The sequence below is a fragment of the Mirounga angustirostris genome, unplaced genomic scaffold, assembly GCF_029215605.1.
Source record: "Mirounga angustirostris isolate CCGP_5_RB_7025 unplaced genomic scaffold, mMirAng1.0.hap1 SCAF_2, whole genome shotgun sequence".
Taxonomy (NCBI): Eukaryota; Metazoa; Chordata; class Mammalia; order Carnivora; family Phocidae; genus Mirounga; species Mirounga angustirostris.
Genome location: NW_026991710.1, coordinates 168,793,534 through 169,081,891, shown reverse-complemented (window position 1 = coordinate 169,081,891; position 288,358 = coordinate 168,793,534). Strand labels below are relative to the sequence as shown.

Below are 288,358 nucleotides of genomic sequence, written 5' to 3'. Positions count from 1 at the left end.
GATTTTAAACAAAAGACTGTAATAAGAGATGAGGGGGGACACAAATCCTACTTAAAGGATCTATCCAACAAGAAGATCTAACAATTGTAAATATCTATGCCCCTAACATGGGAGCAGCCAATTATATAAGGCAATTAATAACAAAAGCAAAGAAACACATCGACAACAATACAATAATAGTGGGGGACTTTAACATCCCCCTCACTGAAATGGACAGATCGTCTAAGCAAAAGATCAACAAGGAAATAAAGACTTTAAATGACACACTGGACCAAATGGACTGCACAGACATATTCAGAACATTCCATCCCAAAGCAACGGAATACACATTCTTCTCTAGTGCCCATGGAACATTCTCCAGAATAGATCACATCCTAGGTCATAAATCAGGTCTCAACCGGTACCAAAAGATTGGGATCATTCCCTGCCTATTTTCAGACCACAATGCTTTGAAACTAGAACTCAATCACAAGAGGAAAGTCGGAAAGAACTCAAATACATGGAGGCTAAAGAGGATCCTACTAAAGAATGAATGGGTCAACCAGGAAATTAAAGAAGAATTAGAAAAATACATGGAAACCAATAAAAATGAAAACACAACTGTTCAAAATCTTTGGGATGCAGCAAAGGCAGTCCTGAGAGGAAAGTATATAGCAATACAAGCCTTTCTCAAGAAACAAGAAAGGTCTCAAGTACACAACCTAACCCTACACCTAAAGGAGCTGGAGAAAGAACAGCAAATAAAGCTTAAACCCAGCAGGAGAAGAGAAATCATAAAGATCAGAGCAGAAATCAATGAAATAGAAACTAAAAGAACAGTAGAACAGATCAACGAAACTAGGAGCTGGTTCTTTGAAAGAATTAACAAGATTGATAAACCCCTGGCCAGACTTATCAAAAAGAGAAGAGAAATGACCCAAATCAACAAAATCATGAATGAAAGAGGAGAGATCACAACCAACACCAAAGAAATACAAACAATTATAAGAACATATTATGAGCAACTCTATGCCAGCAAATTAGATAACCTGGAAGAGATGGATGCATTCCTAGAGATGTATCAACTACCAAAACTGAACTAGGAAGAAATAGAAAACCTGAACAGACCTATAACCACTAAGGAAATTGAAGCAGTCATCAAAAATCTCCCAAAAAAAAAAAAAGCCCAGGGCCAGATGGCTTCCCAGGGGAATTCTACCAAACATTTCAAGAAGGATTAATACCTATTCTTCTGAAACTGTTCCAAAAAATAGAAACGGAAGGAAAACTTCCAAACTCATTTTATGAGGCCAGCATTACCTTGATCCCAAAACCGGACAAAGACCCCATCAAAAAGGAGAATTACAGACCAATATCCCTGATGAACATGGATGCAAAAATTCTCACCAAAATACTAGCCAATAGGTTCCAACAGTACATTAAAAGGATTATTCACCATGACCAAGTGGGATTTATCCCTGGGCTGCAAGGTTGGTTCAACAACTGCAAATCAATCAATGTGATACAATACATTAACAAAAGAAAGAACAAGAATCATATGATCCTCTCAATAGATGCAGAAAAAGCATTTGACAAAGTACAGCATCCTTTCTTGATCAAAACTCTTCAGAGTATAGGGACAGAGGGTACATACCTCAATATCATAAAAGCCATCTATGAAAAACCTACAGCAAATATTATTCTCAATGGGGAAAAACTGAGAGCCTTCCCCCTAAGGTCAGGAACGCGGCAGGGATGTCCACTATCACCACTGCTATTCAACATAGTATTGGAAGTCCTAGCCACAGCAATCAGACAACAAAAAGAAATCAAAGGCATCCAAATTGGCAAAGAAGAAGTCAAACTCTCACTCTTTGCAGATGATATGATACTTTATGTGGAAAACCGAAAAGACTCCACCCCAAAACTGCTAGAACTCATACAGGAATTCAGTCAAGTGGCAGGATATAAAATCAATGCACAGAAGTCAGTGGCATTCCTATACACCAACAACAAGACAGAAGAAAGAGAAATTAAGGAGTCGATCCCATTTACAATTGCATCCAAAACCATAAGATACCTAGGAATAAATCTACCAAAGAGACAAAGGATCTGTACTCAGAAAACTATAAAATACTCATGAAAGAAATTGAGGAAGACACAAAGAAATGGAAAAACAGTCCATGCTCATGGATTGGAAGAACAAATATTGTGAAGATGTCAATGCTACCTAGAGCAATCTACACATTCAATGCAATCCCCATCAAAATACCATCCACTTCTTTCAAAGAAATGGAACAAATCATCCTAAAATTTGTATGGAACCAGAAAAGACCCCGCATAGCCAGAGGAATGTTGAAAAAGAAAAGCAAAGCCGGCAGCATCACGATTCCGGACTTCAAGCTCTATTATAAAGCTGTCATCGTCAAGACAGCATGGTACTGGCACAAAAACAGACACATAGATCAATGGAACAGAATAGAGAGCCCAGAAATGGACCCTCAACTCTATGGTCAACTCATCTTCAACAAAGCAGGAAAGAATGTCCAATGGAACAAAGACAGTCTCTTCAACAAATGGTGTTGGGAAAATTGGACAGCCATATGCAGAAGAATGAAACTGGACCATTTCCTTACACCACACACAAAAATAGACTCCAAATGGTTGAAAGACCTCAATGTGAGACAGGAGTCCATCAAAATCCTAAAGGAGAACACAGGCAGCAACCTCTTTAACCTCAGCCAAAGCAACTTCTTCCTAGAAACATCGCCAAAGGCAAGGGAAGCAAGGGCAAAAATGAACTCTTGGGACTTCATCAAGATAAAAAGCTTTTGCAAAGCAAAGGAAACAGTCAACAAAACCAAAAAACAACCGACAGAATGGGAGAAGATATTTGCAAATGACATATCAGATAAAGGGCTAGTATCCAAAATCTATAAAGAACTCATCAAACTCAACACCCAAAGAACAAAGAATCCAATCAAGAAATGGGCAGAAGACATGAACAGACATTTTTCCAAAGAAGACATCCAAATGGCCAACAGACACATGAAAAAGTGCTCAATATCGCTCGGCATCAGGGAAATCCAAATCAAAACCTCAATGAGATACCACCTCACATCAGTCAGAATGGCTAAAATTAACAAGTCAGGAAACGACAGATGTTGGCGGGGATGCGGAGAAAGGGGAACCCTCCTACACTGTTGGTGGGAATGCAAGTTGGTGCAGCCACTCTGGAAAACTGTAGGAGGTTCCTCAAAAAGTTGAAAATAGAGCTACCATATGATCCAGCAATTGCACTACTGGGTATTTACCCCAAAGATACAAAAGTAGGGATCCAAAGGGGTCCGTGCACCCTGATGTTTATAGGAGCAATGTCCACAATAGCCAAACTGTGGAAAGAGCCAAGATGTCCATCGCCAGATGACTGGATAAAGAAGAGGTGGTATATATATACAATGGAATATTATGCAGCCATCAAAAGGAATGAGATCTTGCCATTTGCAACGACGTGGATGGAACTGGAGGGTATTATGTTGAGTGAAATAAGTCAAAAAGAGAAGTGCATGTATCATATGATCTCACTGATATGAGGAATTCTTAATCGCAGGAAACAAACTTGAGTGTTGTTGGAGTGGGCGGTGGGGTGGGAAGGATGGGGTGACTGGGTGATAGACACTGGGGAGCGTATGTGCTCTGGTAAGCGCTGTGAATTGTGCAAGACTGTTGAATCTCAGATCTGTACCTCTGAAACAAATAATGCAATATATGTTAAGAAAAAAAAAGAAGAAGAAGGTAGCGGGAGGGGAAGAATGAAGCGGGGGAAACCAGAGGGGTAGATGAACCATGAGAGACGATGGACTCTGAAAATCAAACAGGGTGCTAGAGGGGAGGGGGGTGGGACGACGGGTTAGCCTGGTGGTGGGTATTGAGGAGGGCACATTCTGCATGGAGCACTGGGTGTTGTGCACAAACAATGAATCATGGAACACTTCATCTAAAACTAATGATGTAATGTATGGGGATTAACATAAGAATAAAAAAAAATCAGAAAAAAAAATATAAAAGAGCTTGGTACCTTTAGAGAAAGGTAAAGCATGTAGTACAGATTTAGTGTGTGTAGTAGGAAGGTGGGGTAACAGGAGATGACTTTCCTGGGAAATGGTCCTCAACTATGGCTGTGCATTAGAATCCCCAGGCAACTTTCAAAAATTACTCATATCCAGGCTCCACTTCCAGACCAAATTATATCTGGAAATCTGAGGGCAGTTGCAGGCATGGGCATTTGAAGAGTTCTCCAGGTGATTTTTGTGTACAAGGTTGAATACCAGTGTATTTGGATCACACTTATCTGATCCAGGATCAGATCCTGAATATTTAATGACTTTTTTTTTAAGATTTTATTTATTCATAAGAGACACAGAGAGAGAGAGGCAGAGGGAGAAGCAGGCTCCCCACTGAGCAGGGAGCCCGATGTGGGACTTGATCCCAGGACGCTGGGATCATGACCTGAGCCGAAGGCAGACGCTTAACCATCTGAGCCACCCAGGCGCCCTGACTTTTTATTTCTAAGCAAGTAGTCTTAGTCTAAAGACAATAACTTTAATGACTCAAGAACCTAACTTTTGCTGAAGCTATTATAGTTATTAAAACACTTCTTAATTCTCTGTAATAAAATGAATATCAGAATCAGGGTATGAGATTACTTAAAATTATTTTTTTAAGTTTTATTTATTTATTTGAGAGAGATAGCATGGGGGGAGGGGCAGAGGGAGAGGGAAAGAAAGAATCTCAAGCAGACTCCCCTCTGAGCACAGAGCCCAACATGGGGCTCAAGCTCAAGACCTGAGATCATAACCTGAGCTGAAATCAAGAGTCGGACGCTCAAGCAAATGAGCCACCCAGGAGCCCCAGGAAACTACTTAAAATTAAAGAAAAAACCTATTTCCCCAAATCTAGCTCCCACTCAAATATCTAATGACACTGGTAATAAAGAAAGCCTAATTTAGGACATTCTCAACTTCCCTGGATTTACCAAATCCTCATAATCAATCCTAATTTAGAAGTTCTCCAGCACTGTTTTAATTTGATCAGTTCAGCTTTTGTCCATTAAAAAAAAAAAAATTATTGCATATCAGTTGTGTGCCAGGCACTGAGGTAAATTCTGAGGACACAGCTGTGAATAAGACAACCCCAGTGTCTGCACTCCGCTCGATGTCTGCTCACACTTGATCAGAGAACTTCATTCTTCTTTTTTTTTTTTTTAAGATTTTTTATTTATTTATTTGACAGAGAGAGACACAGCAAGAGAGGGAACACAAGCAGAGGGAGTGGGAGAGGGAGAAGCAGGCTTCCCGCGGAGCAGGGAACCCGATATGGGGCTCAATCCCAGGACCCTGGGATCATGACCTGAGCCGAAGGCAGACGCTTAATGACTGAGCCACCCCACCCCAGGACTTCATTCTTCTAATTGACTTCAGCACCTCTAATTTTATCCTCTAATTCCCAAGCAATACAAATAACTTACAGAATTGGGGGTTTGATTAAAATATGTAATTTACATCCCCCTTCCTATTGCCCCTCTTCCACTCATCTTCTTGATGAATCTCTTAAAAACACCACTGTCACCAGGTGTCACTTCCTGTACACAAATCTCCAATAGAGCCCCATGGTTTATTATGGTGAGTTTGTGGTCATTTTTATTATTATTTTTTTTAAAGATTTTATTTATTTACTTGACAGTGAGAGCACAGGCAGAGGGAGCAGCAGAGGGAGAGGGAGAAGCAGGGAGCCCAATGCGGGGCTCGATCCCAGGACCCCAGGATCACAACTTGAGCCAAAGGCAGACACTCAACCAACTGAGCTACCCAGGCACCCCCATGGTCATTTTTAAGTCTCCTCTTCCAACTCACCCTTTTTTGAGGATTGTTGTGTCAGTGCCTGTTATTGAGATGAGTAGGGTCTATTTCCCAGGAGTATTAGCATAGAGAATAAAATACAGTTTCCCTATGCACACTGCAGCCATACCTGACCACACACCCGTTCAGCTTTATCAACCCCTGATACAGGAACATTAGTGCACTCAGCATTGTTTACATACTTTCTACATCGCTGCCTGAAGTCTCTTTCTTCACCCTGCTCTCTCACCTAAAAGCCCCCAGTGCTTTTGGCCTCTTCCATTCTTCAGCAATTAATTCTTTTTTCTTGAAATATTGCTCACATTATTATTTTCATCTCTATTTACCTCAACAGATCCATTAGCCTCTTGAGGGATCAGAACTGTATTTCATAAGTGTGTGCATTATTCATAGCACCCGGAAGTCGTGGGCACACAGGCAGTACAGGATGAATGCAGGAGCTTCGGGTTTGGAATTTAACAGACCTTGATTCAAATCTGGTTTAGAACCTGACAGACTTACAACTCTACGTCTATTAACTTGCCACCAAGGGAACATACAGCAGTGAAGAAATTATCTTAGCTGTTTACTGGATAGAAAGAGAAATAAAGGGCTTTTAAATGCTAGAAAGGAGCTAATGATAGAGGCTATGCTACTTAATCATCAAAGACTAGCACTATGTTAGAACAGAATGAGTCCACATGTCCAGTACAATTAGTTGAAATAAGTCCCCTGGTGCATTGGTAAAAAGTGTCTTCAGATAGGTTCAATAAGTGTCTAGAGTACTAGAATCATTCAATTTCATGTCTTCTATCTACGTGAGCTGTTTAAGTTGGTTATGAAATATGATAGTGAATTCTGATATCTACTAGGAAAGTGCTACTTTAGGTGGAAAATTCCCTTTATAAAGAGTTGTTTAAAAACTTTTTAAATACTGGGCGCCTGGGTTGCTCAGTCGGTTAAGCGTCTGCCTTTGGCTCAGGTCATGATCCCGGAGTCCCAGGATCGAGTCCCGCATGGGGCTCCCTGCTCAGCGGGGAGTCTGCTTCTCCCTCTGACCCTCCCCCCTCTCATGCTGTCTCTCTCTCAAATAAATAAAAAATCTTTAAAAAAAAAAAACTTTTTAAATACTTAATATGTATACATTGTCTATCATATAGTAAACACGTAATAAAATTTAAAATGGCACCTTTATTGAGTAATATTTGCTCATTGATTAATTTTTTGATTGGTCCCAAAAGGCACACCCTTGAATTTTTATTATCTTCAGAGATAATTGGGAGAATGAAGAAAACTAAATATATTGATTTACATAAGGGGCCTTGTGGCTGAACTGTGGTTCCCCCAAGTTCATATATATGTTTAAGTCCTACCTGCAGAATATGACTATATTTGGAGATAGCACCTTAAGGGAAATTAAGGTAAAATGAGGTCACATGGTGGACGGTAATTCAATATGGCTGGTGTCCTCATAAGAGGAGATGAGTAGGACACAGACTCACATAGAGGAAGGACCATATGAAGACATACATCTACAAGCCAGGGAGAGAGGCCACAGAAGAAATCAAATTTATTGACACCTTGAACTTGGAATTCTAGCCTCCAGAATTATGAGAAAATAAATTTCTGTCTTTTAAGCTACCCAGTTTGTCGTGGCTTTGTTATGGCAGCCCCAACAAACTAATATAAAATTTGGTACTGAGAAGTAGGGTACTGCTGCTGTAACAAATTGTGGAAGTGGCTTGGAACTAAGTAATGGGTAGAGGCTGGATGGGTTGGAAGTACATTTTAGAAAAAGAGAGGGAGACAAACCATGAGAGACTCTGGACTCCAGGAACCAAACTGAGGGTTACAGAGGGGAGGGGGGTGGGGGGAATGCAGTAACTGGGTGATGGGTATTAAAGAGGGCATGCGTGGTGATAAGCACTGGGTGTTATATGAAACTAATGAATAGTTGAACACTACATCAAAAACTAATGCTGTACCATATGCTGGCTAATTGAACATAATAATAATAATAAAGGAAAAGCTTAGATTACTTTGAAAAGACTTTAATGGTGCTTCTGGTAAGGTCTCAGGGAGGAGGAACATGTCACTGGAAACTGGAGGAAAGGTGATCCTTGTTACAAAGTGGCAAAGAATTTGGATGATTTGTGTCTTAATGTTTTGTGGAAAGTAAAACTTGTAAGTGATGAATTTGGATATTTAGCTGAGGAGATTTCTAAGCTAAATGTTGAAGGCATGGCCTGGTTTCTCCCTGCGGCTTGCAGTGAAAGACAAGAGAAAGGAGATAAATTTCTAAGCTAAAAGGAACCAGAACTTGAGATTTGGAAAATTATCAGCCTAATCACTGTAGTTTTAATTTGCATTTCCCTAATGGATAATGATATTGAATGTCTTTTCATGTGCTTATTTGTCATCATCAATTTATCCTCTTTAGTGAAATGTCTGTTCGTGTCTTTTGCCATGTTCTAATTGGATTTTTGTTTGTTGTTTTGTTGTATTTTTTGTTTTACCGTTGCATTTTAGGAGTTATTATCTTAAATATTTGTTCTTTGTTAGGCATAAGGCTTACAAATATTTTCATCTACTTGAAGGATCTTTCAAGAAGAAAATAAGCTTGGGACGCCTGGGTGGCTCAGTTGGTTAAGTGGCTGCCTTCGGCCTGGGTCGTGATCCCAGGGTCCTGGGATCTAGTCCCACATCAGGCTCCTTGCTCAGCAGGGAGCCTGCTTCTCCCTCTCTCTCCCTCTGCTTGTGCTTTCTCTGTCAAATAAATAAAATCTTAAAAAAAAAAAAAGAAGAAAATAAGCTTAATTTTGACGAAGTCCAATTTAATTTCTCTTTTTATGGATCATTGAGTTTATGGATCTTCAAGTCACTTTGTGTCAAGTTTATGAATTTTTGCCTACCCTTAAATCCCAAAGATTTTTCTCCTACACTTTCTTTCATAAAAGTTTTTATATTTTTCTGTTTTACATTTTAGTCCATGATCCATTCTGAGTTAATCTTTGCATAAGTGTGAGACTTTTATTGAATTTCATTTCTTTAACTATGGATGTCCACTTGCTGGAACATTATTTGTATTAAAAGGCTATCATTCCTAGCAGAGTAGCACAGTGGAAGCGTGCTGGGCCCATAAAAGGCTATCATTCCTCCCTTATATCACTTTTGAACCTTTGTGAAAAATCAGTTGGTCATATTTGTCTGAGGCTATTTCTTGGTTCTCTGTTGTGTTTTATTGATCCATATGTTAGTCCCTGTGCCAATCACATACTGACTTGATTAGTGTAACTACCTAATAAGTCTTAAAATCAGGTAGACTAAATCCTTTGATTTTATTCTTCATTTGCAAACTCACTTTAGCTGTATTCTAGGGGTTTTTTTGTTTTGTTTTGTTTTTGCATTTCCATACACATTTTAGAACAGTCTCACCTATACCTACATAAAATTTTGCTGGAATTTTGATAATAGTTGTATTAAACCTATATATCAACTTAAAGAAACTTGACATCTTTACTATGCTGAGTCTTCCAACACATAACACAGTATGTCTCTCCATTTATTTAGATATTCTTTCTTTTATTAGCATACAAGTCCTAAATGTGTTTTGTTAGATTTACACCAAAGTATTTAGTTTTTTAGGTGATTGTAAATGATATTTTATTTTTAATTCCACTAACCATGTGTTTGCTACTAGTATATAGAAATACAGTTTATTTTTTTATGTTTATCTTATATCCTGTGACCTTCCTCAACTCACTGGATGTAGATATCTTGTTATCCACACATAAAAGGCAGTTGATTTCTTCCTTTCTAATTTATTTGTTTTTCCTTCCTCTTCTTGATTTATTGCATTGGCTAGAACTTCCAACACCATATTTAATAAAAATGGACATCGTTGGGCACCTGGGTGGCTCAGATGGTTAAGCGTCTGCCTTCGGCTCAGGTCAGGATCCCAGGGTCCTGGGATCAAGTCCCACATCGGGCTCCCTGCTCCTTGGGAGCCTGCTTCTCCCTCTGCCTCTCTCTCTCTGTCTCTCATGAATAAATAAATAAAATCTTAAAAAAAAATGTGGACATCCTTACCTTGTTCCTGATCTTAGGGGGAAAGCATTCAGTCTTTCATCACTAACAATAGTGTTACCTGTAGGTTTAGGGTAGAATTTTTTTTTTTTTCTGAGGTTGATGAAGCTACCTTCTATTCCTATTTTACATAGAGTTTTTACCATGAATACCAGGCCAATTTGGTCAAATTATTTTTCTGCATTGATTGATATGATCGTGTGGTTTTTGCTTTTAGCCTCCATTATAGTAGATTACATTGATTTATTTATTTTTTTAAAGATTTTATTTACTTATTTGAGAGAGAGAGAATGAGAGAGAGCAAGCACATGAGAGGGGGGAGGGTCAGAGGGAGAAGCAGACTCCCTGCCGAGCAGGGAGCCCGATGCGGGACTCGATCCAGGGACTCCAGGATCATGACCTGAGCCAAAGGCAGTCGCTTAACCAACTGAGCCACCCAGGCGCCCACACTGATTCATTTTTGAACATTGAACTAACCTTGTATCCGTGGAATAAATCCCACTTGGTCATGAGTATAATTCCTATTATAAACTGCTAATATATATTTGTTAATATTCAGTTACAGATTTTACTTTGTGAGATAGGTTGCTCTGTAGTTTTCTTTCTTTCTTTCTTTCTTTTTTTTTTTTTTTTTGTACTTGTGATCTGGTTTCTTTTGGTCAGATTAATCCCAGTTTCATAAAATAAAATAGGAAGTGTTTCTTTCTTTTCTATTTTCTGGAAATGGTTGTTTAGAATTTCTCTTAAAGAACTAAAGTTCTTTAACAGTTTGGCAGAACTCTCCAGTGAAACCATATAGGCCTAGAAATTATTTTGGGAGGAAATTATTAAATAATGAGTTCAATGTGTTAATAGTTACAGAGCTATTAAAATTACTTATTTCATATTTACTGAATTGTGGTAGTTTGTGTTTTCTGAGGAATCAGTCCTTTTCATCTAACTTGTTAAATGCATGCATGTAGAATTATTTCTAATAGTTCCTTATTATCATTTTGGTGTCTGCAAGGTCTCTAATGACATCCTATTTCACTCTTGACATTGGAAATTTGTTTTGCTAGAGGTTTGTCATTTTTATTGGTATTTTCAAAGAGCTGGCTTTTTGTTTCATTGGTTTTATCTATTGCTCTTTTGTTTCAGTTTCATTTATTCCTGTTCTTATCACTATTATTTCTTTCCTTCTGCTTGTTTTTGCTTATTTTGATCTTCATTTTCTACATTCTTCAAGTGAATGCATAGATTATTGATTTGAGACTTTTCTTCTTTTTGAAAGTATTCATTTAGTGCTATTACTCTCCCTCTCTGCACTGCTTTTGCTGTTTCACACATTTTTTATATGTATCTTCATTTTCATGCAATTCAACACATGTTTTCATTAACCTTAAAACTTGTATTTGGCCCATAGATTGTTTGGAAGTATGTTGTTTAGTTTCCAAATGTTTACAAATTTTTCTGTTATCTTCCTGTTATTGATTTCTACTCTAATTCAATTGTGGTTACAAAATACTCAATCTGAGTTTGTTTGTCATTAAATTTGTTGAGGTTGGATTTATGGCCCAAATATGGTTTATTTTCTATGAAACTGGATTACATCCCATTCATTGATGGTATTGAGTTTTTCTATTCTTGCTGATTTTCTGTGTAATTGTTCTATTAATTATTGAGAGAAGGGTGTTGACTTCTTCAAATACAATTGTGGTTTTGTCTATTTATCCTTTCAGTTCTATCAGTTTTGTTAAAAATGGACTTTATTTTTTACAGCAGTTTTAGGTTCACAGCAAAATTGAATAAATGTACAGAGATTTCCCATCTATCCCCTGCCCTTACACCATGTACAGCTTCCCCCATTATCATCATCCTCTACCAGAGCAGTACATTTTTTATAGTCACTGAAACTGCATTGACATATTATAGCTCAAAGTCCATAGTTTACATATAATTGCATATATCAAACACTTTCAGCTGTACTTAAAATAATAGGGGAAAATATGTCTAGTTTATCTTATCAGAAGTGAGAATCCCAATGTAATATTTTTAAAACATCAAAATGTATGCAAAAACTCTATGTAAACAAAATATCAAAACTTTTAAATAAAGATGAGATTAGTATTACTATATTCCCTCTTCTCTCAGGCTCCAATATAGCCCCTTTATAGAGCTGTTATTGATCCTGTCTATATTTAAAAACTTAGGATTTATTCTCATATAACAAAGAAAACAACAACCAGTGGCTTAAACAAGAAAGAAATTAAATTATTTCTTGCATAGAGGAAGTCTTGAATGAGCAACTCTAGGCTGGGAAAGAGCTCCATGGCACTATTAGGAATTTGGGCTCCTCTCAGTTCATTCCACTAAATTCAGCCTATGGCTCCCTTTTCAAGGTTACCTTTTGGTTATGTATAACTATTGAGGAAGAAAGAGGAGGAATGACAGAAAAGCACAGAATCTTCCTGGTAACGATTCATCCCTTTGCATTTCTAGCTGGCAAAGAAGGTTGGGAATATAGTCTTTTATTCTGGGTTGTAATATGCTCAGCTAAAAATCAGGGTTCTTGATCTAATGAAGAGGACACCAGATGTTAAGGGAAGGATTACCATACATTCAATATCTTGTTAGATCCCAAAGTCTGAAGGACACTGACCCAATCCCTGTTTATTTCATAATTCCATAAATATTAAACTAGCAGTAATACTAAATAATAATAGAAATAATTTTATTTGGAAGAAAATGCACAGTTAAATGCACCAAGTATACGTGCAAGAATTTTAAGGTACTTGCATGTTGAGAACTGTTGGAAAACATCAACACTAACTAACAGTTCCTTCCTTCCCACCTTCTTCATAAGGCTGACCTAGAAGTTCTCACTTATCATCCTGGTCAATATGAATGGGTGCTATTTTAGATCTAATTCACTGATACAAAGTGCATAGGCTTTATTTTCCCTTATATCAGTCCCATTGCTCTGGATATCTGAGAGGCAAGTTCTCATCAGCATCCAGCCTACTAAAGTTGATATCAATATATTTACACTTCCTGAGCTTAAATTCCCTCAGTTCTCACAGACGACAGCTATCTAGCAGGGACTATAAAGTTTTCTGGGCTAGCCCATCAGTCTTGGAGCAGCATATCTATTTCAGGAAGAGTGTCCTATTGTAAGAATTTTGAACAAGTCAATAGTTTTATTTTGTTTTGTTTTTTGCATCACCCAACCAGTGTAATATGAATATGGGACCTCCAAACTGAGGGCTGAAAGGCAGGATTTTATTAAATCTTTAAGAGAAAACTCATAAAGCCATGAATCTGCAATGGAGAATTTTTTGTTTCAAAGCCAAAAATTTAAAAATAAATAAATAATGTGCATTAAAACTATAAAGCACACATTAAAACATCATTTTAGTTTTCCTTGCTCATACATATCTAATTTATAGATTTGATGTAACTAAGGTTTACTAAAGATAAATCAGAAAAGATTTTAGTATACTGCAATTTGGGAGAGCAAGGGCAGAAAAAAGAAAAAGAAATAACAGTTGAAGAGACCTTGTCAATTGGAAAACACTGTATCCAGCTGTTAGGAATAGGATCCTGGTGGGTCCATAATGCAAGTGCTAAGCATGTGGTACCATCTCTCAAAGAGATGAAGATATTTCCCTAAGGTTGTACATTTGAAATGTGTCAGAGCCAGGGCTCAAACAGATCTAAACCTTCTAACTGCAGAAAAACATGCTGCTGCCCAGACACGAGAGCATAGTAGGCATGAAGAGAAGTAAAGCAAAAGCTACAGCTGGGTCAGTGCTAGAGATCAGCAGAGAAGGTGTGGGGGTAGCCCAGGGGTCCCCCCATTGTTCATAAATAACTGATGTCACACTCTGCTATCCACTAAGGATTTCAAACTTTCTTTCACCTCTTACCACAGTTTTTTTGAAATGTGATGTTCTCTATTTAATTATTGTTCATAATTCTTCAATTCTGTTCTACTCTTAAGCCACATAAAGTGCCCCAAATGGTGAATTAGGAGAAAACTGTCCACAGCATTAAATAAGAAGGACCATATCTGTTTAACCCAAGGAAAAAAATTCAATGAAATTAGGGTCCCTTTCCTCTTCAAGGTTGATGATTTCTCACCCTATTTATGGGGAAGTAGGAAAAGCCATTCTACACCCATAAAATGACTGCAGCATATAAACACTTGGAGGCACCAACAATTGCCCAATTTGTCTATGGAAAGTTTCCATCTCTCCTTCTCTGACATGCTCACTTCTATTTGCCAAGTGCTCTCAGTGTGTCGGTCCCTTGTACCAGGGCACTCTCCGCTCAGATACATCACTCTAATTTTTCCTTCATCTCTGTTCTATAATTCCCAAAATAGTTTTGTAATTCATTAGCAACTTGGTTAGTATTGAGTATTCTTATGAGAGATGTTAAGTTTAACAAGAGAACCTGGGAAAGAAAGTCTCTTAATCCAAAATTAACACCGGCTGGTAAACAGAATATTGTGGAGAACACAGGTAGAGTGTAGGGACTTCCAGTCACTCCCCGGGCACTTCTGCGAGGGTGAACTTGCTCCCAGGGGCAAAATCAGGAGCTACCTAGCTGCCAACAGCTTGCCGGCTATCCTTACAACTTGAAGGAAACACATGAAGCATGGCCATACTCTTCTTCTGAAGCTCCACTGGATTCTCAAGGTACCCCAAAGACCCAAGGGCTAAGGATGAAAAGAGAGGTGCTTTTCCAGTTGGAAGAAGTGTCCATAGCTGCAATCTTAGCCTACTGGATTCCAGGAGATCTCTTTTGTGTTCCACATTGCGATTCAAGATGGCATAAGGAGTAAGAAAATTTATGTGGCATATCAGAAGCTTGAAGTAAAGTTTAAAATAGCAAAGTAATATATTCAGTTACAACACTGTACATAATCCCATTTAAGAAATGGTTCTTTTCTTTGTTTCATTTACTCTAAGATGCCATTAGGTATTTGTGGCATGGTCATAAGATTTGAAACCAAGGAGATTAGTTCACTATGTTCTAGGGAAAAAAAGGTATTTCTGTTCAGAAATGTTAATAAAGTGGGTTGAAATGTTGAATATCATTCTTTCAAATAAACTGACAGAATATAAATACACTCTCTCAGTGTATCTTATCCTCTTTAAAATAATTCACCAGGAGAAAATGATCTCTTCTCTTCTCATGCGTTGATTGGGTTTAATACTCCCCATTTGTCTCCTGACTCTTAGCTGAAAAACAAAAGATTCTAAAGGCCACGGTAGGAGCTTAGGTTCTTATATAAAATGGGATTTTTGGTTTCTTCAAGATGTTGCTTAATCTAGAAGACATCATAATCCCAGAACAGTTGTCAAATTAGGAGCCAGTTCTGGGCTATCCTATCAATTGATATTTTCTCAACTTCTCTTTTTTCCAGACTCAGAATTCATTTGCATTTTAATCAAATGTGAAAGATCATCAAGAAGGCAGGATTAATAAACCTAGTGTAGGGCGCCTGGGTGGCTCAGTTGGTTAAGCGACTGCCTTCGGCTCAGGTCATGATCCTGGAGTCCCTGGATCGAGTCCCACATCGGGCTCCTTGCTCGTCAGGGGGTCTGCTTCTCCCTCTGACCCTCCCCCCTCTCATGTGCTCTCTCTCATTCTCTCTCTCTCAAATAAATAAATAAAATCTTTAAAAAAAATAAAAAAATAAACCTAGTGTAGGTAGGCAGCCCCTACTAAGAGTTATTCTCATAATTTTTTGGCAGGAGTGGGGGGTAGAGACTGAATTGAATAATTTCTTCTTTATTAAAAAAATGGTACTCAAGACTTTAAGATTGCACTGTCTCTAGTTGAATTATAAAAGCTTTTATAATGCAATGTCACTTAATGTTGACAATATTAACAATTATTTTTATGTCTTACTTAAATTTCCTGAGTTTTTATATTTATTGAGATATAATTGACACAGAACTTCATGTAAGTTTAAGGTGTACAATGTGATGATTTGATACATGTATATATTACTAAATGTTTAGCACAATAACGTTAGTTAACACATCCATCACCTCATAACTACCATTTTCTTGTTGTTATAGTGAAAATGTTAAAGCTCTACTCTCATGCCAACATTCAAGTATACAGCACAGTATTAATTACAGCTACCATGATGTACCTTAGATCCTGGGAACTTACTTATAACTGAAAATTCGTACCCTTTGACCAACATCTCTCCATTTCCCCCAGCCCCAGCCCCTGGCAACCACCATTCTACTATTGGTTTTTATGAGCTTGCTGTTATGAAATTCCACATATAAGTGAGATCATACAGTTGATATTAAGAGTTAGGAAGCCCTATTCATAGCCAAACAAACTCTTAGCTAAACATACATATATTTGCCCAGAAAAAGTGAATATTTGCTAAAAGATATTCTTTACTTAATGTTTAAAGCATTAAATATTTTAAAAAATAAAATTCATGTACTCTACAGTATGAAATAGATTTTAAAAAGCTAAGAACCCTACTGTATTGAATCATATAAGTCACTGGAATAATCCAAAAGCAATTACTTTCTCAAGTTAGAAACACTATTTTAGTAAGATGGTCTCTGTTTGATTCAATATTTGGTGGAGACTCATGCCTATATGCATGAGTGCTGCTGAGCCAGTATAATCCAAGCAGTTTAAAAACCTCTTATATTCTCAGACCTAGGCTGTGTGGGCTCAATTGGGATCCATGAAAATTGCTCTGACAATTAAAAGTAGGATAACAGAGAAATTTTGATAACATAAAGCTTGGAAAATTTTTATGATTCAAAATGGTGAGATATTTTAAGGTAGAAATCAATCATGTAAATTTCATTTCTAGACTCCTAAGAACAGATGCAGCAGAGGATGCCAGGTGTGGACTGATGAGCACTTCTTTTCATGGGTTACACAGCAAAACATCTTATTAAAAAGCAGGGACCAACTCTGACACAGAGAAGAATGGTGTCCTACAGTCCATAGCACAGATGTGTTCAGAAATAGGCACTCTAAGCTAACAACAACAACAACAACAGCAATGGCTGAAAATTTCTGGATAAAACTCAGAATACTCTATGGCTAAACTAAGTTTGTGTGAAGGTTAATAAGAGATAATCACGAAAGAATCAAAACAAAGGAATCTAGAATTCTGAAAATATCGAACAGCCAAAGTCATTAAGATGTTATTGACTTGAGCAGTTGAAAAGGGAACTAATATTTGGGGAGCATCTCTGATGCAAAACAAGATACTAGATGCTTTAAACATTGTTTCTTTTAATTTTAATAGCCCTGTGAAGTAGGTATAATTAACCTTCAAGGCCACAAAGTTTATTAGTAAGTTATAAAGTCAGGATTCAAGTCCAGACCAGGGAGACTCCAAAGTCTAAGCATTCCCACCTTATTGCACTACTTATGTGAAAAAGCAGCAAGCATTGGATAGGTGGTAAAATTAAGTTAGGGAAATTATAGATGCATTCATGCTTTTACCTATAATTCTGCTCAGACTAATTTACTTTAAACACCTACCTATAGAAGTCCAAAATATCATTCACAAAATTATTTAGTACTGCATTATTTGTAATAGTAAATGTCTGGAAAAACACAAAATGTCTTCTGGTAAGGGAGTGCTTGAATAAGATATCATGCATTTGTACATTGAATTAATATGCAGCCACATAAAAAGAATGAAAAAGATAACTATGTACTTATATGGAAAAATCTCTAGAAAAAACCATTAATCAAAAATAAGGTACAAAACACTGTATATAGCATGCTAACATTTGTGTGAGGAAGGAGAGGAAATAATAATACAAATATATATTATTTTATTTATATATAAGCATAAATATATACACATAAAGATATTTATCAGAAGAAACAGCTAAAAATTAATAAAAATGGTTATATAGAAGTGGTAAAGGGATATGGGTTGAGAGGACAAAGAAACTAAATTTCTTTGAGTTTGTAATTTACTTTTTAACTATGTGAATATGGATGCTCAATAACACTAATCATCAGGAAATTGAAAATCAAAACCTACAATGAGGTATCACCTCATGCGTGTTAGGATGGCTATCATATATAAAATAACAACAACTGGCAAAGATGGGGAGAAATTGGAGTCCTTGTACATTGTTGATCAGAATGTAAAATGATTCAACCTCTAAAGGAAAACATGGAGGCTCCTCAAAAAATTAAAAATAGAACTACCACATGACCCCCAATACTACCTCCACATATATATCCTAAATAAATGAAATCAGGATTTCAAGGAGATGTTAGCACTCTCATGTTCATTGCAGTTTATTCATAATAGCCAAGATATAGAAACAATTTAAGTGTCCATGAACAGATGAATAAAGAAAATGGAGCATATACATACAATAGAATATTCAGCCTTCAAAAAGAAGTCAATCCTGCTATATGCAACAACATGGATAAACCTTGAAGACATTATGCTAAGTGAAATTAGCCAGACACAGAAGGAAAAACAATGCGTGACTTTACTCATATGAGTTATCTAAAATAGAAACACAAAAGAAAAATGGTGGTTGCCAGGGGCTGGGGGGAGGTAAAAATGGGAAGTTGTTTTTCAATGGATATAAAATTTCAGTATATAAGATGAATAAATTTTAGAGATCTGTTTCACAACAGTGTGCCTATAATTAACAATATGTCATTGTACACTTAAAAATTTGTTGAGGGGGTAGATCTCAAGTTAAAAGAACCCTTAATGTGTTCTTATCACAATTAAAAAGAAGTGGATAGGCCTATTTTAAAAAGAAGTACAAAAGAAATCTTAAACTTTGTTCAGCAGTTTAATTTCAGTGTTAATATTTATTTTCCAAAGTTGCTGTTCCACCTTGCATTCCCACCAACAGTGTAAGAGGGTTCCCCTTTCTCCACAACCTCTCCAACATTTGTTGTTTCTTCCCTTGTCAATTTTTGCCATTCTAACTGGTGTAAGGTGGTATCTCAATGTCGTTTTTTTTTTAATTCTTATGTTAATCCGCATACATTACATCATTAGTTTTAGATGAAGTGTTCCATGATTCATTGTTTGTGCATAACACCCAGTGCTCCAAGCAGAATGTGCCCTCCTCAATACCCATCACCAGGCCAACCCATCCTCCCACCCCACTCCCCTCTAGAACCCTGTTTGTTTTTCAGAGTCCATCGTCTCTCATGGTTCGTCTACCCCAGCAATTTCCCCCGCTTCATTCTTCCCCTCCCGCAACCTTCTTCTTCTTTTTTTTCTTAACATATATTGCATTATTTGTTTCAGAGGTAGAGATCTGAGATTCAACAATCTTGCACAATTCACAGCGCTTACCAGAGCACATACCCTCCCCAGTGTCTATCACCCAGTCACCCCATCCCTCCCACCCGACCCCCCACTCCCAACAATACTTTGTTTCCTGCGATTAAGAATTCCTCATATCAGTGAGATCATATGATACATGTCTTTTTCTGTTTGACTTATTTCACTCAACATAATACCCTCCAGTTCCATCCACGTCGTTGAAAATGGCAAGATCTCATTCCTTTTGATGGCTGCATAATATTCCATTGTATATATATACCACCTATTCTTTATCCAGTCATCTGTCGATGGACATCTTGGCTCTTTCCACAGTTTGGCTATTGTGGACATTGTTCCTATAAACATCGGGGTGCACGTACCCCTTCGGATCCCTACTTTTGTATCTTTGGGGTAAATACCCAGTAGTGCAATTGCTGGATCATATGGTAGCTCTATTTTCAACTTTTTGAGGCACCTCCATACAGTTTTCCAGAGTGGCTGCACCAGCTTGCATTCCCACCAACAGTGTAGGAGGGTCCCCTTACTCCGCATCCCCGCCAACATCTGTCATTTCTTGACTTGTTAATTTTAGCCATTCTGACTGGTGTGAGGTGGTATCTTATTGAGGTTTTGATTTGGATTTCCCTGATGCTGAGCGATATTGAGCACTTTTTCATGTGTCTGTTGGCCATTTGGATGTCTTCTTTGGAAAAATGTCTGTTCATGACTTCTGCCCATTTCTTGATTGGATTCTTTGTTCTTTGGGTGTTGAGTTTGATGAGTTCTTTATAGATTTTGGATACTAGCCCTTTATCTGATATGTCATTTGCAAATATCTTCTCCCATTCTGTCGGTTGTCTTTTGGTTTTGTTGACTGTTTCCTTTGCTTTGCAAAAGCTTTTTATCTTGATGAAGTCCCAATAGTTCATTTTTGCTCTTGCTTCCCTTGCCTTTGGCAATGTTTCTAGGAAGAAGTTGCTTCGGCTGAGGTTAAAGAGGTTGCTGCCTGTGTTCTCCTTTAGGATTTTGATGGACTCCTGTCTCACATTGAGGTCTTTCAACCATTTGGAGTCTATTTTTGTGTGTGGTGTAAGGAAATGGTCCAGTTTCATTCTTCTGCATGTGGCTATCCAATTTTCCCAACACCATTTGTTGAAGAGACTGTCTTTGTTCCATTGGACATTCTTTCCTGCTTTGTCGAAGATGAGTTGACCATAGAGTTGAGGGTACATTTCTGGGCTCTCTATTCTGTTCCATTGATCTATGTGGCTGCTTTTGTGCCAGTTCCATGCTGTCTTGATGATGACAGCTTTGTAATAGAGCTTGAAGTCCGGAATCGTGATGCCGCCGGCTTTGCTTTTCTTTTTCAACATTCCTCTGGCTATGCGGGGTCTTTTCTGATTCCATACAAATTTTAGGATTATTTGTTCCATTTCTTTGAAAAAAGTGGATAGTATCTTGATGGGGATTGCATTGAATGTGTAGATTGCTCTAGGTAGCATTGACATCTTCACAATATTTGTTCTTCCAATCCATGAGCATGGAACGTTTTTCCATTTCTTTGTGTCTTCCTCAATTTCTTTCCTGAGTATTTTATAGTTTTCTGAGTACAGATCCGTTGTCTCTTTGGTTAGATTTATTCCTAGGTATATTATGGTTTTGGGTGCAATTGTAAATGGGATCGACTCCTTAATTTCTCTTTCTTCTGTCTTGTTGTTGGTGTATAGGAATGCCACTGATTTCTGTGCATTGATTTTATATCCTGCCACTTGACTGAATTCCTGTATGAGTTCTAGCAGTTTTGGGGTGGAGTCTTTTCGGTTTTCCACATAAAGCATCATATCATCTGCAAAGAGTGAGAGTTTGACTTCTTCTTTGCCGATTTGGATGCCTTTGATTTCTTTTTGTTGTCTGATTGCTGTGGCTAGGACTTCCAATACTATGTTGAATAGCAGTGGTGATAGTGGACATCCCTGCCGTGTTCCTGACCTTAGGGGGAAAGCTCTCAGTTTTTCCCCATTGAGAATAATATTTGCTGTAGGTTTTTCATAGATGGCTTTTATGATATTGAGGTATGTACCCTCGATCCCTATACTCTGAAGAGTTTTGATCAAGAAAGGATGCTGTACTTTGTCAAAAGCTTTTTCTGCATCTATTGAGAGAATCATATGATTCTTGTTCTTTCTTTTGTTAATGTATTGTATCACATTGATTGATTTGTGGTTGTTGAACCCACCTTGCAGCCCAGGGATAAATCCCACTTGGTCATGGTGAATAATCCTTTTAATGTACTGTTGGATCCTATTGGCTAGTATTTTGGTGAGAATTTTTACATCCATGTTCATCAGGGATATTGGTCTGTAATTCTCCTTTTTGATGGGGTCTTTGTCTGGTTTTGGGATCAAGGTAATGCTGGCCTCATAAAATGAGTTTGGAAGTTTTCCTTTCGTTTCTATTTTTTGGAACAGTTTCAGAAGAATAGGTATTAATCCTTCTTGAAATGTTTGGTAGAATTCCCCTGGGAAGCCATCTGGCCCCGGGCTTTTGTCTTTTGGGAGATTTTTGATGACTGCTTCAATTTCCTTAGTGGTTACAGGTCTGTTCAGGTTTTCTATTTCATCCTGGTTCAGTTTTGGTAGTTGATACATCTCTAGGAATGCATCCATCTCTTCCAGGTTATCTAATTTGCTGGCATAGAGTTGCTCATAATATGTTCTTATAATTGTTTGTATTTCTTTGGTGTTGGTTGTGATCTCTCCTCTTTCATTCATGATTTTGTTGATTTGGGTCATTTCTCTTCTCTTTTTGATAAGTCTGGCCAGGGGTTTATCAATCTTGTTAATTCTTTCAAAGAACCAGCTCCTAGTTTCGTTGATCTGTTCTACTGTTCTTTTGGTTTCTATTTCATTGATTTATGCTCTGATCTTTATGATTTCTCTTCTCCTGCTGGGTTTAGGCTTTATTTGCTGTTCTTTCTCCAGCTCCTTTAGGTGTAGGGTTAGGTTGTGTACTTGAGACCTTTCTTGTTTCTTGAGAAAGGCTTGTATTGCTATATACTTTCCTCTCAGGACTGCCTTTGCTGCATCCCAAAGATTTTGAACAGTTGTGTTTTCATTTTCATTGGTTTCCATGTATTTTTTTAATTCTTCTTTATTTTCCTGTTGACCCATTCATTCTTTAGTAGGATCCTCTTTAGCCTCCATGTATTTGAGTTCTTTCCGACTTTCCTCTTATGATTGAGTTCTAGTTTCAAAGCATTGTGGTCTGAAAATAGGCAGGGAATGATCCCAATCTTTTGGTACCGGTTGAGACCTGATTTATGACCTAGGATGTGATCTATTCTGGAGAATGTTCCATGGGCACTAGAGAAGAATGTGTATTCCATTGCTTTGGGATGGAATGTTCTGAATATGTCTGTGAAGTCCATTTGGTCCAGTGTGTCATTTAAAGTCTTTATTTCCTTGTTGATCTTTTGCTTAGATGATCTGTCCATTTCAGTGAGGGGGATGTTAAAGTCCCCCACTATTATTGTATTGTTGTCGATGTGTTTCTTTGCTTTTGTTATTAATTGCCTTATATAATTGGCTGCTCCCATGTTAGGGGCATAGATATTTACAATTGTTAGATCTTCTTGTTGGATAGATCCTTTAAGTAGGATATAGTGTCCTTCCTCATCTCTTATTACAGTCTTTCGTTTAAAATCTAATTTGTCTGATATAAGGATTGCCACCCCAGCTTTCTTTTGGTGTCCATTACCATGGTAAATGGTTTTCCACCCCCTCACTTTCAATCTGGGGGTGTCTTTGGGTCTAAAATGAGTCTCTTGCAGACAGCATATCGATGGGTCTTGTTTTTTAATCCAGTCTGCTGGCCTGTGTCTTTTGATTGGGGCATGGAGCCCATTTACATTCAGGGTAACTATTGAAAAATAGGAATTTAGTGCCATTGTATTGCTGGTAAGGTGACTGTTACTGTATATTGTCTGTGTTCCTTTCTGGTCTATGTTGGTTTTAGGCTCTCTCTTTGCTTAGAGGACCCCTTTCAAGATTTCCTATAGGGCTGGTTTTGTGTTTGCACATTCCTTTAGTTTTTGTTTGTCCTGGAAGCTTTTTATCTCTCCTTTAATTTTCAATGACAGCCTAGCTGGATAGAGTATTCTTGGCTACATATTTTTCTCATTTAGTGCTCTGAATATATCCTGCCAGTCCTTTCTGGCCTGCCAGGTCTCTGTGGATAGGTCTGTTGCCAATCTAATGTTTCTACCCTTGTAGGTTACATATCTCTTCTCCTGAGCTGCTTTCAGGATTTTCTCTTTGTCTATGAGACTTGTAAGTTTTACTATTACATGTTGGGGTGTTGACCTATTTTTATTGATTTTGAGAGGGGTTCTCTGTGCTTCCTGGATTTTCATGCCTGTTTCCTTTCCCAAATTAGGGAAGTTCTCTGCTATAATTTGCTCCATTATACCTTCTGCCCCTCTCTCTCTTTCTTCTTCTTCTCGGATCCCAATTATTCTAATGTTGTTTCGTCTTATGGTATCGCTTATCTCTCGAATTCTGCTCTCGTGATCCAGTAGTTGTTTATCTCTCTTTTTCTCAGCTTCTTTATTTTCCATCATTTCATCTTCTGTATTACTGATTCTCTCTTCTGCCTCATTTATTCTAGCACTTAGCACCCCCATTTTTTATTGCCCCTCATTAATAGCCTTTTTGATTTCTACTTGGTTGGATTTTAGCTCTTTTACTTCTCCAGAAAGGGTTTCTCTAATAACTTCCATATTTTTTTCAAGCCCAGCTAGTATCTTTAAAGTGATGATTCTGAACTCTAGATCTGACATCGTACTAATGTCCGTATTGAGTAGGTCCCTGGCAGTCGGTACTACCTCTTGTTCTTTTTGTTGAGGTGATTTTTTCCATCTTTTCATTTTGTGCAGAGAATAGATTAATGAGAGAACAAAATCCTAGCAGAGTAACCACGTCCCCAGAAAATATACTCTAAACTAATCAGAAAAGACCTGAAGCAGTGGGATAAGAAAGGGAAAGAGAGAAAAAAGAAAAAGAAAAAAAGAAAAAGAAAGACAAAGATAAAAACAAAAACAAACAAAACAAAACAACCACAACAACAAAAAAACCAGAATGTTATCAAATATGATCTATATGGTATATAGATCAGTGCCACACACTAGATTTGGGGTGTATTTTGGTCTTTTAGAAGAAAGTGCCTCCCAAAATTTTAAAGAAAGAAAAACTTATATATGTACAAAAATAAGGGTTGATATGATGAAGGGATGGAATATGACTGTAAAGATGGAAATTATAAAAAATTTTATAAAAGGAATTGATAAGAAGTTGTTTGAAAAAAGAAAGAAGAGGATTTAAAAAAAGAAAAAAGAAAAAAGGGAGAGGATGTGATCAGGCAGGGGAATAGAAAACACCATATACTAGAGATTTAGGGTATATTTTAATCTGTTAGAAGAAACTGTCTCAAAATTTTAAAGAGAGAACAACTTATATATATAAGCCAAAACTATGGGTAACTACTATGAAGGGATAGAATATGACTCTAAAAATGAAAAATAAAAATGTTTCTTTTAAAAAAAGGGATTGATAAGATGTTGGTTGAAAAAGCGAAAAAGAAAAATTCAAAAAGAAATAAAAAGACAAAAGACAGTTAAAAAAATTAACTTTAAAAGACTAAAGAATCATGGTAAAAAAGCCATGAATTCTATGTGCAGTAGTCCCCTAGCGCTGGAGTTCTGCCGTCCTCATTGATCGGTAAACTTGGTCTTGGCTGGCTGTTCTCGCTGATCTTCTGGGGAGGGGTTTGTTGCCGTGGTTTCCAAATGTCTCTGCCGGAGGCGGAATTGCCCCACCCTTGCCCCCTCCTGGCTAAGTAATCTGCTCGGGTTTGCTCTCCGGGGCTTTTGTTCCCTGCGAGCTTTCTGTACAGCTTTGCAGGCGGAGAGTGAAAATGGCGGCTTCCCAATCTCCGCTCCGGAGGAGCCGAGAACTCGGGGCCCCGCTCCTCAGTGAGCCCCCAGAGAAAAGCCATCAGTCACTCCCGTCTCCCCGGTCTCCGGCCACACTCCATGCTCTCCCGGCCTGTGACCGTGCATTTCTATCTCTGGCACCTGACCCCGGGTGGAGTCTCCAAACCCAGCAGATCCCTGCGGTGCACTCCCGTGCGCCTCCTCCCGGGGGAGGAAGGTGAGTCTCCCCGGATCTGCCGCTTGTTGGGTCCCTGCTGGAAGAGCAGGGGCCCGACTGTGCTGCGGATCATGGTTTATGGCGACCCCGAGCTGAGAGCCCGCGCCTGGGCTCCGCCTCTGCAGCCGGCTTCCCTGCTCCGTTACCTGGGAGCTCTGCCACACTCAGGCACCCCCGGTCTTTCTGTGACCCCGAGGGTCCTGAGACCACATTGTCCCGGAGGGTTCCACCCCCTTCTTAGCCACCAGAGTGACATCCCTCAGCGGAGCAGACTTTTAAAAGTTCCGATTTTGTGCTTCGTGGTCTATCACTTGCCAGAAGTGGCTGACGGAGGCCCCTCCCCCGCCGTCTATCCTCCCGAATATCGCCTCGGATTCACTTCTCCGCACGGCCTACCTTCCAGAAAGTGGTCGCTTTTCTGATGAGAGAGTTGTTGCTCTTCTTTTCTTCGATCTCCTGTTGAGTTTGTAGGTGTTCAGAATGGTTTGATCCCTATCCAGCTGAATTCCTGAGAGGAGACGAAATCCAGGTCTCCTACTCCTCTGCCATCTTGCTCCGCACCCCCCTCAATGTGGTTTTGATTTGAATTTCCCTGATGGCTAATGACGATGAACATTTTTTCATGTGTCTGTTAGCCATTTGTATGTCTTCTTTGGAGAAGTGTCTGTTCATGTCTTCTGCCTATTTTTTGACTTATTTGTTTTTTGGGTGCTGAGTTTGAGAAGTTGTTTATAGATCTTGGATATCAGCCCTTTGTCTGTAGTGTCATTAGGAGAAGAAAGGGAAAAATTAAGGTGCGGGGGGAGTCAGAGGGGGAGACGAACCATGAGAGACCATGGACTCCGGGAAACAAACTGACGGTTTTAGAAGGGAGGGAGGTGGGGGGATGGGTTAACCCTGTGATGGGTATTAAGGAGGGCATGTATTGCATGGAGCACTGGGTGTTATATGCAAACAATGAATCATGGAACACTACATCAAAAGCTAATGATGAGTACATGGTGACTTACATGGTGACTAATATAATAAAAATTTTTTTTAATATTTATATTTATATTTTGACACTTGTGAACATTGTATTATGCTACAAAAAAACAATCACTTTAACATTATTCTATGTCATGATTGCAATGTACGGAAAAAGAAACACGAATATAAAGTTCAAAAACTAAGTAAATTTTCTGCTATGTTGAAATGAAGATTACATAAACTCATAATTTTTAGAAAAATTGTGTCTCCACAAAAGGATATGGGATGAAGCAAAAGCAACACAAAGAGGGAAATTTATAACTGTAAATGCTTATATTTAAAAAGAACAAGGGTCACAAGTGAAGAGTTTAGCCTAAAGAACTAGAAAAAGAAGAAAAAACTAAGCTCTGAGCTTGCAGAAAGTAGAGCTAAGGTTAGAGTGGAGATCCATAAAATAGAGAACAGAAAAACAATGGAGAAAAATCAGTGAAAACAAGATCCTTGTTTTTGTTTTTGTTTTTCCAAAAAGATCACAAAATTAACAATCTGTAGTTAGAGTAACTAAAAAGACTAAAGTAAATAAAATCAGAATTGAAAGTGGCTTACATTATTACTGACTTTACAGAAATAAAAAGGATTATAGTCTAAAAGAAATGTGCAAATTCCTGTAAACTTACAAGCTACCAGGACTAAATTGTCAGGAATGGAAAATCTGAACAGACCAGTAAGGAACAAGAAAATTCAGTCAGTAATCAAAAACCTCCCAACACAGAAAGGTTCAGGACAAGATGGCTTCACTGGTGAAATTCTACCAAACATATAAAGAAGAATTAACACAACCTCAAACTCTTCTAAAAAATTGAAAGGGAGGTAACACTTCCTAAATCTCTCTATGAGACCAGCATTATCCTGATTCCAAAGCCAAAGACACTACAAGAAAAGAAAACTAATGAATATTAGCCCAAATATCCTCAACAAAATTACTAACAAACAATAGAACAGGATGTTAAAAAGGTATACCAAGGACCAACAGGGATTTATACCCGGAATGCATAGTTGGTTCAACCTGCAAAATCAATATAAAATGCCACATTAACAGAAAGAAAAAAAATCCCACATGATTATCTCAATTGATGCAGAAAAAGCATTTTAAAAATTCAACAACTTTCCATGATAAAACCATTCACCAAATGAGGAATAGAGGGAAACTACCTTAACATAATAAAAACCTTATATGAAAAACCCATAGCTAACATCATACTCAATAGTGTAAGACTGAAAGTTTTTTTCTCTAAGACTGGGAATAAGATAAAAAATGCCTACTTTGGCCACTTCTATTTAACATAGAACTGGAAGTCCTAGCCAAAGAAATTAGGCAAGAAAAAGAAAGAAAAGGCATCCAAATTGGAAAGGAAGAAAAAAAATTATCTCAGTTCACAGATGTCATAATCTTATATGTAGGAAACACTGAGATTAAAACAAACAAACAACTGTTAGAACTAATAAACTAAGCAAAGTTGCAGAATACAAAATCAACATGCAAAAATCAACTGCATTTCTATACACTAACAATTAACAGTCTAAAAAGGAAATTAAGACAATAAAATAACATTTTCAAGAGTATCCAAAAGAACTGAAAGTGACTCGAAAAGGTAGTTATATATCCACGTTCATAGCAGCAATATTCACAATAGCCAAAAGCTGAAAGTAATCCAAATGTCTGTCAGTGGATGAATGGATAAACAAAATATGGTATATACATACAATGGAATATCATTCAACCCTAAGAAGGAAGAAATTCTGACACATTCTACCACATGGATGAATCTTGATGACATTATACTAAGTGAAATAAACTAGTCACAAAAGGACAAATATTGTGATTTCACATATGTGAGGTTTCTAGAGTAGTCAAGTTCTTAAAAACAAATAGAATGGTGGTTGCCAGGGGCTTGGGGAAAGGAGAAAGAGAAAGTTGATGTTTAGTGGTAGGGAGTTTCCATTTGGGAAGATGAAAACAAGTCCTAGTGATGGATAGTGGTGATGGTTGCACAACAATGTAAATATGCTTAATGCCACTGAACTGTATACTTCAAAATAGTTAATACATTTTATGTTATGTATATTTTGCCACAATTTAATAAAATAACTCATTGGTGGTGCTGGATATGTCGCTTCATATCCAGAGTCACAAAATGACTACTTGCTTCATTATTTGTGATGGTGATAATCAGATTTCTCCATTGTGAATGTTTATTTTCCCCCTTACAATTGGGAAATAAACTATGTGGCAGTATTTCTAGCAACGTTTAATATATGATATATATATATCTATAGGTGTGTGCCTATGTATACATGTATGTATATATATGATACAAGTGTAGCAAAATGTTGACAATTGTTTGACTTGGTGGTGGGTATATGGGGGGGGTTAATTGTACTATTTTTTCCCGTTTTTAAATATGTTTAAAGTTGTTGGAAATAAATTGCTGAACATGCAAGAGGTTATCTAAGTTGTGTGGAACAAGATTAAAGATGGTTTTGACAATCCCTCAGAAGAGCTTAGTCTTGTGGTAGAAATAAACAGGCAGCTGAGGTTAGCTAAACAAAGTTCATTGTGGTTCAAATACTCCTCTCTACCAATAACCTTTCATTCATGTTTTCCTAGTGTATATATATTTGACTGTTATAAACTGAAATTGCTTGTATCTGTAGATCTCAGATGAAGGTGATGTTTTTCTTCTCAGTAGATTATAAGCAACTTGAATATAGCAACAGTATTTTTTATTCTTTTTGTCACTCTATAGTCACTTTACAGAACCTACACATACATGTACTGCAATGATTGTAAGTTACCAAGAGATTCATGAAAATTGCAGGAGGGAGGTGATAGGTTACAAAATATGCCCCAATTCTCCACTCCAACCTTTATCCATCCCCCTTTGCAATGTGACTTTATAGGACTTCCCAGCAAGAGGCAAAATCTAACCCTTAGTCCTCTGCATCTGGGCTGTACTTGCTTTGACCATGGAGTGAGGTAGAAGTGAAGCTGTACCAGTCCTGACTTTGCATACCTCACGCTCTTTCAGAACCTTCCCAGCCATCATGTGAACTGACACAGGCTAGCCTGCTGTGTATTAAAAGATACTTGCTCTATTGTCCTCAATCCCTCAGCTGATAAGCAGCCAACACTTAGAAGCAGAGCCTCCTGGCTGACCAGAAGCTGACCTCAGATACATTACTGAACCAAGCTGAGAACAGAATTGCCAACTCACAGAACTGTGTGATAAATGTTTGTAGTCTTAAGCCACTCTGTTTGGGATGGTGTTTTGCAGAGAGAAAGACAACTAATGCAAGGGAAAAGGGAGGCGGGGAGATTAAGGAAAAGAGGAAGAAGGAGTCAGGAAGGGAAAAGAGAAGGCTTGAGCACGTGAATGACATTTTTCATGGAAGTCCTGAATGCTGTATTTTATTTAATCAGGCTGCTGTTTCACTGGTGGCATTCAGCAAAGCCACAGAAGTTATGTTGTGTTTCTTCTATTTTATCAAACTTGATGTTTGAAATATTCATACAGATAAAAGAACTAATTATAATTCAGGAGAAATTTTCTTCATTTGCCTTTAGTTCATATGCATAGAAGCAGCATCAGTCTTCCAGCCGTGAGTAGCTACTTAGTGTTGTCTAGCACTTTTCTCTTGGAGTAAGCCCATACGAGAACATTATTGCTTTCCTGTGCCCATAGGATACCATTACTTTTTTACGGCTGTTGACAGAGTACTGATTGAGGTAATTTTTTTCAGAGGGACAATAAACAGATTCCTAAAGCCACAGGGATTCTGGACTCCAATCTGAAGCTACTAATTTCTTCCTCGACCCCCACCATATACACTTCCTCTGAGTATAACCTTCTCTGAGTGTGTGTGTGTGTGTATGTATGTGTGTGTGTGTGTAAAATCAGGAAATAAATGATGAACATTATCCAGTGAAAAATACTGACAAAGACCAGAGAAAAATGGATCAATGTCAAAACTTAAGTAAGAGATATTTATGTGACCCACCATCGGAATGTGAGTGCTCTATCTTGATACTGTGCAAGAACCTCAAAGAATATCCGTGGACAGGGGAGATTAAGAAAAAAGTAGAAGAGAAAAAATGAGAGAAATATCAAACTCAAGAATCACTCAATTGCTTACCCCTCTGATAAGCATTTTGAAAAACTGGAAGAAGCCTGGGAACTAAGAGGATGTGCAGAGCAGAGATGCTTATGTTATCAGAGAATAGATTGGAGAAAAATAGAGGGAGCATGGGATAGAGACATCTGACCTGATTTTGCTTCTGACCTAATTTTAGCTTCAGCTACCTTTCTCTTCGATATTGATTTTTGCATTCAGTGGACTGTTCTGATCAAAATAAAATTAGTAATGCCAACAAATTTAATTCTACTTATCAGTATTCCTGGACCCATCAAGCAGTCAAGCTTCCGTAGTCAGTGATACACTTCTGTGGCCCTCCCACAACTCCCTCACTCCAACGTAAGAAAGGCTGGAGGAAACCAATGGTTCCCAACACACTTGTACAAGAGAATTTTTCTAGATATTGTCATAAACACAGCAGATATCTTTGAGGATGGGGGTCTGGTAATCTGAATTCAGAAAACTTCCCCAGTTAATTTTCCTGCAGTCATCCACATGCTAGTTCACGACCAGATTTTTGGAAACCACTGGACAAGATGAAATTAATGTTAAGAGCCTTTGATATTGTATTTGTAGAGCTTTTAGTCGAGTAAGTTAATTTCTGTAGAATTAATTTGGGCACTTTCATAAATATGCCATTTGAATGAGGCTCCAAAGCAGAGAATACGAATATAAATACCTATAGAATGAAACGGGCAAAATATCCTTACTCTTAGGAAATCTATGCTGCAGGGGCCTGTAGGTGGCTCAGTCAATTGAGCGGCTGCCTTTGGCTCAGGTCATGATCCCAGGGTGGGATTGAGCCCATCATTGGGCTCCCTGCTCAGCAGGAAGCCTGCCACTCCACTACTTGTGCGCTCTCTCTCTCTCTCTCTGACAAATAAATAAAATCTTAAAAAAAAAAAAAAAAAGGAAATCTATGCTGCAATTATTTAGAAGTTAAGACATCATGTCTGCAGCTTACTACCAATTGGTTCAGAAAAATAATCATTTTATATAGGTAGGTAGATTGAGAAAGAGACAGAGAAAGCCAGTGTGGCAAAATCCTAACACCGGGTGAAGCTGGGTGAAGTATAGACAGGAGTCCTTTGTGCAACTTTCTGTTCTATGGATTATAACTTTCCTGTATGTTTGAAATTAGTTCAAATAAAAAGGTTTTAAATGACAAAAAAAAAAAAAAGAATGAAATGGGCAGGTGGAAAATATAAAAAAAAACTGGAGAAGAGTGCCCTCTCTAAAAATCATAACCTATTACTGCCATCTGGCAATGAGGGTGCAGTATGACTTTGAAATCCAGATATTTCGAAATGAAATTTTTTTTTTAAGATTTTTATTTATCAGAGAGAGAGCACAGGATAAGAGAGCACATAAGCAGCAGGAGTGGCAGGCAGAGGGAGAAGCAGACTCCCAAGCAAGCAGGACCCTGGGATCATGACCTGAGCCAAAGGCAGACGCTTAACCGACTGAGCCACCCAGCTGCCCCCAAATTTCTTGATTTTAAAATGTTAACAACTCATTTTTTAAAACTTAAAACACCATCTTTGGGCCCAACTGTATATTTCTCTGCGCCTGAACGTGACTGTCCTATACGCTACCTTGGAGTATCTGCAGATGCTCTGTTGCTTTTGTAAAATTCCATTCTGTCATAAACATTCTGAAGTATTCTAAGTGTCAAAAAACTTTAAGCACAGCAACGAAATTGTCCCAGAATGAATAATGACTAATCTTTGCCAAATATAATTTTTTTCACCTAGGTATACATTAATATGTTATGACCTTATCCTAAAGACAAACTGATAGAGGGTCTCAACAACACCCCTCTCCCCACACATAAACCTAAACATGCACACATATTTCTCTTTTAGGTGTCTTATTTGTGTAAGTTTATATACATGGGTGTTTGCATTATCCAGGGATACTGGGTGTAATAAGGTTAATGGAACATTGGCTACCACTCTCAGGGTCTCTTGAACTGCAGTGTTTCTGTTCTTGTGGAGAATGATGTTAAAACCACAGGATAAAACAATTCCTTCCTTGAGAAAGTTTGTGAGACTCTGAACCAGAGAGTATCCAAGTGAGAAAGTCAAGAACCAGAGAGAAGGGCATTCTCTGTATTTCTCTTCAGATTACCACATGGCTCCAGCACCTGGAAAACTCAGAGAAAGTACAGCTTCATTTGGCACCTCTAAGATGTTGTAGCTCTTAGTGGGTTGGGGTCAGGCATTCAGCACCTTATGGAGGGCAGCAGTGCATTGACAAATGTCCTACATTGAGTTCCTTGGCAGCAGCCACCATCTACAAGGAGACCAGAGTTGATATAAGCCAACTCATTTTTGTATACCAATGAAAGCAGTCAGGAAACAACCAGAGAATTGATCCCTGCCCACCATATACCCACCACTGTGGCCATCTGTGATCCTACTGACTGCATTATTTATCCTAATGACATCTATTAAAGCTGAACTAAGCCAATATACCCATTCAGAATTGATAGGTCCTTTGGGGCAAATATTGGTTGCCTCCAGTGATCAGTAATGGTTGGAGATAATTATTTCCTCTGCAATGTCATTATTACATTTTTTTTTAAAAAAGCAAGCACCATACCTAATTTTGCCACAAGTACCAATATTTATTAGCAAGCAGCATCAAAGAGGCAAATAATCAATCTTGCATATTTGATGAAGTCCTCACTCCCCTCCTTTCTACTCTGCCTCTGTAGGCTCTCCACAAGCCCCATGCATGAAAGGTTCATCTTGCCACAGCAAATATTTAGATGGTAGAACCAGCTATGTGTCTGGTTTGATTAGAGCAAAGAATTATCTATAAAGTGAGGACTCAGACATAAGTAGAGTTCTAGACCTAAGGAATTGCTTAAAGAATATTAGCCTACTGGGATTGTCAGACTATTAATCATGCAGTGGTAGACTTTTCTGGACAAATCTTTCTGTTTGACATATATTGACACTACTGATTTCTCCAGTGACATAATTTAATATTATTTATGTTAATTAACAAACCCTCTGGTGCCAAATCAGACTATGATATGTGAAACAGCTTCTGGAGTGTCCTCTGAAGAGAGTATGAACTGTGTAATAAGGTTTCACATTCTAACCAGTCACCTGTGAAATATTCTGAAGTGTAAATTACTGAGTAGCACACTTCACATGTTATGTAACCACCCCTGAAGTATAGATTAATGTTAATTTAGACATGCGTATACACCTCACACTTCAAACTGAAATATTTCCAATAAAATTTTAGAAAATAGAGTAATATTCCACAGAACATTGTTTTTAGCCAAGGAACAGACTTTTCAGTGAACTCACTTTACAGTGAAAGGATCCAAGGCCATAGGATTTACTGATCTTACTATCCAATCCATCATCTAGTACCAGCTAGCTCTGTAAAACCATAGAATGGCTCAGTAAGATGTAATGTTTTCCAGTGCTATAAAAAACAGACATAATGTTATCTAGCAGAAAGCACCAGACAAGATAGGGGTGTTGTACACAGATTTGGTATTCACTCTACACCAGCAACCAACAATGGAGCTCTTTCCTCCTGAAGGTACAGGTTCAGGATTCAAGAGGTCAAAGTGAAAAAATCCTCTCTTAGTTTTGCACACATAATGACCCTCTCACAAAATTTCACTTCATGTAGCAGCAAACCTATCCCCCTTGATAATCAACATCAATTTTCTTGGCCAATGTTCCAGTATCACAAACCTCCTTTCTTTATGTTTAATCAGTTGCTAGAGAAGCCCAAAATAGCCAGGTGCATGTTATAGCCTCAGATTTTTTTTTAAAGATTTTATTTATTTATTTGAGAGAGAGAATGAGATAGAGAGAGCATGAAAGGGGGGAGGGTCAGAGGGAGAAGCAGACTCCCCGCCGAGCAGGGAGCCCAATGCGGGACTCGATCCCGGGACTCCAGGATCATGACCTGAGCCGAAGGCAGTCGCTTAACCAACTAAGCCACCCAGGTGCCCCGCCTCAGATTTAATAGACCTACCATTTAGCCTTTTAGTGGAAGTACTATTCTCCTGAAATACTAAAATCTTGAAACCGTAGGAGCTCAGGTGTATCTTGGTATTGGACAACAAAAAGAGTGATATATAGCAGTAACAACACTTTTTTTCCCGACCATTATTTGAATCTCCTTTCAATATTTGGGAATCTCCTCAAATTACGAGCTAAAAAAGAGGCAGAGCCTATCTCCCATTATAGAGGTTCAAGTATTCCCTTTCCAAGACCCCTTTGTAATTACCACATTGGGCACGTGATCAAATGGCTAATAATAAGCATTCATTCTGGAACTTGAATAAAGAATTGGGAAAGCAAAAAAGCAAGATAGGAGGAAATTTCTCTCAAAGTAGATGTGGGTGCATCCAGTTTCCAAGAGCACCAGCATCTGAAATACCAGCAATAGCATTCAGTCAAAGGCCATGATCACTATGGTGCCTAGAGTTCACATTTGTTTCCTATTCCTGTGTAACAAATCACCACCATCTCTGCACTTTAAAACAACACAAATTCATTCTTACGCAATTTTGTAGGTCAGAAGTGTGGGTGGGCTTGATTCATTTCTCCACTCTTGAGCCTCATAAGAAAAAAATCAAGGTGGTGGCTTACCTGGTCTCTTTTCTGGACGTTCTGGATAAGAATTCATGTCGGATAATGGCTCTTCCACAGCAACCTGTTGACCTTGCATGTATCAAGTAGGCCACGCTGGCAAAGGCTTAAACCATGGCTTATCTGAGCCTTGGTAGAATGCCTGTGACCCTCCCAGAGTAGGAGAGGGTGGGAAGATGATAGGGAGCTTCTATGCAGCCATTCCCCACTGGACCTATGAAAGGAGACTTTCATAACACAGTTGCTTAGCACCTCCCCAGTTATGATGAGGTATGGGACTTTCTTTCCTGCTTACAGAGCTAGCTGCTACTAGATGACGGATTGGATAGTAAGAACAGAACTAGTCGTTCCTTTTTCTCCAGGGGAATCCTCAGAGATAATCCCATGATGGCTGTTCTTCCCTTAAGGGACCCTGCTTACTTAAAGACCATTTGTACTATTGTCCCTGACTGCTACTTCCACTCTCATCCTCTTCCTGCTTGGGACACCTCATCCATTCCCCACACCTTCCTGCCCCTGCAAAGCCTCGAATCTGCACCTTCAGTCCCCTCATCTGGAAACAGTAAATCCTCTAACTCTGCATGACTTTGCCTTTACTGAAAACTGTCTCTCCGCAAAGAACTCCATTTCTCCCACATCTTTTTGTTGGAGGCCTCTTACCTCCCTCTCTCATTCCCCCACCCTTCAGGGCCATGAGGCAGCATGAGTGTTCTCCTCACTCCCTAGGGTCTGTGCCCCACCACTACTCCTTGCTCCTGCAATACCCCAGCTCCTCTCATGCTCAGGCCATCAGGATATCCCAGAGATGTCACCCTCCTCATTGCTGTCATCTACTCTTTTTCAATCCTTTACTGAAGAGGTGATTCTGGCAGCCTCTGCTCACATTCCACCTTCTTAGTAGAGTTTTCTATGACTACCCCCTCAGAAGTCACTCTACCTCCTCCCCATTTCTTCTATAACTCATCATCGTGTTCATTTCCTTCATAGAACTTGTATTGTGAGATGTTTTATTAATTTAGTCCTTCATTCATTTAGTGCATGTTTTTCCTGCTAGAATAAGGAAGAGTCCTTGTCTACTTTACAGTTATATCCTCAGTACCTAGAATGGTATCTAACACTTTAAGTAAAACTGGCTGTCTGGAATTGGGTTAAATAACTATACATGTACCTCATAGTTATATGAAGTTCTACCTTGATTATTTTACCTAAATAGCCAATTTTTCAGATACTATTCATGGAATAAGAGGCTTCCTGTTTACTAATATGCAATGTTTTCTCTATTATGTATTACATGTTTACATAAGGTCATTTCATGATTTTCCACTCTGGTCACTTGGAGTTCTTGTTTTGCCAAAGCCAATCTATTTTTAATCATTGTGACTTGATAAACTTTATGGTAACTGATAGGGCAAATTATTACTTTTCCCTTTTTAAGCTCTTCATAAGAAGTCTTTTCCAGATGAACATTAGAGTTCAGACTATAGGGGTACTTTTGATGTAGAATAAAAGTGGAACAAATCTTAAAGGAAAAAAAATCCTAAATTTGATTACATAAAAACATGAACTTCTTTACATGGAAAACATCAGAAACAAACCTGGGAGAAGTATTTGCACAATACGTAGCAGTATTTGGGTAGGAGTCAGGCAGATGCTTTGATCCTCAAGACCTCAGGTGGTACCACCCCCTGAAACTCCCTAACCCTTACCAGCTGGCAAGCTGTGCAAATGCCATGGAATGCTCAAGAGAGGGAATGGATGTTCAAATCAGCCTCTTACTTGGAAGGATCTAAGAGTCAGTTTGAAAGAGAGAACAAGAATCTTAAGCACATTCAAATGTGTTCACAGAGCTGACTGGTAAACTGGATGGAAAGGAGAACACGGAGGGGTATGTCAGAAAGAAAGTGCTGGAGCCTAATGATCAGTACGAAGACTGGTTCCACGAAAAGCATGAAGCTGGCCTTCCCACTGCCTGCCATAGAAACACCTCCACCCTTCGATCACCTATGCTGTCTGAGGAGGAGAGGCCAGGCCTGTGATGTACCTGAGAAACTCATCTATCCTAGTGTGGAAAACCCTTTCCAAAGAGCTGGTTAAAAAATGTAGAGAAACCTACCTGCTGGTCAAGCACAGAAGAGTCCCCATGTTGGTTAGGGAATGTGGGGAATAGCATTGGGTTGTTTGTCAAGGACTCTGAGATAAAAGGAGCAGCCATCCTGGGAGGGTACAAATATCCAATCTTTATGTGAATTCCTCCCCTTCCCTATCCAAGTTTCTAAAGAATAATGTGGCAAGAGAAACCCTGAAGTGCTTCATCAAGAAGGGTAAAGCTCTGAACATTAAGATTTATGAATGGCAGGAATTTCTAATTGCTGGTAGGTGAGGCCAGGACATCTATGGGTTAAAAAGGAAAGAGCCAAAGGGTTAATAGTGTCCTTAATATAAAAGATACTCTTAACACTAAAACAAAGAAAGGACTGCCTTTTCAATAGAAAAATATATATATATGTCAATGGATAGCAACAGATGATTTCCCAGTGAATGAAGGAAACTAGAATATGTCACCCCAATACATGCCTCTTTGACATAAAAATTATTTTGAGTTGAAGGTGTACCATTAAGAAACAGTAAATGCAGAAAAAGCTTCCCCTTTTCTGCTTAAAGGCAGGATATAAATTCTTCTTTTACTGGAGATAAATTCTTATCAGCCCAGAGAGGGCACCAGAGGAAACTGCAAACAAACCTTGGTTAAACCAACACTTATCTTCTAGTTACTTCTTCACCATTTACTCCCCCTAGCACAAAACCCTTTCCCTTGTCAAGTCCTCACAAATTTATTGTTTATAAAACTTCCTGTTCTGGTCACTTCTTTGGATCTTCATTTTTTGTGTGTGTGAAGGCATGTAAAAATTCAATAAAATGTGTATGCTTTTCACCTATTCATCTGTCTCTGCCAGTTTCATTTTCATACCCAGCTAGGATGTGAAGAGGTTGGAGGAAAATTTTTTCCTGCCCTACATGAAGCATTAAAACTTATAAATGCATATATAAAAAAATTAAAAATAAATAAATAAAATAAAATAAATAGGTAAAATCAAAACACATACACACACAAAAAGACTTATAAATGCACATGCACAAATATTGAACTTAAAAATGAAAGAAGAAATAAAAATTAAAATGATACAATACATTAAATTATCAACTGACCCAATATTTGAAACATGTTAAACATGACAGGGTAGAAGAGAGAAGACCCAGAAATTCTAGTAGGAATGAAGCAACACAAGCTGTCCAAGAAGAGATTTGACAATAAATATCCAGCCCTTAAAAATGCTCATATTCTTTGATATAGTAATTTCACTTTTAGGACTCAATATAAGGAAATCACTAGAGAGGGAAGAAATATTTACAAATATACTTATTGCAGCACTTTTATAATAAAAACATTGAAAACTCTAAATAGTAAGTGGCTAAATAATTCAGATAATATGTATTACACAATCATCAAAACAATGTTTTAAGGTCAATTTTAGTTACGTGGAAAATATTTAATGTCTCATGTACAATAGAAGGAGAAAAAATGATGCAAAACTGTATTGCCCAGGACCCCGCAATCATTTTATGGATGAAGAAATTAAGGTTCAAAAAAGAAATGAAGGACGGGAGAGGATAAATGACTCTCCCCCAAAGTCACAGGGGTAGTTCGGAGCAGACCTGGACTGGAATTCTAGGCCCTCCACTCCCCATTCATAGTTCGTGGAATCTGCTCACGTGAAGTTCCTGACTGCTGCACACGATTTTGGGGGGTTTCCAACCTCTCACCTGCATCACCACATCTCTCTCTCTCATTGGGATTTCACTTATCAGCCAGTTATGACTCGAAGTCATACTGCCTTGATCTCCAAATCCATATCTGCCTGGAAAAAGTGAATCCTTTTTTAACTACTTTGCATCATCTCTAAATTATTCCATTTTCCTTATCTGTGCCATATCATCAACACTTTGGGAAATATGCATTCCTGAGGGAAATGCCCCTAAGTCTTCTCAAATTCACAACTTTGAAAATACCGCTATTACATATCCTTTCCTCCATAAAATGCCATAAAGTATAACTTAAAATTTTAAGTGAACCCCTTAGACAATTAATGATTCCATAAATTTCGTACTAAAGTCTTTTATATAGCTATTAAAATAAATTCTGGTGGAAGCAATTGCTGAAGTAGTTTCACAGATTGCTTACTCTTGTTTCTCTGTAGAGTACATCATAGTTCTGAGTTTAACTCACCATTAGACTCCTTAATATTACTTTCTGTCTGAGAAACATAACCTTTGGAGCCTCTTCTTTCATCTCAAAGTTAGTTGTTGACTTTCTTTCTTTCTTTTTTTTTAATAATTTTTTTATTATGTTATGTTAATCATCATACAGTACATCATTAGTTTTTGATGTAGTGTTTCATGATTCATTGTTCATGTATAACATCCCGTGATTTCAAGGTCATTTTTCAAAATACATAAATGTGTGGTTTTAGTTTTGTTTTTTAAATTCAGAGCAGTAATGAATAGACAGTGCTAAGTAGAGAACAGGGTTGAGTCAAGATTCAGACACTGGGAAGCCAACTAAGTTCACCCATTAAGAGACTTGCCATCTTAGCCCATTCTAGAATATTAAGTTCAAATTCATGAGTCCCATTACTAGTTACTCCTACATGTTCCTAAATAATTGAAATTTAAAATGTATAACACCCATGCACAAACAATGAATCATGGAACACTAAATCAAAAGCTAATGATGTACTGTATGGTGACTAACATAACAAAATAAAATTAAAAAAAAGAAATTTAAACTGTTATCCTTGAATGCCAAGAATCTATTCTATTGTTTTATTTTCTTACTGTTTTTGATTCCCAGTAAGACACTTTATAGTCTACTTTTATTATCCTATGCTAAGCTTATCCCCCTTCCAATTAGTGTAGGTAGATATTTTGCTGTTTCTAACTCCATCCCTAGCATAAAATAGTTGCTCTGACTTACCCATGTGGCTGTGTGACATGAGCTCTGCAAATAAAGCTGGCTCAGATTGTTAATGGGACAAGAAAGAAAAGACTAAAATCCATGTTCTTGGGACACCCCTAGGTCATACACAAGCAAACCTTCGATTTCCTACATTATCCCAAAGTTAATGCTTTGTTCTATTATAAGAGATTAAAATACACCATGATCAGGTCTTCTCGCCAATGAAAACAGAATGAGAAGTATGCTATTTAACACCATGAATGAAAGGGGCAAATTGCATTGCTAATGTACAGTGGAGGCACCAAATTCCACAGTCCCTTGCGTGAAATAAAGTACAGATGAACACTCTAATTGTCATGTTCTTCCTGCCTTCCCCAGCAAATACCAGTTCACCTCAGAACTAGTAGACAGGTATGTCAAAACATCGTCTGACTTTGTCATGCTGACAACTGTAAAAAGATCTAACTTGTGGTCCAATGAATCAGAAACCCAGACTTCTAACTGGTGACATAGAGATGGGATCTATCCACTGCTACTTACATATTTGGGGTTTTGAACAAGTTAATTACTTTGATTTGGGCTTATTCTTGAATATTTTTCTGGTATAAATTTGCTTAGGTTAAAGGACTATTTTAAAGGCTTTTTTCAATGATTATCATAAAACTCAGCAATTGTTAACTCTTCCCATCTAGTAAATAAATTTCAATCAGATTTACATGATAAATTCTAGTGTGCTTCACCGCCGTTCCCATGTGCAGTTAAAACCATGTCCTCACAATTTTACCTCCTAAATACATATCCATCCACTCTTCTTTGTTTCTACCAGCATTATTCATTATCACACTGCCATATTCTCTGATGTAGACTTTGATCATCATTTTCCATTCCCAGCACCCACCAATCTCTTCATAGTTTCTCACTGTTTTTGTATGTTTGCCTTCTCTGAACAACTATCTGCTCCACTAAACTCATCTTTTAAAACATGAACAGATTTTGCCAGATGCTATGGAGGAAGAAAAAGAAGATCTACAAATTTCAGCTGATTTTTTTTTTATTTATCAAAATAAAATCAATATATAAGAGTTAATCCTTACTGCCACCCCTACCCCAACCAAGGAACTTGCATCTTAAAAAGATATGTATGTATGGAGGGGTTAATCTAATTCCAGCTACAGACACCAAGCCCTGGATGGCAAATGATGTATTATAGGTTAGATCTTCTTCCTGATGCATCTTGGAGCTATGGGGCTATTTCCCCGTTCTGCTCACATTCTCCAGATTTGAGACCTTCCAGATGACCCAGGCCCACCTCCCACACTCCACTCCTTTCCATCTCCTAGGGGACAGCGGCGTCTTCGAAACACCACAACCTCCTAATCTGACTTCTTAGGAGAGCTCTCCTCTGTGCAGGCTGTAAAACACTGCTAATTAGGTATGGTGACTGGCCTCATCCCATGTGCTCTGCCTTCCTTTCTCTTCATCTCCAGCTCTGTTCTTTCCTCCTTAGTCTGAAGATCTTCCCTTACATCACAATGTGATTTCCAAATTAGAGTGGTGGAAGCAATGGGGATAGTTATATAAGGCCCTTAAAGATGCTTCATTAGCATCAAGTGCCCCTTTGTAATGAACCTTGTGGCCCTGAAGGAGGAAGGCAGTTTAACCTCTCTGCAGGGAAGAGCCTCAGATACTTCAGATTTCACTGCCCAAGATTCAGGTGGCAGCTTGCAACAAGCCAGTCTGTAGAGCAGTGTAGCTTAACGGTGAGTAGAGGAAGAAAAAACTTTCCTCCACACACGGGGTCTCTGGCTGGGCCTGATAATTAAACTGGCAAAAACAGATGAACAAGAGAAAAGCATACACAATAAAAACTGAATTTTTACATATACAGGGGAGCCTTCACAAGAGAATGAAGACCCAAAGAAGTGACTAGAGCAGGAATCTTTTATACCTTTTGGACAACAAAAAATACATCTGTAAAGAATTGACAAGATAAAGGAGTTTGGGCTAGGGGTAATAAATAGTGAAATAAATCATGAATTCCGTTTCTGGTGATAAGAATGGCTTCTTTCCTCCAGGTATAGGAAGATACCTTTCACACGGGAGTTTTGTGATCTGTTTCTGGGGACAAGGGCAAGGGGCAAGGGAGATCAGAGTTCACCTTCTTGCTTCTGCCACTTCTAAAAGATTCCTTAAGATATTTAGTATTTTGAGGCAGCATATCCTGAACCCCATCAGTGAGAACAGTGATTCTGGTATCTACTAGACTACAGACTGGGCTTTAAATTGAAATCATCACTTGTTAGCTCAGAGAACATGGACAAATTGCTGAATTTCTCTGGACCTCAAATTTTTAATCTCTGTAGTTGTGATGATTTAGTGAGACAATCTACACAAAGTGTTTAACAGGGAACCCTATGCTCAGTAAATGACAGCTATTATTATTGAGTGTTCAAAGAGCTATCCCACTGAGGGCTTAATACTTTAATTTACAAACTGCTTTCCCCATAGAAACTTGACCCTCATGCAATCTATGAGGGAGACAGGGTAGATATTTTATCTCCCAGGAGACTGGTGGGTTTGTTTACTTGTTTGTTTGTTTGTTTTTCTCCCCAAGATCTGGTAAGTAGCAAAATCAAGACTCAAAGCCATCCCTTGAGGGTCCAGGGCACTTGCCCCTGGCTACAAAGAACCTCTTGACTCTCCAGAGGAGGAGTCACCATCTGCAGAGGCCACGATTCCCCTGTGAATAATGTTTCTAAACAATGTGTGGTGGTGTGTTTTTGATTGTTTTTATTCCATCTACTTGATTCAGCCAGGCAGTATTACAGCTAAGAAGTCCAGCTATTGTGTGCTGTCAACTTGTTTAATGATTATTCTAGGAGCAGGTGATTTCTATTAGAGCGCAAGTGACAGCCCATTAGGCAGAAATGCGTGTTATTCAAACTAGGAACTCTCAGCAAACAAGGAAGCAGAGCTGGCTCATCTACACTCCTCCCCCAATAGAAAGGTTTGTGATGTGATTATCTGGGTGTTGTTCAGCCAGGCTGAGGTATTAGGCTCAGCACACCTTCACTACCCACTGTGGCCTCACTCCAGAAGTGAGAAGCATATGGGACAGTAGGGTAAGGGAGACTCAACAACCAGTGTGTGACAGAGTTAGAAAGAAGAGTCTAGAAATCAAAAGGTCTCCCAGAAGCTTTTTTCCCAGCTGCAGAAGGGATTGGAAGAATTCAGATAGTCAAAGAAGAGAATATCCTGGACCCTCTTTTCTACGGCACCATTGCCTTTCTGGAGGAAACTAGTTAAATTTCTATCTTTCTGTGCTTTGTTTTGCATTATCACATTCAGTGGGAAACATTTTTAAGATTCTCTTGCCAATTTCTTGATCTCTGTGGTGAACCTTAACTGCCTATGATTGAGATCACTCTTGTGAGGTGGACTCTGCAACAAGAAAAGCCCATTCTAAAGAAGATATTTTGAGTGGAGGCGCAATAAAGTGGATTATTTTCATTCTTTCGTCAGCTGATTAACCCAAGGATGATGTTTCAGACAAGGATTAACTTTGGCAAATATAAGTTACAGTTTTCTGACATACATATGAAAATCCAGAGAGGAAAGGTATCCTGAAGAACCTTTCCCAAATTAATGAGATTCATGTGCATAGAACTGTACATCTCTCCTTCCAACTTCATTGAGGTGAGCTAAGGTATTTGCAACAAAGGGGAGCCAAGGGTTTTCCTTGATCTTGTGATCATCCAGAACTCGATCCTTCCTCTTACTGTGAGCAGGAACTGCAAAGTGTAATTTTTGAAGGGTTTATTTGGTTGTATCCCAGGGCAAAGAAGCCTAACTTGCCCTTAAAACAAACAAACAAACAAACAAACAAAAAGACAAACAAACAAAAACCCTTCAGGTCAAAAGTTAGTCAATGTTGCTCTCTAGTGGCAATTTTTCCAAAGAGCAACCTTTGGTGAATAACTGCAATGACACTTGAATGCAAGGACCTGGCCCCTGGCACTACTGATTATAGACCCTAAAAGATATTTTTAAATATTCAGGAGGCCCAGGATGCCTGGGTGGCTCAGTCAGTTAAGTGTCTGCCTTCAGCTCAGGTCATGACCCGTGGATCCTGGAATCAAGTCCCACATCACGCTCCTTGCTCAGCAGGGAGCCTGCTTTTCCTTCTGCCTGCTCTTCCCCCTGCTTGTGCTCTCTCTCTCTGGCAAAAATAAATAAAGAAAATCTTTAAAAAAAAAATATTCAAGAGGCCCAAAGATTTTACCAAACAAGCTTACTATTAGACCTTGGTTACTACTCAACATCGTAGGCTTATCTTTTTTTTTTTTTCTCTCCAAAATGCTATGCATTTGGATGGGTTGAGGTAGCTCTGTTTTCACAAACCAAAGAATAAATTCCTCTGCCCTGGTCTTGGTTTCCTCATTTTTAAAAAGAAATGATTAGGGGCGGAGCAAGATGGCAGAGGAGTAGGAGACCTGGATTTCATCTGGTCTCAGGAATTCAGCTGGATGGATAGGGATCAAACCATTCTGAACACCTACAAACTCAACAGGAGATCGAAGAAAAGAATAGCAACACCTCTCTGAACAGAAAAGAGACCACTTTCTGGAAGGTAGGATGTGCGGAGAAGTGAATCCAAGGCGATATACGGGAGGAGAGACGGCGGAGGAGGGGCCTCCGTAGGTCACTTCTGGCAAGTGATAGAGCCGCGGGGCACAAAGTCGGAACTTTTAGAAGTCGGCTCCGCTGAGGGACGTCGCTCCCGTGGCTAAGCAAGGGGTGGAACCCTCGTGGGACAGTGTGGTCTCAGGACGCTCGGGGTCACAGAAAGACCGGGGGTGCCTGAGTGCGGCAGAGCTTCCAGGTATCAGAGCGGTGAAGCCGGCTGCAGAGACGGAGCCGAGGAGCGGGCAAGCCGGCTGCAGAGACAGAGCCAAGGAGTGGGCTCGCAGCTCAGGGTTGCCATAAACCGTGATCCGGGGCACAGTCAGGCCACTGCTCCTCCAGCAAGGACCCAACAAGCGGCAGATCTGGGGAGACTCCCCTTCTTCCCCCAGGAGGAGCAGCACGGGAGCGCACCACAGGGATCTGCTGGGCTTGGAGACTCCACACGGGGTCAGGTGCCAGAGTTAGAAACGCTCAGTCACAGGCCGGGTGAGCACGAGTGCGGCCGGAGACCAGGGAGACAGGAGTGACTGACTGCTTTTCTCTGGGGGCACACTGAGGAGCGGGGCCCCGAGTTCTCAGCTCCTCCGGGGCGGAGATTGGGAGGCCACCATTTTCACTCTCGGCCTCCAAAGCTGTACGGAAAGCTTGCAGGGAACAAAAGCTCCCAAGAGCAGACCCGAGCAGATTTCTTAGCCCAGACAGGGCAAGGGTGGGGCAATTCCACCGCCGGCAAAGACATTTGGGAACCACAGCAACAGGCCCCTCACCCAGAAATCAGCAAGAACAGCCAGCCAAGACCAAGTTTACCAATCAATGAGAACGGCAGAACTCCAGCACTAGGGGAATAATGCACATAGAATCCATGGATTTTTTAGCTTTTTAACCATGATTCTTTAGTCTTTCAAAGTTAATTTTTTTTAAGTTTTATTTTTTTTAATTTTTCTTTTTCCCTTTTTCTTTTTTTTTTTAAAGTCTGATTGGTTTTTTTTTATTTGAGACAAAGAGAATGAGAGACAGAGAGCATGAGAGGGAGGAGGGTCAGAGGGAGAAGCAAACTCCCTGCCGAGCAGGGAGCCCGATGCGGGACTCGATCCCGGGACTCCAGGATCATGACCTGAGTCGAAGGCAGTCGCTTAACCAACTGAGCCACCCAGGTGCCCTCTTTTTCCCTTTTTCAACCAACATCTTATCAATCCCTTTAAAAAAAAAAATTTTATTTTTCATTTTTAGAGTCATATTCTATCCCTTCATAGTACTTATCCGTATTTTTGGCATATATATATAAGTTCGTCTCTCTTTAAAATTTTGAGAGAGTTTCTTCTAACAGATCAAAATATACCCTAAATCTCTAGTGTATGGTTTTTTACTACTCCCCTGCCTGATCACATTCTCTCCCTTTTGTTTTTCTTCTTTTTTAAATCCTCTTTTTTCTTTTTTCAAACAACTTCTTATCAATTCCTTTTAGAAAATTTTTTATAATTTTCATCTTTACAGTCATATTCCATCCCTTCATCATATCAACCCTTATTTTTGTACATATATAAGTTTTTCTTTCTTTAAAATTTTGGGAGGCACTTTCTTCTAACAGACCAAAATACACCCCAAATCTAGTGTGTGGCACTGATCTATGTACCAGCCTGATCATATTTGCTCATACTCTGTTTTGTTTTGTTGTTCTGTTTTTATTTGTTTTTATCTTTATCTTTTTCTTTTTTTTCTTTTTCTTTTTTCTCTCTTTCCCTTTCTTTTCCCCCTGCTTCAGGTCTTTTCTGATTTGTTTAGAGTATATTTTCTGGGGATGTTGTTACGCTGTTAGCATTTTGTTGTCTCATTAATCTATTCTCCTCTGGACAAAATGACAAGATGGGAAAAATCACCTCAACAAAAAGAACAAGAGGTAGTACTGACTGCCAGGGACCTACTCAATATGGACATTAGTACAATGTCAGATCTAGAGTTCAGAATCATCACTTTAAAGATACTAGCTGGGCTTGAAAAAAGCATGGAAGTTATTAGAGAAACCCTTTCTGGAGACGTAAAAGAACTAAAATCTAACCAAGTAGAAATCAAAAAGGCTATTAATGAGGTGCAATCAAATATGGGGGTGCTAACTGCTAGGATAAATGAGGCAGAAGAGAGAATCAATGATATAGAAGACCAAATGATGGAAAATAAAGAAGCTGAGAAAAAGAGAGATAAACAACTACTAGATTACGAGGGCAGAATTCAAGTGATAAGCGATACCATAAGACGAAACAATATTAGAATACTTGGGATCCCAGAAGAAGAAGAAAGAGAGAGAGGGGCAGAAGGTATAATGGAGCAAATTATAGCAGATAACTTCCCTAATTTGGGGAAGGAAACAGGCATGAAAATCCAGGAAACACAGAAAACCCCTCTCAAAATCAATAAAAATAGGTCAACACCCCGACATCTAATAGTAAAATTTACGAGTCTCATACACAAAGAGAAAATCCTGAAAGCAGCTCAGAAGAAGAGATATGTAACCTACAAGGGTAGAAACATTAGATTGGCAACAGACCTATCCACAGAGACCTGGCAGGCCAGAAAGGACTGGCAGGATATATTCAGAGCACTAAATGAGAAAAATATGCAGCCAAGAATACTCTATCCAGCTAGGCTGTCATTGAAAATTGAAGGAGAGATAAAAATCTTCCAGGACAAACAAAAACTAAAGGAATTTGCAAACACAAAACCAGCCCTACAAGAAATATTGAAAGGGGTCCTCTAAGCAAAGAGAGACCCTAAAAGCAACATAGACCAGAAAGGAACACAGACAATATACAGTAACAGTCACCTTATAGGCAATACAATGGCACTAAATTCCTATCTTTCAATAGTTACCCTGAATGTAAATGGGCTAAATGCCCCAATCAAAAGACACAGGCTATCAGATTGGATTAAAAAACAAGACCCATCAATATGCGGTCTGCAAGAGACTCATTTTAGACCCAAAGACATCCACAGATTGAAAGTGAGGGTGTGGAAAAGCATTTACCATGCTAATGGACACCAAAAGAAAGCTGGGGTGGCAATCCTTATATCAGACAAATTAGATTTTAAAGCAAAGACTGTAATAAGAGATGAGGATGGACATTATATCCTACTTAAAGCGTCTATCCAACAAGATCTAACAATTGTAAATATCTATGCCCCTAACATGGGAGCAGCCAATTATATAAGGCAATTAATAACAAAAGCAAAGAAACACATTGACAACAATACAATAATAGTGGGGGACTTTAACACCCCCCTCACTGAAATGGACAGTTCATCTAAGCAAAAGATCAACAAGGAAATAAAGACTTTAAACGACACACTGGACCAAATGGACTTCACAGACATATTCAGAACATTCCATCCCAAAGCAACAGAATACACACTCTTCTCTAGTGCCCATAGAACATTCCCCAAAATCGATCACATCCTAGGTCATAAATCAGGTTCAACCGGTACCAAAAGATTGGGATCATTCCCTGCCTATTTTCATACCACAATGCTCTGAAACTAGAACTCAATCACAAGAGGAAAGTCAGAAAGAACTCAAATACATGGAGGCTAAAGAGGATCCTACTAAAGAATGAATGGGTCAACCAGGAAATTAAAGAAGAATTTAAAAAATTCATGGAAACCAATGAAAATGAAAACACACCTATTCAAGATCTTTGGGAGGCAGCAAAGGCAGTCCTAAGAGGAAAGTATATAGCAATACAAGCCTTTCTCAAGAAACAAGAAAGGTCTCAAGTACACAACCTAACCCTACACCTAAAGGAGCTGGAGAAAGAACAGTAAATAAAGCCTAAACCCAGCAGGAGAAGAGAAATCATAAAGATCAGAGCAGAAATCAATGAAATAGAAACCAAAAGAACAGTAGAACAGATCAACGAAACTAGGAGCTGGTTCTTTGAAAGAATTAACAAGATTGATAAACCCCTGGCCAGACTTATCAAAAAGAAAAGAGAAAAGAACCAAATAAACAAAATCATGAATGAAAGAGGAGAGATCACAACCAACACCAAAGAAATACAAACAATTATAAGAACATATTATGAGCAACTCTATGCCAGCAAAAAGATAACCTGGAAGAAATGGATGCATTCCTAGAGATGCATCAACTACCAAAACTGATCCAGGGAGAAATAGAAAACCTGAACAGACCTATAACCACTAAGGAAATTGAAGCAGTCATCAAAAATCTCCCACGAAACAAAAGCCCAGGGCAAGATGGCTTCCCAGGGGAATTCTACCAAACATTTCAATAACAATTAATACCTATTCTTCTGAAACTGTTCCAAAAAATAGAAATGGAAGGACAACTTCCAAACTCATTTTATGAGGCCAGGATTACCTTGATCCCAAAACTAGACAAAGACCCCATCAAAAAGGAGAATTACAGACCAATATCCCTGATGAACATGGATGCAAAAATCTCACCAAAATTCTAGCCAATAGGATCCAATGTACATTAAAAGGATTATTCACCATGACCAAGTGGGATTTATCCCTGGGCTGCAAGGTGGGTTCAACATCCGCAAATCAATCAACATGATACAATACATCAACAAAAGAAAGAACAAGAATCATATGATCCTCTCAATAGATGCAGAAAAAGCATTTGACAAAGTACAGCATCCTTTCTTGATCAAAACTCTTCAGAGTATAGGCATAGAGGGTACATACCTCAATATCATAAAAGCCATCTATGAAAAACCTACAGCGAATATCATTCTCAATGGGGAAAAACTGAGAGCTTTGCCCCTAAGGTCAGGAACGCGGCAGGGATGTCCACTATCACCACTGCTATTCAACATAGTATTAGAAGTCCTAGCCACAGCAATCAGACAACAAAAAGAAATAAAAGGCATCCAAATCGGCAAAGAAGAAGTCAAACTCTCACTCTTTGCAGCTGATATGATACTTTATGTGGAAAACCAAAAGACTCCACCCCAAAACTGCTAGAACTCATACAGGAATTCAGTCAAGTGGCAGGATATAAAATCAATGCACAGAAATCAGTGGCATTCCTATACACCAACAACAAGACAGAAGAAAGAGAAATTAAGGAGTCAATACCATTTACAATTGCACCCAAAACCTTAAGATACCTAGGAATAAATCTAACCGAAGAGGCGAAGGATCTGTACTCAGAAAACAATAAAATACTCAGGAAAGGAATTGAGGAAGACACAAAGAATTGGAAAAACATTCCATGCTCATGGATTGGAAGAACAAATATTGTGAAGATGTCAATGCTACCTAGAGCAATCTACACATTCAATGCAATCCCCATCAAAATACCATCCACTTCTTTCAAAGAAATGGAACAAATAATCCTAAAATTTGTATGGAACCAGAAAAGACCCCACATAGCCAGAGGAATGCTGAAAAAGAAAAGCAAAGCTGGCGGCATCCAGACTTCCAGACTTCCAGCTCTATTACAAAGCTGTCATCATCAAGACAGTTCCGGACTTCCAGCTCTATTACAAAGCTGTCATCATCAAGACAGCATGGTACTGGCACAAAACAGACACAGAGATCAATGGAACAGAATAGAGAGCCCAGATATGGACCCTCAACTCTATGGTCAACTAATCTTTGACAAAGCAGGAAAGAATGTCCAATGGAAAAAAGACAGTCTCTTCAACAAATGGTGTTGGGAAAATTGGCCAGCCACATGCAGAAGAATGAAACTGGACCACTTCCTTACACCACACACAAAAATAGACTCCAAATGGTTGAAAGACCTCAATGTGAGACAGGAGTCCATCAAAATTCTAAAGGAGAACACAGGCAGCAACATCTTCGACCTCAGCCGCAGCAACTTCTTCCTAGAAACATCACCAAAGGCAAGGAAAGCAAGGGCAAAAATGAACTATTGGGACTTCATCAAGATAAAAAGCTTTCGCACAGCAAAAGAAACAGTCAACAAAACCAAAAGACAACCAAAAGAATGGGAGAAGATATTTGCAAATGTCATATCAGATAAAGGGCTAGTATCCAAAATCTATAAAGAACTTTTCAAACTCAACACCCAAAGAGCAAAGAATCCAATCAAGAAATGGGCAGAAGACATGAACAGACATTTTTCCAAAGAAGACATCCAAATGGCCAACAGACACATGAAAAAGTGCTCAACGTTGTTCAGCATCAGGGAAATCCAAATCAAAACCTCAATGAGATACCACCTCACACCAGTCAGAATGGCTAAAATTAACAAGTCAGGAAATGACAGATGTTGGCGCGGATGCGGAGAAAGGGGAACCCTCCTACACTTTTGGTGGGAATGCAAGCTGGTGCAGCCACTCTGGAAAACAGTATGGAGGTTCCTCAAAAAGTTGAAAATAGAGCTACCATACAATCCAGCAATTGCACTACTGGGTATTTACCCCAAAGATATAAATGTAGGGATCCGAAGGGGTACATGCACCCCAATGTTTATAGCAGCAATGTCCACAATAGCCAAACTGTGGAAAGAGCTAAGATGTCCATTGACAGATGAATGAATAAAGAAGAGGTGGTATATATATACAATGGAATATTACGCACCCATCAAAAGGAATGAAATCTTGCCATTTGCAATGACATGGATGGATCTGGAGGGTATTATGCTGAGCGAAATAAGTCAATCAGAGAAAGACATGTATCATATGATCTCACTGATATGAGGAATTCTTAATCTCATGAAACAAACTGAGGGTTGCTGGAGTGGTGGGGGGTGGGAGGGATGGGGTGGCTGGGTGATAGACACTGGGGAGGGTATCTGCTATGGTGAGACTGTGAATTGTGTAAGACGGTTGAATCACAGACCTGTACCTCTCAAACAAATAATACATTGAATGTTAAAAAAAAGAAAATAGCAGGAAGGGAAGAATGAAGGGGGGAAAATCGGAGGGGGAGATGAACCATGAGAGACTGTGTACTCTGAGAAACAAACTGAGGGTTCTAGAGGGGAGGAGGGTGGTGGGATGGGTTAGCCTGGTGATGGGTATTAAAGAGGGCATGTACTGAATGGAGCACCGGGTGTTATACGCCAACAATGAATCATGGAACACTACATCAAAAACTAATGATGTAATGTATCATGATTAACATAACATAATAATAAAAAAAAGAATTAAAAGAAATGAGTAGGACTTAGGATAAACAGATTTAATGCTCAGTAATTCTTTTGCGTCAGTGCTTATCTACATTCTGTTTGCATATTATATTCCAAAAGACCCTTACTTCAAGGACATCTTGAAAAAAGAAAATAAATATATTAATGCAACAGTTACTTTCACACTGTATCAAGGGCACTGCTTACAAAGGCAGTTTTTGGATAAATGCAATTAAAATCACAATACTGATGAAGAAAGTCAGAAATGCCAATAAAGAGGGCAAATTTATCCTTTGCTGGGAGAAATAATAGAGCTAGTGAATATGCAAAGCTGTGTCTTAGATGTTAACTAGTTTCAAAGAACTTCATTTGCCTTGTGTATGCACCTTATATCATTTGTTGGGATTTTCTTTAAAATATGTAGATTAAAATAACTTTGTGTTTTAGAAAGTTATTTTGTATCTATAGGGTTTTGGTTTCTCTCCTGAGAATAATTGGAAAACTGCTGGGCTATCCTCAAACCAAAGACAGAGCAGGAGGCCAGTCCATCATTTCATCTCCTTCCAAAGCTTGCAAGGGCACAGTGGGGGTTTGGAGAGTAGTGTCTGGGTGAACGTGCAACAGAAGCTGATACAGAAGCGATGGCATTCATCTCCTATGACATTGGTGACAGCTCCGTTTTTCAACCTAATCTTCAAGTTGAATACAACTGCCCAGAGACTCAAACGAACATGTAGTTCATTGAAATTGTGACTGTTAAAACACACTCATACAGCAACCAGCTGCTGGGACAATGTTTGGTGATTTGCCTTAATCTTTTCAATGGTAGACAAATAATTCCAAACGGTAGCAGTAGAGAAGATGGGCAAAGGGATGACATAATGATAACTGCATTGAGACCCTGGCCAGAGTCGCTGGCGAAGCTGCCAACAGTGAGCCTACACTTGCGTTGCTCTCACACCACTTCTGCTGGTGGGCATTAAGCATTCTGATGAAATCACCAGCTTGGTGTTCAGCTGGCCTGATTTCTGAAGAGACTGATTGCATTATTCCTTCTCCTGAAAAGGTTTTTTAGGACTCTCAAGGATCCATAGAGATTATACTAAAAAAAAAAAAAAAAGAAAGAAAGAAAGAAAAAGAAAAGAAATGAACGAAAGAAAAGGGAAAAAAAAAAAAAAAACACAACTCCAGAGTTATCAACAGTTTAATTCATCCTTGTATTCTATCAAAAGGGGCAGAGTCAGAGGATAAACAGAGAGAGCCTGAACAGAAAATGGGTTTTTGGTGAGACTGTTTACAAGCCCTGTATTTTATATGATTGGGTGTCCCTCTCTTCGTTCTTAACTTTCTGTTTTTGTTTTCTCCTTTTTAGTTCTCTTCCAGAAGGGTCCTCCATCTTCTAAAACAAAACAAAACAAAAAAAACCCTGCAGTTTGCTAATTCCCTGTGAAATACTCCCACCTACTGGCCAAATGGAGAAGGCTCATGTCTTAACTTTTGTTAATACTTGTACCACGATTTAAGACCACCCTCCAACGGTACAATAATTAGGAACCACAAATGAGAAAATTAAAAAGATTGAGGAAGTTCTTCATTTTGCACTTAACAATCCACCCACATATTTGATATACATATGGACTTACTATGCAGTTTGCAAATACCCAAAATGAAGCATAACTCTGCAGTACCACAGAAAGCAAATTAGTGAGAAAAGGAATGGGAGATTGGACAGAGAACCAAAGAGACGGTGTGTCTGGCAAACCAGTTAGCATGTTTCTATTCATATCACATAGGGAAAGAGGCTTGGATGCACAGATGGAATCAGAGACTGAGACCAACATAACCATATTCCCTCTATGAGGAAAATTCCATGAGATTCAAGAAGAAATCAAATTGGGTTCCAAGTTAACTTTTCAAAGGGTACACCTCTTCAGTAAAAAGCCACTCAGAAATGATGCTTCTTCCTTTTTGTTCATTTTTTAATGACTTCATCTGGTAGATGAGGTTAGACACTGGTATATGGAAAAGAGTTTACAATCTAGGAGAGTCATGATCTATGATTATAGAATCAAAGATTCATGTTTCAAAGCTGGTAAGAATCCCAAATACCGGTAGCAGCCTCCTCACTTTACTAATGAGAAAATGAAGATGGGGGAGCATAAGAAGCCTGTCCAAAGACTTATGCTTCAGAGGTAAACCAACAAACTCGATGAAAAAAGAAAAACAGAACTCAAGTTTCTGTATGGATTTTAACTACAATTACCTTGCTTGTATCAGCCTCTCCAGAGCTGATAGTTTCTAAACACAAACACATACTCTCACCAATATAGTGTAGATAGCCATTCAATTGAGTTGAAGTGCCTACCACAGTGGAACATTTTGTTGTGGTTTGTCCACTTGGAATACATAGGGAACAAGAGAGTGAGTTAAAAAGAACAGTGACTTTTTAAAGGGTGGGATCATGGCTCTAAAGAGAATATGGATTAAATCATATTCCCTCAACAGTAAGCTTTCTCCAGACGTAGTTAATTTACTATTTCTTCTATTTCATGACACTTAAGGAGTTCAACCAAAAATAGAAATGAAGCCTTCAGAAGATGAAAGGTAAAGAAAGGTAAAGGTGATTAAAATAGCTTCATCTAAAGGCCTTGAGAGACTGAGGCTACAATCTGTAAGTAACATTCCCTAAGCCACAGATACATGAAATCAACAAAAAGATGTCCACCCCAGAAAGCTGATGTACTTTCACTAGCATGTGAGTGTTCTGTGGAGGTGGAACCATCTTCATCTCTGACTTTAGACTTGGTTCTGACATTGACTAGCTGCATGAACTGAGGCCTAGTATTTCTTGACCAGTGTCTGACAGATGGTGAGGATGTTCATTGTGGTATGAAATGAACCTCTTCTTATAGAAACAGAAGAGGGTAGGGTTATACCATTCAGTGTGATGGATGCATTTAGATCCTTAAAAGATAACATCACAATATGGTTATTATTTTCAGAAGCATTATACACAAACACACACACACTCATAAGTGCTGGTGTAGACACTTAAAAAATGAAGTTTTTACTTACTTTTGTCAAATAGGGCACATTTGTTGAAAGCTAAATTTTTAAGATAAAACATTTATTCATTCTCATTATAAAGTACAATTTTTCCAGATTATTTGAATGCCCGGAGGTAAATTATAGAGATGTGTACAAAGTGAAGCTATTTTCTAATCAAATCACTGACATGTTAAAAAAATTCATCTGAGTGGGAAAAAAAAAAGTTCTTCATCACATTGTCTTTATTTCTTAGATGGAGTTTTTTTTTAAGATTTTATTTACTTATTTGACAGAGAGAGAAAGAGAGAGAGCACGGGGGGCGTGGGGGAGTGGCAGAGGGAGAAGCAGGCTGAGCAAGGAGCCCAATGCAGGGCTCAATCCCAGGACCCTGGGATCATGACCTGAGCCAAAGGCAGATGCTTAACTGACTGAGCCACCCAGGCGTCCCTCTTAGGTGGAGTTTTAAAGACACAGCAGTGAATGCTTCCAAGAAACCCCCAGAAGTACCAGCTGGAAAAGCAGGGTAGCTTTGACCAGTCCTCTCCCTCATGTCCCTCATGCAGGGGAGCAGATGTTACCTGCTGGACGTCACTCCCACCTGCCCGCGTATCTCCACCAGCCACCACATCTCACCTGCTGTGGTGTCTTCTCTGTAAGTCAGGATAATCCCTTTACAACTGGGATTCAATCACTTAACGTCCTTCTCTGAAAGCTTTCAAATGTTTCCTCTTGTTCTTGGGATGAATTTTTGTTGGTCTGTGTGTATTTTTAATCGTAACCTGAATACAAGGCCTTGCGTGATCTGGTCCCCTTCATATGCAGCCAGCCTTCTCTTGGGTCATTACTGTGCATGCAACCACTCTCTTCAGAAGTGCCATCCTTCCCAACCTTGCCCAAGATGGCACCTCTGCCTAACGGTGGGCGCAGTGCTTGTTCCTGGCCTCTCCACACCCACTGGAGGATCTGACTGAGGTAGCATGTCATGCTTCAGCCCTCAGTTTCACACATGACGGGCTTGAGGCAGCTTCTGGCCTCCTCACCTCGATTAGGTCCCTCCTTCCACCACCTGTTTTTTTCCCTCAAACACTTTTCCTAGTTTCTAATTGTAAACATCTTCCTCAGTTAACTGTATGCCCTGTGAGGGAATGAACTAGGTTTCTTTTGTTGACCATTGTGCTTCCATTGTGCCTGGCACATAGTACTTGCTTAATACACACACAAACACACACACACACAGAAGATTCTGGCTGATCGTAGGTAGCCAACAGAATAGTGAATTTTTTCTTTTCTTTAAATTATCTAGTACAAGGGGAGTCCTTTCTCAGTTATTGTAAAAGGTAATGTTGTTTCAAATTGTCTCTCTAGTTCTGAATACTGAATTGCTACCAAGTGACAAATGGCAGCTTTTCCTTCATCACACACTTCTACCATGCCACAATAACTCAGTAACTCTGAGAAAAGTTACCAAATTTGAACCTGTTAGCAAAGATAGTAACACTTTGAATGGCACTTGATCCAAGTCGTATGCCCTTTCCCCTACACACACACACACACACACACACACACACACACACCCGCACCACTCAACACATACACACTGCTCGCAAAAGCACACACACGTCACCATGCGCCCACACACACACTCCCACCATCACATGCACACACGACATGCACACACACACACCACAAACCACACACATTGTATACACACATTCTGAGCACACATACACACACCACATACCATGCCCTGTGCATAAACAACTGCAGATGGCACACTTCCTTCATGAAAATAGTTTGTAGTGAGAGGTGGGAAATATGCAGGAGAGAAGTGTGGATAACTTGGGTTAAAGTCCATGTAGAGTCAGTATTTCATTCACCTAACATATTTCTAAGGATCTAGGATTTATTCATTCAATCTCCAGATATTTATTAAGTTCTGGTGACTTGCCAAGCATGTTGCAGGTGTATTACTTGACACAGGCTACTCAGTAATGAATAAAACAGGTATCCCTAAGCTTGTGGAGCTTACATTTTGTGAGGGAAGATAGAAAATAAACCAGACAACAGGAAATAAGGTAATTACAAGAAATGCCATGAAGTGCCGTGAAGGAAAGGGCCATCACAGAATCCTGGGGCCTGTGACCAGCCCTCCTTTCTAAAGGATGGTCAGGAGAGTGTGGTGGGCCATTGAAAAAGAAACATGAAGAAAGCGGCTGCTGGGGGTGCCTGGGTGGCTCAGTTGGTTAAGCAACTGCCTTCGGCTCAAGTCATGATCCTGGAGTCCCGGGATCGAGTCCCGCATCGGGCTCCCTGCTCAGCAGGGAGCCTGCTTCTCCCTCTGACCCTAACCCCTCTCATGTGCTCTCTCTCTCTCATTCTCTCTCTCAAATAAATAAATAAAATCTTTAAAAAAAAAAAAAAAGATAGCGGCTGCTGAAGACACAAGTGTGTGTTCTAGGCAGAGGGCACCGTGTGTCAGAAAGGCCTGGAGAAAGAAAAGACTTTGCATGCCCTCGTAGCTAGGATGGGGCAGTGCGGCTGCAGCACTGTATAGATGAAGAAGTGGAGGGGGGGGAAGGAGGAACACCTACCCCAATCTGCCCAGGACCAAGGGTCTTCTCAGGGTGTTAGACTTTCAGTCCAGAAGCTGGGACAGTTCCAGGGAAACCAGATGACCCAGACACTGGAGGTTCAAGACAAATTTGGAAAGACCGACTTTGAAAGAAATCCACACATTCCTTGACTCAGCCATAGAAACTAGTATTACCATGACCATAATATATTAGAGGGACAAGCTACCTGGCTGTTTAATTAAAATTGAATCTTTTTGTTCTCATAGGACAATTGCTGGGAAAGGGGGAAAGAGATGCCTAGATGGTATCTTGGAAAGAATTGGTAGTACTTTGACAATATTAAATAGCAAAAGTTAGGAAAATAAGAAAGTTGAATTGATGATGATAGCTTAACCATTACTTAAGATTAATCAGACTAAGTAAATAAGCTTTAACTTGGAAACTGTGATCTTATTTTCCAAATAGCTAGCTATAGGGGCTTATGCTCATGCGTGCATGTGATCTAAACACATAATTTCTTCCTTCTTTCCTCCCTTCCTTCCTTCCTTCCTTCCTCCCTCCCTCCCCCCACCCTTCCTCTTTGCTTTATAATCAGTGCCATTCAGAAAAGGAACTGAAATAGCTAATGGTTATCTTTCCTTGTTTTGAGTTTTATGCTTTTCAAAATATGATCACACTACCTTATTGAATCCCCACAGTAATTCCATCAAGTATGTTATTATGTTATTTTCAACATAAAATAAATGACTGTGAAAAGTAAAGTGACTTATTAGACATCACAAAGCAACTTAAATGAAAGACTAGGGCTGGAATTCAGGGCTCCTAACTCTAGACCAGAGTCCTTCCTAATATTGCCCTATGCTAGCTTAATGACTAGATTTTGTGGAAATTATAGCTCAGCTTAGAAGGAAATATAACTGTGGCAGCAGTTCTAGGAAATGTTGTAATTCTCTTCTAGAAATAGTCTGCCACATAGAGCAGAATCATGGAAGGCTCCAAAGGACAACAACATTTCTCCTGGGTCTCATCACCTTGTGTCAGGCCATCTTCACAATAACTGGGGGGACTAGGCCCCCCATCAGGCTCTGACATTTTACCTGCCACGTGGGTGCACTGAAAGGCATGACATTTCTTATGCCTTTGAAAACATCAGAGAAAATAAAAGAAATTGCTCTCATTCTGAACTTTACCTCTGCTGGACCAAAGTGTTTGCTGACAGGGCAGGGATAAAAGCAAGAAAGGGGACAGTCCCATAAAGAAGAGATCAGAGGAACAGATTCCTGGGCTCAAATATTTAACAACTGACCAATGTTCACACCAGTAAAAGTACTTTCTATAATACCTGCCCTATCGTGCCTTTCTTATTGATGAGTTAAGCAAAAATCTTGAAGTACTCCTCTCATCTGTCCTTCCACAATTACTGAGCATGTGGTATCTGCTCAGGTAAAGAATCAATTCACTGACACACAGATGGCTGGATGCCATTCCACCAAAAATTAAAAAAATTAAAAAAAAAAAAAAAGAAAGAAAAGAAAAAAAAAATGAAGGTGTTTGCAACAAACCAAATAGCCCATTGACCATTGACCATAGCCATGAAGGCTGTAATTTCCTCTAAGTCAGAAAGAAAGTCAGTAAAAGAATTAGATCTAGAATTCTTGTCTTCTGAAGACCACGTTGTGGACCTGGTCTTTTCCTGTTCATTCATTTGCATCCTATGAGTCAGCATTGCAGTGGTTAGCTGACCCTTGTTCCTGGAATCACTTATCGCTATTACACCTGACCTCAGGACTCATTGATACACTAAACTCTAATTTCTGGAATCATTACCATGTGATCATGACATCACAGAAGCCCAGCAGTTCCATCTCCTGATCTTTCAAACAAAGCCGCAGAGTGATAGTGGGGAAGATCTGGGAAAATGGCCTGCTCAAGTGAGATCCAAGCAGCGTTTATTCTCTCTTCCTTTGTGACCTTCTTGCTTGGACTCCTCATCTTACTCATTTTCAGACTAATCTGGAGAACCATTAAAAAATGGCAAAACATCAAGGGAACAGGAATTCTCTTGGTCAGTTTCCTTATTTTGGATCCTACTATATGAAGATTGAGACAGGTTTGGCAAGTGACTGGGTTTAGAAAACAATTTAAGCTTCACTCAGTTTTCATGAGCTAATAGAACCAGCTCTAATCCAGTGCCTTATAAAGGGGCTGATCCTCCCCTGGGGTAGAAAACAGGACCCCAGGACACCATTCCAAAGGCAGCAGGTACAGAGCTGGGCCTCCTCTCCCACCACTCAGAGAAAGAATGTCTGCTGTGGCTGATGATGAATGATAGCTCTGGAAACAGAGTCACTATTCTTAAAAAAAAAAAAAATTTCCACAAACATTTACATCTATGACTCTATTTTGAATTTTAAAATGATAGTTGTGCTTGGTACTATGAGGCAGGCAAAGACCACCATCAGGTCAACCTTACTTTCATAAATCACGCATGCAGGATGCATATGTACTTAACACATGTACATTGTCTTTTATATACCATGTTAACACAACACACCTAGTTGTACATATATTCATATGGAAACCCATGCATACATTCACATGCCATCCAGCCACAAATGCAGAGACACTATTCACAACCAAACAAGCTTTGCAAGGGTGGGGGCTGTGGGGTAACAGCTAGCAAATGATGATGACGAGAATAATGGTATCTTAGATAAGACTTTGCTTAAGAGCTGAAATAAAACTCTCAAATGCTGTATAATGGCTGTTCTAATACCGGTGGTCGAAGGCAGAGCTTTATTATGCCCTGTGTGATTTGTTCCCAATTTTTGTTTCCCAAACTTTGTTTTACTGATATAGCAATTTCCATAACATAACACATTTCACTTGTGCGTTGTAGTCAATATTGAAAAGTTGCTTAAAACATTTCTCTTAATGGTAAACATTGACATAAAATAACAGAATTTGTAATAACTTGGTAACTTTTTAAGGTCATTGGCAATAATCATAAAATGGAATTCAGGTTTCTGCATTCAACATGTACCCAGTATAGTAGTTCATAGATTTTGTTGCTAAATGAGTCCCCTCTATTCTTAATTTTTGTAACGACTTTAAGCAGTGGCATAAAAACTGCAAAGAATTCTGAGGAGCACTTACTCCTTAACAAGACTGATAGAGTACACAAATGAGTACTGGGTATGGAGAATCTGCCTTCTACTTTTTTTCTTTTTTCCCAATGCACAACTGAATTGCTAGAATTGTTTAATCTCCTTAGATTTCTGCTCCAGAAAATGTATCTTTTCCCTCCATTGTATTTATTTTTGTGTGGTTACAAAAATGTGAGAACCTATTTGTCCATAAACATTTGCAGTATTTTTCCCTTCTTTGGGATGTAATTCATGTCTACCCTTCTGTCCAGAGGTATCTTAATTTCTAATAGGAAGCAACTATTATGAGATGTTAAGAAGTAGGGTCCAAGCCTCCAGAATACTCTACTTTTCTGGTTTTGAACCTTGAGAGAATTTGATATGAGCTGAGTGACTTCTCAGTAACTTGTTATATTTAATTAAATCGAGAGTGTTGTATTTTTTCTCTAAGCCTTTGGGAAAGTTGGCCTAATGCAAAAAATGTCACAACTGTCAAAGATGTTTTAAAAATTATTTGGAGTCATAGTTTTCTCCTTAAATGTGCATTTTTAAAATGTTTACTACATTCATAAGTATGATTTTATTATATCTTATCTTAGGGTCAATTTGTTTTCCCACAGAAGGCTCCTCTAATTTCATAATGAAATTCAAAGAAGTGTTCCACATTAATGTTATACTGAACATTTTTTTTTAAATCAAGTCTTAGACATCTCAGGAATGCACATGATGAGTCATAGATATTAGAGGGCAAATCACTGATCAAGATAGGAGTTCTATTATCAAATAGTTATTTAATGAGACTTTTCTTTCACCATTCAGAGATTATGAGTAGAAAAATTAAGTCTTTTCAAAACCCTAGCTCCATATATAATGAGTTTTTCTAAAAGTCAGAGGGTCTCAGTCAGCATGGTGTGGTGAATTCTAGCTCACTTGTGTCTTTCTTGGTGGTAGCTTATCAATAGATATGGGGGCTAGTTCAGACTCCAGCCTCTTATCCCCTGCTTATGGGCCAGTCATGTAATTTCTCTATACCCCAGTTTCCTTAGCAGTAGATAGTGGTTTTAAATCACATTTATTTTGTCTACTTCATAGGATTACTAAAAATTTAAATATAATAAGTAAAGGTACTTTATAAATATGAGGAGGGATTATATCAGCAGGATATGTCACCAGATAAGGAACTAAAAGCAACATAAAATTGCTGAAACTTTCCTTCTTTCCCCAAAAAAGAGCAGATACTTAAGTAATCACTAAAAACCAATTTGTAATCTTTTTCCTTTGTCCATGTATCTTGATAGAAAAGGATAAGAGATGTTCCCAGAGCAGGAAGAAGCATGCTATTCCCAATCCTGATCACTACAATAATGTCAGTTTGAAGGGTCTAGGACTGAGAGCATGTGAAGAAGGCATGGTGACCGCAGAATTCCTAATTAAAAAGCTGTGCAAAAGACGAGTAAAATGCAAACCCAGTAAAATTCATTTCATGATATGCTGAATAAGGGATTTTGGGGTTTTCTGGGTTGGACAAAGTATAGTAATTTCTGGCTGATAACTCAGCAGGAGGCTCTACCAACATACATAAAACAGATTACTTTCTCTGGGATCCAGCTCACTCTCACTTCTTTTCTCTTCCTTATAGGAACTACTCTTGACAAAGAGCATCCGTAGTAAACATTTAAAAAGTCTCCACTTCCAAGGAATATTTCGTAATCGTATAGAAATGCTGCTTTCAGCACAGACCTTTGTGGGTCAAGTGTTGGTAAGTGCATTTTCATTGTTAGCTTGCAAACGTACTTTAGCCATGAGTGTGATTATAGTCCGTATATATAATTTTATCACCTAGGTAAACATCTGGTGTTCCCTGGTGGCCTTATCTAAAATATCACTGCCTCCCCACTGCCATCTCCCTGTGTCTACCCTATCCATATTCTGCTTGTTTTTAATTTGAATATAATTACTTGGCATTATAGTTTCAATTGATCATTAGTGTATGTGCTAGAAGAAAAGCTTTATTAGGACAAAGATTGTGTTCATTTTGTTTTCTTTGTATGTAGATGGATGCCCGGCATATAGATGTGCCCCAAAAATGTGATGTTTAGGGAATCATTGGGCCTGAAATGTACAATTTTCTCCTCCTTTGATTCCAATAGCCTCTTTTCTTCCTTATATACAAACTAGTCTCTTTTGCCTCTGTATAATGATATTCATCATTTTACTACCTATTTTAATCTAGGTAACTTGCACATGTTAAAACTCAATTCAGGTATAATCTCATAGGGGAAAATCTTACCTTATCTTCATATTAGGCTAAGAGTCCATCTCTAAGCTTCTATAATATTCATTGCACACTGTTATTAAAATTATCTGTGTATATGCCTGTCTCTTCCAGTGTACTGTGAGCTCCTTAAGAGAACAGACTAGGCCATGGAAATATTTATATCACATTGTCTGGAAATAGCAGATGCCCTATAAAGGAATGAATTGATCTGAAACATTAAAAAGTAGAATCTATATTTTGAGGGTATGCTGCCATCAGATGGTGATATGGTGGAAGTAGATATATGTGAGCTAGAGATTATCCTTTGCTTTTTTTGTAATTGGTGAAAACATTGCTCTGTTCTGGTTAATGTTGTTTAATTAAGATAAAATTACTTTTTAAAATGTATTTGGAAATATATACATATATAATTGTTCTTGATAAAATCTACAGGGAATGTTGAATCATCTGGGAATGTGCCTCTCCCTTTTTCTTTCTTCTAGTTTTGGTCCTTTTTCTGAAATGCCTGTCAGTATGACCTGCTAGAGAAGAATTTAGTGATTCTTCCTGATTAGATCAGGGATTTCTTGGCTAGGATCTCTTCAAATGTTCAAATCATGTGTGACTGTATGAGGATAATATTGGGAATAACATATTAAAGGTCTCTGGGCTGAGGGAGAAGATAACTTACACCATCCACCATATGAGCATCGCATATGGGAAGTGGGTGAAGAAGGAATGACCACTGATTACATACCAATAAAAATTACTTCTTTAATAATGGAAAAACTGTTTTTTTCAATCTGTTACATCTGATGATTAAGTAGCTGGAACAACAGGAGGCACAGAGTAGAGTTTAGATTAGAATAAACACTCTAACATTGAAAGGCACTCCTCAGTTAGAGGTTCCGAGCAAGTATTTTATGAAAGGCTGAGAAGAGAACAAAATGGCTTGTAGATTTCCTTTCCATCCATCGATCCTTCCTTTCTTTGTAATTCCCTTACTTCTTTCAACAGATACTTACTCTTTGCCAACTACATGCAAAGCCGACATTCTAGACATGGTGAAAATGCAGACAAGAGTCTTAAGTCTCATGGGACTTAGATTCTAGTGGGGGTAGAGATGACAAATATGAATATAAATAAAATAAATTCATACGGTGATCAATGCTACCAGGGAATTATGAGTGATGTGTTTGAGAGTTTCGGTGGAAATGGAGTTAGATCACATCAGATACAGTGATCAGAGAAGAAATCTCTGAAAAGTTAAGATTTGAGCTAAGACATGAAGAATCAGAAGTATAAAGCCACTGAAGAGGAAACAAGGTTACTGACAGAGAGAACAGACTTGTGGAAGTAAAGAGCTCAGCTTACTGCAAGTACCACAATAAGACTCCTGTGCTAGAGGTCACGGAGGGCAGAGCAGAATGAGGTCTGAGAAGAGACAGGAGAACCATGCAATGCTTTGCACTTCATACTAAGGAAGTACGCTTTTCAAATGGAATAATTTTACTCTAATGCAAAGGGAAGTCATTGAGGGTTTTTTGAGCATGGAGCTGACATGGTCTAATTATGTTTTAAAAATTCAAGAGGCACTAAAGTTTGAAAATAAAGGAACTGTCAAAAGTATACCAGGCAAGTGACAACAGAAATTGGGAGCACATTTTAATATCAGATAAATTTGAATTCAGGGCAAAAAAACAATAAATGAAGCCAAGTAACCTGTATTAGTTTCCTAGGCTCACTGTAACAAAGTACCACACACCAACAGAAAACAACAGAAATTTTTTGTCTTGTGGTTCTGGTGGCTAGAAGTCAAGGGTTGATTCCTTCTGAGGGCTGTGAGAATGAACTGGTTCCATGTCTCTCTCCTAGCTTCTGCTGGTTGGTTAGCAATCTTTGGTGTGCCTTGGCTCATACATGCATCCAGATCTTTGCCTTCATTTTCACATGGCATTCACATAATGTCTCCTCTGCTTGTGTATATATCCAAATTTTCTTTTCCCAAGGACACCAGTCATACTGAATTAGAGCCCATCCTCATGATCTTAAACATATCTGCAAAGACCCTATTTCCAAACAAGGTCACTTTTGGCAGTACTGAGGGTTAGGACTTCAACATATCTTTTTTTTTGGGGGGGACACAATTCAACACACAATATTTGTGATGGTAAATATAACAAACCTCAACCAAAATATAACATCATGAATATCACCAAAAATACAAATACCAAATATCATCAAAAATTACCTACACCAAAAATATAACTTCAAGATAATAAATTTAAAAAATTATAAGATATAAATAGAAATACTAAAAACACATTGGTTGTAGGAGCTTTTAGTTCACCTATCATATAAGGATATAATAAATAGGAAAAAATAATGTTAAAAAACAAAATTCAACCAGGTAAACTTGAAGATGTAATTGGCTTTATTAAGCAATTCATGAATCAGGTAGCATCCCACCTAACAAGCAGGGAGATAACTGAGGAGTTGTACAAAACAAAGTTTTTATAGGAAGGAGATTGGAGCAAGGGAGCTATTAGCAAAAGAAAAGAAAAAATTTTTTCAGGGAAGGTCACCTTTCCTTAGGGGATAGAGCAGGCAGATTACCTCACTAGTGCTGGTCAGGAATTTCCAGACTGATTGGTTTAAAACTGCATTGCCAGGAAAGGCTAAAACAGCAAGTAGGTTAGATATTAAGTCTTTTGTGGGGCTTAATATAAATGACTCCATTTTGGACCTGTTTCTTTTTAACAATAATAAACACAAAGAATATCAAAGTAACTTAATTAATAAGAGAATCCTGATTGAAATGATGAAATTCCATATGAACTATTTGTAAAAATTTAGCATATATTTAGCAAAAAAACAGTCCCAATTACAAAACCTACAAAGTACAGACAGACATTAACTGAACACAGCACAATAAGAAATAAGAAAACAATAAATAAACCCAGAAAAAAAAGAAAAACAAAGACCTTACAGCTACAAATCGTAACATTTCCCTCTCTCAAAAGAATCTTAACTCAGAAAAATCAAAGTAACACTTGCAGTATCTTTAAAACATAAAGATAATGAAAACACCACATACCCCTTGCACCTAGAGTACAAGATGGAAGTGGTTCTGAGTTAAATGCCTAACAATAAAAACTTATTTTGATAAATGAAAATAATTAAAATAAATGAATTATCAATCTCAAAAAATTAGAGAAAGAAAACACATTAAATCTATGCAGAATATAAAGTTAGAAATTAATGAGTTATAAAACATCTTATTTAAAACAATAACACAGAGAAATCAATAGCTAGCCTAAACAAGGAAAAAAAGAGAAAAAGTACAAATATATAAGAAATAAGACATTAAAATGAGGATACAAATAAAAAGCAAATTGAAAGCTATATAAGCAATTAAATTTGAAAACTGAATGATTCCTTAGGACAATATAAATTACCAAAACTAATCATGAATGAAAGAAACTTAAACAGACAAATATCTGGAAGAAATACAGATGTTGTCAAAGACCTGTATCACCACCACCACAATCACCCCTCCTCCCCCTCCATCTGTGGGAGACCTAGATGATTTCAAGGTCTAGTCAACCAAATCTTCAAGAAGTGGATATCCCTAATGTTAATTAAACAGGGTGTGGAAGAGAGAAAGAAAACATTCAATTTTCTTTTTTTCAATGAAGGCACAGTATCTATATCAAACCCCCCAAATAGAGCAAGTAAAAAAAATCTACAGACTAAGATTTTTTAAGTATCCTTAATACTTTGGGGGAGGATTCATAGCCAATCACGCAGCGGGAGAACAACAAAAGGACAGAGGAGGAAAAAAGAGAGGAAGATGAAAAAAGAGGAAAAGCAAAAAAAAGAAGGAAAATTCCAATAATCAAAGGGGAAAATATATTATTTTCAAAACAGGATACCTTCTAGAGATCCCTCTCTAGATTAAAACATGGCAAAGTATTAATCAACTCTGTAGCATCTGTGTTTGTGTTGTTTTAGTCATCACAAGTTATGTTAGGACTATCTTTGGGAGATTTTCTTTTGCATTAAGTTCCAAATATAGTCCTATTCCTAAACCATCTTTCCTTTTTTTCCAGGGCAGAGGGGTTGTAATTAATTGTGTAATTGACTATGCTTCTCTGTTGCTTTGATGGCTAGAACATTCAGAACTAAAATTATGGCTTATCTTTAAAAAACGTATCTATTTTTGGCATCATTCTAGGCACCATTTTAAGTCCACATTCTGTTTTCCCATCTTCCCTTGCTTTTCTCAGGTACTCCAGCACTTTATGTGTCTTTGTATTCTGTTTTAACTTCTTTCCATAAATGTGTAATCTTTTCTGTGAATGTGTAATCCTTTCTGTAATTTGTAAACAAGCCCTTAGCTAGAGCAAGAGTTGTCAATCTTAGTATTCAGAACAACTAAATGAGCAAAGGAAGCATTACAATTTGTTTGGAAATGAGACAAAAATATTTCAAAAATAATGCTGGAAAAATTGACTAAATAAAAATTTTTTTCACTGGGTTTTGCTCATTTTCATAATTCAATGGTACTTCTTAGGGAAAAAAACATAAAAACCAGTCTCTTACTTCATACTTTACATCCATTGTTTAAAAAAAAAAAAATTTAAAAACCTTCTCTACCACCTTGAGATGAGTTGTATCTTTGTTTTATTTTCCATTTTCTTCCATTATTTCAGATTTTATATTTAATATACTATCAAGCATCAGGGACTTATTTTGTATGTGACTATGCCTTAGAAATCTTTATCATATGAATAACGAAAAAACTGGCAGGAGATACTAGACGATATTCACTGATTATTTGTGCATGGTTACATTGTCTTTTTTATGCACATGGCACAATATTCAAAAACTATCAAAGGGTACACAATAAAAAATTCATTTCTTCCTTACCCCCATCTCCATCCACTGCTATGAGCTTCTTCCTTCAAATCTCAAGATTCTCAGCAACATTCTCAGATATATTTTCTTCAGGTGTTTAGGTGACTTAAGACAACTCTTCTCCCCTAGAAGTTGTATCTATAAAATTTAAATTTTGAAATAATAAAATTTATTATTTCTTGTGGCAGTTCTTTGTGGAGACTAGTAAAGTAAGTGGCTAATGCAGCCAGTGAAGGCAAAATTAGATCCGAATTCAGGTTAGTTAACGGATCTCTTGTGTCTTCAAATTGGGATATATCCTGGGAAAGTGGGGTAGGGTTGTTCTAACAGATTTCCAAAAGGCCGGCTTTGTTCTATATCAATTCTCCAAGTTTCATGGGTGAGATTTCCTAAAATGGATTTACCTGACGACTTCTCACACCAGTTCTCCTTTCCCATCACCCTTTTAAAATCCATCTTACAAAACAGAGGTATTGTCATTACCTCTTTTTGATAAATGAAGAATCTGATGCACAGAGAAATAAAATACAAAAATTATAAAATGGGAATGAAAAATACTATCTGTAGTTTATTTCAACGAAAAAATGAGTTAATGTATTAGAATTAACATAATCATTACATGAGTTACTAGTTAATATGTAAATATATACATGTATGCCTAGCATATAATACATATACAGGTATAACTTATTAACATTTCATAAACAATACTTAGTGCTTGCCTCTATAAACAAAAAATGATTAAAATTGATGCTCAAGCCTATCTCATTCTAGCAAGAAGTAATATCCTTAATTAATTGAAAATATCTACCTCATTTGGATAAATTTCCTATAGTTTTACTTCTTGGGTTTGAAAATTATTAGAATTTGTAGTATAGTTATGTTGCTTTAATCAGATGTGTTAACAATTTAACAATTCAATCTAGAAAAAATTTAAAAAAAATTTATAGACAGGTGTCAGAAAATTTAGATGTCCTTTTAGTTTCTTGCACCTATCTTGAGATTACAAACATGTTTTCCCAGGTGTTTCTTACACGCAGTAATTACTGAATCAACATGATAATATACATTATAAGCATGATAAGGTCAGGTTTTTGCCAGTTGTCCTGGTTTAACTGTTAATAGAGTTACTTTCATTCTTAGAAGTTTATGTATTTGCACAATAAATAATATAGCCCCCTTAGTTTTAAATGAAAAGATTTGTTTTTTGAAGCCAGAGGTCACTTTCCAAGAAAAAGGAGCCTCTAGAAGGAATGCTATTTTGAAAGTCTCCTTGACCGCTCTATAGACTAAACTCTAACTTCGGTTAGAAAGAACACTTTTCTCTCTATGCCTAATTCACACGCTTCCTCTCTCATGATGGCCATGTCCCTCTCTTTTGGTTTCATTTAGCCTTGCTGGAGATTTCTATATTTCGTTAGTTTCAATGACATAAACGTATGTATATATAATTAATATCTTTCTTATCCTTAATTTCAATATCCGTTTTTTTCCCATTTATTTTGTCTGATTTCATTCTCCCCACTCCAGTCAGTTTTAGTGAATGATGATACGTAACATGCTACCCCACCAGTTCAGGGTGAGAATTTTTCAATAAACCTTCTCTGATACCAAGGCTGCTTCTTTTCCTATCAACCAAAAGTCTACCCGAAGCTTGGGAAAGAGCTGACTGAATGGACCCTGAATTTATTGGGAGAAAAACATGTCTCCCCTTTGAAAGAAGATGAGGCAGGGAGAGCAAGTTCAAGCCCCTAATGGCTTAATAAGCAATAAACCTGCTGCTCCCCCTTGTGAAGCTTGCCCTTAAAGGGACATCCTTAACCCACAGGTTATTTTTCAACGTGGCAGCGGCTCACACTGTTTCTCATGGCAGGGGGCCGTGGGCTGCTTCTGGAGCCTCCACCCTCCCTCTGCCACGGTACGGCGGCCGGCCGGGGTGCGGCGGCCTCCGCCATCTTGGGATCCTCATGCTTCCTCCATATCCCCTGGCGGGTTGTGGAGAGCCACCCGCAAGTGGTGTGACGGCTTCTCAGGCCCCACCCTCCGCTGGGGCTGCTTCTCCCAGTAGGCCAGGTCAGGAAGCGGCCACACTGGTCAGCTTGCGGGGCAGACACCGGGCAGAAACAGCCACCCCTCAGGCTCTGGGATTTCTAGGGCTTGGTGGAAGGCGGTCCATGAGTTATGGTCGATGACTGGCTGTCCCTCTGCAAAAGCAGCGCAACACTGCTCAGTCTGCTCCCTCTGCACAGCTTCCCGTCTCTCCGTCGTGAGGGTTCTGGCCAATACTTTGCTTCCTCATGTTGGTCAATTTACTTGTCACTGGGTCTCCGAGTACAGAGTTTATTTTCGCTGCTGGGCCAGTTTGATGATCTGAGTCTTCCTGAGCTGTCCTCATACTTCCTCCTCAGTCAGCTCGCTAAAGGTCTGAGGTAACATTCCTTATCAATCTGGGGATCCCTGTATTCGGGTCCACCGCGGCAGCACCTCGCTTGGCTTAGCCTGGAAGCCGCAGGAAAGCACTGCGCATGCCCGGCCCTAGCTCCCACCGCGCTTGCGCAGCCTGTGCGCTGTGCTGGCCTCATTTTATTGGCTTGCGTGGAATTTGTTTTACAAGAATTTTTCCTCCGGGTACTTCCTTGGCCATATCTCATAGACTTTAGGAAGTATTATTATTTTTATGAGTGCCTAATTCGTCTTGTTGTTTGAAATTTTAATTTTGATTTCTTGTTTGAGTCATGATCTATTTAGAGAAATGCCAAACACTTTTGTTTCCTTGGGATTGAGTGGCTATCTTTTCTACTTTGGTAAAATTTTTGGTCCAAGAATATCACTACTTTATGACTTCTGGTTTATGAAATTTATGGGGAGACCCATTGTCGCCTAGTGCATGTTCAATTTTTGTTGCTCCATTGACTTTTGAAAGAATATTATGTTTGATATATAAGCACTATTAATTATATGTATTTTCCATATCCTTAATTATTTGCTGACTGATTGAAGGGGATATGTCAAAAGTTTTCATTTATAATTTTGTAGCTTTATCTTGCGTTTCCAACACATTTTAAATTATATATTTTATATAATATCAATTACTGCATAAAGTTACCTATTATATCTTACTGCTTGCTTGTGTCTTTTATCTATATGAAATATTGTCACAGTTAGTGGGTTGTGTTTTTTTGCTTGAGTAGTTTTGAATACAATATTAGCATGTAACTTTGCTTTCGTTTTATTCATACTTGATTGGGATATCTTTGCCCATCTGTCAATTTTTTGTCTAATTTCCTGTTAAATGTGTCTCCTGTAAATATCATGGAGCTGAATTTTTGTTCTCTTATTGATTTAAGAATACATTTTATTTGTTAATTTACCAGGGGAATTTGATTATTCTCCTTTATGGTGATTTGTTTTATTGGTCCTCATAATACTTAGAGATTGAGTTTGCTGCATAACAGAATATCTAAATATAAGTGGGTTAAAAAAAAAAACAAATGGGAGATAAGTTAGTAAAGAAAAGGAAAATGGGTATTAGGCAGGTAAGAGCTCTGTCACAGTCTTAGTTCCTTATCTTACTGGCGAGAGCAGCAGTACATGGTGACCGTAAATTTTGAGAGACAGAGACTCAAACACTGCGTCCTCCACTTACTACTGTGTCATCTTGGGCAAATTCATTTTTCTAAATTGGATTTAATTCATACAATATGAATAACCTCCTTTAGAGTACTGATGGGAGAATTATATGATAATACATGTAAACCATTCAGGGCATGCTAAACATTGACCACTGGCTGATATTTTCATTTATTTGTTAATTTTTATTACTTCTACTTATTTTCTTACATATTTTGACTTATATAATTCCATTTTTAATAGGATATCATAGACGTACGTGGTAAATCAAGTTCAGAACAAATTTCCCATACTATATTTCCTCTGTGTATCTCTGCATGTTTTATATTATATCTTCCCCTTGCATGAGATCTTTGGCATGTTTTTCCACCATACCAGCCCTCCTTCATTCCAGAAATTGTTGAATGAATCTGAACATTCAGTTCTAGATTGCTGTTGTGTTTTTTTGTTTGTTTGTTTGTTTTTAGCATTATACATCTGGTATAAGAATTTTTTCTTCATATTTGTTTTAGAGTCAAAAATTAATTCTATCAGTTTCATTAGGCACCAGTTGTCTTACATACATGCTTTCTGTTTCTGAATGTTTTCTTTTTCTTGAGACTCCCCATGTTCATTTGCAAGGGAAGGTGTGGGTGGTATACTTTCATAACTTGAATGTATAAAACATTTTTTTTTCCTTGCTGTCACTGGTGAATAACAGTTTTGTTGGGTGGAGAATTTTTGACTTTCCATCCTTTTTCCTAGAATACCTGTAAATGCAATTGTTCCAATATCTTCTATCACTTAAGGCTCCCTGTTAGAGATGAAGCTCATGTGTCTCACCTCCAAATCCACCCTCTCCCCTCTGCTTTGTGAAATGAGGCCAGGCCTCAGCAATTACCTGTGTCCCAGTTTTTCCAGCACTGCCAGAGCAGGCTTCCATCATCTCCTCAGAGGTACCACCACCAGTCAGGTCAGCTAGGACCCCTCCTCCAAGGTCTGAAACTCAACTCCAAAGGGCACCTCTTTTAAGATGCTAATGTTGATAATCCTGACCTTTTTTTTTGTTGATTTCCCAGACAGACTTTGGGGTGCAGCTTCTTTCATTTACTGTCTCTATATTATTCCCATCTTCTCCTTTTACCTTTCCGATCCTCCAGTGCTGTTTAACAAATTTTTAGAATCTCGCTGGGAACACTAATTGTAATTTGACAAAGTTTAATTACATTTTCTATATTAATGCTTTCATTGGAGGTCATTTTATCTCTCTTCTCTGCTTGAGCCTATTTTCTTTTTTTTTTAAGATTGATTGATTGATTGATTGATTCATGAGAGACAGAGAGAGAGGCAGAGGGAGAAGCAGGCTCCCAAGGAGCAGAGAGCCCGACGCGGGACTCGATCCCAGGACCCTGGGATCATGACCTGAGCCAAAGGCAGACACTTAACCATCTGAGCCACTCAGGCGCCCTTGAGCCTATTTTCTTACACTTTCCATGTATATGGCATTTTCTGTTGTCTGCTAATATTCATAAATGAAGGTTTAGAGTATTCAGTGTTCCTTGTTTACTGTGTTGGCTGCTGTTGTGTTCTGTAGATACACACATAATTAGCTACCTACTAAATGGGCAGTTTTAAGCCCCACTGTGGAAATCTGTCCCAATTTACTGGCTGTTTTTCCACACAGACAAACACAGGGGATAATGCTATGGCCAACAACTCCACAAACAAGGCTTTCTCTGGGCCAGGTCTCATGTTTTTCAGTTTATTTCTCTGACTGCTTTCCCAGGTGCTTCTGGGAAGAGTAGTGTTGATGCTGCTAGCCAAGTGGTCCCCCATCAGCAGCGGTGTGGTGGCAGTCTCCCGCAGGTCCCTCTGGCTTTGTGGCTTTATCTTCAGTGTATGGGCTCAGGTGGAGGGCTTTCTACCCACACCCCCCACCATCCACCCCCAAACAGCCATTGCTTCCAGATTTTGCCTCCCCAACCCAAGGGAAATTTACATGTCCTCTTGGAATTTCCTCCAATTTTTGCCTGACTCACTGAGCAGTGTTCATAAGCTGCTAGCTCCCAGTGCCTGCTTTTGGTTGGGTATACATTTTTCTGTTTGTTATATATTATTTCTGGATAATATTCTTTTGGTTTGTGGCATGAGGTTGGTATTGTTCTTAGTTTCAATGAAACTAAAATTATATCTTTTTCAGAGGAGGGTGTGTAATTTCTGTGGTTTGGAGGATTGCCATCATCTTTCTGGAAGCCTGTCAGTATATGATTTATACTTGAAGAATCACTTAGTAAGAGAAAAATATCATGTGTAAAGAACAGAAAAATATTTCATGAAACTATTAATAACTATCAATACTGAGATATATGTATATAATCTCCACATATCCACTCCCAACATCTGTCTTGAGCTGCAAAATACATTTCTAACTGCTGTTAGACCCACAAACTTAGTAATATCTCTATCAACATTTAATGTAGATATTAAAATGGAACTTACAGTGAGAGCTGAGAGCCCAAAGAAATAGATGCCAGTAACTGTCAGGTGTTAAGTAAACTGCAACATTGCCACTTACAAAGCAATTGGAAGAAAACAAGTTGAAGCTCTTAGCCTCTTACCCAATCACATGTAAATTAGGGTAAGTTAGTTCTTTATGTATTTTGGAAAATAACATTTTTTTAGATATATCATTCGCAAATATTTCTCCCATTCTGCAGGTTGCCTTTTAGTTTTATTGATTATTTCCTTCGCTGTGCAGAAACTTTTTATTTTGATGAAGTCCAAACAGTTTACTTTTGCTTTTGTTTCCCTTTCTTCCAGAGTCATATCTAGAAAGAAGTTGCTATGGCCTATATCAGAAAGGTTACTGCTTGGGAAAAAAAAAAAAAACCAGAAAGGTTACTGCTTGTGTTCTCCTTATGATTTTTATGGTTTCAAGTTTCACAATCAGGTCTTTAATCTATTTTGAATTTATTTTTGTGTAAGAAATGGGTCCAGTTTCATTCTTTTGCATGTTGCTGTCCAGTTTTCCCAACATCATTTGTTGAAGAGAATTTCCATTGGATATTCTTTCCTGCTTTGTTGAAGACTAATTTACTATATAGTTGTGGGTTCATTTCTGGGTTTTCTATTTTGTTCCATTGATCTATGTGTCTTTTTTTGTGCCAGTACTTTTTGATTACTACAGCTTTGTAATACAACTTGAAGTCCAGAACTGTGATGCCTCCAGCTTTGCTTTGCTTTTTCAAGGTTGTTTTGACTGTTGAGTCTTTTGTGGTTCCATACAAATTTTAGGATTGTTTATTCTATTTCTGTGAAAAATGCTGTTGGTGTTTTGATAGGGATTGCATTAAATGTATAGATTCCTTTGGTAGTATAGACATTTTAACAATATTTGTTCTTACAATCCATGGGCATGGAATGGTTTTCCATTTCTTTGTGTTGTCATCAATTTCTTTCAACAGTATTTTATAGTTTTCAGAGTCCAGGTCTTTTACCTATTTAGGTTTATTCCTAGATATCTTACTGTTTTTGGTGAAATTGTAAATGGGACTGATTCCTTAATTTCTCTTTCTGCTGCTTCATTATTGGTGTATAGAAATGCAATAGATTTCTGTGCACTGGTTTTGTATCCTGTGACTTTACAGAATTTATCAGTTTTAGGAGCTTTTGGGTGGCGTCTTTTGGGTTTTTTTTTAATATAGAATATCATGTCATCTGCAAATAGTGAAAATTTTACTTCTTCCTTGCCAATTTGGATGCCTTTTATTTCTTTTTGTTGTCTGATTGCTGAGGCTAGAACTTCAATACTATGTTAAATCACAGTGCTGAGAGTGGACATCCCTGTCTTGTTCCTGACCATAGAGGAAAAGTACTCAGTTTTACCCCTTTGAGGATGATATTAGCTGTGGGTTTTTCATATATGACCTTTATTATGTTGAGGTATGTTCCCTCTAAACCTACTTTGTTTTTTTGGTTTTTTTTTTTTATCATGAATGGATATTTTACTTGGTCAAATGCTTTTTTGTTTTGTTTTGCTTTGCATCTATTGAAATAATCTTACGGTCCTTATCCTTTCTTTTATTAATGTGGTATGTTATGTTGGTTGATTTTGAATATTGAGCCACCCTTGTAACCCAGGAATAAATCCCACTTGATCATGGTGAGTGATTTAAAGAACTTATAAAACTCAACAGCTGAAAAACAAATAACCCAATTTAAAAATGGGCAGAAGACATGAGTTTTTTCAAAGAAGACACAGATGGCCAACAGACCCATGAAAAGATGCTCAACATCACTGATCATTAGGGAAATACAAATCAAAACAACAAGGAAATATCACCTCACAACTGTCAGAATGCCTAAAATCAACAACATGAGGAACAACAGGTGCTGGCAAGGATCTGGAGACGGGAACCCTCTTACTCTCCTGGTGGGAATGCAGATGGTGCAGCGACTCTAGAAAGCAGCATGGAGTTTCCTCAGAAAGTTAAAAATAGAGCTACCCTATGACCCAGCAATTGCACTACTAGGTATTTACCAAAAAAAAAAAAAAAAATTCAAAGGGATACATGTACCCCATTGTTTTAGCAGCATTATCTACTATAGCCAAATTATGGAAATAGTCCAAGTGCCCATCAACTGATGAACAGATAAAGAAGATGTAGTATATATGTAGTATATATTTACTCGGCCATAAAGAAGAATGAAATCTTGCCATTTGCCACAACATGGATGGAACTAGAGGGTATTATGCTAAGCAAAGTAAATGAGTCAGAGAAAGACAAATACCATATGATTTCACTCATATGTGGAATTTAAAAAACAAAAGAAGTGAGCAAAGGGGACAAAAGGGAAGGAGGCAAACCAAGAAACAGACTCTTAACTATAAAGAACAAACTGATGGTTACCAGAGGGGAGGTGGGGTGGGGGGATGGGTGAAACAGGTGATGAGGATTAAGGAACGCACTTGTGATGAGCTCTGGGTGATGTATGAAAGTGCTGAATCACTATATTGCATATCTGAAACTAATGTTACACTGTATGTTAACTAACTGGAATTTAAATAAAAACATTAAAAGAATTAAGTGAAATTGGAAATAGAAGAGGATTTTTAGAACAAGTTCTGTGTGGCAGAGGTGTGGGAGTGCTTTTGTCTCATGTCAAGCCTAGGGAAAGAGGCTTAAGAGGTATCACTCAGAATTTTCAGTTTGCATCTCTTGGAACGCTGGGGACACAGAGGACTGACTTCTGGCTCATTTGTGATAAGGGGCCTTTGAGCTAGCTGCTCTATGCAGAAGTTGTCACACTGAAGGTAATCTGACCTTCCACTATCTGTTGAGGCAAAGAATGCTTGAGTTGTTCCAGTGGCCAGATTTGGGTCACATGTGAGAATTTTCTCTTACCTGCTCAAGTAGGCATCTGGAGTGGTACGGGTCCCAGCAGAATAATGGCATATGAGGTGTACTGAGAAAAGAGTTGTGACCAACCAGTTCAAGAACATGTTTCTACCCAATTCAAGGGAACTGCAAAATGGGACCCTTATGAGTATTATCCCCACTGCAACCCTTCTCCCCGCTCCCCTTTCATTTCTTATCCCCTTTACTTTAAGGTGACCTGAAAAGTCATGGAGGCTGCAAAAGATTTTATTCAAATGCCTTGATGGTTTTGAAGGGGTAAGCTTCTGATTACATTGACAAACCAAGCACATTGCCGTGTTAAAAGCACTTGTTTTCTTTTCCTCACTTCAGCACATCCCATCCTGTCAAAATCCTGACTATCCTTTAGATGGACTTGTTGGAATTGTTTCTTCTACAGTATCATAGGCAATTCAAGTCCAGAGCCTATATCCAATAGCCCTCATTCCCAGCATGTAATACAGTATATAACACATATTAAGCACTTCATAAATGTTTGATGAGTGAAGGAATGAATAAATGATAGGACTTCTTGAGCAGATGGAGGGACAAGCTGTTTATACTAAAGTATGTGGGAATTTAAATTATATAAGTAAAATGAGTGGGTGTATGTCATTTATTGAATACCCAGTAAAGGTCCAATCATTTTTTCTTGAATGAATGAATGAATGAATGAATGAATGAATGAATGCTAACATAAATGAATGTGTGAAAAATGGCTACATACACATAGGCAAGGTTAAAAGAGAAAACAATTTTGTTGGTTGGTTTATTCTATATGTCAGTAAAATGACTTGCACATTGGCCGTGTTTTTTTTTTTTCTTTCTTTCCAGGTGATCCTTGTATTTGTACTAAGCATTGGGTCTCTAATAATCTATTTCATCAACTCCTCTGAGTGAGTAAAATCCCCAGTCACCCTTGCCTGCTGTGTCAGTAGGTTGCCAGCTAATTTGGAATTTTCTGTCAGGAATAATGCTTAACATGCTTTTAGACATACCCACACACAAACTCATAAAAAAGGATAAGTGTTCCCCACCCAAGAAGCACTACACCCAATTCCACAAAAAAATTGCACAAGTTTCCCCTGTATCCTGTCATCATGAATTGCTAGGGGCTGTGGTGCTACACACAGGTCTATTCGAGAGTCTCAGAGACTAGAAGCCTCCAGCTGTGGTCTCCACCCTTGGTCTCCACTGAGGAGGGTGTTCTATGCCTTTGGAGTCCTTAAGTGTTGAAACAGAAGTTCTGTAGTTGTTTTAGAGTTTCTCATAGGTTTCAAACAACTTTGGATGCTTTTGAGAAAGGAAAATGCTAGACCTCACCTGGGATAAAGGAGCACATTATTGTCTGCTCTTCTCTAAAGCCATTCTCTTCTTCTATGCCCAAGCTAGAACAGTTTCTTGGACACAACCCAATCTAATCTGAACTCCACACTGATCAGCTAGCTAGGAATTACATTGGATTTCCAGCTAAAGTAAAATTAGGATTACAGGGCCACTGAAGTCAGGCTATTTTAGAAAGACTAGGGAAACTAACAGCCTTTGTTCTGTGAACTCCTTACTGATCTTTTAGGAAATTTTCCTTAAATTTGGATCAGATCAATCCATTTGACTTAGAGTAGCTCTGTATCAGAGGAGTACAGAAGCCAAAATGTCCTGGGTAGGTAGATGGTTTTGCAAACCAAGAGGAGCCACATAATCTCTATGCTCCTGAATCCTCATTGATAAAGCAGAAACAGAACCAATAAGCTCTGTGAAAGGAAGAACAGGTAATTGCCTTGTTATTTTCAGCTCCATGTGCAGTCCATGGTTTTGTTTGTGCATACTTCTCCTCCCAAGAGAAAAGTAATTTCCTTATGATGTGAATTTAAGTGTCTTGGACTAACCAGTTATGGTGAATAAATAGAACACTGACTACTCTTTGTCTTCATTTGGTCTTGTATAGTCAGAGCTTTTAAAATGTACATCTTTATACATTGCTCTTGTTTCTTTTCCAGCCCAGTTGGAAGCTGTTCTTCATATGAAGACAAAACCATCCCTATTGACTTGACTTTCAATGTGTTCTTTAGTTTCTATTTTGGGTTGAGAGTAAGTATCTATGGAAAGAGTGAGTAAACAGATGAACACAACAGGTGCCACTCAAAGAGGTCTATGTGTGTCTTCGTTGTACTATCTGCCTTTGTTTTCAGGCTCTAAAACTAGAGGGTCTGTGCCCTAAATTGTCCAATGTATAAAGAGGCATGAAAACTCTCTCTTGCCCTTGAAACTGTATCTTGGCCAAAAATCCCAATGCAAATGAGAATGATTCCTTTTTAAATATCATCATCCTGTCATGCTGTCCTCCTTATTGGCTTCCCACCTACCACCAAAAAAGCTTTGCTAATAACCACAAGCTAGCAAACCTGAGTAATAGCCTCTGAAAATGTCATTGGTTCCACTGATGGCATATGTGCCATATAACTGTATAAAATTTTTGCATATCTTTGTTTCATTTTTGTTATACTCATTTATTAAATAGTTCTCTCGTTCCACAGGAATTTATTGAGGATCCATCCTAGATCTAGATTTCATTGTATTTATCCATGCCATGTTTATGGGAGAGACTGTGTGTGTGTGTGTATACACACATACAAGTGTATATATGTATGTATATGTGTATATAGACATATATAATGTGTGTGTGTGTATATGGTCTGTATTTTTATGACCTTCCATCAAAACCTAACTCTGACCATCAAAATCTTTTTAGAGTAACCTCCCTCTGGAAATGCTTACTTTCTTAATCTAAATAGGGAAGCTCCGACACGTGGTTTGGCCAGCCAAGTTTCTAGATAGTTGTGCTTTTTCCACTGAAGGCCATCCTAAATCTTCATTGCTCACAAATAGGAGGCTTTATCTATGCAATTATATAAATCAGAAAGTTCTAGGAGCAGCAGGAAGGTCAAAGTGTTTATTCTGAAGTGTGAGAGTTAAGATCTGGTGAGTAAAATGGGTTCATGTTCATTTATTGAACACCCACTAAAAGTATGTTTCTAATAGAAGGAGATCAAAGCCTCACTGGATAAGTGAAATGTAGCTGAATAAAGCCACTCTTATGTTCATTTTAAAATTGTCGAGGGTAACAGAATTTGGAGTCTTTTGTTTCTGTTTCATAGTTTGTGGCAGCCGATGACAAGATCAAGTTCTGGTTGGAGATGAATTCAATTGTAGACATCTTTACCATTCCACCAACCTTTATTTCTTATTATTTGAAGAGTAATTGGCTAGGTAAGTGTGTTGTGGGAATCAGGAGCAATTTCTAAAAAAAAAAAAAAATCCTCCATGTTCACTCGTAAGTACCCTTCATTTTCCTTTAAAGCCTAAATGCCGTTTAAAAAATTTATCGTCGTGATTATATGGTTTTGTAATATATTTTCAGAACTTATTTTTTTTTAAACTCAGTACCTGGTGATATACCTGATACAGGGTAGGTGACAGTAGCTGTTTATTGTTTATGGACTGACTCATCCACAGCCTGAGAGGCAAGGCCCAATCATCCCATCCCCCTGCAGCCCCTCTATGCTGGAATCCCACAGGGACTGGAAGAGATGAAAAACCTCCCTGGGTCTTGAAAAGCTCTAAATCATCCTTTCCGGACAGGCTGTTAGAGATTTATTTAATTATTTTGTTTTTAATGTGGATGCATGGACAGCACGTGAGCATTATGTGGCTTTTATCAGTTTTATGGAATTTTATATTATTATCTATTACCTATCAAATATTCCTTGTGGTCCCAATTCTCAAACTATGTAAAGTAAAACATCATGCAAAAACTGAGGAGCAGATCGCAGAGATTCTACAGTCAGGAGTTTAAGTGGTTTATGAGTAATTGCCTGTTCTAAAGAGGAGTTCAATAGAGTAAAATGTTAAGTAGTGTTTATTATACGTGAGCTATGCTTCCTCAGGCTTTATATTATTAGCTCAACAGCCCTATGAGGTAGGTACTTATAATTCCCATTTTGCAGATGAGGAACTACGGAAGTTAAGGGAACTGCTTTAGATTACAATAGCTGTTTTAGTGTCAGGGCCAGGATTTGAGCTAGAGGTCATGCACTTAAACCTCTGGTGTGTTGTATTTGAGCATCTCTAGGAGAGGAAGAGTAAAAATAGTCCCAAAGGCATTATAACACAGAGTGCTCCCTGAAGTGACCCTCTCCTTTTGGCAGATTTCTCCTTTTGATTGCTTTGTAGGTTTACGGTTCTTAAGAGCTTTGCGGCTGCTAGAACTCCCTCAAATCCTGCAAATTCTCCAAGCCATCAGAACCAGGTAAATGCTAGCCCTGCCTTAAGTCCTGCTTACTTCCTGGTTTGGATTAGGAAATTAAAATGTAAACTGAACCTTCAACTCATTTCCCATCAGAATTTCAGTGCAAATCCCATGAAATCCCTTAGCTCCCATGATACTATTCACTCACTCACTCTCATTGTATTAACATCATATACTGGCTGAGAACTTTGCCATCACTTGAAAGAGTTTGTTTCTTCTTTGTTTTGCAGAGCTACGATGTACAAGTCCATTTAGACTTTAATTCTGCATCTCCCCTCAAAAAAATTTTAAAAGTAATTCAGAGACTTTGGTTCTACATACTTGCTATCATGAATCACATCTCTTCTGTCTAGGAATATAAGACCAATTTCTCTGAGCATGAGGTACCCAGTAGCAGCCGTGAAACTGCTTACAAAAATAGAGCCACCTAAATGTCTCAAAAAAAAAAAAAAATCCAAACTCTCTTGAGCAGCAATACTTCTAAAGTTTTAAGCAGTTTGGTTTAATGTTACCCACTGAAAATCTCCATGTCTCTATGTTCTCCCTAGAAGCATCAAATTTTATAGGCCAGTTGGATTTCACTGCTAAGTGTTCATGGTTTATGAAGCAGTCGGGACTGGGCTGTTCTTGTGTAACAGGTGGCCCTACCTGAAAACCATAGAAATTTCAACTAAACTCTAGAGCTTTACTTAGGAAACAGGAGTTTATCTGATCCCCTTCACTCAAAGATCCTGGTATGAGTTTAGCAATATAAGTCATTTCTGTGATCTTCTCAAAATTCCATTTTGCAAACCCATTCTCTGGATTCCTAGGACACTGCACTTTGTAGTTACTTTAGACAATGTAGAAATCTATCAAATTTATTCTATGATGATACACTTATATTTTTAAAAACAATCTAATATCAGGCTAGTGAATGTCATAGCAACGTGTAAAGATTTTGAACAAGTGTGTGTCACTGGCTATGTTAAGAGCTGGGCATCTCTGACTCTAATGTGTATATGAATCAAGTAGAGGATGTAGATCTATAGATCAGGGGTGGGGTCTGGGATCCTGAATTTCTAATAATGCTCCCAGGTAAGCGTACCATTGCTTCTGGCACAGAAGAGTAGCCAGATTTTAGAGGATGGGGTATTGTGTTTTTCTGGAACCTGTCAGAACCCGACAGTTTTTTGTCTTTCTTCCTCTAGCAATGCAGTGAAGTTTTCCAAACTGTTATCAATAGTCCTCAGTACCTGGTTCACTGCTGCAGGTTTCATTCACCTGGTAAGCATCTCATCAAACTCCCTAATCTTGCTGGTCAGCATAAACATCTTTTCTTTTAAAAATTCAGCCAAACCTTCTGAACTCCTGTCTCACTGTGTGAGGTTTATCATTTTACTTCCCCTTTGTGGGTCTTCTGCACCCCCATATTTTTACAAATACATATTTCCTGGACTCAGGATATCTATGTTCCTTCTTTCAACTTTCAAAACTTGCTCTCAGGAAAGGATCTAACAAGCTTACCCTTCAAAAGAATAAGCAATAGATAAATCTTATTGCTATATCTTCATAGAGGTCTCAGCATTTTACAAAAGAATAAAAAGTCAAAGAAATGAAGGCAGGGAGAGATTTTCACACTAATGAAGCTGGAGAGTTGTGGGAGAGGAATTGGTGAGTAGCTAAGGGGAGCTTTGGGGCTTTTTTAGTTCTCCTGAAATCCATCTGCATATATAGCTGCCTCCTTTGCCTGTAGGAAAGGCTCATTCTTATCTCACATAATCAGCTTTATAATAAATAGATTTCAACAATAAGGAACAAACTCCTGGACTTTATTGCTTGAGGACAGTTGAGGAGCAGTCATTAAAAATGCAGAAATTGAAGTAGGATCTTAAAAACAGAGGTCATTGAGAAAAACAAAACAAAAAATACAGCAGGCATCTTTTCCCTTGGGTCCTTATTTCAAAATTAATTAAAACATTAACAATAAAAAAGAAAAAGTTTGAAGTTACCATCTTCAGCTGAGAGCAAACTGTCAAACACCAAATGCAAACCATGATATGAACCTTCAAGAAATCTAAAACCAGCCGCATCCCTCCTCAGTCCTCAAGCAGGAGAGAAATTGCCCTAAGAGAAGATCACAGCAATACAAGCAGATTCTGGATCTAGAGTATGGCACCTGGGTGCATGGGCCCACCATGGGAGCAGCAATCATCAGTATCCTTCTGAAGACCTGTTGGTAATCACAGGATGGTAGACAAGGGAGTGCTATAGGAGAAACCATCGTAACGGGAATTTTTCATCTTCAGTAGCAGTTCTAATGAAGGGCTCTTGGGCTGAATGTGGTCCATCAACATATTTTATTTGACCTAATTAGTTTGTATTTTCTGTTCTGTTTTTTTATTGCTTGCTCACTTTTATGGTGAGCTCACATAAAATCTCGGATTTCTGGATTCTTTGGGAAAATACAAAGTTCTGGCAATCCACTCTCCCAAGGCCACCAATAGTCTTAGTGGAAGACTAGCTGCTCCCTGTTAATAGCATGTGCTCTTGAGTTAGACACAGTTTCAACCAGGCTCACTTGAATCAAAGTCTCTTGCTCGAACTTTCTAAACATGTGAACATGTGCCCTTGTTGGGCATCTAGTCACCCAAGTGAGGAGACCTCCAATTAAGGATGCATGTAGAGAAAGATGGAGAAGCAACCAGAAGACTTGTGATGTAAGGGGATCCACTGTAAGTCACCCCAACAATTGCTGAAAACCTGTAAGAGCTAGATCCCAGAGCAAACAAAATGGCAGATTTTCTTGGGGAAGGATATTTGAAATGACAAATCAAAATGAAAGCTATAATTGTCCCAGCTCACCATCTTCACATATACTTATTGGCCTTCAGCTAAAAGTTGATATGATTAAAAGGTGAGTATTAACCAGAAAGTAATCAGGATGGTGCCCATGCTTAAATTCTGCCAAAAATAGCAAGGAGGTGTGGTAGAGAACAGAGACACATCAGTATATAACAACAGTTCTTTAATGTAATAGAAGAATAACAATTACAAGATAATTTGTCCAAGGAAACAAAGGAAAAGTTAAGAAACAAAGCACATCCATATTTGAGAAAAAATGCAAACAAAAGGCTTTAAAAACTAAAAATATGAATTTAAACAAAATATATAAGGTTTAAAATAAAGGATTATTAATCAGCAGCAGGAGTTGGAAAAATGGGCTGAATGATATCAAAGAAAAAGGAAAAAGTATTACTAGAGCTGAAAACTACATTAGAGAGAACAAAAATGTAGTCAATGTGACAGAAACATGCTCAGGAACATGGTGGACAAGTTTGCGGCAAAAACATTGACATGGAAAAGAACAAAGGTACTCCAAGCAATGTCAATTGAACAAACTATAAAATTAGTGTTCCTGAAGAAAAGGACATGAAAAATGCTTTAAAATAAAAATATAAATATATATAAATATATAAAAATATATTTTATATATAAATATATATAAAAACATATAAATAAAAAATAAAATCTGTGGGTTAGATGATACACTGTATCCCAGGGAAAATGACCCTGAATTATATATTCCAATCATATTCTGGAGCAGTTTACTGACCTTTAAGAATAAAGAGAGAATCCAAGCAGAAGAAAGCAAAGTCTATATAAGAGGGAGTCATGAAACCAGCCTCAAATTTCTTGTCAACATCAATCAATACCAAAGGTGACAGAGTAGGGTCTGCAAAGTTGTGCGAAAGTATAGCCTATCCTGCCATTTTAAGTACTCGAGAGAAAATAGCACCCATGGGTCCCTTTTAAAAATGTATCTTGATATAAAATCCAGCCCCATAGGAGATGAATCAAAACCAGGAGCTCAGGAAAGAGGAAACCATGATATAAAGTAGAGGTGGTGATTATTGAATGAATTAGAAATAGACTAAGATATAACTGAGGGAATTACGGTTGCAGACTTCATGCACATGTACAATATAAAGATAACATAACTTGTGCAAATGGTGGGGAGGTAAAGAGATGGGAGAGCATTCTTGTGTCCTCCTTTATAGCATTTTTTATTCAAACGATGTGAAGTTTTAAAACAGCATTTCAGTTTTGAAAGATGGAGTTAAAAATAGAAAATAATTCAGTATCTTGACATTGGTCCATAATCCTTTACCTTAATATTTCCCATCTGGGACTGATGCGTCTATGCTCACATGGTTAGAAGGAAGAGCAGAGTGGACAAGTAGGCCAGCAGGAGGCTGCCGAATCTGAGAGAGGTGCTGGGAGGGAGAGAGGGGAGGAGGATGAAACACTAAATACTCCCAAAGAGAGTGAGCTAAACCTTAAAGCGTGATTTAACTTTCACTGAAGGAGATTTCCAGGTTGAAATAAATTTAGTTTTCGTTTATATAAAATGTGCCAGGATAGAATTGAATCCCTGTCCTGAGATGACGCTATAAAAGACACTATGGGGTTTTAGCTTGAAACTATCTCAAGCAACTCTTTTAATCCTGGGGAGATATATATGACTCAAATACATATATATGACTTAATCTGTATGGTTTAAACTGGTTTTCTTATAATATACTAGTCTCAGAAAACAGTGAAGACTACAGAAGTTAGTGGAAGCAGATTAGTAGACTTTGCAACAAAATCCACTGCCAGCCATGAGAGTTAAATATAGATGTATGATCCCTTTCTTATTTTGGTGTAGGTATTCTAGGAGTCCATACCCTTAACCTACTCATCAAACTTAAGAAAAGGTCACTTTTAGGGGCGCCTGCATGGCTAAGTCAATTAAGCATCTCACTTCAGTTCAGGTCATGATCTCAGGGTCCTGGGATCAAGCCCCACGTGGGGGTCCCCACTGAGTGGGGACTCTGCTTCTCCATCTCCCTCTGCCCCTCCCCCATTCCTGCTTGCTCTCTCTCTCTCAAATAAATAAATAAAATCTTAAAAAAAAAAACCTTAAGGTCACTTTTAAGAAGTGATCAAATACCTGAATGAACAATGTTATTTCTAATTTCTGTTTCAGTTCTTAACACTGAAACAAAAAAAACTATTTTCCTCAGGCATCTCTAACATTTTATCATTTTTGTGCTAAATAGAAATGGAAAACATAGGAAATATGTAAGCTATTTGGAAAAAAATCTAAAAATGGAAAATGGAAAGTTGTATACATTATATAGTTATTATTATGTATGATATATATCATATTTATAAGTTTATGTATATACTATAAATATGAAGTATAGTGTCATTGCCTAAGTTACTCATTTTATTTAATATAAAAAAGATAATCTAATAAATTTAGTTTTCTTAAAATGTGAAGACTTAAGGAGAAATCAGAGGAAATATTCTTCAGAGTTTTTTTTAATCACGGAAAAGATTTTTTTTTTGGAGGTGGAAAATAACCTGGAAAAATTTTTTGTTTGCTTTTCCTTAGACTCTAGCCTTCATGTGCTTAAGCTCATTGAAATGAAGTGCTCATGTAAGTGCTTCTTCTTTTTTTTTAAGTGCTTCTTTTTTAATGATAATCCTGAGCTAGTGGAAAATGATAATAAATAATAATTGCTCGATCTGAGAGCCTTTGGAGTCTCATGACTCTTGGATGCTGTGATTTGCCCAAACGAAGAGAAAGGGATATGGGCAACCAGTCCCCCAGTGGAGCACTCCAAATGTGGGCTCAAGCTACATGTCACCACAGAGTTCAGCAGTAATCACAATGAAGGAATACAAGACTTCACAATCACTATCCACACTTCGCAAACCCTTTAGTGCAACCTGGGAATCACAATACTTCGTTTGGATTGAATTAAGTGAAACTAGTCTAGTGTTTTGTCTATTCTTTATAAACTTGCCCTTGGATTCCATTTAGAGAACTTTCCTGAATCTTCTCTCTTTGGACAGGTGGAAAATTCTGGTGATCCCTGGCTCAAAGGTAGAAATTCACAGAATATATCATATTTTGAGTCTATTTACCTGGTCATGGCAACAACGTCAACTGTTGGCTTTGGAGATGTGGTAGCCAAGACATCCCTAGGACGGACCTTCATCATGTTTTTCACTCTGGGGAGTTTGGTGAAGAATATTTTTAATATCTTTGAATATAGCTACATAAACCAAAAACATGTAGTTAATGGTGAGAAATAAAACAATATAGGTTTGAGATTGAATGTTGCATTGTTCAGAGCAGGTGTCAAATGAAAATGGAAAGATATTTAGAGCCCATATTTTCCAAACTGCATCCCCTAGGGCTCATGACGTAATTGCTTGATTGCCAAGGATGAGGATGGCAGATGAAGGAGAGCAGACTTTCCTTATTAGCCTCTACATTGAATTGAGCGACCCTATATTCCTTTATCTTTGGCCATCAGACTAAAGTCTTTCTTCCAAAGAGAAAGAAGGGCATTTGAGATTTGATTTGAAGAAAATTCTGTTCTTTCCAGACCAAATGAATAAGCTCTCTCTGAACTAGCATTCTATTTCAGATATGTGAACATCTGTACTTGGTTCAGGAGTGTGTCATGGACAAAGGAAATCTTTTCTTTTAGTGACTTTAATTTCAATCCCTTAAAAACCATTAACAGAATTCTACCTTACTGATATTCCTCTGTCCATATTGTTACATCCCCTCATTTCATTCATTTTTCCTGAGCCCCTTTCTGTCCCACATGCTTTATTTTTTTCTAAGGCCTCAAGTAGTACCAACTCAAAGAGTCTGAAAGGCAGTTAGATGTGACTACAGGACAAAATGGGCAGGAAGGTTGCCTTACTGCTTGTCTTTGCTTTCATCATTTTTGAATGTTGCAAGGCATTTTATTGAATTTAAACCAAATCCAAAGGTTGAAGTAAGGAAGAAAAAATGGTCTGCCTTTTAAAAACAGTTCACAGTCACACCCCTCCTAGATAAGAGAAAGTTTTATGTACCTTCTTTCTCCTTTATAATCAGAATTTTGGACTACCCTTGAAAATAAAGACACCTAAGATTTTATTTGCTGATCATTTTAGATCCTATTTGCAAATTATGTCCCTGAAATGGTGGAACTTTTTGCTAACAAGAGGAAATATACCAGTTCCTATGAAGTAGTCAAAGGGAAGAAGTAAGTACAGCTTTCAGGTACAATTTCCATAGTTTGAGGAATCCTACTAGTCACATATCCCTTTCTAAACACCTATCACCTGGAGTAGGTAAATATATTGGCAAGTCCTTCATTCAGCTGAGAGGGTTCCACTAAAATAAATACCATAAGAAAATATTTGCTATTTGATAATCACTGCTATATAGATGCTTAGCCCTTAGTAAGTCAACTAAAATGACAGATAATGTTGTCATTCCTTGTCAAGTATTGATTGTAGCAATATTTCTACATCTCTTACCACTAACTCTTACATCTATTCCTAACTGTCCTATTCATTTTAATCGTACGGTTAACTTATGGCTAACTTCACATAATGGATCAAATTAAAACCACAGTTCAAATTTAAAATAATGACTTCAATTCTGCTGTGTTGATTCAAATCTCCCTACGCCATATGGGAGCTCATTCACAGGCAGAGGTTTGCTAGGGGGAAGAGCAATTTCCACATCTTCTACAACACTTCATAGATCACCTGTTTTGTCCATGTCACAGATACCTGTTCCAGATGGGAGACAGAGTTAGTGTTGTTTTTTTACCCTATTTCTCTGTGATGTGTTACTTCAGTTTCCATTATGGTTTTCACATCTAAGAAGGAGAGAATGGATTGGAGATCTTAAATTTGAAGCAATAATTTTTTATTTAGTCTCCATCTGCTATAGAGGAAACAGGTACAGTGAAGACAAACTGTCTTGGAGTGGTCTCAGCACAATTGGAAGAAGGATTGACCTAGGAGTCCGAAAGAGATTGACCTAGGAGTCCAAAGGAGAAAGTAAAATAATAATAATAATAATAATAAAATGAGTGAAAAACAAATATTGAAAACAATGAAATGAACTAGATAAGCCAAAGTCTGATCCAATTTATCACAGGAAAGGAATGCGGAACACATGCCAAAGTAGCCCAAAAGGTCTGGAAAATTTAAGGTTAAATTAAGCTGAAAGTACACTTTCGGTTTCCTTAAATGAGTAATAGAGGGAAAAATAGCTTCTTTAAATGCATGAAACTCAAGGAAATTGACAGCTATTTTTCACTGTAAAAGTTACGTGCATCGATTTTTGCACCTGTCCCAGATGTCTCTCCATTAGACTCACTTTTTTGTAAGGACTAGATAATTTTTGATGTGGAAGAAAAACCAAAATAACCTAGAATATATTACCACCCTGCCATACTGTTTGAGAAAATCAGTGAACCATGCTGAGCCTCTGTTTTTCCTTTGAAAAAAGACTAGATCAATCAGGAATCAGGTGAAAAAAATCAAGTGAAATAACACAGGCGCCAGTCCCTTATAATGTTATAATAACTATGAAAAACATAATGCTTATGATAGTTATTATTGTATTCCTGAAAAGCTATGTGTAATTCAAATGTTTGGATTCATACCCAACATGGGATGAATTGGGACTACAGAAATTTGATGTTTCTTCTCTTTATTGGAGATGCAATCTTCAGTGTTTCTATTTTTAAAATCTGGGTAGTTCAAATACCAGATTGATTTAAAACTAGGTTTAAGCAAATTGTCCATCTCTAAATCTTGACAGGAAGATACTTCTGTTCCTCAGATGAGCCACCTCACATAGTCTTGTTCCCTAGGTTCATCGTGGTCTGTGGAAACATTACAGTTGACAGCGTGACTGCATTCCTGAGGAATTTTCTCCACCATAAGTCAGGGGAAATCAACATCGAGATTGTTTTTCTGGGAGAGTAAGTGTATCTGTAAGGTTCATGAGCTCTAAATTAATCCTTGAAATATGCATGCATTTTTTAAACGGAAGAAAATAAGCTTTGCAACATTCATAGAAAAATTAGGAAATAATAATAAGCAAAAAGAAAAGAAAAAGCAATCTTAAAAACCAGCGTTAATCTCGGAGAATATTTTGGAATATATCTTGCCTGATATTTTTATGTATATGTCCTAACATTGTTTAAAAGATTTCCTATCTTTTAGGAAAGTATTCCATATTTGTTATTATTGCATATGACCATTATTTTGTGCACAAGTCTGGTGCACTTTATAATTATTATTCTGTTAATTCTCAGAATTGGAAGTGTGAGTTCAAATAGAAGCAGAAAGGATTGTTTCTGATGATGTTTTTGTTCTGTGAAGCTTACATTTCCACAAGTAGGGTCCAGGTCAACTATTTTGTGGAACACTGGAAAATGCGTACTTAAAACAAAATGATTTTTAAGTAGGCTAAATTGTTTTCTTGTTTTATTTTACAATTTTGGTTCATAGTGAGATTGAACACTTTTTATATGTTCCGATTATTTCCTTTTTGCTTTTCCTTCCTACAATTTTGATTCCTAGTGAGACTGAACAATTTTTGTGTTTTGACCATTTTCTTTTCCTTTTTGAGGAATGAAGGAATTCGTCTTTCCATTTCTATCTTCTCTATGAGGATGGTCATCTGTTGCTTTACTGACTTCTAAGCAGTCTTAATATGTTTTGATGTTAGCCTTTTTGTGTCGTGTGTTGTAAAGATTTTTCTCTCTTTGCCTTTGTGGATGTGTGTGTGTGTGTGCGCGTGCGCACACATGCTTTATTTTAATACAGAGCATTGGATTTACATGCACTATAATCCATCAGCTCTTTCATTATGGCATCTGGCTTTTATGGCATTTTTGGCCTCTCTGTTCTAGAATTAAGCAAATATTCCTCTGGCATTTTTATGTTTTCATATTGAAATATTTTATATTTAAGCTCCCTGAAATTGATTTTGTGTAAAGCGTAGTGAACTACCTTCTTCATTTTGTCTAAAAGGCTCTTCAGGCATCCACACATCGCTAAATAAGTCAGACATATTCGAAATGACATTTTGATCTTATACAGTATTGTATACAGGATCACTTCAACCTTCACACATTTTATAGTTAACACTTTGTACTTTTTAGATTAGGGCATGCCCTGTCCACTATAACTTTGGGCTCTCATATATGAGATAACCAATAAGCATTTTGAATGCCTTCATGGTGCTATTGATGGACAACCAACAGTTCTGTTTCACTATCATTGCCTGCCTGTCGTCTCAGTAATTTGTATATTACTTGAATCCTTATTTAAAAAATAGAAAAAAAAGTGCTAAAATTATGATAAGGGGCTAATAATTATAATCCATTTGAGATAAAAAGGAAATCATTAAATACATTTAATTAAAAACTGCTCTATTTTTATGGACTAATATAGGTTATTATAGGTACTTGTCAAGAGAATGAATGAAATTTTTAAAATGATATAAAATTCATCTAGAATTTTTCCAATTACGTATAATTTCTGATGACTCTAAAATTTATATCCTCTGCCAGACATTTTCTGTGGTTCTGTATTCACAAACTAATTGCTTACTGGATATTTCCATCCCAGTGTTTCAAAGGTCCCTCAGATTTAACATTTTCAAAAGTAAACTCATGATCTTATGTCCCTCTCTCCAGCTAACAAGGCAATTAAAAAGAAAATACATGAAGGAAAGAAAACAGTATTTTCTATCTCAGTAAATGGGATGTTATCAGTACAGTTCCTTAAAACAGAAAATGAAGCATTGTGTTTGCTACTCCTCTCCCTCAAACCCTATGTACACTTTGATCAATATCGTCAATTTTGTCTCCTTAATAAATACTAATTCTGTTTCTACCACTTCATCTCCACTATCACAACCCTATTCAAAGTTAATATTTTGTCTCTCCTTAGTTTCTAGAAAGGCCACTTTATTGATCTGTGCTTTTTTCTCAGCTCTTCTCCTACTATTATATGATCAGTTTATTCTTATTCTTCAGCACTCAGAGAGTCTCCCCCCACCCCCAATTCAAGCTATCTAAATTGGTGAGTTCTAATCCTTCTTTCTCACTGCTCCATTATATTTCCTTTAAAGCAATGATCATGATCTGCAATTGTGGTAGATTTTTCTTTAACACAACTATTAACATTTCCTTCCCTTACTGTATATTCATATTGCTCCTCTCAATAAAAAATGGAGTCTCTTCCTCTTCCTTTTGAATCTGGGCTGGTCTATGACTGGATTTGGTAAATTGAATGCCACAGAGGTGACAATTTGCTGGTTTCAGGCCTAGCCTTTAAGAGGATTGATAGTTTCAACTTTCACTGTCTTGGAGCCCTACATCATCATATAAAGAGTCAGAGTAGCTTGCTGGGGAGGAGGTCCAGCCAGCTCTCAGCTGCTCCAGTCACATAAGTGAGACAACAGTCATGCAGGTAAAGTAATTTTGGACATTCCAGCTCTCAATCAAGCTCCCTAATGAATGTACTGCAATGAATAGCCACAGTCAACATGGTATGGAACAGAAGAATTACCTTGCTGAGACCAGCCAACCCACAAAATCTTGATAAATAATATATTGTTGTTGTTTTAGATCAGTAAGTTCCAGAATGGTTTGTTTTGTGGAAAGGGATACTTGATACAAAATGTGGTCCTGGAAGTGGGTTGCTATCATAACAAAAGCGGCTTTCTCCTTGGAATGGGTAGTAGGCAGAGGCTAGACGGGTTGCATGGAGACTCTTACTAGATGCTGGAAAAACAGTGAAGAAAACCGCCATTGGGTACAGAAAGAACAGCAAAATTTTGGTAACAATGTCACCCAAAATAACATGATAGATAGGAAATGTACCGAGTAAGACTGTGAAGGTTGTTGAGAAAATTTCCTGAAAGAATGTTAGGTGTCATTTGCTTTAAGTATAATCATGTATGATGAGATATTGTAAGAAAATGGAGGTAAAAAAGAAACTCTTTAATTTTCAAGCAGAACTTAAAGGAAATATAGAAGGCTCAGAAGAGTCTCTCCAGCTGGCCAAAAAATGTCAGAAGTAAATGACCTCGGGGGGGGCGGGGAATCAAATCCAGGGTGCTATAAAATATGACCTCAAGGTCAAAGGGTAGGATCTAATCAAGGATGCAGCTGTAAGATCCTTTGTTAAGACCTCAGAAAAAGTTAAGATGGTGGCTTGTAGATGCTCCTCTTAGACAGGCAAAGGGCTTCTAAGAAGATGAAGGACATTCTTCCCAGAATTCTAAATTTCTTGAAGTAGAGATCTGTTTCCAAAGGATATGAGTTTGGGGGCGTGAACCTGTATAACATTTATAGAAAGTCATCAATGTCAACTGTCAGCTTGGAGTAAAAGGGAAAGAGAGACTTCACAATGGAAACAAATGCCTCTTGGCCCCCAACCCAGCATAGTCAGGAATTAGGCTAAGAAAGCTACTCAGGGACAAACATAGGCCATTTATTAGGAAAACAGAAGATGACTCATAGAGTCAGAGGGCAGAGATAAGAATTGAGAAAAACAATGGATTGGCTCATGAGAGCAGAACTGGGTCCTAATCAAAATCATGCTCTGCCCTCTGAGTCAGGGGGTATGATAAAATGTGCTCAGATATAGATTTCATAGTTTCAGTAGACCAGTGATTTCTACATGCTGTCCGTTACCACCCCAGCATCTTTTGGCTGGGAGTGTCTGCTGCAGTTTTCCTATCTGTGCATCATCATGGTATGCTGGGTGTTGAGTGGGAGATGACTTGTCTATCTAGGTCATAGGTCATCAGATGAGGAGGAGCTGTGCCTGAAGAGCCCCATCCACATCTAGACTTGACGTAGATGACAAGATCCAGAACTTAAAGCTGATGCTTTAAAAAGATGAAACTTTGGGAAGAGGAGGGGGGAAAGATGGCAGAGCAGTAGAGGACCCTATTTCAACTGGTCCCCGGAATTGAGCTGGATATCTACCAGACCACTCTGAGCACCCACAAAACCAGCCTGAGATGTAAGAAGATCTGGATCTCTACAAACAGAATATCGCAGGCAGTTGGTTTTGAGGTACGAAGTGGAGAGCCGTGATTCTACGGGCAGATATTGGAGGATAAACGGCAGCGGGAGGGTGCCTGGACATGCGGATCCTACACCGCCAGTGAGTGACAGCCTCGCGCGCGCTGCGGACGGGGCACAGACTCGCAGACCAGTAGCATCGGGAAAAGACTTTAGGGCAGCCCCCTGGGTGGAAAACCAGACCGGCGGGGTTGCGCGCACGAGAACCACAGCCCCCCAGACAGAAACCCAGAGCGACGGTCACGCGCACACGAACTGCAGCCTCCGAGACAGAAACCCGGTGCGCTGGGGTCGCGCCGGTGAACTGCAACCCCCAGGGTAGAAACCCCAAGCGTCGGAGTCGAGCACACGCGAACTCCAGTCCCCAGGACAGAAACCTGGAGTGGTGGGGTCGCGCGCGCGAACTGGGAGCGGCTGGTGGTTTTAGAAGCACAAAGGGCAGAGACGTGCCCCAAACTGGAGGCAGGATTGGGAGCACTGCGGAGGGGCGCACAACCCAGGACGCTGCAGTTTATAACAGCACGGACAGAAACGGAGACAGTGTGGCCTGGAGAGCTCACTGAAGAACAGACTGCGGTCTCTCTGCTCTGAGGCAGAGGGTTGGAAACGGTCTCTTATGCTCTGACTTGTGGAAGAGATGCGGAAAGCCACCAGGGAAAGGTGCCAGAGAAAAAAAGCCCCAAAGACTGATTCCCACTGAGCCCATCCCCCGCCACAGGGGCGCAGGGCAACTCCGCCCAAACAGGGTTACCTGAGTAATAGCACGGCAGGGCCCTCCCCCAGAAGACAGGCTGGGAAAACAAGAGGCCAGCAACCCTAAGGTCCCAAGAAAACAGGTGCATCTTGCTTGGGTTCTGGTCAATAATTTGGACTCTCTACATTCCCTCAACCACCCATCAACAGAATGACTTGGAGGAGGAGCCCCTAAAACAGAAAAGACTCAGAGATTATGACTTATGCTGCAGATTTACAAATGGATGCAGATATAACCAAGATGTCGGAGATAGAATTCAGGCTAGCAATTGTGAAGACAATGGCTACAATGGAGAAATCAATTAATGGCAACATAGAGTCTCTAAGGGCAGAAATAAAAGGGGAATTGGCAGAACTTAAAAATGCTATCAATGAGATCCAATCCAATCTAGATAATCTAACAGCTAGGGTAACTGAGGCAGAAGAACGAATAAGCGACCTGGAAGACAATATAATAGATAAAAAGGGAAAAGAGGAGGCCAGGGAAAAACAACTCAGAATCCATGAAAATAGAATCAGAGAAATAAGTGACACCATGAAGCGTTCCAATGTCAGAATAATTGGAATCCCGGGGGAGTGGAGAGAGAGAAAGAGAGGACTAGAAGATGTATCTGAGCAAATCGTAGCTGAGAAGTTCCCTAATCTGGGAATGAAACAAACATTCGAGTCCTAGAGGCAGAGAGGAGCCTCCTAAGATCAAGGAAAACAGGCCAACACCCCGGCATGTAATAGTAAAACTTGCAAATCTTAGGACCAAGGAAACCATCTTAAGGGCAGTTAGGGGGAAGAGATTCCTTACATACAGAGGGAGGAACATCAGAATAACATCAGACCTATCCACAGAGACCTGGCAAGCCAGAAAGGCCTGGCAAGACATATTCAGGGTACTAAATGAGAAGAACATGCAGCCAAGAATACTTTATCTGGCAAGACTTTCATTTAGAATGGATGGAGAGGTGCAGAGCTTCCACGACCAGCAGAAGCTGAAAGAATATGCCACTAAGCTGGCCCTGCAAGAAATATTAAGGGGGGTTCTATAAAAGAAGAAAGACCCCAAGAGTGATATACAACAGAAATTTACAGGGACAATCTATAAAAACAACATCTTCACAGGCAACATGATGACAATTAATTCATCTTTCAGAAATCACTCTCAACGTGAATGGCCTAAATGCTCCCATAAAACGGCACAGGGTTGCAGATTGGATAAAAAGACAGGACCCATCCATGGGGCGCCTGGGTGGCTCAGTCGTTAGGCCTCTGCCTTCAGCTCAGGTCATGATCCCAGGGTTCTGGGATCGAGCCCCTCATCAGGCTCTCTGCTCTGCGGGAGTCCTGCTTCTCCCTCTCCTACTCCTTCTGCTTGTGTTCCCTCTCTCGCTCTCTCGCTCTCTGTCAAATAAATAAAATCTTTAAAAAAAAAAAGGCTTTAAAAAAGACAGGAACCATCCATATGCTGTCTACAAGAGACTCATTTTGAACCTAAAGATACATCCAGACTGAAAGTGAAGGGATGGAGAACCATCTTCCATGCCAGCGGACCTCAAAAGAAAGCTGGGGTAGCAATTCTTATATCAGACAAATTAGATTTTAAACTAAAGTCTGTAATAAGAGACACAGAAGGACACTATATCATTCTTAAAAGGTCTATCCAACAAGAAGATCTAACAATTGTAAATATCTATGCCCCCAACATGGGAGCAGCCATCTACATAAGCCAACTGTTAACCAAAATAAAGAGTCATATTGATAACAATACATTAATTGTAGGAGACCTCAATATTCCACTCTCAGCAATGGACAGATCATCTAAGCAGAAAATCCACTAGGAAACAAGAGCTTTGAATGATACATTGGACCAGATGGACCTCATAGATATTTACAGAACATTCCACCCTAAAACAACAGAATACTCATTCTTCTCGAGCGCACATGGAGCTTTCTCCAGAATAGGCCATATACTGGGTCACAAATCAGGTCTCAACTGATACCAAAAGACTGAGATTATTCCCTGCATATTCTTAGACCACAGTGCTCTAAAACTGGAACTCAATCACAAGAAAAATTTGGCAGAAATTCAAACACTTGGAAGGTAAAGACCACTCTGCTCAAGAACATTTGGGTCAACCAAGAAATCAAAGAAGAACTTAAACAATTCATGGAAACCAATGAGAATGAAAACACATTGGTCCAAAACCTATGGGATACTGCAAAGGCGGTCCTAAGGGGGAAATACATAGCCATCCAAGCCTCACTCAAAAAAATAGAAAAATCCCGAATTCACCAACTAACTCTACACCTTAAAGAACTAGAGAAAAAGCAACAAACAATGCCTAAGCCACGCATTAGAAGAGAAATAATTAAAATTAGAGCAGAAATCAATGAATTAGAAACCAGAAACACAGTAGATCAGATCAAAGAAACTAGAAGTTGGTTCTTTGAAAAAATTAATAAGATTGATAAAGCACTGGCCAGACTTATCCAAAAGAAAAGAGAAAGGACCCAAATTAATAAAATTATGAATGAAAGGGGAGAGATCACGACTAACACCAAGGAAATAGAAACAATTATTAGAAATTATTATCAACAACTATATGCCAATAAACTGAGCAATCTGGATGAAATGGAGGCCTTCCTGGAAACCTATAAGCTGCCAAGACTGAAACATTTAGAAATTGACAACCTGAATAGGCCAATAACAAGTAACGAGATTGAAGCAGTGATCAAAAACCTCCCCAAAAGCAAGAGTCCAGGGCGGGATGGATTCCCTGGGGAATTCTACCAAACATTCAAAGAAGAAATAATACCTATTCTACTGAAGCTGTTTCAAAAAATAGAAACAGAAGGAAAACTTCCAAACTCATTCTATGAGGTCAGCATTACCTTAATCCCCAAACCAGGCAAAGACCCCATCAAAAAGGAGAATTTCAGACCGATATCCCTGATGAATATGGATTCCAAAATCCTCAACAAAATCCTAGCTAATAGGATCCAACAATATATTAAAAGGATCATCCACCACGACCAAGTGGGATTTATCCCTGGGATGCAAGGGTGGTTCAACATTTGCAAATCAATCAATGTGATAGAACACATTAATAAGAGGAGGGAGAAGAACCATATGGTCCTCTCAATTGATGCAGAAAAAGCATTTGACAAAATACAACATCCTTTCCTGATTAAAACTCTCCAGAGTATAGGGATAGAGGGAACATTCCTCAAGTTCATAAAATCCATCTATGAAAAACCCACAGCGAATATCATCCTCAATGGGGAAAAGCTGAGAGCCTTTCCCTTAAGATCAGGAACACGTCAAGGTTGCCCACTCTCACCACTGTTGTTCAACATAGTACTAGAAGTCCTAGCAGCAGCAATCAGAAAAGATAAAGAAATAAAAATATTCAAATTGGCAAAGAAGAAGTCAAACTCTCTCTTTTCGCAGACAACATGATACTTTATGTGGAAAACCCAAATTACTAGAACTCATCCAGCAATTCAGTAATGTGGCAGGATACAAAATTAATGCACAGAAATCAGTTGCTTTCTTACACACTAACAACACAACTGTAGAAAGAGAAATTAAAGAAACGATTCCATTTACAATAGCACCAAAAACCATAAGATACCTCGGAATAAACCTAACCAAAGAGGTAAAGGATCTATACTCTAGGAACTACAAAACACTCATGAAAGAAATTGAAGAAGACACAAAAAGATGGAAAAAATATTCCATGCTCATGGATCGGAAGAATAAATATTGTTAAAATGTCTATGCTACCCAGAGCAATCTATGCTTTCAATGCCATCCCAATCAAAATTCCAATGACATTTTTCAAAGTGCTGGAACAAACAATCCTAAAATTTGTATGGAATCAGAAAAGACCCCGAATTGCCAAGGAAATGTTGAAAAAGAAAAACTAAGCTGGGGTCATCACGTTGCCCAATTTCAAGCTATATTACAAAGCTGTGATCACCAAGACAGCATGGTACTGGCACAAAAACAGACATACAGACCAATGGAACAGAATAGAGAACCCAGATATGGACCCTCAACTCTATAGTCAAATAATCTTTGACAAAGCAGGAAAAACATGCAATGGAATAAAGTCTCTTCAATAAATGGTGCTGGGAAAATTGGACAGCCACATGCAGAAGAATGAAACTCGACCATTCTCTAACACCATTCACAAAGACAAACGCAAAATGGATGAAAGACCTCAATGTGAGGCAGGAATCCATCAAAATCCTAGAGAAGAACATAGGCAGTAACCTCTTTGACATCGCCCACAGCAACTTCTTTCAAGATACATCTCCAAAAGCTAGTGAAAAAAAGCAAAAATGAACTTTTGGGACTTCATCAAGATAAAAAGCTTCTGCACAGCAAAGGAAACAGTCAACAAAACAAAGAGGCAACCCACAGAATGGGAGAAGATATTTGCAAATGACACTACAGATAAAGGGCTGATATCCAAAATCTATAAAGAACTTCTCAAACTCAACACCCAAAAAACAAATAATCAAGTCAAAAAGTGGGCAGACGAGATGAACAGACACTTCTCCAAAGAAGACATACAAATGGCTAACAGACACATGAAAAAATGTTCATCATCATTAGCCATCAGGGAAATTCAAATCAAAACCACATTGAGATACCACCTTACACCAGTTAGAATGGCCAAAATGGACAGGGAAAGAAACAACAAATGTTGGAGAGGTTGTGGAGAAAGGGGAACCCTCTTACACTGTTGGTGGGAATGCAAGTTGGTACAGCCACTTTGGAAAACAGTGTGGATGTTCCTCAAAAATTTAAAAATAGAGCTACCCTATGACCCAGCAATTGCACTACTGGGTATTTACCCCAAAGACACAGAGGTAGTGAAAAGAAGGGCCATATGCACCCCAATGTTCATAGCAGCAATGTCCGCAATAGCCAAACTGTGGAAAGAGCCGAGATGCCCTTCAACAGATGAATGGATAAAGAAGATGTGGTCCATACATACAATGGAATATTACTCAGCCATCAGAAAGGATGAATACCCAACTTTTACATCAACATGGATGGGACTGGAGGAGATTATGTTAAGTGAAATAAGTCAAGCAGAGAAAGTCAATTATCATATGGTTTCACTTATTTGTGGAACATAAGGAATGACATGGAAGACATTAGGAGAAGGAAGGGAAAAATGGGCGGGGGAATTGGAGGGAGAGATGAACCAGGAGAGACCATGAACCTGAGAAACAAACAGGGTTTTAGAGGGGAGGGGAGAGGGGGGACTGGTTAGCCTGGTGATGGGTATTAAGGAGGGCACGTACTGCATGGAGCACTGTATGTTATATGAAAACAATGGATCATGGATCACCACATCAAAAACTAATGATGTATTGTATGGTGACTAACATAACATAATAAAATTTAAAAAAAAAGAAACTTGGGTGAGAGAAAGTGAAAATATTTTGTACAGGGGAGGGATGTGAATTCTTGAGGTAGATTGTTTTCAGAAGATGGCTGCCAGGATTCCTCACAATTGTTGACACATATTCTACTCCTCCAACAAAAGTAGAGTCTGTTCTCCCTTCTGTTGAAACTGGATTGCTGTTTGACTCATTTTAACCAACAAAATATACAAGAGTGCCTGGGGCAGTTATGGGCCCAGCCCTTAAGAGGCCTGGCAGCTTCTGCTTCCAGTCTCTTGCAGCCCTGAAACACTACAGAAGAAGTTCACCTACTCTGACGGAGAGGAGGCCCATCCAGGTGCCAGCCCTCCAGCTAGCCCAGTTGAGGCAATAGACATATAGATGATACTATCTTGGATGTTCTAGCCCACTAAAGCCCTCAGCTAAATGCAGACATAGGATTAACTCCAACAAAACCACATGAAGCAGAAAAGTCACCTAGCTGAGCCAAATCAAAACAAAGAATTTCAAGAAATAACAATTTGTTATCTCAAGCCACAAAGATCTTGAAAATTTTTAAGCAAAAATTGAAAACTGATAAATTGTTTCTTTTCTTTCTTTGTTTACCTGTTATTTAAGAAAAAAAATTTCCAAGATATTATGATATAAATTGTCATAAAGGTAAAATATTAATTTATATTCCTATATATCAGGATACTTAGTGGTATAAACAAAATCCACTTATGCCTAAGTATAAATAGATATTATGTAGCTCTCAAAACTTTCAGAAGAGCCAGATAACTAGGCTTAGAGAATATACAACATAAAACAGTAATAATGTGATATTTATTTTATGTATATTTATATTCTAGGTACTTGATATTTTCTGATATTATTGGAAATACTGTCTTATTAGTTACTTTTTCTAGTGGTTTGCTTTTGGTATAAAACACAGAAGTGACTTTTGTATATTAATCTTCTATCTATCCATATTGCTAAATTTCTCCATTACTGAAACCTTTTTTTTTGTAGTGTTGTTAGGGGTTTCTATGTAAATAATAGTTTCAAATAAAGACAGTTATTCCCTCCTTTCCAATCCTCCTGTGTACAATTTATTTTATTTTCTTATTGTATTTGATGAGACATCAAATATAACATTAGGAAAAAAAGGGGTGATTATATCTTTTCTTTCTCATTTCAAAGAAAACTTTTCTAATATTTTGTCATTAAGGACATCCATCCTTTTTTATTTTAAAGATATTCCTTATGGGGTTAAGGATATTCTCTTCTATTCCTCAAATACCATGAGCTGTGTTTCTTAACTGTAAAAAGATATTTTTTATAACCATTTTCTCTGCATCTGAGATGACTCTGTATATATTTTTTTACTTTTAATTTGTTGATGTGGTAAATTACATTAATACCTTTGGAGTTATGGTTAGTTGACTTTGTAGTATTAGCTGGATACTATTCCCTTCTTTTAATATCTTCAAAAGACATTGTATAAAAAACGGGATAATTTATTGCTTGAAAGTGTGGTAGAAGATACTGTAAAATCATTTAGAACTGGTGGACTTAAATTTTTGTTTGGTGTCTGTGTGTGTTTTGTTTTTGTTTTGTTTTGAGAAATTTTAAATTATGGCTTCAATTTCTTTAATAGTCATAGGACTATATGGGCTTTATGTTTCCTCTAGAGTGAGTTCTGATAGGATATACTTTTAGTAATTTGTTTTGTATGAATCTTAAAAGCTGTCACATTTGGTTATCTGTAGTATTCTTCCACTCTTATTTTTATCTCTACTTTTCCTGTAGGTATTTTTTCTTCTTCATTCAGTATAATGAATTCAATTCCCTATATTTTTGTCTTCTCTCTCTCCCCATCGATTTTACTACAGCTTTACCTATTGTATTAGTTTCTTATTGTTTGTTTGTTTGTTTGAAAGATCCAACTTTTGGTTTTGTTGATCTTCTTTGTTTCATAATTTCTTTTCTATTTCATTCTTTGCACTCCTATTTTTATTGTCTCTTTCCTTCTTATTTCTTTGGTTTTATTCCAATATTAATGTCCAAAGCTATAAATTTCTTCAAAAGCATTGCATTTGTTGTATCCAAAGACTTAGATGTTTAGTGTTTGCAACATGATTTATTTCTAAGAATTTTATAATTTCCATTATAATTGCTTCTTGGGTCAGGTGACTTTTAGCAGTCTATTTTTTTAAGAAATGAAGAGTTTTTTTGTTATTAACTTCTAACTTAAAATGTATTGTGATCAGAGATCATAATACGTATGACAGCTTTTTTTTGTAGTATGTTGAGGCTTTCTTGTCAAGTAATTTATCAGTTTGATAAGTATTTGTGTGTTCTCAAAAAAAAAAAATAGGAGTATTCACAATAGCCAAGGTATAGAAACAACCTAATTTAAATATCTATTGATGGATGAACATATAAAAAATATATATATACACATACAATACACACATATGTATACATATATGTGTACATGCATATATACACATACATATGTATATACATATATATACACACACACAGTGGAATATTATTCAGCCTTAAAAAAGGAAATCCTGTTATTTATGACAACATGGATGAATCTGGAGGGCATTATGCTAAGTGAAATAAGCCAGACAAATACAAAAATACAAATACAAAGAAAAAAAAGTCAAACTCATAGAAGCAGAAAGTAGAAAGGTGGTTGCCCGAAGCTGGGATGCAGGGGGAGGACATAGAAAGGGGTTGGTAAAGGGTACAAATTTCCAGTTTTGAGATGAATAATTTCTGAGGATCTAATGTATAACATTAAATAGTGATTAAAACTAGTAACATTATATTGTGTAATTAAAATTTGCTAAGTGAGTAGAACTTAAATGTTCTTAACCTGAAAAAAGGTAACCATGTGAAGTGATGGATATGTAAATAAAGTTAATGGGAAGAAGCCTTTCACAATATATACACATACCAAATTATCACATGATACATTTTATATAGCTCTCAATTTTATTTGTCAATTATACCTCAATAAAGGGAAAAAAGAAAAGAAAGGACTTAGAAACATCAAACTTGACATTTTTTTTTCTGTTTAATCAATCAATAATTGAGAGAAATGTGTTGAAATCTCTCATTACAGTGACAATTCATCAATTTATCTCTCTAGTTTTGTCAATTTTTCTTTATTTATTTAGAAGCTATTTCATTAAATTCATCATTGTTTTAAAATGCCATTGTTTAAAATATCTTTTTGAATGACTAAAATGTTTTTGTTTTAGCATCCTTAGTAATTCCTTTTTTTTTAATTTTTGGACATCAGTGTGATTTGCATTTTTTCATATCATAGTGATTGACTAAGTCTGAGCTTCAGGCCCATGCCTGGAATAAGGCTAGTATGGATAAGTAAGGGAGGATGGATGTTTTCCTAATGGAAATTAGGAATTCTGTTAAAGGCACTAAATAAATATAACAATCTCTACACTAAATTCAGGCATCTTTTTACATCTTTGGTACTACATTCTTTGTCCAGGGTCCCTCCTTCCTTGGAATTAGAAACCATATTTAAGTGCAACATGGCCTATACAACTTTTATTTCTGGATCTGCACTTAAGTGGGATGATCTGAGGCGAGTTGCGGTAAGAACTGGTTCTTTTTCTTCTTCTAGTTTCCCTAAGCTGCAACAATTAAGATCATAAAATGCATTGCTCTTTCAAGAGTATTACTCCAGATGCTTAAATTGGAGGAAAATAAGACTTCCTCAATTTTAAAAACTAATCATAAAGGAAATGTAGTAATTGGTCTCTAAATCCTCCTTGACAGATATCAAGCAGAACTCACTGTTTACATACATTTATTTATTTCACTAAATTCTCTATCTAATGCAGTTTTATTTTATCAGTCTAAAAATTCTGAAAAAGTTATGGACAGCAGAAGTGTGTTTAATCTTACCATCCAAGTAGGATCATTACCCGATGACAGATTTCCTAACTTTTTCTAAACACACTAATATGCCTTCTGATAGGAGAAACATGAAGGAAAATAGCAGAAATCCCATTAAGCCTGGGAAGAAAAATAATGAGCAAAATCTAACCATCTAGACAGCTTTCAACTAAGATCAAAGCCAGTTTCACCCCATGTTTTAGGTTTCACAGAATCATATAAACTTAGGGCTTCAGTTTTTAGAATCAGAGATCTATAAAGTTAACATAAAGAATTGAAATAGAAAATGACAGACTCAGAATAAGCTTTCTCTTTCCCACAAGTCGGTATTACAAGAGCCACTTCAATAATTTTCTAGATCCTTAAGATTCAGAATCCACAAATATTGAATGCTTACTTTGGCCCAAACATACTTCCAGTTCCCCCATTCTTTGCTGTCCTGAACACATAAATATACAGGCAGTTGCTTAAAAACTTGAGTTTGGACAATAGGAAAAATATAAGTATGTACTTTCTCCATTTTAAAGCAGTCTTGCATCTTTGTTAGAGACCGTTACAGCATCTACAGGACTCTGATCCTGGTGTAAAGACATCCTCATCACAACTCCTTCCCAAGAGTGTTCTCTTTCTTATGGGAAATTTTATGATAAAACCATAGGAAAAACCAGAGGGGGCACAGTAGAGCATTTCCCATGTAATTAACAAGGTGGCTGCTGTTTAATCTTGAAGAATAGGTGGAATCTGCAGAAGCATGCCTGATTATAGCCAACCCTTTGTGTAGTGATTCCCATGCTGAAGACACTTCAAACATTATGAGGTAAGAACCTGGTACTTTGTTTTATATACTTCAATGTGGATTTTATTTCTACCTCTTTTAAAATAAAGCCAGTTCAATGGACTAAAGAGGAGAAGACATCATCTGTCACAGCACTAGGTTCATCCTATTCAAGGTTTCTGCCTTTTTTTTTTTCTCCCAGAGGCTGTGAAGATGTAGGAACAAGGAAGTAAAAAATAGAGTATTCTAAGTATCTCTGTGCTTCTCCACATACTTTCCTAAAGTTTCATATGGATACTAACTATTTAAATTGAAAAGGCAAGCATACAAATAACTGATACCTGTTCAGATAACACCATTATAAATAACATCTTTAACCAACAAAAAATAAAGATGCCATTTGTGATTGGTGAGCCCTGTTAGTAGACTTTACTTATTGGGGTTTTTCCTCCAGTAGTTCTGCTGAAATATTGTGTATCATTTGGTATAATGTGTTTGTGATTATTGGAAAGTATCTTCAAGATGACTAGAGTTGGGTTAACCGCCTTTAACTATGAGCTATCTATGAGCAGGAGCTTGACTTGTAGTAATAGCTTCAAACTATCATTGTGATGGCAATGGCATTGTGCCTAACCCAGATGAACTCCTGGTCCCTAGAGCATAGTAAACATGCATAGCTAAAGGTGATCCTACAAATAGCAAGAAACAGTTGAGAATGTATGCTCTGCATAATACAGTGCATATGAGATAGACCTTAGTTTCTTAATATGTATAATGAGAAAGTTGAATAAGATAGTCTGTGAGCTGTTTCGTGTTATGGACAGAAATTCGATCTCTGTTTTTTTTTTCCTGTAATTACTGTGTTTGAGTTTGAAGGCTAAAATATATGAAACTATTTCCTCCTCAAGAATTGGTTCCAGAAGACCACAGTCTCCTAGTACCAAGAGTTGACCTTTTCCTAGATTTCATTTACTGAATCACTAAAACAATAGCACTGTTTACTGTGTATGTTATTAAACAGAACATTTTTAGAAAACAACATAACAGTAAATTTTATGTATTGTTTTATTATGCTTACCCACATATCAGTTTAATTCTGAAATTAATTATATCGCAAAGCCATTGAATATGGCACATCACTGATGAGCATATTTGTTATTTATGTAGGGTTCTCTCTATCAAGAACTATAACCCTAATACCAGAATCATCATACAGATACTTCAATCCCATAACAAGGTATGGTAACATTCTAGTCTATCTGTTATCTTCCTCTTTTAGTCTATGGAGTTAAATGACTTATTTCATCTAAGTAATAAAACATTAATTTCTATAATTAATAGACCTATAGCTCTACACTCAAAAAGTTTTTTTCCAATTACAGGTGAAATTTGGAGTCTCATTAAGATTGTTAATCACTTAGGGGGACCTGGGTGGCTCAGTCAGTTGAGCGTCAAACTCTTGGTTTCAGCTCAGGTCATGATCTCAAGGTCCTGGGATTGAGCCCCACATCAGGCTCCATGCTCAGTAGGGAGTCTGCTTGAGGATTCTCTCCCTCCCCCCACTCATGTTCTCCCTCTCTTGAAAAAATAAATCTTTTAAAAAAATTGTTAATCACTTAAAAATGTAAATTCATAAAGAAGTATAGTTTCATACTTTAACAGCTGCTGCCTGAGAGTCCAACTTCCAGTCCACCTGAATCTAGGTGCTGAGATCCTTTCCTTTGGGACATTGACAGCTCTGGGCATACCCTCAACTACTGGGAGCCCCTAAAAATTAATTAGTCTGATTAGACAATCACAAAGGTTTGAGAGACAACCAGAAGCTATGTCAGGGTTGAACAATAAGGTTCAACTCCTACACAAGGCCATTTCTTCTAAACTGGGTGAGGTGGCTGTTTTATCTAATGTAGGATTTCAGGGGAAATGAAGAAAGAGAGGAATATATTCTAAATGAAAGAATAAGATAAGGCCTCGAAAAAAGACCTTAATGAGACAGAGATGAATGACTTACATAATAGAGAGTTCAAAACAGTCATAAAGATGCTCACTGAGCTAGGGCGAAGAATGGATGAAGAAAGTGAAAACTTCAACAAAGAGATGGAATAATAAGAAAGTACCAAAAAGAAGTCACAGAGCTGAGGAATTTAATAACTGAATCAAAAAATACAATAGAGGGGTTCAACAGCAGACTAGATGATGCAGAAGAATCAGCAAACTTGAAGACAGGGTAGTGGGACGCACCTAACCAGACTAGTAAAAAGAAAAAAGAATGAAATGAGTGGAGATAGCTTAAGGGACAATGTCAATTGTATTATAGGGGTCCCAGAAGGAGAAAACAAAAGAAAGGGACAGAAAACTTATGTGAAGAAATAGTGACTGAATACTTCCCTAACCTGGGGAAGAAAACAGACATCCACATCCAGGAAACAGAGAGAATTCCAAATAAGATGAAGTAAAGAGACCCACACTAAGACTCATAATCAAAGCATCAAACGCTAAAGACAATGAGAGAATCTTAAAGTCAGCAAGAGAAAAACAACTTGTAACGTATAAGGGAACTACCATGGGGTACCTGGGTGGCTCAGTTGGTTAAGCATCTGCCTTGGCTCAGGTCCTAATCCTGGGGTCCTGGGGTGAGAGTCCTTAGGCTCTCTGCTCAGCAGGGAGCCTGCTTCTCCCTCTCCCTCTGCCTGCTGCTTCCCCAACTTGTGCTCTCTCTCTGTCAAATAAATAAAATCTTAAAAAGAAAAAAAAAAAAAAGGTAACCACCATAATACTACTTACCAGATTTTTTAGCAAAAACTTCACAGACCAGAAGGAAATGACCCAATCTATTCAAAGTACTGAAAGAAATTTAAAAAAAGACTGCCAACCCTGAGTACTCTTATCTGGCAGTGTTGTCCTGCAGAATCAACAGAGTTTTCCATACAAGCAAAATCTAGAGGAGTTCATCATGACTAGGACTACTTTACAAGAAATGTTAGAGAAACTTCTTTTTTTTTTTTTTAAAGATTTTATTTATTTATTTATTTGACAGAGAGAGACACAGTGAGAGAGGGAACATAAGCAGGGGGAGTGGGGGAAGGAGAAGCAGGCTTCCCGCCGAGCAGGGAGCCTGATGTGGACTCGATCCCAGGATCCTGGGATCATGACCTGAGCTGAAGGCAAACGCTTAACGACTGAGCCATCCAGGCGCCCTAGAGAAACTTCTTAAAACTGAAAGGAAAGGGCATCAATTACTAACAGGAAAAGATATAGAATTATACATCTCAATGGCAAAGGCAAATGCATCATAAAATTCAGAATAATCTAATGTTGTAAAGGTGGATTAATCACTCATGAAGCTAGTATGAAGGTTAAAAGAAAAAAGTAGTAAAAGTAACTATAACTGTGATTCTTAGTGAGGGCTACACAAGGCCAGAAGCTATAGATTGTGATATCAAAAATAAAATGTGGGAGGGGGGATAAAAATGTAGTTTTAGAATGTCATCAAATTTAAGTATAGATTGTTATAAAAATGAGTTATATAAACCTCATAGTAACCATAAAGGAAAAACCTATAGTAGATACACAACAAGTGAAGAGAAAGGACTCTAAGATCTACAGAAACTCATCAAATCACAAAGGAAGAGAGCAAGAGAAGAAGAAAGGAACAGAGGATTTACAAAACAGCCAGAAAAAAATTAACAAATGACAATAGATACATACCTATCAATAATTACTTTAAATATAGATAGACTAAAGTCTCCATTTATATTTAAAGAAAAGGGGATATATATATATAAAAAAATAAAATATATATAATATATAATAAATATATAAAATATATGCTATAAATATAATGGAATTTTGTTCAGCCATAAAAAAGGAAATTCTGCATTTTCTACAGTACAGGTGGGCCTTGAGGGAATTATGCTAAGTGTAGTAAGTCAGAGAAGGACAAATACCATATGATTTCCTTCATATATGGTACTTTAACAATTAAAAAAAAGGGGGGCACCTGGGTGGCTCAGTCGTTAAGCGTCTGACCCAATTTTGCAACTCTTACAATTTTTGTTTTAAAAAATGGGAGCAGTAGACCACTCACAATTTTTTTAAAAGCTGAATTTGTTCTTATCACTTCCACTGGCGTGGGCACAATAAATGCTTTCAAGTAAATGCTTTCAAATAAATGCAAGAAAGACGTCCATTCAGAAAAAAAAAACTTTGAATTGTATTTCTTCTTAATGTCTGACCTACTTTCTACCATGGAACAGGTTTTTCTGCCAAAGATCCCCAGCTGGAACTGGAATACCGGAGACAACATCATCTGCTTTGCCGAGTTAAAACTTGGCTTCATCGCCCAAGGCTGTCTGGTGCCAGGCTTGTGCACCTTTCTAACGTCTCTATTTGTTGAACAAAACAAAAAGGTGACCTTGTAAATTGTTGTTGAATCTTGGCTTTTTCCCCATATCCTTACATGTTAGGATCAGAAATAGAAAAAAAAATTGAGGAAGGCAAGAAGGCCCCAAGAAATGAGATCTGACTTCCACTTGAACTATGAGAGGATTGAGAGGTCTAGACGGAAGTCCCAGGTACTGCACTGGCCTTGAAGAAGTTATTGATCTTATTCTTGTGTAAGAATATTTATCTGCAAAATAGAAATCATAGCTTTGCTTCCTACCTGTAGTCTACAATGTTATGATTATAAAGGTAGAAATACTTTGAGTTATTGAAAGCAGAAATATAAATAAAAATAAAGGTTATATTATTAGTGGTAAAATCATATATTTAAATATAAATTAAATACATAATAATTGATAAATAATAAATATATTCATTGACCAAGTAACAATTAAAATCTAATTTTTCAGGTTATTTTGGGGACATTCTATACAGTAATAACAATAGTCACCACATATTGAGTACCTACTATGTCACTCATTTTAAATATATTACGTTTCCCTTTGATAATATTTCAAGGTAGAATCCCAGTAATGGGTCACTGAAGCTAACTAACTTGATCGTATAGTGAAGTTAATGAGTTGCAGAGGTAGAATTGTCTGACCTAATGTCTTACCACTATGCTTGATGCCTGTCGGTTTTAGGTATCTACTCACAATCTCCCACATCAGGTCCTTTGATACCTTTGAGACAAAATAAGTGGTTCAAGGGGACTGTTGGGACGACTGCTATAGCACAAAGTACAGCCTTTGAAATGCCACCCACATGAAATGTTCCAGGAAAGGTTCCAACCCTTAGCTGGACCCAGTATCGCATTGTCCAGAGGCTCTCCAGAGAGTGACCTTTCCTCTCCATTTATTAGGAGTCTACATATGCCTTCTCTTATATTCAATTTCCCTCTTGGCCTTCCTTTACACTTTATTTCCTTCATTAATAAATTTAAAAAATTTTTACATCTTTTTTGGTTTTGTCCCTGGTACTATCTAAAACAAAACAAAACCAAAACAAACAAACAAACAAACAGCAAAAAAAAAATATGAAAGATGCTCTGGTCAGCAAAATGCTAGCTGGAAAAGACGGAATTCTTCTGTAATTCCTTCTGTGAATGTGAGGAAATATCATACACAGATAAATAGAGATGACCATCAGGCAGTAGGAAATGAGCCTTGATGCTGCTATAATGAACCTGCCTTAGCCTTCTCTTCCTGCTCACTGTGTATGGCCTTGATAATGCTTGTGAGGAAATTGTCTCTGCCTGTGCTGTGTACTTAGAAAGTGCAAGATAACTGTTCTACCAGATTGTTATACATGTATACATGTACAGTGACTTGCTTTGGCTCTCATGGAGTCTCCAGCCAAGACAATGGAATTTGTAAACTGTCACCACTCTGGGGGTTTGAATCCATCACTTTTCACCAAGTCTCAAGGACAGGGATGTTTGAGAGGGTGCTTCCAAAACGTTAATTGTGCATACAAATCCCCTGGGAGTCTGGTTAAAATGCAGATTCTGATTCCAGAAGTCTGAATGGGGCTTCATTTCTGAAAAAATCTCCCGGGGTGTCCAGGCTGCTGGTCTATGGACACTTTAAAGACTGGAAAACATTAACAAGAGTGAATGATAGTCGTATCATAGTATATACAGTCTACATAGTAACAAGATAACATCCATCGTGATGACTCTGATTTTCATCTCCTTGGCTGAAGAAAGTAAATGGAATGAGAGCTCTCTATGAAGACTTCATGTCTTTCATGGAAATAGAGGAGGAAGAAATTTAAAACTAACCCTATATTATGTTGTTGTTCTTTCTGTGTAATCTAAAGTTGTAACCATCTCACTGAAGATGGTCATCTGTCAATATTCATCATAAGAAGGCTTTTGGGGGGTGCTTGGGTGGCTCAGTCAGTTGAGCAGCTGCCTACAGCCCAGGTCATGATCCCAGGGTCCTGGGATTGTGTCCCTCATCGGGCTCCTTGCTCAGCAGGAGCCTGCTTCTCCGTCTCCCTCTGCTTGCCACTCCCTCGCTTGTTCTCTCTCTCTCTCTCTCTGTCAAATAAATAAATAAATAATCTTAAAATTAAAAAAAGAAGACTTTTGGGATATAAGAATTGTGAGAGATTTGTGGTTACAATAATTTTTTTTTTTTTTTGGAAGTGAAGTCTAAAACCCACTTTCAGAAATCCTAAACTAGGCAAGGACAGGGTAAGATTTTTTTAATGCTATACTCATAGCTCTGGTGTTTTAGATTCTGTAATAAACAATTAACTTAGGATTAACAGCTAGGACTCCAGTGTCTTATGATTGAATTTTCTTGAATTAGACACTTACTTTCTCTGTCAGTTTCTGCATCAGTAAAATGAGAGTTATTCATCTCCTAACCTGATTTTTCTAAGTATTACATTAATATCTGTAAAACTTCCAAGTACTCAGATTCAAGACCTTGGATCAATGCTATGTGTTTCAACTATATTAATTATATGGTGAGAAATTATAGTCCAAAAAGCATTTCCAGTTGTGTTAGGCTTAAACTTAGATTAGATCTACACCAACTGACATACTTGAGCTCCCTGATTCTACTATCTAAATCCAAAATCCATCTTATCATCCTGTTTCCCTTTCTGATCTTTAAAAAATGAACACAGTAAGGCATCTCCATTTCTATCATTTTTTTGCCCTCTTTCAAAAACTGAAACATTTACATTAGAAGCAGTAAGCCCATTTTTTTAGTTATGGGGACTTGAACAGGGGCTCCCAGTGAAGTGAGTGCTCTCAATAGAGAAATTTAAGAAAGTGGGTGGGAGAAGATAGGAGATTCAGCTGAATCTTGGAAAGGGGATTGCAGGGCAAGTGCCCGGATTGCTTGATACAAGTAGTCCTTTTTTGTAAGGCAGGATGTGTGTGTGTGTGTGTGTGTGTGTGTGTGTGTTGTGTTGTGTTTTCTAAACCACAGGCTGGCCATCTGAGGAGTATTTCTGAACCGGCCTTAACCCTCCACAGCCAAAGTGTTTCAGAGCTTATAGAAATTCCAGACATTCACCTGGGATTCTGGGCTTTAAGAGGAGCCTGCCCTTCCTCATCAGAGCAGTGTGGTGGGGTCTCATGGCAGCAGATGGGGGGAGAATGATGAGAATGAATGGAGAGCATAACAAAATTCTGAGTTCTTACACAAATATCAGAGACGAGTTACCCAACAGGCCACATCCCCTACAGGCTGTATTTAGCCTTTTTGAGAGATATCCTTCTCCCTCTCATCTCCCTTTTCTCTAGAAACCTACTGCTGTCCCTGATTTTTATATTCTCGTTTCCATTTATCAAGATGGCTCTTTAAGTTCATTTGAAGCTATGAAGAGTTCTGATACTGGGCAGATGCCTTGAATGTTTTTTCTTTGTGGTGTATGGCTAGTCAATAGAAAACTTAATATGTTTAAAAAAAATCTTGAACAGCCATATCTATGGAGGGACAACTTAGATTCCATATTATCCTTCTCTTACTGTTACTGACTCAAAAACCAGTCTACCTTGCTGAAATTATAAGGAGAAGAATTCCAGTTTCCAGCAAGGAGTCTTGAATGCCATCTGGGAAGAAATCAAGTCATGATACTTTCACTTCATTCTGAACTCTCTAGTGTAAATAGTTGAGGTATATGGTAGAATTTTAGCTCTGCCTTTGACGTTTTTTCAGTTAACCACTAGGACAAATCTCCGTTCTATGACCTAAGCACAATGGGTGCTGGTTTGCTGCTTAGCAGGATATACAACTTGAATTATAACATCCCTTATTCCATATCAGTGTGCTACATGTGGCATGATTATGTATTCCAGGTTTCTCCTAAACAGCCCTGGCAAAAATATTTCTTTAATGGCCTGAAGAACAAAATCCTGACTCAACGTCTCTCTGATGACTTTGCTGGAATGAGTTTTCCTGAAGTTTCCCGGTAAGTTAAGAGAAATACTTTCCTCTTTCTTCATGCAATGATATTCTTTCAACAATGTTCACTGGGGGGCCACTGTGGGCCAGGCTCCATGATAAACACTGAAGGTGTAAGAATAAACAAGTCTGTATCTCTGCAATTTAGAAGATTGTAGTCTATGTGGGACAATTTCATATCTGTCACAGACATACTTTAGAATGGTTTCACTTACATTTGGGAGGCTCTTCCTCTGCTGAGGTACTAATGTCTTCCCAGGCACAGAGCACACAGTATTGGTCATATTCTTATAAATTAGCACCCTGCTATCCTCTTTCCTCACAATTACTTGTCTTCCTTCCTAGGCTCTGTTTTGTGAAGATGGGACTCATGCTGATAGCCATCGAACACAAATCCATGTTTCATGGTTACTGGTACCAATGAGACTTTGAATCTCTTCAGTTTTTTAAAGGAGAATCTTTATGATTAAGACTTTTCCAAAAATGCAGCCATAACTAAACTTTTGCCTTTTGTTGAGAGCCAGCCTGTTGGGCACCCGGTCTGCTATGGTGCACTTGGTACTGTCTCTAATGATTGGGGTTAGAATCTAATGATTGGTGTTAGAATGGTTACCCTAGTGGGTAGACAGGTGCTTTGCCTTTGTTCCCACAGCCCTCCCCAAATTCTCTTTCATAAGCAGGGGAGAGAAGAAATGGTCACCTTCTCAGATCTGTTCCTTTTAATTTATTACTAGATCTTGTAAGTCTTGACCATGAAATAGTACTATGAAAAGAATTATGACAAAAAATGCTCCCACCAACTGTAGCTTTAGAAACTAAGCTACAAAATATGGCAAAATGGGAATTTCGCCTACCGGACAAAGTCTGCTATTGGTAGGGTAGATAAAAGAAAGAAGCAACATTATTAGAACATTGGAATTTCTTGAGAACCCATAATGGATAATGCGAGAAGTAAGATAATTTATCATGTAATAAAAAAGAAAATCCAGGAAAAACAGCGAATTAGCTACAATGATATACATAGAGAGAAAAAATGCTGAAAAATAAGAAAAACTGAGGGATTAAATGGAATGGGGAACAAGAAAGACTATTATATTGGCTTATGTATGATTTTTAGTAGAAAACTAAGTTGAATTAAATTGGAATCAACAGACTAAATTCTGATCTTGATTATGACTCACTAGCTCCGTGGTGTTGGAGAAACATCTATTCTCTGGGAAATGAGGAAGTCATGTTAATACCTGAGACCCTTTCTAGCTCTAAAACTGACCTTATCAGGAGCCTTAGAATTATAGGGAAATAGTCAAAATTCAACAAGTTTGAATGATACCAGATGGACTACAAAGGAACAATTTTATATGAAATTTTGGAAAGAAGAAAAATCGAAGTAGACATTTTACAAAATATATCTGGGCAAAAGAAGTCAGTGGGGTACTGTACAAAGGAAGTCACTAAGGAGAGGATAACAAATAGTATTGTCTGGCTGGCTGAATTCTATTTAACAATCCTGCCGTGCTCAAGAAAATCTCAGAATCTAAATCTGTGCACAAATGGTCTCTCTGCCAGAAATAGATCACCATAAAAAGGATGGAGTCTTAGAACCATAAGCCAGGCATTTTGGGTTTTAGACTGGCCCAGAACTTGGCCTTCAGCAACATGGACTGTGGAATGGAATTATTTGCAAAGCTTTAAAGGCATATAGATTCCAAAATCCCACTCTGAATTTTACAAAATCAAAATCTGGAAGGGTGGGACAAGAGAATTTTTAAAGTCCCCATGATATAGTCAGTTTTTTCACTGGTATTTGTAAACTACTGCACCAAATGCTCTTGAGATCCTTTCTAATTTTAGCATCCTAGATTTCTTTAAACTTCATTAGGATGACTATGGGACTTCGCAGACTAGAAACACAAACATTTATTAGGCAACTAATTTCCACATATATTCAAGATATCCTGATGCTGTTTAGTACCTAGCACATATGTACCCCTAATGAAAGAGGAACCTGATACAAATTACGTTTAACTTTGGTTTCTCACCGAAGAGTCAGGTGAATTAAAAAGATTAAATCCTGATTTGGATAATAACAGTCTTTTACATGATTGCTAGTTCATGACCAACAGTGCTACAGCACTTCACTTACATAAATTCTTGAATCTCTACAACAATGGGTACAATTCTTAGTCCCATTTTACAGAGCAGGAAGATGATGCCCAGAAAAGTTAAATAATTTTCCCAAACTCACATCAGTCCCAAGTGGCAGAGCCAGCATCTGAACTCAGCATGACTCTGGGGGTGGTGATTCTGATCACTATGTTGTACTAAATCTACCACAGCCATAAGTGGAAGGAAAATAGGGCATCTCAGTGGCTGGGGTTTAAACTAGTATACAGAAAAACTGGAGGGGAAACCCATCTGTTCTTACCTTTTATTTTCTCTTCTAACTGATACACTTGAACAGACTTTAAAACTTGGAAAAGCCCAGGCCGCCTGGGTGGCTTAGTTAAGCATCCAACTCTTGATTTCAGCTCAGGTCATGATCTCAGGGATGTGAAATGGAGCGCCACATCAGGCTCCAAGCTAGGTGAAGCTTGCTTAAGATTCTCTCTCTCCCTCTGCCCCTCCCCCTGCTTATGTGCTCATGCTCTCTCTCTCCTCTCTCTCAAATAAATAAGTAAATAAATATTTTAAAAAACTTGGAAAGGCCTTTGACAATCATAAGGATTTGTCTTGGGGAATAATTTATCATCTGCTAAGAGATAAAGCTGGATCTGACCCTAGTCAGATAATGTTCTAAGTTTGTTCCAGTAGCGAACATTATCTAGAGAGCAACTGGCCATGATCTATGAAGAGGATATCAAGCCAGTTTGGAAAAATCTTCAAAGGGAGTTCACCTCTTCTTTCAAATACAACCACAGCTATTATTGTGACTGTATCTTCATAACTAAATATTTAATATGAGTTCAGAGGACACTCCTTTAAAAATAAGAGATACGAAGATACAACTAAGTTTATGCTTGCAAGCTAGTGAACATCAGCCAATGATACTGGGGTGGGGGCACGAATCCGTGTTCTTTTCCTTTCAAAGTTAAAAGCATTTATTCTGCTCATTAGTATCAGTCAGTAAACATTTGGAAAATGCCATCCAATGTCTCAGATAATAAACTACCTGAATACAGGGGCGCCTGGGTGGCTCAGTCGTTAAGCGTCTGCCTTCAGCTCAGGTCATGATCCCAGGGTCCCCGCATCAGGCTCCCTGCTCCGTGGGAAGCCTGCTTCTCCCTCTCCCACTCCCCCTTCTTGTGTTCCCTCTCTCACTGTCTCTCTCTCTGTCTAATAAATTAAAAAAATTTTTTTTTAAATAAAATAAACTACCTCAATACACCCTCAACCCAGCTACTCAGCATCTTTCTACTCTTGACGTAGTGTGGAAGAGATTTTGTGGTACAACCCTTTTTATTTTTGTAAGGCTCTTACACTCACAAGTTACTTTGGAGTACCCTAACAACAGAATAACTTTGCCAAAATTAAGACTTGACTTCTTTCCAGTGTTAATATGAAAGGAGTGTTTTAAGGGAGTAAAGGAGTACTTTTACCATGAGCAAATGAAGTGATGGTAGTTTCAAGGTTATAAGACCTCATCGTGTTGGAGGTCTGAATTTAAGGTAATAAAAATGGGATAGCCTGACAAACATAGGAATAAATGTGAGGAATTCAAATAGTCGTAATATAGTACTGCATCAAGGAGTATCATGGGTGAAATTTGTAAGATGTCATTTTCAAACACACAAACCATGTGGAAAGAGAACATCAAAGTGTTCATACAGAATAGAAACAATTCATGTGGTTCCTGATCTCAGAAATCTGGCAATCAAGATAGAAAAAAAAATGAAGTCAAAAGAAATATGCAAATTCAAAAACTGCATAGGCAAATAAAAGGAACTTTTGAATCCAGCTGGTTAACTAGACATAATTTAATTTTAAAGGGCAAGTAGCCTAAGGATAAACACCACTACTATGACCATAAGACTTGGAACCATGTGGCCATGGCATTGGGTAGCCTTAATTAGCAAGGCTTCGTGCATCTGAGTTGATTTAACCATTTCAGATTCAAAATACAGTCCAGGGAGGAGCTCACCCTTAGCTCAGCTGTGTGCAGCTCAGCAATCATGTTGTGACCTTACTCTCTTCTGGATATTTAGCACCAATCAAAGATATATAATCAAATGCGGTTTTTCTACTGTGTTTGGCAGTAAAAGGAGATGGACTCTTATTAACTCTACAATTTAGAGAATCCATTGGTAATGACAGAATGAAACAACAAATATTGCCACAGAAATTAAAGGGGACAATTACTGTATTTTTATTTTCTGTTTCCAGTGGTCTGCTACTAAATCCACCTGCACAAGTTAGGCTGCGTAAGAACACACTAGGATTCTTTATTGCTGAATCTACAAAGGAAGTCATAAGGTAATTTTTTTATTACTTTATGGGGAGAAAGTCCTAAAGCAAATGCAACTTAATGGCAGACAAACTGAGTCAGCACCATGCTTCCTTAGTGTTAAGCTTCATATAAGTCATTCTTGATTTGCTTTCATTGTCCAGAGCCTCCTTTTATTGTGCCAACTGTCACAGTGATATCTTTGCTCCTGAGCTAATTGGAAAATGTAGCTGCAAAGCCAAGAGCCATCGACACTTCCCAGGTAACTGCACTTTATATCTGGTTGCCCTCAACCCAGCTTCTTGGGGCATGGCCAAAGAAAGAGGAGAAGTTCTATCTCTTAAAAGATAATACCCATTTGAACTTGGCCAAGAAGTGGCAGATATTTCCCCAAACTGGGCATACAAGACCTGAGAATCAGTCTTGTAGAGCTGGAAGAAATCTTGCTAGGTATCTAGTTAGACTTCTTCACAGGCCAAGCAAATGAGTACCGAAAGAGATTCAATGATGTTCAAAGTCAAGGGCCAATTGGAGGCACCCCCCAACTCAATACCAGACCTGCTGACTTTCAGCCCATTGCTTTGCACTCCATCACAATGGTCTTCCCATCTTCAGTCTCAAAGGCAGCCTGTATCTGACTGCTTGGTTGGCCACAAAGCTACCTCATGACCACTTTTTTAAAAAAAAATTTTTATTGAGCTATGTTTATTTGACAACATTGTGTAAATTTAAGGTGTGCTATATATTGATTTATTTATATTGCAATATGGTTGCCACTCTAGTGTTAGCTAACACTTCTATTTTGTCACATAATTATCATTTCTCCTAGTGCTGGGAACAGTACCATTCCTTAAGTACTCTGTCTACTGAATGGATTGTAGGGGATTTAAAATATACTCATTCTGACACAGTGATGAGGAAATGTAATTTTTTCTCTTGTCTCTAATTGAACTCAATAGCTTACCAACAACCTTACCCTAGAACAGCAAAAGAGAAATTGTCTCAAGCCTTCATGATAACTTCTTCTCCTATAGTTTAAAACTTAGTCTCTTCCAAGTACTTTAAGATTCTATGGGTAAAATCCTAGTGTTTCAGCATTTAAACTTAATTCAAAATTTGAATTTCCTATCAGGACTATTCTTATCTCTAAGGTACTTATTCTTTTCTTCTTCCCAGTATTATATTTAAATGTAGGAGTAAATTTGCTCAACATCATGGTTATTGGGTTTTTGTTTGTGGTTTTTTTTTTTTTTTGAGAGTTAGAGAGCAAGCATGAGGGGAGGGTGGGGAGAAGGGCAGAGGGAGAGGGAGAGGGAGAGAGAGAATCTTAAGCAGACTCCACACCCAGTGTGGAGCCCCACTTGGGGTTTGATCTACCAACCCTGAGATCATGACCTGAGTCTAAATCAAGAGTTGGACACTTAACTGACTGAACCACCCAGGCACCCCCATGGTTGTTCTTATAGTGGACAGCAAGATACCCTTTCATACAAGTCCTTCCTGGTTCCTGAGGTACCTCATTCCCTTGGTAACTGTCAGTTTCTGTGACCTCTCCATCAGTAAACAGTCACAGTTCTTCCTGGCTTTGAGTCACCCTCTGTCATTTGTTACTGAAATTCATCATCCCTGCCATACATAGCCTTTGGTTTTGAGGTCAGCAAAGCCCCTTTTCCTGTACTCCTGGTCTTTTCATTCCATATGTTCTTTTGGCCCCTCAGCTGTTTGGGAATTTCCAGTCTCCTGGTGTATATACATGCATGTCAGAAGGTGGGAGCCCTCTCAGGCCTTCTCTCTGCTTAAACCCACCTGCTGCCTTGTCTCCTCCTCCATAGTCATCTTACATTGTTACCAAATACTCTTCTAAGCACCCTTCATCGATGAAAATCCATATGAAAATGGAAAACACATCTCTCATTTTTCCCCCTTGCACACCACTAAAGCTATCATATTTTCCTTGTCCAGCCACCCCTCACCAACCTGAAACACAAGTTGTGTGTGTTGGTGGGGGCGGGGGGTGGGGAGTGGGCTGGGTCCTTTCTGAGAGATCCTGGCTCTAACATTTTTATATTTCAATAGCTTTATTAAGATATAATTTAAATACCATGAAATAAATACTTTTAAAGCATACAATTCAATGGGTTTTAGTGTGCAAACAGATTTGTGCAACCAGGACTACAATTTTAGAACATTTTCCATAACTCAGAAAGGAACTCCATACCCAGTAGTGGTTACTGCCCATTCTCTTCTGTCCACACCCCTGGCAACCACTAGTCTACTTTCTGTGTCTATAGATTTGCCTGTTTGGGCCATTTCATGAAATGGGAATCAGACAGCATGAGGCCTCTTGTGTCTGGCACCCTTAACTTAGCCATGTTGTAGCATGTATCAATACCTCATCTCTTTTTATGGCTGAACAGTATTACATTGTATGGATATACTTCATTTTGTTTATTCATTCATCTGTTGATGGACATTTGAATTGTTTCCACTATTGGTGCTCAGATATCTGTTTGCATTCCTGCTTGTAATTTTTTTGTGTATATACCCAAAGTAGAATTGCTAAATCAGATATTAATTCTATGTTTAATTCTTTGAGAAACTGCCATACTGTTTTCCATAACAGCTACATTGTTTAACATTCCCCATCAGCAATACACAAGAGTTCCAATTTCTCCACATCCTTTTTTTAAAAATAATTTTCTTTTTAAAAAAAATAATAGTCATTCTAATGGGTGTAAATTGGTATCTTATTGTGGTTTTAACTTGAATTGTCCTAATGGCTAATGAAGTGGAGCATCTTTTTATGAGGATATTATTGGCCATTTGTATGTCTTCCGAAATGTCTATTCAGATCCTTTACCCATTTTTAAATTGGGTTGTTGTCTTTCTATTACTGAGTTGTATACAGTCTTTATATATTCTAAATACATGTCCCTTATCAGATGTATGTTCTGCCAATGTTTTCTCCCATTTTGTGGTTTGTCTTCTTCTTTTCTTCATACAATTTGAGGTACAAAAATTTAAATTTTGATGAAGTCTAGTGATGTATTCTATCTTTTGTTGCTTGTGTTTTTGTGGAATAGCTAACCTGAGGTCATAAAGATTTACTCCAATACTTTATTTCTAAGAATTTTATGCTTTTAGTTCTTACATGGAGGTCAGTGATCCATTTTGAGTTGATTTTTATGTTTATTGTGAGGAAAGGCTCCAACTTCATTTTTTTCAATGTGAATATTCAGTTGTCCCAGCACCATTTTTTCAAAAAACCTCCCCATTGAACTGTTTTTGGTAAACTTGTCAAAAAACAATGGACTGCAAATGTGTGGGTTTATTTCTGAGTCTCAGTTTTATTTCTTTGACCTGTATGTCTAGCTTTGTGTCAGTACCACACTGACTTAACTACCATAGTTTTGTATTAAGTTTTGAAATTTAGAAATATGAGTCCTCCAAGTTTATTATTCTTTTCCAAGATTGTTTTGATTATTCTGGGTCCCTGCATTTCCTTACGAATTTTAGGATAAATATGTCAATTTCTGCAAATAAGCCACCTGGGATTTTGACTGGCACTGTGTTGAGTCTATAGGTCAGTTTTGGAAATATTGCTATTAAAATAGTAAGTCTTCTGACCCATGAACATGTGATGTCTTTATATCTATTTATATCTATAATATCCTTCAGTGGTGTTTTATAATTTTCAGATAATAGGTTTTATACTACTTGTGTTCAATTGATTCCTAAGTATTCTTTCTTTTTAGTGCTATTGTAAATGCAATTTTTTTTTTAAGATTTTATTTATTTCTTTATTTTAGAGAGAGAGCAAGAACGTGAGCTGGGGGAGGGGGGGAGGGTGCGGCACAAAGGGAGACTCCACGCTGAACACAGAGCCCTACATGAGGCTCTGTCTCACAACCCTGAGATCATGATCTGAGCTGAAACCAAGAGTTGAACACTTAACCAACTGAGCCACTCAGGTGCACCTGAAATTGTTTTCTTGATTCTGTTTGCAGATGATTCATTGTTAGGATATAGAAATACAGTTGATTTTTGTGTATTGGTCTTGTGTTCTGCAACCTTACTGAACTCGTTTTATTAGCCCCAATACCTTTTTTATGGCCTTTTACTTCATTTTCTTGCCTAATATCTGCTCATTCATTTATGATTTTAGCAATATGAGTATTTCCTCATTTTTGTAGTCAGTCTTGCCAAAAATGTTTTGTCAATTTTAATTGTTGGGTTTTTCAAAGAACCAATTTTAATTTATCTTTATCTACTGTTGTTCAATCTTTTAATTAAATTATATATACTCTAATTTTTATTATTTCCTTCTTTCAGCTTGATATGGGTTAATTTTCTCTTCTCAATATCTTAACAAGAAAGTTTAGATTAGGTCATGTGATTTTAGATCTTTTTTTTTCTTTTTTAATAAATAAAGGCATTAATATCAGTAATATTTCCTCTAAGTACTCTTTAGGGGCATGTCATATTTTTGATGAGTTGTGTTTTCATTTTCACATTCATCTAAAAGTATTTTATAATTTCACTTGTGACTTGTAGGGGGAGGATCCATTGGTTATTTAGGCATGTGTTGTTTTTATTTCCACATATTTATGAATTTCCCCAATTCCTTTGTTACTGATTTTTCATTTCATTTTGTTGTAGTTGAAGAGCATACTTTGTATGATTTAAATTCCCTTAAATTTATTCATACTTATTTTATGGACTATTATATGATCTATCCTGGAAAATATTCAATGTATAGTTGAGAAGACTATGTATTCTCAACTATACATTGTTGTTATATAGATGTTTGTTAGGTCTAGTTGGTTTATAGGGTTTTTTTAAGTCTTATATTTCTTTGCTGATCCTTGCTGATAGAACAATGGATAGTTGTTCTATCTGATATTGAAAGTGAGGTATTAAAGTTCCAGTTATTATTGTTGAATTGTCTGTTTTCCCATTTAAATATGTTAGTTTTATGAATCATGTATTTTGAATTTCTACTGTTATGTGCCTATGAGTCTGTTATATCTTAGTGGTAGATTAATCATTTTATCACTATAAAATGTCTTTGTCTTTAGTAATATATTTGTCTTAAATTTTATTTTGTCTGAAATTAGCATAACCACTCCAGCCCTCTTTTGTTTACCATTTGCATGAAATATCTTTTTTCATCCTTTTTCTTTCAATCTATTAGTGTCTTTGAATCTAAATTATGTATCTTGCATGTAGCATACAGTTGGATCATGTTTTTTTTTTTTCTCCATTCTGCCAATCCCTGCTTCTTTATTTTATTTTTTTTTAAGATTTTATTTATTTAATAGAGATAGTGATAGAGAGAGAGAGAGCACAAGCAGAGGGAATGACAGGCAGAGGGAGAGAGAGAGGCAAGCTCCCTGTCCAGCAGGGAGCCGGAAGTGGGACTTGATCCCAGGATCCTGGGATCATGACCTGAGCCAAAGGCGAACTCTTAACCAACTGAGCCACCCAGCCCCCCCCACTGCTTCTTTATTGCAGAATTTAATTCATTCACATTTAATGCAATTACTGATAAGGTAGTATTTACAACTGCTTTTTTTGTTGTTTTTTTTTATATGTCATCTTTTTTGTTTCTGAAATCATTTATTACTGCCTTCTTTTGTGTTAAATATTTTCTAGTGTACCATTTTATTTATTTATTTTTTAATTTTTTTAAAGATTTTATTTGACAGAGAGAGACACAGTGAGAGAAGGAACACAAGCAGGTGGAGTGGGAGGGGGAGAAGCAGGCTTCCCATGGAGCAGGAGCCTGATGAGGAGCTCGATCCCAGGACACTGGGATCCTGACCTGAGCTGAAGGCAGACGCCTAACGACTGAGCAACCCAGGCGCCCCTCTAATGTACCATTTTAAATCCCTTGCCATTTATTTTCATATATATTTTTTAGTTATTTTCTTAGTAGTTGGCCTGGGATATGCTGTTAACATCACAATGTATAATAATCTTGTTTGGATTAATGTCAAGTTAGTTTCTATAGCATATAAAAACTATATTCTTATATAGTTCCATTTCTTCCCTTTAGGTTATCATCACAAATTATATCTTTATATATATGTGGCCATCAGCATAGATTTGCAATTATTACTTTACACATTCATCTTTTAAATCAGATAGAAAAAAAGAGGTTACAAACAAACAAAAAACCCTATATTTTCTTTTATATTTACTTATGGGAATATACATTTACCAGTGCTCTTTATTTTTTCATGTGGATTTGAGTTACTGATTAGTGTCCTTTTATCTCAAATTCAAGGATTCTCATTAGTATCTGATGTAGGGCTTGTCTAAAAGCAATGAACTCTCTTAGGTTTTTTTAGTCTTAAAATGTTTTAATTTATCATTCATTTTTGAAGGATAGTTTTAGCAGATGTAGAATTGTTTCTTGGCATTTTTTTCATTCAGGACTTTGCATATGTCATCCTACTGCTTACTGGCCTCCATTGTTTCTCATAAGAAATCAGTGATCAATCCTATTGAGGATCCTTTGTACATGATGAGTCACTTCCTGCTGCTTTTAAGATTCTGTCCTTAACCAGTTGAGCCACCCAGGTGCCGTTTCAGTAGTTTGATTATAGAGTGTCTAGATGTTGATCTTTTTAAATTTATCATATTTAGAATTTGTAAGCTTCTTGGTTGTGTTTAATAGATTAATGTTTTTCATCCAATTTGAGAAGTTTTTGAACATTATTTCTTCAAATATTCCTTCTGCCCTTTCTCTCTTCTTCTGCAACTCCCATTAAGTGGATGTTGGTATATTTATATGGCATCCCAGAGGCTCTCTCAGATTCTGTTCACTTTTCTTTCTTTATTTTTGATTCTGTCACTCAAACTGGGTAATCTCCACCTATCTTTGAGTTGGCTGATTCCTTTTTCAGCATGCTCAAACTTGATCTCAAATTACACTAATTTTTTGTTTCAGTTATTACACTTTTCAACTCCAAGATTCCTATTTTTTTAATAACTCTCTCTTTTAAATTTTTAAATTTTTTAAATTTTTCATTTATTTATTTGAAAGAGAGCGAGAGAGACAGAGAGTACAAGCTGGCGGGGGGGGGGGTGGGTGTTGCTGCAGCAGAGGGAGAGGGAGAAACAGACTCCCTGCTGAGCAGGGAGCCCGATGCCGGGCTCGATCCCAGGACCCCAAGATCATGACCTGAGCCAAAGTCAGAGGCTTAACTGACTGAGCCACCCAGTGCCCCTAATAACTGCAATTCTTTATTGGTATTCTCTGTTTTGTGAGACATCATTCTTATATTCCTTTAGTTCTTTAGCTATAATTTGCCTTAGTTCTCTGAACATACTTAAAATAACTTTTAATAGATTTAAAGTCTTTGACTAGTAAAAGCAATGTCTGGGCTTCCTCAGGGACAGTATCTATCTGTAGATAGCTTTTCATCCTGTGTATGGATAATACTTTCCTGTTTCTTTCCATGTCTCATAACTTTTTGTTGAAAATTAGACATTGCAAATATAAATGTGGTAATTATGGAAATCAGATTTCACCCACCTTATTCCCCAGTGTTTTTTGTTGTTACTGATTGTTGTAGTTGTCATTATTTAAGTAACTTTTATGAGCTATATGATATCTGCATCTTTGTCATTTGTAGCCATTGAATTCTCTATTGTGTTAGTTTAGTGGCCATCTAATAATTGGACAGAAATCCTGTTAAATACCTGCAAGCAATAAATCTCCCAGTACTTGTCAAGTGATTTTGTTTTTGTTGAGGCATGCCTTCAATATTCAGCTAGGAAGTTGACAACTCTGCTTTAGCCTTCATTTCCTGCTTACACAGAATATAAAAGTCAGTTAGAGGTGAGAGCTTAGGGCCCTCTCAGCATGCACACATCTATACATAGTCCTGGAGTCCTGGGCATGTGTGTTGTTGTTTACATTTTCAGAACTGTTTCAGAGTTTTTTAAAGTGCCTATGGACAACTCATTCCTCAATTTTCCCTTTAAACTTTTATTTAGTCTATTGTTTGCCCTATCTTTTATCCACTACCTCAGGCAGCTGTGATACTAAAACATGCTACGGCTTACTGGGTAGAGGATTTTAGAACTAGGTAAGTTCAAATAAAGTTGAAAAAGACAAGCCATTCAAGTAGGATCATCCAGGGAACTACCACACAAGTCAAATAATGACTCCTCTTTGGAAATAAGGCTTTGAAAGAAATGCAGTTCTGCTCTACTCCCTCTGGCGCCAAGATATAGGGCATTATTTTTCAAGGATACTAATTAGCTAGGGAGTTGGAGATGCTACTAATATAAGTTAAAACACCACAAATATTGCTGTTTTTACTGAGATATATTCATTTTTCTGGACTAATTGTTCTTGGGTCAGTGCCGGTTAGTTTTCAGAATTCTGAAAAAATTCATTCTGACCATTTTTGTCAGTTTATTCTTTGTTTTTATGGAGGGGCAAACTTTCTGAAGTCTTTATCATTTTTTTGTGTGTGTGTGGCTCAGTTTCATTTTTGAGAGATAGTTTTACTGGGTATAGAATTTTTGGTTGACAATTTATTTCAACACTTTGAGTATATCATCCCATTACCTTCTAGCCTTCATTCTTTCTGATGAAAAGTCATCTGTTAATCTATCTCACTGGGTTTCACTTGTAAATCAAGTTGTGTCTGTCTCTTGCTGCTTTCAAGATTTTCTTCTTGTCTTTGACTTTCAGCATTGTTCTTATGATATGTCTGTGTCTGGATATCTTTGTGTTTATCCTATTTGGAGTTCACTAATGTAATAGACTAAGTAATGGCCACCAAAGATAGCTATACCCTAACCCCTGGAACCCTGTGAATGTTATTCATATGGCAAAAGGAACTTTGCAGATGGGATTAAATTAAGGATCTTGAGATGGGCAGATTATCCTGGATTATCCATGTGGAATCTAAATGTAGTCATAAAGGTCTTTATGAAAGGGAGGCAGAAGGAAGAGATACAACTATGTAAAGAAGAGAAAAGGGCTTGTGGTTAAAGCAGATGGAAGCTGATTCAGAGAGAGAAAATGTTATGCCATTGTCTTTGAAGATGGAAGAAAGGGCCACAAGGCAAGGAATATAGGGAGCCTCTAGTAGCTGGAAAAGGCACAGAGATGGATTATCCCCTAGAATCCCTGAAAGGAATTTAATGACCTGATTTTAGCCCAGGGGAAATTACTTCAGACTTCTCAACTCCAGAACTGTAAGAGAATAAAGGAATGTTGTTTTAAGCCAACATTTTGTGGTAATTTGTTACAGCATTCAAAGGAAAATAATACAGACATACCCCATTTTATTGTGCTTCACTTTATTGCACTTTGCAGGTATTGCATTTTTTACAAATTGAAGTTTTGTGGCAATCCTTCATCAAGCAAGTCTGTTGGCACCATTTTTCCAACAGCATTTGCTCACTTCATGTTTCTATGTCACATTTTGGTAATCTCACAATATTTCAAACTTTAGTATTATTTGTATTATTATATTTGTTATGATGATCTGTGGTCAGTGATCTTTGATGTTACTATTGTAATTGTTTTGAGTGTCATGGACCATACCCATATAACACATATAACTTAATTGATAAGTATGGTATGTGTTCTGACTGCTCCACTGACCAGCTACTCTACTCCTTCTCCTTAGGCCTTATTCCCTGAGACAAAATATTGAAATTAGAAAAATTAATAACCCTACAATGGCTTCTATGTGTTCAAGTAAAAGGAAGAGTCAGTTGATGCAGGAAAGTTCATTGTTTTATTTTAAGAAATTGCTACAGACACCCCAACCTTCAGCAACTACCACTCTGATTAGTCAGCAGCCATCAGCATCAAGGCAAGCCCCTTCATGAGCAAAAACATTGTGATTCACTGTAAGCTCAGATGATGGGTAGCATTATTTAGCAATAAAGTATTTTTTTAATTAAGTACTTTTTAAAAATATAATGCTATTGTACACATAGACTATAGTATAGCATAGACATAACATATATGCACTAGGAAACCAAAAAATTCATTGACTTGCTTTACTGTGATATCTGCTTTCTTAAAGTGGTCTGGAACCAAACCCACAATACCTCTGAGGTGTGCCCATATATGTAGATTAATATTTTTCATCAAATTTGAGATGATTTAGTTCATTATTTTTTTTTTCCTCCATCTCTCTTCCTTCTAATTGGTCCTATCTTTACATGTATATAGTACACTTAATGGGGATCCACATATTTCTGGAATTGTTTATTTTTCTTCCTTCTTCTCTCTCTCTGTCTCTCTGTCTCTCTCTCTCTTTTGCTCTTGCTCTTTTGGATTGCAATCTCTATCAGTCTGTCCTATATTTGCTGATTTTTTTCTTCTGGCAGTTCAAATCTATTGCTGGGCCCTGCATTAGTTTCCAATTGCCACTGTAACAAATTACCACATATTTAGTGGCTTTGTGATAAATTAACATTATTTTGTCATTCAGAAGTCTAAAATGGGTCTACCCGGCAGGGGTCCTTATGGAAGTTCTAAGCAAGAATCCAGGGCCTTGCTTACTCAGATTGTACAGGCTGACTGTACTCCTTGGCTCATGGCCCCCTTCTGTCTTTAAAGCCAGATCTGGTCAGATCTTTCTCATATCTCATCGCTCAGATTCTGCTTCCATCATCACATTACCTTCTCTGACTCTGGATCTTCTGCTTCCCTGTTCCACATTGAAAGAACTCCTATAATTACACTGAGCCACCTGGTTAATCCGGGAAAATCTTTCAAGGTGAGCTGATTAGCGCCTTTTCATTTGCAACCTTGAATCCCCCTCACCATATAAAACATGACATAATCACAGGTTCTAGGAATTAGGACATGGACATCTTTGGGGGAGAGTGTATTTTGCACCTATCATAAGCCCCTTGATTAATTTCCTGGGCCTGTCATAACAAATTACCCTAAACTGGGTAGCTGCAAACAACAGAAAATTATTCTGTTCCAGTTCTGAGGCCAAAGTCTGAAGTCAAGGTTTCAGCAGGGCCACACTCCTTCTGAAGGCTCTCAAGAGAATCCTTCCTTGCCTCTTCCAGCTCTAGAGGCTGCTGGTGGCCCTTGCCTGTGCTGGCATCACTGAAGCCTGCCTCTGTCTTCACATGGCCCTCTTCCCTATGTCTCTCCTCTGTGTTCTCTTCTTCTTTTAAGGACACCAGTTTTGGATTTAGAACTCATCCAAAATCCAGGATGATTTCATCTTGAGATTCCTAACTAATTAAATCTACAGAGATGTCATTTCCATTTAAGGTCACTGTAGTATGCAGCTTGGGTTGCCAAAACAAAATACCACGGACTGGGATGGCGTAATCAAGAGGAATTTATTTTCTCACAGTTCTGGAGGCTGGAAGTCCAAGATCAAGGTACCAGCCAACTCAGTTCCTGGAGAGAGGTCTGTTCCTGGCTTATAGATGGCCACCTTCCCCCCAGTGTCCTCATATGTCAGAGAGAAGCTCTGGTCTCATTTCCTCTTCTTATAAGGACACTAATCCTATCAGATCAGGGTCCTCATTTGGCCTTAATTACTGCTGTAAAGGGTCCATCTCTACATACAGCCACACTGGGAGTTAGGGCTTCAACATGTGAATTTGGGAAGGACACAGTTCAGCCCATGGCAGTCACATTCTGAGGTTACAAGTAGACATGTGAATTTGAGGGACACTATTTAGTCCATTAACCCCTCTTCAGTTAGTGTACTTTTCAAGTATAGAATTTCCATTGGGTTCTTTTTTATCATTTCTGTTTATTATTGTCTCTTTGAAACGACATTGTCATCATGCTTTTCTTTATTTCTTGAATCATGGTTTTTAAAATTCTTTGAACACATTTATAATAGCTGCTCTGAAGAGTTTGTCTGCTAAGTGTGACATGTGGACCCTTGCACAGGCCATTTGTGTTGTCTGCTTTTTTTTTTTTTTTTTACCCCTGTGTATGGTTCGTGTTTTCCTGTTTCTTTACATATCTCATAATTTTCCTGTTCTCTTTGAAAACTAGACTTTTAGATAATATATTGTAGCAACTCTGGACACCAGGGCTTGTTGTCATTGCTTGTTTGATTAATGAATTAGTGATTGGGATTGACTATTTCATTGAAATCTATTCCCCTGGCAGCATTAAGGCTCTGATATTGCTCATCAGAGTGCAGCCTTGAGCTGACACGTGGTCACCTGGGGATGATGGTGGTTTTAATAGGGCTCTTTGTATTGTCTCCTTTCCTGATCTCTCTGTTCATCTCTCTGTCTCTGTTGGTATTACACCCAGCTCTTGGGGTGCACCACTGGCTGCTGCTGACCCTATTATTCTTGACAATAACCTCGGGCATATATTGTTCTAAGGTATTATTCAATTAAATATGGGTCCCATTGCAGGACTAGTTTTGGGGGCCTGTCTTTGAGGTCCTTTCTGACCCAAAGAGAGCATTTATTAGCTGTCTCTTTTCCTGTCTCACTGTAGTAAACTCTGGCCTATGGTTTACCTTATTGCTCTCCTGGAGCTACCAACCTCAACCTAATTGTTTGCCATCAAAATCACCATTGTTTTCAAAGCACCTTTGGGCTTGAACTTTTCCACACTGTTCCAAATAAAACCAACTCCCTTGGGAAGAGCTTCAGCACTTGCTATTCTCATGGCTTGCCTCTCCCTCTGGGCAGAATGTCTGAGCCACTGCTCCAGACCTGGAGGCCAGGACAGTGACCCACTTCTCTCAGGGTTACACATTTGCTGTTTGAGCAGGGCACTGGGCAGTGGCGGTAGCCTCTGGTCTTCTTGGTTTGATTCTCTTACTGTAGAAACTCTGCCTTAGGTGTGATCTGGGATGAGGGTAACCTGAAATCCCTATTGTCCATAGGGTTGCCATTGAATCCTTAAGTCTGAAAATTATGAATTAAATGGGCATCTGAAGATTATGAATTAAATGGGCTTCAAGACCCTATTTTGGATTCAGAAGCTAAATATTGATTCTTTTTGTGTTCTATGGCCTATGAATCTTCCTTGAGGCAAGGGATGAGACTGGATAAATAACATAAATATCCCATTAAAAAAAAGGAGTGAAGAAAGAAAAAAATAATACATTAAAAGTATCATCTCACTACATGTATCTTTATAATATATGAAACTTTAGCATGGTTTCACACGGTAGATGTATTCCTGTAAACACAGTATACAAGTCAAACTTTTGCAAGCTCAGTATACACATTCGTATGCATGCACTTCTCTCAGTCATTTTGCAAAACAAAAAATGTTTTATAAAAATTAATAATCACCCCTGTTAAAATCAGCTTTTAAGTGATTTTACTATTTTTATTTTATTTTACTTTTATTTTATTTTATTTTATTTTATTTTATTTTATTTTATTTTATTTTATTTTTTGAGAGCAGGAAAGAGAAAGTGCACAAGCAGGGTGGGAGGGGCACAGGGAGACGGAGAGAGAGAATCTTAAGCAGACTCCATGCTGTGTGGAGCTTGATCTCAGGACCCTGAGACAAAATCAAGAGTTGGACACTTAACCAACTGAGCCACCCAGGTGCCCTTATTATATATATTTTAAAGCAGGAAGTTGCTCTAGTAAAAAGAGGAAAAGATTTTTGCATAAATAGAAAGGCTCTGCCATCATATTTGTAGATATGCCAAATTTTACCCCCCTCTGTAACATGCATTTAATAGTATCTAGGGAATAAATAAATAAATAAATAAATAAACCTATAATCAAATGTTTGAGCTTCCCTGTAGTGATCACAATTCTCAGAATCTTTGATTCTTCTCTTAATAGGATCGTTTCTTCTTCCTGCCTGGCACTGATCCTTAGTCACCACCCCTGCCACGCCTATCCCCTGTGTCCAGGAGAACTCTTATCAAATAATCTGGTACCCAGCTGCTGAAATAGTGGGCGGTACCAGCTGTTCTTGACTTCAGTTTGCCAGACGATGGCAGCAGAGTACCATGAAATGCTCATGGTCTGGGCTAGGGAGTGGGCTTGTGTAGGAATTTGAATATGGAGAGAGCTCTAGTCAAAATGTGCTGAAGAGGACATCACTGTAGAAAGGGGCTCTTTGACCTTATAGGTTTAAAACTCATAATAATATCTGGAAATTCTCCCAGCGAATTAACTTTCAAAAAGGACTTAAGAACCTAGAGTGAAGGGAGTGAAGAAAGATAGCAAAATAGAAAAATTTTCTATCTTTGGATTAGTAGAAATTTCAGGTTGAATATTTCATGTTTCAGAGCCCGATGCAGAGTATCTCCAGTCCACTCTTTTCTAATAACCATTTCTTTCTTGAAAGAAATTGTTAACTGAGTTTGCTGAGACCCACCAATTTCTTCCTCCAACTATGCTAATTGAGAGTTCAGAAGACTTGAATGCTGACGACAACTGTGCCACTGATTCACTGTGGTTAAGGGAAGACATGCTACTTTTTGGGGTCTCAGTGTTGTCGTTATTTCCAAACTGGGCAGTTCTTGTCATCTCAATGGCCCTTTTCAATTCTGATGTTCAGTGATTTATAATCCCTCTTGCCTTTGATTACTTGCACTTTTCTAAGCTGAAACCACATCAGCGTTTCTCCACTTAAATTCATAATCTTAACATTTTGGAGAGGCAGTGAAGTGTGGTAGTGAAGAGAATGGATTCTACATTGGTCACCTCTTAGCTGCGTGGCTTTAAGTAAATTATTCAAACTCTCACTGTGCTTCAGATTACTGTAAAATGCTGATAATAATATCACATATCTCAGAAGATTAAATGAGAATATTAGCACATAAAGAGTATACAAATTGAGCATATTAATATAAAAAGCATTAAGACCGTACCTGGAAAATAGTAAGTATATGTATGTTAATTATCATATTACCCGTGGGAACATAAGCTCAAAAAGAATCTCATTATTTCTTTTCTCATCAATGAAATGCAGATGAAATAAGAATTGGCAGAGAAGTCCTAGTGGATTATACTTATTTTAACCCATTCCCTGATGTTTTGGGGTTCACAGCAGGAAGACTAGCAGGGCTAGCCTTCAGATCAGGAGAAGTAGTTGTCTTTCTGTTTTTCTGCTTACTATAGCTAGATAAATTATTGGGCAGGAACTTCTCCAGCCCTAATTATACAGTTCACTGCCTGCTATTTCACCACGGAAACCTCTGAGGCCTCAGGTTGTAGAGCTGTGGTCCTCAACCAGGGCAAGGAGGAGCTTACAGGAATATCTGTATGCACTGGGTGGCATACAGATGGGCAATAGAAAAATGGTCCTGGGGAAAGTTGTGTCCAGATTTCCCTAATCTCCATCCCCTGAGCACTGGTTTTAGAGTCCTCATTAAAGTGTTATTTTTTGCCCTGGAGTCATACCTAAAGGAGAGAGGAATTTCGAAAAGGAAATTGGAAAGAGGATGTGAAAGGAGTCAAGGACAGGAGGCAATTATACGAATGGTTTGGATCCATGGTCCAAATTTAAATTTACCCCATTTCACGGTTCTCTTTAGGTTTGTCCCTGGGTCACTTTTTTCATTAATATCCAAGACAAATTGACCCCTTTAAGACAGGAGTCACCCCAGCCACTGTTTCCCAGGGAGGAGAATTCCAAACCCAGAAAGTTGAGATAGACAGTCCTTAATGAATCTACCAGCTGGTCTCCCTGGCTTGGCTTACCTGAGCAGCTCTGAAGTCCAGTCAGAGCTCTCCTTCTGTACCAGTGGCCTTAGATAGGAAAGAGAATAGAAGGGGTTCTTAGATGACTCTTCTTCTCTTAAGCAGGGTCAGGGACCACATGTCCACTGAATTTCAATAAAAAGGAAAGCAACTTGATAACTACAAAGACCACACACAAACACCTTGAATTCCTATATTCATGATAGTTGTTATTCTAATCCTATAACTGATGGCAGGGCTCCATTTTCTCCAGTCCTTGGTGTCCATCTCCACCTCAGCTATGGCCCTCTGTATGTCTCATCCCAGTGATTATAATATCTTCTGAGCTAGTTTCCTTTGATCTAGCCTCTTTTTATGCCAATCCGTGCCATCCTTCATGGCTATAATAATTTTCTTGGAAAAAACTTCTGATTATGAATGGATATATAAATAAAAAAATAAGCAGATGGTTGAATGCTATCCTTCCTTTTGCAAGACTAAGGCACTGGCTTGATCTGTTGTCCTGCTTCTTCTTCATCTCCTAGAGTAGTGGTTCTTATCCAGAATATATGATATCACTTTTTAGGGGTGTCACAAGATTTCTTGAAGAAGATAGAAAGGGTTAGAATTACTACTATCCATATGGAAATCATATATGAGGCATGTCTTCATATGTAGTCCTATCACATATGCCAAAGAGGAAAATGCTTGCCTGTAGCTTCCAAGGGTACCACTTCTTGAAGAAGAGAGAAACGTAATCAAAATATTGGCCTTTTTATAGGGACTTTTTTCTCTCAGTCATCCACAGATGTTAGATGCCATGTCCTTTTTGATGTCTAATGTTTTATCTAGAAACCTTTAAAATATCTATAGGGAGGTCATAGGAAGCCATGACAAGACATTAACAGTGTAGCTAGAGCATAAGGCAAAAATCCATTCTGTTCTTTTCCTGCCTAAAATATGAAAAAATACTTGCACACTGTCAGCTGTAGATAGATAAAAATATAACTAAATAAAATAATCAAACCACCTTAGAACATAATCAGAGAAACTTCAGTTGCTTATTAACCTTGAGAGAGAGAACTTTGGCTTCTATTTTGATGGTATTCTTTGCTTTTTCCTCAATTGTTTGAAGCAGCATAGAAACTGGGGGCAAGGGCAACAAAAGATGTTGCACGTTCTTAACTGCCCTGTCTGCAACCTGCTGAAGAGAACACTTTTAGACAGTTTGCAAAGGTCCTTAGGATTATAGACTTAGAGTTGGAAGGGACCAAGAGAGGTCACGGAGCCAATTCACCTTTCGCCTTCAGGCAGTCCGCCCATGCCAGAGGTGCTGTCAGCCCTCATATAGGCTGCTCTTTCTGACCCCCACATGCACATACTTCCATGACTATGAAAGCTTCCAAGATCATACAGATCTTTTTTTTTTTTAAAGATTTTATTTATTATTTGACAGAGAGAATGAGAGAGAGAGAGCATATGAGAGGGGGGAGGGTCAGAGGGAGAAGCAGACTCCCCGCCGAGCAGGGAGCCCGATGCGGGACTCGATCCCGGGACTCTGGGATCATGACCTGAGCCGAAGGCAGTTGCTCAACCGACTGAGCCACCCAGGCGCCCGATCATACAGATCTTTAATGTGTTTTTAGAAGAGATTTTCTTAAGAATGACACAAGGGAAGATTCAAAGTTTTAGCAAAAATGTTGAGTGGTTCATACCTAGCATTCGCCTCACCCACTTATCCCCTCCCACCTGTTTTTTAATACCTGGCAAATGTTGGCTGCCGAGTTAGGCTTTGAGAAAACAGAGATTTCCCGAAAGTTTCATTGTTCCTAAGCCAGTTTGGGCATGTTGCCTTTTGCATTCCATAGCTCAGCTTCTATCACATGTACTCAGCGGCTAGCTTTTAAAGACTGACAGTTGACACATCAGTCCTCACTCAGAATTTTCTTCAGATGTTCTGTCCCTGAGCCATTTCCCCCAGGGCAAAAGATAACCAGGAAATAAGGAAATGCCAGTCAACCTAAAAACCCCCATCAAGCCTCCATATATAAGTGAAGGTATCTGAGGATTACAGGTTGGGAACAGTCTTACTCCAAACCTGGCTCTTAGAACACCCATGTGATGCAGTTACTGCTGATGTACATTGACAAATCACACATCCAAAGGAGGTCTCTCTACTTCCAGAAGTGTGTTTTCACTCAATTGATATTTTCCATGGATTAGAATGGGTCAGAAAGCATTACATCAAAAGAAGAGGGAAACCAAGATGTTTGTTTGGCTCTTTCTGCTGGCCATTGTCTAAAACCTGGTGATGTGTGGGCTTAAAGGTTTGTTCCACATGAACAAAAAGTAGTCTTAGTCTTAGTACACAGATGATTCTTAAATTGACACAGGAAGAAAAGGCCATGTTTCTTTTCTCCACTTGGGTGGGCAAGGAAGAAGAATAACAGTGATGGCTATTCTTTGACTTTGTCCATCTCCTTGATAACTTCTTCTCAGACAGTTCTGCATCTCTGAACACCCAGGAATCTGATTCAGGCAGGCCAATGATTCAGGGTCCTTGAAGAGTGAAAGAGAAGCATTTAACTTCCAAGCATCCTTTAGAATGATAACTTCTTATCACAATACTAAGTGCCAGTTCTTATCGACCAATAATGATGCCCTAGCCCAGTGTGTTGAAAGGATTCCTAGGTTGAATCTGGGTTCTGGAATAAGAATGGCATGATGGAATATCAACATATGAGTGCAGGAAGAAGTAACGGCTCATGTGTCAGTTTTTTTCCATCTCAAAGCAGCTTCATATTGCTCATTTAATTATTAAATTTCAAACATTCTTGCATTTATCTTCATAGTCATCCTTTGAAGTCCCAGTATTATCCCTGTTTTGCAGATGAGAAAATTATTTCCCTTTGTGTTATTTCCAGGTTTGGAAATTCACATATGTTTTGAGACCTAGCCCATGTAAGGTCAAAAGTCTTCAAAAGTTAAAATTAATAATAAAGGAATCCTTTGAAGGAAAACATAAAGTAAAAGGCAGTATCCACTGGGACTAAATTGCAGCCTGAGTAGTATCTGCAGAAGGGGAGAAGGGGACTTGTATAGTGATCCTTTCTTGGAATCCAAACATGGCTGCAGACCCTGCCTATTGCAGGAAGGCTCCCCGGATGCTACACCTGCGTGAGACAAAGGGGTGATGTCTTAGGAAGGTACAGCAGCAACTCAGTAGGTGCTTATTTAAGCATCCATATGGTATTGAAATTCTCACAATTATTTTCCCCCCACTAAGTCTGCAGAAGGAAATGAAAGAGATTTCTATAATCCATCCTCTTAGAATTAGTCTGTGGCTAAGGACTCTCCCTAGCCAGGGGCCTAGAAATGTGTCAGTCAGTAGGGATGGTTCAAAAATACCTTCCAGAAAGATATGCTGACTCATTAAGATTGCTGTGTTCTTGCAGGGACAACAGTGATGGTAAAGAAAAACAGCATGAAGGAATTCTCTGATTCTACGGTACATGACTGTATGATGTGGGGACAGCCAAGACTGATGAGCAATGTCAGCTTCACCACCAGGTAAAAGCCTCAGAGAACCGTGGTTCCCTGTGGATTTCTGAGGATCAGTGGGCAAGAAAAATGTGACGTAAATGAGAATGTTAGCTTTATCAGCCCTTATAGTGACCAGTCGAATTATTCTTCACCAACATGAATTCATCTCAGCTTCTCCCAATGTCAGTAAGCTAAACAAACAGACCTCCTTGCAACATGGCTCAAAATACTTTATACCTGTGATAACCAAAGGTCATGTACCCAGTTTTCTCTCAGATCACCTTTCAGGGACTCTACACATGTAGCTTGGGATGAAATTTCAGTTATTCCCAATTTCTATTATTTTTTTTTTTAATTTTTTATTCTTATGTTAATCCCCATACATTACATCATTAGTTTTAGATGAAGTGTTCCATGATTCATTGTTTGTGCATAACACCCAGTGCTCCATGCAGAATGTGCCCTCCTCAATACCCACCACCAGGCTAACCCATCCTCCACCCCCCTCCCCTCTAGAACCCTGTTTGTTTTTCAGAGTCCATCGTCTCTCATGGTTTGTCTCCCCCTCCGATTTCCCCCGCTTCATTCTTCCCCTCCCGCTACCTCCTTCTTCTTCTTCTTCTTTTTCTTCTTCTTCTTCTTCTTCTTCTTCTTCTTCTTCTTCTTCTTCTTCTTCTTCTTCTTCTTCTTCTTTCTTCTTCTTCTTCTTCTTTTTTTCTCAACATATATTGCATTATTTGTTTCAGAGGTACAGATCTGAGATTCAACAGTCTTGCACAATTCACAGCGCTTACCAGAGCACATACCCTCCCCAGTGCCTATCACCCAGTCACCCCATCCCTCCCACCACACCCCCCACTCCAACAACCCTCAGTTTGATTCCTGCGATTAAGAATTCCTCATATCAGTGAGATCATATGATACATGTCTATCTCTTTTTGACTTATTTCATTCAACATAATACCCTCCAGTTCCATCCACGTCGTTGCAAATGGCAAGATCTCATTCCTTTTGATGGCTGCATAATATTCCATTGTATATATATACCACCTCTTCTTTATCCAGTCATCTGTCGATGGACATCTTGGCTCTTTCCACAGTTTGGCTATTGTGGACATTGCTGCTATAAACATCGGGGTGCACGTACCCCTTCGGATCCCTACTTTTGTATCTTTGGGGTAAATACCCAGTAGTGCAATTGCTGGATCATAGGGTAGCTCTATTTTCAACTTTTTGAGGAACCTCCATACAGTTTTCCAGAGTGGCTGCACCAGCTTGCATTCCCACCAACAGTGTAAGAGGGTTCCCCTTTCTCCGCATCCCCGCCAACATCTGTCATTGCCTGACTTCTTAATTTTAGCCATTCTGACTGGTGTGAGGTGGTATCTCATTGAGGTTTTGATTTGGATTTCCCTGATGCTGAGCGATATTGAGCACTTTTTCATGTGTCTGTTGGCCATTTGGATGTCTTCTTTGGAAAAATGTCTGTTCATGTCTTCTGCCCATTTCTTGATTGGATTCTTTGTTCTTTGGGTGTTGAGTTTGATGAGTTCTTTATAGATTTTGGATACTAGCCCTTTATCTGATATGTCATTTGCAAATATCTTCTCCCATTCTGTCGGTTGTCTTTTGGTTTTGTTGACTGTTTCCTTTGCTTTGCAAAAGCTTTTTATCTTGATGAAGTCCCAAGAGTTCATTTTTGCCCTTGCTTCCCTTGCCTTTGGCGATGTTTCTAGGAAGAAGTTGCTTCGGCTGAGGTCAAAGAGGTTGCTGCCTGTGTTCTCCTTTAGGATTTTGATGGACTCCTGTCTCACATTGTGGTCTTTCAACCATTTGGAGTCTATTTTTGTGTGTGGTGTAAGGAAATGGTCCAGTTTCATTCTTCTGCATGTGGCTATCCAATTTTCCCAACACCATTTGTTGAAGAGACTGTCTTTTTTCCATTGGACATTCTTTCCTGCTTTGTCAAAGATTAGGTGACCATAGAGTTGAGGGTCCATTTCTGGGCTCTCTATTCTGTTCCACTGATCTATTTGTCTGTTTTTGTGCCAGTACCATGCCGTCTTGATGATGACAGCTTTGTAATAGAGCTTGAAGTCCGGAATTGTGATGCCGCCGGCTTTGCTTTTCTTTTTCAATATTCCTCTGGCTATGCGGGGTCTTTTCTGGTTCCATACAAATTTTAGGATTATTGGTTCCATTTCTTTGAAAAAAGTGGATGGTATTTTGATGGGGATTGCATTGAATGTGTAGATTGCTCTAGGTAGCATTGACATCTTCACAATATTTGTTCTTCCAATCCATGAGCATGGACCGTTTTTCCATTTCTTTGTGTCTTCCTCAATTTCTTTCATGAGTATTTTATAGTTTTCTGAGTATAGATCCTTTGTCTCTTTGGTTAGATTTATTCCTAGGTATCTTATGGTTTTGGGTGCAATTGTAAATGGGATGGACTCCTTAATTTCTCTTTCTTCTGTCTTGTTGTTGGTGTATAGGAAAGCCACTGACTTCTGTGCATTGATTTTATATCCTGCCACTTTACTGAATTCCTGTATGAGTTCTAGCAGTTTTGGGGTGGAGTCTTTTGGGTTTTCCACATAAAGTATCATATCATCTGCAAAGAGTGAGACTTTGACTTCTTCTTTGCCAATTTGGATGCCTTTGATTTCTTTTTGTTGTCTGATTGCTGTGGCTAGGATTTCCAATACTATGTTGAATAGCAGTGGTGATAGTGGACATCCCTGCCGCGTTCCTGACCTTAGGGGGAAAGCTCTCAGTTTTTCCCCATTGAGAATAATATTTGCTGTAGGTTTTTCATAAATGGCTTTTATGATATTGAGGTATGTACCCTCTATCCCTATACTCTGAAGAGTTTTGATCAAGAAAGGATGCTGTACTTTGTCAAAAGCTTTTTCTGCATCTATTGAGAGGATCATATGATTCTTGTTCTTTCTTTTGTTAATGTATTGTATCACATTGATTGATTTGCGGATGTGGAACCAACCTTGCAGCCCAGGGATAAATCCCACTTGGTCATGGTGAATAATCCTTTTAATATACTGTTGGATCCTATTGGCTATTATTTTGGTGAGAATTTTTGCATCCATGTTCATCAGGGATATTGGTCTGTAATTCTCCTTTTTGTTGGCGTCTTTGTCTGGTTTTGGGATCAAGGTAATGCTGGCCTCATAAAATGAGTTTGGAAGTTTTCCTTCTGTTTCTATTTTTTGGAACAGTTTCAGAAGAATAGGTATTAATTCTTCTTGAAAGGTTTGGTAGAATTCCCCTGGGAAGCCATCTGGCCCTGGGCTTTTGTTTTTTGGGAGATTTTTGATGACTGCTTCAATTTCCTTAGTGGTTATAGGTCTGTTCAGGTTTTCTATTTCATCCTGGTTCAGTTTTGGTAGTTGATACATCTCTAGGAATGCATCCATCTCTTCCAGGTTATCTAATTTGCTGGCATAGAGTTGCTCATAATATGTTCTTATAATTGTTTGTATTTCTTTGGTGTTGGTTGTGATCTCTCCTCTTTCATTCATGATTTTGTTGATTTGGGTCATTTCTCTTCTCTTTTTGATAAGTCTGGCCAGGGGTTTATCAATCTTGTTAATTCTTTCAAAGAACCAGCTCCTAGTTTCGTTGATCTGTTCTACTGTTCTTTTAGTTTCTATTTCATTGATTTCTGCTCTGATCTTTATGATTTCTCTTCTCCTGCTGGGTTTAGGCTTTATTTGCTGTTCTTTCTCCAGCTCCTTTCACTGTAGGGTTAGGTTGTATACTTGAGACCTTTCTTGTTTCTTGAGAAAGGCTTGTATTGCTATATACTTTCCTCTCAGGACTGCCTTTGCTGCATCCCAAAGATTTTGAACAGTTGTGTTTTCATTTTCATTGGTTTCCATGTATTTTTTTAATTCTTCTTTAATTTCCTGGTTAACCCATTCATTCTTCAGTAGGATGCTCCTTAGCCTCCATGTATTTGAGTTCTTTCCGACTTTCCTCTTGTGATTGAGTTCTAGTTTCAAAGCATTGTGGTCTGAAAATAGGCAGGGAATGATCCCAATCTTTTGGTACCGGTTGAGACCTGATTTATGACCTAGGATGTGATCTATTCTGGAGAATGTTCCATGGGCACTAGAGAAGAATGTGTATTCCGTTGCTTTGGGGTGGAATGTTCTGAATATGTCTGTGAAGTCCATTTGGTCCAGTGTGTCATTTAAAGTCTTTATTTCCTTGTTGATCTTTTGCTTAGACGATCTGTCCATTTCAGTGAGGGGGATGTTAAAGTCCCCCACTATTATTGTATTGTTGTCGATGTGTTTCTTTGCTTTTGTTATTAATTGCCTTATATAATTGGCTGCTCCCATGTTAGGGGCATAGATATTTACAATTGTTAGATCTTCTTGTTGGATAGATCTTTTAAGTATGATATAGTGTCCTTCCTCATCTCTTATTACAGTCTTTGGTTTAAAATCTACTTTGTCTGATATAAGGATTGCCACCCCAGCTTTCTTTTGGTGTCCATTAGCATGGTAAATGGTTTTCCACCCCCTCACTTTCAATCTGGGGGTGTTTTTGGTTCTAAAATGAGTCTCTTGTAGACAGCATATTGATGGGTCTTGTTTTTTAATCCAGTCTGTTAGCCTGTGTCTTTTGATTGGGGCATTTAGCCCATTTACATTCAGGGTAACTATAGAAAGATAGGAATTTAGTGCCATTGTATTGCCTGTAAGGTGACTGTTACCGTATATTGTCTGTGTTCCTTTCTGGTCTATGTTGCTTTTAGGCTCTCTCTTTGCTTAGAGGACCCCTTTCAAGATTTCCTGTAGGGCTGGTTTTGTGTTTGCAAATTCCTTTAGTTTTTGTTTGTCCTGGAAGCTTTTTATCTCTCCTTCAATTTTCAATGACAGCCTAGCTGGATAGAGTATTCTTGGCTGCATATTTTTCTCATTTAGTGCTCTGAATATATCCTGCCAGTCCTTTCTGGCCTGCCAGGTCTCTGTGGATAGGTCTGTTGCCAATCTAATGTTTCTACCATTGTAGGTTACATATCTCTTCTCCCGAGCTGCTTTCAGGATTTTCTCTTTGTCTATGAGACTCGTAAGTTTTACTATTAGATGTCGGGGTGTTGACCTATTTTTATTGATTTTGAGAGGGGTTCTCTGTGCTTCCTGGATTTTCATGCCTGTTTCTTTCCCCAAATTTGGGAAGTTCTCTGCTATAATTTGCTCCATTATACCTTCTGGCCCTCTCTCTCTTTCTTCTTCTTCTGGGATCCCAATTATTCTAATGTTGTTTCGTCTTATGGTATCGCTTATCTCTCGAATTCTGCCCTCGTGATCCAGTAGTTGTTTATCTCTCTTTTTCTCAGCTTCTTTATTTTCCATCATTTCATCTTCTATATTACTGATTCTCTCTTCTGCCTCATTTATTCTAGCAGTTAGCGCCCCCATTTTTGATTGCACCTCATTAATAGCCTTTTTGATTTCTACTTGGTTGGATTTTAGCTCTTTTTCTTCTCCAGAGAGGGTTTCTCTAATAACTTCCATATTTTTTTCAAGCCCAGCTAGTATCTTTAAAGTGATGATTCTGAATTCTAGATCTGACATCATACTAATGTCCGTATTGAGTAGGTCCCTGGCAGTCGGTACTACCTCTTGTTCTTTTTGTTGAGGTGATTTTTTCCGTCTTGTCATTTTGTGCAGAGGAGAATAGATTAATGAGAGAACAAAATGCTAGCAGAGTAACCACGTCCCCAGAAAATATACTCTAAACAAATCAGAAAAGACCTGAAGCAGTGGGATAAGAAAGGGAAAGAGAGAAAAAAGAAAAAGAAAAAAAAAAGATAAAAACAAAAACAAACAAAACAGAACAACAACAACAAAAAGAAAACCAGAATGTGATCAAATATGATCTACATGGTATATAGATCAGTGCCACACACTAGATTTGGGGTGTATTTTGGTCTTTTAGGAGAAAGTGCCTCCCAAAATTTTAAGGAAAGAAAAACTTATATATGTACAAAAATAAGGGTTGATATGATGAAGGGATGGAATATGACTGTAAAAATGGAAATTATAAAAAATGTTATAAAAGGAATTGATAAGAAGTTGTTTGAAAAAAGAAAGAAGAGGATTTAAAAAAAGAAAAGAGAAGAAGAGACAAAAAAAGGGGAGAGGATGTGATCAGTCAGGGGAATAGAAAGCACCATATACTAGAGATTTAGGGTATATTTTAATCTGTTAGAAGAAACTATCTCAAAATTTTAAAGAGAGAACAACTTATATATATAAGCCAAAAATATGGGTAACTACTATGAAGGGATAGAATATGACTCTAAAAATGAAAAATAAAAAAAATTTTTTTTTAAAGGGATTGATAAGATATTGGTTGAAAAAGGGAGAAAGAAAAATTCAAAAAGAAATAATAAGACAAAAAGACAGTTAAAAAAATTAACTTTAAAAGACTAAAGAATCATGGTAAAAAAGCTGTGAATTCTATGTGCAGTAGTCCTCTAGCGCTGGAGTTCTGCCGTTCTCATTGATCGGTAAACTTGGTCTTGGCTGGCTGTTCTCGCTGATCTTCTGGGGGAGGGGCCTGTTGCCGTGGTTTCCAAATGTCTCTGCCGGAGGCGGAATTGCCCCGCCCTTGCCCCCTCCCGGCTAAGTAATCTGCTCGGGTTTGCTCTCCGGGGCTTTTGTTCCCTGCGAGCTTTCCGTACAGCTTTGGAGGCGGAGAGTGAAAATGGCGGCCTCCCAATCTCTGCCCCGGAGGAGCCGAGAACTCGGGGCCCCGCTCCTCAGTGAGCCCCCAGAGAAAAGCCGTCAGTCACTCCCGACTCCCCGGTCTCCGGCCGCACTCCGTGCTCACCCGGCCTGCGACCGCGCGTCTCTATCTCTGGCACCCGACCCCGGGTGGAGTCTCCAAACCCAGCAGATCCCCGCAGTGCGCTCCCGTGCGGCTCCTCCCAGGGAAGGAAGGTGAGTCTCCCCGGATCTGCCGCTTGTTGGGTTCCTGCTGGAGGAGCAGGGGCCCGATTGTGCCGCGGATCACGGTTTATGGTGACCCCAAGCTGAGAGCCTGCGCCTGGGCTCCGCCTCTGCAGCCGGCTTCCCTGCTCTGATACCTGGGAGCTCTGCCGCACTCAGGCAGCCCCGGTCTTTCTGTGACCCCGAGGGTCCTGAGACCACACTGTCCCGGAGGGATCCACCCCCCGCTTAGCCACCAGAGTGACGTCCCTCAGCGGAGCAGACTTTTAAAAGTTCCGATTTTGTGCTCCGCGGCTCTATCACTTGCCTGAAGCGGCCGATGGAGGCCCCTCCCCCGCCGTCTATCCTCCCGAATATCGCCTCGGATTCGCTTCTCCGTATGTCCTACCTTCCAGAAAGTGGTCGCTTTTCTGATGAGAGAGTTGTTGCTCTTCTTTTCTTCGATCTCCTGTTGAGTTTGTAGGTGTTCAGAATGGTTTGATCCCTATCCAGCTGAATTCCTGAGAGGAGACGAAATCCAGGTCTCCTACTCCTCCGCCATCTTGCTCTGCCCCTCCCCCAATTTCTATTATTAATCCATCCCCTATTTCCAACGAACTGATGATGAGATTGCTTTTGTTTTTCAATCTGCAAAACAGGATCAACAAATGCCTCCTCCCTCACTCTCTTTTTCCTGCAGTACATTAAAATCTTGATTAACCAGAATGCAGAGTTGGAGGTGGAGGGTGATCTGTTCAGTTGATTTTAAATGGAGGGTCAATCTAAAAGTTCTGTCACTTCAGAGTTTATTGTGCATAGCTTTGTAATATGTTGCCAACATTTCAGTTTAGTGCCTATACTGTACAAGGAAAATTGTTAATGATTGTGATTATCTACAGGTAAATACTGTATTACCAGCAGAGAATAGTCATTGTGCACTGACATTGTATAATGTGGGTGTGGACTAGGGTTAGGGTTAAGTTCAAATGCTGACTCTAAACTGTGTGATCTTGGGCAAGTTGCTTTACTTCTAGGTGTCTCAGTTTTGCTACATTAAATGAGTATAATAGTCATGAATACTTTGTAGGTTTTTTGTAATGACTGAATTAGATTAAGTATTTAAAGTACTTTGATTCTTGGTCAATAGTAACTCCTCATTAGATGTTCCTTATTATAATTAGTAGTAAGTGCAGAGCCTTCAAGGAGGTAAATTTTGAAATAAATCCTTGATCTTTTTTTTTTAACAACTCATTTCTTTCTTTTAATATATGAAGAATCATGCTTCTGTGTAATTTGGGGTTCTATATAGATGAGCCTGGGTAACAGAGGCTCTATTGTACCACTCCTAGAGGTGAGGCTGGTATCGATGTCTGAGCCACCAAGGGTGCTACCTCTTTGTGTGTGCACTTTCCAGAAGGAATATAAAAGTCCTAGGAATTATAGCTTCTGCCCTTCCTTGCCTTCTATTCCAACATTTTATCAAAGCGAGATAATCTGTGGGAAAGGATTAAGAACTGTGTGGAGGAAAGTGCTATGGTATTGCAGGAATTCACATTTTGTCTTACTCTTAATGACAACAAAACAACTACTCACTATAATTGGGATTTGCATTTTTTTTTCCTTTTAAAATGGTTGGTAAGTAGGTATCTATTGAGTATCTCCATGTGCTAAGTAGGCACTCTGCTTGATGCATTTGTAGATATAGAAATGGTGTTTCAACCCCCATGCAATCTAGTTGGGTAAACAAAATGAATTCCTATAAAATAAATCAGAAGCCAAATAAAGCAGCACTCCTTCGTGTGCTACATTGATGATTCTGGCAGGAGGTCAGAGGAAGAAGCGGTCAATGAGGGATGGATGGATTGTTCCAGAAAGTTTTCTGTGACAGGTAGGATTAAAGGTAGGAGAGACTGGGCATCTCAGCTCCTTTGAAGGCTACAACACAGGCAAGGCATGGGGGAAACCTGGAGCCTTCCATGTACCAGCTACTCTGAAGAGGTGAGAACGTGTGTTTTGAGTGTTGTGAGGCATAACATATCAAATTTCTCAAGAATACATTCTTGGCTATTGCTACTGTGCATGTGTGTATTTGTGTATACATTATGTTTATGTTAATGCACAATTTTTACAAAAACATAATTCACAAAAAAAACATAATTCACATTTAAAAATTGTTTTTGAGAATATAAAGTCAACATATAGGATAACACATGAGGTGCTCCAATCATGCTTATTCTTTGATTTAGTCTTTTCCCATATCTTCTCTGTGATAATAGAAGAACAGCAAGTAATACCAAAAGCCACAGAAAATATTTAAATGTAAATGTAGCCATTCAGTTTCACAGACTTTTCCCTGCTATTCTTTAGCACAGCTATAACAATGAAATAATGTATTGGATGTTTCCCATTGTCTTTAATCCCCCCATTGTCTATGATAAATAAGGAAATGGTCCAAAGCAGGCATCTAAAAGGAGGATTGATCTGGACAGCATGATCCATCCACAGACTGGGCCTGTCAGCCCTTTATCTGGCTGGGGGTATTCCTGAATATGCTTTAAAAGCCCATAAAGAAGGTCAGAGATCATGAAAGTTAGCCATCCAGATCATCTTTAAAGATGATGCTGAAGTCATCTGTACCTCTTAATTGAAAAGCAAGATATGTTCACTTGAGCTACAGATTTTTTAAAAACTAATTAGAGTCATACTACCAGTTAGACAGTGTTGCACATTTGCATATATTTATATAAGCTATTTGTGGGTGCATTTCTGTGATATTTCATCAATGGAGTTGGTTAGCTCAGTTGATTTAAGTACAGTGTTAATGGGATCAATGACATCCTGTTCCTACTTAGTGCTATAGGATAGGGTGTATTTTTGTTTTGTTTTATTTTTATTTTTGTTTCTTTGTTTTGTTTTTGCTTTTTGTTTTTTGCAGGGCAAAGATAACTCCAGTTAGCAAATTGACAAACATATGTCCTGAGTAACAACAATAAGTGGCAAAATAAACTTGATGGCTTAATAGAGACAAGTAGTCACTATCGGGGGGAAAATGTAAAATGTGTGGTATGTGCTATTTGTGATCCATTTTTGGTGGGTTAATAGTATTACATTCACATACCCAAAACAGCATAATATTATTTATAGTTTTGCTGACAAGGGCTTGGTGCTTTTAAAGATGTAATCTTCAGGCCACCAGTGGGTTTTCCAGTAAGTTCCGAAACTATTATCTTCTATTCTTAGTACTTGAAGCAATACAGACAGCCCTAACTTATACAAAAGTTATAGTCCAATATTTCTTTGCATCCCTGGGGTCTTTCTCTTCACATAGAATAAGCAATGTTATAAATAGCAGTTAGGTTCTCAGACTAACACACACAAGTCTACTTAATAGATGGTAGTTAATGTGTATTTGTTGAATAAATAAACAAACACTAGTTCTATTCACTTGAGTTCTGTGTTCTTAAATCAAGAGATCATGTAATATGAGAGAGCAAAGATGAATAGTTCCTCTTCCTTTCCCTGGTGATCCAGTTAGACTTATGCAAAATTTTATGATAAATAAAAATGCATTTCAACTGCTCTTAGAGCCCCTCTGTCCTCATTTCCAATTTCTTTATTATGGCCACCCTACTTTGGGTGAGCTTTAGAGTGTTCTACCCATTTTACTATTCTACAGTTATTTACTTCTTCAGTAAAACAGATTTTAATTAGATATTTACAAAGAAAAGATTTAGATACAACTAGTTTCTATTATGTTGTGACTGACCGGTAACACAATGACCATACTAAGCCATTCAGTATTTTTAAAAAGTAGGTGTTTATAAACTCAAGTATATATTGACAGATACCTAATCAAGTAAAGTAGAGGAAGCAGAAATTTCCAAGCAGTTTATGATAGATCTGGGTCAGGAGAGGAAACCATTTCCAACAGAAAGATTTGTCTTCTTTGGGCATATCGGCTCTTCTCTAGAAATCTTCCCTCTGGATCTGTTTAATTCAACTGTTACAGACTATATTGAAATCTAAATACTGTACTTTCCTCATAATTTCCCTTCCCACCATATCTTTACAAAACCTATGACTAAGATCATATGTAAATATGATATCAACTTCATCTTCATATTTGCCATGTTCTTTTAGAGACACCAGAGACCATGAATGCCATTTTTTCTCTCTTTCTTAATGCCCAAGCCAGCATTATCCCCTTAAAGTTCAAGTGTACCACAGATACCAGTCACAAGCATTGTCCCTATAGCAGGCATGAACCCTGGATCACCATCCTCTTTAGCCTTTATGCTTCAGTTTCCTCTTCTGCAAAATAGAGATAATATTAGAACCGAAGTAATTGAAACACTGTGAGATAATATTAGAACCTAAATAATCAAGATAAAACAGGTTAATTTCTTATGTAGAGCCTAACACACAGTCAAAATCGAGCAAGTGCAAAATGGTCCCTGCTGTTGTTGTTCTGCTCCCCCATCCTCCTCCGCCACTATTTCCCTGGCTCTTAGATTTTCATGCTTTCATATTCAGAGGGAGAGGTTCTGAAGTTTCAGACCTTCCAAAATTTCATTCACTGTCTACCACCCACCATCCATAGACCATCAGCTCAATGGAGCATATCATCAGGGTTTTCAGTGAAGATCTGTGGTACAGAACCTCCCACTGGTACAGTCACTTCACCATGCCCACATCTGCCTATAATTTGCTGTTCCCCCTCAGCAACACTTTTCCATGGCAATTCCAGCTCATTCTTTGGTTGTTTCTCAGTGTCTTCTAGCACAACTGATTTCATGGCAATCTTCAGTTTCTGAGCAAATTACGGTCCACCCAGAAGGACTGCCATTATATCTTCTGCCAGGCCAGAAGCTTGTTAGCTTGTTAGTATCACCATCCATAAGGACCTGGGGAAATCCATCTAACTGGGAGAAATCGTTTCTCTTCTGGCCACTCCCAGCCCTATATAATTTATTCTCAGGGATGACTCCTGAGACATCTGCCCCTATGACTGCTCACTTTCAGATACCATGCACCTTCACACACACACACACACACACACACACACACACATGCACACACAGCTGGGAAAGAAAGCTGGACCTTCCTTTCTTTTTATTCTCAGTTCTACACACCTTATTGAATTTTGTGCCCCACATGATTCAGGCAAGAGAAACACCATCTTTTAGCCTCAGTGATGTCTGAACTCCTGCTTAGGACCAGTTTTCAGGGCTTTTCCAAGGTCAGAATATTGGGTATAAATCACCACACATGGTTCTTCTCTTACATCCTATCTGAGCTTTCTACAGAAACTGAGCTTATAACATTGTGTGAGCAGGTACTTTTCTCCCTTTCTTCCTTTCTTTCCTTTAAGCTTTTAAAATGACTTTCTCTCTGGACAAGCATAGACTTTTTTATTTGAATAAAATATAGTTCATTACTAGTAAATCAAAAATGTTATTTGATTCTTTTATTTATATATGCATATTGAGTTTGCCCTTACTGTAGGATTTCAAGTCATGTTCTAGAAACCCACATGTACTTAATACTGTACATCCAGCATTTGATTTTCCAGAGTTACCTTTCTCTAAGAGTCCAGATAGCACTCATTTTTGCAGCCTTAAAGATTCCAGAACCTCTAAAGATGTCTTCCTGATGGCAACTTACAGTATTTGGATATGTAGGAATCCCTACCGGGGGTGTGGGTTGGTCATAAACTGTAATAAACATCTTCATCGAGTCTTAATACAAAGTCCAAGGAAAACAGTAATATGAATGTATCATGTACAGATAGGTAAGGGCGTAGGGATAAAGATAGACATATATGTACACAGGTAGAAATGATTTTTTAAGCACAATGAGCCTGAGTTCCAAAAACAGATGAAAGAGTTAGGGTGCTAGTGAAGAATAAGAATTTGGAAAGAACTAGTTCTTGTCTTGTACCCAAAGGCAAAAATTGGATTTCTGAGAAGAAAAGTACCACAACACTAGCAAAGTACTATATATAGAGAGGAATAATTCATCAGGTATTTATTAAGTAAATGAATTATTCAGATTAACAAATAATATTTAATTATTTGGAATTCCATGGAAAATTCAACATAGTCCTTCCATCACTCCTGTCTTCTTTGCCCTGTCTGTTTGACTAGCTTAGAAGGCTATAATAAAGGAGGGACAAAGGCCTTTTTTAACCTCTTTGTTAGTCTGTGGACAGGTCTTAAGAAAAATGAGGTCAGATTCTCCTAGGACTTTCGGATATGGAAATTTCCATTGATTCAACTGGATGGGAAGATGAGGAAGGAATTCTCCTAATATGGAAATAAAAATTACAGTGGGACAACTGATCGTTTACTGAGTGCATGTATTTATTTGTATTTAGTAGTTAGTTTTTGCATGTTTTCATTTTTGTCATTTATAATCTCTTAAAAGGCAGGGGTGAGGCCTTGTTTGTTTAAGGTCATATATAAAAGACCAACTCAATAAAACAAGGTGAAGATTATGGGAAGCTTAGTCACTGTTTCTGTGTAAAACTCTATTCAAGGACTAGGACGTGACTTACATAGTTTCTAGGAAAAACTGTCACACTTTACATTCTGTGTTCTTTGCTCTCTGTTTGACACTCACCATCACCCTTCTCCAGGACTCATACTTCCCAGCCACTTACTATCCCCATCGACATCTGAACATCATTTACAAAAACATAAGTTTAAAATATTTGCCCTTCCAGAGGTAGCTTTATTCTTATCAGGGATCAAATGTTTCAGCTAAGGAAATCCCCCTACCTATGGGCTTTCAGGCATCAACCACAATGGGAGGTATGTTTTTAGGAGACATTCAATGAGGGCCTTTCAGGTACATCTAAAATCACAAATCTGGGGCGCCTGGGTGGCTCAGTCGTTAAGCGTCTGCCTTCGGCTCAGGTCATGGTCCCAGGGTCCTGGGATCAAGCCCCGCATCAGGCTCCCTGCTCAGTGGGGAGTCTGCTTCTCCCTCTCCCACTCCCCCCACTTGTGTTCCTGCTCTCACTGTGTCTCTCTGTCAAATAAATAAATAAAATCTTTAAAAAAATAAAATAAAATAAAATCACAAATCAAAGCCTATTGTGTGCTATTGCATTTTAGTTTTTAGGTTGCAAGAGTGATTAAGTAGGAGGCCTCCTACTTAATTTAATTTTTGACAGTCAAAATAAGATCTCAGCTCTGTGACTTCCATGCTATGTGATCATGAGCAAGGCTCTTTCTGAACTGTGGCTCAGATCCCTCTTCTGTAAAACAAGTGGTGCCAATCTCAGGAGGCTGATGAGAAGACTAAGTATAAGACTCTTGGCCAAGTTCCTAGCAAACAGCAAGCACTCAATAAACGTTAGCAGTTATCATGACACAGGAGGCACGACTGTCGCACAAAATAATTGAGCCCATGGTCTGGAGATTCACCTCAAAGCAGCTTTCTGCTAACATTGTATTAGCAGTCTACATCTGTGTTACCACCAATAGTATGAGTAGGAAAGACAGAGGCCTTAGAGAGAAATGTCATTTCAATTTAAATCTGAGAGGTAGCAAAGCTGCCATAGTACTCACCTTCAGTAATAGGAAAGGGAGACCCAGTTCCTGTCTCCCCATGAGGCAATATGGTCTCTGTCTGGTAGGAACAATGGCCTTTTTAGCTCTTTCCCCAAGGACATGAGAATATCAGAATTCAGCCCATGTTAGTCCCATGCTGGGCTCCTAAAGACCATGGTGGGTTTGATAGTGAAAGTCAAGGACAGGACCATTATCGTCTTCAACTCAGCATCAAATATCAAGGATGTTCACCCAATAATGTTCATGCAATTATTTATAACTTTTCATCTAAACTTGCCAAGAAAAGCTTCATTCTGAGTCTCTAACAGTCCCAAAATAATTGGGAAATCTTTCTTGTCAAGAGAGGATTGAGAAAAGGCATCTTTAACAAACTCCTCTACTCTCCACTCCAGGACTCACTTCTCTTTGTCTCCCTGCATCCTGTTCTGTTCAGCTGGTGGACGAAGGCAAACCAGGGCAGGCAAAACCTCAGGGTTGCTGGGTAGCTCCACACCTCCACAACTGTCTTCAGCACATGCGCAGCTATGAGGACAATAAAATATTGTTCATTGCTTCTACCCCACAACCAATTAGGTCAGCTGTAAATATTGGAATTGCTTGGTAAACATGCTGGAAGATTGTGCTGACTTGTTAATATAAGTGAAAATGTAATTAGATTTATAACACTTTTTTTTTCCAAACCATAATTTATGACAAAAACAGAAGAAAAAAAATTCCCTTGCAACCTGCTGAAATACCATTATTAAAATGCACATGAAAAGTCAATTATGCCAGAGGGAGGTATTTAAGAGAAGTGAGTTTCCATACCCTGGGATTACACCGTGGGGATTACATATTTCTTATTTATTTTTTTTCCCTGAGATCTTTGCTGCTGCCAAATGAAATGGAACAGATATTTTACTTATTTCACTCTGAAATATTGCTGCAGATAGTACTAAAAAGTAAACTAAATAACCTGGCTCCTTGAAAACCTTCTCTGTTCTCCCCAAAGCCCCAAGACAAGCTGAGTAGTCACTGTTCTTTTTTTATTTGCAAGACCACCTGTCTTTAAGCAATAATCACATTCGTTAAAACATGTAGAAATGAAGTATTTTTTTTTTCCTCATTGTTACTCTGTTTTATGCTCTAAATGAGTGGATCATTTTACGTACTTCTGTGGAGAACCCTTGTGTAAAGACAAGAAACAACCCCTTATTTTTGTTTTGAAACCCAGAGTTTCCTCTACTCCCAGGGTCATATTGGGACGACAGCTCTACTCCCAGACAAGATGGTATCAGTGCCACCACTTGCCCTTGCTAGGTTGGACTTTCTCTGCTGCAGGAGCCTCTGTCCGTCAGGTGAGGCTGACCATGACCACTCTTCTGGAGGCTGTGATTCTAATCCCAGTTCCAGTTTTAACCCAGACAGGTTGCTGCCTCTCCGCTTTCTGGTTTCCTCATAATGAAATGTAGGTATTATTATATCTCATCTGTGTTTAAGGTACCAGTAGGGAAAAGCTAGTTAAAAAAAAAAATCATAAAGCAATTTGTAAGTGTGAGAGAAGCTGCCATTTTCAGTCTCAAACTTCCAGTAAAATGTTCAGTTTAGATAATGGAAGAAATTATTAATACATATTTTTTAGAATCACTAGTGTATACATTGTGAATAAATTACTCTTTGGGGGAAGATTCTGGTGTTGCTATATAAGAATCAATAAAGTAAATCACATATATCTATGCATATATATGTATATATATGACTTACTTTATACATTTATACTTCATACACACCTATATATACATACATTACATATATATATATGTTTACAGGAAGAGCTAGAGGAGCCTGAAATGGGGAGTAGCAAACTTAACAGAGTTTGATTCCAAGGTAACTGAGAACAATGTAAATGGTCTTCCAACATGAAAATGTTCACAATCTTTATTTCTTGACTGATGTGATTATTAGGATTAAGACCTTTATATTTGCATTTTATCACAAGTAAGAACACATTAATATTTCTAGTTCTTAAAATAATATTTTATGGAAAGCATTTTCATATTGATTAGCTAGATTTGCTTCCACTGAAATATTGTTAGATTTTACAGTCAGTCAAACCTTGTGTCTGTCTTTACACTCTTTGGAGGTAGATCTGAATATTCTTGAGCCTTTCTAAATGTCCCTGGTTTTGGTTTTTGCTCACCATGTAGGTATTCAACAGCCAGGACCATGGGTAATACGTTTCCTTTTTTTCTTGCTTTACTTCTGGTTTAATCCTTGAGAAATCCTTTTTGTGGAATCAACACCAGAAACCAGTTTTAAGAGACTTAGAGATGGCTCAGAGGGAGAAGATAACTGGGAAGGATTTGTAGGGCCAGGTCAAGTATCTGCTTGGCCTATGAGCTCAGTCTTCCAGGAACAGTTCCTGGCACCCACACCCCACCCCAATTAATTGATTTCTATCTGCATCCCTTAAGCTCACCCAGGAACAAGGTCTGAGGTAGGGAAAAAAAAAATCAATGAACTCAGTGGCATAAGGCTCTAACCTCTTTATAAGGATTCTATCTGTTTTTTTTTAATAGCTAATTTGCAGGGGGAAAGGTGAACATATTAAAGAATAAAACAGGCAGAAACCATCCTGGGTGAGTTTACACTCATCTGTTTTTCAAAGTCATGGGCCTATGTCAGGTGACTGTAAATCTTAAAGGTTATTTGGCACCAGGAAGAAGAGCACAGGAGAAACATGTTTTTACAATCTGCATAAGCAGATTATCTCTGCCAACCCTGCTTATTTTACTCCATCCAGAGGGACTTTCTTGATCTACCTGCCCACTTGGAACCTTTTTCTTTCTTCAGGGCAGTGAGAGTAAAGGAACACCATTCCTAACCCATAACTCTCTCATTCTTTAGCCAGATACTCTCAGCTCCACCTCCAGATCTGTGCAGCTGCCTCCAGTTCTTTCTCCTTCCCTTACTTCTTATTTACTCTCCCTCATCTTACTGTTTCAGCCACCAAATCTCCTCGTAGTTTTTTTTTCCAAGCCAGGAACTAACAGAAGAGTAGAGAAGGGATAACACAGTAATTCCCAGGAGTATGCCTGTGTGTTTGTGGGCACGGAATAAAATTTTCAGGGCATGAGAGGCCTCTTCAAACTGTATCCCAACCCCTGATCCTAATACCACCCTTGGCTGGCTTGTTTTCACACCAAGAATCACAGTGTACAAGGTGAGACATCATTGACGGGAGAGCTAGAGTTGAAAAGTGAGAAGAAATGGAGAGGTAGGAAAAGTAACAATTCTAGAACCAATTCCACTATACCAAATGGGCAAAAAATTCTAAAATTAATACTTTCCCCAAGTGCCTGATTTCTAACCTGCCTCCATTCACTGTAGTCAGAAACAAACTCTAAGGTAGGCAAAAACAAAGGCAAAATGAACAATAAAACCAACGGTGAACCTAGCCAGGTCTATTGGCTGGGCTAGCGATCCTGGTGAGAGGTAAGAGAAGCAAGTGAGGAAGTTGTGAGATAGCTTTCTCTCCTGGATTCAATCAGTTGTCCCATTTTCTCTGTTTTAATCCTAAAAATATCTTGAATCTCTCTACCCTTTCCATCTCCAATTCTAATCCCAATCCAAGCCACCATCTTCTTTGGACCACCGGTGACATGGGGGTTGACCCAGTCTCCTCACATCTCCTCTTATCCCTCATTATCTACCCTTCTATTACACTTACGATGAGGTATCAAAAATGAAAATTTGACAGTATTGTTTCCCTTCAGTGGTTTGTTGGTACCTTTAGGAATGAGATCAGAATCCTTAACAATGCCCTTCATCATGTGGTCCCTGCCTCTCAGAAAACTCCCCTGAGGGGCGCCTGGGTGGCTCAGATGGTTAAGCGTCTGCCTTCAGCTCAGGTCATGATCCCAGGGTCCTGGGATCGAGCCTCACATCTGGCTCCTGGCTCAGCGAGGAGCCTGCTTCTCCCTCTCCCTCTGCCTCTCTTCCTGCTCATGCTTTCTCTCTCTCTCTCTGTATCTCTGTGTCTCAAATGAATAAATAAAATCTAAAAAAAACAAAACAAAAAAACTCCCCTGAGCTCAAACAGTATTTTATATATATATATATATGGATGGTGAACACTTGTGGTCTCCATCACAGTAAATCTGTCTTCAAGGAGCATGTGTGATATGCAAGAAAAGAAGAGGCATCCATTCATTATAGAATGGATCAAATAAATATTATTTGGTGAGTGCCTTTGAGGTACATTGTGCTTTTATGGATTCATTAATTAGAAGTTATTGTGCTAGAGATCAGAAAATTAGTGAAATTAATAAGGAAGACTTCCTGCAGGAGGCAGATCTTGAACTGCGTTTGAAATGCCAAATGCTTTAACAACTGGCATACTGTGAGCCACATGAATAACAAATAATGCAAAGTGAAGCAAACCTGATTGAAGGAAAATGCAGGTTGGCTTTCCCTCCTGTGAAATTTACCTGGCAACTAGTGAACCATTAGGACTTTGCTCAAGTCGCTTTCTGGGGTATTCTGGAAGGCCTGCCTAGAATGGGTACTGCAAAGATTGGTTTATGGCTCAGATATTTGTTACATTTTAATAAGGCTTGGAAACTTAGATGTTATTCACTGCAGCTGCCAATCAAGTACCTGCGTAAAAAGCAAGATAAACATAACAATAAATGCTAAGCACTCCAGTGTTCAGCGACTCTGGCAGGATGCACTGCAGGCTTTATGAATGTGTGAGAGTGAATATACAGAAGCTTGGGGAAAAGGTCATTGGTATTTTTGGAGCAATAAATCAAGTATGGAAAGATTTGCATTTTGGCTGTATAACATACAGGACTGGATTAGAGGGAGAGAATACTTTGAAGTAATATTTCTCTGCTGACTTGTTTTATTAGCTTCCTTTAAACATGTTACATTATTGCTTATAGAATTTCATTTACTCGGATTGGCAGCTTGATAAATACGTCTATTGGAGATGATTTGGATTGCTCTGGGCATTAATATTATTAAAACCTGTCACAAGGAAATGTCTGAAAGATGACTTACTGTAAAGATTACAGCATGAAATAAATCATCCAGTGGTATTTGTTACCATTTATGGCCTCTTGGAGCTGAGTCAATCCCTTTTTATGTTGCATTATTTTTCAAGTTTTTATAGCCTTACATTATATATTGCCGTCAGAAATGAACAGATGGGGTGTCGAACATGAGCTTTCTGAATAATTCCCACCCTCCAGTTATTTGTATGAAGGACAAGTGCAAAACTGTGTGTTCTCGAGCAAAAAAGAAAGAGAAAGAGGTGGAGAAGCTGCTGTTAAGGAAAAGGGATCCCTTTTGTCAGATTGTGCAGGCCAATTCCACCAGCCAGTTGGAATCCCTGACTGGCAGTCACCCTGTTTGGGTTTCAAGCAAGAGATGAGGTGGCTCGATTTGGCTCCAGTGAGCCAACAAATGCCATTTTCAAATGCATTTTCTCAGAGTGCCTCTTGCTGAGACACTTTCACGTTTGGAGGTGAATGTGTCATAGTCTTATCCTAAAAAGCTGAGAAATTTGAAACACACAAACACACAGAACAAGAAGAAAGACACATTGGAAGGATTTACTACTCTTTGAGTGAGTGACAAATATGGGAGCATCCTGCGGGGGTGCACAAAGGAGTCTGTGCATTCTGAATTGTTCAGCAGGGCCCTTAAAATCAATATAAAAGAAACAAAAGTCACCCCATGGAGGTTTTCAGCCCTTTATGGAGGATGCAGGAATAAAGGTCTGCCAGGCCTTGTGCACATTGAGGCAAGGTGTGTCCTTGGGAGGCTGCAGCTGTCCTCTGATGGGACCAGGCAGCTGCTTAATTGTCACATGAGCCCCTCTGCAGAGTCCTGAGGCCCTGCCACCATTGGAGAGGAGAGAAAACAAACCCACTAAAAAGCCAACCAACTTTTTAAGAGGTGGGGGGAAACACATGTCAACTTTTCTCATTTACCTTCTCTACTTACCACTACATCCATTCAGAGCACTATAAAGTGCCAGCATATTGTGGAGGAGCACACAGTGGACACAGAGTCTAAGTGATGGGAGTCCAAAGTCGTTGCTTACCATTAGGACTTGGAGTTGCCTAATTTCTCATCATCATAAAAAGTGGATGAGTATTTTTCCTATTTACCTTATGGTGTTGCTATGAAAAGTCAAATCATACAATGCACGCGTGCACACACACACACACACACACAACCTTAAATGATTGGCTCAGCCAGGTGATGGTTATTAAGGAGGGCATGTGTTGTGATGAGCATTGGGTGTTATACGCAATTAATGAATCACTGAACACTATATCAAAAACTAATGATATACTATATGTTGGCTAACTGAACATAATAAAAAAAAGTGATTGGCTCCTGCATCTGTCAACAGATCCCTGCCTTCTCTCCAATAAAGCTCTGCATTTTCTCCAGTTTATCAGTCTCTCTCACTCATCTCCTCATCCCCAGATCCCCTAATGTCAGACCCTCCTTCCACTATCTCTTAAAATTGTTACCTTACTAGGAGTGACTTGTAGACACATAATATGAACTTCAGCAGCCCCCTCCCCAAGACCAGACCCATTCCCTCATGCGGTACCTCTGGCTCTCTTGTCCCCCATCTCTTCCTCTGTGTCATATTCCCAGGGGCCTTCCATGTTTACTTATTTGTCACATTTGCATGAGGATGACATCTGGATACATCTATGTAATTGTTGACATTCAGCTTGCACACCTGAAACCAGCAGGGCTGAGGGGAGAACTGCTTCATTCTGGGCAAAGTTCACAGCTTTGCTGCCTTTCATTTGAGATCTCAGAAAGTTTTCTGCTCCTAACCTAAGAAGAGAGTACCAAAGGATAAATTTCAAATAGCTACTAAGTTTGTAAAGTCAGTCAGTTAGGTAGGTTGAATTTCTGTACCCCTGTTAGAAATGCACCCCTCTTCCTCCCTCCCCCTGCCCCTCTCGCTTCCTTACTCGCACTCTGTTTTCCTCCTTGTCCCCCACAAAGGAACATTTGCATAAGCCCCACCCCAGCCCAGCTGAATTGGCAATGCTGAAGCCCCTACAATCTAACTGATACATAAATGTAGAACTCTTAAAAAAAAAAGTTTATGTATTTATTTGACAGAGAGTACAAGCAGGGGGAGCAGCAGAGGGAGAGGGAGAAGCAGGCTCTCCACTGAGCAGAGAGCCCAATGCGGGCTGGATCCCAGGACCCTGGGATCATGACCTGAGCTGAAGGCAGACGCTTAATTGACTGAGCCACCAGGCACCCCATAAAGGTAGAAATCTTAAATCTTACATCTATCTATAAAGTGTGCTTTTCTTTTTTTTCTCTCTTCTTTCTTCTTCCTCCTCTTCTTTCCTTTTCCTATTCCTCCTTCCCTTTCTTTTTCTTTTACCTTTTAAATTTTATTTACTTTTGCTTCCCCAGACATGTGCTGATTGAGTCATCAAAGTTCTCAGGCTCTTCTGAATAAGAATCTTGATGTCTCTGTGTCCATAGAGTAACTTTCTTGTCTCAGATGAGACTATGATTCACCAAACTAAACCACTAGTGGATTACCTTTTCTGTACTCTGGAAACTTAGTGTGGACCTGCCTTTAGTGTTCTCTCACCCAGTCCCCTTATGAAAACATTTGATGTGCATCAATTTCCCCATCAGTCTGTGTCCTCTCACACATTAGGGAAGAGAAGCATGGCACTAAGCTTGAAGCCTGACTCTCTTATTCACTGGTAGCCACATAATTTCTCTAGGCTAAATCCCCTATCTATAAATTAGGAAGGAGGTAGACATGATCATCTAAAGCTCCTTTAAGCTTTAAGTTATCTCTTGCTCCTGGTTCAGCTTCCATATCTGGAAACATCCTCATAGTAACTAATTTCTCCTTGTGATGCTTTGCCTTTTGTAGAGAGAAAGGATTCCCCTGATGATAATGACCAAATCTCTTTCTCTGACCAATTTCACAATAATACCTCATGCAGAGTCTACAAATCCTTCTTTTGTTTTAGCTCTCATTTTAAAAAGTTCTTATAAATCCACTAAAACCATTAAGCCATTTACTAAACTATCTTAAAGGGATGTGTGTGTGTGTGTGTCTGTGTGTGTGTGTGTTGTGTTGGAAGTGGGGTCAGGAAGAGAGGCAGTATGACCCAGAGTGACCTGACATAATAAAATTTCATAGTAATGTCTAATTACTGCTACTCACCTCTTTATTATTAATTCCACAATTCCAGCACATAAAATAACTTAATAATTTTCAGAATTTGCATGACTAATGGAGTGAGTTCTGATAGAATAAGGATAAGTTTCATAATTAGGTTTTGCCAGGAACTTGTATAAACCAGTCTATTTATAATTTGGTCAGCTCCTGATTTTTAATGAGGGCACTGAGAGTGACTGAAGCCTCTGGCAGCATTCACTTCATATTTTAATTACCACAGTAATTCTGACAATTACACACATGTCATAAATCACATCATAATAACCCATAAAGAAAGTATATTTAATTACTAAAAGGGGAGTTCTCAGATTAAACAGGTAGATGGGATGTGCTAAGATATGAACCATATTTGAAAACTGAGCTGCCTGATTTTGTGACATGGAAGAACCTGCCTCTGAAACTTGCATTATAGAGAATAAGGAAAGCCATTGCCAAATTTCCAGTTTTAGCTCCAACATGTAAAGAGTTTTCAAGTCATCACTTCTGTTCTTATAACAGGGAAAAAACAAAACAAAACAAAAAAAACAAAAAAACCTGAACAAACTGAAAATTAAAGACTTTTCTTTGCCCATTAGAGAACTGAGGTTTGCAGGGCAAACCATCATCCTGAAATCTGGAGAGTCACAGCAGAGATCTGGGGAGATCTGGGGAGAGAGCCACTGGAGCCATAAACTGATATGAACACTTAAATGGTAATTTTGATGAATTCCTGGGGGTCTAATGTGGATTAGGTGAAGAGTGAGAAACTCCTTGGGGCTGTGGGCTTCCAGGGACCTCCACACTTTTGGGGATTTTATCTCCAGGAACTCTACCAAAGTCTCATAGTAAAGAGCCAGAAAAATACCCTCAGTAACTCTGACAGCAGAAGGGGAACAGTAATTGTGGTGAAATACACCCAGGGGTTCACTATAACACAGGCCTACTCCCTAAAGGAAAAGATTTTACCAGTGCCTTTCAGGTGAGGGAATGGCATTTGTCCCTCTTGAGCCTTCTTTCTCACCTGAAGGGAGCACGGTGGAGCTAAGATACACTTGTGAAGATCATAGTTTCAACATACAGGGCTACTGAAAACTGAGATTTAATCACAGTTAAATCTCTCCTCTCCCTTCTCCCATACTTCACCGCCATACCAACAGGGCTCAAATATAATGACAGCAGATTATAGTTGAAAATGTTGCAAGGTGCAGAATATGCAAGAAACAGTTCTTAGAGAGATGCAAAGACAAATGAGACAAAAGCAAGGACACTAGAGGAATTTGAAGCCTCTGGGAACTTCAACAGTGAACGTTAAAAGTGCAACCACTAGCCAGATTAACATAAAACTTCATACATCTATTTACTTTAATCCCTATTATTTAATACATCATATCCCATTGTAAAAACAAAACAAAATAAAACATGCTAAAAGACAAGAAAGAACACTATTTGAAAAGACAAAGCAAGTATTAAAATAAGACTCAGATATCTCACCAATTTGGAATTATCAGGCAGGGGATTTAAAATGAGTATGACTGACATGTTAAGCTGTGTTAAAAGGAATCAAAACTCTAAGAATCAAAAGGAAATGCTAGAAATAAAAAATACCATAACAGAAATTTTTAAATAATTAAATTTTTAAAAATTGCCTTCATAGGCTCAGCAATAGACTGAACAAAGCAGAAGAGAAAATGAGTGAGCTTGAAGATATGTCATCAGAAATTTCCCAAACTGATATGAAAGAAAAAAATAATGAAAAATTAGAACAATATTGAAGAAATATGGGACAACTTCAAATTGTATAGCACATGCATTATTGGAATATGAAGAAAAGAGAGAATAGAGCAGAAGAAATATTTGAAGTAATACTGGCTGAGAACTTTCCAAAACTAATGACACCAAAACACAAATCCAGAAAGTTCAGAGAATACAAAGTATGATAAATATGAAAATATCTACATCTATGCATATCATATCAAACTACTAAAAACAAAACAAAGAGAAACTTGAGAAGGAAATCCGAAGGGAAAAGCTAGCCTACCTTGGAGGAACAAGGATAAGAAATATAGGAGTCTTATTTTCAGAAATTGTAGTATAGAAGAGAGTGAAGTGTTTTTGTCTATGGTATAAGAAAATGGTCCACTTTCATTCTTCTACATGTGGCTGTCCAATTTTCCCAATGCCATTTACTGAAGAAACTGTCTTTTTTCCATTGGATATTCTTTCCCACTTTGTCAAAGATTAGTTGACCATAGAGTTGAGGGTCCCAGCCATCAAAAAGAAAGAAAGAAATAAAAGAAAGAAGAAAGAAAGAAGAAAGAAAGAAAGAAAGAAAGAAAGAAAGAAAGAAAGAAAGAAAGAAAGAAAGAAAGAAAGAAAGAAGAAAGAAAGAAAGAAAGAAAGAAAGAAGAAAGAAAGAAATTTTACCATTTGCAATGATGTAGAGGGAACTAGAGGGTATTATGCTAAGTGAAATAAGTCAATCAGAGAAAGACAATTATCATATGATTTCACTCATATGTGGAATTTAAGAAAGAAAACAGAAGATCATAGGGGAATGGAGGGGAAAGTAAAATAAGAAGAAATCAGAGAGGGAGATAAGCCATAAAAGACTCTTAACTCTAAGAAGCAAACTGAGGGTTGCTGGAGGGGAGGTGAGTGGGGGAATGGCCTAACTGGGTGATGGGCATTAAAGAGGGCACATGCTATAATGAGCACTGGGTGTTTTATGCAACTGATGAATAACTGAACTCTACTTCTGAAACTAATGATACACTATGTGTTAATTAATTGGGTTTACATAAAATAAAATTTAAAAAAAAATAAGAGAATGAAGTGAAATATTTAAAGTATTGGTAGAAAAAAAACCCATCAACCTAAAATTTTATATGCAGTGAAATTTTCCTTCAGAAGTAAAGGAAAGGGGCACCTCAGTGGCTCAGTCAATTAAAGGTCTGACTTCAGCTCAGGTCATGATCTCCGAGTCCTGGGATTGAGCCCCACCTTGGGCTCTCACTCAGAGAAGAATTTGTTTGTCCCTCACCCTCTCTTTCTGTCCTTCCTCCTGCTTGTGCTCTCTTTGTCTCTCTCTGAAATAAATAAAATCTTTGAAAAAAAAAGAAGAAGCGAAGGAAAAATACTTTTTCAGATGAACAAAAGCTTAGGGAATTCACCTCCAGAAGACCTGCCCTGCAAGAAGAGTCAAAAGAAAGCAAGAAAGTAAGAAGGTATTTTCAGGAAGAAGGAAAGTAATATAGGTCAGAGACTCAGATCTACATTAAAAGAGCATTACAGAAGGAATAAATTAAGATAAAGTAAAATATTTTTCTTACTCTTAATTGATCTAAAACATACTTGTTTAAAGTAATGATAGTAAAATTGTATTGGTGATGATAACATATATATACATGAAATGAATAATAGCAGTGTCATAAGAGAGTAGATGGAGATATTGGGAATACTCTGTCATAAGCTACCAACACTACACATGAAGCATTATAGTGTTATTTGAAGGTGGACTTAGATTAGTCAAAAATGTATATTGCAAATTTAAAGGCAACTCCTAACTTTTTTAGTACAAACAATATGCTAAGAGAGGAGATAAAATGGAATAATATAAAATGCTCAATTAAAACCAGAGAAGGCAGGAAGAAAGGTGTGGGAGAAGAACAAATGCAACAAATAGCAACAATTACAAACATGGTAGATAACCCAACTGTATCAATAATTGCTTTTAATAAAAGTGGTATAAATAAAACAGCTAAAAGACATATTGTCAGAGTGAATAAGGAAACAGAACCTAACTAAATGAAACCCAGTTTAAATATAAATATTTATATAAAATATAAAAATAAATATAAGAAACCCATTTTAAATATAAATATTCCAAGAGGTTAAAAATGAAAAGATGGAGAAAGATAAACTGTGCTAACACTAATGAAAAAAGCCTGTATTTTAGTCAAAGAAGGTTCAAAACAAGGAAAATGGATAAAGAGGGGCATTACATAATGATAAAGAGGTCAATCCTTCAAGAAGATATAATAATCCTAAATGCATATGTACCTAAAATCAGAGCATCAATGGAATAAAAAATTGATAGAACTGAAAGAGGAAATAAACAAATCCACTCTTAAAGTTGGAGATGTAATGACCCCTTTTTCAGTAATTGATCAAGTTAGCAGAAAATCAGTAAGGATATAGCTGCTCTAAACAGGATTATCAATCAACTTGATCTAATTGACATTTGTAGAATACTTCAACAATAGCAAAATGTACATTCTTAAGTACACAAAATAGATGACATTCTGTAGGGCCATACTGCATTCTTGGCCAATATATTAACAAATTCTAAGAGAATCAAAATCATACAAAATCTGTTTTCAGAACTCAATGGGAATTAAAATAGAAATCAACTACAGAAAGAGCTGGAAAATCCCCCAACTATGTGGAAATAAATAAATTCTAAATAGCACATAGGTCAAAGAAGAAGTCTAAAGGAAATTTTAAAATGTTTTGAGCTAAATAAAAATGAAAATACAAATTATCAAAATTAGTGGGATTTAAAAAAGCAGTGTCTAAAGGGAAATTTATGACACTAAATGAATATATTTAGAAAAGAGAGAACTAAAATCAACAATCTAAGGTTCTACCTTAAAAAAAAAAAATTTAAGCCTAAACTAAGCAGAAAAGTAATAATGAAATTAGAGGATAAATCAATTAAAATGAAAACAGAAAAACAAAAGAGAAAATCAAAACCCAAAGGTAGTTCTTTGAAAATAACAATACAATTTTAAACTTCTAGCCAGACTAAATGAAAGAGGGGTCACAACTACTGATTCTGTGGACATTAAAAGGTTAATTCAGGAACTCTATTAATTCTATGCAAAGAATTTGATAATTTAGATGATACAGAACAATTCCTTGAAAGACACAAAGTACCAAAACTCACACAAACTCTTTGAATAGGTCTATATGTATTAAATAAATATATCCAATGATTAATACCCACCCATCTCCCCACCCTCAGGAGGTTTTACTGGTGAATTCTACCAAGCCAGTAAGAAATGATATCAATTCTCCACAACCTCTTTCACAAAATAGAAGTAAAGTGCATACTTCCTAACTCAAGACCAGCATTATCTTAATACCAAAACCAGATATAGATATTATGAGAAAGGAAAACTATAGGCCAGTATCTCACAGGAACATAATGCAAAAATTCTCATCAAAATGAAAGCAATTCAAATGCAATGATATAGAAAACGAATTTTTATTATGCCCATGTAAGATTTATTCCAGCTATGTGAGGCTGGTTGAACATTGAAAAATCAATCAATGTAATCATCTACATGGCAGACTAAAGAAGAAAAATCATATGACCATTTCAATCAATGCATTAAAAGCATTTGACAAAATACAACATTCACTCATGATTTAAAAAAAAAAAAAAACCCTCAGCAAACTAGGTAAAGAGAGGCTATCTTCCTCAACTTGATAATGAATATTTATGAAAAACATACAGATAACATCATACTTAATGATCAGAAACTGGATGCTTTCCACTTAAAATCAGATACAAGGCAAGGATATACCCTCTCATCACTCCTACTTAACAATATATTGGATGTTCTACTAAGTGAAATAAGGCAAGAAAGGGAAAATAAAAGTTACACAAATTGAAAAGGAAGAGGTAAAAGTATCTTTCTTTACAGATGACATGACTGTCTCTGTAAATATTGCAGAGATTCTACAAAAATATATTTGCAACTATTATGTAAGAATAGCAAAGTCTTATAAGGTTAACATACAAAAATCAATTATTTTCTTATATCCCAGCCACAAGCAATTGGAATTTGAAATTTTAAAAATACTGTTTACAATGGCATCAAAAGAAAATTACATATGCCTCACAAAATATGTACTGGATCTATATACAAAAAACAAAGCTGATGAAAGAAAGAAGATCCAAATAATGCAGAATGATTCCATATTCATAAATTTGAAGACTGAGTATTTTTAAGATCCCAACTTGATTTTAGGATCCCAACTTGATCTACAGCTTCCACACAATCCCAATCAAAACTCCAGTGAGCTATTTTGTAGATATTTACAAAATGATTGTAAAATTTATTTGAAAAGGAAAACGTCTGGAATAGCCAACACAGTATTGAAGAACAACAAAGTTGGAGGACTTATGCTTCCCAATTGCAAGGCTTACTCTCTTAGACAGCTAGATTAATCAAGACATTATAATATTGGTAAAAATATATATTAATCAATATAAAACATAACAAACTAAAACCTAGGGCCACACAAATGTGATAAATTGATGTTTGACAAAGGAGCAAAGGCAATTCAATGGAAAAAGGATAGTATTCTCAACAAGTGGTAATGGAACCATTCAATGTCCATATGCAAAAACCAAAACCAAAACCAACCAACCAAAATGTAGATGTATACTATTATACTTTTAACAAAAATTGGATCAAAATAGATTACACATCTAAATGTAAAATGCAAAGCTATAAAACTTATAGAAGAAAACATAGGAGAATGTATAGGTGAAGTTGGGTTTATGGATGAGTTTTTAGATAAAACATCAAAAGTACAATCTAGGAAAGGAAATATTATAACATCAGTAAATTTGAATTGATTAAACTCAAAAGTTTCTGTTCCTTGAAAGACACTGTTAAGAAAAATGAAAAGATAAGCCACAGCAAATATTTGCAAAACACATATCCCATAAAAAACTTGTATCCAAAATAAACAAAGAACACCTAAAATTCAGTAAGAAAAACAATCTAATTAAAAATGAGCAAATAGCTAAAAGGACACCTCAACAAAGAAGATATACAGATGGAAAATAAACATATAAAAAGATCCTCAACTCGGGCGCCTGGGTGGCTCAGTTGGTTAAGCGACTGCCTTCAGCTCAGGTCATGATCCCAGGGTCCTGGGATCGAGTCCCACATCGGACTCCCTGCTCTGCGGGGAGCCTGCTTCCCCCTCTCCCACTCCCCCTGCTTGTGTTCCCTCTCTCGCTGTGTCTCTCTCTGTCAAATAAATAAATAAAAATCTTAAAAAAAAAAAAAAAAGATCCTCAACTCATTTGTCATTACAGAAAGAACATCAACAAGATACCATTACATAACTTTTCATTTGGATAAAATTCAACAAAACTAATAATACCAATTGCTCCCAACAGTGAATAGCAACAGAAATTCTCATTCATTGATTGTGGGGATGAAAAATGGCAGTCACTTTGGAACACAGTTTGGCGGTTTCTTACAAAACTGACTACAGTCTTACTATCAAATCCACTAACTGTGCTCTTAGGTATTTACCCAACTTCTTTGAAAACTTATACCCACACAAAAACCTATGCGTGTGAATGTTATAGCATCTTATTCATAAACACCAGAAAGTGCAAGCAATGAAGCTATCTTTTAATAAGTGAATGGATAACAAACTGTGCTGTTCAAAGAATAGAATTTATTCTGTAATTAAAAAAATAAAATATCAAGCCACAAAAAGACATGGATAAATCTCAAATGCTTATTGCTAAGAGAAAGGAGTCAATCTGAAAAGGCTACATATCTTATGATTCAAATTATATGATATCTGGGAAAAGCAAAACTATAATGATAGTTAAAAAAAAAAAAGTCATTACCTACCTGGGTAAACTCAGGCTAAATGGTTGCCCATAAACAAGATAAAATTTGTGTATTTTTTTTTATTATTCTTATGTTAATCCCCATACATTACATCATTAGTCTTAGATGAAGTGTTCCATGATTCATTGTTTGTGCACAACACCCAGTGCTCCATGCAGAATGTGCCCTCCTCAATACCCACCACCAGGCTAACCCATCCTCCCACCCTGTGTATGTTTTGAAACATAGCATTATGTACCATTTGTTCTCCCATGAATTCATTACACTGCAGAAGTGCATTTTTTCAAAGAATTTCCAATACTTTTGCCTTTGTGAATGTTGTTTAAATGGAAGGAGCTGGCAATATTTGCTTGCTTTCAAGCCCTCTCAGGGATTGGTATTCCTATCATATTGGTTATTTGCCAATCATTGCAGTCTGGTTTTCATTTTGATCAGCTTTGATTTGGCCTTCCAGGAAAGGATATATGCCAACCAAATGGTCATATGTTACTTTACAATAAAACTACATAAATACTCAAGTTGGCATGACCAGTCTATCCCTCCTTATTCACTGAACAATAATGGGATCTTAATCAAGTTACCTAGCTTCCTAAAATTCCTCATTTGAAAATAAGGTCATTGTAGGATTAGCAATAATAAATGTGAAGTGCCTAGCACAGTGCCTTCCAAATAGTGCTCATTCAATCATGATACTATTATAAAACAGATTATAACCTGAAATTTGCTTGAAAAACATGAAATTGGAGCAAAATGAATTAGTTGAACGATTCTTATGCTAATCATAGCCTGTTGCATCTACATGTCAGGACCAGAGCTTCCTCTCCGAACTGTTGCTAAATAAGTTTGAGCCCAGGAATGAGGGAAAGTTTCATATGGGAAGAATTTAGATAGGTGATGTTGGCTCCAGCAGTTCTTCATTTCCTAGGTTGAAGGGAGTTTATTCAGAGAATATTTCTTCAAAAATGGTGTTTATGAGATCCATTTATTAAATCATGATCATATTCAACCTGCTATCCTGAACATTTTTCCTTGGAATCTAGGGGTATTAGATAATCTCTTGGTTTGTTCTCTAATATATCCAATAGTATTCATCATGTGGATTTTATTACTTTAAATTTCACCTGTTATTTTATAGTTTGGGGGGAGGCACATCTCAATGTAATCACCACATATCTACAAACAGATGAATTTCCCCAACATCATGGAAGGTGATGGGAGGAAAACTATAAGGAAGTTGAATTTTATTTCTGAGTTGACTTTCTTAGTAGTAGGAGAGTTGCTGGACCTTTAAACCTTTTTAACTTTTAAACCAATAAAATGTGGCAACACAACTGGTGACGTTTAGAGATACAGTCAATGGCTCTCATCAGTTACTCAGTCTCCAAACACTAAGTCAGCAAATATTTATTGGGAATTTAATAGATGCCCCCAGTAATTTCAATGTGGAAGACACTGTGCCAGATGCCAGATCACACATGTGATCTCTGTTCTCATGGAACTTAATAGAACATGTAAAGGTTCTCTGTAAGCCTTAGAGAGGAAATTCAAACAGTACCTCATCTTCTATAAATCTCAATGTTATATGAGATAATCATTACAAGATTTTTCAACCTCAGTGAGATTTGGAATGAATCATTCTGGATAGCTTTGCCTAGAACTTACTTATCTAAGCATTATTATTTAACAAGTTTAGATAGAAATAATCCTGGAAACATAGGCACTTTCCTGATTCTTTATGGAAGAACTATAATCGAACTTCTTCTAAGCTATTCAGTTATCATTATGGCTGTCAGTGATCGTATGTATTATGGTACACAGCACAATTATAGTCATTGAATTGGAGGAGAATTTGACCCTAAAAGAAAATAAATAGTAGAATACTATAGTAGTGCTATAATACATATAAAAATAATGAATAGTACAGAATAAATAGAATTCTATACTTTGTTCTTGTGGTTACTTTGTGTTTTTATTGAAAGCTTTATTGAGATATAATTCATATACTTTAAACTTAACCCTTTAAAGTAGTTTTTAGTATAGTCAGAGTGGTTTTTAGTGATTTTTAGTATAGTCACAGAGTTGTCAACTATCATGAGTAAGTTCAGAATAGGTTCATCACTCCCAAAGGAAACTTCATAGCCATTAACAGTCCACTTCCCTTTCATCCCTCCTCATACCCTCTGATAATCACTAATCTACTTTCTACTTTTATGGATTTTTCTATCATAAACATTTCATGAAAGTTGAGTGATATGATATATGGCCTTTTTTACCTGACTTCTTTTACTTAATATAATGTTTTCAAGGTTTATAGCATGTCAATCCTTCATTCTTTTTAGCACTGAATAATATTCCAATGTATCAGCGCACTATATTTTGTTTATCCATTTGTCAGTTGATAAATATTTGGGTTGTTTCTTTCCTTCACTATTATGAGTAGTGCTGCAATGAACTTTTGTGTCTGGGTTTTTTATAAACACATTTTCAATTCTCTTTGTATAAACACATCTTAAATTCAATTGGGTATATACTTAAAAGTATGGGATATAGCAATGTATGAAAGGTCTAATTTCTTTCCATCTTAACACTTGTTATTATGTGTCTTTTTGATTATAGCCATTCTAGTGGGTGTGAAGAATCTCATTGTTTTGATTTGAATATCTTTGATGGCTAATAATCTTGAGAACCTTTTCATCTGCTTAATGTTCATTTGCATGTTTTCTTTGGAGAAATGGCTATTCAAGCCTTTTTTAAGCATTTTTAACTGAGTTAATCTTTTGTTGTTGAATTGTAAAGTTATTTATATGTTCCTGATAAAGTCCTTCATCAGATATATTATTTGCATATATTTTCTCACATTTCATGAGTTGTCTTTTCACTTTCTTCATGGAGTCCTTTGAACCACAAAGGTTTCTAATTTAATGACATCCAAATTTTCTATATTTTCTTTTATTGCTTGTGCTATTTGGTGTTACATCTAAGAAACGATTGCCTAATCCAAGGCTTTGAAGATTTACTCCTGTGTTCTTCTAAGAGTTTATGCTTTTAGCTCTTAACATTTAAGTCTTTGATCCAGTTTGAGTTAATTTTTGTCTAAGATGTAAGGGAAGGGCTCACCTTCATTCTTCTGCCTGTGGATATCCACTTGTCTCAGCAGTACTTGTTGAAAATGCTGTTCTTTTCCCCATTGAATTATGCTGGTTTCCTTATTGAAAGTGAATTGGCCCTAATGAAAGGGTTCTTTTCTGGATTATTAATTCTGTTCCATTGGTCTATATGTCCATCCTTATGACAGTAACATAATACCTTTATTAATGTAATTTGTTATTCAGGAAATGCGATTCCCCAGCTTTCTTCTTTGTCTAGATTGCTTTGGTTATTCTAGGCTCCTTCAATTTCCATATAAATTTTAGGATCAGTTTGTCAGGTTATCCTAAAAAAATATAGCTAGAATTTTGATAAAGACTGAGTTAAAATTTCAGATCAATTTGAAGAGTATTGTCATTTTAACAGTACTTAGTCTTTCAATCCATGAACATGGGATGCCTTTCCATTTCTTTAGAACTTCTTTAATTTCTTTCAACAAAATTTTGCAGTGTTCACTGTACAAATCCTGCATGTCTTTTGTTAAATTTATTCCTGAGTATTTTAATTTTTTGATGCTGTTGTAAATGAGATCATTTTTTCGATTTATTTTCAGATTGTTCATTGCTAGTATATAGACATACAATATTTTTTTTATCAATCTGTATCCTGCAAACTCGCTAAAGTTGTTTATTAGTTTTAATAGATTTGTGTGTATATTCCTTAGGATTTTGCATGTATGTATAAGATAGTGTCATATGCAGACAGCGTCACTCTTACTTCTGTTTGTCTTATCTGGATGCCTTTTCCTTCCTTCCTTCCTTTCTTCCTTCCTTCCTTCCTTCCATTCTCTTTTCTCTCTCTCTTTCTTCCCCTGAGTGTCCTGACTAGAACTTCCAGTACAATGTTGAATAGAAACGGTGAGAGTTGACAACTTTTGTCTTGTGCCTAATCATAGTATTTTTTTCCTGGTATTCAAGATTCTCTCTTTGTCTTTGGCCTCAACAGTTTTATTATAATATACCTAGGAGTGAATCTCTTGGCAATTATCCTACTTGGAGTATGTTGAACTTTTTATACATGTAGATTAGGGTTTTCATCAAATTTGGGAAGTATTTTGTCATTATTCCACCAAATACTCTTCCTGCCCCTTTCCCTCTATTCTCTTTCTGAGATTCTCAGAAAGTGTAAGTTGGTACACTTGATATCCTAGTTTTCTGAAGCTCTATTCATATTTCTTCATTCCCTCCCCATTCTTTATATTGGATAATTTCCATTGACCTATATTCAAGTTTATTGATTTCCTTCTGCCAGTTCAAATCTCTTGTTAAGCCCCTGCAGTAAAAATATTTTCCACCCAAAAAACAAATAATCCAATTAAAAATGGGCAGAAGACATGAACAGACATTTTTCTAATGAAGACATGCAGATGGCCCACAGACACATGAAAAGATGCTCTATATCACTCATCAGGGAAATGCAAATCAAGTCTATAATGAGATATCACCTCACACCTGTCAGAATGGTGAAAACTGAAAACACAAGGAACAACAAGTGTTGGTGAGGATGTGGAGAAAAAGGAATCCTCATGCACCGTTGGTAGGAATGGACACTGGTGAACCACTGTGGAAAACAGTATGGGTGTTCCTCAAAAAATTAAAAATAGAACTACCCTATGATCCAGTAATCACACTACGGGGTATTTACCCAGAGAACATGAAAACACTAATTTGAAAGAAACTATACACCCCTGTTTATTGCAGTATTACTTACAGTAGCCAAACCATGGAAGCAGCCCAAGTGTCCATCAATAGATAAATGGAGGAAGAAGATTATATATCTTCCATATATATATATATATATATATATATATATATATATATATATATATATATGCTCCTTCATATATATATATATATCTTCCATATATATATATATATATGGAAGAATATTATTCAGCCATAAAAAAACAATGAAATCTTGCCATTTACAAAAACATGGATGGAGGTGGAGAGTAAATGCTAAGTGAAATAAGTTAGTCAGAGAAAGAAAAATACCATATCATTTAACTCATGTGTAGAATTTAAGAAACAAAACAAATGAACAAAGGAAAAAAAGAGGGAGAGACAAACCAAGAAACAGACTCAACTATAGAGAACAAACTGATGGTTACCAGAGGGGAGGTAGGTGAGGGGATAAGTGAAATATGTGATGGGGATTAAGAAGTGTCCTTGTCGTGATGAGTACCAGGTGATGTATAGAAATGTTGAATCACTATATTGTAAGATTGAAACCAATATAACACTGTTAACTAACTGGAATTTCAAAACTCAAAAAATATGTTTTCAATTATTATACTTTTCAATTTTTCCATTTTGGTTCTTATTTTCTGTCTCTTCATTGATATTCTATATTTGGTGATACATTGTTCTCATAATTTTCTTTAGTTCTTTAGCCATAACTTCCTCATGTTTTTTACTGTATTTATAATAGCTGCTTTAAAAATCTTTGCCTCGTAAGTCCAGGGTCTGGGTTTCCTCAGGGACAATGTCTCTTGACTGCTTTTTTGCTATGTATGAACCATACTTCCTTGGTATTTGTGTCTTATACTTTCTTGTTGAAAGCCACGTGTTTTTAATAATATAAAATGGCAACTCTAGAAATCATTTCCCTCCCTCACCCCAGATTTTGCTGTTGGTGGTATTCCTATTGTTTGTTTCATAACTTTTCTGAAATAATTCTTTAAAGTCTATTCTTTGTGGTGTGTTGACACCAAGTCTCTACACGCTCAGCTTTGTGGTTAGCTAATGATTGCACTGAGATTTCCTTAAATGCCTTGAACCAGTAAATCTCTCCACCTTTACGAAGGGGCTCTGTGTGCATGTTGGGGAATGTCTTCAGCACCTTAGCAGCTTACATCTCTGCCTTAGCCTTCACTTCTTGTTTGTGCAGATTCTCAAGGAGTAAGACATTAGGGATGTCTTACTTATTGGGCATCGTGTGCACAGTCCTGTACATGCAGGTTGTTCCTTTTAGATTACCAGAATGAATAAATCAAAGCTTTCAAAGCTCCCATGGACTTCCCAATCTCCATCTTTTCTGTTAAAGGATTTTTGGCTCTCCTTTTGTTTGCCACACTGTATCTCTTCTTCAATTATCTGCAATTTTAAGCACTACTGCTCACCAGTTTTGGAAAATTCTCCAGGGGAACCAGCTATTCTCACTGAGGAAGCTCCCAGTCAGGTCATATAAAGACAAGGCTGGGGCGCCTGGGTGACTCAGTTGTTAAGCATCTGCCTTCGGCTCAGGTCATGATCCCAGGATGCTGGGATCAAGCCCCGCATTGGGCTCCCTGCTCTGCGGGAAGCCTGCTTCTCTCTCTCCTACTCTCCCTGCTTGTGTTCCCTCTCTCGCTGTCTCTCTCTCTCTGTCAAATAAATAAATAAAATCTTAAAAAAAAATACAAGGCTTTATTTGTGGGTGGTTATCTCCAAGGAGCTGTCATAAAACTGAAATAATGGCATTTATTGTATATATATATATATATATATATATATATATATATATATATATATATAATATATTATTGCAATATTCCTTATTACAGTAAAGCACTGGTTTAAAAAATTAGAAAATTTAAAAAGACTATTTAATTACAGCAGAATTTGCAACAAAAGCTTATGATAACCAAGTAAGGAAAGTCATTTATTGATGGTAAGTCAATTGAATTGTTTTTCAACAGTCAACAAGGGTGTCCAGAGAAAATAAAGTTGTTTAATACTATTAACCTTTCAGCAAAAACAGTTGCTTGAAGAGTTGACATTGGGAGCAATGTTAATAGTCAATTAAAAAACAAGGTGAATGATTTTGAGTGGTGTCCCTTGGCTCCTTATGAGTCAGCAAATGTTACTGATACTGTCTAGTTGTTGTTCATTAAGGGAGCCAATGCTGAATTTGAAGGAACTGAAAAATTAGCCTCTGTGAATAGTCTGCATGGCACAACTACCTCTGAAAATGTCTTCAAAAAAGTTGAGAAAACACTAATCCAGTTCAATCTGAAGTGGAACCTGCTAAGATGTATAAAAACTGATAATGGTCAAAAATACACATAGAACAAAAAAAATAAATCCTACTTCAACAGATTTACAAAACTTGTGAAATGCAAGGTATGTAAATACTATCATTATTCATTGTATTATTCATCAGCAGGTGTTTTATGGAAAATATTTGAATTTATCATATTTATTTGGCCAATGTTGTCAATGGTGAATTTCATTTGCTCTCATGGACTTTACTCTTATTAGTTCTGCGAATTTTTCTCAGAAATATAAACTGAAGATTTTGACTTAACCTACCACAAAGCAGTTCAAGAGCTTAACAGTGATTTTTTGGGCTCTAGGTTAAGACTGAAATTTTTCTGGAGAATTGCCCTAGATCACTATTATAGAACACTAAGTGGCTTCAAAACTTAGCATTCATTGCAGGTTTTACAATGTTTCTTAATGAAATCAGCATAACATTAAAAGACAAAACAGAGCTTATATGTGAAACTTATTCTATGATAAAGTCATTACGATAAAAATTATTCTTTGAATCACAAATAATGCCATACTTCTTTATACACTTCCTGTCATGTCAAAAGTTAAAACAAGAAGTGAGATCACTATCTCCACACAAATTTGCAGTTGACAAATTTTCTGATCTCAGTTCCAGGAGTACATTTTGTTGTTGTTTTTGTTTTGGCCTCAACAGAAATGCAAAGGAAATGTATATTTTTAAGTTCATTTAACTTTGCAATTGAGGCGTTCCCACCTAACCTTCCATTGCAAGTGATTAACCTGCCATATAATGACCTGCTATAAGACAAATACTGAGAGAAGAGTCTAATACAATTCTGTAAATGCCTATGCTCAATTAGAATCATATGCTCATGGAGTACTGCCAGTTTTTGGCAGTACCTATCTGTGTAAACAGACATTTTCAAAGATTATATATGTTAAAACTTATTAGGGTCAGCATTAACATATGAACATTTGCAATTAACTTTGAATACAGAGAACACTAACTCTAAATGCCAATTAAGGAAATTCTCTTTTAAAGTGTCTTTGTTTTTATTAGTAGATCTGTAATACAAAAAAAAAAAAATCCCCCCCTTCCTCTTCTTCCCCTCCTCCTCCTCCTTCTCTTCCTCCTCCTTTTTGTTCTTCTTCACTATTATTTAATTATATTTTGAATATCATCAATGAGAAATTGTGAAAATTTAATTTCTCTTTTTTATACAACTACCTGCATAATACCACCTTTGCATCTTGGCTTATAAATTTAACATACTTACGATCTGCCCAACGCCTTCACAGAAAATAACTTGTTGATCCTGTTCTAGATAGAAAAGTTGATAGTATCTCATCAGATGTCTAGAAATAATAGGTAAAGATTAACTTTAGGATAACTTCACCAAGGCATTTATTTTCATCCCAAACTATTACCAAAAGTTTTGAGTTTAAATTAAAAGGGTATTCAAGAGCTTGGAAAAGTAGAGGTTAATAAAGACTGCCCACATAAAAAGTGACTCTTCAATTATACAATCTCCATTTTCCACTGAAACCAAAATTAATAATAATAATAATAATAACATAGAAGTTTAAAGAATCAATGGGTAGAATAAAATAACCACTAGGACACCTGAAATCTTTTTCTTGTGGGGTAAGATGATGGAGGAGTAGGGGACCCTATTTCAACTGGTCACTGGAATTGAGCTGGATATCTACCAGATGACTCTGAGCACCCACGAAACCAGCCTGAGATGTAAGAAGATCTGGATCTCTACAAGCAGAATATCATAGGCAGTTGGTTTTGAGGTATCAAGCGGGGAGCCATGATTCTGTGGGCAGATATCAGAGGATAAATGGCAGTGGCAGGGTGCCTAGCTGTAGGGATCCTACACTGCCAGTGAGCGACAGCCTCGCACGCTGGGGACCAGGCACAGACTCACAGACCAGTAGCGGTGGGGAAAGGACTTTAGGGCAGCCCCCGGGGCAGAAACCCCGAGCGGCAGGGTCGCGCGCACGAACTGGGAGCAGCTGGTGGTTTTAGAAGCACAAAGGGCAGAGACGTTCCCTGACCTGGAGGCAGGACTGGGGGCGCTGTGGAGGGGCACACAACCCAGGACGCTGCAGTTTATAGCAGTACCGATTGAAACGGAGACGGTGTGGCCTGGAGAGCTCACTGAAGAACAGACTGCAGTCTCTCTGCTCTGAGGCAGAGGGTTGGAAATGGTCTCTTCTGCTCTGGCTCGCAGAAGAGACGCAGAAAGCTGCCAGAGAACAAAAGCCCCAAAGACTGATTCCCACTGAGCCCATCCCCCGCCACAGGGGTGCAGGGCACCTCCGCCCAAACAGGGTTACCTGAGTAACAGTGCGTCAGGCCCGTCCCCCAGAGGGCAGGCTGGGAAAACAAAAGGCCAGCAACCCTAAGGTCCCAAGAAAACAGGTGCATCTTGCTTGGGTTCTGGTCAATAATTTGAACTCTATACATTCCCTCAAACACCCATCAACAGAATGACTAGGAGGAGTCCCCAAAATAGAAAAGACTCAGAGATTATGACTTATGCTGCAGATTTACAAATGGATGCAGATATAACCAAGATGTCGGAGATGGAATTCAGGCTAGCAATTGTGAAGACAATGGCTAGAATGGAGAAATCAATTAATGGCAACAAAGAGTCTCTAAGGGCAGAAATAAAAGGGGAATTGGCAGAACTTAAAAATGCTATCAATGAAATCCAATCCAATCTAGATAATCTAACAGCTAGGGTAACTGAGGCAGAAGAGCGAATAAGTGACCTGGAAGATAATATAATAGATAAAAAGGGAAAAGAGGAGGCTAGGGAAAAACAACTCAGAATCCATGAAAATAGAATCAGAGAAATAAGTGACACCATGAAGCGTTCCAATGTCAGAATAATTGGAATCCGGAGGGAGTGGAGAGAGAGAGAGGACTAGAAGATGTATCTGAGCAAATCGTAGCTGAAAACTTCCCTAATCTGGGGAATGAAACAAACATTCATGTCCTAGAGGCAGAGAGGACCCCTCCTAAGATCAAGGAAAACAGGCCAGCATCCCGGCATGTAATAGTAAAACTTGCAAATCTTAGAACCAATGAAACCATCTTAAGGGCAGTTAGGGGGAAGAGATTCCTTACGTACAGAGGGAGGAACATCAGAATAACGTCAGACCTATCCACAGACACCTGGCAAGCCAGAAAGTCCTGGCAAGACATATTCAGATACTAAATGAGAAGACGATGCAGCCAAGCATACTTTATCCAGCAAGGCTGTCATTTAGAATGGTTGGAGAGATGCAGAGCTTCCACGACTGGCAGAAACTGAAAGAATATGTGACCACTAAGCCGGCCCTGCAAGAAATATTAAGGGGGTGTCTATAAAAGGAGAAAGACCTCAAGAGAGGTATACAACAGAAATTTACAGGGACAATCCATAAAAACAACATCTTCACAGGCAACATGATGACAATTAATTCATATCTTTCAATAATCACTCTCAACGTGAATGGCCTAAACACTCCCATAAAATGGCACAGCATTGCAGATTGGATAAAAAGACAGGACCCATCCATATGCTGTCTACAAGAGACTCATTTTGAACCTAAAGATACATCCAGACTGAAAGTGAAGGGATGGAGATCCATCTTCCATGCCAGCGGACCTCAAAAGAAAGCTGGGGTAGCAATTCTTATATCAGACAAATTAGATTTTAAACTAAAGTCTGTAATTAGACACACAGAAGGACACTATATCATTCTTAAAGGGTCTATCCAACAAGAAGATCTAACCATTGTAAATATCTATGCCCCCAACATGGGAGCAGCCATCTACATAAGCCAACTGTTAACCAAAATAAAGAGTCATATTGATAACAATACGTTAATTGTAGGAGACCTCAATACTCCACTCTCAGCAATGGACAGATCATCTAAGCAGAAAATCAACAAGGAAACAAGAACTTTGAATGATACATTGGACCAGATGGACCTCATAGATATATACAGAACATTCTACCCTAAAACAACAGAATACTCATTCTTCTCGAGCCCACATGGAACTTTCTCCAGAATAGACCACATACTGGGTCACAAATCAGCTCTCAACCTATACGAAAGGATTGAGATTATTCCCTACATATTCTCAGACCACAATGCTCTAAAACTGGAACTCAATCACAAGAAAAAATGTGGCAGAAATTCAAACACTTGGAAGCTAAAGACCACTCTGCTCAAGAATGTTTGGGTCAACCAGGAAATCAAAGAAGAACTTAAACAATTCATGGAAATCAATGAGAACGAAAACACATCGGTCCAAAACCTATGGGATACTGCAAAGGCGGTCCTAAGGGGGAAATACATAGTCATCCAAGCCTCACTCAAAAAAATAGAAAAATTCTGAGTTCACCAACTAACTCTACACCTTGAAGAACTAGAGAAAAAGCAACAAACGATGCCTAAGCCACGCATTAGAAGAGAAATAATTAAAATTAGAGCAGAAATCAATGAATTAGAAACCAGAAACACAATAGATCAGCCCAACAAAACTAGAAGTTGGTTCTTCAAAAGAATTAATAAGATCGATAAACCACTGGCCAGACTTATCCCAAAGAAAAGAGAAAGGACCCAAATTAATAAAATTATGAATGGAAGGGGAGAGATCATGACTAACACCAAGGAAATAGAAACAATTATTAGAAATTATTATCAACAACTATATGCCAATAAACTGAGCAATCTGGATGAAATGGAGGCCTTCCTCAAACCTATAAGCTGCGAAGACTGAAACATTTAGAAATTGACAACCTGAATAGGCCAATAGCCAGTAACGAGATTGAAGCAGTGATCAAAAACCTCCCAAAAAACAAGAGTCCAGGGCGGGATGGATTCCCTGGGGAATTCTACCAAACATTCAAAGAAGAAATAATACCTATTCTACTGAAGCTGTTTCAAAAAATAGAAACAGAAGGAAAACTTCCAAACTCATTCTATGAGGCCAGCATTACCTTAATCCCCAAACCAGGCAAACACGCCATCAAAAAGGAGAATTTCAGACCGATATCCCTGATGAATATGGATTCCAAAATCCTCAACAAAATCCTAGCTAATAGGATCCAACAATACATTAAAAGGATCATCCACCACGACCAAGTGGGATTTATCCCCGGGATGCAAGGGTGGTTCAACATTCACAAATCAATCAGTGTGATAGAACACATTAATAAGAGGATGGAGAAGAACCATATGGTCCTCTCAATTGATGCAGAAAAAGCATTTGACAAAATACAACATCCTTTCCTGATTAAAACTCTCCAGAGTATAGGGATAGAGGGAACATTCCTCAAGTTCACAAAATCCATCTATGAAAAACCCACAGTGAATATCATCCTCAATGGGGAAAAGCTGAGAGCCTTTCCCTTAAGATCAGGAACACAACAAGGATGCCCACTCTCGCCACTGTTGCTCAACATAATACTAGAAGTCCTGGCAACAGCAATCAGACAACAAAAAGAAATAAAAGGTATTCAAATTGGCAAAGAAGAAGTCAAACTTTCTCTTTTCACAGATGACATGATACTTTATGTGGAAAACCCAAAAGACCTCACTCCCAAATTACTAGAACTTATACAGCAATTCAGTAATGTGGCAGGATACAAAATCAATGCACAGAAATCAGTTGCTTTCTTAAATACTAACAATGCAGCTGTAGAAAGAGAAATTAGAGAAACGATTCCATTTACAATAGCACCCAAAACCCTAAGATACCTCAGAATAAACCTAACCAAAGAGGTAAAGGATCTGTACTCTAGGAACTACAGAACACTCATGAGGGAAATTGAAGAAGACACAAAAAGATGAAAAAATATTCCATGCTCATGGATCGGAAGAATAAACATTGTTAAAATGTCTATGCTACCCAGAGCAATCTATACCTTCAATGCCATCCCGATCAAAATTCCAATGACATTTTTCAAAGTGCTGGAACAAACAATCCTAAAATTTGTATGGAATCAGAAAAGACCCCAAATCGCCAAGGAATGTTGAAAAAGAAAAACAAAGCTGGGGGCATCACTTTGCCCGATTTTAAGCTATATTACAAAGCTGTGATCACCAAGACACCAAGACAGCAAGACATACTGGCACAAAAACAGACATATAGACCAATGGAACAGAAGAGAGAACCCAAATATGGACCCTCAACTCTATAGTCAAATAATCTTTGACAAAGCAGGAAAAAACATGCAATGGAAAAAAGACAGTCTCTTCAATAAATGGTGCTGGGAAAATTGGACAGCCACATGCAGAAGAATGAAACTTGACCAGTCTCTAACACCATACACAAAGATAAACTCAAAATGGATGAAAGACCTCAATGTGAGATAGGAATCCATCAAAATCCTAGAGAAGAACATAAGCAGTAACCTCTTTGACATCGCCCACAGCAACTTCTTTCAAGATACATCTCCAAAAGCTAGTGAAACAAAAGCAAAAATGAACTTTTGGGACTTCATCAAGATAAAAAGCTTCTGCACAGCAAAGGAAACAGTCAACAAAACAAAGAGGCAACCCACAGAATGGGAGAAGATATTTGCAAATGACACTACAGATAAAGGGCTGATATCCAAAATCTATAAAGAACTTCTCAAACTCAACACCCAAAAAACAAATAATCAAGTCAAAAAGTGGGCAGAAGAGATGAAAAGACACTTCTCTGAAGAAGACATACAAATGACTAACAGACACATGAAAAAAAATGTTCATCATTATTAGCCATCAGGTAAATCCAAATCAAAACCACATTGAGATACCACCTTACACCAGTTAGAATGGCCAAAATGGACAGGGAAAGAAACAACAAATGTTGGAGAGGTTGTGGAGAAAGGGGAACCCTCTTACACTGTTGATGGGAATGCAAGTTGGTACAGCCACTTTGGAAAACAGTGTGGAGGTTCCTCAAAAATTTAAAAATAGAGTTACCCTATGACCCAGCAATTGCACTACGGGGGTATTTACCCCAAAGACACAGATGTAGTGAAAAGAAGGGCCATATGCACCCCAATGTTCATAGCAGCCATGTCTGTAATAGCCAAACTATGGAAAGAGCCGAGATACCCTTCAACAGATGAATGGATAAAGAAGATGTGGTCCATATATACAATGGAATATTACTCAGCCATCAGAAAGGATGAATACCCAACTTTCACATCAACATGGATGGGACTGGAGGAGATTATGCTAAGTGAAATAAGTCAAGCAGAGAAAGTCAATTATCATATGGTTTCACTTATTTGTGGAACATAAGGAATAACATGGAGGACACTAGAAGAAGGAAGGGAAAAATGGGGGGCAGGAATTGGAGGGAGAGATGAACCATGAGAAACTATGGACTCTGAGAAACAAACAGGGTTTTAGAGGGGAGGGGGCGTTGGTTAGCCTGGTGATGGGTATTAAGGAGGGCACATACTGCATGGAGCACTGGCTGTTATACAAAAACAATGGATCGTGGATCACCACATCAAAAACCAATGATGTATTGTATGGTGACTAACATAACATAATATAATTTAGAAAAAAAAGACACCTGAAATCTGGTATGGTTATTGTTGGACTTTTGCCCTAGCATCCTGAGTGTGAGAGGATGGGTTCCTTTCAGATGCTCTAATGGAAGAGGTTGGAGGATTTCACAGAGCATGTAATTTCTTTATTCTTTCACAGAGTGTTGAGAGCTCAGACATAATTTGGAATCTATTTCCATGGAGATTTTGATATGGAGGAAAAAGATGATAGGAAATCATTTGCATTCTTGCAAAATAGTCAAGAAAGTACTCATCAGGAAGGCAGATACCATTTTTATTTGTATTAAGTGCCTGTATAATTCTATACAAATGTCAATTTATTCTAATGTACAAAAGACAGAGTGTTTAGCTGAAGCCTTTGACAATGCACTATTTTGGGTCTTCCATTTGGTCTACATTGGCAATAAAGAGGGACATGCCTGAACTTCTGCCTGCTGGGTGACTAGTGTGTTGGACCATATGATGATCTTGTCCCTTCTCTGAAACTGGGTGAGAAAGATCCAAGCCAAAACTCACTTATCAGCATGCACAGTGGTTTCATAGCACAGGAGACATTTAGGGGAAACATACAAAGGAATTTTATTTGGTGGTGATTTTTAAATTATAGCAAAGTTCCCAGAAAGTTTGTAGAGCCCTTCTCTTTTCTCCTCTCTCCCTATCTCTCTCTCCCCCTCCCCCTTCCTCCCTCCCTCCCTCCCTTCTTTTCTTCCTCCCTCTAAATGGCTGCAGCTAAGTAAACAACATTGGAAAGTTCCTTCTGGAGCTTAAGCAGTAGAGGTAAGAGGTAGAGCATCCAGATAGTTTCTTGATGCAACAGGCTCGGCTTCAGAAAATCCCGATGTCACCTTCATAGTGACACATAAGAGAAGTGAAGGATTTGACATGCCGCAGAAACTTAATTTCAAGTTAGAGGTGACCAGAACAAGATGAACGTTCTACTTCTTTCCTCCTTCGTTCTCATTCATCCTTAACTTAAAGAGCTAAAACATAGGGAACCTCTAAGTGAGAGTGCCTGTGACCTTCCTACCTCATCCTGCAGATCCTCTTCTATGGCCCCCATACATGAAAAAACCCTGGCTCTTACCTTTCATCCCTAATAACAGCCCGGATTTAATCACTTCTTCTTCTTAAGGAACACTAACCACAGCCTTTTCCTCCCACCAGAAGCTCCTACTTCTAACTTTTCACCTTTAATCAAGGCATGCCACTTTTAAAAAGGAGCCGTCATGTAGCCCATTGAGCAGAAGGAGGGCCCCATGTCCTGAGTGATCCCAAGTGGCCTCCCCTTCCATTATCCCCATTGCTTCTTGACAGGTCACTGGTGCTAAGTAAAATGTTCTAACACTCAGGATGCCTTTATTCAATGGCCTTCCCTCCAGTGATGGCTTCCAGATGGGAGGAAATTTTAAAAGTCTGTAGCCCTCAACACATCATTAGGTCCTTCCAGTGTTTCCAAAAATCTGTAGTCCCCAGCACACTGATAATCTCTCTCCATGTTGACATTCAGCAACAGGAATGTTAGAGAAACTAAGGAATGTAGATAAGGAGACTTCACAAACAACTCCTTATTTAGAAAGAAAACCCAATAGTATTCATGTACCCTGAAATTAGTTGTGTTTCCTCTGCACAATTTGTACCTTTCCATTTGATACCCCTTCCCTGTCTCTCACACACACACGCACACAAGCATATGTATACAAGCACACCACACACTCAAACCAGTAACATGTGGCGGATGCTATTTTTTCCTGTCTTAGTTTCTTCTGAAGGGTTATGATTATTGTTAATTGCCCAGACCAAGATTCTTACCTGGTGCCTAAGGAAATCGTTTTGGTCATGCTAATCTCTGACTCAAGCTCAATCCCTCAAAACCTTAGAAAATGTATCAATACAATGAAAAATTAAAAACTAGCTAGTTTTCAGATATTTCAAATTCCTACTTCCCACTCCATATCCCACCAAAAAAGTAAGTCTTTGGCCTGAAATTCACATTTGCTTCAGTAATGTTAGGATCAAAAGTATCAGTAACTGACTTGATTGTTCAGTTCCTAGTTCACTGAACAGAGAAGACTGTATCCCAAACTCTGTGGAAAATATTTTTCATTTAGGCCAACCTCTGTGTTTAGCATGTCATTTGGTATTTAGAAAGGTGTTGGGTGGTGTGGGAAAGAGCATCTAAAAATACAGCCCCATGCTGAAAAGATTGGCTATGGAGCTTGTTCTCCTGAGATGTGTGGCTTGCCCCAAGCCCCAGGCTCTTCTACCCAGGGCACAAACTCCAGCCTTTATTAGAGGTACCTGCTGCTTCAGGTCACACCTCATTTGTCCTCACATTGTAGAAAATCCCAAATGCAATATCCATAAAGTATAAAGGGATTTAAGTGAGGGTCTGTCTGGGGAATGGGCAAGGAAGAGGGAAACTGTCTTTTTTATCTTTCTCCTTGATCTTCTCTCTGGTAACCATTTAAATTCTGAGATGCCTACATGTATGTTTTCATAGAAAACACTCTGCAGAAAGCTGTCAGTTTATAGTCATCAGAAATAAAGCAAAGCTTAACAGAGAGATGCTCAAATGTGCGTTCAGATGTGGGTTTATCTAATAGAAGCACCATCCTATTCTTGCCTTCACCTGGTCTGGGACCACTCTGACCTGGTGTTACACTTCTAAGCAAGAGGGTGGAAAAAATGTCTTAGTGGAGATTTTAAATTGTAAACATTGAAAACAGAGGCCATGGATTTGATAGACTCCATCTGTAAAGCAGCATTTAAAGGCAAACAGAACACTCTATTCACAGCTGATTTGGTTTACATTAGCACAGAGTTTATATTCTCCTATGTAGACTAAAATAAGATTACACTGAACACAATGATATCTTGAATTTTAATATGTCTCCTTTTTAAAATATCATTTACAGATTTTTAAAAAATCATACCCACAAACTTCACTATTAAAGTTTATAATACCACAATGATTTCTTATGCAAAGAATCAAGAGACAGGAACCAGAGGAAGGTTGGAAGATATAATTCTCTGTATGTTTTAAAACATGCGGGTCTCTGACCACCCAACTATCTTTTCTTCCATTGAACATCAACCAGACCCACCTGTAGACAGAGGTGTGGAAGGTTTTCTGGGCATAGTGTTTCAAGTGTTTTATTCTTCCTTCCCTTTTCCTCCCTCCTTAGGGGCTTTTCCCCATTCTGGTAGTATAGTGCCCAGTTTTAGGGCTGAAAGTCTTCTGTCCTGGAAAACCCCAGGTCTGAGCACACAGTGGCAGCCATTCCCCTCCATTCCTAAGGCGTCCCACATGGCAACCAAAAGGCATGATGCTTTAGAGATAACCAACCTGCTGTCAACACATGGAATATCCCATGAGATTTCAGGGCCGGTTTTCTTGCATTTTACCTGGTAGTAAATGAGTCTCAGCAATGATATCTGGTCAAGCTGGAGGTTAAGGCACAGAGCCTGGTGCACACTTTTCCCTTTTCCTGGAAAAGGAAGTCTTCACAGAGGCCTTTCTAACAGGGAAGGTCGACTGTGTTCAGTCCTCCTTCCTGAGATTCTTACATGGTTTCTTGGTCCTGAAAATTTCTCAGACCTCCCAGGAACCTTTTTCCATTTGCTCATACACAGGTTCCGAGGGAAATGGACTGTTAAAAATTATCCATGATTTTAAACCTTAAGTTTCTCTCCAAGGTGAAAAATAATGCCTTGTTATGAATAAGTGGCAACCAGGTGAAACCGAGAAAAATGAAATCATAATGTGGCCATAAAGGCTCATATTCTGAAATTTGACGATTGCATGCATGTAGTGTGTAGGGGTGTGTGTAAATGTGTGCAAGACAGAGAGAGAAAGAGACAGGCACAGGATAGAGTGGGAAGCACTGATTATACAACTTGCTCTCACATTCCCAAATTTTAGGTGATTGTCTTCTTCCCAGAACACAAAAGGTGGTAGTCAGAATTGACAATCAATTAGTATTTTCAGATTAAGTATAAACTGAATAACCTCTGTCATTATATACGAGGTCTTTAAAGAGAGGGCAGCTGTAGCCTGCAAGATACAAAATCCTTAGCAGCACCAAAGGCATCAATGGAACAGAGGATTTTCCCTCCATTTTTGGTGGGAACTTGATCACTACCTTCAAGATACAGTTTCAGTGGATTTTTCCGAAGATTGAACCAAGAAAGGCACTAAACTCCTGGACACCCTGACACATTCCTCCCCACTCCTTTCCAACACTCAGCCAAAGGACTTGTCTTTTCTATGCTAAGAGTTTGAAACTTGTTACTTTTATTTAACTCAAGTCTTGAGCAAAAAAAGAAAAAAATATATATATATATGTGTGTGTGTGTGTGTGTGTGTCTGTATATATATATATATATATATATTGTTCTGCATCTAGGCCAGAAAATTCTCTCCTAAGAATTTACAAGCCACCTATGGAGTTTTAAAAAGGCTTCAAATAGAATGGTTACGTGCCAGGGTTTCCTAACACATCCAAAACTGAGGCCTGCAAAAGAGGAAAAAAAAAAAACTGTCAGTGCCTTTTAAACTTTATAATAGATATTGTGAACAGTGGAGGATCTCATCCATTGGCAGATCATCTTCAAGAATAATCTGAGTCAAGTCTGTAAATTGGAGGAAATAATGACAGCAGACTTTTACACTCTTGGATACTGTGCTTCCTGACCTGGCGCTGAAACCTACCCTGCCTTAACAGAGGACTTCCTACATGGTTTGATCTCTTTCATCAGATGCCACCATTGAAAACTAAAGGCACATGGTCCTTCAATTATATTTTCCTTTAAGTGATAGGATTCATACAGGATAAGTTGCTATGGACATGGAAGAATAAAAGTACTCTTCAGAATGGTTCCAGAAACCAGAGAGGAAAGAACCTGCCTTCCTTAGCTGGGACAGGTTCAAGCTTGTACTCACAAGGCAATTGGCTTCATGCATACTACAACAGCCCAGAAAAGGGCTGTCATCAGCAAAGAAAGCTGGAGCCCTCATTCTCATGCTGCTCTGCACATCCACAAGTGGACTGGCTATAAAAACTGTTCTCACCCAGCACACTAGACCTGTCAGCCTCTAAATATGGCAGTCAGAGACCTAACTCTGAGGACATGTCAGGATTTGATGCCTCCTGGATACACCAAGGTAGAAGTATCCTACTTTGCTTGAGCAGGGAGAAGCCTATCTTGTGACCAGTGAACTCCCCTGCCCTCATCCCAAATATGTCCTGCTGAGGGCCTTCTCAGGTAACTCCTCCCATATTGCTTGCTAGCCTCTCCTACCCAGAAAGGTCCCTCACCCAAGAGGCTTTTGCCTATGGTTAGGATGTGGCTTTTCCTTTTTGCCTTGGATGACCTGGATGCTGTTCTGTGGCTCTTTTTTCCCCCAATAGCATCAGCCTTTATGTTCTAATCTTCATTTCCTAGTTAATAAGACTGCCAGTGCCACACATTCCCACAGATGATGTATTATTCTCTTTAGGAAGGTATATTTCTGCAAGGATCATGTCATTTGCAAGGCATATGGCAGAAGGGAGCTATAGTTAAGGGATGGTGAAATAAGTTGCATCAGGTTTTGCTTGGCAAGGACACCAGATGGATGCCTTTATGATGAAGTGGGGCTCCTCCAGCCTTTTCTTTTATGCAGGTCTCCAACAGGTGTTTCCTCTAAGGCATATCTGTTTTCCATAACATTAGAATGAAGAAAGATGTTGTCTGTGACAGCTTGTGTACATAGATCATGCTTTTATTATGATAGAAGAGTGTATAGTGATTGATTTGGTATTCCAAGTCAAACTAAAATGTGCTTGAGAGAAGATCATTTTCCATTTGCCAAAAGGGCATTTAATTATCAGACCAGGAGTCTTCATTTATTATGGGGATGGAGGAGGGGGCAGGAAGAGGGAGAAGGAGGGGAAAAGTAAAAAGGCTGAAGAAAGTGACCAGAAGAAAAATAGTAGCAGTTGTCGTAGATTTGGGTGCCAAGGGTGGGGAGCAGGAAGCCACCTCCCTGCAGGTAACTTGGTTATATTATATCAACATCTGAGGGACAGTGTCTAGGAAGCTACAAGTGGAGAGAAAAATAGATTCTATGAAGGAGTAACATAGCCAGTTCTTCAGATCCTGATAAAAATCAAAAACAGACTCTGGTCTTAGGTGTGTTCCCTGGTGGGTTTCTTTAACCAGCTTGGCCTAAAGCCATCACCACCGTCCTAAGTAGTATCATTAAAAGAGCCTGTGTGGCTCTTAGAATTTGGGGTTGGAGCTGCAGAGTTAAGGATATTTAAACCACCAAAAGGCATGTTAATTTGAAAGAATAAGGTAACCCATTTTGGTCAAACTGACCTTGAGGCTTACATTGCAACATCTTCTAGCCAGGTAAATGACTAGAATCCACTAAGTTTACAGGGAGGTCATCAATGGGGAAGAATACGAAGGATTGCATCTTGGCCTTGGCCAATCTCATTAGCAATAAGCTCTTAATTTTCCAAACTCTTCTCCCATGTCAGCTTCTCTGGGTCCTCTCTCTATCCCATTACTTTAAGTCTGACACTTCTAAGCTGACCATCTTAAGTTCCTTTGTCTGGAAAATTATGACTTAAGATAGTAATTTAGAAACTGACTAGGTTAAAGAGATCAAAATTGCTTGATATTATCTTAGAGTCTGAGTCTTTGGGCCAGGTGTTGAATAACAAACTGTATTAATTCACAGAAAAAAAACAAAAACCCTCACCCTGCAGCACAGAGCACAATATGTTGTATTTCTCCCAGGATGTATAGTAAAATCTCGCAGGAGAGTGCTGTCATAACGTACTGTTTACCACAGCTGAACCTACAGTGTGACACTGTGCAGTATGTCCCAAAAGGTGTTTCAAGGATATTTTTAAATAAATAAATGAATAAGTAGATGGTAAATGTGTGTGGTCAAATAAGTGTAAAACACTGGAACACTAAAATGCAGTGTGAATCTCAAAGAGGGGACATTTTTCTCAAACTTTATTTGACTGCAGAAAGCATTTCCTCACAACTCTCCAGTTACTAATATTCCATGCAACATGTTTTTTAGAATAGGCATTTCTGTCAGAATAGGATGGATGTATGCTGTGGTAACAACCATGAAATCTCAGTGACTTAGCGCAACAAAGGTGTCTTTCTTTTTCACGTTACATATCCAGCACAGGTCACTGAGGCCAAGGCACTCTGCTGTATGTAGGCACTCATGTTCTCAGGCTGGTCATCACTACAGCAGGCAGGAGTGAGCCTGAAGAATCACACGGGAGCTTGTCCCTACATCAGCCATCACTTCTCCCATTTCGTTGGTCAGAACTAGTCATGTGGCCCCATCTGGCTGCCCATCTGCTAAAGAAGTAAAGGAAATTTGGATCTTCTGAGCATCAGTAATCTCAACCTCAGCATTCCATTCAAATGGCAGCTTTACCATTTGTTAGCTCTTTGACTTTTATCCATAAAACAAGGAGTGGTCTTTAAAGTCTGGTAGAGACTGAAATGGTCACTAAGTATTTCAGTCACTTCCCATGTTCCTCAACCCCCATAAAGTTAGCAGGAGGCATGTGACTAGTTCTGGTCAATGGCATGTGATCAAAAATGTGTGTCACTTTGGGCCATGGCAGTTAAAAGCCCAGGCTTGTTTCTCCAGTCCCTTTCTCTTCCCTTGCCTTAATGACTAAGGAGGATGCATTTTCTAGGTGTGTGACTCTAAGATGGTACAGCCTCTGTACCACTCTGAGTGGCTGTGTGGAACACAGACAACTGTTCACCTGAGGAATATATGTAGGGTGGGAACCTGTGTTATGTTCAGCCCCTGGAATTTTGAGGTTGTTTCTACAGATTAAGCCTTGATTCTCCTGATTCAAATAGGTCCAAACTCTAAACTTTCTGTGCTTCTAGAAGGGTTTCCTCTCTTCTCTATTGAGCAAATATGCATTCCTTCAGATACAATGGGATTTTTCCCAAAGATTATCTAACCCTTTGGGTGGTTGAATATATTACATGACTAGCATTGTGCCCAACTGCAGTGTGGGGTGATCACATGGAGGGCTTTGCCAAGACTTAAACCAAGATTAGAGCAGAGTTTAGTTAAATGCAGGCCAGTGATGGAAGCTGTAAAGAATACAAAACACGTATAATAAGGAAGGATGTTTCAACAGGAACTCATACAAAACAATATGGAAAGGAGAGGGGAGGAAAACAGGCCAAGGAGAGAGATACCATTCATGACTCAATCTCACAGCCTTTTAAATTCTATCTTCAGGTGCCCAAAACACCTCCCATGATTTCTCCCAAACAATAGTAGCCTCACCACAGTAGCAAAATCAAGAGCAGAAATAACTACCTTCAAGGCACATATAATGTAAGGTAAAAGGAGAGCTTGATGTATCTGCTAAATGCACACACATGCATGTGCACACGTGTGCATGCACGCACGCACACACACAAAGTGCTTAGTATGTTTTCAGCTGGATACGCTCAGCTCTTGGTGTCCTTCAGACATGAATCTTTATTCTGGAGTCTCACAGACCCAAGGTTATTATCTTTGTGTTATTCTGTGCTTTGGGCTCAAGGTTCTGTTGAGTTTGACATCTTAGCTTTGTCACACCAGTGTCACAAATGTTCTCAGCTAACTCTCCTTTCTCCCTACTTAGGACTTTTCTGTATGAAACAGTACAAGATTCTGACCAGCTTGATAGCAGTGGTATGTTTCACTGGTGCAGAGCAATCCCTTTGGACAGTGTGATTCTGGTAGGTGATCTTGCACCAAATTTCAAATAAGATAAACCTACACCTAGGGTAAATAACGTCCTTACACTAGTTATAAGCACCTGCCATTTCTCTTTGTGAATTTCAAAGGAAAAACACATTCATCACCAGCCTGAATGGTATGCAGGGTAACAGATATGACATTTGACAAAGACCATGTAGGTAATATGCTGGGATTTGAAACAATTAGATCAGATTGTTCAAGTCCTTCTTCCCCCCCACCTTTCACAGTTTAGCTGAGTCAGTTATTTAGAATAATGTTCTCCTGACACATTGCTGTTTTGCTAGTAAATCTAATTAATTTAAATGCACCAGGGAAACTATTTACAAGAACTCTAAAACCTTTCCTTTTTTTAAAGAAATATTTTCCTAATTATTGGTTTAAAGTTTGGATTTTCTGTAGTGGTTTCTCTTAGAGCTGGCTGTACTTATACCTAACGCATTAGTCAAGAATGGATCTCCTAGATGCATAACATGGGTGAATCCTAATAGATATTAGAATCCTGTCTCTGTCTCTGTTCTCTCAAGGAAAATAACTAACTCAATTTACTGAAATGCCAGCAACCAAGATGTAAAAAGTCTATATCCTAATCCAGGCTCTGACACCTGCTTTCCAGGTCCACATCTATTCTCATTTTCCAGAGTTAGCAACTCAAGCATGATCTCAGTGGTTTACTTTGCAAGCAGTAGTTGGTAAATATAATCAAAGTGATTGTTTGTTGTATGAACCCTATATAATTTTTTCAACTATGACTAATTGATAATTATATCTTTTTCTTGCTTTCCCAAAGTAGTTCAGTTCACTTTTTTTCCTGTTACACACACACACTCACACACACACAATCCTTGTGGCTTGGTACCAATGTCCTGACAGAATATGTTCCAATTTTTGTAAAAGCATGATCAATCATTTGATCAGAAGCATAAAATTGTCAGAACTGTCATATCAACTAGAAAACTATTAGGGTTGCTGCTGAAATTCACCACTTTAGCAATTATGTCTTCTTCTAAACTAAGCAAAATAAACTCCATTGAGCAGGAAGCTAAACATGTTTTCAGTGGGAGGGAAATTGTTAGAAAGGTTGAGAAGTTGGTTGCAGATGGAGGCATCCAAGAGACGAAGAAATTGAAATAGCAGATGTTTTATTATACCATATTTTTTGAGCACACAGACAGGTTGCTATGACAGATATCTCCTTTATGATACTTGATATGGAATATAGTTTAGAACACCAACTGAGTCTTTTGATAAGTTTAGAAGGGCTTCTAGTTTAAGAAATTCTAAAGGCTTTGAAACGTGTGACCATAGAGGAGAAATGTCCATATTGCAGAATTCAGGGAGGCTTTGAATTTGGTTTCATTTGCAAAAGGGTCAAATGGAAGTGGTCGATTTAAGTTACTTTGAACAAATAGTGCATCCTCCCCTTCCTCCAAAAGTCACCATCTTTCTCAATTGGGAGACAGTTTTGTGCCACAGTTTCTTGGAGAAATTGCCTCTCTGGCTGTGCCCATTAATGCACTCTGCCATGTATCTTGTTTCTAATTGTTTAGTTCTACTCAGAAGAGCAATCATTGGACTTCAGGCATGTTACATTAAATACCGTTAGAGGCTTCATTATTCAAGTTAAAACTAATCGGATTAGCTAGAGACAATTATTTAATAGATTTGGTTAAGATTCACATCACTCTCCAGGAAGGCTCTCCAGACAAGTAGCTTTATTTCCCCTCACAGGGCAATTCCCTTTGAAAAGAGAGTATTTTCTAGTATATGCTAATTTGACAAACTAATTGTGGAGATGTCAGATGTTACTTATTTATCTTGTTAGGTTTTATCACCCCCTGTTTCACAGAAGCTTGTCATTTAACCCAGCTAAATATGGGCATAGGGCAGGATGATATATCCATTTGAAGTATTCTGAGTCTTCATGTGCTGAGGAATATAGACCACACTCATGTATGAAGTGCTTCTATATGCATTTAACCTGTTCTCTACCAGCTTCCAAGAGTCCTCCTCTGAAACTCTAGGAACTCAAAAGATTCAGAGTTGATTAACAGGTATTGAACAAGAGCTAATGAGTTGAGCACTGTACTTCTACTATATTATTTCATTTCCACAACAGAATTAGCTTTTATTTTTTAAACCATTCAAACTTAAAGAAATTGAGTGTCAGAGGGTAAACTAGCTTGTCATACAACAGAATACAGAATCAAGTCTTCCTCCAGATCCAGTGCTCTTTCTAGCCCATTCCAGAGCCACAAGAGAAGACACTGACTCATTCCCTGAAAGAAATCAAAAGCTTGAAATGAATTTCCTACAGGAATATCATGTCTCTCTTTTTTTTAAGTTACAATTATCACTCTTAAAAGTCTCTGTGAATGTGGGGAAAAGCTCATTTAAATATTTTTCATGTATATGATTATTTGGAGGTACTACTTGGAGATACAGAGAAAATGTTAACAATCAGTGATGCTGATGGTAGTATGTGACATGTTTAAATATTTGGGTTCAAATGGAATTTTTGTGACCTTTTCATTTCTTTTCTGCACTTTGCATAATGAATTTCCTCAACTCTGGAAAGCATCTGTTGAGTGAGTTTGGTATATTAGGTTGAACCATATGAAGTTACCAATACTCAACCATTTTTGACCCATAAAAAGGCAATTTCGTATGTTCCAAACTAATAGGTATTTTCATATGTATGAAAATCCACCAAAAACTGCAACATGTTGTACAACTTTATGCGATTTTCAGGGCTCAGTAGAAGACATACATTTAGCAATGGAATTTGTAATGTTTTAGTTTTTCATTGAATCTTACTATAGTGCATACAAGGCCAAAACCACATAATGAAAATAAAAGATGTGCTCCCCGTTTGGTTCTATGGTTTCACACCTTGAGGAATGACACTAATCTGAGTTTTAATTGAGGCACTCCATGCTAATAAAAGACTTTAAAAAGTGGAATAAGAAGGAACTCCACAAAAAGATAAAAAGTATAGTTGCCTCATGGTAGGTAAATTCCATTTTATGAGCAATTTGCAGAATTTCATTATCCTTATGAAAGTCCTCCTATGGATGTACCTGGAAGATTTGGGATGAGGGGACAGAGCCCTCTTTGAGAGACTCTCAGCTTGTTTCTAAAACTGACCAGACTCTGGCATGCTTATGCTTAGAAACGAATGGACAAGTCAAAACATGAGTTTCGGAACCATGTAGTAGCATGTGTCTTTGGAGATGCTACCTCAACATTGATGGGGCTTCGGAATTTTGTAATGCCCTTGAGAGCTAGCAGCTATACACGGCCGGAGCTGAAAGACATTGTGTTCATTGGGTCTCTGGATTACCTGAAGAGAGAATGGCTATTTCTCCGGAATTTTCCCCGGATATACATTCTACCTGTAAGTGTCACATTAGAGATAGTGAATATTTATAATGATGGCAACACTAATGGTACTAGCATTAATGAATAATAAAATAGTAGCTTGTAGTTGTATAGTGCTTACAGGTAATAAAAACTATTCTAAGCATTTTACATATATTAACTCATTTAACCCTCAAAATAATCCTATGGGGTAGATTTTAAAGGTGTTGGACTTTGGGCATGGAGAGAGTAGGTAACCTGTCCAAGTTTACACAGCAGGTAAGTAGCAGAACAAAGATTTAAATCTAGACATTGTGGCTCCAGAGTTTATGCCCAGGAGCCACTACATTTTATGTTTTATGTTTATAATCATATTTTATGGTCTTTATATAAATAAGAGTTTCTCTACATTTCTGAATCTGATTCTAACTTAATGTCCACAGCTAAACTGATACTAGCTAGCCTTTGTGCTCTGACTTTCTCATCTTTTCTGAAGACGCATCTTTTATGGAATACATAATGCCACATAGTCCTTGATAGATGTATGAGAAAGAGGAATTAGGTTTACATTTCTGAGGAATGGATCCATTATGCATATGTGGCATTGTAGTTGTAATTGTATTTGCTCTGAACATTTATACACCGGTATGCAATTGTATGCCACTATTTCCCTGGATTAAAAAAAAAAAAAAGTATGTGCAGTGTGAAATGCACCCAAACCATGTAATTTTTTCATGAAATAATGCTGACAATATATAATATTGTTCAAATTTCAAAAATGGTTCTCTCAAGGAACAAATTTCATTTGCTTCTTTAAAAAGCTACCATAAAGTTCTCTGCACTGTACCCTTACTTTAGGCCATAGAAAGGAAAAAAGGAAAAGGACCACAAATCTCTAGATCCAGCTAGTGTTAGGAATTACTGGTATTCATATCTAAGCTACCTGAAGACAGAACCAGATCTATCCCTATTTCTCCACCAAATTGGGAAAGAAGCAACCACCACTATGCTAGTTAATCCAGAGGGTACAGAAAAGGTCAGCTGCAAGCAAAACTGTAGGGATGCAAAATTTGCCTTTAGATCCATTACTTCCCCTTTCTCTGAATGTTTCTTGTTACCCCTACTGTTATCCCTACTTTACTTCTCCCACTTGAATCATCTGAATGGATGTAGGCTCCTCCCTCTTTACCCTCCTTTGGCTCATCCAGACTTGCTCTCAGGTAGGGTCTGTGAAATTCAGTCTCACAAAGATATTAATGATCAATGAGGCTAAATGTGTTCAGATATCAGGTAACTAAGTCTTAAAACCAATTCAGTGAAGGCTGGAGAGGCTTTGGCTCAAAAATTGCATCCCACAAGAGGCATCACCATGAGCCATTATATAAAATCCCTCCACCTGAGAAGTCCCTCCTCTATTGGGTTTTCTCTCATTAGGGATCTGCACTCTTTCCTGAAGACCTCCATGCAGCCAACATAGAGGAATGTTCCATGTGTGCTGTCTTATCCTCCTCATCCAAGGCATCAAGCAACCCAGCTCTGGTAGACACAGAGACCATCATGGCCACCCTCAACATTGGATCACTGAGGATTAGCTGCTCTGCCCAGACACCTGAAGAATCACGTAAGAACAACTCCTTGATAGGAGGAGTTTAGAGAGAATGGAATAAGAAAAGAGAATTAACTCATCTCTGAAGTACTTTGATCATGGGGAGGAGGAGAGGTTGGATCAGTTATCGTCGAAGACCTCTTCCAACTCTGAGAATTCTGTAATAGAAGTAGCAGAGAGTTAAGTCCTTGGTAATCCTAAGTCAAATGAAAAATAATTTCCATCTCCTAAATGGAATGCATGTAACAGTTTTCCCACTGAATTTTAAGTGCTGTTTTTGTTATTAATTAAATATTAGATAAGATAGAAATTGGCATATTATTATAATTAATAATATTTAGTAGTAGTAGTATCAATTCTCATTATATCTTAGAGATGCTCCACTACTATTCCTAGTTTAATGTTTGAGAGAATGAAGTATAATTCTCTCTTACTCTTTTTTTTATTTTATTTTTTTATGTTATGTTAATCACCATACATTACATCATTAGTTTTTGATGTAGTGTTCCATGATTCATTGTTTGCATATAACACCCAGTGCTCCATTCAATACGTGCCCTCTTCAATACACATCACCAGACTAACACTTTCCCCCATCCCCTCCCCTCTAGGACCCTCAGTTTCTTTCTCAGAGTCCGTAGTCTCTCATGGTTCGTCTCCCCCTCTGACTTCCCTCCTTATTTTACCCTTCCTACTATCTTCTCTCTCTCTCTTTTTTTAACATATAATGTATTATTTGTTTCAGAGGTACAGGTGATTAATCAGTCTTACACAATTCACAGTGCTAACCATAGTATATACCCTCCCCAATGTCTATCACCCAGCCACCCCATCCACTCCAGCAACCCTCAGTTTGTTTCCTGAGATTAAGAATTCCTCATATCAGTGACATCATATGATACATGTCTTTCTCTGATTGACGTGTTTCACTCATTATATACTCTAGTTCAATCCATGTCGTTGCAAATGGCAAGATTTTGGTTTTTTCTGATGGCTGCATAATATTCCATTGTATATATATGCCACATCTTCTTTATCCATTCATCTGTTGATGGACATCTTGGCTCTTTCCATAGTTTGGCTATTGTGGACATTGCTGCTATAAACATTGGGGTGCACGTACCCCTTCGGATCACTACATTTCTGTCTTTGGGTTAAATACCCAGTAGAGCGATTACTGGGTCATAGGGTAGCTCTATTTTGAGGAACCTGCATACTGTTTTCCAGAGTGGCTACGCAAGCTTGCATTCCCACCAATGGTGTAGGAGGATTCCCCTTTCTCCGCATCCCCGCCAACATCTGTCGTTTCCTGACGTGTTAATTTTTGCCATTCTGACTGGTGTGAGGGGGTATCTCATTGAGGTTTTGATTTGGATTTCCCTGATGCTGAGTATGTGGAGCACTTTTTCATGTGTCTGTTGGCCGTTTGGATGTCTTCTTTGGAAAAATATCTGTTCATGTCTTCTGCCCATTTCATGATTGGATCATTTGTTCTTTGGGTATTGAGTGGAGAAGTTCTTTATAGATTTTGGATACTAGCCCTTTATCTGATATGTCATTTGCAAATATCTTCTCCCATTCTGTCAGTTGTCGTTTGGTTTTGTTGACTGTTTCCTTTGCTGTGCAAAAGTTTTTTTTATCTTGATGAAGTCCCGATATTTCATTTTTACCCTTGTTTCCCTTTCCTTTGGCTATGTTTCCAGGAAGAAGTTGCTGCGACTGAGGTCGAAGAGGTTGCTGCCTATGTTCTCCTTTAGGATTTTGATGGACTCCTGTCTCACATTAGGTCTTTCATCCATTTTGAGTTTATTTTTGTGTGTAGTGTAAGGAAATGGTCCAGTTATATCCTTCTGCATGTGGCTGTCCAATTTTCCCAACACCATATGTTGAAGAGATTATCTTTTTTCCATTGGACATTCTTTCCTGCTTTGTCAAAGATTAGTTGACCATAGAGTTGAGGGTCCATTTCTGGACTCTATTCTGTTCCATTGATCTATGTGTCTGTTTTTATGCCAGTACCATACTGTCTTGATGATTACAGCTTTGTAATAGGGCTTGAAGTCAGGAATTGTGATGCCAGCAGCTTTGCTTTTCTTTTTCAACATTCTTCTGGCTATTCAGGGTCTTTTCTGGTTCCATACAAATTTTAGGATTATTTGGTCCATTTCATAGAAAAAACCTGAGGGTATTTTGATAGGGATTGCAATAAATGTGTAGATTGCTCTAGGTAGCATTGACATCTTCACAATATTTGTTCTTCCAATCCATGAGCCTGGAATGTTTTTCCATTTCTTTGTGTCTTCCTCAATTTCTTCCATGAGTATTTTATAGTTTTCTGAGTACAGATTCTTTGCCTCCTTGGTTAGATTTATTCCTAGGTATCTTATGGGTTTGCGTGCAGATGTAAATGGGATTGACTCCTTAATTTCTCTTTCTTCTGTCTTATTGTGGGTGTATAGGAATGCCACTGATTTCTGTGCATTGATTTTCTATCCTGCCACTTTACTGAATTCCTGTATGAGTTCTAGCAGTTTTGGGGTGGAGTCTTTTGGTTTTCCACATAAACCATCATATCATCTGCAAAGAGTGAGAGTTTGACTTCTTCTTTGCTGATTTGGATGCCTTTTATTTCTTTTTGTTGTCTGATTGCCGTGGCTAGGACTTCTAGTACTATGTTGAATAGCAGTGGTGATAGTGGACATCCCTGCTGTGTTCCTGACCTTAGGGGAAAGCTTTCAGTTTTCCCCATTGAGAATGATATTCTCTGTGGGTTTTCATAGATGGCTTTTATGATCTTGAGGTATGTACCCTCTATCCCTATACTCTGAAGAGTTTTGATCACGAAAGGATGCTGTACTTTGTCAAATGCTTTTTCTACATCTATTGAGAGGATCATGTGGTTCTTGTTCTTTCTTTTATTAATGTATTGTATCACATTGATTGATTTGCGGCTGTTGAACCAACCTTGCAGCCCAGGGATAAATCCCATTTGGTCGTGGTGAATAATCCTTTTAATGTACTGTTGGATCCTATTGGCTAGTACTTTGGTGAGATTTTTGCATCCATGTTCATCAGGGATATTGGTCTGTAATTCTCCTTTTTGGTGGGGTCTTTGTCTGATTTGGGGATCAAGTTAATGCTGGCCTCATAAAATGTGTTTGGAAGTTTTCCTTCCATTTCTATTTTTTGAAACAGTTTCAGAAGAATAGGTATTAATTCTTCTTTAAATGTTTGGTAGAACTCCCCTGGGAAGCTGGCTGGCCCTGTGCTTTTGTTTGTTCGGAGATTTTTGATTACTGCTTCAATTTCCTTAGTAGTTTTCTATTTCTTCCTGGTTCAGTTTTGGTCGTTGGTACATCTCTAGGAATGCATCCATTTCTTCCAGATTATCTAATTTGCTGGCATATAGTTGCTCATAATATGTTCTTATAATTGTTTGCATTTCTTTGGTGTTGGTCGTGATCTCTCTTTCATTCATGATTTTATTTATTTGTGTCATTTCTCTTTTCTTTTTGATAAGTCTGGCCAGAGGTTTATCAATCTTATTCTTTCAAAGAACCAACTCCTAGTTTCGTTGATCTGTTCTTTTGGTTTCTATTTCATTGATTTCTGCTCTGATCTTTATTATTTCTCATCTCCTGCTGGGTTTAGGCTTTATTTGCTGTTCTTTCTCCACCTCCTTTAGGTGTAGGGTTAGGTTGTGTATTTGAGACCTTTCTTGTTTCTTAAGAAAGGCTTGTATTGCTAAATACTTTCCTCCTAGGACCCCCTTTGCTGCATCCCAGAGATTTTGCACTTATGTTTTCATTTTCATTTGTTTCTATGAATTATTTTAATTCGTCTTTAATTTCCTGGTTGACCCATTCATTCTTTAGTAGGATGCTCTTTAGCCTCCATGTATTTCAGTTCTTTCTGACTTTCCTCTTGTGATTGAGTTCTAGTTTCAAAGCACTGTGGTCTGAAAATATTCAGGGAATGATTCCAATCTTTTGGTACCGGTTGAGACCTGATTTGTGACCTAGGATGTGATCTATTCTGGAGAATGTTCCATGGACACTAGAGAAGAATGTGTATTCTGTTGCTTTAGGATGGAATGTTCTGAATATATCTATGAAGTCCACTTGGTCCAGTGTGTCATTTAAAGTCTTTATTTCCTTGTTGATCTTTTGTTTGGATGATCTGTCCATTTCAGTGTTAAAGTCCCCCACTACTATTGTATTGTTGTCAATGTGTTTCTTTGCTTTTGTTATTAATTGCCTTATATAATCGGCTGCTCCCATGTTAGGGGCATAGATATTTACAATTGTTAGATCTCCTTGTTGGATAGACCCTTTAAGTAGGATATAGTGTCCTTCCTCATGTCTTATTATAGTCTTTGGTTTAAAATCTAATTTGTCTGACATAAGGATTGCCACCCCAGCTTTCTTTTGGTGTCCATTAGCATGGTAAATGGTTTTCCACCCCCTCACTTTCAATCTGGGGGTGTCTTTGGGTCTAAAATGAGTCTCTTGCAGACAGATATCAATGGGTCTTGTTTTTTAATCCAGTCTGATAGCCTGTGTCTTTTGATTGGAGCATTTAGCCCATTTACATTCAGGGTAACTATTGAAAGATATGAATTTAGTGCCATTGTATTGCTGGTAAGGTTACTGTTACTGTATATTGTCTGTGTTCCTTTCTGGTCTATGTTGCTTTTAGGCTCTCTCTTTACTTAGAGGACCCCTTTCAATATTTCTTGTAGGGCTGGTTTCATGTATCCAAATTCCTTTAGTTTTTGTTTGTCCTGGAAGTTTTTTATTTGTCCTTCTATTTTCAGTGACAGCCCAGCTGGATAGAGTATTCTTGGCTGCATATTTTTCTCATTTAGTGCTCTGAATATATCATGCCAGTCCTTTCTGGCTTGCCAGGTCTCTGTGGATAGGTCTGTTGCCAATCTAATGTTTCTAACATTGTAGGTTACAGACCTCTTGTCCCGAGCTACTTTCAGGATTTTCTCTTTGTCTCTGAGACTCGAAAGTTTTACTATTAGATGTCGGGATGTTGACCCATTTTTATTGATTTTGGGGGAGGTTCTCTGTGCTTCCTGGATTTTGATGCCTGTTTCCTTCCCCAAATTAGGGAAGTTCTCTGCTATAATTTGTTCCAATATACTTTCTGCCCCCCTCTCTCTGTCTTCTTCTGGGATCCCAATTATTCTAATACTGTTTGTTCTTATGGTATCACTTATCTCTCGAATTCTGCCCTCATGATCCAGTAGTTGTTTATCTCTCTTTTTCTCAGCTTCCTTTTTCTCCATCATTTGGTCTTCTATATCACTAATTCTCTCTTCTGCCTCATTTGTCCTAGCAGTTAGAGCCTCCATTTTTGATTGCACCTCATTAATAGCCTTTTTGATTTTGACTTGGTTAGACTTTAGTTCTTTTATTTCTCCAGAAAGGGTTTCTCTATTATCGTCCATGCTTTTTTCAAGCCCAGCTAGTATCTTTATAATTGTCATTCTGAACTCTAGTTCTGACATCTTACTAATGTCCATATTGATTACGTCCCTGGCAGTCGGTACTGCCTCTTGTTCTTTTTTTCTGAGGTGAGTTTTTCCATTTTGTCATTTTGTCCAGAGGAGAACAGATGAATGAGAAAACAAAATGCTAACAGGGTAACAATGACCCCAGAAAAATATACACTAAACAAGTCAGAAGAGACCTGAAACCAGGGGAAAAGAAGGGGAAAGAAAGAAAAAAGAAAAAAAAAAGAATATGATCAAACATGATCAGGCTGGTGAATAGATCAGTGCCACACACTAGATTTTGGGCATACTTTGGTCTGTTAGAGGAAACTGCCTTCCAAAATTTTAAAGAAAGAAAAACTTATATATGTACAAAAATAAGGGTAAATATGGTGAAGGGATGGAATGATTGTAAAGATGAAAATTATAAAAGATTTTATAAAAGGAATTGATAAGAAGTTGGTTGAAAAAAGAAAAGAAATTAAAATAAAAAAGGGAGAGAATGTGATCAGGCAGGAGACTAGAACAAAGCCATACACTAGAGATTTAGGGTATATTTTGGTCTGTTAGAAGAAACTGTATTTCAAAATTTTGAAGAGAGAACAACATATATATATATATATACCAAAAATAGGGTTAACTACTATGAAGGGATAGAATATGACTCTAAAAATGAAAAATAAAAAAGATTTTTAAAAAGGGGATTGGTAAGATGTTGGTTGAAAAAGGGAAAAAGAAAAATTCAAAAGAAAAATAGAAGAAGAAAAAAAAGAAAATTAAAAAAATTAATTTTGAGAGACTAAAGAATCAGCAGAAAAAAAGCCATGAATTCTATGTGCTGTATTCCCCTAATGCTGGAGTTCTGCCATTCTCATTGATTGGTAAACTTGGTCTTGGTTGGCTGTTCTTGCAGATCTTCTGGGGGAGGGGCCTGTTGCCATGGTTCTCAAATGTCTTTGCCAGAGGTGGAATTTCCCCACCCTTGCTGGGGGCTGGGCTAAGTAATCTGCTCAGGTTTGCTCTTGGGAGCTTTTGTTCCCTGCAAGCTTTCCATATAGCTTTGGAGGATGAGAGTGAAAATGGCAGCCTCTCAGTCACCACCCTGGAGGAGCCGAGAACTCAGGGCCCCACTCCTCAGTGCCCCCCAGAGAACAGCAGTCAATCACTCCTGTGTCCCCAGGCCCCGGCCGCATTCCGTGCTCACCTGACCTGTGACCAAGTGTTTCTATCTCTGGCACATGACCCTGTTTGGAGTCTCCAAACCCAGCAGATTCCTGCAGTGCACTCCAACACCAATTCTCCTGGGGAGAAGGAGAGTCTCCCCGGATCTGCCACTTGTTCGGTCCCTGCTGGAAGAGCAGTGGCCCGACTGTGCGACGGATCATGGTTTATGGCAACCCGAGCTGAGGGCCCACTCCTTGGCTCTGTCTCTGCAGCTGGCTTCACTGCTCCAATACCTGGGAGCTCTGCCGCACTCAGACACCCCTGGTCTTTCTGTGACCCTGAGGGTCCTGAGACCACACTGTCCCTGTGAGGGTTCCACCCTTGCTTAGCCACTGGAGCGACATCCCTCAGCAGAGCAGACTTCTAAAAGTTCTGATTTTGTGCTCCGCTGCTCTATCATCTGCCGGTAGCGGCTGACAGAGGCTCCCTCCCCACCACCATCTATCTTCCTGAATATTGCCTCAGATTCACTTCTCCACATGTCCTACCTTCCAGAAAATGTCGCTTTTCTATTCAGAGAGTTGCTACTATTCTTTTCTTTGATCTCCTGTTGAGTTCGTAGGTGTTCTGAATGGTTTGATCCCTATCTAGCTGAATTCCTGGGACCAGATGAAATGTAGGTCTCCTACTCCTCTGCCATCTTGCTCCTCCCCTCTTTTACTCTTTCAAGATGCTTTCAATTTATGAACTTTAGAAGACTATCGCTAAGGTCTCTTCTGACTTCCATAGACTAAAGATGTCATACTGTAGCTTCAGATTGGAAAGAGATGGTAAGAAGCAGGATCTATTCAGGATGGGGATCAAGTTTTTTCCTCCTTTGTATTCCTCTTAGTGCCTAGTACAATTATGGTCACTTAGATGCTTACCACCTACCTAATGAATTGAAGCAAATGATCCAGTAAGCTGGACTCTTGAGGAGTTCCCAACATTTCACTGTACCCAAGTGTTTGAAGTAAATTCCCACTAAAAATTGTGGTTTCCCTTCTCCCCTCCAAATAGGAAAAGGTTTATCTATTAATCTATTTCTAAAATTGACTACTAGACATTCAACCTAATATGAAAGTAACTATTAGTGAAGAATTTTCTGTATCTAAAACAGATTTTCAACTCAAAAATAAAAGTAAATCATTGTTGGGGTCCCCTCCATCCAGCCATTTCCCTTGGGGATGTTGATACTCAGGATCAGGAACTCAGTCCTCTAGCCGTGCAGCTGCTGAGCACAGCTGTTCCACTGTGCATGGAACTTGGAGTGGTCAGACATCACAGAAATTGCGAGGCTTTCATGATTATGGTTGTGGATAAAAATGTTCATGAATCAAATTAGGAAACCAAAAGAGCTCTCTCTGACTCCCAGGTCACTGTTGCTAGGTGGGAAAATAGAAGGTTCTTGGACCAAAGGAGTAAGTGAGTAATCTAGCCTAATCTTTGGTAGGTGAACTGAGCCAGCTACTTGAGACACCCTTCCTAAGCAACAAAAGCCCAGTTGGCACCCAGAGCTTCAGGGTGTTTTGCAAAGCAGACTAATAACAAAGCACTTTATGAATAGCAGAGTGCCATGAAAATCCAGACTAAGGAGGTATGAGCCATATCACTACTAAACAAATCTAAAAATGCTGTTGTGTTCTGCACATAAATCCTTAGCTTAGCAATTAGGCTCACTCAGATTTACACAAGATGTGTGTGTGGTATATGCGTGAGTAGGTGTGTATGTGAGTACACCACGCTTACAACTTTCTATGATTGGACAGAGAAGAAGTATTCACTTTAAAGGCAATATCATCAATATGCAAATGAAAATGCCCGCATAACATAGCCTGGGATAAACTGACATCGGCCATCTAGTTAATCATCTGGGTGACTTGTCCTTCCTATGATTAGTTTTACTTAAGTTTCACATCTTACATAGGCTAGAAAGATAGAAACCTGTGAATTTAATTCTGGTTTCTTTTATATCTAGTAATTTTCATCCTTTAACTTATTTATTAATTCAACAAAACAATGTTGTTCTTGTATGATGTGCCCTGTACTCTGTTACAGGTTAAAAGGTTGCCCTCAAAGGAGAAAGATGAATTGGTAAAAGGAGGTAAAGGTGAGGGGGAAAAAGATTTGGAAAGGAGGCAGAAAAAATGAAGGAATATCAAAGTATTTCAATCATTATGAAGAATGAGTAGGTGCTATCCCCAAAGATAAAAGCAAAAGTTTAGAGAAAAATGTATTGTGTAGGCCTTGCACCATTTTTTTTATGGATGTCATCATACCCATTTGTGTAACCAGGAAATGCAGATCCAGTCAGGCTCTACTGTGCCACCCAACAAAGGTCATGGAGTCTGCTTGTCTGGCACCATAGCATCAGTAAAGTCACATTATGAACTTGTGAAAAACAAAGGATCATTACTCAGAAATTTCATTAATGACTCTGGCATTATAGGAATCTGCCTGGAGTTTATATACAGAAATTCCCAATCCTCAGAGAAGCCTGTTTTGTTCTCTTAACCATTCTTCCCATTTCATATTAATACTACTCTTGTACCATCCTTAAGAGGTGGAAATGGGAGTACATGCCTCCAAGAATTGACAGTATAAAGGATTGTGAAATTCTTCTAGGAGGCAGAGAACATCTTGCATGCTGAGTACCAACATAAGATTAGCCAATGGACAGTTCACTTTCCCTTCCTCTAGGATAATGGTTATCAATCAGGAACAGTTTTGCCCCCAGAGGTCATCTGACAATGTCTGGAGACAGTTTTGGTTGTCACAACTTGAGGGGATACTATTGGCAGCTAGTGAGTAGAGGTCAGAGATATTGGTAAACATCCTACAATGCACAGGACAGCCCCACATAGTTTCAAACAAACAAACTTTTGGGCCCCAAATGTTAATCATATCAAGATCAGAAACCTTGCCCTTGCATATCTGGTGAGACGTTTGTGGGATCAGTGGGCTTTCCCACATCTTCATGGGAAAGATGAAGTCATGGCAAACATATATGAAGGCCATCTTGGACCACCAAAGCTATTCCATACAGTGATTCACCGAGGGATGTTGGGGGTTGGGAACAGCAGAGTGAGGACTCTCTGAAAGATCTGTAAGAATGCCAGCCCTCCTGGACATTTCCATGGGAAACTTTAGGTTTTCCAGTGACACTCTAATTGCTGCCCTGTCTCGTCACAAGGAGAACAGGTTGGCAAACCTAGGTACTGAACTAAATAATCTGTGGCATAATCTAAACATATAATGGTAATTAAGTCTGACAACTTAATATGCTACTGAAATTTAAATGTACAGTAGTAATCTACAATTAAGCAATTTTTTGTAATAACACCCTGCCAGACTGGAAGATTTCAGGTATAATACTATGTACTACCAGGTAGCAAAAATATTGACATTAGTAAAATATACTCAGGCTATGATCTGACACATATTCAAATTAACCATTGCTCTACAAGACAAGATAGAATTAAGGCAGAAATTCAGTTGCCGTCCTTCAGCTGGTATCCAAAGCAATTGTTTCAACTGTTATACATGTGTCTGTACCCAATAAGAACATTTGAGATGGAAGTATCTGACTATATACACTGAATTCACAGATTTGATATGACTGTAGTAAAATTGTGATCTCTCTATAGTTTCTACTGCTCACAGCAGCCAGAGGGATCGTCTATAAATATTAGTAAATAATGTCAGTTCCCTACTTTAAACCCTATAATGTGACCCATGACAATTATAGGAAAATAACATAGGGTCTTGCAGGCCAGTAGAGAGTTTGAATTTTCTCCTACTTCATCCTGTTTATACTGGCTCTTTCCTTCCTTGGATCCCTCATCCTATTCCCTCTGCCTGGGTAGCTTGTCACCACTCAGGACTCCATTCCAACATCAGAGAGGACTCTTTTCAGATCCTATCTAAAGTCACCTTCCCTCATCAATCACTGGTCCCTCAAAGTTAGGTTTTTCCACAATACTCATCACTGAAATTATTTTATATTTGCATCACATAGGATGCCACTGGGACAGGGACTCTTCACAGTCCTGGCATGGAGAAGACTTTCTTTAAATTTTGGCAGAAGGAAGAAGGAAGGAAATGTGCATAGAACAGAGAAAGCATCTTACACAGTTCTGAGAATAAAGTAAATCTTAGTTCCCCCAATCTTCTTGCATTATGGAAATCCCAGAGACATTTTTTTAGGAAAAACAGTTGGAAGGTATTCAGGTCCCATCACAACTAAGATTTACCAATGAGTTAGGATATCTGATCTCGAGCCAAACTATGAGCCTTCCTCTTAAATAGCTGTGTGAACAAGGTTAGCCCTCTGGTCTTCCATCTCCCTACCTAAAGTTGCAGCATTTACTAAATTCCTAAGACACTTGCCACTTCTAACTATAAACCAAATAGGTTGGGAGCTTCCTGTGGTGCATCAGGTTTTACCCCAAATCCACCTTGAAGCATGACTCCAAATTTTAGTGACTCTCAGAAATATATTCAGTTCTACTCTGCATTAGTAAGAAGTGCCTCTTTTACTGAATGTCTTGCGGAGATGGAAAATCTGGTAAATATTATAGTATATAGCATTCCCTCTGAAAAAAATAACCTTCTGGGTCATTTCTTTTCCCCTGTCCCTGTCTCAGCAGCCCTCCTTTGTCTGTCAGCCTATCTTACCACCATGCTCATCTCCATTCACTCCCCATTTCACTCTGTCCCCTCCCATGTGCCTGGCTCAGTAAACAGCAGACCCTCTTCTAAGGCAGCAGGGAATTTTAAGTAGAATTTTTACCTTTCACAGTAGCATGTCCCTGTTACATAGTATTCTCAGAAAGGCTCAAGAAAGGTAACCAACAGTTTTAAAGCATCACTTCTGATGAGATCATTATGTGTGTGTTTCTTTTTTAAATGGACCCTAGCTCTCCATTTCTCTCTTCCCTTTTCATTCTTTACATTTTTTTAGTTTGGCTTAGAGACCAAAACTCTGGTGTTCTGCCTGGTTTTGAACCTGTCCATGGTTCCCTGCATGGTAGCACTGTGTTTCAGGCTGGTTCTGTGCATCACTGTCTTGTGGAGTCAAGGCTCACAGAGGAGAGTGAAGGGCTTCACCTCCTCACACAGGAGGGAAATCTGTCTGTAAACTGAAAGCAAAGCTCAGAGGCTCTAAGTGACACCCTGCCCATCTTTAAGGAACTTCCAAGGCATTCAGGATTGAGGCAGGACAACCAGGGATGGGAGGCAGCCAATTCTGTGGAAGAAGAAAGACATGAGCAGTGCCACATGGGCACCTGAATACCCAGAGAGCATCTCCAAAAGGCTGAGAGCACTAAGAGTCAGAAACTAGTTGTAGTGTCTCCAAAAGCACTGGTGGAGCAGCCCCACCTATTTATTCGTGGTTTCCTGAAAGTTTTGCAAGCAAATGAATGTGGATTCAGGCACAGCCTGCCTGGGCCATCATCCAGCACTACCACTCCACAGAGAATAATCATATTTTACTAATGTGGTCAATAAGCAACCAGGGTGAGCTTTGTCTTTTTTGTAGTTCATTTGAAGTGCATTTAAAATACACACACACACACCACTTCTCAAAAGGAGATCTGAGGAGGACCCAATGTTTCCCCTAAATATAGAAAAAAACCAAGGATTTGGACATGAGAGTAACTTTGTTAAGATGAAGCACCAAGTTACATGGTGTGCTTCTCCATCCTTGCCAAGTTTTGTAAGTCACTTTGTTTGCATGTATCCATCTCTTTTCTTCTTTGTTGTTGTCTGTGTTCACAGAAGGGACTTCAGAGCACTTTGGCAGATATTCTGGGAAATCAAAATACCGAAGAATCCCCATCCTCACCGAACTGAGTAAGTTGTGTTTCAAGGACAGAATGCAAGGGAGAAATCTTTGTCATCCATAATTGATGTCCCAAGGTTCTTTTTAGAATCCATAGTCAAAGGACTGAGGAATCAGAATGGGGCCCAGAGAAACATTAAGTGTTTGACTGGACATTACTTTGGGCTTTTATCTAACTAGTGACATCATCAAGCAGAGCCTGTTATATCTGAGTGTCATGGTGCAGGAATAACACCTGCCTTCTCCTCTTGTTCAGTTATCAGGAAAGTGAGACCAGGAACTGGCTCATTCTTGTTTGGAGGAAGTCTCCAGCGGGGGGTGGGGGGTGGGGCATGAGTTTGAGGTTGGCTAGGAAGGATCTCCCTATACTCACCTACCTATCCATTGTGGGACATTATATCAGGCAGCTTCCTTTCCTGTAGTGATACCAGGACTGGGATTAGGGTGACGCAAATGAGGCATGCAGGATGCAGATGTTAAGGAGGCACCCACTCCTGGGGTCCTTAAATTTTGAGTCCTAGTTGTCTCCCTTGTGTCATCTTAATCCTGCCCCTGAGTGGTGCTCTTCTAAAATGGAAACACTCCATGCAGAAATACCAGAATAAGCTGTTATCTCTCACCAACACCTTATGGAAAATGCACATATATGAGACTTTCCTAGTGAGGAGCTCTGGGAGTAGAAAGAAGCTTGGGGAAGGCAGGGAAGGTGCCTGTGTGCATTTGGGGATATGTCTGGGAGATAAGAGGGAACACACTGGGATTTAATACTGACAATAATTGATGAAAAAAGGGGAAGACATGAAAGAGGGGAATGTTGTCTTTAACACAGATTAGAACCTAAAGTTGTTAGCCACAGTTTTGTTTTTTTTTATGTTATGTTAATCACCATACATTATATCATAGTTTTTTGATGTAGTGTTCCATGATTCATTGTTTGCATATAACAGCCAGTGCTCCATTCAGTACATGCCCTCTTTAATACCCATCACCAGGCTAACCCATCCCGTCCACCCCCCTCCCCTCTGGAACCCTCAGTTTGTTTCTCAGAGTCCATAGGCTCTCATGGTTCGTCTACCCCTCTGATTTCCCCTCCTTCATTTTCCCTTCCTGCTATCTTCTTCTTTTTTTTTTTTTTAACATATAACATGTAATGTATTAATTGTTTCAGAGGTACAGGTCTGTGATTCAACAGTCTTACACAGTTCACAGCGCTCACCATAGCACATACCCTCCCCAATGTCTATTGCCCAGCCACCCCCTCCCTCCCACCCCCCACCACTCCAGCAACCCTCAGTTTGTTTCCTGAGATTAAGAATTCCTCATATGTGACATCATATGATACATGTCTTTCTCTGATTGACATATTTCGCTCAGCATAATACCCTCCAGTTCCATCCACGTCTTTGCAAATGTCAAGATTTCATTCCTTTTATGGCTGCATACTATATTCCATTGTATATATATACCACATCTTCTTTATCCATTCATCTGTAGATGGACATCTTGGCTTTCCATAGTTTGGCTATGGTGGACATTGCTGCTATAAACATCGGGGTGCACGTACCCTTTTGGATCACTACATTTGTATCTTTGAGATAAATACCCAGTAGTGCAATTGCTGGATTGTATGGGAGCTCTATTTTCAACTTTTTGAGGAACCTCCATACTGTTTTCCAGAGTGGCTACACCAGCTTGCATTCCCACCAACAGTGTAGGAGGGTTCCCCTTCCTTCACATCCCTGCCAACATCTGTCGTTTCCTGACTTGTTAATTTTAGCCATTCTGACTGGTGTGAGGTGGTATCTCATTAAGGTTTTGATTTGGATTTCCCTGATGCTGAGTTATGTGGAGCACTTTTTCATATGTCTGTTGGCCATTTGGATGTCTTCTTTGGAAAAATGTCTATTCATGTCTTCTGCCCATTTCTTGATTGGATCATTTGTTCTTTGGGTGTTGAGTTTAAAAAGTTCTTTATAGATTTTGGATACTAGCCATTTATCTGATATGTCATTGGCAAATATCTTCTCCCATTCTGTTGGTTGTCTTTTGGTTTTGTTGACTGTTTCTTTTGCTGTGCAAAAGCTATTTATCTTGATGAAGTCCCGATAGTTCATTTTTGCCCTTGCTTTCCTTGCCTTTGGCAATGTTTCTAGGAATAAGTTGCTGCAGCTGAGGTCGAAAAGGTTGCTGCCTGTGTTCTCCTTTAGGATTTTGATGGACTCCTGTCTCACATTTAGGTCTTTCAACCATTTGGAGTCTATTTTTGTGTATGGTGTAAGGAAATGGTCCAGTTTCATTCTTCTGCATGTGGCTGGCCAATTTTCCCAACACCATTTGTTGAAGAGACTATCTTTTTTCCATTGGACATTCTTTCCTGCTTTGTCAAAGATTAGTTGACCATAGAGTCAGTAGACCATAGCATCTATTTCTGGGCTCTCTATTCTGTTCCATTGATCTATGTGTCTGTTTTTGTGCCAGTACCATTCTGTCTTAATGATTACAGCTTTGTAATAGAGCTTGAAGTCAGGAATTGTGATGCCACCAGATTTGCTTTTCTTTTTCAACATTCCTCTGGCTATTTGGGGTCTTTTCTGGAGCCATACAAATTTTAGGATTATTTGTTCCATTTCATTGAAAAAACTTGATGGTATTTTGATAGGGACTGCAATAAATGTGTAGATTGCTCTAGGTAGCATTGACATCTTCACAATATTTGTTCTTCCAATCCACGAGCATGGACTGTTTTTCCATTTCTTTGTGTCTTCCTCAATTTCTTTCATGAGTATTTTATAGTTTTCTGAGTACAGATTCTTTGCCTCTTTGGTTAGATTTATTCACAGATATCTTAAGGTTTTGGGTGCAATTGTAAATGGGATCGACTTCTTAATTTCTCTTTCTTCTGTCTTGTTGTTGGGGTTTAGGAATGCCACTGATTTCTGTGCATTGATTTTCTATCCTGCCACTTTACTGAATTCCTGTATGAGTTCTAGGAGTTCTGGGGTGGAGTCTTTTGGGTTTTCCACATAAAGTATCATATCATCTGCAAAGAGTGAGAGTTTGACTTCTTCTTTGCTGATTTGGATGCCTTTTATTTCTTTTTGTTGTCTGATTGCCATGGCTAGGACTTCTAGTACTATGTTGAATAGCAGTGGTGATAGTGGACATCCCTGCTGTGTTCCTGACCTTAGGGTGAAAGCTCTCAGTTTTTCCCCATTGAGAATGATATTCTCTGTGGGTTTTCATAGATGGCTTTTATGATCTTGAGGTATGTACCCTCTATCCCTATACTCTGAAGAATTTTGATCAAGAAAGGATGCTGTACTTTGTCAAAAGCTTTTTCTGCATCTATTGAGAGGATCATATGATTCTTGTTCTTTCTTTTGTTAATGTATTGTATCACATTGATTGATTTGCGGATGTTGAACCAACCTTGCAGCCCAGGGATAAATCCCACTTGGTCATGGTGAATAATCCTTTTAATGTACTGTTGGATCCTAATGGCTAGTGTTTTGGTGAGAATTTTTGCATCCAGGTTCATCAAGGATATTGGCCTGTAATTCGCCTTTTTGATGGGGTCTTTGTCTGGTTTTGGGATAAAGGTAATGCTGGCCTCATAAAATGAGTTTGGAAGTATTCGTTCCATTTCTATTTTTTGGAACAGTTTCAGAAGAATAGGTATTAATTCTTCTTTAAATGTTTGGTAGAATTCCCCTGGGAAGCTGGCTGGCCCTGTGCTTTTGTTTGTTGGGAGATTTTTGATTACTGCTTCAATTTCCTTAGTGGTTATAGGTCTGTTCAGGTTTTCTATTTCTTCCTGGTTCAGTTTTGGTAGTTGATACATCTCTAGGAATGCATCCATTTCTTCCAGATTGTCTAATTTGCTGGCATATAGTTGCTCATAATATGTTCTTATAATTGTTTGTATTTCTTTGGCGTTGGCCACTTGTTGGGTCCCTGCTGGAAGAGCAATGGCCCGACTGTGCCGCGGATCATGGTTTATGGCAACCCCAAGCTGAGAGCCCACTCCTTGGCTCTGTCTCTGCAGCTGGCTTCCCCGCTCTGATACCTGGGAACTCTGCCGCACTCAGGCACCCCCAGTCTTTTTGTGACCCTGAGGGTCCTGAGACCACACTGTCCCAGTGAGTGTTCCACCCCCCCGCTTAGCCACTGGAGCGACGTCCCTCAGCGTAGCCAACTTCTAAAAGTTCTGATTTTGTGCTCCACAGCTCTATCACTTGCCAGTAGTGGCTGATGGAGGCCCTTCCCCCGCCATCTATCTTCCCGAATATTGCCTCAGATTCACTTCTCCGCATGTCCTACCTTCCAGAAGGTGGTCGCTTTTCTGTTCAGAGAGTTGTTACTATTCTTTTCTTTGATCTCCTGTTGAGTTCATATGTGTTCAGAATAGGTTGATCCCTATCTAGCTGAATTCCTGGGACCAGACGAAATTTAGGTCTCCTACTCCTCCACCATCTTGCTCCTCCCCCACAGCCACAGTTTTTATTTGTATTTTATTTTTATTTTTCTATCCTTTTGAACCATGTTTAACCCAAGGTGTATATACACTGAGGACATTGATTAGAAGACTGTGATGTAAGTTGGAGTGGTCACGAGGGGCCAGCCAGCTTCTCACTGATCCCAAAGTACATCTGGTCACTCTCCAGGGACTCAGAGCTTGCTTCAACTAAAGACTTGCTGGCACCAGGCAGCCCTTGTTAAATTAGTCTAACAAAGCACCTGTCAGCTCACTCAGTTTTTGTTCTTTGGCTGGCTGGAAAGGGTCACGATGACATGAGAGCTGCAAGTCTGACTGCCAGCACTTTGGTACAGAATGTACCATGGCATGCAGGAAAATGTCTAGCAAAGTAGAGGCCAATAGTTTAAGATGACACAGGAAGATTTGGACAAGGGCTCCTGGGGTATGTGAGTGTGTCGAGGGTTGGCAATGCAAGGAGAAAAAAATACATTTGTGTAAAAAATGTGGGTTGATATTATCATGCATTGCTCACCTTTTATATAGACAAGGAATAATTTAAAGAATTAAAGAACAATCCAATCTTAGTTAGGAATGTATTCTGCATCGTATGCCAGGTAGATTTGGTTTGATCTGTAATATGACTGTCAAGAACTGTGAAAGATGTAAGTAAGACCTTATGTTACTTGCAAACCAACAAGGTAACCTGCCACAGTTTCATGGACCCTGACAGAAGACACAAGACCACTGGGTCAAAGATAAAGAACAGTTTATCACTCAAAGCAACGGCCATAGCCAAAGTATCATCAGTTTTGTGCTGCTTGCCCAAGGCCTTGTTCCCACAGGGTGACATGAAAAGGGCCAAATGATACCTGTACCCACCATGAATTGCTTTATAGGAGAAGAACCCCAGGCTTCAGGAACCAGAATCTTTTATAATGGGCAGTAAGCATGATTCCCTTTGCTCTGGTGGGAGATATTATCTTTATCTTCCAATGCTATTTTCTACTTAAACATTTTTGAAACAATAGTCTTGGAACAAAGGCAGTCAGTGCTTCCGTTTGTATTCCCAACAATGACCAGTTGCATTCCCTTCAGATGCTTCCTCCAGGGATCTGAGTTGCAGCCTGGGGCAAATAGAGACATGCTAATGGTTACTTTGGCTACTGCTACATGAGCCCCAGTTAGGAGGATTCTCTAATCCCGGCTACTCAGAGTGTAGTCCATGAATCAGCAGCATCTGGAAGCTTGTTGGACACCTAGAATCCCATTCTCACCCCTAGACCCAATGAATCAGAATCTGTAACAATCTGTAACATCTGTAACAAGATGCCCAGGAGATTCATATGCACATTAAATTTTTGAGAGGTACTACTTTAACTCATTCTGGACCTAGATAACTCTAAAAACCCAAATAAATACTAGGGTATCTATGGCATAGTATTATGAAAAATGTCTGGGGTGATCACTGGGGTGATCATGTGTTCCCATTTATGCCTGTTTTCCCCATGCAGTTATTGAGAGTATCCTCTTTTACTTACAAAAGTGTCCTGGTTTGAAAGATAAATTATATAAAGGTGACATTGGGGACACTTGTTTGGAGGACCTGGGCCTGGGGTGCAAGGATATACCCTTGATGATGAAGGTACCCAAGAAGGATACATGTGTTTAGGGGAGGAAGATGAAAGAAGAAAGGAAAGAAAGGAAAGGAAAGGAGAGGAAAGGAGAGGAAAGGAAGAAAGAAAGAAAGAAAGAAAGAAAGAAAGAAAGAAAGAAAGAAAGAAAGAAAGAAAGAAAGAAAGAAAGAAAGAGAAAGGAAAGGAAGGAAAGGAAAGGAAAGGAAAGAAGGAAGGAAGGAAGGAAGGAAGGAAGGAAGGAAGGAAGGAAGGAAGGAAGGAAGAAAGAAGAAAGAAAGAAAGAAAGAAAGAAAGAAAGAAAGAAAGAAAGAAAGAAAAAGAAAAAGAAAGAAAGAAGAAAAAGAAAGCAAGAAGGAAGGAAGGAAGAGAGAGGAAGGAAGGAAGATGATAGATGATAGATAAGATAGATGATGATGAGGGCGCCTGGGTGGCTCAGTCGGTTAAGCGACTGCCTTCAGCTCAGGTCATGATCCTGGAGTCCCTGGATCGAGTCCCGCATTGGGCTCCCTGCTCGGCGGGGAGTCTGCTTCTCCCTCTGACCCTCCTCCGTCTTGTGCTGTCTCTCATTCTCTCTCTCAAATAAATAAATAAAATCTTTAAAAAAAAAATAAAAAAAAAGATAGATGATGATGATATATAGATAGATAGATGATAGATGATAGATAAATGATAGGTAGATAGATGATGATAGATAAATGATGATAGATGATGATATATAGATAGATGATGATAGATGATAGATAGATAGATAGATAGATAGATAGATAGATAGATAGATAGATGATAGATAGATAGATAGATAGATGATAGATAGATAGATAGATAGATACTAAAGTAAGTGCAGATCCCACATTGACCCCAGTGTAGACATCAAATTCTTTGTTCAGTGGTCACCCCTTGGCCTGCTTTGTATGGCAGTCCTGTATTCTTAAGCTTGTCTGCTTGTCTTTCTTTTTTCCATCTTTGCCTTGCAGAAAATCCTTCCAATATCCACTATATTGAACAGCTGAGTGGACTGGATGAATCCTTCTCAGGAACAAGCCTGCATCTCAGCACATCCTTTTCCACAGGCACTGTCTTTTCTGGCAGCTTCTTGGATTCCCTCCTTGCCACAGTAAGTGTAGCTAAGTGCAGCTTGCAGAGGGGAGGAAGGATGGTTCAAGCTTTGGGAAATAAGGAGAATGCCTCACAATTCAGAGTTCTCTTTGATTCTCTGAAAAAGCTTGTTCACATACATTATTTCATCTTTTTTCACAACTACTTGGCAAGAGAAGCCAAATTTTCACAGTTTCAAGATTAAAAACATGTCTGGCCCTTAGAACCAGAACACTTAGTACCAGGAGGAACGAGCACATAAAAAGCAAGGTGCCTACCTTTTAGCTTCAGGTGCATCTTGGCAGACCAAGCTCTGGTTTCAGAGCTTAGAAGACACTGCTTTCTCTTCTCTCTAAAATATCCCCAACAGCTTATACAGAAATCAGCCATAAGGAGACATGGGGACCAAGGAAAAGCTTCTGGCCTTTGGCGGTATGAGCTTTGTTCAGAACTAAGTCAACCCTCCCTCCATGTTACCCCGCTCCTGGGGTGTGTTTTTGACTACATGGTTGCTCTTCAGCTCTCACCTCCTCTTTAGCCTCTGAGCAGGTCCCTTGCCTCGACTATGGTATTTCTGTAAGTAGAGCTAATTCACTGAGTGAATACCTACTCTGTGCAGGGCACACTGTTCCAAGCGCTAGGAGTACAGCAGTGATGGAATAGACCAACGTCTGTGCCCATATGGAGCTCGGGCTCATGGAGAAGAGTAACAGAAACATGATATATAAGGAACATATGTGGCATGTCAGATAGCTAGAAGGCTAAGGCAATGTGAAATGAGAAATACAGGGATTAGGAAAGGAGCTGAAAGTTTCAATAGCATGGCCAGGGAAGGAAGGCAGCACTGACATGGTGGCATGGGAATCTAGCTCCAGAAGAGAAGAGAGCACACACTGTTCTGATCTTTGGGAAGGAAACACACCAGGCAGAGGGGAAAAGGGAAAAGGCATTGAGCTGCAAGCACTCTTGGTTCATTCAAGGAATTGGACCAAAATACAAAATCTGTACGTACCCATTCGTAAATGGCCGCAAGAACTCCTCCAAAGGAAATCCTTGTTACCTACAACCTCCCAGACTCTTTCTCCCCAGATTTTCCAAGGGAAGCATTGCAGCCTGGCTGTATATCAGTGTATAGACGCACAGGGCTCTGAACACAGCTTGATAAACTTGTAGCTTTCTGTAATTCCGTGTGGAAGGGGCATCATTCCTGAACTGTGTGGGTGCCTCAAAGGCATGGTTTGCAGTTTTTGGGGAGCATGGCTAGGCCACACACACTGCCCTCATGGCGCCAGTGCCACTGGCCCTGAGGGGATTATGTTGCCTTAGGCTCTGCTTCCCTGAGCATTGGGGATGGGGGAGGGCGTCTCATAAATCCCATCAAGCTCTCAGAGAGATAATACCAGGTTAGTGATAGTTTAACATTCAACAAGTTGGTAGACAATGAATTTCCTAAAGGGTTAGGCAGCATTCAGCCTTGACTGAGCCAGGAGTCAAGTCAGGTGACTTTTCTGGGAAGGTAGCTCTGTCAGGGAAAGGGTTTTATCACTGTCTGTCATTGATATGTCAGTTACTTTGCCAGTAATTAATGACTGGAATGTCAGGCAGAAGGTGACTTTGGATGAACTGGACCTGTCTGCAGGATACATTTTAAATGGGGTTAAGGTCCCAGTTCTCCTCAGAGATCCCTAGATGGCAGGCAGCTTTGTGCCTTAAATTAAACTGGAACCTTAATTAAACTCCACTGGCCCCCAGAGGTAGGAACAAAGTCACAGACTCTGTTTAGAGCTAGTGGGGAGAGCAGGATGGGCAGAAGAGGGCTGAGAGAGACATTAAAACAAATGAACACATCATGTCAGCCAGCACAGCAAACACAAACTTGGTCATGGGAGCCAGCAGCTGGGCCTCTCCCCACTCACCATAGGTCTTGTGACCACACTGAGGAGTAGCACTGCCTCCCAGGCTGCCTTCAGATATTGTATCAGTGGGCTTCTCCACAGGATAGGACAGTCTAGTCCTCCTGGAAGAGGAAATAAGCTATGTAAAAACTCAGAAGTCTTTCCCACAGTGAAGTCTGTGGGAGAGAGAAAACCCACACTGTGCCTGATCCAGGGGGGAGTCACATGAGGTCACAAGCATAGCAATGAAGCTTCAGGCAAATCTTTTCCATCAAGGGGGCTGGCTTGGGTCTTGACCTTCTGCATATCTACCTGGTGGCCTTCTGCCTCAGCTTTTGAATCCTTAATGATTCATGACACAACAAAATGAACACACTTTAATACTATTTGCAGCACCAGTCCCAAATCTCCGGCCATGATGAGCTGAACTAGACCTTTGAAAATGACCTGGTCATACTGCCCACTCTTGATTCCCTTGCCCCTAGGTCTGGTGCTACTGGGTCCACTTGGCTTTCTAAGGGTGGGGGTGACTTCCCATTGTCCAGCCACACAGAAAGAAGGAGCCCAAAGGCCAGGTCTGGGCCTCAAATTCTATCATCTTGAGTCTTCTGAGTACTCTTTGATCTTGGGTAGTCTCTGACCTTACACCTGATCTCGTAGAAATGAGAGCAGTAGCCTTGGAGAAGAGAACATTTATCCTCTGACACTGAAAACATCTGGGAGCCACCACTGTGGTAGCTGCAGAATATATTTGTCAACACTCCAGTTTCTTCTCCATACATATTGGAGCATCTTCTTGCTGAGAAGTGGGAGAGAAAGGCAAAGATCTTGGTCTCCCCTTAAAGTTAGGATAGCAGTTGTGGGCTCCGTGGTTATCACTTCTCTAAAACATTCCCATGGCAGCCACCACTAATGATCACAGTTCTCTGCCTCCAGATCACACCTACGGGTCTTTCCCAACACAGACCTCAAGGTAATTTCTCCCAATAAATTTTCTTGTTGGAATAATATTAATAAACAGAGCAACAACTGTGATAGGAAGAGTAATAACATCTCTGAAGCACTTACTTTGGGCCAAGGTTTTTGCTACAATACTTTAATTCTTCTTTCAACCAATTAGGAGAATACAATTATGAGCCTCATTTTACAAATCAAGAATCTGAGGCTTAGCAGGACAAATAAAGTGCCAAAGTCACAGCATTTACAGATGACAAGCTGGTTTTCGAACCCCACTCTGTATGATTCCAGAGTTAGACCTCGCTGTCATAGTCCTCTGTCCTTCCAGAAAGCTCTTTCTGTGATCATGAGTATCCTTCCAGTGCATTGATTTTCAAGTTTTGCTTAAAGGAATCTACCCCCTGGTGCTCAGGCGGTGCTGAGCAGACAAGCAGGAAGCAGCCCAGAGTGCACCTACCCCATCATGCTCCCCTGCCTGCACCTATCCCCCCAGTCAGAACAACTGCTTTCATCTGTGCTGTGCATGAGGCTTCTGCCTAGGATTTGATGTGAAGGATGATTTCTGTTGTTAAGATTTGGAAAACTGCTCCCTAGAAGTTAGAATATATGACCAACAGAGAGGGAGGCATAAAATGAAAGGACCAGAATCCTGTTCTCTCTTCTGGGATAGATTTCCAGTTTCCAGTCAAGAGTCCTGTATGAGAGACAGGAGTCCACCATCCCACCCAATTTTGCATGTGCCTTTTGTCCCATAATTCTCCTCCCCAAAGAACACCTTCCAGGTGGTTCTTCCAACCTGCTGCCCAGTTCAATGCACCAAGAGATCTGTTTTCCATTGCTTCATGGTCAGAAGTTATAATTCGAGGTCTGTTTCCCTGATGCCCACACTACACAGAAATGCAAGGGGGAATACAGATGAATTTCAGAACAGACTCCCTCAGGAAAAAGGTGGCTAACACCTCAGCCAAGTCAGAAACAAGATGAGATCACTGGTCTTGACTCTGACTTCTCCCCCTTTTTCTCCATTCCCCCTTAATAAATGCAAAGGAATGAATGTGCAATCCCGAGGATAGAACGAAGCCTGAATAATGTGCTGTGAAGTCATCACTGCTTTTACTGAAGTTTTGTTTTGGATTTCATGTAGTTTTTTATTCTATCCCCTGATACACTTGTGATTTTTTTCTCAACATAAAATAATAGTGTTGCCCTCCAAATCTGATACAGCTGACGCTAAGGTCTCAAATAGTCTCTGGTGGACTACTGTAAATGCCTTCCCCAGGTGGGAAAACATATCATTAGAAAATAGAATTCAGATTCACTTTTAATCCTTTATCAGCTTAATGTTATAAAAAAATATGGAGAGACACTCAGGTCCATAAGCAGGACTCTTACACAGCTTTGTAACAATAGAACTTCAGAACTGGACATGAACGTAGGGAGCAATTTCCTTACAAGGAAGGAAATTGAAGCTCACAGAAGTTACGTGACTCCCTTAAGGTCATTCAGCTGGTTAGTTGCAGTTTTCTTACCATGTAGCCTCATTCTCAGAAATATTTCTCAGAGAATGTTTGATCTTAAGGCCTTTTGAGGTTAGATTTTCAGAATAAAAAGCAGCAAGTAGGCAGGATGTTAGTACCTATGTTATTAAGTAATATTGTAAGTTGTGAGAGAGACCTACAGCTTCATTGTAGCTAGAAGTAAAAACACTTGGGGCTGCAACATTTTCTAACCCTGAAAGTCCAAATTCTAGTAAATGTGATTATATTAGAAAGAGTATCCAAGTTTAAAGGTCTTAAAATATTGGAAGCACATTTCAACTTTCCTATTTTCTTGAGAAAGAAAAAAGAAAAGGAAGGGAGGAGGGAGGAAGGAAGGGAGGAAAGGAGAGAGGAAAAAAGAAAGAGATCAATACCATAGAACCCTGAATAATAAGAATACTAGATGAGCTCATGGAGTAAGGGTGACATGTAAATCCCTTTATTTTCCCCAATATAGAATTGCAATCCTTTTGATGTCAAAACTGAAGAAATGATATATTCAAAAGCTAAGCCTCTCTCAGTTAAATATGTAAAGTACATGTTTCCCTAGAGCCCTTGACACCAGGATAACCCTAGAATTTATACCTTTTCTTTAATCAGTGGAGAATTATTCTAACAGCATTATGTTTGATCACTCTACACTATGGCCACTTGTTCTTAAACGGATTGTGGCTCAACCTGGATTTACATCCCCTGTTCATGCCTGGATTTCAGGGAGCTGATTCCATAAGCACCCTTCTGGGTAGTAGCAAAATGGAACAAAGAAGAAATAAGGAGGAAACTGTCAGTGGATCACTTCAGTCAGGACATTAGGGAGGAAAAGGCATTTGAAGTCATCTTTTAACCTAAAAACTATTTTAAAACTTATTTTTCTGTTATTCTATCTTAATTCATATACCTTATATTATTTCTTAGACCCTTTTGTTCCAATGGCTTCTACAATTTACTAGCAATATTTATTTGTTAAAAACTGACTGCCAATTGCAGTTAGTATTCTTACAGCTGTTTAACACCTGCCTTGTTCAATGCACCCCTGAGGACATGAATGTTAAATTGACAAAGTCTGTCCTCTGAAAGACCATATCATTTAAGGAACTGTTGCCCCAGAGGGTGATCTGAGCACCAACCAGTGGCAGAACCACCAGAGGTGCCCTTTAAATTTCTGATGCCCACTCCTCTCCATACATTCTAATCCAGTGGATCTTGGATCCTAGAAATCTATACTCATGAACATCCTTCCAGGCGATCCCAATACCTGAGAACAGAATTTAGTAATGTGTGTGGTATATCTCATTTCATCCCACAAACAAGGCTCAAAGATGGTATTATCATGTCAACTTTAAAGGTTATAAAACTGTTTCTGGACATGAATTGTCCAAAAGTACTCAGCTAGGATTCAGCTAAGTTTTTAGATAAAACAAAAGATTGAACAATTAAAACACTATGTATTCAATAGATTTGGGAAAATCTAATGGGTAATATATTACAGTGCTATTTACATGTATGCCAATGCCTAGTTTACACTAAATACGATAGGAATCCTTTGGGAAAATAGTTTAAGAACATAGCTAGGGTTATTCAGCTAAGATTAATCTCAGCTAAGATTCAAAGTCAGGTGTGTTTCAGACAAACTACTAACTATAAAATACAGAAGGATGAAATGGAGCAAAAGCCAGTGGCTGTGGGATCACAAAGAAAGGAAAACTTCTTTCTTTTTTTTTTATTATGTTATGTTAATCACCATACATCATTAGTTTTTGATGTAGTGTTCCATGATTCATTGTTTGCATATAACACCCAGCCTGGTGATGGGTATTAAAGAGGGCAGGTTCTGCATGGAAAACTTCTTTCTGATGAGGAGACCAGCATAGAGTTTGCCAACCATAGAGTTTGATGAGCGATCAGTCAGATGTTCCAAAGCAAAGGCAAGAAGGAGTAAATATGTAGCTAGAGCAACAGATAGACTGTCGTGCACTGGAGGGCACCATTAATGGAGGAGATGAGCTTGGTTTTATAGCAGGGATATGACATTGAAGGTTTGAGGAGGGGGACGGCATGATTTGATTTGTGTCCTAGAGAATCTTCTGGAAAGATTTTGAACAGGGATTGCAAGTAAGAATAAAAACAAGACAGGAAGACTAGTAAACAGGCCCCTATCATAATTCAGTCTGCAGAAGACAAGTCCCTGAATTTAGAGAAAGTGAACTGGAAAATTTCTACGACAGTAACAATTGAGGTCATTCCTATTATTTTTATAAGTAATATATGAACATATAAATCCTCATGTCTACTGGAGTAAAAGTCTAATTTAGATAAAACAAAAGGTTGAACACTTAAAACACTATGTATTCAATAGATTTGGGAAAATCTAATGGGTAATATATTACAGTGCTATTTACATGTATGCCAATGCCTAGTTTACACTAAATACGATAGGAATCCTTTGGGTTTAAGAATATAGCTAGGTTTATTCAGACTCAAAGTAGTTTTCAAAATAAGAAGTTGTCCCACACGTCCTCCTTTGGTTTCATTTTGATGCCAAAGATTCCCAAATTCTATTAATTTATTCAACACCTACTATTTGTGTAGTACCTGAGAGCTACGGGAGACCTAAATATTAATAAGATCCAAGTCAATACCTGTCCTCAGGCAGGTCACAATCAAAAGGAGGAGACCATAAGTCAGGACATTAGGGAGGAAAAGGCATTTGAAGTCATCTCTTAACCTACTTAATATAAGTAGGCTCACATCCAGAAGATTCAGTTACAGATGACAGTAATAATGTCAGTAGTTCCCTAAGGAAAAACTATAGCAGTCACATTAAATACATAGTTTTAAATATATGTTGATGATTATTAGGGTATCTGTAGTCTGACATACTCCTCTGGCTATTTTTGGAGGGGGGGGCATCCTTGGTGTTAGCATCATTACCCACTTTCTTCTGCCACAGTGTGAGCCCAAGGGAGCAGGAGCTGGGTCAATGGTATTTTCTCTGTACTTTGCCTAACTCAGCGCCCTACCTGAACTGAGAGCTTTTAGTTGATTTTAATAATGATGACGAGGGACCCTGTTTTGCCTCACTGGGTCCATTTCAAACAGCGATGCCCCCTAAGTCTGCAAGACTGTACACCTCCACAGTGTCTGTGCTGGCTCTTCTGACTTTGCACACGGCTTGTCCTTGCTTTCCAGGCCTTCTACAATTATCATGTCCTGGAATTACTTCAGATGCTGGTGACAGGAGGGATAAGTTCTCAGCTGGAACAGCATTTGGATAAGAGTATCTGTGGGCTGACCCACAGCTGCACTTCAATTATGTCTGGAAGAGCACGGTGTAAGCTGGGGCTTCTGTCCTTAACTGAAACCATCTTGTCAGACATTAAAGTGAGTCTACTCCTATCCTGATAAAGGTTCCCACTTCCTTACCAGTCTGGATTCCTGAAAATGATTCAGGCTATTTGGGTTCCTAGATGGCCTAGAGCATAGAAAGAATAACAAAAGCTAATACAACCTTGTATTCATAGAGTATTTTAGAATTTAAAGTGTATTTTCACATATCCTATTTATTTTTTTTTACAATTCCAGGAGGTAGGTAAGACAGGTATTATTATCTTCATCTTCCAGATAAAAAAATCCAAGTGTGCAGGAAGCATCTGAGAAATCTAATAACTTTGTACCTTAGCAAGGGTATTAATAATTATAACTAATATTTACTGAGCATGTTCCCTGTGCCTGTCTGCTTTGTTGTTGTTGTTTACTTAACCTGTCCAAGGATTTATATGGTAGGCATTGTTATTAATTGCACTGAACAGATCAAGAAGCTGAGACTCAGAGAAAAAAGGACTTGTCTGAGGCCACTCTTTGTCCCACTGGAAAAGCAAGGGACCCTCCAAGGCAGTCTGACCCAGGCTCTGCTCACTCTTCCTATACCTGAGCTGATAAATCTGATCATGTCAGCCTAAGTCAGGCAGAAGGGTTCTGTGTTTGGGTCTAAGACTCAGATTGGGCTAGCCAGTGGCAAATGCAAGGGGAAAAGGTCATTATGGCATATGCAGTGGGGCATCTGGGTGTTGGGGGTTCACAGTGGAGTCTAGCCTGGGAATGAGTAATGTAGTTATCAGTGCCTTTTGGTTTAGCTTTGGTTGACATTACATTTAGCTCTCTACCAGTTGTCCAGGGCAGGGCATTTTAAGGAAATATTTTTTGTTCAGAGGACATCAGCAGAACCCCCCTCACATGGAGCAGGCTCTTCCAGGTCTCTGCACCTGGTACGTCTTGATAGATACTGCCAAAAAGGGAAAACCCCATGCTCCATACATCTGAATTGCAGGTGCAAACAATATGGCAAAGTTCCCTTAGCACATTTTGGTCCTTTGCATTTCTGTGGTCCTGGGCTCCTAACCCGAGATTGAATTGGGAGTGATTATAAGCCCAGGACAACTGCTGCTGGCAACTTCTTGTCAGTATCAGAGGTGACAGTGGACTGGTCAACATTGTTCTCCTTCCTTTCTTCACTTGTATCTTGTCCTCACGTTGTTCTCTACCCTAGAGAATCACATAATGAAACAAACTGTTCTCACGTGGCTTCATTGAATGCATTTGCTGATGCTTTGACCCTGTTGTCTATCCATCATGCCCTTGTTGGCTATAGCCTGAGAGCAGTGTCAAGAGGAATGCTTGGGACTGTAAACTGTGGTAGAGTAGGATAAGAACATCACTCTCTGGAGGTCACTGAACATCCCAACCCATTATATAGCTTGAAAACTGAATTTTCTAATCTTTTACTCATTGTTACTTCTTTAATGGTTACCAAAATAGCAGTAGTAATAAAAACTAGCATAACAACATGCTACGTCACACCCACAAGAGGCTCTTGAAAGATTACAGTGATAAAAACAATCACTGGGATTAGATGCTCAAAACTTATCATAAACCTAATTTCCTACTCGACACTGCCACCATAAAAGATATTAGGAAACAGCTTTTGGGTCTTCCAAACTTTTACTACAAGGAAAGATAATAACTTTCCAGTAAGTGCTTGTTATTGCTTAAAGTACCAACAGACACATGTTTTTCTCTTTTCTCCCCAGCCAAGAAAGACATTTGGGCAAGTGTTCTGTGGCTCATTAGATAATTTTGGAATCCTGTGCCTTGGTTTATACCGCATGATAGATGAAGAGGAGAACAAGCCGGAACAAAAAAGGGGAGTATGCTTGCTTGGAGAGTTCTACCCATCTATCCAAGCATAAGAGCCAAAACTACTTTATTCAATGTGAAAGAGAAGTCCAGAGCTCAGGGTCCATAATTACAAAGAAGGTTCCAGGGGAAGTAGACAGTGATATAGGAAGAAGGAAGCTGGGTGTAAATAACATGAATGAACTGATGATCAAATTAACATTGACCATGTAAGGATAATGGTGTCTGTGTCCCCAGTGAAACCTGAGATGTAGACCCAGATTTTAAATCAGGATTTTTTTGTAACTTACCCCTCATCCATGTCTATGCAACTTCTTTTTTTTTTAATCTTTATTTATTTATTTTCATTATGTTCTGTTAGCTAACATATAGTACATCATTAGTTTTTGATGTAGTGTTCAACAATTCATTAGTTGCGTATAACACCCAGTGCTCATCCCAACACGTGCCCACCTTAGTACCCATCACCCAGTCACCCCATCTCCCCACACCCCTCCCTTCTGTAACCCTCAGTTTGGTTCCTGGAATCCAGAGTCTCTCATGGTTTGTCTCCCTCTCTGATTTCTTCCCATTCAGTTTTCCCTCCCTTCCCCTGTGGTCTTCTGCTCTATTCCTTTTGTTCCGTATATGAGTGAAACCATATGATAATTGTCTTTCTCTGCTTGACTGATTTCACTTAGCGTAATCTCCTCCAGTTCCATCCATGTCAATGCAAATGGTGGATATTCATCCTTTCTGATGGCTGAGTAATATTCCATTGTATATATGTACCACATCTTCTTTATCCATTCGTGTGTTGAAGGGCATCTTGGTTCCTTTCACAGTTTGGTTATTGTGGATATTGCTGCTATGAACATTGGGGTGCATGTGCCCCTTCTTTTTACTACATCTGTATCTTTGGGGTAAATACCTAGTAGTGCAATCGCTGGGTCATAGGGTAGCTCTATTTTTAACATCTTGAGGAACTACCATACTGTTTTCCAGAGTGGCTGTATCAGTTTGTCTATACAACTTCTTAAAGCTGAAAGCCACTGTCCACATTGGAAAGATTTACTTGTTTTCTGCTGGACTCATTGGGTAAATGTTGATTAACTGCCTCATTTCTAGACCACTGTGTTTTACATGTACAAATTATGGGAGTGATATGCTCAGATTTCAGTTGAAAGAGCAATCTGACCACAGTGTAGGAGAACATAGAGGAAATGCATGTGGAGGGCAGGAGGGGAAAAGAGAGTGTGCAATCTACAGACAACACAGTAATATAGGTCCAAACTAGGATCCTCACAGTGGGAATGGACAAGATTCAGTAGAAGAAGGAGAGATTAAAAACAATAGAGTGGAAGAAGATTGAAGGAAACTTGTTCTCTTTTCTAAGGGGAAAGAAACCAAGCTACTCAAAGTGGGGTAGTCTTGAATGGAAAGAAGACTTTTCTACTCATCAGAGAAAGGAAGGAAAAGAATGGGTGCCAAGACAAACATAGCCATTAGGTGAGGGCTGTGCTCAAAGGAATTTGTGTGTAACACCAGGATTTCCCCGTGAAGTATAGGCATAGCCATTGCTGAGATGATAGTGGCACTAGAGTTTGAAAGAAAAAGTGTCCCAAGTGCCAGAGGCCTAAATAAATATGGAGGTCTGTAGATGACACCGATGAATCGAGAGGGAGGGTGATACGGCTATAGAGCATTAATCACAAAGATGCTGAGGGAGCAGTGATGTTCTGGAAGCAGCACTGGGAAGCATGAATGATGCTGGTTTCTCTCTCTCTGCCTGAACTCCATGCCCTTGCTCCAACACTTGCGGAAAACCCATGGAGCTCAGTAATTGGGAGAACGTGCAGCCTATACTTGAGAGGACCTCCAGGAAGGAAATGATATTTCTGTTTCAAAGGGAGTCTTTGACTATAGTAGGTCTTGCTTAAACTATTATAGACATTACAGGGGACTCGGTGGGAAAGATAAAAGGGGGAAGATTATTCAATGAAAAGAGGTCAGAGGTTCCCTGAGATGGTTGTTCAGGAAAGAAGAGGTGACCACTTGGGACAGCAATGAAGAAATGCAGGATGAAAGCCATGAAAGGTTATTCTGCCTCAGTGTTCTGACATGAACACTGACTGGTGTGTTCATTAACTTAACTCTCATTATTGAGAATTTGCTATGTGCCTGATACTAGGCTAAGGCATCCTGCTTCCCTATGAAGTCTTCATGCAGGTCCAGGCTCTGGGTGTTCTTTAAGACTCATTGACATTCACTCTTTGCTTACGAGTCAAAATTTCAAATAAAACTTCAGTTTAATATTCTTCCCCCCCACACTGGCTGCACTGCATTGTATGTGAAAGTTTGTGGCATAAGTGTTAGGGTAGGCATAAGCTAGAATGGAAATAGCTGGAAGTATGTAATCCTCTGATTTTTTATAAAGCTTGGCCAAGTGCTCAATATTGGGCTGACTGAATTCATTAGTGTAGTGGATATTAAAAGCAGAGAAACCAGGAACCCAAAAGACCATTAGAGATCAGTCAGTCCACATCTCTGTCCTATCCCTCTCCCATTAAAATGATGAACAAATCAAGGCCCAAGGAAGGGAGATGCCATGCCGAACTCAGGTCAGAGATGCTTGGTTTCAGAGGCAGGAGTGAATGTTAGTCTCCTAATTCCTAGTCTAGGACTTCTGTTGCTCTGTGTCAAAGGTATTTACTCTTAATAAGAAACCAGTGAAGCAAAGCAGAACAAAAAACATTTCCTCCTCTGGCCCAGCACAAAGACTTCCTTGTTTGGGCCATTGCCTGTAGCCACAACTGTCCCGGCTGCAGAGGTTCGGGAGTCATCTTTGGCTTTTCTTACAGGTTTGTGATCACCCGGCCAGCCAATGACTTTAAGCTCCTGCCCTCGGATCTTGTGTTTTGTGCCATCCCTTTCAGCACTTCTTATTACAAATTGGATACTTCATCTCAGAGTCCATATGAAATGATAAATATAATGCCAACATCAGAGAAACCTACAAACATAAATCATTCTCCTACCATTGACCCAGTCCACCGGACTACAACAAAACCTTTGATGACATCTGTTCATTATTTGGAGCCAAAAACTATTTCCGTTAGTGATTCTAAGCAAGCTGTATTGACTCAGAGCAATAAACTATCATCCCAGACACATTTAGGTGAAACTGAAACTATGAGAGAAAATGGGAAGGAAAAAATGAAGGAAAGCACAGAGGTGAATGCCCCTGCTTCTTCAAAACCAAACTAAGGCCTGTTGATATTCTCCACAAGCCCCTAGCTGGCTACTTTTAAGCACCTCCAGAGGTGGTGACTTTGAACAGGAAAATAAAAACAGAAGCATGCCACTTTTATGCCCATTGCTTAGTGGTGGATCATCAAGCCCACACTGGGGAGAGACAAAAGTCTCATCCAATCCCACTGGATCTAGAGTGATAAATAAAAAAAATGCATGATGAATGCTCTGTAAAGAAAGTTCATTGCTCTATGTCCCTTGTCCCTCAAGCAGAAAACATGTTAGAATGAGCTGTGTTAAAGAGGTCCTTCAGTACTTCTTGGGTTCGTCCAGTCAGGGGATATAAGCCATCAAGTTAAAAAAAAAAAAATGAGAAGAATTTAGACACAAGAGATGAGAAATAAAGAATCTTACATTCTTTATCCTTAAGCAGGCAAATAGTAAACTAGTATATTATCTCCTTCCTTTATTCCTTATGCTTTTTCTTTCTTCATCTCTTTCTATAGCAGGTGAGAAAGATCAGATGGGGAGATGTTGGTTTGAATTGGAAACCAGTTGTTATATAACTAAGACCTAGCTATATGCCCAGCACAAGAATGAATATTAGAGTATTCTGGGATGGGGTGCCTAGGTGAAGTCAAGTAGACAGAAGTATATGGCCTTCCAAATTCTCTAATCTGATAATAAAGACCTTGTTGCATAAAATGCATAAAACATTTCCCCATGTTCCACAATGAACCATTTACTCCCAATGGGTGGTCTTTGTAAGCAACACCTTCTTGTGTTATAGATACAGCACAGGTAAAAGGGAAGACAAAAGAAAATAATAAGCCACATTTCTAAAACATTATTTGAAATAATGCTTATGATATCCTTGACATTTTTAACATCTTTTCTGATTTGGTTATTACCTCCATTTTACAAAGGAAGAAACTATGTCAAAAAGAAGGTTGCTAGATAAAAGAAAGGATGCCCAGTTAAATTTGAATTTCAGATAATGAGTAAATTTTTAGTATGAGTGCATCCAAATTAGTATACTTTGCTAGCAAGTGATCACATCAACGTTTAAACCTGATTGAGTAGACTCCAGCACTTACAGACATTCTGCATCTAAGCACATAAATAAAAGAAATGAAACAAAACTAGAAGAAAAACAAAACACTCATCCACAGGAAATAGCATTTTATATTAGTTAAGCCTTGGTTGTAATAAAATCCACTCAGCCTATGTGGAGAAAAAAAGGAGTCATTGTAAGGAAAGTTGTCAGAGACCAAGGAAATTCTTTTTTTTTTTTTTTCTTTTTTAAACTTACCTGAGTCTTCTTCATCCTTCACTTTTTACAGACTGACTTTTGTTTGTTTTTCATTACATGTGGCAAAATATATTTGCTTGCAATTCCACATTTATAAGTAGAGTTATAGATGCATCAAAGATTTCACTGGCTGTCTCTGAATCTCAGATCCCAATTTCTGAAAAAAAGTATGTAGTGGGTTCAGCTTTGGCCACCCCACCCCAGCTATCAATGGCTGAGGAGCAGAGTGCCCCCAGTGAAGGACTTGTCCTCAGGGAAGAAAGGGAAGATGGTTAATGGTCTGGGAAGACATTCCACCAAACATCTACTTCAAAGGCAGTATCATTCCTCTCCCCATTTTATACACATAGCAGATTTGGTAGAAACAAAATATTCCTGAGAAAAAAAGGGGAGATTAGTCCTATGCTTATTTAAAAGCCACAAATCTGCTGTACACATATCAACCAATCTGATTAGCATCTCAATCTCAGTTGTCCAGAGTAAAAGCATATTCCACAAATGATCTCATTTCCAACACAGCAGAGAAATCAGAATGAGTAATTCTTTATTTTTCAGAATTTTAGGGGATTGGATACCAGAAATATGGCTAAAGAAATATTGAGGTATTTGCACTATTGCCAACATTCGAGTACTTATATTGCCAGTCTTGATAGATAAAATTGTCAAAATACCCCTAGACTCATGTGCAAAGTGATTCCATAACTCCAGAAGCAAACCCTTTACTTATAAATGGCAACATCTTAATACAAGTCATAACACTAGATCCTTTGGCAATATAGTGGATCCTTTTTTTTTTTTTTCTCAACTCCAAGAAATATTTTTCTTTTTTTTATTATGTTATGTTAATCACCGACATTACATCATTAGTTTTTTCTTTTTTATTATTATGTTAATCACCATACATTACATCATTAGTTTTTGATGTAGTGTTCCATGATTCATTGTTTGCATATAACACCCAGTACTCCATTCAGTACGTGCCCTCTTTAATACCCATCACCAGGCTAACCCATCCCCCCACCCCCCTCCCCTCTAGAACCCTCAGTTTGTTTCTCAGAGTCCACAGTCTCTCGTGGTTCGTCTACCCCTCCAATTTCCCCCTCTTCATTTTTCCCTTCCTGCTATCTTTTTCTTCTTTTTTTTTTTTTTAACATATAATGGATTATTTGTTTCAGAGGTACAGGTCTGTGATTCATCAGTCTTACACAATTCACAGGGCTCACCATAGCATATACCCTCCCCAAAGTCTAAAACCCAGCCACCCCCTCCCTCCCACCCCCCACCACTCCAGCAATCCTCAGTTTGTTTCCTGAGATTAAGAATTCCTCATATCAGTGACATCATATGATACATGTCTTTCTCTGATTGACTTATTTAGCTCAGCATAATACCCTCCAGTTCCATCCACATCCTTGCAAATGGTTAAGATTTCATTCCTTTTGATGGCTGCATAATATTCCGTTATGTATATATATACCACCTCTTCTTTATCCATTCATCTGTCGATGGACATCTTGGCTCTTTCCATAGTTTGGCTATTGTGGACATTGCTCTATATACATTGGGGTGCACGTACCCCTTCGGATCCCTACATTTGTATCTTTGGGGTAAATACCCAGTAGTGCAATTGCTGGATTGTATGGGAGCTCTATTTTCAACTTTTTGAGGAACCTCCATACTGTTTTCCAGAGTGGCTGCACCAGCTTGCATTCCCACCAACAGTGTAGGAGGGTTCCCCTTTCTCCGCATCCCCGCCAACATCTGTCGTTTCCTGACTTGTTAATTTTAGCCATTCTGACTGGTGTGAGGTGGTATCTCATTGAGGTTTTGATTTGGATTTCCCTGGTGCTGAGCGATGTTGAGCACTTTTTCATGTGTCTGTTGGCCATTTGGATGTCTTCTTTGGAAAAATGTCTGTTCATATCTTCTGCCCATTTATTGATTGGATCATTTGTTCTTTGGGTGTTGAGTGTGATAAGTTCTTTGTAGATTTTAGATACTAGCCCTTTATCTGATATGTCATTTGCAAATATCTTCTCCCATTCTGTCAGTTGTCTTTTGGTTTTGTTGACTGTTTCTTTTGCTGTGCAAAAGCTTTTTATCTTGATGAAGTCCCGATAGTTCATTTTTACCCTTGCTTCCCTTGCCTTTGGCGATGTTTCCAGGAATAAGTTGCTGCGGCTGAGGTTGAAGAGGTTGCTGCCTGTGTTCTCCTTTAGGATTTTGATGGACTCCTGTCTCACATTGAGGTCTTTCAACCATTTGGAGTCTATTTTTGTGTGTGGTGTAAGGAAATGGTCCAGTTTCATTCTTCTGCATGTGGCTGGCCAATTTTCCCAACACCATTTGTTGAAGAGACTATCTTTTTTCCATTGGACATTCTTTCCTGCTTTGTCGAACATTAGTTGACTAATGTAGTGGATTCTTAATTCATAATGATTGTTCAGTCCTTTATTTTATTGAAGTATGGTTGACACACAATATTACAATAGTTGCAGGTATATAACATCGTAATTCAACAAGTCTATATGTTATACTATGCTCACCCACAAGTGCAGCTACCACCTGTCCTCATATAGTGCTATTAAAATACCATTGTCTATATTCCCTATGCTGTACCTCTTACCTTCATGACTTACTCATTTCATAACTGGAAGCCTGTACCTCCCACTTCCCTTCACCCTTTTTCCCATCCATCTCCCTTCTGACAACCACCAGTTCTCTGTATTTATGGGTCTGTTTCTACTTTGTTCATTTGTTTTGTTTTCAGATTCTAATATAAGTGAAATCATATGGTACTTGTCTTTTTCTGACTTATTTCACTTAGCATTATACCCTCTAGGTCCATCCAACTTGTCACAAATGGCAAGATCTCATTTTGTGTGTGTGTGTGTGGCTGAGCAATATTCCAGTGTGTGTGTGTGTGTGTGTGTGTGTGTACCCATATACACCACATTTTCTTTATTCATTCATCTATTGATGGACACCTAGGTTGTTTTTATATCTTGACTATTTAAATAATGCTGCAATAAACAGGGGTGCATATATCTTTTTGAATTAGTGTTTTTTTGTTTTCTTGGGTAGATATCAGGTCATGGAATTACTGGATTGTAGCATATTTCTATTTTTAATTTTTTGAGGAAACTACACCCTGTTTTCTACAGTGGCTACACTGATTTGCTATATTGACTAAATCCTACCAACAGTGCACGAGGGTTCCTTTTTCTCCACATCTTCACTAACACTTGTTATTTCTTGTCTTTTTGATAATAAGAATTCTGACAGGTGTTAGGTGATATCTCATTGTGGTTTTGATTTGCTTTTCCCTGATGATTAGTGATGTTGAGTATCTTTTCATGTGTGTGTTGGCCGTCTGGATGTCTTCTTTGGAAAAATGTCTATTCAGGTCCTCTGCCCATTTTTTAGCTGGATTATTTGGATTTTTTTAGTGTTGAATTGTATATTTTATATATTTTGAATATTAACCCCTTCTCATATATGTCATTTGCAAAGATCTTCTTCTATTCAGTAGGCTGCCTTTTCATTTTGTTGATGATTTCTTTTGCTGTGCCAAAGATTCTATTTTGATGTAGTCCCAATAATTTATTTTTGTTTCTGTTTCTCTTGCCTGAGGAGACCTATCTAGAAAGATGTTGCTATGTCCAATGTCAAAGATTACTGCATATATTTTCATCTAGGAGTGTTATGGTCTCAGATCTCACATTTAGGATTTTAATTCATTTTGACTTTATTTTTGTGTATATGGCATAATAAAGTGTTTCAGTTTCATTCTTTTGCATATAGGTGTCCAGATTTCCCAGCACCATTTATTGAAGAGACGCTTTCCTCCATTTTATATTCTTGCCTCTTTTATCATAGACTGATCATATTAGTGTGGGTTTATTTCTGGGCTATTTTGTTCCTTTGATCTAAATGTTTATTTTTTCTGCCAGTACCATGTTGTTTAGGTTATTGTAGCTTTGCAGTGTACCTTGGAATCTGGGGTGGTGATACCTCCAGCTTTGTTTTCCTTTCTCAAGATTGCTTTGGCTATTCACAGTCTTTTGTGGTTCCATACAAATTTTAGTGTTATTTGTTCTAATTCTGTGAAAAATTGCTATTGGTATTTTGATAGGGATTTCATTAAATTTGTAGATTGCTTTGTGTAGTATGGATATTTTTAACAATATTCTTTCAATTCATGGGCATGGAATATCTTCCCATTTGTTTGTATCATCTTCAGTTTCCTTCATCAATGTTCTATGGTTTTTGGAATATAGGTTTTTCACCTCTGTAGTTTTTGTTCAATTACTATTTATAGAAGAACTGATATGAAGACAAGAGAAAATATGCAGGAAACTTAATAATTCATAAACAATATGTATGCCAGTAGTTTCTAAGATTTTTTTAGGCTTTGACTCTTTTGAAAATTGGATGAAGGTACATCCTTCCTCCCCAGAAAACTAATATGTCTGTATATTCCACAAAATTCATCATATAAGTGGGAGGGAGGTCATGGATCACCCTATAGTCTATCTATTGTCTTCCCAAATCCCTTATGTGGGCCTTCTATAATCAATGGAGTAGTCACCAGAAGGAACATAGGGCAGGGGAATCAGGAAACATGAGTACTTGTTTTAGATATCTCATTAAACACAGGATCTTCAAGAGAGATCTTTTTTTTTTTTTAATTTTATTATGTTATGTTAGTCACCATACAATACATCATTTGTTTTTGATGTGGTGATCCATGATCCATTGTTTTCATATAACATCCAGTGCTCCATGCAGTATGTGCCCTCCTTAATACCCATCACCGGGCTAACCCATCCCTCCACCCCTCTCCCCCTCTAAAACCCTGTTTGTTTCTCAGAGTCCATAGTCTCCCATGGTTCATCTCTCCCTCTGATTACCCCCCTTCATTTTTTCCTTCCTTCTCCTAATGTCCTCCATGATATTCCTTATGTTCCACAAATAAGTGAAACCATATGATAATTATCATATGGTTTCAAGAGAGATCTTAAGAGACCTTGCCCAGCAAGTTCTTAAAACTTTCTCTGCCACTTTCCCAGCTCATTTTACTTTTTTATAAAAGCAGAAAGTTGAACTAGAGGATTTTGAACATTACTTCTGTACTCATTCATACTAGAAAAGAATTAGACATGTTGATGTGATAGAGAATGTGGTGATCAGAGACCACCAAAGGGTGGGAAGGATTCCGTGGAAACACTGTTTTAGGAAAGGGAAGTTGGCATGTTCAAGAAAAGAAAGCAAGCCTGAATGTTTAGAGAATACTGAATAAGCCACAGGAAGAGTTACATGAGATGATATTGAAAAAATAGGCAGGACCTGACTAAGAGTCTTAGACCATGAGAAACATTACATTTTATTCTAAGTACATTAAGAAGCTCTTTAACAATTGTAAATAATGGAATGATGTGTTGTCATTTATATTTTGAAAGATCATTCTAACACTTATGGTTTCAACAGTATGACTAAATGAATTCAAATGGATTTTCTTCCTTCTACAAATACTCAGAAATGCTAGGTAAATTATAACAGAATTTTTAAACATACAGCAGTTTTCTTTTTCAACAGAAAAAGAAACAGAACTTCTAGAAATAGCTGATTACATAAAAATTCAATATGTGGATGTAAGCAATGTTAGATACAGATAAATCTAAATAATTTACATAAAATGTAAAACAAAGAAATAAGCAAATGGAAAATATGAAAGAAAAGTTAGGGGACATGAAAGAGAATGAAAAAGTCTAATATATAAATAATTCAATTTCCAGACAGCAAGATAATGAGGAAGATTTAAAAAAAGTCATAAAATATTTAGAACTGACAAAATATAAGAATCCTGAAATATAAGAAGTCCAGTGAGTCATGAACTCACTCAAATAATGGAAAATTAAAATGATTCTACATATAGACATATCCATACCTGGACAGGAAAGAAGATTCCCTACTAAGGGATTACCCTTGAGAAAATAAGAAAAGGTAATGGACCAATAACATCAAAATGCTGAGGAAGAAAATAACAAAAATTATAAAAATATGCATATTTATACTATCTAAATTACCATTCAAAGGGGAAGGGCAAACATAAAGACAGTTTTAGATAAACAAAAACTGAAAATATAACACTTAAAAACCTTGAACTAGTAAGGGACATACTTCAGAAAGAAGAGAATAAACTCCAAATGATGGAGAAATATATAAGGACCAATGATAAGAAAATAAGTGGAATTTTTTGAGGTAAATATAAATACATATCAGTTGTAATACTACTACTAATAGTAATAGAAGGGATAAAAACAAGTTGAAACTAACATAACTAAATAGAAATAATAGGGGATTTGAAAGAAGTGTGATTAAGTAAAATTATTGTTACATCATATCATTGTTCAGGAGGAGGGCAGAGATAATTATTAATGTTAGTCTTCGTTAAATCTTTAGCATGTAAAAAAAATTGGAGAATAAACTTTAAGGACAAAGGGAAGAATACATGATTTCCAAATCAGTTGAGAGAAACTAATCAGTAAAGGGACAAAAAAATGGAATCCAAAAATGTTGACTCAATTCATGAGAAACTAGCCTTTTTTTGGAAAAGCAAATTAAAAGAATAGCATATAAAAAAAATATAAAGCGTAGTAAGAAATACAAATACATAAGATATTAAATAAATGTAAAAGGAGCAATCTTGTTATGTAAAGGATAAAGATTTTCAGATTAGATTTTTAAAAGTTATATGCTGTTTATAGCATAAAATATAATGATTCAGAAAATGTGAAACTGAAAGAAAATAAAGGGATATATGAGAAAAATATGGACCAAATCAAGTGATACTATTAGTATCAGATAAAGTATACCTTAAATCAAAAATCATTACTGAAGACAATTTCATTTTGTAAATAAAATACTAATCTTCAACTAAATCATGCATATAAGATAGCCTTAAAATATATAAAACTAAAACTGATAAAATTATGAAGAGAAATTGAGAAATCAATCATATGGAAGAATTTTAACACACTTTTCTTAAAGTGATAGATCAAGCAGAAAAATAATTAGTACTTGCATTGAATAATACAAATGAGTTAACTGGCTTGATCGAATGGAGGTAGATAGATGACAGATGATACATAGATAGATGGTAGATAGATAGATAGATAACTAATCTAACAAGTAGCAAATGGACATTCTTTTCCAGCACACATATTATATGTTTTAATTTCCTATGGAGTCATCAACAACATCAGTCTCTATGAACCAATGATACCATACCAACCATATTGCAATAAAATTCAAAATTGGTAGCAAATATCCAGACCTCAACAAATAAAATTTACCAACATATTTGGAAATAAAACAACAACAACTAAATCAACCATGAGTCAAATTTAAAACTTTGTAATGGGTATTACAAACTTTTGAGATCTAAATAATAATTGAAAGACTATATATTAAAATTTGTGGTGCGCTTCTCCAATAAATGGTGGTCAGAAAACAAGATATACACATACACTTGCAAACAATGAATTGGGACCCTTAACATTACATCATATACAAAAACTAACTCAAAATAGATTAAAGACCTAAACATAAATCCCCAAACTATAAAACTTCTAGAATAAAAAATAGGGAAGGGAAAAGCTTCATGACCTTGGATTTGGCAATGATTTCTTGGATATGGCACCAAAAGCACAGACAACAAAAACAAAAATAGAGAAGGGGACTACATCAAACTTAAAAACTTTTGCACAGCAATGGAAACAATCAACATAGTGAAAAGGCAACCTATGGAATGGGAGAAAGTATTTTCAAACCATGCATCTGATAAGCAGTTAATATCCAAAATATTTAAAGAACTTCTGCAACTCAACAACAAAGAACCCTAAACAATCCAGTTTAAGAATGAGTAAAGGACCTCAATAGACAATTTTCTAAGAAGACATAGAGATGGCCAATAGGCACATGAAGAGATGCTCAGTATCACAAATCATCAGGGATTTTGCAAATCAAAATCACAATAAGATACCAACTTACACCCCCTAGGATGGCCACTATCCAAAAAATAAATAAATAAATACATACTGGTGAGGATGTAGAGGAATTGGAAATGTGTGCATTGTTGGTAGGAATATAAAATGGTGCAGCTGCTGTGGGAAAGTAGACTCCTTAAAAAATTAAAAATAGAATTTTACCATAAGATCCAACAATTCCATTTCTGGGAAAACAGGACCTTGAAGAGATATTTGCACACCCAAGTTCACTGCAGCATTATTCACAAGAGCCAAGATGTGGAAGCAAACTGTCCATCAGTGAATGAATGGATAAAGAACATGTGGCATATACATATAATGAAATACTCTTCCACCTTAAAAAAGAAGGAAATTCTATCATATACTACAACATGGATGAACCTTGAGGACATTTTGCTAAGTGAGGCAGGCCAGTCAAAAAAAGGCAGATACTGAATATTCCACTTATATAGGCTATCTACAGCAGTCAAATTCTTAGAAATAAAAATGATAATTGCCAGGAGCTGGGGGAGAGCAAAAAGGGAGTTGTGATCAATGGACAGAGTTTCAGTTTTGCAAGATGGAAAAAATTCTAGAGCTCTGTTGTACAACAATGTGCTTCTAGTTAACACTATATGTACTGGATGGTACACTGAAAAATGGTTACGATGGTAAATTTTATGTTTTTGACCACAATAAAAAAAAAATGTGGTAAACATACAAATCAGTAAAAAAAGTGAATTTCTAACCTTATATGCATATGTAGAAATAGATAAAAATTAATTAAAAATTCATGAAGTCATTCCTCAATTTAGCAAATTAAAGAAAGAATAGTAAAGTAATCAAAATTTCACATCATCTTTGGTATTTCCCAGTGTACTTGTCTGGAACAGGAAACCAGAACACCAGTCCAGAGTCTACTTTACTCAATAGCTAAGTTTTTGTTATTTTGAGAAATAGCAAAAATGCCCTCTATCAAATGGATTGTTAGTCTGAAGAGACACAGGAGCAACATTTGAACAGAACTGAGGAGTAGGGCAGTCAGGTTAAGATAAAGAAGCTGGAGAGGAATAAGCAAAGATCTCTTTAAGATTTGCTGTTCAGGGCGCCTGGGTGGCTCAGTTGGTTAAGCGACTGCCTTCGGCTCAGGTCATGATCCTGGAGTCCCGGGATCGAGTCCCGCGTCGGGCTCCGTGCTCGGCAGGGAGTCTGCTTCTCCCTCTGACCCTCCTCCCTCTCATGCTCTCTGTATCTCATTCTCTCTGTCTCAAATAAATAAATAAAATCTTTAAAAAAAAAAAAAAAGAAAAAAGATTTGCTGTTCAAAATGTGGTCCCCAAGCCAGCAGTATCTACATTACCTGAAAGTGGGCTCCATCCCAAACCTCCTGGATCAGAATCTAAATTTAGCAAGATCCATAAGTAATCCATACATTAAAGTTTGGAGATATATATATATATATGTCCATACATACATATACATACACACATACATCATATGTATTATAATATATGTATATGTAATGTGTAATATATATCTAATATATTAAATATCCTCATATTCACACACATACATATGCATACATATATAACTACACCCACATACACAGTGGCTTCTAGAAAATTAAAAGATTGGAGATTTGGTTTTAATGAAAACTGCCTCCTTCAATATTTAGCTATTTGGCATATTAACTTCTATTCAAGACCTACGGTACATTCCAAACACCTCTAATGAACTATAAAATCCTCGAGCTGAGTACCTTCGAACTGTAAAGGAGTTAATGGAGGTTGGAGTTCAGTGAAGTTGGTGTGTAGTTTCCTGGAGGGACAATAACCCACAGCTCAAAGCCATGAGTTGTTTCTTCCAGGCCAGAAGACAAAAGAGCCCAACCTCTGCAAGTAATCTTACTTCAGTTTCTCTATTGGATTGGCATGCTTCTGGAGTCCTGGAAATTGAGGAGGAGGGGGGACAGTGAGAGGCAGGAGGCTGCAGGGGATGGGAGGGAGAGGGAGAGAAGGCCTTAACACTAATGAGGTTTGAAAGTATACAGAATGAGTCCAGCTACCACGTGCTGGGAAGAAAGGTACCTGAGCAGCTGATGCTAAGTTCAGACTAAACTAACTGCAAGTCCCCTGGGGACGTCACAAGGTAAACCTGATCGTCTCTGTCATTTACAATCATTATCAGGCAGGCTGCTTCTGTAATTTTACTGGGGAGCCAATTAACAGATCCCTGAAGCTAGGGGGCAAATGTCTCAGCCCTCCTCTTGCTTTTGAAAAGGAAAAAAGCAGCTTTTGTGCTGCTGTCTCCTGACTGTTTCTGGTAAAGGCAGGAAAGGGGGGTGACTTCAGACAATGCAATGACTCCTTGGGTCAGGGGAATGGTTGAAGTCAGCCTTCTCTCTGCCTTAATTTACTCTTTTTGGTAGCAACCTAAATCAGCCTCCAGATAGCCCAGTGAGCCTTGTTTCTTTCTTTTTTGAGAGATGAAAATGCTGACCACCTTTCACTCTTTCTTGCCTTCAAGAAAATATCTTAGTAGCGTTTCATCTTGCAAGAAAGCAAGGAAAGGCTAGCTGATGGCACTGGGAAGAAGGCAGTAAAGAAAGGCCACTCTTATCTTAAATTTATTATCCCCTGTAACATCCTTGCTCTTGCCCTCCTGTCACAGACAGACTTTTTCACTAGCCCGCTACATTTACTACTTTATTTCCACATCTCTGATTCACTACTTAAGCCACCCCAACCTGGCTGTCATCTTCATTATTCTACTAAAAATACTCTTTCAAGATCACTAATTACACTTCAGTCGCTCAATATAGAAGAATTAGAACAGTTCATCGGCACAGTCATCTCGCCCTCCATCCTGAAACATTGTCTTCCCTTGACTTCCATGATACAACAATCTTCTAATTTTCCTTTTCCTTTTTTGAATATGCATTCTCACGTCGCTTTCAGCTCTCCTTTTATACGACACAATTAGGTATTAGCATTACTCAAAGCTTGATTATGGACCTACTTCTTTTTTTACTCCCAGGGATAACTGAGTAATCCAGATAATTAAAGAAAACTGAAGAGTGTATACCTAAAATTAAAAGAACAGGAGCTACTTACCTCTAGCCATTATTTCCATGCAAGAATGTGGGCCCAGTTTTTCCAGATTTTTTTTTCAGAAAAATTGAGAATTCTAATTTTTATATAAAATATTATGCTATTTAATTATTTTATAGTTATGATAGGGTAGCTGTAGCAGACCAACCCTCACTCCAACGGAAAAAATTTAAAACTGTATAAAAATTGTTTTGAAATTACCCATTTGAAGTAATCATAAAGCAACACAGTAAGAAGTTGAAGGCTAAGATCCAAGAGAAAAGAACATTGAGTGAGCTCACCAGTCTCTGCTGATTCTTCCCTAGTAATTGGCACCAACCCGCAGGTCAAATTGGCTTTTAAAGCTAAGAGCTCTCAGCAGTCTGCTGGGTTGGGAGGAAGAAAAATGGAATCGAGGGATATCAAGGCTGCTAGGAATTGAGGGGACTAGGTTTGGAAGAAAAGAGAATTGGAGAACTGTGAGCATAACTTTCTGTGCTTCTTTTTTTCCCTGAGGATATTATTTATCCCTAACATTTTCATTGTAAGAGACTGAGAAGCCAGGAAGAAAGGACCGGGTAAGAAGCTAAAAAGCTAAGCAGAGCTTTTGCCAGTCTCAGCATGCTGGGGAGGGGGAAATTGGCATTCAAGGCCTGGCAAATGGATGAGCCCAGGTAAACAACCTTTGCTTTCAGTTGATGTTCTTGAACGGTCCTACTTTAGGATTACTTCAAACTAGAAATAGGATAGTTCTCACAAAGCCTGAAATCAGCTTCCATGCTCCCCATTCCCTGATCGTATCAAGGTGATCAATCCCTACCATAACTACCTATAAGTAAAAAAATAAATAAGCCCTCTCTGATGGAAGGTAGCATTATTCAGTTTCTACACAATATCCAGCACTCTATATAAATGATTGGAATCAGTTTTATCTTTGCCTTAATTTATCTTTAGCAACCTAAATGAGCTTCTAGATGGGCCCCCAAGCTTTGCTTCCTTCTAGTTGCTGAGATATGGCAACGTTGATAGTCTCTTTTATTCCTTTTTTGCCTTTAAGAAATAAGTAAATAATTACCATGCATGACAATAGAGAGACTCAAATGACCAAAAACCAAGAGAAAAGAAACAGACAATGGAGACAACCTACAGATGATCTAGATATAATACAGAAGACATATTTTAACTGTGATTAACATGTTTAAGAAATTGGGTGATACTTCAGCAGGGTGCCCAGTGGCAGTGAGGAGGGGTGACTCTAGTATCACAGGTGCAGGGGATTTTACCTGCTTTTTAGCCACCAAGAAGAGAGATCAGGAAGATATTGCAAGGGTGTTCCAAAGAGATACCGGGCTGCTTCAGTGACCAGGCCAGCTGGACAAAGTGGAGCACCATGGCAGAAAAGAGGCCTGGAAAAGGGCCTCGACAGAGGCCAGATGGAAGGTCACTATCCATTTGTGGTTGCACGGGTTAGCTGCATGGGCCTTAGCCAGCTCCATAAAGCACTGAATGACATCAGAGACATCCAGAAATCCCTTGCCGATGTCAGCAGACTGCAGAGCAATAGTACTATTGAGCAATAGTGCCATTGAGAGCATGAAGTATGCTGTGATGTGGCATAGCCGGGTCACTGCTGCTTTGGAGAAACTCAAGAACATCTCAGGACCCCAAATTGTGAGGGAGACACAGGACCTCATTGAACAAGGGGCATTCCTGCAGGCCCAGTGGAAGCTGGTGGACCTAGAATGCTCTCTGCCAAGAAGGGCTAACATATAAGCAGTCCCACATGAACAGAGGGAACATGCACAACATGACCCTTATCCATGGCTACTTTGGGAGCATGCAGGGGCTCTCAGATGAGTTGACCGAGCAATGTGGATGGTGCTGCAGAGTTTGCTGGTCATTGTCTCCTGTGACCCCACTTGCTGGTCTCAGTTGTCAGGATCATTCAAAAGGAAGAAAAATTGACCAATGTGTATCTGGCCAAAAAGAGCAAACTAGCTTGGTTTCTCCACAAGAGGCCCAAGAATTGCAAAGAGAAAATGTTTGCCATCTTGGGTGGAACCATGAATACTAGAATTGACACCACAAAGGCAGACCCCAGGCATTCCAACAAGATGTGGTTTATATGCCACCCAGAAATCATGGATAATCCATCATTGCCAAAAACCTAATGGTTGAGTGTATTCCTCCCCATTATGAGATTTTCAGAAACCATCTGAACATATGCCATCAGGCTCTGAGAAAACAGATGCAAGAGCTTGAGTCAGAAGACCTAGAAGCAAATGAGATCATGAGCCTGTGGTTGACATGGGTCTCAAACCCCTACACAAGCACAGAGATGACGGGGAATGTGGAATTGGCCCAGAAGTGGATATCCATGCCCCAGAACCTTTACTTTCTCTAAAGTAGTCTCTGATCTGCTCCACAGGTACATGTCAATTCTCACTTCAGACATTATTACCTGGCTGCAAAAAGCACTTGAAACAGACAAGAAAGACTGCGTAAAAGATGCTGAGCCTGAAGACTGACCAAAGTGGGTACTACTGGGTAACACTCCCTTCTAGATGTTTGAACAAATTTTTGAAGTGGCTGCTCAGATAAGTGAAAACAAAGGTTTGTGACATAAACTAGTCTGTATCTTTAGCAAATGAATTCTTTGATAAGTAGATGCAAAGATGAAGTTCAGTTGTATAAGGAAGAACAGCTGAGAAGTCAGCAATGCTCACACTATGTTCAACATATGATAGCCATCAACTGTCAGAGCTTTGAAGAATTTATATTTGGTTTAAAAAGGGAGTATTTGAAAAAACAAAGTAGAAGAGGGCCTATCTCTGAACCAACCAAACATGGATTGGATTTCAGACCCCATTGCAAAGGAGGGTTGCAGAAGCCTTCTGGGGGAGATCTTCTAGATCTGGAGCAACATCTCAATGAATTGATGACAATGAAGTGGCTGTTAGAGTCAAACACTGTAAAAATAATCTGTCTCACTGTGGAAGAATATTTCAATGATTTTGCCAAAATCAAAAAGCCATATAAAAAGAGGAGAATGGCAAGTGGAGTACCTGTGGGTCATCATGCAGAAGCACATCTCATTCTGGAGCACCAAGGAGCATGGGGAGGTTCTGAGAGGATGGGCAGGGAGGCTGAGGAACTCCACTTCTTGTTCCAGAAGCTGGCTTATGGATTTGGTGAAGATACAGGTGGACATGGTGACACTATCAATGCCACTGCAGAAGTTATTAAGCTTACTGACCCTTCTCTGCTCTATGTGGACATCTTGACTCTAATCAGCAAACACCCAGACTCCAGGGATGACCACATCAGCATGTTCTTGGCTATGTGAGGGGATACTGGCCCAGCAGGACACAAAGCAGACCATCATCAAGACTCTGGAACAGGGCCCAATGCAGATGAATCTAAACTACATGCTCATCTTCAAGGAAATCATAATTGCTAGGATGAACATAGCAAAGCTTTTCAAATAACCTGTCGGTTTTCAGCTTTATGTACATTATTTACACTCATTATCCCCACCCTCAGAAATATATTAAAGCAAAAGTGACTCTTGAGGGGTCACATTAGATGTTTCAGTTCCTCGTGCCTATCTCTTGAAGGGCTAAGCATGTTTGTGAGGTAGCCAGGCACATGGCTTCTTGGAGAACAAGTACCCTGCTGGCTGTGATTCTTCAAGTTCTCTCATTTTGTTGTAAACACCTTTCTGAGGCAGAATTCTAATGTAAAATGCCTCATGGTAGATTGTTTATCACAATGGTGAGAAGGTGTGTGGAGAGGGAAGAGCCCTGTTTTCATTCACCCCTTGGTCTTCACTCATTTCTGCATTAAGACTTCTAAAACTCTGCTGCTTAATAAATGAGGCTGAAATCCTGCAGAGAAACAAAAAGGAAAAGAAGAGAAAAAGAAAAATTAGGTGAAAAAATGGAGAAAGTTACTGGAAAATGATGATCCATCAAAAAAAATATTAAGGAATAATAACTTTTATTTTTTCCAACGTTATTGAGATATATTTGATATATAATATTGTGTAAGTTTAAAGTGTATATACATATATGTATGTATTAGAAAATGATTACCATAATAAGGTTAGTTAACACACAAATTTCATGTGTACAGTACAGTATTGTTAATTATAGTCACCATGCTGTATGTTAGATCCCCAGAACTTACTTATACTTTGTACACTTTGACCAAATCACCCATTTCTCCCACCCCCAGCCCCTGGCAACCACCAGTTTACTCCTTGTTTTATGCATAGAAGTGGGATTATATAGTACTTGTCCGACTTATTTCACTTAGCATAATGCTGTCAGGAGTCATATATGTTCTTACAAATGGCAGGATTTCCTTTCTTTTTTATGACCAAATAATATGCCATTGTATATATGTACCACATTTTCTTTTCCACTCATCTGTTGATGGGCACTTAGGTTGTTTCCATGTCTTGGCTCTCACAAATAATGCTGCAACAAACATTGAAGGGGGGTGCAAATATCTATCCACTAATCGCTAATCACTAATAAGATAGTGATTTCATTTCCTTTGGATATATACCCAGAATTGGGATTGCTGAGTCCTATGGTATTCTATTTTTAAATAAAATTTACCTATTTTTGGGAACCTCCATACTGTTTTCCACAGTGGCTGTGCCAATTTATATCCTTTTATGGTTCCATACAAATGTTAGGATTGTTTGTTCTATTTCTGTGGAAAATGCCATTGGAAATCTGATAGGGATTGCACTGAACTTTTAGATGGCTTTGGATAGTATGGAAATTTTAACAATACTAATTCCATCTATCCATGAATACAGGTTATCTTTTCATTTACTCATATCTTCTGCAATTTCTTTCATCAGTGTCAGAGTTTTCAGTCCACTCTTTGATGCTATTGCTTATGGGATTGTTTTCTTCACTTCTCTTACAGATATTAAATTGTTGGTGTATAGAAATGCAACTGATTTTTTCCTTATTGATTTTATAACCTGCAATTTTACTGAATTTATTAGCTCTAAAAGTTTTTTTAGTGGAATCTTTAGGGATTTCTACATATCAGGTCATGTTGTCCTCATAAAGATACAGTTTTACTTCTTTTCCTATTTGGATGCCTTTTATTTCTTTTTTGCCTAATTGATTTGGCTAGGACTTCCAGTACTATGTTAAATAGAAATGGTGAGAGTGTGCATCCTTGCCTTTTTCTGATCTTAGAGGAAAAACTTTCACTTTTTCACCACTAGGTATGATGTATGTTATGGGCCTTTCATATATAGCTTTTATTACAGGGAGGTAATTTTCTTCTATTCTTAGGGGTTTTTTGATAGTTTTTATCATGAAAGGATGTTGATTTTTGTCAAATGCTTTCTCCGCATCTATTGAGATGATCATGTAGTTTTAATCCTTTATTCTGTTAATGTAGTATATCACATTAATTGATTTTTACGGGGTAAACCATCCTTGCATCCCAAGATAAATCCACTTAGTCATGGTGTATGATGCTTTTAATGTGCTGTTGATTTTGGTTCACTAGTATTTTGGTGAGGATTTTTGCATCCATGCTCATCAGAGATACTGGCCTATAGTTTTCTTTTCTTATAGTGTGTTTTAAGTCTGACTTTGACATCAAGGTAATACTGGCCCCAACAAACAAGTTTGGTAAAGTTCTGTCCTCTTCAGTTCTTTGGAAGAAATTGAGAAGGATTGACATTAATTTGGGGTTTTTTTTTTGTTTGTTTGTTTGTATGTTTTTGTTGTTGTTTGGGAGGTTTTGAGGGATTTTTTTTTTTTTTTGCTTTTTCTTTATTTGTTTTTGGGGTTTGTTGTTGTTGGCATTCATTCTTGTGAATGTGTGAGTGTGGGAGAATTCTCCAGTGAACCCATCTGGCCCTGGGCTTTTCTTTGTTTTGGAAGCATTTTGATTACTGATTCAATCTCCCCACTAGTTTTAGGTCTGTTCAGATTTTCTATTTCATTATTACTCTGCCTTGGTAAGTTGTATGTTTCTAGGAATTTATCCATTTCTTCTAGGTTATCTGTACCGCATCATCTTACATGTCAAAATGTTCTTCTGTAGTAATTTTCCTTGTTCTAGATGTACATCTTAAGAAATTCTTTTAGAAAATGTGTGGTGGTAAACTCTCATAGTTTTTATGTCTTTGTAAATATATCTCATCTTTATTATGGAAAAAATTTTCTTAAGTATAAAATTCTTTGTTGAAAGTTATTTTCTCTCAATACTTTGAAGTTATTCCATTGTCTTCTGGCTTACACTGTTATTTTTAAGGAGTGTGATCTGCTCTTAAATGTCTGTCTTATGACCTTTTATTTGTCTTTCTTTATCCTATTATGGCCCCAGATATAAATTGGTTTTTTATTTATCTCGCCTGAAATACATTGTACTAGTGGGATTTTTGTTTGTAATAGGAAATTTAGAGCCATTGTTTCTTCAGTATTACCCCTCTTTCACATTATTACCTACTTCTGGCACTCTGGGTATACTTAGACACGTCTTCTACATATTATAATGTGTCTTTCATAATGTCCATTTTTTTTATCATTCTGTGCAGCACCACAAGTAGTTCTTTGACTGTATTGTTCACTTTACTAATTGTCTCTTCAGCTATTAATAATTGCCATTTAATTCTTCTACTTGGATTTTTTTTTAATCCAGCTATTAAATGTTTAATTTCTAAACATGTCATTTGTATTCTTTTTTAAATAAATATTTATTTATTTGAGAGAGAGAGAAAGCACAAGCAGGGGGACGGGCAGAGGGAGAAGCAGGTTCCTGCTGAGCAGGGAGCCTGATGGGGGGCTTTATTCCAGGACCCTGGGATCATGACCTGAGCTGAAGGCAGATGTTTAACCAACTAAGCCTCCCAAGCACCCCTCATTTGTATTCTTTTTCAATTCTGTGCATTTAATTTTGACAGTATCTTTTTTAATGTGTGTATTTGTGGTTGTATCCTTTAATTTTTGATTAGCATTTTATATATAAAATGCCTGACAATTCCAACATTTCAGTCCTTAGAACTCTAATTTTTGTTTGTTTTTATTTTTGTTTTTGTTTTGTTTCTGCTGACCTTCAGCATTACCTGAATTCTCTGGGGTTGCTGATATTTCATTCAAGCTTATTGACCTTAGTCTGTGGAATCATTTGGATCTACTTGTGAAACTTACTTCCAGAAAGATTTGCTTCTACTGTTGCCACTATTCGGAGGGCACCACTGACTGGAATCACTTCAATATTACTACTGCCTCTTCTCTCCCAACACACACACACACACACACACACACACACACACACACACACCCTACCTTCAGTGCGTAATTCCAAGCTCAACTTTCTACCTCTTGATAGTAACTTTATAACAGTCATCTGCCTAGGTCAACTGCTTGGGCCCAACAAACTGCTGCATCCCTGAACATAGCATGTAGATTTTTATTTGTATGTTTGTTTCTCTGTTTTAAGGTGTGGTCTATAGAAAATTCCTCTACCTCTTATGCAGCCAACAATGCCTCAAAGCACATTTCCTATGCAAGGTGTGTTTATTTTGCAGTGAAAGATCCCTTTAAGAATACCTATCAACTATAATGACAAAAGCAAAAGTTCTAGTTTATTTTGACTAGAACGTAAATGAGATGTTTTCATGAGTAACTCTGATAAACTCTGGCCAAAAGCAGTGCTGTGTATGGGTCAGGTAAAAGTATGACACAGGGATGGTGTAGGTGGAGGCCAATGAACTCAGTTATTCTTGAATTTCAAAACTATCTGGCATTATGAGGAGTGACAGTTTGGGGGACTAGAAAGAAAAAGCACTCTTGGTGTCTACATGGACAGTCTTATGGAAGGCTTTCACAGAAGAGATAGTGGCATCAAACTGAGGGTTTTGGAGGGGGCAGGGGATGGGTGAGCCTGGTGATGGGTATTAAGGAGGGCAGATATTGCATGGAGCACTGGGTGTTAGACGCAAACAATGAATCATGGAACACTACATCAAAAACTAATGATGTAATGTATGGTGACTAACATAACATAATAAAAAAATTATAATTAAAAAAAGATAGTGGCATAGTGATTTAACAAATCAGATTGGATGCTGACTCTGTATAGGGAGCACATACTGCTTATACCATAAAATTGCTTATTTGCATCTATAACTCTCTCTATATATAACTCTCACATTGTTGTGCCCTTCTTTTATCTTTCTTAAAAGGTGACTTAAGATAATCTATTACAGAACTAAAGAAACCAGACTTCCTGTTCCTACTACATGGATCTCCTCTGAGACCTTCCACATTGTTGGTCTCTCTACCATGACTTGAGTGGGATTGGTATTGGAAGAGAAAACTAGTGCCTTTGCAACCAGGAATAGGCTAAGCTCATGTGTCACCCTATATCTGGCTGTCTTCTATCACAGCAGGAACTGTTCCATTATTTTAAATTTTTGTTGTCCTGGCTTCTAGCCTTGAAGTAAGTTTAACTTGATAGCAAAGCTAGAAAACACATGCCCAATAAGCCCTGGACTTTCCTGAAGGGACAAGAGGCTTGATCAGGGGAAGAGGGAGAAACTCTGACTCCTATGGAGCCTGTGTAGCGGTGTAGTTAGAGCTTTGATGTAAAAGTCTCCACTGAGAGCATCCACAAGTAACCTACTCTGAAACAGACTTGTCTCTTTACAAAATATCAATACTTAGTTAACTGCTACTGGCATTTGAAATCACGGATCTAAGCAGTAACACTAACTAAAACATGTAGATTACAGACACTCAAAATCATATTGGATGTTGACTGTATAGAGGGAGCAGAGCCTTTGATCACCAACATTGTCAGTGGTTACATCATTGTTAAATTCTGAATAGGTCTAGAAGGCTGGGTCATGTAGTATGATGGAAGGAAAACAGGGTTACTTAAGGTAGTGACTGTTTACCAACCGTCATGGAAGTGTTATATCAAACAGTATTGCCATACAAGTGCATACTAGTCATATATCAGCTCTGGTTCTAAGAAATCTAAGGTATTTGCCATTCATTTAGGACAAAATTTTCCATTCTGTTAAAGACTAGACCAGTTCTTCTGAGAGACTTTTCTAGAAGTCCCTATTACTTTCCAGATGAGACATGTGATAATTATTTCATCATATGGCTAAGATTTTTTTAAGGGCCCTCATTATATAATTTTTTCAATCAAAGTGATTCTTAGCTGTTTGACCTATTTCCTTACTCCCAGTTCTTTTTTCAACTCACTCTAACTTGTCTTCCTACCAGATAATGCCTGAGAAACAATTCTTATCAGGGTTACCAGTGCCTCGCATATTATTCAGTGGAGGGGCTAACTTCCTGTTCTCAATTCACTTGCTCTCTCAGCAGCATTGTACATAGATTATCATTGTCTTTTTCTAAAAACCCCTTCTTCACTTCTCTTTCATGATACCTCACTCGCTGGGCTTTCTTCCTTTTCCACTGGTCATTTCTTCCAGGCATATTGAATAGATCCCATTATCTACCCCTTAGTGTTGGAAAGTTGCAGAGCTCAGACCTAAGCTGCTTCATCTTCTCTGCTTATTACCTTCCTTAGTGGCCTCATTCAAATCTATAACTTTAAAGATCTCTATATGCTATATACTTTAAAATTCATATCTTCAGCCCTTATATAATCCTTGAGTTCTGTGCATCGATTAATTTCAACACCAGGATATCTGATAGTGTGTGAAATTTAATATGGCCATGAGAAAACTACTGATTCTACCATTCCCTTGGCCCCAATCCTTTCCTCCTCCATGGAACTGCATCTCAGTTAACTCTACCCACATGTACCCAGTTGTTCAGGCCAAGGAGGAAAACCCTATCCTCTCCTTTCCTCCAGTCCACATCCAATCCACTAGCAAGTTCTGTCACTTCTACCTCTGAAACATATCTTGGTTTCATCTACTTTTTGCCCCCCTATTGCTATCACCTAGGTTTGCCCTAGTTCATCATTTCACAATGGGACTGTTTCCTGGCCTCTTAAGAGATTTTAAGTTTTAAGTCAATTTAAGTACGAGTTTTTAAAAGACTCATTGCCCCATCTGCTGTTGTATTCTCAACACCTAAACTAGCGCTTCCTACACATTAGGTGCTGAATGGATATTAGATGAATAAATTAATAATAAACATGAGATTTTATTACCAAGGAATAACTTTTCATAGCTTTACAAATACTACTTAATTCACAAATAAATTTATAATTTGTTGTCAGAACATGTGTCAAGTTTCAACCACTAAAGACATGAACAAAAGGAGTTCAGAAGAATGGCAGCTCATTGTTTTATTGCTATCAAAGATATCCTGTGTCAGGACACTTGGGTGGCTCAGTCAGTTAAGCATCCAACTCTTGATTTCGGCTCAGGTCATGATCTCAGGGTCATGAGATCGAGATCTGTGTTGGGCTCTGTGCTCAGTGGAGAGTCAGCTTGAGGTTCTCTCTGTCCTTCTCCCTCTGCGTGCCCCCACTCTCATGCTCTCTCTCTCTAAAATAAATAAATAAATCTTAAAAAAAAAAAAAAGATACTCTGTGTCTGGACATCTTCACACATGGGGTTCTGATCTGAGACCCAGAGGAAATCTTCCTAGTGCACAGAGTTAGTACTATAAGAAGTCTGGAAAGAATTGTTCTTTTGAAAATATTCTTCAGGAAGTATATCCTTTCTTAATCCATGCATTTAGAGTAGATTATTAAAAGTTCCACAGTTAATAGAAACTGCCACTTTCTTAAGTCACTCTACCATTTCCCAAATGCCCTTCTCACCGCAATCTCCTTTTATTCTTGCCTCTTAATAACCCACCAAACAAAATAACCTAATAAACCCTCATTAGGCAGACATTGTCTTCCTACTGGGGTGAAAGAAAGTCTACACAGTCATGCGTAAAATGCAGGATGAAGAAAAGAATCTGGCTTTAAATGTAGAGAGGCCAGGCTCCAGTTCAGGCTCTGCTGATTCTTCAGGCATGAATTTGGAGAAGTGGCCTAACTTCTCTGAATATCATTGTTTGACCCATGAAAGTTTGCTAATAATACCTCCCTTATAAGGTGTTTGTGAAGGATAGGCATATTCTCTCTGGGACCATGTCCATAGGTAAAGTGCAGGCTCCCTGTCTGGAGCTGGTTGGTTTCTGAAACCTGCTTTGTTCTGGATCTTCCCTCCAAGGCTCTATTTGGCTGTCTATCAATCAACTGTTACTAGTGCTCAGTGGCAGAGCCTGCCTCCTCCCAGGATTCAGACAACTTGAGGACAGTAAGAACTAGAGGGAATCCTGAGAAAGTTGTAAAAAGTCTCACTCCTTAAATTAAATGTAACTGAGCTGACTGCAGTCACACTGGAGATAATTAACATTTCAGAATGAATTAATAGATGAAGATGGATGTCTTTTCTTCATCATTTACCTACTAGATAAATCTGGCCACAATTTTCATTAGTTTGTTGTACTTTACAAGGGAGACACTTGGATTTGCAAGACGGAACACAAACATGTGCTGCAATGCCAAATGAGTAGAAAGCAAGTAGGGATGGGGGTCAAGGGGAGGAGTGGTGAGTTTCAGGGAAAGGAGAGATTTGGTTCTGAAAAGCAAATCCTTACTGGGTCAAGGCAGCTTTTGCATAATTCTATTATCACCAGGAAGAGGAGAAATAATCATATTAGGCTGTGCTATTCTGCTCGACGTGGCTTGTCTTACCTTACTTTTGAAGTCAGACAGGTTTAAATGCTTTGTGTGAGTGAGCTGTTCAGAAGGCACCCAATCAACAAGGCAGGTGCTGCCAGACAAAGCCGGGAAGTTTTTGATGTTGACAACGGCATACATTCTAGCACAGAAAGGAGTAATCCATTCGGTCACAGTTATGAAAAACTTATATGTGCGCTGCTTTGGGGACCAGAGGCAATGCCATCTGGGAGGGTGGCTTTCAGACAGGCCAGCTGCAGGGTATCAGCATGGTGATGGGCTAGTCCATGAGCAAGGGCAGCCCTTTATTAAGCCCCCCTGTCCTCTGAGTTGAAAAGTGGGCACTCGCACGAGTAGCTGCCTAGTATTGCTGTCAGCATCAGCTCCACCTCACCTTCTGTTTATGGAGCCCAGTTATCTCATCAGTTTGCATTCGGTTTCTACATGCCATTGCTCCTCCCTGAGTTCCAGCACAATCTGCAGGAAGGCCTGGGCCCATCTGGGTCTGCTGATTCCAGGTAAGGCTTATCAGAAGCCTCTCCTACAATGGCCCAGACATGGGCAGGGAATCATTTTCACCTGCCCCCCCCCCACACACACACACCATAGAAATACCCAGTGTGAGGAAAGAGAACAAGAGGTGTGGTTTTGTGAGAGTCAGTTGTGAACATTTCTTCCAAACTCCAGCGATGTTTGTAACTTGAAATTGGCCATAGTGGGAGTATTTGCACCATGGAAAATATCAAACTTTATAAATAAGGGGTTTTGCTATTTTTGTTTTTACCTTTCAGGGGCTGGTTGGTAAACATTTGCCAGCACAACAATGGGTGAGGTGCAGGGAGCAGAAAGAGGATTTACGTACTTAATTACCCTCTCTATCCCTCTCATAGAGGCTGCTCAAATGTCTCAGCTGAACCTCTCCTGTATAGTTTGACAACCGCTGCAGGCAATGGCCAGCCACAGATGGTTTTGTGTGTGCTTTTGTTTTCAATCAGATTTGTATTTTAGGAAGATAACCCTGGCCACAATGTGTTGGGTAGACTGAAAGGGTATAAAATCAGAGATAACATCAGAGGCAAAAGAATCAGATGGTAATCTAACTGCCTTTTGTCCATATAAAGGATGATGAGGGCTGAACTAAGGGAAAAGCAGTGAAAATGGAGAAGAGAACAGATATAACAAATATAAATGGTAGAGAAATGGAGTTGACAGGACTTATCGATCAATGAATTGGGTGCTGGGGTGAGAAAAAGAAGAGTAGATGACAACATCCAAGTTCCACATGATCTCACCATTCACCAAGACAGAAGGAATAGCAGAGTTTGGTGGAAAGTTGATGATTTATGTTTAGAACCAGCTGAGATGGCTGAGAGGCAGGTGGAGGGGGCCAAAGCTCAGAGGAGCAGAGTTGACTAGAATGCATTTTGACAGTCAACAGATGGTCATAGGTGACAGCATGTGATCAAGGATCACTCAGGGACGGTAAGAGAAGAGAAGAGATCCAAAAATAAAACATACATGGGAAACAAAATATTTAAGGTACACACAGAGAAATAAGAGCTCAGCAGAGGAGACAGAAGGATTGGTCAGTGAAGTAGTGGAGAACCAGGACAGGCCAAGTGGGAAAAGAGAACTGGATAGTCATTAATGTAAAATTTGGGGTCAAGATAAAGAAAGATGAAGTCAAATGAAGAATGCATCAGATTTAGCTGGAGATGATTATTTGGGCCTTTTGCCAGAGCAGTGTCTGGGCGTTCAGGGCCAGAGGAAGCCAGACTGCAGGTGTTTGAGGAAGAAGGGAGCAGAAGGTAGAAATAACAGAAAACAAGTGAAGAAGCAAGAATTCTAGACTTGGAAGATAAGAAAAGGCAAGGAGGTGCAGGATCAATGGAGGACTTTATTTTTAAGATAGACAACAGACTTGATCATAATTTTACTCTATGAAGAAGGAACCAATTGAGATGAAGTTGCCAATTTGGGAAGGAGAAAGGGAGTCACAGCTTCAGGAAGGTCCTGGGCGACACAGGAGGGCTGGTCAAGAGTGTAGGTGGAGGGAATAACCTTAACAAGAGAAATAACATCTCTTCCCATGGGACCAGAAGGATGGGTTTGAGAATAAATGCAAACATAGCTTTCCAATGGCTGGAAATTGAGGGGTCTTACACCTGATATTCTGCTTTCTCTTATAAGTTCCAAAGATTTTAAGGAGAGTGGTAGAAGTTTGAAGTAAGCAGGTGTGGGTAGTGGAGAATTTTAAGCATACATTACATTTTAATGCTTTAATACAGAGGTATAATTATATTCTGAGGGCTTTTTTTGTAGTTTGTGCCCTTGTAGCATCTATGGCAGACATAACAGCACATCTCACACAAATTTACTGTTGCTTATTTGATTACCTGCCTTTCCTTGTAGCAATAACCCTAGATAGAGTAGGACCAATGCTTCTAGCCTAGCAGAGTGTCTGACGTATAATGGGTGATTGACAAATATTTGTTCAAAGGATGAATGAGTAAATTCATAGTTTTCAGAATTAGTCCAGTCTTCCCAACTAAACTGTAAACTCCATTGTGTCATAGATTTGGTTAGATTGCTCAGCATTTTCAGTATATAGGAGCTGCACAATCAGGATGAAAGAAAATGAATTGGGCTGCCTCAAGACCAAAGTGTTGATGTAAAAATGAAGCAGCTCATTCCAAGGGAAAAGCTCACAATGAAATGATGGAGGAATGGAATTCAAAACTAACTAAACCTGTAGAAGAAAATATAACTTCTTCCTCCTCAGAGCTTCCAGTTACTAATTTTTCTCCAGGTTTAGGGAAGCTATCCTTGGAGCATCCCAGTGCTTAATGTCTTCATTTCTTAATGGAATCAGCAGGTCATGCAGGACTATCATTATGTCTCACCCATCCTATTCTCTGGCTTCCTGGACCTGAACCCCCACGGTCTAGAGACTGAGGCCCAGAGAAGGCAACCAATTAGTGTCAGATATGTCCCCGAGTTGTGGTTTTTCTAGTTCTAAAGCTGAGCTCCCAATCGCCAGCCCTCTGCGCTGTGAGAGAGAAATCCTTTAGGCAGGCAGTAAGAGGCAGCTCCTCTCCACCCTGCTTTGAGGTGTCCCATAGCAAATGATAGTGGCAGGGAAATGTCTTAATATAGCATGGTGTTTAGCATAATTGATGTTCAGATGCAGTGTTGGTAGAAACAAGCCCAGTTAATTGGTCTCTCAACCTACATTAGCTCTTGCATTGCAGCCAATTAGGCAGGGGCCAGAGGGCCCTTTGCTCGGCCATTAGAGCCCTCCACGCCGAGGCCAGAAGGTGCTGGCAGTTCGGCAGCAGAGACGGCGTAAATGACAGTGACGAGCTGTGTGTGCAGCTGCGCCACAGCCGGAGCCATCTGTCCGTTTAGGAACGCGAGACCTTAACAACCTATCTTAAAGGTGAAAAAAGGAAGGTAACATTCAGGAGAGGGAAATCTGGGCTCCTCCAGGGGTGGAATGCTGCAAGAATCTTTGAAGATTATAGGCTTGGAGGGTATAAACCTAATACTAGTCCTACAGCAGCATTCCTAATGAACTAAATGCCTGTCCCTGTTCTCTGAGGCTCAGTGTTATTGGAAAGACCCTGGATGTATTTCCAGGAGACACTGTAGGGTTGCCACTCAGAGTGAGGTCCGAGGCCCAGCAGCATCATTTGGGATGCTCATTTGGGAGGGTGTTAGGGAGGCAGATCGCAGGCCCACCCCTGACTGGCTGAACTAAAATCTGCACTGTAACAAGATCCCCATGTGTTCTGTATGCCCATTAAAGTCTGAGAAGCCCTGTCGTAGGCCAGGGGTCAGCAAACACATTTTATTAGAACGCAGCATGTCCATTCATTTGCCTCTTGATTATGCTGCTTTCACACACGACAACAGGGTTGAGTGGTTGCAACAGAAACCTTCTGTCCCGCAAGCCTACAGCATTTCCTCTATGGCTCTTTACAAAGAGACTTGGCAGACCCCTGATCTAGGCAGAAGTCTCTGTACCCAGCCCATGTGACTAACATTTCTGTCAGCTCTTGGAGGGCAGGTTAGTACCAGATACTTAATCTGCTGTTTAAATATTGTCATGGCCATTATGGGCAGATGGAGCAATATATGGGAGATGACAATGATCTCAGGGCCAGGAGCTTAGGAGTTTCTGGGTTTACATGGACACTTCAGCAAAAGTTGGCAAAAACTTTAAATGTTCTGCTACCTTGACTGAGTCAAATGGTTTGAAGGATCCTTTCACTCCCTCATTCACACAGGGAATAAAGGAAAAAATGATAAGCCGGGGCTTGTAATAAAACAGTCACCAAATGTCTCTGTTGCATCCTTGATAGCATATTCATTGTGACTGGGAGTATTAACCTTCTTCCAAATACACCAAGATGTCGCTTTGACTTTATGCCAGTGTTTGGGGATAATTTGATACCCAGTGAATTACCCAAAGAGACTGCATTCTCCCCCTCTTGATTTTCACCAGGGTGAAATGTTAAAACAGGTGTGACTGCTCTGCTTTCTATGTAGCAAAAGGATTGTCAAAAATGTGCATTCCTTAGAGCATGCCATAAAGAGCTTACGCAAAGACCCACAGAGGACTTCAGTGGCTAATGGTGAGGAAGAGTGCTGCTAAACCAACATTTCTGAAATTGCCAAAGTATGTTGACAGGAGATCCTGGCCAGGAGCTTGTAGACTTGCATTTGCAAGAATATTAAAGAAGCACCTCATTGTGTTTTTTAAACCCTTGGAGTTTTTCCAAGCCTGTGCTTTCCAAGTCTGTCTCTGTCTCTGCCTCTGTCTCTATCTCTGTCTCTCACATATACACCAACAAATGCTGGGCTGCAGCCCCAGACTCCAGACGCACGCATCCGTCATAATTGCAGCACTGCCAGCAGTCATGTAACTGCTTAAAGACCTCAACAGCCTTCTGGCACTTAAAGGGAAAAAAAAAACCATCTAATTAATCACAGGTGAAACAGCTTGGACTGTCTCCAAAAGCCCCAGAATTTACTGCCAAGCTTTGATGCTAATTTTCTTTCTAAGTAACCCCCTAAAGAAATTTACGATTAGGTAATTAAAGTAACGAATAAAGAGATACTTAGGTGGAGAGAAAGGAGGAGAGGAAAAAGTCTATTATTTCCACCCTGCAATAAATGCATCTGGGCATGCGTCATCTGTGAACCCCAGGATAAAGGTCCCCAAGTGGCTTTCTCCTGAAGAATATTTTAAAAATCAATATTTGAAAGACCAAAAGGAGACATATAAATGGAGTTGGGAGCAGGTCACTCTGCTGGGGCCTGTAAGGGAAGGAAATCTGCCTTCTGCAAGATACTCTTGGCTATTTTTTAATGCCACAGCTTGTGCCCAGTGGGGAGGTAGGTGATGCCTTCTCCCTGTGAGTTGATTGGCTAGCATCACTGGGCTGGATTTAAGGATCTCACGTTCCTCGGATCCCCCATGTCCCTGCTGGGATAGATCCTGGATTTCTGTGTTTAATTGGTCAGAAAGACATCGCTCCAATCTTTTGCTCAGCAAGTATTCGGGAGAGGGATTTGGATTTTATCATCCCAGCCCTGATCCCTTCCATATGTCTCTGATACTCAATATCAGAACACCCCAAAAATGGGGGTCTTAGTTAATTGCCTACTTAGGTTTCCATATTAAACAGAAATACTCCTCATTGAAACGATGGATTAAACAAGGTTCCGCTCAACTCCGAAGTGCTTAGAGCTTCAATCCTTGCTGAAAAATCTTGCTCTCAACTATTTTTCTGTGTTAATCAATACAGTGTAATAAGCATAATGTTTTTTTTAATAATTCAGAATCTTGAATTTTTGAGTGAAAAGCTCTTGGCTCTGATTTATATCTACCTTCAAGATAGTTTTATAAGCTTCTTGTAAGCAAAGATCGGAGCAGGCCCCCATTTTGTCTCTTCACAAAGGCTAGGAAAGGGTGAGTACTAATTGTCTCATAGGTTTATATGAAGAAGGTATAAGAGATTGCACTGAATACACACTGACTTGATATACCCTGGACATTTAGTTCTTGGTTTTTTTGTTTTTTTTTTTAACTATATTACCATATGAACTTACTTGTTTACCTTGTTTTCCCCTCTTGAAAGGGGAGGGTTGAAAATAATGGAATCAGAATTTTGCTTTGGAAGTGAGGTTGGAGATTTTTTAGTCTTAAGCTTCATTTCGGAGCTAAGAGGACTGAGGCTCAGAGAGGTGACTTGGTTTGGCAAAAATGCACAGCTAAATCTGGGTGGTTACAATCACAGACTCTGAAGCAAGATATATTTGCATTTTTAAACTGCTCTGCTACTTACCAACTGTGGATCATGAGAAACTACTTGCCTTCTGAGCTGCTTTTTCTGACCTACAAAATGAAAACAGTAATATTCTTGACTACGGTAAATGAGCTAATATAGGTAAGAGGCTTAGCATCATGCTAGCACTAGAAACTACCTTGCTCTTATTTGTTTTATTTATTTATTTATAATTGTCATATAATTAATTGTCATTTTATTTTTATCGAATGGATTCCTTTTCATTATTCAAATATCCTTGCTGCCTTCCAAGGAAGGTAGAGTCCTAGTCAAAGATGGCTCTTTTATTCAAGGCCAGATTGATGTGGATGTTCCTATTTGGGGGAACTGGACCACAGCTCAATTGCTCCATGTAAGAAAAAGCCACACACGTGAGAGGCCTCCAATTCAGGGCTTCATCTTCTCCTGAGCCAATGCAGAATGATGCAAGTTCTGAGCCTCATTCCTAATTGAGGAGTGAGAGATCTTTTCCCCCCAGAGAAAGCAATTTCAGGATATGAGTAAACCTGAGAAGAGAGGGGAAGGGCAGGATTGGGGGTCATTCCGGGATTCAGATTCAGCCAAGGTTGAAGGTCACCATCTACTCAGACCCCCATCTCCCTATGTATCCCCCAGTCCCAAGAGCTCCTGGGCCCAGTTCTCTTCTGAGCCTCTATCTAAAAGGCCAGGGAAGTTAGGAGAATCCTGCCAAATGGGAATTAAAAATGACAAAACAGCTGATTAGATCTGAGGTGACAAGAATGAGAAATAAAAGCCATTAGAGCCCATTTGCAACGTGCCCTCAGAGAGTCAAGTTTCAAGGTGTTCCTCAGAAGATTATTAATGGCATGACAGTGTTTTCTGTGCAGGAATCTGATACGTGAAATAACACCAGTGTACACACACTGCATTCTAGATAGTAAGAGGGGCCTGCCCTCATTTATTTAGTTTCACAGATTTGAAGAGACACCCTAATCTGGCTGTCAGGACGAGGGCTAGTATAAGCACCCAGTGCTTGGAGAAACAGATTTCTACAGTAAATGGTTTTCTTCTATAGCAAGACCAGGCAAACTATGGCCCATGGGCAAAACCTGGTCTGCAGCCTAATTTTTGTACAGGCAATGAGCAAGGAATGGTTTTATATTTTAAAATGGTTTAAAAATATCAAAAAAATAGTATGTTATGACATATGGAAATGTTATGAAGTTCAACTGCTAGTGTCCATGAATAAAGTGATTTTCTGGAATATAGTCACACTCATTTGTCTACGTATAATCTGTGGTTGCTTTTGTGCTACAATGGCAGAGTTGAGTAGTTGTGACAGAGACTGTGTGGCCCATAAGCCTAAGTTATTTACAGTCTAGGCCTTTCCAGAAAAAGTTTGCCAACCCCTGTTCTGTAGGACTTCTCAGCCAAACTACTTTACTTTGCAAAAAAGGAGTCATACTTAGCAAAATACTATAAAGTTTTTCTCTAGAAGAATATACACTAATTTTTGAGTCACAGCATGGAAATCAGTTTGTCCACTACTCCCAGTGACAACCACTGAACCCTGAGAGTGGCTAGTTTCAGGTTCCTCTAAAGGTTGCTGGAGTTGAGGTCCACCAGGCCCTCGGTGGCCATTCATACACACAGGAAAGCAGCAGTTCCAGAAGGCAAGTCCTCTCCAGGCTGTTGACCAGGAACTCCCTGTAGCTGGAGCCCTCTCATTTTTACCTTCATCCATAAAAGATAAGTGGGAGCCCAGAGAAGACATAAATCCTAACTAGTTTTATATCCATCTTGGAGTCATCACACATTCTTATCTCATCCCTATGCCTAGGCTTTTTTGCAAGGGTACTTCTCTCCCCTCTCGAAAACAGTTGTGGCCCTCAATGGGCAGTACTGAGACACTTGTTATCCTAGAGTCTCAGCTTCCAAAGCCCTTTTCCAGTCCATTTTTATTAGTGAGAGCAAACATGGTGATCTTGAGATGGAGGAAGATATTGCTGTTGTTTGGAGGATAGAACAGATGAAGATTGACAGTGAAGAGTATCGGTAACACTAGCCCCAGAGCCTCCGACACCATGTCTCCACAGGATCAGTCATGAAGTCCTTCAGTCTAAGACGTGTTCAGCAGAGCTGTCAGCTGCCAGTGGCCAGTGGGCTGATCATCCAATAGGACAGATGCACCTATACCTTCATAAGTACTACAGGGACATGTCAAAAAGGAAGGACAAACAAAACAAAGGGGACTTATGGGGGCACACACCCTGGGCAACTTATTGAAAGAGGTGGAAGTGGGGCTGAGTGAAAAATGGGGTTGGCTTGCTCTAGTCAGAGAGGGGAATTGATGGAATTTTTGTGGTGAAAAGATCCTTAAAAACAGTATTTAATACCTTCATGATTGTGAGTTGGTGGCAGAGCCAGGCTCCTCATTTCCTAATTGAATACTCTTTCAAGAACGTAAGGAGTAGATAAAGAAGTAGATAAAGAAGATAAAGAGAATTTAGCCAGTGCCTCAATTGCTTGAGGTGCGAAGTTTTGTAGTTTATGATTTTTAAAACATAAAATGCTTCTGAGGTAGCCTGTCTTCAGTGAGCTGGAGGGAGGAAAAGTAGAGGGAGTTTGAATCCCCCCTTTTATCAGAAGAGAGAAAATTTGGACCATCTCACCCCTGGAATAATGGAACCAAGACGGCTTTGGTTGTTAAGGCTCCTTGCAGGATAAATAATCTCTAGACTGAATTAGATTGAATTGTGGAATGCAGGTCAAGTGCCACCCAAAAGAATCCTGAGCCTAATGCGGGAGTTGGATCATTGAAATTACTCTTCTTCCTCTTCAGTTTTTAGAAGTTCTTGCTTATAGAACATCACAGTATTTTTTTTTTCTTACTTCTGTACTGCAGAATCTCTTCTCTATAGATGTTGAGTTTTCTTTCCATCAAATTTGGAAGGAGAAAAAAACCCTTATTTTGAAGGGAGGCCTCATAAAGGTAGATGGGAGAGAAAGTGTAGGATTAATTTATATAATATCAAAAGGGTTTTTTTCTCTAAATTTCCATCTTTTTAAAATACATCCCTTAGTTATAAGCCGGAGTTGTCACATCCAACTGGATAGGAATTGTGAGACACTCAAGTTAATGGTCTTGCAGAAAAGTAGGTCATATAGGAAGCTGGCAGAAATGGGGTCTGAAAGCAGGGACTGTGACATAATACCAACTAATGAATAATATCACAGTCACCTTAGAGCATCACAGGGAAACAGAGGCCCTATGAACAGAGGCTTCACTATAAATAGGGCTCCCCGTGCCTCCCTCTGGGGGTTGCCAATAGATAAACTATTGGAGGTTGAAATGTCCCCTGCATAGGCCCCTACCTCAGGTGCTCTGTACAGCTCTGCATATGCCATCAAGTTTCCATCCTTTGACAAATGTGAAGGATTGTTCGTGTCAGTAGGTTATGTCCGATACTTCAGGGGAAATGTCCTAATAATTGAGACCCCTGACAGCCCTTCCAGCTAATAGAAGGGCAGGTTCACCAGAGGCTTGGCAGTAGGCATGTTGTTCTGCTTATTGCCTTCCAAATAGCCAGAATGAATCTTCCTAGAGGCACAAGACCACCTCTAGCCCAGAAAAGATCAACAGATGCATGAAGGTGAGAACAATTGCTCTGTTTAGGCATGAATGTACACTTCTATATATAGAAAGCAGCTACCCTTCCTCCATCATGTAGCCATGAAGCTATACATGTTGTATAGGCAACTACTCTTTAGGAAAAAAAAAAAACCAAAACAGTAATTGGCAGTGTGCAATTGTTATAATTAAAAGCCTCTTTGACTAGAACAAAGTTTATTCCTGTTGAAACTCAGAAGAGGAAAAGGTGGCTATGAGTTTCACCTGAGAAATGTCCGCAGTTTCCAACTTGCCTTTCTCCTCTGCTCTATTCTGACAGTCACAGGAAGCCCGAAACCCCTTTGACACTCACCACAATGATGACAGATCCTCCCTGAAGACTCTACAGCCGCAAACAAATGCATCGTTCTCCTTGTCAACCCACTATTGAAAGGTGATGCACAGCCGAGTTGCCATTGGCCTCATTTGTTAGTGTTAGCAAGTGCGAGGCTGAAGCTCATTATCCTGAGAAAAGCAAAAGCCAAGAACAAGTTCCTGAAATCAGGCTGCAGGATCAGGGGGCCTGTCAGCAAGCCTCAAGTATGAATGTGCCACCCCAGCTGGTGACTGAGGCCTGTTCATCCCTCCCCACCCTCCTGCCCCTTCCCACTTTCAGCAGTCCATCTCTAGAAAGTGCCATCATAGGCTGTTTTTGATCCAGATGATGGATATTCAGTTTTTCAGTCCAGTTTTCTTTCCATCCTACATACTGCCTTCCCATGCAGCAAGGTGACCCAGTGGCTATGACTTTTAGGAGCGCTTTGGACCTGTGACCTTCTCAGGCAGAAGTGGCCACTCCTTCATTGGGATCCCTGTACAGCCAGGCCTTACCCATTTCAGCATCATACACATCATGACGTCTGCAGTGTGCACTGGTAGTTCACTTATGTGTCAACCACTCTTTATTAGACTTTGAACTCCTTGAAGACAGGGGCTTTGAGGACAGGTGTGGGCCAGTGAGGAGCATGGGCTTTGGCCTGGGTTCTACCATATGCTCAAGGTCAATGCTTGAACCTTCCCAAGACTCATTGTCCCCACCTACACAATGAGGGAAAGAACTGGGGAATGTTATGGACTGAATTGTGTTCCCCCAAAATTCATATGTTGAAGTTCTAACCCTTAGTACTTTAGAATGTGACTGTATCTTCAAAGGGTAATTAAGGTTAAATGAGGTCATTAGTGGAGTGTCCTTATATGAAGAGGAGATTAGGACACAGACATGCACAGAGGGGAGCTTATGTGAAGATATAGGGAGAAGAAGCGGGCCATCTACAAGCCAAGGACAAAGGCTTCAGAGGAATCCAGCCCTGCCACCACCTTGTCTTAGTCTGTTCATGCCGCTATATAAAAAAAGAAAATGTCATAAACCAGGTAGGATATAAACAACAGAAATTTATTTTGCATAGTCCTGGAGGCTAGAAATCTAAGATCAGGGTGCCAACATGATTGGGTGAGAGCCCTCTTCTGGGCAGCAGACTTCTTTTGTCCTCACGTGGTGGAAAGGATAGGGATCTCTCCGGAACCTTTTATAAGACCACTAATCCCGATCATGAGGGCTCCACTCTCCTGACCTAATACCTCCCAAAAGTCCCACCTCCTAACACCATCACCTTAGGGGTTAGAATTTCAACATATGAATTTTGAGGAGCAGGGGAGACACAAACATTCAGACCATACCACATTTTGATCTTAGAATTCTAGCCTTCAGAATTAAAAAAAAAAAAATAACTTTCTATTGTTTAAGCCACCCAAACTGTGGTACTTTGTATGGCAGCTGAGATACTGTGATTTATAAGAAATATATATTTGGTCAGATGACCAAAATGTATCTCTCATATATATTTATTGTTCATCCACAGTTCCTGGCTCACAGCTCCCAAACCCTTGGAATTTCCTAAGCAATAAGAGCAATAGGAGCATCTTTTGTTATAATATTTGGTTTCTTGTCCTTGGTTTCTGAACTCTTCAGAGCCATAAAGGTGAAATTGGTGTCTTGTTATTCATTACAAGCCCCTTTCCACCACAACTGGGTTTATCTTAATGAGGTGACTTTGGGAAAGTACTCGAGGATGGGGCTTGTTGCCAGGGGAATCAACCATGAGTAGAGGGTTGGAATGGTCAGTCACACCTCCTGATTTCAATAAATAGGAGAATGGCTGGAGGTTGAGTTCAATCGCCAATGGCCAATGATTTAATCAATTATGTCTATGTAATGAAGCTTCCATAAAAACCCAAAAGCAGGTGGTTCAGAGAGCTTGCAGGTTAGGAAACCAGAATACTTCCATGTGCCATCGTGCCAGGCTCCAAGCTCCACAAGGACAGAAGTTCCTTTGTTCAAGACATCACCCTATGTGTCTTTTCACCTGTTGGCTGTTGATTTGTATCCTTTAATATCCTTTGTAATAAACCAGTAATGTAGTTAGTAAATGGGTTTCCTGAGTTTTGTGAGCTGCTCTAGCAAATTAATTAAACACAAGGAAAGGGTCATGGGAACCTCTGATTTGTAGCCAGTTGGTCAGAAGCACAGATAACAAGCTGGGCTTGCAAGTGGCATCTGAACTAGGAGCAGTCTTGTGGGCATCTGATGCTGTCTCTAGGTAGACAGTGTCAGAATTGAGTTAATTATAGGACACACAGCTGTTGTCCTGAGCATGGCATTGTTGTATGTGTGGAGAGAACCCCTCTTCCACACATTGGAATTGGGTCCAGAATCCAAAATAGCAGCCCCTAGCAAACTAATACAAGGAATTCTGAGCTTGAGTTCTCTTAGCCCCTTTGAGAAGGTTCTGGAAGCTAAGGACTTTCTGGGAAAATGTGCAAACACACAGAAGTTTACAAACCATTCGGGACCTCAGTGAGCTACCTATGGATTCTTACTGTCCTGAGGCCTTCTGGAAGCTTCGGTGATGACTTGATTTTTCATGAGGCAGAAAGAGAAAGGGAATAAAATCTTCAGATGATAATGAGACATTTCTGTGGAGATAAGCTTTTAGGAAGAGTTAAAATCTGGGAAGGAAGGAAGCTACTCTGACTTCAACTCACATTCCCTGAGAGTAACTTTAGTCCCTTGTCTTAGCAGGAAAAAAAAAATTAATCCTTGGATTTCTAAAAATATCTTTGCAGATATCAGAATACCCCACCCCCCTCAGAGCATTCTCCTTACTCTTCCAACTTTGCTTGAAAACAAATAAATGAGCCAAACTTAATATGCTATGATATTCAGGAAAAATTCCCTTTTCTACCCATATGTAAAGGGTGAAAGCACTTGGCCATCTTACTTTATCTAAAGGGAAATGGTGTGTGGTGGGCAAGGAACAGAGTGACCCAGCTTCTAGATCTAAAATGTTTAGTGTGTTCCATCACAGAACCTTCATGAAAAACTACAGGCTCCGAGTTTAGCTAGAAAATTCCTACACTTGGCATGTTACCCTTATTCTTTCCACACTGGTCACCCAGCCATAGCCCACAACTTAACATCACCACTAGGACTGGACATTTCTGGTTGTAAGATTCCCTGCACACTGTCTTTCTTGTACCCCCTCCATTTCCCCATTCTGTAAAATCAGCAGGTTGTAAAGATCTCTATGGTCCCTTCCAACCAGAAAAATTCTATGATTTTATGATTCTCTGAATCCCAGTGCTGTGGTAGCTCTAATTTCAGGCTTGTCTTTAATTCTTTGCTTTGCTTCACAGAGCAGGAGAATAGCTTATGTTGCAAAATGCATCCCAGAGAGTAGCACCCCAGAGACCAGGAACAGGGTGAAAGCAGGCGCAGCTAATGCGGAGTACAGCAGCCTGACCGGGTGGGGGAGGAGAGGGGGAGCTTGTGTGTGGGTTGTAGAAAGCCTTGCTTGGCAATTTGGCTATGCTGATAATTACAGGGCAGGGGAAGTTGGGAGTGAAGAGATGGTGATGGACATTTTGGTTAAGAGAGCTGTTCTAGGGTAACTTGGCTCTGTTGGAGAATTAGGAGAGCTGGCAGAGCCAAGGATAAACCTTGAAGTGAGTTTTAGGAGATAATCTATATGTCATGTGCGCATTGTTTTGTTTTTTATTGTTGTTGGTTTTTTGTTTTTTGTTGTTGTTTTTTTTTTTAATAATACTGGAAGGAAGTTTTCCTTGACATGAAATGGAAGGTCACTGACTTACCCTTACATTTAAAAGTGTAGCAGGTTTTCTCGAATGATTCTATCAGACAGAACCCAGGATAAGTAATACATAATTTAAAGAACTTCTATAAGACTTAAATTAGATAAAATAGGCAAATGCAATTTGGAAGTTGTCCTATGTTAATCCAGTGAGGCACATGTATAGCAGAAGAAGCACTGTCTCTATAAACAAAACAAAACAAAACAAAAAGAACTGTCTTAGATCTAACTTTGCACTTGGCACTTACTGAGACCTTGTAACTAACCCTCGCACTTTCCCCCATTTTAAAGCAGAATAGAGGGGTGCCTGGGTGGCTCAGTCACTAAGCTTCTGCCTTCAGCTCAGGTCATGGTCCCAGGGTCCTGGGATCGAGCCCCGCATCGGGCTCCCTGCTCGGCGGGAAGCCCGCTTCACCCTCTCCCACTCCCCCTGCTTGTGTTCCCTCTCTCACTGTTTCTCTATCAAATAAGTAAATAAACTCTTTTTAAAAAATGAAAAAAAATAAAGCAGAATAGAAATTATAATTGTCATAACAATTACAGGATGAATTGATGATGCTGATAATAATAATAATAATAATAATAATAATAATAATAATAATAAATTTCCTTTCAAAAGGAGAAGGAACTACATTCTCCAGCACCTTCAGCTTTATTCTTGACCCTGGAGGATTTTTTTTCTTGAAGTTACCTCTCCATGGAGTTGGCTGGATGCTACAAATGGCACCCTCAGATGTCAAAGTTCTGAACCAAACTCTATTGCAGCCTTTAAAATTGTCCAGTGAAGGATTGCTCACCCTGGTCCACTAAGGAATTCATTTATCATTTTTTAATGTCTCCAGAGGGCATCAGAAAAATGGTGAAACAAACTGATCAGTCTTTTATCAGGCTACCATAAAAATGATTTCAATTGTAGCATAGGTGTAAGTACGATATTTGTAAGTGTTATGGTCATATGTAAATACATGTTGTAGAGACACAGTGGGTATCTTGGGTGATGGAATTATGGATGAATTTTGGCTTCATATATTTTTTTTTCTAAGTTTTCTTCAATGAGTATGTATTTTTCTTTTGAATTATAAAAAACAAGATCAAAATTGTCCCTAGCAGTTGTTGAGTTAGGCCAGCATCTTGTCCAAGGATATAGGCTTTTCTCTCAATTACAATTATGTCTCTTTTTTAACTGATAGGCTTCAGTGGCCCTTTAATCCAAAGGAGAGTCTTTTCCTGAGGTGTCCATTTCCTTAAAGATATCTGGGAGATGCCAATTGAGAGAGCCACTCACTTCTTCCAGAACCCATAATAGTTTTGTATCTCCCCTTCCTTTACAGATCCTTAACCAAAGGGTAGGAGGCCTATTTTATGTCAAAGTGAAATCAGCAACAAAATCAGAAGTGCTTGGAGTAGGTAGAGAGTGGAGTTGACTCAGGGTTGGGGTTTTGCCAGGTTAATATTATGAAGGGAGAGAAGGCAAGGGCATTGAGGGTATATACAAGACTGTAATTGTAGTCATGGACCATGGAATCTAAGCTGGTAAGAATAAGATGAGGTTATTGTGGGTGGTGGGCTATAAAGAATAGTGGGGAAAAAAGCACTGGGTTCAGTAAATTGGCAAGCCTCATTAACCTAAAGATTTATTAGAGTTAAGTTGCTTAGGGGAAATGAGCAGAAATGGTAGGAAGTAGTGATCAAAGGGTGGGACAATGGAAGTCAAGATTTGGGCATAGTACTATCATTGATAATGATAAAGACTAAGCCATGACCAAGGGAGTGTGTGGCAAAAATGGAGTAGAGATGCATCCATACTGAGAAGGATGTTAAGGAATGGAGAGCCAGGGTTTTAGATGGATTTTCATACCTTAATGTTGAAGTCACCAAGAATGAAAACAAGAGTAGTGGGGAAGGGGACCCACCATGGTGGGGGAGGGGCAGGGAGAAAGCAGTGCTAAGTCTTCAGGAATGAAAATGGGAACCCCAGGAGCACAGTTTGTAACTGAATGGAGGCTGGTGTTTGCTTCGAAGAGCAAGTAAAAACAAAAGCCTGGAAGCTGCAAAGGTGGGGAGGTGGGCAGTAGTCCACCCCAAGGCTCCAGTGAGAGGAAAAAACAGTTCCTACTTATGAGCACAGCAGGGGTCAGTGTCCTATGGGCAGCCAGTCTTCAGCTAGAACAGGAAATTGAAGAAATCAGAGAAGAGTCTGAACATATACCAGTTTCCTGATAACAAGCACACTAGGAAAGGATTTGAAGGGATTGAGAAGGGTGAAAGTGTGTTAGAGGATAAATTGAGGCATATTAAACATTTTTAAGAGTTTATCTGAGCAAAAATCAATTTGAATTGGGCAATGCCAAAGTGGAAATGGTTAGCCGTGCTCCAAAGACAGGAAGTAAGGGAAAGATTTTATAATGAAGATGTGGAAGCAAAACAAGGAAATGATTTGATTGGTTATAACCTAAGCATTTGCCTTATTTGGAAAAGTCTGGTTGGCTGTTTGTGATTGATTGTTTCTTCTTAGGTTTTGATTTCTCAAAGGCATTTCAGGCTTAGGTTTTGGTTTGCTCATGTGTGCTTCTAAGGCATGAAATCTACCTCAGTCTAATGGCTTTGTTGTTTAATTAAACAAGTGGATTAATGTACAGAGCCCTATGGGATGAGAGTCTTGGTGTCAAGGGAGGCTTAGGAGCTTTGTGGAGAATGGGGTACAGAGGAACTTTGAACAGAACTGCCGGTCCCTTATGGTCAGCTGAATAGATTTTTCTTGGTGTTGATCTCTCTGGAAGACTGAAGGGAAGAGATGGGACAATGTCAAGGGGTGAGAGGATGAGTAGGAGAAAAACACATGGCACTCTCTTTATCACTGCTATGGATTGTTTCAAAGTCTGGGTGAGGGTCATGGGGAAGACTGGTGTTCTTTGGAAGGGACCTGCAATGATGTAAGGGCAAAGTATTTGCGTCTTCCCCATTAAGAAAAAAGTTAAAAAGACTCAAGAACAAGAAGATCACATGTATGCGTGCGCACACCGGCAAACAAATTGAAAAACAAACAGCTGATTGAAGAAGCTTGCCTCATGCCTAATTTCTTAACCTTCCCACAGCAGGCAGGGGAAAACAAAAAGCCCCACAACCCAGGCAGCTAATGGCTTTTTTTTTATTGCACACTTTCCTGGTGATTTTATTTATTCTTCAGGTTGAGAAAAGTATAAGAAATAGAAAAAGGGAGAGGTCCACAATAATGCCCAGGTCAGCTTCAAGGGGAAATAGGACCCCTGACTATTAGCAGAGGAGGTCCATGCATGTTCAATTCTTCCTGAAAGCCAGCCCTGTTTTCTGTTGCCTCATGTCAGACACATGAGTGATTTATTGCTTCCAACGTCTCTTAGTTGTAATAAAGTTTTCAGCAGCTCTTTTTAGCTGCTTCACCTCTGCTCCTGCACACATACACATACACACACACAGACTTCACTTTGTTCTTTTTTCGCATAATGTCAACTCATAAAGCTTTCATCAAGTCAACCAGGTGGAAAAATCCTCTTGCTGAAAGAAGCATTCACTCAGGGTGGTGGAGGCAAGCCTTTGGGCAGAAGAGGGGAGTGGTTGACAAGGTAGGGAAGAGAAGAAAGTGTGCTGCTGGGAAGGTTTAGGTGAGGGGAAGTGAGTGTAAGCTTCCCAGGGGTGTACCCTCGTGATGAAAGTTCTCCTCACCTTTGCATGCCCCACCCGTCAACATTCACAGAAGCTGACAAATCTGTCATTACAGGAATGAGGGATAGAATTCAAAATATACATATTCAAAGAAGTAGAGCTTTGGACCTAATACCCAATGCAGATATGAGGGCTTAGGCAAAGTCAGATCTTCCTCCCTGTGTTACAGGCCAGCATCTTGTGAGGAGGTTGGTTTCTGCTTCTTTCTCATCCCCTAGTTTCCATCTCCAGCTCTGCTACACCCTGCCATGATCATCCCAACCACTGGACCCCATCTTGCCCCTAGGGCTTTCTCAGCCCACTCAGTATCAGCCATTATGTACCCTAGAGCCATATGAGAAGGAAAAGCATTGCTAGAATTATAATGTATTTGGAGAATGAAAGGCCTGGAGCGATGAAGAATACAAGGTAAGGCAGAGTAAGATTTATGATGTCATTGTGGTTTAGGATTCGCAGAAAGGTTGAGTATGGCCAGAGCCCATATTTCCTGGTTCTCCTCAGAAGAGGTTAATTTGACAGACACTTCCTGAATTCCTAGGGTCCAGATGAAAGCCCATGATAAATTGAGGATTTCCAGAGATCCTGTGAAACACCTGGATACTAAACTTGTTCTTGCAGAGATCAGAGAAAACTTCAGTCTGAATTCTGATATTTTCCTCCCTTACTTATGATACTTGATAAGAATATAGAACACCTACTGCTCTGTAGCAAATTAACTTTTTCCCAGAGCCATGTTGTAAACTGGAGAACAAGAAGCAGCAACATAGAAACAAGGGAACACCAAGGGAGACACAGCTGCATCCATGGACTTAGCAACTGTGTTCTTCCTCCCCCCTCCTCAACTCCAATACCCAAAGTCTGAGTTTGCAAAAAAATAAGGTGCTGATCTGGACAAATACTGTTACTACTTTAACAGTATTTTCTCCTTTCCTTTGATTTTCAGCATTTTGAATATAACCTATGGTTACTTTTGCTTATTTTGATTTGGTATTTATCCCACTTGGAGTTCACTGAGCTTCTTGATGTATAAAGTTATGTCTTTCACCAAACTGGGCAAATTTTGACCATTATTTCTTAAAATATTTTTTTCTCTTCCATTATCTCTCTCCTCTTCTTTTGGGAACTCACTTTTGTTAGACGTTTTGATACTGTGTTGGTTCACATATCACCAATTTTCTGTTGAGTGGGGATTATTTTGTTATTGGCTATTTTTTTTATTTTTTTAAATTTATTTTTAAAGAGAGAGCATGAGTGAAGGCAGAGGCAGAGGGAGAGAGAGAATCTCAAGCAGACTACACGCTGAGCACAGAACCCAATGTGGGGCTTGATCTCATGACCGTGAGATCACGACCTGAGCCGAAATCGACTCAGATGCTTAACCGACTGAGACACCCAGGCACCCCTGTTTTGTTTTGTTTTTGCTCTCTTATTCAGATTGGATATTTCCTATTTCTCTGTCTTTAACTTTACCGACACCATCTCCAATTGTTGTTAAGTCTCACCAGTAAACTTTTTTCTTCTTAAAAATGTGTATTATGTTGTGTCTGATATATACAAAGAATATATGTCATAAATAACATTAAAGTACTAATGCACACAAACAAAGTGAACATCATGAACTGACCACTCAAGAATTAGAACATTACTAAGACTGCTGCCTCGAATTCTGTGGTCCTTTCTTTCCCAGCATCCCTGCCCAAGAGGCAACTGTTATCCTTAATTGCATGCTGATGGTTATCTAACATTATTTTCAGTGCATCTTTATCACATATATGTTCTCCAAACAGTATATTGTTGGCTTCTCCTTGTTTTTGAATTTTATAAAAATGGTTACAAATTCTAGGTAATCTATGATTTTAGTTTTTCACTCTAAGATTCATCCATTGTCTTGTGTGCAGCTCTAGTTTATTCATTTCTCTTGATACAATATCCTGTTGTAGGACAAGAATTAATTGTGATGGACATTTAGACCATCTCTAGTTACGTAGTTTTTGGGGGATAGGTATTATAGTTTTTTTGAAGTATAATTGAAGCACAATGTTACATTAGTTTCAGGTGTACGACATGATTCAATAACTCTATATACTATGCTTATACTATGCTGTGCTCACCACAAGTGTAACTACCATCTGTCATCATACAACACTCTAAGAATTTATTTTTAACATCTGTAAATTTCATTGAGAACATATTGCTCTTATGGCCCTATAACTCATCATCTGCCTTCAGGGAGGATACAGTCCATTTAGACAAACAAGTCTTAACCATAACAGATAAGCAGCAGCATGCAACGACATAAATAAATATTGACTAAGTTATATGATAATAAATACTGAGCAGGAAGAGGTCTTAAAAGGCTGAGACGCTTCAGGAAGTCTTCCAAGAGGGAGTAAAAATTGAGCTGACCTTGAAGGAGAAAGAAAGGAAAGAAAGAAAGAAAGAAAGAAAGAAAGAAAGAAAGAAAGAAAGAAAGAAAGGAAGGAAGGAAGGAAGGAAGGAAGGAAGGAAGGAAGGAAGGAAGGAAGGAAGGAAGGAAGGAAGGAAGGAAGGAGGAAAGAAAGAAAGAAAGAAAGAAGAAAGAAAGAAAGAAAGAAAGAAAGAAAGAAAGAAAGAAAGAAAGAAAGAAAGAAAGAAGAAAGGAAGGAAGGAAGGAAGAAAGAAAGAAAGAAAGAAGAAAGAAAGAAAGAAAGAAAGAAAGAAAGAAAGAAAGAAAGAAAGAAAGAAAGGAAGAAAGATTTTTTTTAAATGAAAGAATTTTGGGAATAAGGAAATAAATATGTGAACAAAAATAACAGTTTGATTTAGGAACAATAAGTAGACCAGTTTGGCTAAAACAGAGAGTTCAAATAGAGAAATAATGAGCTATTATGTTGGACCAGATGGTAGAAGACCAGGACTCCAAAGCAAAGTTATTTGGATTCCAATCTCTTATGAGTAGTAGAACTAAAATCCATTAAATGGGTTACATGGTGAGCTCAGGACAAGATACAATGGAAATAACCTCTGGTTCTACTTTTGGCTGTGTTCTGACATGACAACTGTAAAATACCAAGAATAGCCTTTAGTTGAGGGTGTGGTCTGTACCTGAAGCACGTAGACTTCCTTAACGTCAAGTTTTGGTGGAAGAGGTGGTCTTAGAAAGCAAATGGGAACCAGTGTGAAACTACCAGGAAAGCAACTTCCTTTCCCTCACCCTCATTCTCTTAAATCTACTTTTATCATGTTTCTAGAAGGTAAGAAAAAGATGATCCTTCCCAAAAAGGACAGGTTGGAAATAAGGTAAGGAGATAATCAAAGCATAAGCTCTGTAAGATCAAAGTTTTACACTTCCATTGAGGTTCAACAGCCAAGGGCTTACATGGTGTCTGGCAACTAGTGGACACTGAACAAGTATGGGCATATGTATGAAGATGAACGGACTAGACCATACAAGCTAATTGCACGTTATTCTTTATGCTGTCTTCCCCAATCCTCTTCTTTTTTTTTTATATGGTTATTCAAAAATATTTGGTCTATGAGTTTAGGCTTAAGCATTAATTAAAAGTGAGCGGTGGTGGTGAGAGTAGAAATTAGTGATAAATTCTCAAGGAGAAAATAAATCTCCAGAGTCAACAATTTTGTCAAACATGGAGTCTGGGTTTCCTTGGTTTCCTTGCATTAAGGAAGCTGAAAAAATTCCTTAATGGATGATTCACATTTCTTTTAGTTTATATTTACACCAACCCTGTGAATATGATATCATCCTTTGCACAATAAAGATAAGGAGAATGAGACCCAGGGAGGTTAAATACCTCACCCAAAAATACACAGCTAGGAGCCAAAGCCAGCATTTAAAACCAGATACCTCTCAACTAGCCTACCAGTTAGAACTAGAGACTTGGGCTCACAGGCTTGGCACAGAGTCCTGTTAATGATGGAGTCTTCAAATGAAGGGAAATTCACCCTAGAGAGGGATGAAGGAGAAATGGGCTAATGACAGAGCTCCACAATGGGGCAGACTTGGAGTTAAGGATGAGACTAATAATATCAAAATGCTTCTTCTTGAAACAATCCACAATCAAAAAAATCAAAGAGTAGAGTCTGGCTAAACAAATAAAATTTAGGCCAAATCTTCTAGAATCATCTCAATTACCAGAACTTCCTATAGGCAAAACTAAGACTATAAAGAGATCCTCCACTGTCATGATAATAAAATTACCATGTCCACCCTCTTGGAAATACTAAATTTCCTATTATTTCTTTCTCCTCTTCCCCATTACTCCAAATTAAAACTAAGTTAAGGCTAAAACTCAGTTTTAGAAAATCACTGAAGACCCAGAACTCATCTCGCCTTGATTTATCTGACTGAAATAGATCCACTGAGGGACCAGGCAACTGAATTTGGTCCTAGTTTCCTCTTAGTTAATTAACTCATTCAACAAAATTTATTGAAGACTTACTATGTCCCAAACAGTTTTTATAGGTATGCAGGACAGAAGACACAATCCTTACCCTCAAGGAGCCCATAGTACAATTACATGATCTAAAAAAGTGACTTAAATGTCCTCAGGCTCAATTTGTTCTTCTGTTAATCAGACAGAACAATCCTCCACCTTTTTTGAGAAACCAAATATTCCCATCGGTGTCAAGGCAACCTGTACTGCATTGCAGAATGAAAAGTAACCTATGAGGAAATTATTTTTACCTTTTATACACTTTTTCATTTAACAGTCAATAAGCTAAACCTAAACTCTGTGATGAATTAGGCAATTTTCTGCCAAATGCTCTGCATTCCTGTGGGACAACTAGCAGAGTAATATGAAATCATCTCCTCTTCTTAAGGATTGGGGAAGTAGAAGTACAAGAAGTGGTATTATCTTGCAGATTCAGTAAACAGTGTTTAAAGTTACATTTGTCTGTCAGTAACAGGGACCCAGAAAACAGTAATTCAAATAAGGTAGAAGTTTATTTCTCTGTCATGTAAGAGAAGTTGGAGATAGATAAGTCCAAGAGTGATATATATAGTAGTTCCAAAGTCATCTGGACGGAATCAAGCTCCTTCCTACTTATAGTTCCTCCAAAACCCTGGATATAGTCTTTGTCCACTTGGTCTAAGACAGTTGTCATGATTCCAGCCATCACATTCATTTCCAAGTAGCAGGGTAGACAAAGAGAGTTGGAAAAGCATGCCTCTACATGACCAATCCACTTGCCCCCCATTGGCGAAAACAGAGATGGCCATTCTTAGCTGCAAGATGCCAGGAAACGTAGTCTTTAGTCAGGGGACAATGTCCCTAGCTAAAAGTCAAATTTACTTTGAGAAATTAAGTAAATTAGAAGGCCAATTAAAACAAATATTTGGAAGGTAACTAGCAGTCTCTACTGCAGGAAGCATCAGAAAGACCATTAATAAATATTCATTGACATTTCCTTCAGGCAGGCTTCCTTTCCTGAGAGTTACCATCTTCTGCCTAGGATAAACCTAATTCCTAGCCAGTGGTTTTCAGACTTTAACAGGCATCTGAGTCACCTGGAAGACTTATTAAGACACAGGCTGCTGAGACCCAGCCCCAGAATTTCTTATTCAGTAAGTCTGAAGTGGGCCAGATAATTTGCATTTTAATAAGTTCCCAGGTGATGCTGTTGCTGCTGCTGCTGCTAGTCTGGAAACCATGCTTGAGAATTACCACTCTAGGCAAATGTACAAATCGGGAACAAACGGAAAAAGGGGGAAAGCAAGAAACAATGAATATTAATTATGGAGTAAGCAATAGAGAGGAGAAGTGATAAATAATAAGAACAGTAAGCCATGAAGATGGGAACACTATGCGTCAGCACCTCTAACCCACCTACTGAGCCTCAGAAGGGATCTAGTGTTCCAGGACACTCAAGCACATAACATAACCTAGATGCTATTGCTCAAGAGATCCTGGGTATAATTGTGCCTTGACCTGTTCAACCTGTCTATTGAACAGAGGCCACACTTTCTTGCCCCAAATTGTTGAAATCTGATTTCTTCCTTATTTCTGATACATCATCTTCAGCTCCGTTGGAATTGTGGGCCTATGACCTTCCTAGGATGTTTGACTCAAGTCTCTCCTGGAAGGGTAGAATGCTAACACTGAAACAATCATCATCAGTTTCCCCCCTCCCAGAGTATCATGGAACCAGTAACCTGGGAGCTCCTACTTTCCTTGTCATCTCTCGAGAGCCTCCTAAATGTGACCATTTCCATTTGAGGTGCTGCCAGGTATACTAAGTCAGAAATTTCTAGCTACTCACCAGGAAGGACAACAACATTCTCTTACTGGGTGGAGTATCTTAACACCATCACTGGGGACTTGTTTTTCTACTTGTTTTGCATATTTTCTTCCCCAGCACATAATTTTACTCATGGCTACATACACATACATTTGATGAGACCTTACTTTGCACATGCTATTTGCATGCTCCCATTATTCATATATCCTCTCTTCTCCAGCCAGTGTGAGCACCTGAAGCCTCAGCATAGTTCCTGACATCTAGGCAATCTGTTAAGTGTTGAATGTTTGACACTGAGCCTGGGTTTTTCTCATGCTGTTTGTCAGTGGGGCTTTTAGATTCTCTGCTGGCTGCCCTGTTAGAAGCTCCAGGCTATACTTCCACATTTGAGCCCAACCAGTCTGTGGTCTCATTCACTCCTTCCCTCATCTGAGAAAAGATAGTGCTCAAAACACTGGACATAGAGGTGCCTGTGTGGCTCAGTCAGTTAAGCATCCAACTCCTGGCTTCGGCTCAGGTCATGATCTCAGGATCATGAGACAGAGCCCAACGACAGGCTTTGTGCTCAGTGGAGAGTCTGTTTGAGATTCTCTCTCCCTCTCCCTCTGCCACTCCCACTTGTGCATTCTCTCTCTCTGTCTCTAAAATAAATAAATAAATCTTAAACAAAGAAACAAAACACTGGGCATACAACTTCTGAAAGAGTGCCAAACCCTAATGCAGGCCTTTGACAGGACAGACAGAGATAAGAAGGGCAGAATGTAAATCCCTAAAGATTTTCTGTGCAGGAGAAATAGCAAGTGCCTGCCTGCTACCAAAGAGACCCCAAAAGTAGCAGCAGCAATCCAAGGATTAATCCTGACCCATGGGGTTAGTGAGTGTTCCATGAGAAGTTGGTTTACCCAGTTGTTCTGTGTATGTGTATGTGTATGTATCTCTGCGTGTGTGTATGTGTTGCAAATAGAATATAGAATTAGATTCACCAGCTTGATTCCCTCTGTGACTGATCTTGCTATGAATCATCAGCTCCCTCACAGTGCCACCACGTTGAAAACCCCCTTAGAAATGATTTATTGAGAGATCTTTGAATGAGGTATAGGAAATCAGGAAAGGATTAATACTCTAAAAAAGTTGCCTTTTCCTTATTCTTTTCTGTTACTCTACTTGGCTTGAGAAACCTGAAGCTCAGCCAGAAAGCAAAAACATATGAGGTTTTAAAGTCACCCATACCTCAGGTGCCAAGTTGTCTATGGAAAATAAAATTGATCTGTTGGAAAGACCTGATGGGGCCTAGGAAGATAGTTCCCTGAGCTCTGTTCATCTGCCCTAATCAGCTGCATTTTTTTTCAGTCTCATTTAACTTTTCTTGCCACAGGGAAAAATGAGTGAGAACAATAAAAAGCAAAGGAATGATGAAGGGATAGAAGAAATTAAGGGGCTCCTGAGTGAATAGGTAATTTGATTCACTGTTTACATTGCTGGTAGAGATATTTAGACAGTTGACCTGTGGATGACCCTTTAAATTGAGATTTCAGAGAAAATTTTAAAACCAAATAAACTTGAGAGTAATGAAGACTATTTTGTAGACTCTAAACTAATCCAGGTGGTTAGACTAGGAAGGGTTGGGCAGGGGGTCATTACTGGGGAGGGATCTGAAAAGACAGTTTTCTTATACCTGCTCAAAAGCTATTTGTCATGAGGAACCAAGAATTTATTGCAGTCTATTATGTGCAAAGCATTAGGTTGGGCAATTAAAATATAGCTGGGAGAAAGTATAGAGCATCCAGGAAAATATTATGTCTTCGTACGTTCCAGGCACACACAATAATAATAATGTAAAATGTTAGAGGGGGAGAAATAAACACAAGATGTGGTATTCAAGAAAGATTTCATATAGTAGGTGAGACTCTGTTAGGGTCTTGTGTGATATGTGAAACTCGAATAGGCAGAAGGGAGGTGGTTATTATTCCAGGAAAAGGAAAAGGCATGAGATTAGGTAAGAGAAGAGAGAAGGCACTAGAGATTACTGTGTTAATAGCTGCTTAGCAAAATAATGAGCAGAATCCCATGGAGAATTTTTGGCAAAGATGGTAATGTAAATGAAGGTTCACAAAACCCCCTCCTATATACTGCCCAAAAAAACCAAAAAGAAGCAAATTAGGGAAAAATACTTTATTAACTGCTGCACTGAGGAAATGATCCCTACTTTATATTACGAAGCCCTGAGAAATATGTGTTAGATACAATCTGGTCCAAATTGAAATGAGTCATCAGAGGCTGACAACCCACCCCCACTTCCCAAGAGATCTATGAAGTGTTGTGGAAAGATGAAGAAATTCTATATAATAATTTTTTAAAGGCTCTAATCCCCAATTTATTAAAACGAAGATTGAACTAACTAGCCATAGGCAAAAAAAAAAAGTAAACACCCTGCTCTGATTATCTTTTCTGACTGAGGTCAAATGTACCCTGTAAACCCAGCAGTTAGGTTAGAAGATTGCAGTCATGCCACATGTTTTTCTCTCTAACATGACTCCTAGGCTAATTCTGCAATATAGACAAACCTTCCTAATATGGAGACACAGAGTTTGAAGCAGAAACTGCCCTGGGACAGTTGTTTGGCCACTACAGACTAAATTTGCACACCAAGCTCTTTAGCTGCCCGTGGTCTGATCTCCTCTCCCACAGACTACTGAACAGCTGAACCTAACATTTCAATCCATCATAGAGGACTTCAGACAAAATTTAAAGGGAAGGTCAAGGTGAAGTACAAGTAAACTGAAAATGGAAACAAGAAAAACTCACATCATTTGGGCAAATAGCAAGGCCAGAAAGAATTTCGTGACGTTAACAAATGACAACCAGGAAAGTAAGTCAAATAAGCAAACACATGTAAGACCCATGTAAAAATACTGCAATGATAAATGCACATCCCAAAATGAAAATGAATAGAAGTCATAAACTTTAAATGAAATATATCCTCCAGAATGAAATTTAATAAAAAGATGTAAGAAAAATATAGACTGCATCACATGTTCAAGGAAATTAAAATAAACTATGTAACAAATTAAAAGAGAGGGATAATCAGCAGCCTGAGTTTTTTAAAGAGAGAGTTACTAGAAATAATAACATAGAATATGATAATACCATTGCATTTACATGGCATAAGATCCAGGAAAGGTAAGAATTAATAAAACAGCAATGGAATCAGAGATATGGAAGGTAAGCCTGCTAAGACAAACAAACAAGCAAGCAAACAAAAACAAAAAACCACCTAAACTATAGAGGAAAATCATAAAACACTAAAAAAAATAGTAATATATATGGAGAATAGACAGAAAATAATCATGCAAGTGATAAATGAGCTTGAAGAAGAAATGGGACAAAGACATAACAGAAGAAAACATTCCTAGAGTTCATGAAGATTTCAATCTACAGACTGAAAGAATTTACCACAATTTACTGAAATTATCAATAAGCTTCAAGACATAGCCTAAAGAATCTTTTGCATTTCAAAAATAAAAAAAGAATGCTACGAGGAGACAGGCAAAAATAACTTACAAAGGAAAACAATCAGACTGACCTCAAAGCAAAACCTCAAAAACAAAATATTCCAGAAGGAGATGGCACAATATCTGTAGAGTTTTAAAGGGGTGGAAGAATGGAAACCAAGAATTTTTACATGTAGCCAAATTTCTATTCATGGGTTTTGACAAAAACTCAAAGACTAAAGTATAGCATAGCACTTCCTGAAAAACCTTCTTGAGGATAGAGTCTAACCAACTAAGAGATTAATCAAAATCAAGAGGTCATAAATAAAGAATATTTGGGAAAAGCTAATGTTGGACACCTAACATACGGAAACACAAGAGTTGGGCCCAAGTAATTTTGCTAAGTCTGTTGAAGGAAAAGATCATAGGTATCTAATTCTTCAAAGACAAGATATGCAGTAGAGAAAGTAAGAACTAGAATATAATTTAATAATTTAATGTAGTAATAATAATTTTGCTAAGAGAACCACACAGGAATATAACAACAAAACCCAGGCAGTGAAGTCTAAATGACCTAATTTCTATATCTTTAATAGGAAAAAAAATCAATGTTATTTACTTTCTCAATTTCATTAAGTGATAATTATAAGTTTTGGCACATTAGTTAAACACAGCATATATTCCCAACCAGAAGAAACAGCATACAGTTCTCAAAAAACCTACCCAACAAGGATCATGAACATATAGCAAAAGATATACAGACAAGTGCAAACCATGGGCAACAGGAAAAAATATTTTTTAAATAGAAAGGATGGAAAGAAGAAGGGAAGGAAGGAAGGAAGGAGAGAAGGAAGGAGGAAATAGCATAACATAAAAAAGAAAAACTATAACAAACAGAAACATAAGATAACATAATATTTCATATATGTATTTTATAATCCTAAATGTAAACTGATAACTTACCTATTCAAGGGAAAACTCCCAGATTGGGGTTAAAAAAGACATAACTTCGGTCCACAAAAAACATGCCTAGAAACCAGGTACTCATTAAGGCCAAAACTGAAATGATGTGCAAATACATAGCTGATAAGTGAAAAGTGAAATAAAACCATGTACAACTAAAACAGAAGAAGCCAGAGGTTCAAGAGTTATGTCTTGCAAAGTGGAATTCAAAATTCAAGGATTAAATAGGACAAAGAGAGTCCTATTTTAATGATGAAGACATAATACGCAATAAATGTGTATCGATCCTCTACCTGTATGCATCAAGAGAATAAAATTAAACTACATAAAATAAAAATCTGTTTAAAATGCAATGAAAATTTTACTGAAACTCACTGGGAGTAGGACACATTAATACTGTTTCACATCAAATATGAAAAGCCTTCGAAGTTTTCAATAGAATATGCCTATTCTGAATGATATCAATAAAGTTATGTATATTATTTCAAATTCTATATATCAAACTTCACATCTAATAATAAAAATATACCTACTTTTTATGTGAAATGCTACATTTTTTTAAAAAGTTGATCATATAAAATGTGAAGAAAATTTAAATAAATGCCAAAGAACTCCACACTCTCTTTGACCATAAGGATCTAAGAAGAGAGAAATAAATAACAGGAGTACAAATAATTCACAAATTGAAATATTTTAACTCTAATAAAAATCTCAGGTCAAAGAGAATGTCAACATCTTAATTAAAACTTTAAACAACTTCAAATTCAAACTTAGTAAATGCACACAAAATTGTACTCAAAGGAAGATTTATAGCCTGAAACAACACCATCACTTAACAAAACCAATATAAATAATTAGTATTTTATTCAAAAAGTTGGAAGAGTGAGTAAACAAATCTCAAGGAAATATATGAAATAAATTCACATGGATAAAACCAAAACTCAGTGAATTAGGGTTTTGTAAAATCTATACAGCAAAATAGATGGATCTACTGACTTGTCTATCAAGAAATAAAAAAAGAAAACATGTATATAATAGCAGAGAAGATAAAGGGGGGTATATTCACAGATTTCATGGAAATTAGAAGACTTTTTTAAAAACCTTTTGTTTGATATTACACTAGTAAAATTGAAAAATGGATGAAAATAAAGATTTTACTGAAAAATGTAAATTACACAAATTAGCTCAAAAAGTAAGAACATTTAAATTGATTAATAACCACTGGGGAGAAAAATCAAGAGTACTGCAAAAACAAAAATAACACACACACACGCCCTCAAAAAAAGACTGAGCTCAGATGGTTCCAAATGTGATTCATAGGAGCTCAGTAGTTTTTGAATGAAATAACTAATTCTGAAAAAAATGAGGATTCTTTCTAATGTTTTCCTGAGGCTGTAGCCCTGGGAATAGCCTGGACTCATGGCCAGTTAAATCAGAAATAAATTTTAAAACCTTTATTTTTCTAGGCAGCATCAGGAGCCAAGAGAAGGTGGACAGTTAAATAAAACATCAGTTCACACCTATTAAAAGCAGTAGAGGCAGGTTCCATGCCAAATTGGCTTGGAGAAATAAGGTGGCAGGTATGCTTTTAATGAAGATCATTTCTCCACCTTCCTGTTTTAATTTGATTTCCCTGGCAGAGTTGTGCTTCTCTGGCTTGGAGGAAATCTGCTTAACTACCACCATCTCACTCGGGAGCCAGACAGAACTGGATTCCTTCAACCCTGTTGCAGTTTGGCTTTTGACTTCCACGGGGATAACAGCGTTGCCTCCACCAAAGCTCTGGAGAGCGTCCAGCAGGAAAGGAGAGCCTGCCCCATTTGGCCAGGTCCGGCCACACAATGTCAGTGGCAGAGGCTTTGCCCACTTTGAGCTAAATTATGAACTATATTCCTCTTCCCAGATTTGTGGCAGCTACATAGACTCTCTTTGTAAACTGCAAAGTGCCCCTCGAGCCAGGGGCACAGCTAAGGCCTACACCTTCTTTAGTTAAGAGCAGGTTGGGCTGCATCCTTAGCCTCTAGGGCTCTCCATATATAACCACCATTTCCTTATAGATTACATGAAAATTTCACATCCATTTCATTGCCTTCCAGGTAGGTTCAAAAGTATATCAGCTTGCAGATTGTCCCACAAGGCTATCAGCCTGCATTTTGTCCCACAAGGCTTTAATCCAGGCAGACAGTGTTTGCTGAGCATGTCCATGTTTTGTTTCCTATTGCTGCTGTAGCAAATTGCCACACACTTAATGACTTAAAACAACACACTTGTTTTTTATCTTACACTTCAGGAGGTCAGAAGTCCAAAATGGACCTTATGGACTGAAACTAAGGTGTCAGCAGAGCTGCATTCCTTCTGGGTCTAGAAAATCTGTTTCCTTGCCTTTCCTACCTTCTAGAGGCACCTGTATCCCTGGCTGCTAGCCTTTTTCTTCCATCTTTAAAGCTCTTCACTTCTACTTCTTAGTCACATCTTCTCTCCTGACTTCATCCCCTTGCCTCCCTCTTAGAAAGACCCTTGCGACTACATGGAGCCCACACAGATAAGCCAGGATAATCTCACCATCTCTAGATCTTTAACATAATCATATCCACAAAGACCCTCTGCCAAGTGAGGTAATATACCCAGCGGTTCCAGGGAAGAGAACCAGGACATCAGAGGCGGCCACCCTTCTGTCTACTGCAGTGTCCTCAGTTGACAGCCCCCTTGGCCAATATAATCCAACCAGGTAATGCTGCCACAAAGTTGTCTGTGATGAAGATCCAGGGAAAGAACAAGAGGTGGAGCAAATACTAAGATGTCAGAGAAGAGAGAGGACGTCTTGTGTGGAACTGCTGAGATGAGCCATCACCGGAAGAAGGGCCAGTGAACTGAACTGAAGGATGATGAAGAAGTTTGCCTCCTTGGGTCCCAGATGGAGCTTGATGGACAGTAAGTCAGTTAAGGATATGAAATGCCAGCATTTCCATCGCACTCTTTGGAGAGGCATCCCCAGACATACAAACAACAAATAAATGGCTCTTGAGAGAGAAAGAAGTCAGAGTTTATCTTTGGATCCATCCCCTTTACTCCCATCTACACCCTTCCTCAACCTCCAGAGAAATCGGTCTTTATCCCTCAGAATACACTGGAGATGATTGGGTCAGGGTATGCCCAAATGGAGCCTGTACTCCTTCTGGAAGAAGCCTCATCAATTCCTCTAATCCATAGGAAGAGGATGTGCTCTAGTTTCCTCAGTTAAAACTCAGGATCCCTTTCTTGCTGAAGCAATGTTCATAATGAATGTAAGTTACAGTTGGAAAGGACTTGACTGGAAAGGACTTCAGAAAGCATCCAGTCCAACCTTCCTCAAAAAGCCAGCTGGTAGGGCAAGGCTGGCTGCTCCCAGCTATACCAAAGTGCACGAAACCCCTATTCTGCCTTTACTTTCCTGGGTTTTTAAAAAAATATTTATTTTTAGTCTGGTTCAAGACCATTTGAAATCTACCAATCATTCCACAAATATTTACTGGGCCAAGCACACTCTTATTCACAACTTTAAGAGGACATGGCCAAGGAGAATGTATTTCTCCCACTAATAAATTCAGGCAAGCTGAGCAAGTCCCTTAGTGAGTTGCCCTTCCCCCCATGCCCTAGTCTCACTGATGTGCTATAACACTGCTCCTCCTAATTGCTAATTGAGATTGTCAGTTCCCTCCTCGGTCATCATTTGATGACCCATGAAACTCTATATCCCATGAAATCTTATTTGCTTACCAACGCCTACATCTATTCAAACCTCAATCCCAGCTCACTGCTTCGAAGTTTTTCATATCTAAGCTCAGAGTTCAGAATGAGAGTGGGCAACGAAAACTAATGTATACCTGAACCACAGCCTTCTCGCTATCAAGGACTCACATGCCAGAAGACCAAGAACCATGCTACTGCATATACAGAGAAGAAAAAGTTCAGCATGATCTCATGCTTGGAGAATGTTTCCATGGCCTCATGTAGCTTATAGTCCAGTTTAAGAGGTACAAATTACATAATCATGCAAATTAATACATATGGTAATTGGATATTTTCATAAGCGCTATGAATAAAACATGTGGTATGAGGTAGAAGAATAGGGCAGGCAGCATGGTTTTTATTGGAGTATCTGGAATGGCCACACTGATAGTTGAGAAATGAATGTTGAATAGGGCTTGACCAAAAACAGACTGGGAGGAGAGGATCATTCCTGGCAGAAGGAGTCAGTGCATATGTAGGATCATATGGTAGGAAAGAACTTAGGTATTTGAAGACCTGAACAAGGACCATTGTGATCCCAGTAATGCATCTGTCAACCCTCTCATATTTCCTCTCAGAGGAGAGTTCATTTATGTTTCTCATCCCCATAGGGAAGATCTGTTCTCTGCAGAGTTCCAAATAAACAGACTGTTTGTATAAGCATATAACCGTTCCTTTTTCATAATCTACTTTCCTGGTTCATAAACTCCATGGTCCCACGTGAACTTGCCTTCAGAGGCAAAAGGCTCTTATCCGTTAGCATGAAAGACAGAAAACCACCATCAGTCCTAGTCCAGATCAAAGTTTCACCCCACTGCACTAGGGAATGAAACACCAAACCTCACTCAGATGGGGGTTTGCATCACTCTTCCCCTGGATGGTTCCCTTTATTTTCTGAAGGTTAGGGACTGTGGGACAGAGCACACGGGGAGAGCTAGTTCAAGGGCAGAGTTAGCCAAAGCCAAGACAGATAAGCCTCTAGGAGAGAAAGTGGAGGAGAAGGGGAAAAAAAGCTATTATCAGTTATGTGTAAGTCTCTTTCTACCTGTGTACCTCCTGGACAATTAAATCCTAGAGAGCTTACATGTCCACTTTGATCCTCATAGAGATCAAAGGGCCTAACAGTGGAAGTGAATAGGTAACTTATTCAAGTTCTTAGTTTGTAAATGATTATGATTTTGAACCCAGCCCTGTTTCCAAAGTTTTTGCTCTTTGGAAATTAAATCATTAAATACATTAAATACAGTGGATCCCATCCATACCAACTCATTATGCCCAAATCAGATTCATTTCTGCTCCCTGACAGTTCCTGGCATGGATACTCCCTTAAGGTGGGGAAAGCATATCAGGAAAGATGCTTCTGGGCTTTGGGATGTTTATACATCAGGGAGCTGTCAGGACTGGATATTTAGGGAAAATTTTCCAACTTAATGTGGGGCTTCGCTGATGAACATCCAGTGACTCTGATGCTTGAAGATAGGGGATGGAAGTTGTCAGACAGCAATCAAGGTCACTGGTTGAGCAGGCAAGCTCCACTTCCCACAGGAACAAGGGTTCAGTCATTTTGTCAATACACAGTGATGGTCCTATGTTCAGCAGGCCTCTGGGGTGAGGTTCACCTGCAGACACTGCCTAGACCTTCACTCCAGTGGACAAGATGCTCCCAGGGAAACACAAGGTCTGGCTTTCACTGGCTTCAGAGAAAGGGATTTGTTATATACAGCCATGGGCAGAGCTGCACAGGCAGTGACCTGGGACCAATTGGGACCGACATCTGTATTTAGAATCAGGCATGTCCTTTTGGTTTCCTCATGCATAGGGCTCTATTTTCTAATTCAGATGCCGCTGCTCAGATATTGTGAGGGATACCCCTCAGCAAAGAGCAGAAGAGTCGCACGCAGCAAAGGTATCTGCCCAGGAATGTGGGAAGAGGGCAAACCAAGAGTAGCACAGAGCTGGATCCATGAGCCCCATTCTGAAATGGTTGGGAAATCCTGAAGACTCCTCAGAGGATGAAGGCCATTTCATGTCAAATTTCTTTCTTTTCTCATCCTCCAAATTTGAAGAATAGATGTCCATTCTATCAAGGCACTTTGTTTATACTTTGGAACATTCTGTGATGGTGGAGATGTTCCACACCTGCGCTGTCACGTATGGCAGCCACTTAGCCACACATGGCGCTTGAGCACTTGAAATGTGACTAATGTGACTGAGGGGTTGATTTTTTAATTTTGTTTCATTTTAATTAATTGAAATGTAAATACAAATAACCACATATGGTGAGTGGCCACTGTCCTGCACAGCACACTTCTAGATATCCAAGCTGTATAAGAACAGCCACCATGATTTCTTCCTTCTTCCATTCCCAGTGCTATCGCACTGCCTGGTGCATATTTTGCACTAAATCACTATTTCCTATTTGACTGAATGAAGAGAGGGAAAAAAGGAAGAATTAAATGATTCCACTGTGCTAACATGGAAAGGGGCAACAATTCCTTGCTAGCATTCTGTCTTTACCTCTTACTAGTTGTGTGAATTTTGGCAAGCTATCATTTAAAAACAGCAAAATAATAATAAGAATAATAATTGCTGATGTATATTAAATGCTCATTTTGTGAAATCCTTTATGAATGTTAGTTAGTTTGATGGAATAAGCCCATTTTTCAGTTGAGGAAATCGAGACTAATGAGAGGTTAAGTCAATGGTTTCAAATGAAGGTCATGACCCATCACTAGGAATGAAGTCAATGACATTGATTCCACCAGCCTAAATGCATACAGCATCTATATACATATACACACATGTATGTATATATACTCGTACACATACACATATATATGTATATTAAGTATATACACGGTATGTTTATATATGTACGTGTGTATGCATATTCAAAAGTGTTTGAGGGTAGCCTGGGTGGCCCAGTCGATTAAGCATCTGACTCTTGGTTTCAGCTCAGGTCACGATCTCAGGGTGGGGAGATCAAGCCCCGCATCAGGCTCCAAGCTCAGTGTAGAGTCTGCTTAAGATTATCTCTCCCTCAGTCCCTCCCCCTCTCTAAATAAATAAATAAATCTTAAAAAAAAAAGTGTTGAAAGCCACTAGATTAAGTACCTTTATCAAGGCTATTCAACTAACTAATGGTGATTTGGGATTTGTAACCAGTCTATCTGATTCTAAGTCTTATACCTTAACTGATATACCCTACATCTTCCTCTGGTTTTGTAAGAAATGTGTCTAAATTTTAAACAACTGACTTACACATAAATCC

General features: G+C 38.6%; 1 protein-coding gene and 1 pseudogene across 1 annotated transcript; both read left to right on the top strand.

Moving 5' to 3' along the window:
• The first annotated feature begins 52,721 nt into the window (after positions 1-52,721).
• KCNU1 (potassium calcium-activated channel subfamily U member 1) lies at positions 52,722-228,663 on the top strand. Its single transcript, XM_064584047.1, is given in 34 exon segments — positions 52,722-52,813; positions 57,968-58,023; positions 59,550-59,612; positions 59,615-59,766; positions 62,487-62,606; positions 77,885-77,946; positions 79,048-79,138; positions 80,206-80,317; positions 81,281-81,356; positions 82,547-82,622; positions 87,243-87,413; positions 88,344-88,435; positions 90,065-90,175; positions 103,983-104,088; positions 105,127-105,209; positions 106,335-106,404; positions 109,424-109,576; positions 113,431-113,543; positions 113,882-113,950; positions 117,917-118,006; positions 118,142-118,239; positions 122,900-122,904; positions 127,196-127,227; positions 130,666-130,713; positions 137,163-137,192; positions 190,996-191,092; positions 194,284-194,508; positions 195,906-196,070; positions 208,117-208,155; positions 208,579-208,639; positions 215,714-215,853; positions 223,414-223,605; positions 225,312-225,445; positions 228,258-228,663. Coding segments are annotated over 34 exon segments (3,630 nt in total).
• A 13,610-nt stretch (positions 228,664-242,273) lies between these two features.
• On the top strand, positions 242,274-244,567 carry LOC123847764 (exocyst complex component 3-like; annotated as a pseudogene).
• Positions 244,568-288,358: the final 43,791 nt, after the last annotated feature.